At 45.2% G+C, this 288358-nt stretch overlaps 1 protein-coding gene across 2 annotated transcripts; it reads right to left on the reverse strand.

The window, feature by feature from the left end:
• Positions 1-6969: 6969 nt before the first annotated feature.
• ADAMTS18 (ADAM metallopeptidase with thrombospondin type 1 motif 18) lies at positions 6970-146884 on the reverse strand. Of its 2 annotated transcripts, XM_058706252.1 has the most exons (23): positions 146642-146884; positions 146456-146540; positions 143405-143721; positions 82841-83123; positions 80052-80245; positions 79706-79789; positions 77630-77789; positions 76153-76258; positions 73599-73736; positions 71423-71576; positions 63074-63169; positions 58464-58612; positions 51560-51732; positions 46893-47023; positions 45930-46053; positions 44977-45221; positions 26344-26485; positions 24002-24128; positions 20477-20681; positions 17674-17859; positions 15491-15703; positions 14280-14427; positions 6970-8976 (listed from the first exon to the last, which is right to left on the reverse strand). In XM_058706252.1, the coding sequence occupies exons 1-23, from the start codon at positions 146729-146731 to the stop codon at positions 8861-8863; spliced, it is 3666 nt and encodes a 1221-aa protein (XP_058562235.1). In that variant the 5' UTR covers positions 146732-146884; the 3' UTR covers positions 6970-8860. The 2 variants fall into 2 exon arrangements, with proteins under 2 accessions (XP_058562235.1, XP_058562234.1); XM_058706251.1 differs by lacking the exons at positions 143405-143721; positions 146456-146540; positions 146642-146884 and adding an exon at positions 140404-140602.
• Between the last annotated feature and the right edge of the window lie 141474 nt (positions 146885-288358).

Consider the following 288358-nt stretch of genomic DNA (forward strand, 5'->3'; position numbering starts at 1 on the left):
ATGAGTTTTCTGTCCCTTACTTTCTGCTCGTTCTGGAACCCCTCTAATATGAACATTAGCTTGCCTGATGTTGTCCCAGAGCTCCTTAAACTATACTCCTTAATTGTTTTTTCTCTCCTGATTGGGTGTTATCTACTATCTTATTCTCAAGATCGCTGATCCATTCTTCAGCATCATCCAATTTGCTGTTATTCCCTATATGTATTTTTCATGTCAGTTATAATATTCTTCAGCTCTTCATGGCTTTTTTCTTTTTACATTTTGTATCTCTTTTGAAGTTCTCACTGTTTTCACCCATTCTCCTCCCAAGTTCAGTGAGCATCTTGATGGCCTTTACTTGCAACTCTTTATTTGGTAGATTGCCTATCTCCCTTTCATGCAGTTCTTTTTCTGAGGTTCTCTCTTGTTCTTTCATTTGGAACATAGTCCTCTGTCTCTTCACTTTGCCTGCCTCTCTGTGTTTTTTTCTATGTACTTACTTAGTAGATGAGATACGTCTCCCGATCTTGAAGAAGGTATCCCATGGTTCCCAGTAGCACAATTCCCCCCTTGTCACTTGAGCCAGCTGTGCCCCCTGTGTGTGTTCATGTACCTCCCTGTTATGGTTGGCTCATGATTGGTGCAGACTCACTGCTATGTGGGATTGTCCCCCAGGGTGGATGTCTGTGAGGCTTGGACTTGACTGCTCTGAGCATGCTGGTAAGCAAGCCTGGTCAACTGGGGTGGGGGAACATCAGTGCGGGCTGAGGCTACCCACTTGGTGGGAGCCACCCAAGGTAGGCCAGTTGGGTAGGGCACAGGGTGCTAGCACAATAGATGGAAAGAGACAGAAATGGGCCCAGCTGGGTAGAAGGGGAATGAACAAAAATGGTACCCACCAGCACTTCTGTCCCTGGTGAACATTCCAACAGATCCTTCTGGTACGTGCCCTAAAATTAGTGATGTTTCTTCATGCATAACCCAGGTGCTTTTCAAACTGCTGCCTCTGCCCTAGGACTGGGTGAGATTGTAGAGATGCCCTTTAAGGGTGGTGTCCCTTCCGGCTCTCCCTGACATTAGCCCTGCGGGTTCTCAAAGTAGATGTGATGGGGGCTCATCTTCCCTGTGCGGGTTCGCGGGGTTTGGGAGACCGACGTGGGGCTCAGACCCCTCAGTTCCTCACAGAAGGCCTCTGCGGTTGTGATAGCCCTCCTATTTGTGGGTTGCTGTGCCAAGGGGTGTGTGTCCTGATTAGACCAGGTCTCTGCCCTCCCTGCCTATCTTTCTATGATCCTACTCCACAATCTTCACACCACCTTGCTTATTTTTTAATTTAAAGTGCTTTATGGAGATAGAATTCACATGCCATAAAATATACCCATTTGAAGTGTCCAGTCCGGGGGCACCTGGGTGGATCGGTTGGCCAAGCATCTTACTCTTGATTTCAGCTCAGGTCGTGATCTCACGACTCTTGGGATCAAGCCCCATGTTGGGCTCTGTGCTGAGGGTGTGGAGCCTGCTTGGGATTCTCTATCTCCTCTCTCTCTGCCCCTCTCCACACCCCGCCCCCTTTAAGAAATAAATAAACATAAAAAAATTTTAAAAAATAAAGTGTCCAATCCGGTGGTTTTTAGTATATTTACAGAGTTTGTGACCTTCCACATCATTCTTTTTTAAATTTTTTTTTCTTTGAGACAGAGACAGAGCATCAACAGGGGAGGGGCAGAGAGAGAGGGAGACACAGAATCCAAAGCAGGCTCCAGGCCCTGAGCTGTCAGCACAGAGCCTGACGTTGGGCTTGAACTCACAGACAGTGAGATCATGACCTGAGCTGAAGTCGGACACTTAACCAACTGAGCCACCCAGGCGCCCCCAACATCATTCTTAATTCATAGTTCAAGGCAAAGTAATGGCTCAGACTATTGGAGAGGGAAGGGGTCAGATATTTGTAACAACTCTTACTTTTAGGAGGTCACCTTTGTCCTACATAGAGGAAATAATGACAATATTTGTTACGCTTCTCTTGGTTCTGAAGTACGTATTTCTTTTGGGGGAGGGGAATGTAAGTTTATAGCACATGAAGTCAGCAATGTTTCTTATTAGGTTTCTATTTGAAACTTACTACTCATTGAAATTGTCCTTAAATTCAGTAAAAGCATTTTCCTGTCAAAAAAAAAATCAGTATTTTACAACACAGTGAAAAGTGTACTTGCATGAAAATTACTATAACTGACTTTACACCTAGACTTACCATTAACTCACTGTGTAATTTTAGGAAAGACCCTCAAATATTTAGTTCTCCATGTCTACATCTGTGAGAGAGACAGAGAGAGAGAGAGAGAGAGAGAGAGAGGGAAATACTGAAATCTTCTAGTTCTTAATTTCTTTTTTTTCAATGTTTATTTGGAGGGAGCAAGAATGAGAGTGAGCAAGCAGGGGAGGGGGCAGAGAGAAAGGGGGAGATAGAATCCCCAGCAGGCTCCACACTGTCCATGCAGAGCCCGATGCGACGCTCGATCTCATGAACTGTGAGATCATGACCTGAGCCAAAACCAAGAGTCGGACACTCAAGTGACTGAGCCTCCTAGGGGCCCTCCTTAATTCCTATACAATAATTTGCAAGTGGGCCACTCTCTAATGCTCTAATTTGGGGACTTTATTATTTTTGAAGGGGGAAAAAAAGTCTGCAGTCTGCATGATCCTGATTTACGCGTGTGATAGGATCATGTCCTTTGTGGCACGAACACAGCCTAAAAACACACATTATCAAATAGTGACTGGGGTTGAGGGTAAAAGTGAGGAGTTAAGAAACAAAAAAAAATCTTAGGACTGTATGACCTTGGGCCGTTGCCTAATTGTATGGATGAGCATCCCGTGTTTTCAAACACCAGTCCGTCCCCAGGGGTCAGGAACGAATCTATTTCGTGTGTTCGGATCTCATGGCAGAGTTGGTGCTCAATAAATGCTTCCTGAAAGAGGGAATGTATTTTGGATAGCAAAACCGTGCAAAAGAAAATGTTAGTGTAGGCAAACCAGACTCCACCAGGGTAAGGTTCACGGTGTCACAGAGGCCTTTGGCAGGAAAAGAGATACTCCCCTCTAAGAAAACGTGAAGCGTTTGCCCCCTCTGCAGACCTATCTGTGAGTAATAAAAACCCTAGACAATGTGGGCATCCTAACAAAGGAAGAAGCTTGCTGGGTACAGTGACAATTATGCCTTTATTGGTTTAGGACTCTGCAGACATATAAAGAGACATTTCATTTTAAGAACCTGGAGCCAGTATGAAAAAAAGAAAGCAACAAGCCTGCACCTTAACGAGTCACTAAGAAAAATCAGAGGCCCATGTGCAACAGCACAGTTTGAGGGACCGTGGAATTACCTTGTTTATGCTTCAGTGTGGCTGAAGGCATTGCTGTAGCATCCCTTCCTGACATTTCCAAAGGCTTTGTCTTTTTCTCCTGTTGGACCCAAGCCGAAGTCACCCTTTCCATTCGCTCGAGTCAGCCACAGCATCTCTGGCAAGTTGTAAGCAAGTGACGGCCGGCCTTGATTCATCAAAGTGATGAATCCACCTCTTGGCACACAGTGACCCGGCAGGAAATAGGACGGAAGTCTTCATTCTGCCTTGACTCTGGATCTCACGAGCACTGTTTTTCGCGCACTGAGGGTTTCTCCGTGCACGTGCACACGAGGCCCTGGGAGTCATTTGCCACAAGGCACTTTCGAATGGGGATTTCGTTGGCTTCTCTGTCGTCTGCCCTTTCTTGGTTAAAAAACACAGTAACTAGTTCTCGCATGTGAGTGCTTGCCCGAGAGAAATGGACGATTCCCCTCAACACCGCGGTTCCGGCCGCTCTGGGCTACCAAACCCTGCTCTGGGCTACCCTCATTGGTTGGGAATAAGAAACCTAGACAGGGGGTCCTGAGTGGCTCAGTCAGCTGAGCGTCCGACTTCGGCTCAGGTCACCATCTCAGGGCTCCTGAGTTGAGCCCCGCGTCGGCTCTGTGCTGACAGCTCAGGGCCTGGAGCCTGCTTTGGATTCTGCAGCTCTCTCTCTTTCTCAAATAAACATTAAAAAATAATAATACTAAAAAGAAACTGAGACAAAGATGACCAGGGAACTGGTCCTTGCCTGTGAGTCCCCTTCTTGACCCACAATTTCCAGGCCCAAGAGTTTCCCAGGTGAAATACACAGAAGGTGAGAGCAGGCAAAACCCCCTTTCTTATTGGCCGAGATCAGTTTAGGCCACCGCGGAGCTGCGCCAGAGGGCATTGTGGTGAGGGAACTCTTGTGCCCAAGGAAGACAGACCCAAGGAACTTTCTTCATTTGCCCTCGACCACTGGTTCCAAAACTAGCTTTTCCTTGGAGAAACCCGACTGCCTTGTAAAATATAAATTCCCAGGCCCTGATCCTCCAATTAATTACATTTCTGGAATGGGGTCTGGGAATGTATCAAATATCCTTAAGTGATTGTAATGTGGTTAATTATTTAGAAACTATTGTCCTCAGACTTGATCTATATCCAACCTGGCTTTTAAAAGGGATGGGACTGGGGAGAGAAAACGCTGTTTCCAAGAAAGGGGAGACACTCAGCCTCGTGGTATATGGAACAGAGGACTGTGCTAAAATACAGTGGGGCCGGCTTGGCCTTCTGACAAGACGGGGCTGCTCGGTCCTTCCTGTGCTCTAGCCACATAAAAGAAGAGAGAGGAGGGAGTCAGTCAGAGGGAGAGACATGTCTGGGCCTCGTCTCCGGCAGGAACAGCCTCTGGCCCTGGTTCACCTTCAAAGACCGTTTCTCAAGGGCTCGGTTAACTTTTATTTATCACCGTGAAAGTAGCACTCTGTGCTGCACACTCAGTTTAGAAAGTCTGTTCGCCACAGGATGGAGGGCCACGGAGTGCCAAGTGTTCATCCTGAGTGGTCCGGCATGTGCTATCGGCATCATGGCGCCACCCTAGGTCATGTTGGGTGATGTCCTAACCTGAATGGGATAGAGGCAGCCGCAACGGGGAGGCTAAGGCAACGCAGGGAAGGAGGAAAGAGGGGTGGAAAGCAACAGGAGGACTGGGGAGACGTGGCCTAGAGGGTTTCCTTTTCCTAGACACTAGTGCCTCTTTTTCAGCCCAGTTAGGATGCGAGGAACCATCTTTGAACCTCCAAGTCCGTTAAAACAACCAGCAGTTATGTAAACACTTCTTGTAATTAAATCACCTGATTATGAACTCAACTATGTCCTGCACTAAAGACAGTTTAGGAAAACAATTCAGCTTGCAGTTACGGCTTCGTAACGTTCGCACGGGATGGTGGTTATGTGCAGAGGGGAGGCAGTTTGCCATTCCTTGGCCTGAATAACTGAACACACTCAGAAAGATGCATTCTGGATATTGCATCTGGCAACGGCTTCTCTACACACACAAATCTGAACAAAAGTCACTTACATCATGATTCTCCATGTCTATCAGGAAAAGGGACGATTAAATAGGTACAGTTTTCCTTTGCTATGCACAAATGTCAATGAGGATTAAAGATAAAAATCCTCTTAGTGACAGAAAATTCCAGCTTTATCTTTAGCTTGGTGATGCTAACCTGAATGTTGCTGAGGAACTCTCAACAGTTCCCCTATTCTCGCTGAGGATTTTTTTTTTTCCAGATAGGAAATTTTTTTCCAGATATAAACCAATTACAGTGACTATCTTTAACTGAAATGAGCAATTTAAATGTTTATGGAGCTTACTCTTCTGGCTACCTTGGATGAAATATGTGATCTCTGAATCCCAGAGTCCTTGTCTGCAAAGGGAAAAAAATAGTTATCTTCCTAGAGTGTTGTGAGGATGAAAAGAGATAACATACCTATATAAAGTCCCTGGAGCCCTCTAAAAACTAAATATATGGTTGCTTTCATTAATCTTTTATTACCAAAAGGTACAAGAATACCTTATTTTTGAGAGAGAGCCAGAGAGCCAGAGATCGATCAGGGGAAGGGCAGAGAGAGAGAGGGAGACACAGAATCGGAAGCCGGCTCCCGGCTCTGAGCTGCCAGCACAGAGCCCGAAGGGGGGCTTGAACTCACAAACTATGAGATCATGATCTGAGCCGAGGTGGAATGCTTCATCAACCGAGCCGCCCACGTGCCCCTCTTTTTTGCTGTTTTCACATGCCATCTATTCTTTTTCATTCTTAACCATTGGCAGATAGCAATAATCCATGTTAAAATCCTCTTAAAGATCTGCATGCCTAAGTGATTCACATACAAATATATATGTGTATATGTATAGATACAGAAAATCACATATGTAGGGAAAATATTATATATTCAGGTCAACTGGATGGACTGTGCCCAGATTGTTTTTGTTCTCCGCTGGTCTGATGATTTCAAACATGGGAAATCTGAAATAATTGCGTTTTAATTTTTTTTTCCTTCCTTCCCCCCCCCCCTTTTTTTTTTCAAAAAGAAAGTCTTCACCAGAATGCTATTCAAATGCAAAAAACAAAGGAGAGAGAAAACCAACTATACTTATGGTAGGTTTACCTAGCTAACTTGGATGGTTTCCACAAACATTGAAACAGCATTAGAGCAGGAAAAAAATAACTGAGTATCTCCATAAAATGGTAAATCTTGGGGTGCCTGGGTGGCTCAGTCGGTTAAGCGACCTACTTCGGCTCAGGTCATGATCTCCTGCTCTGTGAGTTCCAGCCCTGCGTCGGGCTCTGTGCTGACAGCTCGGAGCCTGGAGCTTGCTTCAGATCCTGTGTCTCCCTCTCTCTCTGGCCCTCCCCCGTTCATGCTCTCTCTCTCTCTCAAAAATAAATAAACGTTAAAAAAATTTTTTTTTAAAATATGGTAAATCTTCCTCTCTTTCCCTCTGGCATTTGGTGGTTTCTAATTTTCTCATACACAAGCAAAAAGAACCAATTAATGAGTGTCTTACCTTTCATTGCAAAGCCACTCTCTGAAATTCCTAATCAACACTTACACAGTTAAATCATCTTGGAAGTAACTTGACTTCAAATTTATTCAAGAACTTAACAAATCTCAAAGATAAAGAAACAGAACACTTTATTATAAAACTTATAAAATAATTAAATATTACACATATATTTTGACTTTTCTCTATAACCCATTGTTTTATTCATTTTTCCTCAGAATTAATATCACTTAGAGAAGCAAGTGAGAACACATAAGAATAGGCTATTAATAAATTAATTTTTCCATAAAATAATAAAATGATCATTATATAAAGAAATGAATAATTTGCAATTTTTCAGAGGGCAAGGGGGTGGGGATGTGGAACTATATTTTTTTGATGATAAAATGGCTGCTACTCTAGGCCAAGCCAAGTGGTTTGAGAGACTATTCAATCGTTATTTCTCTGAGATTCAAGAAGGCATGATTTTAATTAGAATGGGAACGAAGGATGTTCTAAATTTAACAAACCACTGTCTAGTTGGTGGTGCTGAGCTGGCAAACCCTGTTTGAATTGAGACTTGAGAAAGCAGTAAAATTGGGTTCCATTCATCAAAGAAACTGAGGAATAGCGTGGAATTATATAAATATGCCCTTTTTAACCACATCTCAAAAAACGACAGAAGGACTCCATCTTGTAAGTGACTTTGGTTTTGGCAAAATAGTGTGGTATTTTCCAAGTGAGAACAATTTTAAGCTCATTAATGCCTATCACCAGCTGGCTTCCGATGACTGAAAATATCATCTGTAAGATTATAAAATATTCTTATTTATTGAAGGGTCTTGGCTTATGATTTATTAATATTAACATAGCAAGAAGACAGATGGGTTTTCTATTGCCACTCTTTTCTTGTTGTTAACTAAATCTTAGGGAAATTTTAAACATGACAGTTGGTAGGAGAAAAACCACAAGTGGTCTTTAATTTTCCAAGCAGCCCTGATGATATGTAGGGAACATTATAAATGATGGTCTAACACTGTGATTTTGCTACTTAGCTCCTCCTCGCTTTTTACCAGAAATGAACACCTCACCAATTCTGATTCCCAAAGAGCAGACTTGAGGCTCCGTGTCCTTGTTCAGCTAGCACCAAGAGTTACGAGGTTCATATAATGTGTAGGACGTCAACATTGGCCTGTGATGTAAGTTTTGTGAGTTTTTTTTTTTTCAGATTGTAATGTCAATTCAATGGAGATCTTAAATAGTCCAAGTTGCCCTGTTTTCAGAATATTCCTCAGAACACTTTTCAAGTTGTAAATTTTAGTCTTGGAGACTCTCTATAAGCAGGATATACTTTGAACAAAATAATAAAAACAACACACGCACACTGAATAAACATAACGTGAAGCTTGTTGGTCCAGCAGCAAGCACAGTTATGAGCACCATTTGGCTTCCTGTGTAACCGAGTTCGGGCTGGCCACAGCGTCTATCCAACTGTGAGCTCCGAATAACGGTTAAGCAAGGTGTTCCATCCGTATTTGATTGCTCCAAGGCTCAGTCTTGGATCTAAGTCTTCAAGAACCGTTTCGAAACAGATGTCCTTGCCATGGAACACTCTAAAGTTCAAGGGCGGGGGGGGGGTGTGTCTCTCCCAGAGTTGACCAGATTCTTCGTCAAAATTAAAAGGTGATGTATCTCAAAGTGACTCATCACCTCTTTCCTGTAACAGTGCAAATCACAAATGTTCTTTTGTCATTTCTCTTGGAAGTCAGATGGGTCCTCGCTTCCCATCTTCAAGTGCTTCGGAGTACCGTGTGCTTTGGGGACTTGGAGAAGGGGCCTGTCTGTTCTTGAGAGCCAGCTCCCCAGGGGCTGCTGTAGCCATGCAGGAGTGGTCTGCAGGGTTCAGCTTTCGAGCTCCGGAGGTGAGAGGTGAGACCCTGGCCCTGAGGTGTTAGGGAGGGCGTCAAGGTCAGCTCTTCCTCGTGCAGGATTTGCAGCACTGATGACCGTGAAATTTGTGGTTGCAGATGCCATGTTGAGGAACGAGGTGACACCAGCTGAAGAAATCTACACAGGATGGATCTTCTGCAATCAGGAAAAAAAAAAAATTTAACACCATCGAAGAGAGCTTAGCCTTTTTTCTAAGGTGAGGGCCCGAATGCCTTGTCTCTGAATGGTTCTGCTCGTTATATACTGGGATTTGGCTGGGAGGGTGGGAGAAGCAGGATTAAGACATCAAAAGGGGCTGTGACCATTAGCTAAATGTTAGGGGGGGGGGGATGGGTGTTTAAAAAAAAGCCATGCCCTTTCCAGCCAGAGATTCATGGGTGATCCTTCCCAGTAGCCTGGGAGCTACACGTTGCATCCCTAGAACAGTGTGTTAGGGGTTGGGCTGCGATTTGGTCTAATACACTGGGAGTCAGCACACCTGGATTTGAGGCCCAGCTGCAACACTCTGTTGATTTAAACAAATCCCACAGTCAAGTTGCAGTTAAGTGAACTGAAGTCAACACCAGTCCTTTCTGACGTCTTTCGTTAACCCGTGTGATTATGGGCTGGACGGAGCACATTGGGCATCGGGGATTCCCAACCAGAAGGGCCGTGTCCATTTTAGGGTCAGGGCCTCGCTGTTGTACTGGATTCTCAAGGAATTTTGACTTGAAAAAAGTATTTATGGTCTACCCTATACACAAAGAAGCCTTTTCCTTCATGGTTCCAAGTGTTTTCCCCTTCCTCCATGCCAGGCTTGAGAGACACCTGGCCCCAAGCCCCACACTGCCCATAGGTACCCACCCACGTCCCTTCCACATTCCTCCTGCAACGGCTCTGCTCTGGGCCCTGGGACATGGCACGCAATGCTCTCTGTTCTCCTGTTTCTTTTTCCCATTGCTCCCGATTTGTATCCTGTCTCCCTGTGATTCAGCACTGCCTACACCTCCTTCCCCATGCCTTCATTCCTCTGCCTAAAATGCACCCACTGGACCCCCATCCCTTAGTCCCCCCGCTGATCCTTTGAAAATGTATGTCGGTTCATGCCGTGTCTCAGCCCTAAACTCTTCCTTTGGCCCCTCTGTCCACCCGGAATGAAAGGTTTAGTCCTTATGATGGCCGACAACTGGTCTCTCCACTAACACTTGACCTCATCTTCCTCCTCTCTTCCCTCCCTGACATGGACCACCTGGCTCATGGCCCATCATGCCAGGAAAAATGTGGTTTCTCCCAGGATCCCAAGTCTCTGCTCAAAGGTCACTGACACTAGGGCCTTCCCAGAGTCCCTCTTACAAGCAGCAAGCTCTGTGGCCTCCCAGAGAGCCCTCCCTACTCCTTACCTTGCTTTATTTTTCTACAATGATCTATGAGCACTCATCATATCCTGTGCCTCTTTATTGTCTGGCTCCTCTCTAGAATGTAAAAGCCTTGAGAGCAGAGATTTTGCCTACTGTTTTCATTACTTTATTCCCAAGGCTTAGTGCCTGTCACAGAGTAGCTGCTCAAGAAGTATTGAACAAATTCGTTTTTACAGCTGAAACAACCAGTTCAAAGTCTCAACTTGGGTATAAAGGAGAAGTAGCAGTGATTTTTTTTTTTTCCTTTTCAATAACTCCTGGATATATTTTGAAGGTAGAGTCTAGAGAATTTTCTAGCAGGCTGGTAAAGGTACGAGAGAAGAAAGAAGAATCAAGAATGGTCATAAGCTTTTTGCCCTGAGTGTCTAGAAGAATGGTCATATGTACTGACATGGGGCCACCAGGGGAGGGGTGCTGCTGGTAGGAGAAGGGTGTGGCGTCTATTACCTGAGGGATCCAAGTCAGACATGAGATGAAGACCCATCCAAACTCTGTTTGCCTATATATACACATATAGATGTAGCTACATCCATTATTTTAAACATATACTTGTACAGTATCTTATACCCCAATCAATTAGCATGGAGCCCATTCAATCAAAATGCACATCTGAGTCAGCTTCTGTTTCAGTTGCAGAGACACGGCATCAGGACCAAAACAGGCCACTAAAACCACGGTCCTAACTGCACGGTTTATGGACCCCTCTTGGGAGAAGAATGGGATTTCAGCAGGCTTCTGCAGCTCGTGCTATAAGCTCAAGGTATGTCCGGAAGCAGAAGTGGGGCGTATCACTGTGCCGTCAATATGAGCCCTGTGTTTCATTACGGTTGGGATATTGATCACTAATCGCTGGTTATCGGAGCTGTTAATCAGGTATTTTATTTATGCTGAGGATGACCTTGGCGCCCTCTTTCTTTGCCTCACATCCTTCATGCCAACAACTGACAAATATAAGCTCAATCTTCAGAATCTCCTGGCACCCCACCACTCCCACGAGTGCCACTGCTCCAGTGGGAACTTGTCCCGAACAAGAGTAGACAAGTCCTCCTTCGGCCCTGGGCCCTGTGCTCTTTCTTCTCTGGGTAACTGTGGGCGATCCTCCCACAAGTCAGATCCCACTGCTCTTGGGCTTGAAGTTCAGTATCGGCTTCCACCTCAGTTGGAGTTAAATCTCAAGTCCTTCCATTGACTGACAAGACTTCCAGGACAAGCTTCAGCTAATCACCTGACTCCTGTCTGCTTTCTACATCCTACTCCAGGTGTCTTGCTGTCCCTGATCAGATTCACACACTGCTGCCTCAGGGCTTTTGCATGTGCTCTCCCCTCTGACAGGAACACGATCCTTCTAGATACACACCTAGCTCACCCGCCTTTAGGTCCCTGTTCAAACATCGCATCATCCAGGTGGCCTTGCGTGACAAGCCCATCTAAACGGGTTTTCCCTCCTCCTCACCCCCAGTCATTCTTGTGCTCCACACTCTGCTTAAGTTTTATTTTCTACTTTACCATCTGACATTGTATACTTACTGGTTTGTTGTCTGTTTCCAGATAGGAGAGTGGAAGCTTTGCCCATTTTGTTTGTCATTCTATCTACAATCAGACACCAAAACAGTTCCTGGTTCACAGTAAATGTGAAAAACTCTCCATAATATCTTAAGGTAGCAGCATTTCTCCATTTTATAAATAGCTCAGAAAGTTTAAAACCTTGCCCATGGGGGTGCATGGCCCATCATGGGAATCTCAGAGGAGGTTCAAAGTATTACCATTTCTTTCCTTGGTCACCATGGATTTACTTACTGCCCACTAATTTTTTTTTTCCTTTTTAAAAATTTTAATTTTAGTTAGTTAACATACAGTACAATATTGGTTTTAGGAGAAGTCAGTGATTCATCACTTAGCTACAAGGCCCAGTGCCCTCCTTAAAGCCCGTCCCCTCCCACCTCCCTCCATCAACCCATAGTCTGTTCCCTATCGTGAAACAACTCTCGTGGTTCGTTTCCCTCTCTTCTCTTCCCACCCTCTTCGCATATGTTCATCTGTTTTGTTTCTTAAATTCCACCCATGGTCACCCCGCCAGTGATTTAAGAAGGAAGATGAACCAGGCAGTAGTTTGGGCATGGCACTCTCCCTGGGGGAGGCGGGAGGTGGCCTCCAACTTTGTAAAACCATAGGCCACAACCATGGCCAAGAAGAAACACCTAGACTTGTGACTTTCATACCTGCCTTCTTACTTGACTCCTCTTGCCTAGAGAGACCTGATTTAGTCAAGAGGCAAGGAGAGAGGTCCTTCTAATAACCCTTTCTCATGCCGTCATCTATCACGGCTCCCATCCCTGCAACCCATGAAGAACCGACCTCCATCCTAACACTGGTTAACACTCCACTTAGATTTCTTGTTGCAGCTTCCTCCTCCTCTGAGACACTGACTCCTTGTAGCTTAAGAACAGGATGTTGCCTTGTTCTTTTGTCCCTAGAAGAATGCTAGGGATATAGAGCAGGTGCTTAGTGACCCAGTTTTGAGTGAAGTAGAGAACCTCACCGTACTTGATGCACAATCTTTCTTTTAACACACGTTGAACACCAATGGTGGGCCGGGCACGGTGCCGGATGAGTAAGATAATGACACCCGGGGCCTCCCCACTAATCTTGGACCTAACATATGTCTTGGCTCTCCTCCCCTTGAACTCCTGCCCAGGAGAGAACTGCTGAGCAATGTGCATGATCGACCATTGTCCTTTATTCTGTCTCTGAGTACGTAAGGGGCCTGCACTTCTGATTCTTTGCACGTGTGGGTTTGTCTGGGGCCATCTGACTAACGGGGGAGAAAGGAGCAATCCCCCATGGGGAAGAAAAGGAGGAGACAGTCTGCAACAACAGGACTACTTGCTCCAAAGGTGTGTTTCTTTCCCCCCTTAACCTGTCTGCTTGGGAAGCCCGCGGGTTTGTAGAATTCCAGCACTGCCCTGGAGGTGACAGGGCTCGGAGCAGCTACTATCTTGCTAGTTTTCTCTCTGGTTGCAAGCCTCAGATAAGGAGAGTGTGCAGAGGAGGGAAAATTGATGCCCAGAGCCTGGAGCGAAGGGTCTTAGAGATAAAATGCGAAGGGAGAGGGACAGGGGAGAATCTGAGTGACAGTTCTGAATCTGATTCACCACAAATTGGGAAGCACGGAGTAAGAAGTGAAGCAGTCTTGGGAAAGCTGCGATCGGATGAAAGCAAACTCAGCAGGCCCGTGGTGGAAAATAATTCTTTAGCACAAAGAAATCTGATTGGGGGGAGGAACTATTCCCTGGTGTTAGAGTTCTTCAAAATGAGTTGGGCTACTGAAAAAGAAGCACAGTTCACCCGGATCGTTCAATTTCCCGTTTTTCCACCAGCACACCTGCACTTCATTTAAACGGACAGCAACAAAGGAAACATCTAAGGTGGGTCCCGGGAGGAAGAATGTTCATGGAACGTCACCCATGTCCCCAGTTCCTGTTCACGCTTGCATTCCCATTGGTTGGTACAGTCTCTGGTGCGTGGTGGTTACTTTTTCGTTTGCTTGTTCAACTAAAACAGTTTTTAAAAACGGACTTGTGGGCGCCTGGGTGGCTCCGTGGGTTAAGCGTCCTACTTCAGCTCAGGTCATGACCACACGGTTTGTGAGTTTGAGCCGCGCATCTGGCTCTGCACTGACAGCTCGGAGCCTGCCTTGGATTCTCTCTTCCCTCCCTGACTTGTGCGCACACTCTCTCGAAAATAACTTTAAAAGAAAATGGACTTGCAAGATGACTGTTTCCCCCTTTCAAAGTAAGAATAGCTAAAATGCCTTAGCACAGAATTAGATTTTCCCTGCGCATGCATGCAAATAAGCATTTGGGGCAGGAACTGCCCCAGATTTGTGCCTCGTATGCCTCTGAGCAGCACTGTTCACAGATTGTGATGTGAATGGCGCCCCCCAGAGTTGTTCTAGGAATAAGCGGCACAAGCACGTACGATGGAGTTTTGGAAAACTCTCTGACGATTTGGTAAAACTGACTGGAGTACAGGGCTCGTTACCTCTCTTTGCAGGAGCTGGACAGAAGTTTGTGTTACAGGCTCGTAGCACGGGAGGTTTGTGACGGAGCAGACAACTGGAGGAAGGCCGGCCCTGCTGGACGCAGTGGACCGAGCGGGTCTGGACGCCCCCTCCACAGGTCACCGTGCACTGCACAAGAAGGAAAGAGGAAGGAGTCAGCAACACTTGGCTGGAGGGTGTCCTTTCTGAGGTCAGTGATGTCAAATAGAAGGGATCTCCATGCTTTATGCCATGTCCAGGGGGCCTGCTGGCAAAATGGGAGTTGGCCAGAGACCGGTATGTGTGCTCAAGTTCACGGTTGTTGTAACACACAGGAGCTAGGTGATCTGATTGGAATGCTGCCTATCTCGCCCCAGAGAATGTATCTTCAGTTAAATGACTCATAAAGAAGAGAGCTTCCAGAAATACGGAAGCTGCCGTAAGAATGCAGAAACTTTAAATAATTCCAGATAATCTCTGCAGATGCAATATTGGGGGAGAGATAGTTCAGAATTAGGACAGCAAGGAAATAATACTTCATCCAAGGAAGCTTTGGAACCACGCCCTCCGTGGCCAGCCAAATTCTGAGTTGGCACAGTGGGTGGGTGCTTCCCAGAAGTCAGTGATTTCGCTGTTCAATTAAAAAAAAAGAAAAGACCTAAAAACCAAAGAAGTCAAGATGTTGAGCACTGTTTCTAAAATACAGAAGATTTGGGACACCTGGGTGGCTCATTAGGTTATGCGTCCAACTCTTGATTTTGGCCCAGGTCACGATCTCGTGGTTCATGAGTTTGATCCCTGCATCAGGCTCTGCGCTGACAGCACAGAGCCTTCTTGGGATTCCCTCCCTCTCTCTCTTTCAAAATAAAATACAGAAGACTTTAGTGGGGCAGCAGCAATAGTGAACATTTAGCACCATGGGACAAGCCCAGTATAAATATTTTATATTGGGTACTCACGAAAAACATTAGCTCTGCAAGATATTGTCATCTTGATTTTCTAGATGTGAAAGCCAGAGCTCACAGATTATGGAAGCAGCCCAGGACCACACAGGTGGTGGAGCTGGCCAAAGATCACAAACCATTTTGCCTCAATAGAACTTGAGTTTCTGTTCTTTCCCTTTGGACAGGTCCCGAACAGCAACGGTCGGTGGGCTCTCTCCTTTCTGGGAATCTCACTTAAATATACATCTCCTTAACCTGGGTGCGCTTACCTGCTGCCACGGCGATGAATACCATCCAGCTCCCACACTGAACTCAGGACGGGCTGGACAAGCCCCCCGCTGGCAGGCTTCTTCCAGGTCGAGAATTGGTTTCTTAATATGGCGGCACCTTCGCTCCGGGAAAGTGATCAGCTTTCCCTGGAAGGCCTTCTCACTGCATTTCATCTCCCTCTTCCTCACGCCCAAACCACAGGTCATCGAACACTAGAAGCCAGGACAAAAAGGCATTAAGTATGTGGAGCTCCACGGTCAAGTCTGCCGAGCAGACAAGCCACCCATGTGACACTGTGGGATGGGATTATGGCAGGTCAACCACACGCACTCAAGGATCCTAAATATAAAGCCACCCCATCCCTCATACTAGAGAATGCGGGCTAACTGTCCCAAAGTCTCAGAGCTCATCAGCACCACGCGACCCATATGGGTGTCAGATTGACTCCTAGAGAAAGACCACATGGGCAGAGGACGGGCACAGGGGCTCTGTGTAGTGTTCATGTGGATGTCCACATGTGGGGTGTGTCATCTATGGGTCCAGGTCTACCTCAGGCCTCTCTGAAGACGTGGAGTCGGTGACAAGGAGGCGGGGCACAGAGATGAGGGTTCGAGAAGGCTGAGTGGGAAGAACCACCAGGTACCAAATCACTCGTCCTGTACTTGACCCTGCCTCTCACTTGACTGCGCTCCAGCCTGAAGCGGTGTTCCAGGAGAAAGAGAAGGATGAGGGCTGATGAAGGATGAGAAGCCTTGTTTCAAGTATGTGAAATGGCATTGTGGGATAACACAGGGAGCCTTGATGAAAGGAAGCGGTAAGGATCGGTGTCCTTACAACTTGGTGTAACTATCCTAAGGAACGAAGGACACTGAACTTCACACAACAGCTCCGTGAGGGAGGGGCGACTATTGGCCCCACTGTGTGGAAACTGAAGCCAGCCTCTGCCATGTTGAGTGGCTGGCCCAGGGTCACCCCCAGAGCAAATACTGAGGGCTGCATGCAAATGGGGGACATCTGATTTACCCCTGCATTTAGCCATTAGGCAATACTGTCTTGTAACAAAAATGGATGGGAAGACGAGTGGAGGAACTGCTAGGCATGTGACTATATACATGGAATAAAAGGGCACCAATGGGCTGGACCCCCTGCCTCTACTGTACCCTACCATCCCCACTATTGACCTTATCTCATCCTCGGCCTCTGTCTTCCTGACCATACTGCCATCTCCCCCACAGCAGAGACCTTGGCCCGTCAGGTACGGACGGAGACTTCAGGCTTGGCATCATACCTCATGTTGCCTACGTCTGCATGTGCACCCGAGTTTCCCCAGCCAGAAACCCAGGAGACTTCTATCTTCACCCGTCTACCTCCCCTCCACCCACAGATGCCTGAAGGTGGCAATGGCCTCCGTAGGAACTCTCGAAGATTCTGCTTCTCTCCACCCCTGGAATGCTCTCATCCTGCGTCCTGATTACAGCAACCTCCCCACGAGCGCCTTGCCTGCCCCTTGGGCCGCCTGCCTTGCATCATGTTATTCTACTTCATTCAAAGTTCTAAGTGGCCCCGACACTGGGGTCCTGATGAAGCTTTCAGCTTCCACCCCACCTTCATCCTGTCATACCGGCTGTGTTATCTTCTCTCCCCTCTCCCTCCTTTGGGGCGTGCCCTCCATTGGGAACAACCTTTCCCCAACCCCACCCTTGCCCAATTCTTGCTTATCCTTCAGACTCATGCTCCTTGGAAAGTCTCTTCTGACAAGGACGCCTCCTGGCGGAAGGGCTGGGGGACCCCCAAGCTCTCTCAGTGGAATTACAGACCTCCCCACTACAGCACTCTGCATACCCTATCTGCGGTGCCATAAACGCCCGGGCACAGGCCTGTTCCATGCGGTGGGTGCTTTGTCAGGATTTGCCGAAGAGTTGGAGGGAAGAATGGATAATGAGTAGGCACCTGTGCTATGTGTGTGGAACAGGAAGAAGGTTTGATCATCTGGGTGCTGGTGGGTGAGCTGAATATATATATAAAAAAAAAAAAAAACAAACAAACCCAGAAAATAAAGAGACACCTGGGTGGCTCAGTTGGTTGAGTGTGTGATTTTTGACTTTGGCTCAGGTCATGACCTCAGGGACATGGGACTGAGCCCCACATCGGGCTCCAAACTGAGTACTATCTCAACTCCTACCTCACTCCAGGAAGAGACAACCCACTGCAGCCGGTTGTTTTTGGGGCATCGTCCTAAGACACAGCCCTCCTGTGACTCTGGCCTCGGGGCGCTGGAGCACAGGTTCTCTGGGAGATCCTCTGCCGTTGGGGGGCTTTTGCACAGGATTTCGCGTTTCCTCACCCCTCGCCCGCAGGTCTTGGAACACTAGAGGTGGAAAAACAAACCTTATTTGCATGCTGGTTGCAAATGATTTTCTTCCAGGTGAATGCAGAGAACCTACTAGTGAAGTATTTGCAAACCTATTTTAAAGCGTTAGAACCAAATGCCCAGTGAAGGCCCTTGCAGCCAGCAGGAGGGATCTTTGCTCCGTGCAGAGGCCTTACATGCAGGTTGGCAATCGTTGTCAACATTCTCAATGCCCAGTGGCTGCTGGTTGCCCGGGTCCGGAGACGAGGTGTTCTCTTCACAGCACACGTGGCCACTTGGAGAATGATATGTGGCCTGTTCCTTGGTAGAACCGTGGTCCTGTCTGGCACAAGGCAGAATTGGTCTGGGCACCTGGCTACGGAAGATTATTGTGCTTCTGCTGAGAAGTATCATAGATATATATGTACACATCTAATAGCAACCGACTGTGACATTGACAAAAATGGGTTGGGGATGTCTAGTTCTTCGTGTTCCTACTCATCAGCTGCCTCTAGGCAGGGCTCAGTGCTAACTATTGGGGAATAAACAAATAGCCACTCGGCAAATGTCTGCGAATGAATCTGCCTTTCTTGACCTTCCTAAGAACCCTGTGACATGGACAAGGTGGGGAATAGTCTCCTCGCTTTCAGATGAGTACTTAAAAAACTTCCAAGGTCACTTAGAAGGTGTTGGCTCCAGGTCGGGTCTGCCCTCAAGGGACATGTCCCCTCCCCAGCCTTCTTTTCTGCTCAGAAGAGCCATATGAGATGCGCCTCTCTTGCCTTGGCTCTTTGTCAATATGTAAACATCTGGGCACAATTCCAAGCCTGCTCAGAGGATCAACATGACTTCTGGCTCTTCACATTCTTCAGGGAGACGGATGGTGATGGTACTCTCATCATCTGCAAAGTACAGCAGCAGGACACATCCATTCCATGCCTCCCACGTGATGGTGCATCTTTCTCTTTATCGCACCACCTTCTACCAACCCTCTGCAATCACCGCTGTGGTCCCGTTCTCCAACAGGGCGGTCTGAGACTCATAAAGCCTTCGAGAACAACAGCTGCCAGGGAGCAGAGAGGGGGCAGGCAGACGAATGTGTCTGGTGTCAGACAGGGCTGTGCACCACTAAGCAAGTCCTCCTTCATTCATGTTCAACATTTCTAAATGGTTGGTCCTTATCCAACAGAATTCTTACGTTTTTCAGTTGTTTTTTTGTTTTTGTTTTTGTTTTTTTAGAATGGGTTTCCAGAGACCTGGTCTCAAAGAGGAGGACAGGGTGCAGTAATAAATTCAGAAGGACTCCTTCCAAATTAGTCATGAAGATGTTCTCAACACATGTGCTCTTAGCAAACAACCAACCAAGCAAACAAACCTAAGGAAATAAAATACTCTCTCAAAATATTTCTATGTCAAATGTGGGGCAAATTCTGAACTAAAGCTCCTTTTGGGGATGTCCCATTTGGAACTGTTGTTTCCCCATTTCTTGTCCCCGTGCCCACCACACACATTAGGCTAACACAGCCCTTGAATTTTCCTCTTGTAAACTGTACCTCCTTATTTGCAAAGAATGAGACCAGACATAATACCGTATCCTATTTAGACTTGCCTTCTACTATCAGTCAATACATTCCTTCATTTTAAAGCATATCTACACATGCTCAAAGATATTCTTTCCCACTGCTAGCTCCTTACTCCCTTAACAGATAGAGTTGTAACATTTTTAAAAATCCCATGTTCTATAATTACAAAAATTCTCAGTCTGAACTCTGTGGGGGATTTGCGAGTACACTGCTATACTTTATCAGAAATCAATACTCCAGGATAATGCACCCTGAAGGAAAGCATGGTAGAAATGTGGTCCTAGACTTCTACCTGGCTTCATTATTCAGGCAACGAAAGCGCTGCATCTTCTTGACTATTCCATAAAATTGGCTTGACATCTGTGGTTTAGCAGAGACTGGGCTGCTGTCCCCTACAGTGTGGGATGTTTATCTCTATCAAGTAGATGCCGGTAGCATCATTCTCCCAAGTTGGGACAGTCAAAGATGCTTCCAGACACTGTGCCTGAGGGGACCTTTGGCAAACTGAGACCCCACTGAGCACTTCTGACTTGTGAATGGCAGGTGGCTCTAAGCCTCGGCTGATTTCATGATTTTCTACCTTTCACTGAGAGTTTGTGACGATAGGAAATTTTATGCCTGACTCCCCTCTGTATCCCTCTAACCCCGCGGCTCTTCCCCACCAGGCAAGAGGTGAATATCCTTCCTACGCCACCTTCTTTGTATCTGCATTTTCCATGTGCTTTGGAGAAATCAGTAGCCATTTCGTCTGCCAATCCACGGACACTCCAATCCTTTCGAGCTGTGCTCTACAGCCTAGCCTGAGCGTCCCCCGTACTCTACTCTCTAGCCTTCTAAGTAAGACCCTAAGATGTTGTGCATGGGTTCCTAATCTACAGGATGCAGAGAAATCACAAAAAACACAAATGAGAATGCCTCATCACGCTAACTCAGTGTTATGCCCAGGAAAGCATAAAAGCTGAGTGCCTCGTGGGGGAGCCAACACCCCTGTTTTTGCCACTTTCTTTGTCCACAGGAAACAAGACTCATGACTCCAACTCGTGCCCACTTACCTGAGACCAGGGTCCAAGGCTCCATTCTGGAGGGCAGGCATGACTGTTGCAGACTCGCACCTGAGTGGGCGTGCTCACTGGGCAGAGAGAATGTAACACTGCTTCCTCCTTCTGGAACGGCTTCTTCTGGACACACTGGATCTTCCTGCTCTGCTGGCCCCCCGCACATGACCTGCTGCACACGCTCCATTCGCCTGGCTTCCAGCTTGCAGTGAAAAATGACATGACTTCCAATGAAGCTAAGATTTTGGACCATCCCTTCCAAAGCAGTTACCGCCTAAGATTTAACCGCCTGATAAAAGTCTTCCATCAATTTTAGAACCCATAAGGGCAATTCAGAATAATTCTTCTTCCACAGGTTTTGAAGCCTATGCTAGTGTGGCCCAGGGATAGGGACTCACATGAGATCACAACACGCTTTTGGGCAAAAACACATTCCTGCCCTTGGCAAGGGAAGAGACATGTACCCTTTGGAGACCCGAGCAATTCATTCATTCAGCCAAGTCTACTGGGGTCTTCCCTTTATGCCAAGGACTCTCCTAAGCATCAGGCTTGGAAAAATGAACGAGGCAATGTTGTTTCCACTAAGGAGCCTACAACACAGTGATGAGGTGGACATGTGACACTCGCCACAAGAGAAATTAATACAAAGTACAGCAGTTAAACTAAGGGAAGAGCAATTAACGAGAGGGGGAAGGGGTGGGACGGGAGGGGGAAGGAGGGTTGCGGGAGGGGAGGGGGGAGGTGTGCACAAGCATCACACATGCGTGCAGGAGACAGGGGCACATTCAGAGGTGGCCATTTCTAAGTACGCACTTCCCCCAACTAACTTTTCTGGCTACTCTTAAACTTTACGAATGCTTGAGAGACATAACCTTGTGTTCTTTATTGAAAGATTGCCGTGGGGGCGCCTGGGTGGGTCAGTTGGTTAAGCATCTGACTCTTGATCTCGGCTCAGGTCATGATCTCACAGTTGGTCGGTTCGAGCCCCGCATCGGGCTCTGTGGTGACAGCTGGGAGCTCGCTTGGGATTCTCTCTCTTTTTCACTCTCTATGCCCCTCTCCCGTGTGCTCTCTCTCTCTCTCAAAATAAATAAAAATAGACTTAAAAAAAAAAAAAAAGAAAGATTGCCAGATCACTTTTATCACAGCTGAGACTTGGTGTGAATTTGAAGGGTGATGCACTGAAACTACTAACCTTTCTGATCACTGCTTTCGACTAACTGATATTCTAGGATTTGAAGGCCTGGCATAAAAAAGATCCACGAGATAAGATCTTACACATTTCAGGCACAGGAGCGCTGTCTAAAAGTGATGTGGGCTTACCAGTGTTCTAAATTGCATTTCCAGAAACAAACCATCACTGAGGTCAAATAACGTTTCTGTTTTACCTTTGCCTTTCTGCCACGTTTACTAGTCCTGTAATGTTCTCCTCTGTTTTCTCCCACCAGCCTGATGCGTGAAATTAAAAACCTTCCCTTCAGTCCAGAGAATTTAGCACATGAGTTCTAGATGACACGTGTTCTAAAACACTGCATAATCCCTATTAGCTTATTTAAAGAAAGAGAATCCGAAATAAGATGATTCCTTATTTGTAGAATTATCCGCATCTTGTAGGACGTAAAGAAAACACGCCTATTAGGAAATTATTAGTTTCAGCATTCTCCTATAAAAATGGTATTTTCGTCCACCCGATTCAAGTTTTTCCCTCGTGCAGCAAATATGGTGAGTCTGTGAAAGTATGCAAAGAGCACAACACAGGTGGACTTGCCTCATGACCTTCATGGTTGTGCACACGTGGGCCCTAGGCTCCCTCTCCATCTGTCCTCAGTCCCTCTGAACCCTACCTCAAAGCCCAGCTTCTAATGCTGTCCATTTCCCCCTGGCTGCGTTTTCTATTCATAAGACCTCACAGCCCGTATCTCACTGCATCTCAATTATTGCCTTACACTCCCAGTTCTGGCGTTACATTATGGGTTCCCTGACGGGAGGAGCTACAATTTCTCCAGATCCAGCCTGGCCTCCAGTCAGTGCCTATGACATGGTTGTTATGTGGGAAAACAACAGAGTTAGACTGGATGAACTCCTCTGTCCTTGTCACTCGAACAGTCTAAGACCTCATTGCCAGTGTATCTCTGGGGAAAAACAGTCACCGAGGGTCCCATTATTCCAACAGAAAACATAAAGCTATAAATGATAAGGTGGAGAAAAAAGGAACAGAGCAGAAGATCCTGCCCATTACATCACTCTAATCCTGCAGAGCCACTGGGAGGGCTGTTCTGCTTTTAAATAGCTAGTAAACTGGTCACTGCAGAGTGGAATTTCTACACGTGGCCATCACGGAAGTTCTAGAAGTCAGGCATGAGCAAGGCTCTCTCCCTTTTCACAGATGTACATATGAATGGGGTCCTTTTTTTGCTTGGCAGAAATAACCAACAATGGGAAGTAGGCTTAAAATCAGAAAACATCAGCACGCCATTCAAGCAAACTCACACGTCCTATGCACACAAATACACGCACACCATCTAAAGACGACACCTTACTCCACAAGGGTCAATGACACTGTCTGGTAACCATGTCTTATTAGCAAAATGGGAAAAAAAAAATCCATGGAAGCCCATCAAATTTCTTTCTACTCTTGGTGTTCAGGATACAGCTGGTTCCAGATTCTGTGAGGAAAACTAGGTTGACACATGGGCATACGGGATTGGTGAACAGCTGAAGCCCGAAACAATTATGACAAACGTGCTCTTACAAGGAAAAAATATATGTACGTGTATGAAAAGATTGTGCAATAAATTGCATCACCGCAGAGCAAACACTACTTATTAAGATGATCTGAAACATTAGTGAACACAACGCTGCTTTAGAAGAAACTCTGTCAATTCTCTATAAATACATTTGGCAGAAGATAAGTCACACAAAAGACTCCATTCGGCTGGGAAGATTACTTAAAATTAGCGTCCAAACAATAGTGTGGCTAAAATCCATCCAAAAAACAAACCCAACGAGATCCCCATAGAGTTCCATCATCAGAAGTGGATTACCACTTGGCCTCTACCCTTTCTTTTTATTTTGTGACTTGCTACTGTGTAATTTGCATTTGGGGTTTCATGGTCTGCATAGTATTATGATTGTTAAATTCTTGGATGACTATATGAAAGTTAAACACACAGCCACATGTAAATTCAACCAATATAGGATTTAGTGTTATTTAAGTATCTGTTTTAGTTCAGAGGGGTCTCTATGTAAAGATTTAAAAAGAAAAATGAAAGACACCTTTAAATCCCAGGGTTAGGTTCGTACAGCCAGAGTTAAAATGCATGTCTAAGGCAAACTTGGGTCTTTCGAGTTACATATTTTCACCTCAAATGTCTTGTTTTCCTCTGTTACTTTTTTGGGCATTCTGTCTCTCCCTGAGTCACTTTTGATCAGAAGGACCGGCAGTGGGTTTCAATTTCTCATATCAACAATAAGAAAATACAAGTACAAACATAGCCAGAAAGACCTTTCCAGATGACTTACTAAGCAGGGCAGGAGAAAGCATTGCATATTTTGGGTTCAGTTGCTGGCGTGGTTCTTGCATTGCAGAAGGAGGAACTGACTTGAGTGTTTTGATCTCGTAAGCAAATGGCCTTTACGCTTATATAACCTAATAAGACATCAGAAGTTACAACGTGAAAATCACAGATAACCAGTTCGATTTCATTTCCATGTTTAGCTTCTGACTTACCAGGATTCTGATGTTGAACTCAAGGTATGGAATCCAACTACTGCATGACAACACCTCCTTTTGATAAAATCTGCAACTCATTTGAATCTCATTCTCCCCCACCCCCACCCCCCCCTAAGATAATAGCTTTCATGTTTTAATGATTTTAATGTGTAGCTTCTTAGGTTTTAAGACTGGTGTGGATTCCCGAACCATGAAGTGATAAATACCACCTTTTGGGGTTTTTGTTTGTTTGTTTTGTTTTGTTTTGTTTTGCTTTAGTGGGACCCGTTGTCTGGCTTGCAGTATCCATCTCAGGACTTCTCATCAGAGGCACATATTTTTTGTGTGAATAATTTTATCTGTCAGCTCTCCAAATACGAAGGCTGCCTCCTCTGTGAATTCGGTTTGTTTCTATTTACATGGTACGTTTCCTTACGATGGCATCGGAGAAACGATGAAAAGTCACTCTTGGGATCATGATTAGGTTAAGGTCGGTCACCAAAACCATATTGGGATTCCCTAAACTTAATTGTTTACTTCCAAAGCATGCATTCATTTGGACTCTCCTTCTCATATGCCTCAGACACATCACGGTCTGTAAGTTTCGTGAGGGGACTGCTAAATCCAGCCAAGGGGAGAATCCCACAGTGCACTTCTCCAGCATCCTCCCTTTGGATGGACTTGTTCTCCATGAATGGAAAATGGATTGACTGTCTCTCCCTCCCAAGGAACTGTGCTCTCCCGGGAATAGCAGGAAGTTATTGCAAAAGATCTCAAAGAGCATTCGGTATGTGAAAAACTGCTCATAATTTAAGTGAAAAAAAGCATAGGGTCAACAGGTATCTACGGCATGGTTTCTGTGCAGTAAAAAAAGTACACAAAATGATCTTTGTGGCATGTGTCTGAGAACATTAAATGCACGTGTTTTTATGTTTGCATAAGAGAATAAGAGAATGACACAGAGCAACGTATTGACGTTGGCATTTGCAGATTAAAGGATTAGGGAAAATTATTTTTCTTCTGCACAGCATAGAGCCTTCAAAGTGTTTATTAATAAAAACTTATTACTTCTTTGGGTATTTCTCCATTTTTTTTTTTCCTCAAGTATAACTAACGTACAGCAGCGTATTAGCTTCAGGTGCACAACATGAGGATTCGACAATCCTATACATTACCTAGTGCTCATCAGGATATGTGTACTCTTAATCCCCTTTATTTCTCTAAAAATGTATTCCCTTTTACTTATTTAATCTTTTAAAAATAAGTATTTCCTCATGTTTTGTTAATTAGCAGGAGCACCTGAAGAGGCCTTACAGACATAAGAATTTCTTCATTTTCTGTATTTCGGCTCTGTGTCTGGTTCCAAGATGCCCCACTGTGCTTAGGGCAATAGGACACAGTAGGGAGACCCACTGTATCAGATGCTCTGATAATGACAAAAATGAATGACCAACACTGATGCTTTGGCTTCACGGATCTCTTTACGGACTTCCATTCTTCTTCTCGAAGGGGCACGTGTGACAAAGACTGACTGACACACAAATATGTGGTATCTTTGGATCTAGATAAAATGCTTGCCTTCGGCTCCCTGAGAGGATGGCTGTGGTTTTCCCTCCCTTAGGAGGCCGATTTCTCGGATTTAACAAACTTCCCTCCCGAGAGAGACTTTGCTGGCCTCCCCCTGGAGGGAATGGAATGACACAATGCCTGTGTTTCAGACGGATGCCTTGCAGTTGCCTTGTGTATGTTCTTGCTGGTTTTGAGCCTGCCTTCCGCAAGCCTCAGTGGGAGGTTCTTACCAACAGAGAAGTCAGGGTAGGGAGAAGCTAAATTAAATACAAATAAATAGATATAAAATACAAATACAAATACAAATAAATATATACTTTGTAAATCTCCCCCCCCCCCCACATAGATTTCAGATATATAACTGTTGAGTCCTGGTTATGAAGAACTTGAGTTGTGTGAGCCTTGGTTCCCTTCTACCTAGGAAAATCCTCAAACAGTACAATAACGTTTGCTTTTTTACAGGGATGGTTCCCATAGAAGGCGATTCTTCTGTTGCTTATTTACATCGTACATGTAAGATGTGTGAGATCAAAGAACCTGCTTTGAGAAAAGACTTGGAAGGTAGAATCAGGAAATCAGCTACCTCCACCGCAGGTCGCAGAGCACTGAGACTGGACCGTACTCCAGGCATGACTGTGCCTTTTTGAGGCCGGATGAGTTCCATTCATGACCTTGGGAAGTGCATACTTCCAAGCTATCCCCGGATTTTTGCCTTGCATCAGGACCTGGACAGTGTAAGATACAAACCAGAGATCAAGAGACAGGTCAGACCCCGAAATTCCAGAAATCTCACCGAACACTTTAAAGGTATTTGTATGACATTTTGACCTTAAAGTTGGCTCACATCACTGCTCCCAAGTATGTTTTATGTCGATTTTAAAGTCTTCCCTTGATATTTTAAAATGAGTGTTTCCATATCATCAAAGCTGGGATTTAGAGAGTTGCTAAATGGAGAAACGTGACTTGACCTTTGCTCTAAACCCACAACCCTCAACTCTAGGTATGTCCATTAACAAAGCAAAAGAAAAATATTCTAATATATCAAAGGAAATAAGGTTCTATTATGAGGTCTCAACTTTCCCATTAAACTTGAAACCTAGGTAGAAACACATGTTGGTGCCTCACAGGTAATGGTTAAAACTGAATCTATGTATATATGTTTTTATGATTCCTCCTGGGGCAAAACTTCTCCTTTGTGCCAGGAGAAGCTGGACACAAGGGAGACACTCTAAAAACCATAGAATACCCCGCTTAGAGTTGCCGATCATCAACTTAGAATCCAAGGAAGATTACAATAGGATTTCCAAAGAAAATTTATTCAAAGAGAATGTGGCTCTTGGCTACACTGACTGTGTACCAGAATAAATAGATAATACAAAAACAAAACAAAACAAAACAAAACCAGGAGAAGTAGGGGTTGCTAATATGTATACTGGAATGGATTTAATCTCAAAAGGACAAGGACCTAGGATACATGAAAAGATGTTCAACATCACCGATCATTAGGGAAATGCAAACCTAAATGACAATGAGTTATCACCTCACACCTGTGGATGACTAAAGTCAACAACCCAAGAAACAACAGGTGTTGGCGAGGATATGGAGAGAGGGGAACCTTCTTGTACTATTGGTGGGAATGCAAACTGGTGTGGCTACTGTGGAAAACAGTATGGCAGTTCCTCAAAAAATTAACAACGGAACCACCTGATGATCCAGCAATCGCACTATTAGATATTTAGTCAAAGAATACAAAAATACTACTCCAAAGGCATACGTGCACCCTAACATTTATAGTGCTTACAGTAGCCAAATTATGGAAGTAGTCCAAGTGTCTACCGATTGACGAATGAACACAGAAGTGGTATTTACACATAGAATGGACTATTACTCAGCCATAGAAAAGAATGAAATTTTGCCGTTTGCAATGACATGGATGGAGCCAGAGAGTCTTACGCTAAGTGACAGAAGTCAAAGAAAGACAAATACATTATGATTTCACTCATATGTGGAATTTAAGAAACAAAACAGATGAGCAAAGGGGGAAAAAAAGAGAGGGGCAAACCAAGAATCAGACTCTTAACTACAGAGAACAAATTGATGGTTACCAGAAGGGAAGGGGTGGGGGAATGGGGAAAATAGGTGGTGGGGATTAAGGAGGGCATTTGTTGTGATGGGCACCAGGTAACGTACCAAGTGTTGAGTCACTATATTGTACGCCTGAAACGAATAGTACACTGTATGTTATCTAACTGCAATTTGAATAAAAACTTAAAAAAAAAAAAAAAGGACAAGGACTTAGGATAAATCTGACCCTAAAAGGTCTGACTACTTTGAGAGCAATCATTTACTGGCACTTTCCACACGTAAGGCCTTCGGCTGGGCATTTTCTATGCATCATCTCAAAACATGCCTATGATAACTCTCTAACGTAGCTGCTTATTTTTTCATAGGAAAAAACAAGAAAGAGTGTGTGCTAGATCACACAGGTGACTAGGGAATGAGCTTAAAATAGATGTAGGACCACCAATGTGCCTAAATATTGCAATCTATCACCTCGTTGTTAGTGTAGGCAAACAATATTTGCTCCCCTTCCTGATGTTCTCTCTTCTTAATACTGCTTTCCCCCCCTTCTTTTAATCTCAAACATGAGTATAAACAGCTGCTTCTTCCCCCCCCCCCCACACCCCCATGAGTCTTGTGGAAAATTCTTTACCGCTAGGACCGGGCATTCATGCCCAAAAGGCAAAGCAGATTTTCAGTTAAAAATAGGAAGCCCTGGCTCTCTCTCTGTCTGGTGGGATCCCACTTGAATTAGAGTTGGGTGGATGGCAGCTGTTCAGGGAACTCCATTACACCAGACCACGGCTCGGGAGGCTACGCCATGGTTTCCACTTTGCTATTAGTTTAAATGTCTCCAGGAGTATTACGGCTTACTCTGAAGATTCCACGGTGCGAACATCATTTGTTGTACAGCAAAATGAATCGTGGTGCCTCCCAGAAACAACCAAAACGCTAACGAACGGGTCTTTGTTCCCCTAGCTCCATCCCAAACAAAACAAAACAAAACAAAACACAACAGGTAATACCATTAAAATGGACAGATATTCTCATTAGTTTCTCATGAGTCACCAAGGAAAACCTCAAAATCAAGGTCCTAGAAGCCTTACTTCTGAAGAACCCTCTAGTCTTTTTCCTCTTTTCAGAGCTGTGTCATACAGCCGTTCTTGGAATCATGTGTTTAATTATAACACTTAAGACATTTTGTATGAATAGTACATAGTATGCTTTCCTCATTTGAGATTTTCGCTGTTTCTGTTCTGTTCACGTGATATTACATAAACAGACAATTTAGAGTTTGGTTCCCGATCAAACTAGAATTTTGGGAGAAGTGTTACATTTAGAAAATTAGGTTGATTGATGCTCATTGATACTTAACTCAATTTCTCCTTCAATTAAAGTGGTATCTTACATGCAATACTTTGCGTTTCTATTTTCTTGGTGCCTTATCTCTTTATGTGAAATCTCTTTGTCCAGAGATTTCATAGGGAGAAAGTAATACAGTGCACCTGTACATGTGTGGCAGTAAAATATAGGCAAGCTATGTGAGAAGTGTAGTGAGCTATGGCGCTCACGAGGCAGGATGATTTTACAATACGTGGGGCTGTATCACACACAGGTGTAAGGGGGACATACTCAGGTCTTATGCATGACAGAGAAGGAAATCCACTCATTTCCACTTCCTAACACCACCCCATTCTCCCCATTCAAACTAGATCCTGACTTCTGCCACCATAGGGCGAAGACGACCGCAGTGGAAATGCATAGAAAATTCAAAATACATATGTATCAGTTTTGCCTTTTGAGTTTCAAAGACTTCTGGTGATTTAAGAATGGTTTAAAACACTTTCAATGGGCATTGAAAATATATTCTACTTTCCCTTTTTAGACAGACTCTAGATCCTAAGCCATACATGGCTTGTGGTTTCACGTAAAACATTTTTAAATGTCGCTGTGAACGGCAGGATGTGTTTAAGAAAATGAAAAAAAATTAAGCACATCCAAGTGTCATTACTATTAAACAAGGAAAACCAACCAAGATGTCAAGTTTCCCTCAGCCTCCAGTAACGCTACCCATAGAGACTTATCAACATTGCCAACAAGAAGAAAATCAATGCTACCAAGAAGAGAATTTACACAATCTCCCTGTCAAACCTGTTTCTGCATCTGTACTCACACCTTCCATCTCTCCTCCTCTTACTCTACTCTACCCTACCCTACCTCCTATCTTGGTCCCAATTCTCCACTATGCTCTGGGTTCCATCTGCCCTCATCTACTAAAAGTGCCCCCTTCTCTTGAGCCTTACTGAAATTTCCCTACTAGATCATTCCCATCAGCATCCAAGCATGCTATTTTCTCTCTCCTAAAAATGATCTCATCTCCACATCTCTCTCCAGCTCAGGTCCCATCTCACTGATTCCCTTTATAGCAAAAATCCCTCAGCGGGTCCTTTCTCATTCCCCCATGATCTTTCTGGACCAGGCGGCCCTCCTCAGCACATCACTGAAACCGCTCTTTCAAGGGCACCCTGCCATATCCAATAGTCGATGGGCCTCCTCTTACTCAATCACCAGCACTAGACACAGTGGATCACTTCCTTGTTGCGTCACCACCAGAAACCCATTCTCTCAGTTCTTTTCCTGCCTCGCAGACCTTCACTCCTAGTCTCCTTGGCTGTATCCTCCTCATCTCCTAACTCTTCGTTATCAAAGTGACCTCCGACCTCTTGACCTCTTGTTTATCAAGGCTCACTCCATGGGTGATTTCATCCTGTGCTCTGATTTTAAGGACAGTCAACATGCTGACCACTCTCAGATTCGTAACTCCTCACCATACTTTGCAACGCAACACTCTGCAAGGATGCTAGTGTAGTATGATCCTGTCATATGGTGGTCACAAGCCACCTGTGGCTATTGAGTACTAGCATACTCCTGTGACTAAATAAACCTTTACATGTAGCTTAAATCCAAACCTAGATAACCATGTGTGGATAGTGGCTGCCCTACTGGACAGCAGAGCTGGATATGAAAGCCATCCTCTGATGTCCATATTCACACATTCACCTGCCTCCGGAGCATCTCTACTCGAATGTTTACAAGGCATATCAACGTACAACACTGAACTCATGGTTTGCCTCCCTGTACTCCACTCTTCTCAACCCTATGAAATGGGGACCAGTCCTTCCAATTGTTCAGGCCAAAATAAGAAGTTAAAAGCACCCCAACCTCCTCTCTTTTTCCCACACCTGCATTGAATCAACCAGGAAGTGGCGTTATTCTTATGTTCAGTGGACCTCCTATCTGACCATGTCTCACTTTGTCTATCACTACTGTTGCTTCCCAGGTCCAAGCTACCATCATTGTCTCTTCTGATTTCCATGGCCGTGGCACTCTAGGGATACAGAGAAGCCATATTCTCCAGTAGAGGAGATAAGGCTGCACTGTTTTATTATGATAAAAAAAATTTTCTGACAGTGACTTAAGGGATTAAAAACAAAGTGTCTCAGGCCCTGCAAAGGAAAATTAAATGCTGCTGTGAAAATCGGGATGGGGAGCAGATCACATGACTACCTAAAGAAGCTTTGCAGCTGTCATTTAATTAACAGAGTATCTTGGGGATGATTTCACCAAAGAAGCCACAAAACAACAAAGAGAAGTTATGTTTTCTTTGAAGATTTCTATTCCCCCCAAAGAGGCCCACTTTTATATTGAGTTTCCCACATGCCTTCCCTCAACTTAAAATTATGTAAGGATCCTATGAAGAGTAAGATTCTTCTTAAAAACTTTTTGAAGTTTTCATTTAAGTTCCAGTTAGCTAACATACAGTATAATATTTGTCTCAAGTGTACAATATAGTGACTCAACGCTTCCATACATCACCCAGTGCTCATCACAGCAAGTGCACTCCTTAATCTCCATCACCTTGTTCAACCCATTCCCCTACCCACCTCCACTCTGGTAACCATCCGTTTGTTCTCTGTAGTTAGGAGTTTGTTTCTTGGTTTGTCTCTTTTTTCCCCCTTTGCTCATTTGTTTTGTTTCTTAAATTCCACATGAGTGCAATCATAACGTATTTGTTTCTCTGAGTTCTTTCACTAAGCTTAATACTTTCTAGCTCCATCCATGTCATTGAGAAAGGCAAGATTTCACTCTTTTGATGGCTGAGTAATATTCCATTGTATATATTTACCACCTCTTCTTGATCCATTCATCAGCCGATGGACACTCGGGCTGTTCCATAATTTGGCTATTGTAGATAATGCTGCTGTAAACGTCAGGGTGCATGGAACACTCTGAATTAGTGTTTTTGTATTCTCTGGGTAAATAGTAGCACAACTGCTGGATCATCAGGTAGTTCTATTATCAACTCTTTGAGGTACCTCCATACTGTTTTCCACAGTGGCTGCATCGATTTGCATTCGCACCAACTGTGCAAGAGGGTTAGCTTTTCTCTGCATCCTCACCAACCCCCGTTGTTTCTTGGGCGGTTGATTTTAGCCCTTTGGACAGGTGTGAGGTGATATCTCATTGCAGTTTTGATTTGTATTTTCCTGATGATGAGTGCGTTGAGCATCTTTCCACACGTCGGTTGACCATCTGGATGGTCATTTTCTTCGGAAAATGTCTATTCACGTCTTCTGTCCATTTTTAAAATTGGGTTATTTGGTTTTGAAGGGTTGAGTTTTATAAGGTCCTTGTATATTTTAGATACTAACCCTTTATTGGATATGTATACCTTTACTTTTGCTGATTATTTCCTTTGCTGTGCAGATGCTTTTCATCTTGAGGTAGTCCCACTAGTCTATTTTTGCTTTTGCTTTCCTTGCTTCAGGAGACATATCTAGAAAGAAATTGCTATGGCTGATGTCAAAGAAGTTACTGCCTGTGTTCTACTCTAGGATTTGTATGTTTTCAGGTCTCACATTTTGGTCTTTCATCAATTTTGAATTTATTTTTGTGTATGGTATAAGAAGTGGTCCAGTTTCATTCTTCTGCATGTCGCCGTCTGGTTTTCCCAGCACCATTTATTGAAGAGATTTTCCCCATGAGATATTCTTCCTGCTTTGTCCAAAATTAATTGACTATGTAACTGTGAGTTCATTTCTGGGCTTTCTATTCTGTTCCATTGAGCTATGTGTCTATTTTTTTTTTTAATGTTTATTTATTTTTGAGAGAGAACAAATGAGCAGGAGAGGGGCAGAGAGAGAGAGAGAGAGAGAGAGAGAGAGAGAGAGAGAGAGAGAGAGACACAACAGAGGGACAGAGAATCTGAAGCAGGGTCCAAGCTGTCAGCGCAGAACCCAACGTGGGGTTTGAACTCACAAACTGTGGTATCATGACCCGAGCCGAAGTTGGATGCTTAACTGACTGAGCCACCCAGGTGTCCGTCTATATGTCTATTTTTGTGCCAGTACCATACTGTTTGATTGCTACAGCTTTGTAATATAGCTTGAAGTCCAGAACTGTGATGCTTCCAGCTTTTCGTTTCTTTTTCAGGATTGCTGTGGTTATTCAGGGTCTTTTGTGGTTCCATACAAATTTTAGGATTGTCTGTTCTGGCTCTGTGAAAAAATGCTGTTGGTATTTTGATACGGATTACATTAAGTGTGTAGGTTGCTTTGGGTAGTATTGACATTTTAACAATATTTGTTCTTCTTATCCACGAGCACGGAATGTTTTTCCATTCCTTTGTGTCATCTTGGATTTCTTTCCTTGGTGTTTTATACTTCTCAGAGTACAGGCCTTTTACCTCTTTGGTTTATTCCTTATTATTTTTGGTCCAATTATAAATGGAACCGATTCTTTAATTTCTCTTTTCTGCCGCTTCCTTATTGGTGTATAGAAAAGGAACAGATTTTTGTACATTGATTCTGTATCAGTTCTAGCAGTTTTTGGCTGGAATCTTTAGGGTTTGCTGGCTATGGTATCATGTCATCTGCAGATAGTGAAAATGTCACTTCTTTCTTGCTGATCCGGATGCCTTTTTTTTAATGTTCATTTTTGGGCGCGGGAGAGAGAGCGTGTGCATGTGAACACACATTGGGGAGGGACAGAGCGAGTGAGAGAGAGAGAGAATCCAAGCAGGCTCCATGCTTACATCAATGTGGGGCTCGATCCCATGAACCATGAGATCATGACCTGAGCCAAAATCAAAAGTCGGACTTAACTGACTGAGCCCCACCAGGAGCCCCGATCTGGATGCCTTTTATTTCTTTTTGTTGTGTGACTGCTCCAGCTAGGACTCCCAGGACTCTGTTGAGAAAAAGTGATCAAAGTGGACATTCCTGTCTTGTTCCTGACACTAGCAGGAAAGTTCACAGTTCTTTTCCCTCTTGAGGATGATGTTAGCTAGGGGTTTTCCCCATCTGGCCTTTAGTATTTTGAGGTATGTTTCCTCTAAACCTACTTTGTTGAGGGTTGTTATATGAATGGATGTGGTACTTTGTCACATGCTTTTTCTGTGTCTATTGACATGATCATATGGTTCTTTTTTCTTACTGCTATGTGTCACATTGATTGATTTGCAAATATTGAACCACCCTGGCATCCCGGGAATAAATCCCACTTGATCGTGGTGAATGATATTCTAAACATACTAATGGATTCGGTCAGCCAGTATTTCACTGAGGATTTTTGCATATACCTATCAGAGATTTGGCCTGTAGTTGTCCTTTTTGTGTGTGGAGTCTTTATCTGGTTTTGGTACCAAGGTAATGCCGACTTCACGGAACCAATTTGGAAATTTTCCTTCCCTTTCTACTTTTTTGGAATAGATTGAGAAGAGTAAGTATTAACTTGAAGAGTAAAATTCTTGAGCTAAAAGTAAAAACAACAGCAGCAAACAGATTTGACCCCAAGAAGGCAACTAATCCATTTCCTGGTTGGATACGAAGTAATACGAAGTTTCCTTATCCAGCCAAAACAAGAAAAAAAATAACGTACACAACTTACTTTAAGTATTCACAAGATTATAGGACTATATCTGTATAATATATAGCATGTAGGAGGTATCACTTACATTTTGTTTGTTCAACGTACTAATGCATTCAGTGAATGCATAAATAAATAAAAGATTCTCAACTTGAAAAAATAAAATGACTTAAGGCTTGACTGTAATGTCGATGTAGCTGGAAATTCACACACAGAGTCATATGTGCAACGACGGAGGCTAAAAGACAATATTTGTAGAAACCAGCCGAAAGCTGACCTAAGAGTTCAACATCAGCTCATAAAGGCCTCTGAAAGACAGTGACTATTTAAACAGAGAGACACCAAGGCCAAGTATATGAAAGACGAGTATTTGCCAATTGGAACATATTATTTGCTTCTCAATAAAGTGTTCTCTGCCCTTTTCTTTACCCTGTATTGAGGAGAAAAGTAACCAAGAGCAGGATGTGCAAGAATCTTCTTCTCACTGTTTGATGTCAGCAAAGAGTCCCGTGGAAAGAGGCTGTCTGCCTACCTAACAGAATCTCTTTGGCCCTGCTCGTACCCCGTTCTCAAAAAGACAGGACTTGGTTCAAAAAAAAAAATCCATCCTCCCCTAAAGAAGGGCTACATAAATTGTGGGGCCCAGTGCAAAATGAAAATGCAAGGCCCCTTGATTAGAAAAATTATTAAGAATTTCAAGGTGGTGATAGGAGAGCACTGAACCGAACACAGAGCCCTTCCAAGCATGAGACAGCGGGGACTTGGCAGGTCCCACATCCACGAGGACAGCTTTGCCTGTGACCTTAAGGCTGTCACCTGCATCAGTTTTAAGACACAATTTTAGCTCTTCCAAATTCTAAACGACCTTGTGGTCTAACAGTGACGTCACCCGCCCCTCCTACATAGAGACTATGGCCTCTGTTCAGGTGCACCAGCACGGAAGCACTCAGTGTGACCCTGGCCGTCCCCTTGACCACAGGCCGCCCGCCTGTCCCCCCTGACCTCCCTGCGCAGAACCTGGAGAGCATGTGATGTGATAACCATACAGCTGAGACTCTAACTGCCCCTGTGAAGGCTCAGGAACGCATCTGGGACGAGGCGTGATTTGAAAATGGTCATACCCGCCACGCACGTCTATGTTAAGCCATCCTCAGTGACCTCGTCAAAAGCGGTCGCCGACTGTTCGCAGCACCGGTGAAGAACACAAAAGCCCTCCCGGTCACGGGGATGCCCCTGCCCCCTGCCCGCGGCACGAGATCACGATACTGCTGTTTCCGAGCTGCCCCGCACCGCCTGTCAGGCTGTACGGCAAGCTGTTAAATGCACAAATTTAGAAAGACCGCCAGTGATTCAGTCTACTTAACTGGACTTCGTCCAGAGAATTTTCCAGCCAACTGGCACTGGGTCTCTAATTTACAGCTGGCAAGCAACCTCCCTAACTGCTTCCAGGTCCTCAGAACTGTTTAATGTCTACCTTTAACACACGAACCACCTGACTTCAGACACAACATTCAGCAGCTTTGACCGCAGGGTGCGGAGTTATAAAATTTACAGCTTCTTAAGTTGGAAAACCACAGACAGGCTGGACTCTACCAACTGCCCTCTGCAGGAGGGGGGTTTGGTTTCTGCCTCAGGCACACAAAGTTAAAACAAAGGACACATTGAGTAATCTTGGGTAAGCAGTTTTCTTTTTTTTTTTTTTTCTGTCTTTGCTCCCACTTTTTTTAATGTTAAAATGATAAATGCCTTTAACCCGTTTTGCATTTTTTGTAATTGAAGGCTTTTTTTTTTTTTTTTTACACTAAAGCTAACAAAAAAGTTGTCTGATTTCTCCCATGTAAATCAGAGTTATGGACAGGCTTTAAAGACTGGCTTTTTAATTAATGCAAGCTAGAAAGCTGGTTTCTTATCCTCCAAACGTGTCTGATTGCTTTAAAAACAAGAACAGGGATGCTTATGATAGTTATTGTTGCCAGAGGATTGCACGTGTATCATCTACAGTCGATCACAATATCACCAGGAAGCTGAGGGCTAGTCTTACCCTGGCACTATGAATAAATAAACCCATTACAGGGTCTCTAGCTAGTTAAGTAGCAACCGTGGACTCAAGTCTCTGATACTGTCTGACTCCAAAACTTGACATCTTATCTCTTACAACACTGTCTCTCAAACTCTGGAACACAATGTCTAGGACCTTACTATGAATTCTAAAATCTGGGGCGTCTGGGTGGCTCAGTGAGGTAAGTGTTCGACTGCAGCTCAGGTCATCAACTCACAGTTCTTGAGTTCGAGCCCCACGTCGGGCTCTATGCTGACAGCTCGGAGCCTGAAGCCTGCTTCGGATTCTGCGTCTTCCTCTCTGTCCCTCCCTGGCTCATGCACTGTCTCTCTCTCTCTCTCAAAAATAAACAGACATTAAAAAATGATAATAAAATTCTAAAAACTGTAGGAGCTGTGGGTAATACTTATCACTGGGATTCGACAGGATGCCACAGCATTTACGTTGCGCTTGGGGTTCGAACCCGGAACTTGGATTTCTTGAGTGCGCCAATGTCTGGTTTAAGCATATGCGATTCTTAATCTCTTCAATCCACTTTCCCCTGTGTTTATTTAGATGTCTCACTGAACCTGCTGTTTTAGCAACTGAAATACAACATGCTGTGTAGACTGGCCCTTGCTGAGAAGCCACGACTCGCACCACACGTTATACGTGGAGTGACGGCTCAGAGAAGGGACAGCTTGTGTGGTGTGGACTGATGTGTTCGCAAGGTCCTGTGATTGCTGGAAGAACTTGGGACGTCCCAACTCAGCCCGTTCGCTGTCTTTGTCTTCCCGTTTGCTTCGAAGCTGGAAGAACACAACCAGGTATGGTCACTGCTATGATGTGACTTGCCTCCGACAAGAGGCAGTAAGGCACAGACCCTGATGGGGACTGAGAAAAGCATCTATGAGGCAGCTTCAAAGGTGTGGGCGGACCCTCGGAACCTCGACTACACTTCTAATTCAACCTGCCAGCATTCCTCGGAGTTTAATGAAGAGAAAGAAATAGTGTTCTCCAACCTGTCACACAAGTATTTGCCATGAATTAACGGGAGGTCCACACTTCAAATGGCAAACGGCAAACATCTAGACAAATGATGTGGCATCACAAAAGGACCTCTGAATCGTCCTCTGGAGTCTGAGGTCCGTATCATCTGTTCCGAATTAATTCTCCATTCCGCCTTTGCCTCTTTTGTGTTTTGTGTCTTCACTCAGTCCGTGCTACTTGGCTAATCTCCTCTCCCCGACCCTGGTTTTATCTGGAGGCACATCTTTACTCAGGCTGGCCCCGTTCCCGTGGGGAGAATTCAGATGGCAGGGTCACAAGAAAGGAGCTGGATGCAAAGGGAAGAGTCTGCCGGTGGGGCTCACAGGCCATCGTGTCACTGATCAATGTGCTCGCCCACCTGGTCCCCGCCACCCTGTCATCTCCTCTTGCCAAAGCGTGGAGGAAGTTGTTGATTATAGTAATTTTCTTTGGATGTCTTTTTCTGCCTTGAAACTGGCCTGGGGTTAACCTGTTTCTCACTTCCTGTCATTCCAAAGGCTGCTGCTGTGGTCAGCGGCCAGACTCTCCCCCGCTTACGCTATTAAATGCAACGGGCTTCCCAAGAGTTAAACGCCCCCTCGTGCCACTTCACATGGAAGAAGTCCTCAACATAAAAGAGAGCTTTTAAGGCCTTTTACAAAAGGAATGAATGCTGTAAAAACAAAGGTGATCATCTTTCAGTCTTCAAGTAGCAACCCGTGTGACCACGTCATCCCGAGTCGCTGTTTATCAGACCGAGAGGAAGTTACTTTATAATGAAACACTCCTGATGAATTTCCGCACCTTCCCTCTGACCGCATGGCAGCTTGATAGAGAATAGGACTTGGTGGTTGCTGGGGGGAGGGGGGAGGGGAGAGAGACAGAGACACAGGGAGCTGGAGAAAGAGACAAGGAGGGAGACAGGAAGTAGAAAAGCAAGAAGGAAGTAGAGGAGGAAGGGGGAGAGGGGAAGGACAGGAGGAGGGAGCAAAAAAAATCTCACCTTCAGTCATTTCTAAAGAATGTGTCGTCTGTAAGGGGACATCTCATGAAAAAATAACTTTCTGTGTTTAACTTTTTTTTAAGTAGACTTCACACCCAGTGCAAAGCCCACCGTGGGACTTGAACTCACGACCCTGAGATCATGACTTGCGCTGAGATCAAGAGTCGGAGGCTTAACCGACTGAGGCACCCAGGCACCCTTGTTTTTAATTCTCATTTGCCAAGGCCTCTTAAAACTGGATGCTGAACCGGCCTTTTGCACAGTTGCTTAAACAAAGAACAAAGTCAGTGTGGGGCACCTGGGTGGTTCAGTTGGCTAAGCGTCCGACTTGGGCACCGGTCATGATCCCACGGTCTGTGAGTTCGAGCCCCACGTGTGCTGACAGCTCGGAGCCTGGAGCCTGCTTCGGATTCTGTGTCTCCCTCTCTCCCTGCCCCTCCCCCACTCGTGCGCGCACGCGCTCTTTCTCTCTCTCTCAAAAGTAAATAAACATTAAAAATAAAAAAAAAAAAAAAAGAACAAAGTCAGTGACCTTAAATTACCTATATCTCAATCTCAACATGGAAAAACATGAAGTTTTCAGCTTTACTCAAGAAGCGTGACATGGGTCTGTGTACTTCAGATTAAATGACTATTTTTCAACAAAGGCTGTGTAAATTTCAACTCTGATGTTCAGCTTTCACATTTCTGCCAGTTCAAAATGTAATTCCTTACACCACACACACACACACACACACACACACACACACACACAAAATCTAGCTGTGCGGGGTACAGAAGTAACACATATTTAGCTTTCCTCGTGTTCTCAAAGCCAATCAAATCAACATAATGCAGTGAGGTCCATACATAGTATCCTCAAGACTTAAAAAATAAACTGACTTTTCAATCCTTCAAATGACTAACGAGCACACTAGTTCAATGAGAAATTCTTTGGACTTTATGCCAGACTTACGTTGTGGGGAAAAAGCTGACTAACAGAAATATGTGGAAATTATCTAGTTTATAATAACCATCTCTGTAGTGATCTCAGAAAGCGTCTGATTGCCAAATCAATATTGATTTCTTTCTGTGCTGGGGTGTGTGCATGTGTGTATGAGTCGTTTTTCCCTGGGCTGTGCAGAAACATAATACAGGCTCATGAAAGTTAGCTCCTTTTCTTCAAGTCATTTACATGGATATGTATGCATGCGCTTCAAAATAAAAACTTGATTGATGGGCTTAAATAATGCCTTAAAAATTTAAGACCGAAGACAATCCTATAAATCCTTGATTACCCTTAGGAATTTCCCCTGGCCACCGAGGAAATCAATGGGGCCGGCACTGGTTAAATTGACATCCACCTGTTGCCAATGTTGAAACATGTAGACTCCAGGTTCCAAGGAGAGCGAAGGCTAGTAACAGAGACCGCATTTTAAAATCGGGTGACTCAGTGATAGAAGGGAAGGTCTGTTTTCCATTTAGTTTAAAGTGAGCTTCCCTATGAAGACATTCTAGAAGGTTTTGACATGTAAAAATAACCAGACGCAGAAGACACTTTTATTTGGTGTCAGGCTGTGCGCTTAGTTCTTGAGGTTAACTGACAGCAGTCAATTATTTCCAGGACTGCCTTACCCTTGCCTTGCTCTAGGCAAGGCCCAGAAATGGGTGGAAAGATCTGGCAAATCCACCCCCCTGGAAGGGCAGGCAAGTCGCTCCCCTCCCAAGTGAAGCTCAATCTGCTGCGAACCGGGCAGCAACGTCTTAGGTGCGAATCATTCCTCCGGGAGAGGCAAGCATTTAAAAAAGCATATTGATCCCTCAAATGCAATTTAGGAGATCCAATTTCAATACTTTAAATGCTATTCACTGTACTTAACTTTCAGCCGTACGGTTTTAAGGCTGGTCCTAAGAGATGATGAGACCTAGTGGTTTTTAAAATGTCTACTGCAGAAGTTTAGACCTCTTCAGAGAACTCTGGATTACAGGCCGTGGTTTGGGGCAGGAGGGCTGAAATGGGGGAGGAGAAGTCTGGCCTCACAGCCTGCCACTCCGGACTTTGCTCAGAGAAGCTCTCCTTTCACTTGTATTGCTGTTATTACTACGATGACGACGATTTGCGTATATAGCTGACCCAGGCTGTGGGTCATTAATTTCAGGAGTACAACATAGTGACCCAACGCATTTCTCGTTTCATTTGTCACCTCCGTGCAGGACTTCTCAGCTTCGAAAGCAGGTTCTTTGTACACGAATGAATACATTTTATCACCGGATGTCATTTATTCAAGAGACAGTTTTTTGAGCAGCGACCATGTCCCAGGTATTGTGCCGGTGTGGGAGGCTACAAAAAGTAGGCAAGTCATTTTTCTGCTACCCTGAGGTCTGAGCTGCTATAAGAGCCCTTCGGGAAAGTGCCACAGGACACAGGGGAAAAGAGCCTGGGGAAATCATTAGGACCCACAACAGTTGAAGTGACTCACGCCAAGTGACACAGGCAAGGGGGAGCCAACTATTTAGATGTTCCCTGTTCTAAACCATGCTGCTTCGAACAAGAATGGCGACCACATACAAAACTCACTCTTGACAGACTGTGCGTTTTACACACACGCTGTACAGACTATATGTTTTAGCCACGTAATTTATGTCTTTGCCATTTTTGTATCTCCAGTGCCTCATACAGGACTAAGCACAGAATGGGCAACCAATGAATGTTTGCTTAATTTTCTCCTCATCAGACATGGAAAAGAACAGACATGGAAATGAACAGAGGAAAAGTGCTTTGAAAGTAGTTATCCAGAACAATACCAACACGGTGGTCAAAGACAGGAACGAGCTAAGATATTGGGAGGAGCGGATGAATACACATGAAGGAGAGAAACATTATCCCCCCAGTGCCATCGCCATCAATAAAAACTTAGTGAACGTTTAGGAATTTTAAAAGGCCGGGAGAGAAAGTGCTTTCTTTCACAGACTTAGACTTGCTAAGATGGATGGAACAGCATTTCTCATTTTGGAAGTTCCCACCCTTTGATTCCAGCATCCCATAGGATTGCTAAAACACATTCAACATTTTTATATTGGAATGAACACATTTTTGGCTCCCAAAGTATTCATTTTGGTTCAATCCATAGTTGTATGGAAAGGCACGTGAACTTTACTTAACTTCCTTTAAAGACTATAGCCGTGGATTACTTGGATACTGATACATGGTGTCATTTTGGAAAATGTATGTTATTGCTTATTGTGATTTAAATTTCAAAAATCACTGTGTTCTCCTGATCTTGGAAAGGTAGGAGCATGGGATAAAAACTGCGCAGAAATTTGATGATGTCCTCCCGAGGACATATTAAAATTATATATTTAAATATAATTAAATTTATAATTTAAAGTAAACTTTAAATATTGAAATCATTAACCCCAATTCTTTGAAAAGATAAAACAGACATAATACTAGGTGACTAGACTTTTTTTTTTTTTAGCTCCTAACATAGTTGCAACTCTTGAATGAAACCCTAACTCCTTTAAAATACAAGCAAGGCACATCCAATTAATCATACGAATTTCCCGCTCCATGGTCTCCAGACAGGTCGCATTCCTAAGATGTTAATTTAAGCTTTCATTCAACCTCTAAATAGAATGAGTCCATAAAGCAAGACTCTACAACAGCTAAGCAAATGTGATCTTAACGCATTGTGGCAAAATCGCAACCTTGTCTTAACAGAGATATTATCACAGCTCTTGTTCTATTTATATTGTAGTAGGAAATTATTTAAAAAGTACTCTACATGTCCAGTTGAACCTGGGGAAGACTTTATGTTTTTCTAATTTTGTTTAGATCTCGCCAATAGTTCTCCTTACATTTTGACCTATTTTCAAGGACGTGTCTGTGTGTGCAAAGAGAACGACGAGGGACCAAATTTGCAGAACACCATCACCAATTAAGGCCCTTCTTCCATTTCTCAAAGCTAACTCCTACCCATCAGGGGACATTTAGGACCTGCTGGATACCCCCCGAAGATTTAGTTTTAGGCAGGGCTACAAAATATGGATGGAGGAGAGAAGGAATCAGGTTTAACTGAAGACAAAGCGTAAACGCAAATAGCAGCTCCAGGCTGGTCTCATGTTCAGTGACAATGTGTCAATTATCTGGTTAATTCGATCAACGCAGACAGCGCCAGGGGGGTATTTCAGGTTCCAGAGATGAAAGAAAGAAGGATCTCTGTCATTCTGCTTTGCTCTTCCCATCATTTCTGGCCTTATTCTTTGTTGTGGTCTTTCTGCAAATAATCTCTGTGTAATGGCAAACCTTGAGTTGCAGGCGGGATCGTGCCAACCTACTAGAAAAGCTTTGCGTTCACAAACAAAACCGGAGAGAGAAACGATGACAACAAACGGGTACCTGTCACGAGGCAGTAAAAAACCTAGTTCTCACCCGGAATGATGTGTGCACTTTATTCCGATCGCCCTTGGCAGGGGCCGTGAGAAGCATCCCGCCCGCTTCCGGACTCGGGTTGTTTTGTGGCCACAGAACTTGGTTTGCGTACGTTTGCTCAGAGATGGATCAAAGGCCTCTTGGCAACACTAATGAAGCATCGTTGCTCTAAAACTCCTACCTTGCAAGCTAAACATACGTGTCTAAAGAAAAGAGAACTTTCCTGAAGAGACGGAAAAGAGGTTTCCCGCTCAGATGCTTGATGGAAAAGAAACAGAACACAGAACATCGAATCCAAATGAACAAACAAAAGGTTTGCAACAATACCCAAAAATCTTGAATCAGAATTCCATTCTTATGCGGTAGGGTTAATGAAAGGGTCATTTCGGGGACTGGATCCACTGCTGAGCTCCCAACCACCCCAACTTTGGTCCAATGTGATGTAGACTTCGTGCTCTCGTGTCTGAAATCCAAGAGCTGAGAGGGTTGGAAGACGCTTTCCTAACTACAGCTTTTCTCCGAGCAGGTGATGCGAGATCTCTGAGGGACCTCCCACCACACAGACAGAGGTGAAAGGACCTAGTATTTCAAGTGACAAGATAATAGGAATTTTAGTGAATTAACAATCATGGTCACCATCTAGAACCACGGTGCAAACTCAAGCATCTACTGGGGCGGTAAGTTCCCTGCTCTTGAGATATGTCCAAATCTCTATTTTTAATGTTTATTTCTTTCTTTTTGAGAGAGAGAGAGAGAGAGAGAGATGGAAAGAGGCAGAGAGAGAGAGAGATGGAAAGAGGCAGAGAGAGAGAGAGAGAGAGAGAGAGAGAGAGAGAATCCCAAGCAGGTTCTGTGCTGTTATTGCAGAGTGGGACACAGGCCTTGAACCCATAGAACCATGAGATCATGATGTGAGCTGAAATCAAGAGTCAGAAGCTTAAGTGACTGAGCCACCCAGGCGCCCCCAAATCTCTCGAAGAGATTTCTTATCATCTTTATAAGAAATCACAAGTAGATACACTGGCTGATTTTTATCCGTCCACTGTTTTTCTCTTACCTCTAAGGAAATAACAGCCTACCAAAGTAAGGTGGTTTGCTGGTATTAAAACCTTCTTGGCAGGGGCGCCGGGTTGGCTCAGTCGGTGAAGTGTCTGACTTCCGCTTAGGTCATGATCTTACGGTTTGTGAGTTCCAGCCCCGCGTCAGGCTCTGTGCTGACAGCTCGGAGCGTGAAGTCTGCTTTGGATTCAGCGTCTCCCTCTCTCTCTCTGCCCCTCCCCTGAACTCTCCCTCTCTCTCAAAAATAAACACACCGCAAAACTAGCTATAAAAAAACTTTCTTGGCATTCAGGCAAGTGTTCTTTCCACTAGATCATTCCACCTCCTAGGCCAGTGGACCTATGCGGTGAATAGGGGCAAGAGGCTTATCCGAACAGCAGATACAGACAACATGGGATTATCTCAAGGGCATTCCTCCTCTACTCCCTAACGTTCAGGCAGTCAAGTGCAGGGCTGAGAAGCTGGCACCTCAATGTGAAAACCGGCACCCTGTCTTGGAGACCCATCAGATTCCCACCCTCTTTGCCAAAATACGAGCTGCCGTCTGTTCCTCTTGGCACTTGGCGAGTTGGCTCACGAGGAAACAGATCTGCACGAGAAGGGGCGTTCCTCGAGCTAGCTCAGAGCGGGGCCATCACTACCAACACAGCAAGAGGCACCGAGAAGTGAACAAACAGAAGGTGCTTACTTCAAAGACCAGCGTCTCGTTGGTAGGTCCTGGCGCATACAGACGTTCCGGGTGGTTGAAGGCCCGCTGGTACTCAAACACGGTCCCAGCGAAGGTGAACTCCCCAGGCCAGTCGATGCTCCAGCCCCCCGTGAGGTAATACTTCTGACCGAGGCTTCTGACTGCCAGGTAACCAGCGGAGGGCTGTAGCTCCTGGACCTCGATGCTTCGGGCCCCCGCTGGCACGGTGACTACAGGATAATATTCTAAACGGGAAGAACAGAACATTGCTGTTTTCCATGTTGCACACTGCAGCAACGGGGCCAAGATGCTCAGAGATGTGGTGATGTCCACTCTTCTAGAGCGGGGCGGGGGCACCACGAGCGCACATTCGTTCCCGCTCTACGAAGTGCAAACCATCAGTGATGTCACTTTCTCAGGGGAAGGAACACCAGAGAGCAAGTGTATGTTCCTTCCCCAAGCACCTGTGTGTGGACAGCAGGGACGCTCTTCTCCTTTCCAGAACAACCAAGGCCACAAAATCCAAGAACGCTTTCTATTTTCCATCTACCTGGGAGAAGGTAGTGATGTTCGGGACAGAGCACTCTGCGTTTCATTTTACTCAAGATTCATTTGGAGAAGTGCTTTGGGTATTCATGTAACGTTGTGAGTGCGGCTCAGGGGTCACATCCTGAATCGGAAGCTTCAAAAGGAGTCCTTTGTGTAACAAAGGCGGGGAGAACGTGGGACGGACTGCCAGGTAGAAAGGCATCTGTGTGACACGCCTCTGAGTCGGACATGTTGGCCGAACCCCTCGCCCCGAGAAACCACCCATCCTCTGCTGTCCTTGCAACGTGTCTGAGACATCGTCCTCTGTATGTCAGGCGAGCTGGTGCATGGCTCGACCATACCCAGCTTGACTCAAACGTGCTCAGCGGCAAAGCCACGGCCACGAAACAGCAGGCGTCTCTTACCATTTGCCTTGTGCTGGTTGAGGTACAGGCCTTTATAAAACTTGCAAGTTGAATTATCCCCTTTGCAAACACCACACGCGTCCAAAACTGCGTTAGAGCCCAGTTGATGGTCGCATCCCACTGGCTGTGACAAAAATAAATAAATAGATAAAGTGTGAAAATCAAGGATCAGAAAAGCCCGTGGGTAAGAATAACCAAGACGTATGTACACGGGTCCCTGTTTTTTTCTCTTAAGAAAATCAGAAAGCGAGTACAGTTTTAGGGTTAAAAGCAGAGTCTCAAGTTTGACCGGGGGTTCCGATCCTTCCTCTGCCTTGACCAGAGGTAGGACTAGGGAAGTTCTAGAACTCATCTAAAGCTTGCTGAGTCTCTTCATTTGGAAAACTGGAAGAAAAAGTCACTGGCAAGTGAGCTCTGCTGCTGAAACATAACAATGCTGGGCCACCTGCATGACCCCCACCCCTCCCCACTCAATCCCCCCAAAGAACACACACACACACACACACACACACACACACACACACACACACACAGAGGCTCACGATGGAATTAAAAGGCAGACTAACTGGCCGTAAATACGAGTACTGTTTCATAACACATCTGTGGGGCTCTAACCACATAACAAAAAACATACTTAGCAAACATGCTGGGCAAGTTTACTATTATCTATATTCTTATTTAATTGTTGCGACTACTGGGTGTAGCAAGGTATGTCATCATCTCCATTGCATACACGTGGGGACGGAGTGAAGAGGAAGGAACTAAGAATGTCTGACGGGGTCTCGCAGAGAGTAAGTGGGGACATTGGAGACAGTCCTCAGTTCCGATTTGCCAACAGAGTGCTTGTCCCCACGCCGCCTTTTCTCCAGACACAGAATCTCTTGTATCACTTCTCACGGTACCCGTTTGGTATGAGGAAACACAAGCGTGACCACACGTCCCAAAGTAGAAATGTTCGCTTACTTCACAGATCCCATCAATACAAACGTCGTGTTTGTTTCGGGAACAAGGAGTTCCGTCTTTCACCTTGCCAGACATTGCGAAAAAAAATTCAAAGTTCTCAGCCTTGCAGTACAGTTTACATCGATCTGCCTCTAGAAGCAAAGACAGCAGGACAGGACGTGATCAGGAGGAAATCACTGGAAAATGACATGATGACCAAAAAGGGTACATCACATTTATTTAGAAAGCGACCGTGACTGAAATGGTCAATGTTACGATTTTGTATGTGGGTATGGGTGTGCACGCACGAATGCACGTCTACGTGGCTTTTAAAAACCTGAATCCCATTTACAATTCATGTAAAACTGTTTTCACACACAACCATTTTATTTTTCTAATCCTTGGTAAGAGCCACAATACACGTGACGGGTGGGTTGTACAGCTACCCTCGTCGGTTAGCAAATATCTCAGGCTTTCCAGGACTTAGGGTCCACTATGGACGATATAAAAATGGAGGAGTGTTTCTGTGTTCCAGTAAAACTTTATTTAAAAAAACGAAAACAGGTCAGATTTGTCCCTCAAGCCATTGTTTGCTGACCTTGACTTAAGACATGGATTACTTTAGATATTTATTGAGAAAAAAGCTTAGGCACTTTGGGGAACAACAACAACAAAAAAGACATATGGTTCATGTTTATAAAACATACAGAGAATAACCATGTCATAAAAATGAGGAGGAAACAAACTGAACCTAAAGGCCAAAAAATGTAATTTTTATTGACTCCAAAGTGCCTGGGAAGTTTCTGGTATCACAGGCAAGAAGAAAAAAAAATTTACTGTGTTTCTACAGAGCTCTTGCTATCGGAAAGGAATTATGCCAATTTCCCAAATGCAAATCGTTCTTCTTGGCCAGCACGGCCAGATGACATTTCTCACAGGAGACTGCGTGGGCGACAGCACACGAAAGCCCTGACGACAGCTGCACAACAAACGTGTAAACAGTTTTCAAATAGCTGTGCATCACAGAACCTCTCAGGAACAAAGTCCAAACTTCGATGCAAAAGAAGTTAGATTAATGTGATCCAAGTATGCAGATGTGTGGGTGGGCTAAAAGTCTCTCCTTTACCTAGAAGTTTCTTTTTTAATTTTAAGGTTTTTTTAAATGTATTTTGAGAGAGAGACAGACAGACAGACAGACAGACAGAGGGAGAGCATGCGAGCACACGCTAGCGGGGGAGGGGCAGAGCGACAGGGGGAGAGAGAATCCCAAGCAGGTTCCATTCTGTCAGCGCAGAGCCCAATGAGGGGCTCAATCTCAGGGAGCGTGAGATCATGACGAGAGGCAAAACCAGAGTTGGATGCTTAAATGAGCCACCCAGATGCCCCTAGAAATTTCTTTTAATAGCCTTATTAAATACCTCCTAATTTTTGTACATGAGATTGTGGAAGACATATCTATACCCTTTCTTTTCTCCATCATGCCTAGGAATTGACAAGCTCTAGAAAGTTCTGGTTTTCCCCGCACAAGCTCCTGGGCAAGTCTGTGAACTAGACTACTGGAAACAAAGCAGGAAAAAAGTCTCACTACTGGAAGACAAAGACTGCCTGCATTTATTTAGAATCTTCCCTTGTTCTTCCCAAACTGCTGAATTGTCACAAGACCTTTAAATCAGGGTCGGTCTTTCCTGATTCTTAGTACACATTAGAAGGAGAAGAAGCAGAGACCCCAGGCTGGGTCCCTGCTTAAGTCAACGTTGTGCCCCCGCATCTAGCAGAATGGCTCCTGTGCCATAAATGCTCAGTAAACATCTGTGAGTGAGTGAATAAAATGGCAGGCTCCTTACTTAGTAAGGCTGTGATTAAATGAGTGAAAAGCTTTGAAACCAAAAAATATTTTACAGGTGGGGTGTCTGGGTGGCTCAGTTGGTTAAGTGTCCAACTTCGGCTCAGGGCATGATCTCACGGTATGTGAGTTAGAGCCCCACATCAGGCTCTGTGCTGACAGCTCAGAGCCTGTATTTGGGAAACTGGCGTAATTCCTTTCTGATAGCAAGCTCTGTAGAAACACAGCAAATTTTTTTCTTCTTGCCTGTGATACCAGAAACTTCCCAGGCACTTTAGAGTCAATAAAAGTTACATTGTGTGTTAAAGCAGTTTTACATGAACTGTAAATGGGATTCAGGTTTTTAAAAGCCACGTACACGTGCATTCATGCATGTACACCCATGTGTTCGGATTCTGTGTTTCCCTCTCTCTCTGCCCCTCCCCTGTTCGCACTCTGTCTCTCTCTCAAAAATAAAATAAAAACATAAAAGAAATTTAAAAATTATTTTATAGGTTAGATTTACTTGCTTGGGGCACCTGGGTGGCTCAGTCAGTTAAGGTCCCGACTCTTGATTTCAACTCAGGTCATGATCTCACAGTTCGTGAGTTCAAGCCCCACATCAGGCTCCATGCTTTCAGTGTGGAGCCTGCTTGGGATTCTCTCTCTCTCAAAATAAATAAATGTAAAAAAATAATTAGCCGGTTAACTTTCTCCTCATGTACTCGACACAGACCCTATTTAAAGGGTGATAACAAAACACGTTCCATAAACACTGAATTTGAACGAAAGGCGCATTGTGGAAACGACCAAGGAATACCCAAGAAGACAAAGCAAAGAACAGAAGGGCAAGTGAAAGGAAGGACAAGTGAGTCTGGAGGAAAGAGCCACACGTGAGAAACAGGGAACCACGGGAGTATACAACCAAGAGAAAATCAATCTTCAAAGGCTGGATTGGAGAGCACCTTACTGTATTCTACCCAACTGTCCCCGGGAACCTGTGTGCAGAGCCCCTTCTAGATAATAACTCAGTCCCTGGTAGGAGGCCTCCAGTGAAGGAGAGCCTACGACTCATGAAGGGGAGATACATCCATTACGGACAGTTGGGATTTATGTCTTCACTCATTCATTCTGGAAGTGACAAGCATGTGGCAAGGGCTATTCTCAGATGCTGGAGATACAAGCATGCTCAAAATGGACCAAGGCTTCATCCCACGGAATGTAAATTCTCGTGGGGAGAAAGATAATGAAAAAGTGATTATATAATATAAGCTCATGCACAAGTAAGAGCTATGTAGAATCCAGCAGGTTAAGGATTCAGAGGATGACAAGAAGGAAGGATATTCTGGGTAGGCTGGCCACAGAGGCCTCCCGGGGGAGGTACTACGTCTAGGAAGTTCTTAGCCCTTGAATTAAGTCTGTCCTCTGAAGCGATTTCAAATAAATCTAAATCCCCTTCTAGTTATTATCTCTGAATTTTTGTAGGTAACTAGTTACTTTTTCCTTGCCCTTGGCAAGCTTCCAAATTATTCCACTGGAGAATTCTTTGTCAAACGAATGTATTCCCAGCCTTATCACTGAAGGCCAAGAGAAAATGAAACGGCCCTTAAACAAGCTAACTTTGCAGGCACACGTTTATTCCAGAAAACACGAAAGAGGTGTACCAGTGAGTGTAACTTTCAAAAACGGTTTAAAACTCATTAATAAAGGTTGTACATATCTCTTAGTGCAGTTTAAAACCCTGGACACCGCCATAAATGCTGAGTTTCTATTTTTAAAAAAAACGTGTACAGATTGCTCGTTGCTTCCTCCCAAGGCACAGATTTCAGAATTTTCACGTCCATCTCCCCCTGGGCTTTTGGACAGACAGTCATGACCCAGGACCATGTCAGCGCTCCTGCAATGGTTGAACTGATGCTGAGAAAAGTGCCACTACCCTCTCCTTTGATTTGCTACGTGTTGTGTGTTGTCTCTGACTCTGCTCCCTTCTCTACTGTAACCGGTAACACAGGTTCATCTCGAGCTTTTGCTCAGCTACATCCCTCGAGTTTAGTTCCCACGAACTGTCACTAAATTCAGTGTGTCCCCATTCTGCACGTGTGCACTGGGGGGTTCACAGTTATCCTTTCTCAAGGGAGGACGGCTGGGTTTTGATAAAGCAAGTGAATGGAAGTAAGAGAAAGCAAATAACCAGAAGGGTGACAGCTTAGTCTGCGGAGGCAAGACGTTAAATTTGTATGTAAGGCATTAGATTTGTGGGACTAAAATAAATGTTTTGATACTTAGGTAAAATAAAAACAATTTAATATAAAAAAGTAAAATACAAGCCATAACTTTAAGTAATAAGTACTGAGAACCCAGAAGAGAGACACTTTTAAATTCATGGCTGTGTGTGTGTGTGTGTGTGTGTGTGTATGTGTGTGTGTGCATGTGTGTTTATACCCTGCAAGTAGGCCTTCCCAAGCGTGCAATCGTCTGACATGTCAGTTGCTGAATATGGTGTCTCTATGGGGCATATATGATTTCACGAGTTTTTGGTCTGGACAATTCAGACCAATTTCAATTAACATCCCCGGGAGACTTCATTGCTGACATGCCAAAGGTAAGTTTAGAAACATAAGTACATTCCAAATACACGAACCCTTTGGCTGCAGATGTGGGGGACAAGGGGTGTCTTGTGAAGAAAAAAGTAGGGAAAAATAAACAAAACTCATGGACGTGAATGGAAAGCTGGGCCAGGACGGGTCTGGGGGATGATGTCAACACTGACACTCTTTTGTACAGGCAGCAATTTCTCCTGTGTGTTCATTCACATTACTGTCCACAGAGAGACATCGTGGTTGGAGGTCTGTAGAGACCGAATTACCTTCCACTTTTGTGTAGGGTTTCCACTGGTAGAACCATCCACGGAAAGGTTTGCTGTTATATTCTGCACATTGCTGGGCTCGGAAATCCAAGCTATTTTCACTGCAAGGGTTAATATTGCACAGCTGATATATACGGCTAGAACCTGGACAGAACTTGCCACCATACTGAGGCCTAAAAATAAAATTAAAGAACTTTAGTACTAGAGCTCAGTATGAGTCACAAGCAATAATAAAGGAGGGACAAGCAAGACGAACACTGTCACAAGCTATGCAGTGCATACACTCCATCAAAAGAACGGAAATAACGTTGTATACAACACACCGTGTCCCTTCTTGTACCCATGGTGGGCATGACCCATCAATCAAGGATTTCCCTTTCTTTTCTTTCTTTCCTAAGTATAGGCCTTGGGTAGGCACCCACTGCTCAGCAACGAGCTCCAGATTAGATAAAACTTATTTGCCATCTCTGATCCAAGTTTTACATTCTGGCAATTTCCTTAAAGAGTTGATGAAGGCATCTTCTCGACACTGATCATATCGCCGGCGTTAGGGACACTCGTAAATGCACCCAACACGTTCTTATGAATGTGCATATGTGTCCGTGTGCCACACTCACGGACACACGCACCCCACATGGGTATCAAGACTCTTCCGACGTGGACCTGACCTACTCTCCAGCTCGCCTCCCATTTCTGAACACACTCAGCTTTCTAGAGTGTGCTCTCCACCTGCTGCCACGTAGGAGGTTGGGACACGGAAGAGAAAGAACAGAAAGTCCCATTCGCCACGATCTCCAATCCAGCTTTGTCAGTCATTGAGCTCGTATTCTGATTATTTATTGTCCGACTTGTCTATGTTTTATTCCAGTTGATCCTAAACTGTGAACAAAAATTCCCTTGTTTTCATCTGCATAATCACTTTTTAACTTCGTAGGTGGCCTCCTCCTCTCCTGCCAAGCACAATGGGAAATGGATTTCCAGAGAAGGGAATCCCATTAGAACATAAATAATTATGATCTAATGGCAGGCTCTTTAAGATCTCGGTAGGCAGACTGCAAAAACCAGAAGGCAATCTAAAAAAAAAAGGAGCATAAACCAAACTGAAAATTCCCAATAACGTCTTAACCAGCTCCTTCCAGGCACAAAACAATCGCTCCTTCTCCTTCCTATCTTTTTGCAGTTTGCTCCAAAGGCTAAAACCCAGCTACGGATCATCTCACACAAAAGCTCAACACAAACATTTAATATGAAAGAAGGCTCCGGGTGAATAAACTTATGTGACTAAAATTCCTTGTCTCTTTAGGAAGCACAAGAATGCTGTAAAACACTCCTGGATTTGCTTCAGCATATTTTATCCAATCTTCATGTAAGTGCATGCTAAGATGGATTCAACAGGAACGGGAAGTGTCACACCGCCAGAGTGAGAATGCTTCGCTATTTCGGAACATTCTGGGGCGGCTACTTCAACATTCAGCAGTCACCGTGCTGGATCAAGTCCCCGAAGACTTCTTAAATCATTATCTAAAAAGCGCTTAAAAAAAAAGCCCTTAAAGTGCCATATGATAGCCTTTCTATTCACGGTCACCTTCATAAGGCATATTTAAAACTTTCTTAGTTTAAGACTTTCTAAGATTTCTGGGGCGCCTAGGGTGGCTCGGTCGGTTGAGCGTCCGACTTCGGCTCAGGGCATGATCTCGTAATCCGTGAGTTCGAGCCCCCCGTCGGGCTCTGTGCCCACAGCTTGGAGCCTGGAGCCCGCTTCGGATTCTCGGTCTCCCTCCCTCTCTGCCCCTCCCCACCCCCCCACAGGCACTCTGTCTCCCAAAAAAAGAAAAAACATTAAAAAAAACTTTTTTTTTCAATTAGAAATGAAAAGACATTCTGAGATGTTTACAAACAACCTTCATTTAGACTACTCAGTTTCAAGGCCGTGAAAGGACCACAGGTATTACTACTGCAACTGAGAAACCCTAACACAGAAAAGATCTTGAAACTTCTATAGCACCTCCTCTTTTTGTAGATGAAGCGAAAAATGGCTGAGGAGGTTCATAAAACTTGCCGAGTGAAGATCACACAGCCAGCAAGAGAGGGAACGCAGCTGAGCCCCCTACCTTCCACTCCACCTGCATTTAACTGAGCGAGGCAATAACAGAGGCCGGCATGGAAGAGGAAAACAGTCATGCACAATGCTTAGGAGGCTGGCCTTTTATAATGAGGCAGATCTGGATTTAAATATCCTCTGCCTCTTCCTCGCTCATCTTTAGGCAATTCTGTTTCACCTTGTAACCTGTCACTGGGGGGCAGTTGTGATGATTAACGGAGATACTGTTTGTAAAGAATTTAGGGCTGACAAATATGGAAGCAGCCCAAGTAGGCATCGGTAGATGAATGGATAAAAATGAGGTGGTATATATATATATATATATATATATATATATATATATATATATATATATATATATATATATATATATATATATACATACACACACACACACACACACACACAATAGAGTACCTCTCAGCCATAAAGAAGAATGAAATCTTGCCACATGCAATGCCATGGATGGAGCTCGAGAGTACTATGCTAAGCGAAATGAGTCAGAGAAAAACAAATACCCTATGATCTCACTTTATATGTGGAATTTAAGAAACAAAACAACCATGGGGGGCAAAGAGAGAGAAAGCAAACCAAGAATCCGACTCAACTCTAGAGAACAAACTGATAGTTACTGAGGGGGAGGGAGGTGGGAGGATGTGTGAAATGGGGGATAGGGATTAAAAAGTATATTTATCATGAATAAAATAAAATAAAGCGATAAAGAACACAAAGCTCACAAAATAAATGAGATAGCATCTTCAAACGACAACAAAAAAAGAATACAGGACTGAGTCTAGGGCAGAGTTAGCACAAAAGAATCCTAACTATTTTCAAATGCTTTCTGCTTTTAACGACTGGTAAGAATCTGCACTTTTCTAGCACATCCTCAAATAGAGGTACATTTTTCTGCAGCTGTAAACAGGAGCGTTGGGATAAATTAACAGAAAATTCCACCATGACATCCCTTGGTGTACTGAGATTAAAAACAAAAACATAAACGGTCAGAAAGCAAACGTCTGGGAACATGATTTTGTCCTTACGTTAGACCATTATAAAATATACTCATATTTACTTCTGCATAATATATCATGTCCTGGCTACAAATGTTTGTAATATTGGCTGGGTGATCAGTGGGATCAGGAGGGGAGCTCTGTTAATAAAGAGAGCCAGACAGACTGACTCACTCCTGGGTCCCTCCAGACTTACTCAGTAAGAATATAGGATGGGGCAGGGGGCACCTGGGTGGCTCAGTTGGTTGAGTTTCTGACTTCAGCTCAGGTTGTGATCTCACAGTTCCTGAGTCTGAGCTCCACATCAGGCTCACTATTGTCATCACAGAGCCTGTGTCAGATCTTCTGTCCTCCTCCCTCTCTGCCCCTCCCCCACTCCCACGTGTGCACTCTCTCTCAAAAATAAATAAAAACATCAAAAAAAAAAAAAAGAATATACGATAGGGAAAATCCAGAAATCAGTATTTTTTTAAAGCACAGTTGGTGATTCTAAGAATCACCTGAGCCTGGAAATCACCGGTTGGAAAATGGGCCAGAGGTTTGATTCAATTATTATTCTAGAACCATGACTCTCTGGTGGCGTATCATTTGTCATCAAATAGACTTGCAATTTAGGAAGGTTCTATAATACCTCGGCATGTTTAGTTTTCACTACTCTAATTTTTGCTATTTGCTTGAACAGACTTCATAGAAATTCCACTCGGCTCTTTCCGAGTATAATAATTGAAGAGTCAGAGAACCAGAAACAATGTCCGAGGGTTAAAACCGGGGGCTCTTGTTCTGACTCTATCACTACCAGCTTGGTGACCCGGGGAAAGATGGCAGCACTTGTGCCCCCCATCTGCCCTGGTTCCTCATTTGTCAAGTGACTGGATTAGACAGCAGGTCACAACTCAAGTCTCTGTTCTTGTTGGGTGGGGAGCAAAGGCCTGGAGAAATGTTTGGAGAAGGTTCCTGAGGCATTGTAGGACCTGGGAGGCAACAGAACTTCTACCAGCTAAAAATGTCCCCCCTACCACGCCTGGCATAGGAAAAAGAAGAAGAAGAAGGGCCATATGTGTGTGGTACCAGTCATTCCAGAACCAGATAACCTCTAAACACTTTGGAAGCAGACAAGTTGGATAAAGCTGTGAACTGGCCAGGAATAATTCATTTTTATGAAACAAAGTATGTTCTGGGAAAACGATCATTAAGTGAAATAAAAGCTCCCCGCGCTCCTCACAGGAGAAAATGAAATTGCTTAGGCTGAGTGATGGGAACAGACCAAACGTACAATAAACTAAAGCAAAGGAGAAATCAGTAATTCGAAATGGAGGGGAACCCCCACCCCACCCCAGCTTTACTACAACGAAGTGAAATAACAACAGAGAACAACTAATTCAATTGCCTTGGGACAGCTGCTCAGGTACTTGTTTTGTGACGCATAATTAAAGTAAACAGTATCCTGAGGAGCCTTCATCTGGTTTAAAATGATAAAACACCACCAAATGGAACTACATTAGGGATTCTTTTATTAGGCATTTCCAAAATTACACTATGATATTTCCATGAACAATGCGCTATTATAATGAGAGTTCTCAATCCCACAGATATGAGAGAGGTTTTAATTTAAACCTCAGGGGTGTTATTCGTGCACTTTACCAGCAGAGCTATTAAATTAGGTAATCTATTTCTTTCTTGGGAAAATACCGAGATTGTAAAGTGTTGTGATGTATGAAAACCAGATCCATGAAATAGGCTGAAAAAATGAAAAGCAATAGAATGATTTTAGGAATTCTATCCAAGATATGGGCTACGTTCAAAGCACGAGGAGGGTGGTTTTAATAATCTGGTGTAAGCTGTAAATGCATCACAAGCCTGTCTACCGTCACACCTAGTTACCAGGTCTCGGATAAGCCAGCGAGTTTCAAATGGGGATGGCTTTGCCCCCACAGGACATTGGCCCCCTCTAGTGCCTGGAGACACAGGGTTGTTGGGGAGCGGCAGTCATCCTACTGACATCTGGTGGGTAGAGGCCGGGCCGCTGCCCAACATCCTGCCGTGTGCTGGACAAACCCCGTAACAGAGATTTTCCAGCCTCAAGCGTCAAGAGTGCCGAAGTTGAAAAATCCTGCATCTGCCTGCTATCCCAAATTGCTACCCAGCAAACCATGGTCAAGGTGTCTTCCGACCCTTTCTTTTCTCTTGGAACAAAGTGGCCTCTTGATCCAGCGCAGACTGCTAACTCGGATGAGATACCAGGTCTCTTTAAGACTTCCCTTTTAGGGGCGCCTGGGTGGCGCAGTCGGTTAAGTGGCCGACTTCAGCCAGGTCACGATCTCGCGTCTGTGAGTTCGAGCCCCGCGTCGGGCTCTGTGCTGACAGCTCGGAGCCTGGAGCCTGTTTCCAATTCTGTGTCTCCCTCTCTCTCTGCCCCTCCCCTGTTCATGCTCTGTGTCTCTCTGTCCCAAAAATAAATAAAAAACATTGAAAAAAAATTAAAAAAAAAAAAGACTTCCCTTTTGCTCCCTTTCGCTTTCCCATTTTGACCAAGGAGGAATCTAGAGCAGGGACAGTACGCTGTCTACGGCCACACGGCTGGAAAGACGCAGGGTCAGGAGGCGAACCCAGGGTCCTGGGATTAGGAGCCTGGGTTCTTGACCTTCAAGCTACACCACCACTCAAACAGTGCTGGAAAACGAAATCCGTTTTCCAAGGACCCATCCCATTCTTCTCTCTCTACCACATTCTCCAAAATCCAATTTCACCGGTAACGCCTCTCTCCACCCCCTCCCCCTTGCTTTTGAGGACTCACCCTCTGCTACCCTGTGCTCCTGATGAGTTTAGGATGAAGGGGTAAAAGCCACACAGAGCCCGGATCCTTGTGCTGGATGCCCACTGCATGTTCCCCAGTATGTCAGGCATTCTACAGACCCAGTTCTAATCCCCACACCCCCAAAACTTCAGAGGTAGGCAGTGTTATCTCCAATTTATACGTAAGCCCAGGTTCAGAGTTCAAGTGAACTCCCCAAAGTCACGCAGTTAATAAACGGCAGACCCAGGATTTGCAGTCTGAGCTCTCGCTCTCAAACCCAGGCTCTCTCTACATCACTGTGCCAATCAGGAAATGTACATCCCACACGCATTTCACGTGGGAATTAGAGCAGATAAAACGAACATAAAACCGCCTTCGTTTTCAAAGAATACAGACGGCGGTTCAGAATCCCAGCGAGGGTGCCTGCAGGTGGCCAGGGACCAATCTCAGTCCGTAGCCCTTGTGATTAGTCCTCCTGGTGCTCTGTTTTAAGAAAACTGAATTTGTTGTCAATATCTTAACAATCGGGAAATTTCGCACACATTTTCTTTTTTTTTTTTTTTTTGGACTTCTGGTTTCTCTTGAAAAGTCAGGCAGATCTGTCAACACGTGTTGATGTACATTCCTGCAAGGCAAAAATCAGCATATTTTCCCCAGTTCATCAGTTTGAGACACACACACACACATTCCGCTGGCCTAGCTTCTCTGGTCTACATCACAGGCATTTGATCGTGTGACCGTGTGGCTCTCATTTAGATTCAGAAAGTAGCTCAGACTATTGAGCTGGGTCTCTGGTCGGCGTCGTATTCACACACAGAGTAACTCCTTGGTTGCTGTTAAGCTCCTGACTGCTTCACCCCTTTCGATGCAAACAGTAAAATCCTAGTTGATTGCTATTAACCAGAGGGAAGAAAACACTTTCAAACAGTATGTAAGCAGAACAAAACAAAAACAGTACATTCTTGCCTTACAAATACTGATTTTCTGTTGCAGCCTTACTTGGGGTTATTGCACTGTCTCTCTTGATACTTGACTCCGCCACCACAAGTTCGGGAACACTCGGACCACTTCGACCAGGCGGACCACTGGCCGTGGACGGGCCGGGGCCCGTGATCCCCAAACTTGACGCACTGGCCTTGCCGACACCACTGTGAAAAGAACGTGTGACACGTTTCTTGTCAGAGTCCGCCTGGGAAAGGGCAAGGAGGTGTAGACACCTGTTCGTGAACAGGAAAAACAAGTATGGGGGCCAAAGGGAGAACGCAGGACACCTCGAGAGCGTTTCTTTGCTGGCCGCACTTCACGAACACCCGGTCACTCTGCATTTACTGCATGCGTTTTGAAAGGCTGACATCTAGCGAAGAAGGGTCTGTCACCAGCCGGCCGAGTAGTACATGCTTTGTGAGCTGTCGAGGTGACGTGTTCAGCTTAGATTCCACCCAAGGGCCAAGGGAGAACGCGCAGGCGCAGTGACAAGGGTGCCTCCCCCCCACCCCCCACCTTTAGACACAAGGCTGCTTAAAGAACAATGTGGATCATTCACTCAAGGAGAACCAGTTTTTTAGGTCCTAACACAGAATTTATCATTCTGATTACTCACCATAAAAACAGACATTTTTGTTTATCCCCAGCCATCCCTACAGAGCACGTCTTATGAAACAGACTAGCTCTCCGTCCACACACATTGTGCTTTTAGGTAACACCCTTTGACCTTACGGCTGTATGAAAGGCTCCTACTCCAGACCCTGAACCGATGACGTTGAACTCTCTTGAGTGTCTTTTATGAATTAGCTCTGGGTCTTTCATTTGCCAACGCTCTGGTCAAGCCAGGGCGAGAGAGCTGTTTTCTGTGCTAACCTTTCCTTCTATTTTCCTTTGTGATACATTCCAGGCTTTGCCGGTCATCTCTGTCCTTGGGGACTGCTTGAGCCTCTCGTAGTGGTTTTATGCCTGTGGTGCTTTTATTATGAGCAAGTTCTGCATGACTTAGTGTAACTGCACACTTTCCTGAAAGCCTCTGGAATGAGATCCAGCGGGTTGAGGTTTGGACCGTGCCAGCTTCTGCCGAACAGTGAGGGTTGAGTCGCAGAATTATGGGAGAGCTGTTTGACTTTCCAAGTCCTTGCTTTTCCCCTGGGATACATGTGGCTTCTCGGCTGTTTATTGAGTTGCTAGTGCACTGTGCCTGGGTGAAGATACTGCTTCCTTCCTTCGATTCTTGCCGGGTGCGGATTAATTCTTGTGTTTTTAATTTGTCTTTCCCCCGGATTAATTTCACAGTCTGCATGAAATCACAGAACACTGTTGAGAACTTTCAGGGGGAAAGCAGTTGGTTAGTACAGGATTTTGTCTACTGTAAGCAGGAATCAGAATCTACCCTCCCAGGAATCCCCCGGGGCCGGGACTCTCCCAGGCTGAGCCCAGTGGCTGAGACAAAAAAACAAAAGCCAACAACAAGAGAAGCAGTTCCAGTTTATGAAGTTGCTTCTAGGTGCCGGAAATGGTACAGGAACGGGGAGAGAAGGACTTCCCATGCAGGGTCTAACATAATCCTCCCAAGGTGCTACGGAGTTAATAACTATTTCTGGATGAGAGAAACGTAGCAAGGAAATACTAACGCAGCACCACGGAGACAGAGACTCCACTTAAACTCAGTAACCAAAGCTCCTCAACAGGATACGGATCCTTTGCACCTCAGAGGCAAACGGTCCACCGATGTATCTTAACCCTGGTTTCTTTTTCTAAGAAATGTGTTTTAAGATCCATTCCAAACCTTCAATTAATTTAACTTTACTTCACTATTTTTCCGAGTATTGTCTTAGTATTGTCCGAGTATGTGTCTTAGTATTGTTAGCAAACAATTGCTAACGGATTGTTTCCTTCGGCTTGTTCATTCGGTATAGAAATCAGGAATAAACATATAAATGCAATGCACACCGACACACCCTCTTTGGATCTAACTGCAGAGGCTTTTAGGAAAGTGTGCAGTTTTGCTAAGTCATGCAGAGGTTGCTCATTATATACACACACACATATATATATATATATATGTATATATATACAGACACACACATGCATAATCCACATACGCTTATAAAATTCTACACACGTAATTTAGCTATCCATCTATATACATATACTGATATGCACTTCTCCTAATTTCAAATTGAATGGCCAGATATGGGCAGACACCTTTCCTGACAGATACCAAGCACGGGCCTTTCTTTCCTTCTCCACATGAGTAGATAAAAGTATGTGGCTTTTCATATCCTCACACGTTTACAGAAGATTCATGGTACAAAAGTCACCGAATGACCAGGGACGAGATAGGGAGGGAGAAGGATTGGGTCACGTTCCAGTTATAAAGGAACACGTGAACACAACATGGAATAGTTGCTACTCCGTAGGACACTCGAGATAAAGCGTAAGACATGCTTATGCTTATAAGAGCCCTGGCCTCATGGAGTTTACAGTCTCGCAAAGAGTCAGTTTCATCCTCCAGGGGAGGAAGAGTACCACGTACGTAGATGCAATGGTAACCATACCGGTGTGATGATGGATGGAGCTCATCTAAATGCTTTCTGCGCTGGGGACCCTCAGAGTCGAGGGCGTTCCCCCACTATTGAGAACTGCAGTCTGGTCTTCTAAAATAATGATGGGGGTGGGGAGTGGCACTAGGACATCTGTTTTGGAACTTCTGGCTTGAACTGTCTCAGGTTACAGTAACTAAAATCTAACCCGGGGCATTTTCAGCCCCATGGAACTAGATCCCTGGTGTATTTATGTAATAAAAACCTTAGGAGTGCTTGGGTGGCTCAGTCGGTTGAGCGTCCGACTTCAGCTCAGGTCACGATCTTACAGTATGTGAGTTCAAGCCCCGGGTCAGGCTCTGTGCTAACAGCTCAGAGCTTGCTGCCTGCTTCGGATCCTGGCTCCCTCTCTCTCTCTCTCTCTCTCTCTGCCCCTCCCCCGCTCATGCTCTGTCTCTCTCACTCTCAAAATAAACATTAAAAAAAATTTTTTTTAATGTGAAACCCATGCCATTTGACACTTACTTTCCTCATTTCTTACATCCATTTTTTTCTTGCACATCCCTCTTATGTTTAATGCTGTCGCCTTCATAATCAAAATATACCCACTAATCCTTGAGGTGCAAGTCCTAAATTTTGATGCTTTAAAAAATAAGAATGACTTCAGCACTACTTACACGTTCAATTAATGAATTCACTGCTTTCCCTTACCACACCTAAAACAACTCCATGCATATTTTCAGTGAGAACCCTTATTGGAATTTTCTAAGATGGGTACCTTGGGTGAAAAGTGGCATGTAATGCCTCCATGTTTTAAAGATTCATTTCCTTTAAACTCAAAGAGTTAAAAAAAATGCAAATCTTCTAAAAGATGCTGAGTGACTTAATATCAGAAAGCATTCTCTGAACATTCATTAATTTTCAGGTCCTGTATCTCTACCTTCATGGTCAATCTCTCACTGAATGTCTCTTCCATCCAACTGAGGAACTTCCATTCAAATCCCAGCATCCGTCATGGTGTACCCACTCACTGTACTTCTTTCTAAGTGCACACCTAATTCTGAGCATCGACAGTAAGTAGGTGCTTAAAGAAGGTATGTTTCAAAAGACGGTCAGAGTTATTGGCTTCTGCACAGGTAGGTCCCCCCACTAGACTGAGTTCTTGAAGAGATAAAACTGAATTGTGTTCATCTTTGTAACCCCAGAGCCTCCTGTCTCTGATATCTAGTAGTCAATAAATTATTGCACGAATGAGTTCACTTTAAATGACCGAGTCTTCTACACAGGCTCGTGCTGCCTTGACAGACCCAAAAGCAGAGACCAAAGAACCTGGAATATCTCCATGCTCTCCTCTTTCATAGCTTCTTGGTTGCAATCTTTCAAAGGAATGCCCCAAATCTGGACCATTTCCTGCTACGTCAAGTGCACCTCTCCTCCAGACATTAGCGGGGAAGGAGGAAAAAACCCAGGAACTAATATATGAATGTTCTTCATTCAAAACACAGAAATCTCCCATAATCTCCCATATTGGAGACGATTCTTTAGATTGACGGTATTTGCTGGCTCAAGGATTTCTGGTACACCCTAGACGGAGATGCAGCTTATCCTTTGCTAGGAATCCCACTAAGTGATGGGACTCCAGTGAGCATGTCAGAAGCCCAACGATAGGTCCTGGGAGGTGAGCAGTAGGGGCCTTGTATCAGGGTAGAGTCCCTCCTTTGCTACTAAACAGGACATCTGCTCCTTGAAGCTCTTCTATACTGAATCAAGTTTAACACAAACAGTATACAATAAAATCCACCAGCTCGCTGAAATAGAAATATTTCATCTAAAAATGGAAACCAAAGGCAAAAAGAAAAAAAAATCACCCTAAACACCTGAGCCAACTGGGTTATATTAGCACTGAGTTTTTATAATAACTGCTTAAATAATGCTGATTAATTTAAAGAGCAGTCAGAAAATGTATGCAGCAGTCAAGGTATTCTATTCTGAAGTTACAGTACAGATAATTTGTACAATGGTTTATTTCTACATGTTATCATGTTTCCAGAACTAGAAACTAACAAGTATGCAGTTTACCATACTCAAGCCACAAACGGTCCCTTCTGCCGCGGGCATGAACTTGGTCTCACACCTGTGACCCACTCGGTGGCACCAAAGGGACTTGCAAATGTCCTGAAAGAAAAGAAGAAGCTGGTAAGGGTGTTAATACAATAAAAATGCAAACATCCAAAGTCTTTTGTATACAACATCATATTTTGAGGCAGCTGGAATGGGACATTGTCCAGGAAGCGGAGGCAAGTGACGTCGGGAGCGGCCAGGTAACCGGTAAATACGCTGTAGCAAATGTACAAGCAGGAAGTTTCCGCACTGCCGACATGGGTGTTTGGTAATGACGGGGAGGTAACGACAGTTCATTTAGGGACCATTTGGATTGAAACCAAGAGACCTGGTTTGTAATAACAACTACCACCACCATGAGTGAAACAAAAGAAGCCCAAACTGGAATCAAGCACATCAGATTCAGATCCTCGCCCCCGAATTCGAGGTTCCCGGCCCTAGGGACATGTTACGGAAGGGTCTGAAGTGTGGTTTTCTAGACTGTGGAGATGGTGATCGAAGCACCTCTTTCCTCTGGAGGGTTGTTCTCAAGGGTAAATGACGTAAATGATCATCACCACCGTCCTTGTCTTTATAGTAATTTTCAAGCATTTCAGCAATTTTCACACGAGAGCATCAAATAGCTTAACTCTCATGCTAGACTGTGGCAGGCAGAACACCATCCCCCAAAAATGACCACATCCCTACCACTGGTGCTTGTGACTTTGTGCATTTACGTAGCAAAGGGGAATTAAAGGTGCAGATGCAATCAGGGTTGCAGTTGACCTTGAGGTGGGGAGACTATCTTCGATTTTCCAGATGGGCCCAAGACAACCACAGGGACCCTTGAAGAGGGCAGGGGAGGATAGAAGAGAGTCAGAGGGAGGACAGCGTGAGGAGGGCCAAGGTGGAGGTTGCTGCTTGGAAGGCGGAGGATGGGGCCGCTGAGCCAAGGAATGAAGGAGGCCTGTAGAAGCTGGAGAAGGCAAGAAAATGGCTTCTCTTCCAGAGCTTGCAGGAGGGCCACAAGCCTGCCGACACTTGATTTTAGCCCAGCGGCACTTACCCCGTGTGTCCACCTCCAGAAACGTAAGAAAATAAACGTGTGTTGCTTTAAGTCATTAAGTTCACGGAAAGTTATTAGAGCGGTCATAGGAAACTAATACTAACACCATTTAGTGGTGCTCACTAAACGAATTCCGCACATAAACTAATTTAGATGAGGGAACTGAACGAGCTATTGACATTTCAAAGCCGCCAAGTCACACAGCTGGTAAGTGGCAAAGGCCAGACTCCAACTGGCCTGATTCCAGCCAGTGTCCTTGACCACTACTCTGGGCTTGGCTTTGCCATTAGTGGAGGTTGGAAGGCTCTCAGCTTCTCTGGGCCTCAGTTACTTACCTATGAAATAAGGCAACGGAACCAGATTCCTTCCAGCTCCAACAGCTAAAGCTGCTCTTCAGAATTATGTCATTAATAGAATGTCAAAACCATGAAATGTCAGAATGATTCCATTTCGTTTGCCACATTCTATTTACTGGGATAGAAGTGTGAATGCATACAATTTGGGGGAAAACATGAACCACCAGGGAGGAAACAAAATGATTTTTGCGGTCACTCGGTGTAACCCTGAAGAGTCAATTAACCGGGCACCCAATTCGCCAAGCATTCTAGCTCGTATCGATTTCATGGTTGGAAAATATGGCAAGGACACGCTCAGGCGTTATTTCACACACACAAAGTTTTCCACAGAACAAGGAAAGAAAATGGAGGGAAACCAGAGATCTGTGCAGGGAGCCTGATCTTGTGGACCAAAAAAATCCTTCCCCCCGCAAAAGAGAAGGGAAGGGTGTTCGGGACTCCGCTCGGGAACACCACCAGCAGGAGCCCCACGCAGGTGCCACACATACCACTTTCAAATCTCAAAACAGCTCATAAGACATGATATGTCAATGTTTCCCACAGAAGGGGACCTGGCCACTGACATTAGTAGAAAGCATAAGGCAGTCTGCCAACGAGTGAATCAACTTCATCATCTCCGCGAGCCCTTACATGTGTCACCCCGGGCCTGAGGGAACAACTTAATGTGGAAAAAGAGTCCATATCAAAATGGAGAAATAGGAGGTCACCGTTGAAACAAAGCCACAGTCCGAGAGGCTTTCAGAATTAAACTATTTTCCCCCTTACAGCCAGCAGGAAGCCATAACCCACACCCCTAGCCTATGTGGCCACCGCCAAAACGACCGTGGGACAGACCGAAGCAAAGGCGACCCAGATTCCACAGCCCAATGCCAAGCCACAGAGCTAAGAAAAAGGGGCAGCTGGAGAAGACCAGGAAAATAAGGCAAAACACAAAAACACAGGATTCCAGAGTGAAATCAGACGGGCTGTATGAACATGTTATTTCTTTTGTGGTGAAGTACATAAGTCAAACGTAATTATAGCCAACTACATGCTTTGACGACCTTGAGAACCCTCTGAGAAAGCTCCCCTTCAAAGTAAACAGAAATGGGAGTTTGCACTTTTTTCTTGCTCTTCCTTCTTTATTTTCCCCAGCATATTCAACTAACTTTTCCTTATCTATAATTCCCTAGACTTAAGTCATAATTTAAGGGAGAAAGAATTAACCACAGAGACTCCAAGATCTCATGCTGCCTGGATGTGATTTTTAAGGAGACTCTCAATACTATACTCTGTCCTGTCATCGTTGACCGTGTTGTCCCGTTGTATTCTAAAGATTCCGAAAGATGCCCCTTCAAGCGAAACCTGATGTGCTAAAAATGTTAGTGGTCTTTGCGAATCAAATTTCATAACGCCCTTAACACATCTGAAACAGAATTCCCCATCTTTCCCCCCAAACCTGAGTCATGTTCAGCCTCTTTCAGCTCATGACATGACTCCTCCGTATTTCTGACTGCGCAAGCCAAAAGCCCTAGAGTCCTCCTTGACTCCTCTTTTTCTCCCAGGTAAGTCAGCCACTCCTGCTTTCTTGAGGAGGGATGAGAAGGGGAGAGAGGCATAATCCTCCACTTTATGGAAATGGGAGTACTAAAGAAATGTTAGCTTTGATTGCCATTCCAATTTCAGTAAATGACTCCTGGGTATCTGCCAACATGGCGGGCACATGCTGGGCCCTACAGATACTGTCCATCCACTGAGGCAAGAGATATACCTCATCAGCTATAACATAGTATCACAAGTTTATGATGGTGACATAAAGGGCACAGATGGAGACCGGGGGAAAGGAATGTTTCAGTCTCCTTGGGGAAAATAGGAGGTAATGCTTGTGCCGGAATCTTTGATAACAGTAGAAGATGATTAGGTATTTGCCACATGGGTGGCCGTGCAGCGTGCTAGGCGGGGAGGCATATACACAAAGACCTATAGACATGAAAGCAGAAACGGCTTGAAAAAAATACAAGGACATGAAGATAGCTGAACCTCAAGTCCGTGGGGGAAGTTAGTAAAATGTGAAACCTGATGTAGGAAATTTATTAGATTACAAAGCAGGTACAATTTACTGATTACACTTAGATTTAGACCCTTAGGGAGTTTCTCTTTCTTTTCCATTCTTTCATCCCAATGTCGAATTCTTTTTTTACACGATAATTTTTAAAATAAAATTGGAAAATTTTAAACATTTTCTACATTACATTAGAAGTCTAATGGATGTGTAACACTAAACATATTAGTTTTAGGTGTACAACATAATGATTCGATATTCGTACCTATTACAAAAGACCACTAATAAGTCCATCTGTCCCCATATATTTTTACAATTTTATTTTCTTGTGATGAGGAAAATTTTCTTTTCTTTTCGTGTGATGAGCAGACAAGATCTGCTCTCTGGTCAACTTTCATATATGCACTATAATATTCACTATACTCACCATGATGTACATGGAATCTCCAGGACTTACTCTCTACAACTTTGCACCTTTTGACGACCTTTGAGCATTATGAGGTCCAATTCTTGAAACCAGAAATGCATGCCCATCCTACTATATTTGACATGTCTCTTCTTTCAGAGGAAATGTTCTCTGAGGTGATGAGCCTAAAAATATTCACTAGAATTCATACCTTCCCTATCATTTCTATTCTGCTTCAAACCCACTCAGTACATCTGTAAATGAACATGAATGGACCTCCTGCTACGTGACAGTGACCGATGGCTGCTGAGATACAGGGTACAGGTTGCTCATTTCTAACTTAGTAAAATAAGCCACATTGGAAGCGCTGACCAGAGTCTCTTCCGGCTCCTGGAGCATTCTGGCAGACGGCACCTACTCCCTCGCTGTCAGTCAGCGCCTGATATGTGTTTAATAACCGGAGGGGAGTTCCCTCCAGTTGCTGTGGAGGTGACCCTCCCTTATGTCTGTCCAAATAACGTGGACCCACCAGCCCAATCTAACCGACTCATTTTCCTCAACACTTTGAAAGGGAACAGAGATCAAGCTTGACGTGAAGACACAGACGGCTGGCAGAAGATGAGACAGGTAAGAAAGACACCCAGCTCTAGGCTCAGACAAGGAAGCCGAGAAAACCCTGATTAGCTGTACCAACAGATGCACCCACACAACTACCAGGGAAGAACTATCCCTATCCTCACCTTACAGATGTGGACAGAAAGGCTGAGGGAGGTTAAGCCATTTGACCCGGGTTCTAGGACACGGTCGAATAAGGTTTTAAACTTTCAGATCCACCTCACTCCAAAAGCCAGATGGTTTGTGTGTGTGTGTGTGTGTGTGTGTGTGTGTGTGTGTGTGTGTGTGAAACTGACAACTGCCTAAGTCAGCAGTTCTCAACCCTGAGCAAGCATCAGAATCACAAAGAGCCCCTGTTCAGGCATAGGGTTGCCAGGTCCTACCCCCACACTTTCTTATGCTTCAGGACTAGAATGAGACCTGAGCATTTGCACTTCTAACAAGTTCCAGGGGATGCTGATAATTGCATGCAGTTCCAAAGACACTTGAGAAATTTTCTGAGCGTGTGTGCTTCTAACTCATGCAAAACTGCCTTTCCGGCGGGGCGGGGGGGGGGGGGGGTGCATAAAGATTTTTTAAAAAGGCAGTGAGAAGAATAGGTCTGAAAGGGAAAGCAATGACAGGACCTTGAAGACACCGAAAACAAAATGCCATTACTTCTGTGCTGCCAGATGTGGGTCTGAACTGTTCAGACCAGCAGGACAAATGGGAAATCTGCTTGTTTTGGAAGCCCCACCCACTTAGGGGAGGCAGGAAAGATCTGTGATTCTCAGAGGTAATGCCACGGTTCAAGTTACAAGCAGGTATTTGCCCCCTAGGCTGTGGGGGGAAAACATTCAGCATTCACGAACAGTCTTACCTCCTGGTCTTCCCAAATTGCTCCCGTAAGCAAATCTCTACCCCCTGGGCATTCCCATCTCTGTGACTTCCTCATTTAAAAAAAAAAAAAATATTTTTAAATGTTTATTTTAAGAAAGAGAGAAAGAGAGAGAGAGCAGGGGAGGGGCAGAGAAAGAGGGTGACAGAATTCCAAGCAGGTTCTGCACTGTCAGTGCAGAGCCTGACACAGGGCTCGAACCCACTAACCGTGAGATCATGACCTGAGTCAAAATCCAGAGTCAGACACTTAACTCACTGAGCCCCTCCGCCTTCCTCATTCAATTCAGACTTTTAGTTTGCAGTTTCCATTTCCCTTTGCCCCGGTTCCCAAGGAAGACCATCCCACCGAGGTGCTGTCTCTCTGAAAACTATGGTACAGTTCCAGAAAAATATCTGTAAATGAAGAATGGCTATTTAAGCACTGCACACTCTCTGACAGAGAACAGGCACCCCACAAATGTTTGCTGAATGTAGGATCTTGAAGGAATGGTAGTCATTTTTAAAACTGCCTTTATGTTTGCAAAGAAAATCAAACTCGTTACCAATTGCGCATTCGCTGCATAGTAAGCGTTTAATAAACATGTGATTAATGAATGGGGGTAAGCTCGCGAAACCTTTAAGAATGAAGTGAAAGGAGAGTCAGACAAACTTTGTCAACAGGATGAACATCTATCAACTCCTGCCAAACACATCAACTTAACAGGCAATTAGAGACCGTTATAAATTTATCTATTTATTCTTTAATGTTTATTTATATTTGAAAGAGAAAGAGAGAGCGGGAGAGAGAGAGACAGTGCATAAACAGGGGAGGGCCAGAGAGAGACGGAGACAGAATCCAAAGCAGGCTCCAGGCTCTGAGCTGTCAGCACAGAGCCCGATGTGAGGCTCCAACTCAGAAGAGTGAGATCATGACCTGAGCCAACGTCATGACCTCAGACGTTCAACTGACTGAGCCACCTAGGTGCCCCTGCAGTCGTAAATTTATTAATGCGCACAGGATACATCGGCATTTGGCAAAGTAAGCCCCATGGACCATGGAGGATACACCAAAAATATTGTGGACAGTGGGTGGATAAACTTTTCTAACAATTACGCATTTAAAGAGCATTAGAAAAATAAGTAATCTCCTATCAAACCTGTGATTCAGTGGTTACTTTTTTAGGACTGGACTTAGAGATTTGGGTGTGAGATGATTTATTAGAAAAGCAACACATGCGTAATAATACAGAGATACACCACCACGAATAAAGGCGATTATTAATCACTGAATGTCGCTGTCAATGACTGAAGCTGAGGAAACACTGATATTAACTCGGGAGAAGGAAGCGTGACATTAGTCTGAATGCTGTGCCTTGTTTAAAAGTTTTGAGGGTTGGGGCACATGGAATACACATTCCCTGAGCTCCATGTTAAAAAAAAAAAAAAAGATAAGTCTCATTTCAAAAGGTCTTTGTGAAGACCGAGGAAAAATAAAAGAAGTCTCAAAGTAGAATGCCATATGTGGAGCAGAGGCTCCGGAGGCAATTGCTGGAAGGGATGGTGGCCACAGAAGAGGGAGAAGAAAAGAGGAGGGATGGAAAGGGCGGGGGATAGGAAGACGGCACGGAAAAGGAGCTATAAATCTTTGTCATTTCCCTATTTCCAGATACCTAGGATTTCCATGCTTCTGTTTGTTCTTTCTTTTTTTTAAGAATTTTTAAAGTTTATTTATTCGTTTGGAGAGAGAGCAAGTATGGGGAAATAGACTCTACTTACATAAGTAAGTTAGAAAAAAGCTTAGGGCAGAAAGCCGCCACCACAGGGCAAAAATGCCCGAGATTACCTAGCGAGATATTGTAATGGGATCACGAGTAACTTGTCATATCACCTGCAGGAAATTACTTTCCATCTGGTGCCAATGTACCTTGATCACAAACTCACTGGTCTCCCAGACCCTTTGCTTCTTACACAAGCTACTGATTACTGTTTGATTGTTTTCTCGACATTTCACGTGTGTAAGATCTTGTTTTCTTCACATTCATGATGAAGGTAATATCTTGTGAGCTCAATAACTATGGAGATGAAACCCCTGCTTGGGGCTCTTGTCTCCTCCCAGACATTAGCCTCTCTCGTATTCAATTCTGCACCTGCTCTCTTGCTGGACAAGAGAGAACTCCAGACTCATAGTCTGTGACAAGTAAGTGTGAGCATGGGAGGGGCAGAGAGAGAGGGAGAGAGAGAATCAGAAGCAGGCTCCGTCAGCTGTCAGCATGGAGCCCTATGTGGGGCTCAATGGCATGAATCATGAGATCATGACCTGAGCTGAAATCAAGAGGCTGCAGCTTAACCGACTGAGCCACTCAGGTGCCCCTCCGTGCTTCTCTTTGGATACTAGGGGAAAAACCTTAAAACTGATTCTACTTTGTATTGATGTTGAGATTGTCAGTGCTAGAGTTCCTGAGCAAGTGTTCGAATGTGTCTCCCATTTCTACATCCTGGACTTTTGGTTTTCCCATCTATGTTTCTCGTCACGTGGAAGGGAAGACCTAACACGTGAAAAACTTGGCTGCTAACAGTTTTCACATTCCATAGAGGCATATGTATCTATTTTCAGGTGGTGATGATTTTAAATGTATCACATTTAAGGGAAATGAACACAGCAATAAGAAACAGAATGATAAGAGGTAGGTAAACGTTATTGTACCCAGATTTACAACTTGTGATAAAACCCTCATCTGCACAGGAGTAATTTTCTTCCCAGGATGCAGTCAGAAGGTATTTAAACCAGGCATGGTCTACAGGGGATAAGCCTGGACAATTCATCGACAGTAAAACTGCCACTTAATTATCATGCCAAGAAGCTGACATTTTAGAGATAACCCAGACTCTAACCCTTGGCCTTGCAAACCAAATGTTTATACTTCTGCTAGGGGCACAGACACATTGCAGAATCTTAACGTGAGGTTGAAATCACAAGCAAACATACCTTCACAAAACCAAGGCTACATAACTTGGCTTTTGCTCCAAATTGCCACTTGCACTGTGTGTCGGCATCATAAATCTGTCCTGGTAGTTTGTCTGGATATTTATACTGTCCTGTTTGCTTGGGCTCGTCCACCAGGCACCCAGCCTGAGGTGTGCTGCAGGAAAAAAAAAATCCTTGTTAACTCCTGTGTTTACCTGTGATCTTTCCACAAAAAACAGTACACCTCTCAATGCATTCATGCAAAGAAGCATAGAACATGGCTAAACATATAGTTCATACTTAAAGTTAAGATGTTTATTTTTTCCAGGGTGTGAGTCCTGTCCTGTCTAAGATGGAATTTACACAGCTATGGAAGCTTTCACCTGGTAAAGGAATTATAGCTGTCCAAGTGATTTGATTTGGCCTGCTAGATGGCAAAGATGCATATATTTGAAAACTCTCCCCAACAATCTCATTCAACAACATTCAACAAGTTTTTATTGGGTGCCTACTGTGTGGTGAACATTAGGTTAAACGCTAAAGGTACAGAATAAACTAGACAGAGACAGTGTCTATCTTCACGGAGTTGAACGTCGCGCTGTGTTTTTTTTTTATATATATATATCAATAATGGGGCAGTGGTCAAGATGTACTTTACCTCAAATAATCTTTACGAGGTTTTTGTAAGCATCGAGAGAAAGAATTGGGGCACTAAGCAGAACAATTCCCCCAAGTGTGCTCAACTGGGATGTGTTAAAAAAACAAAAAAAAAAAATCAACGTTGATGGCATGGATATTGTTAAAAAAAAAAAACACCTTCCCGCCACTCAACTTAAGTGGTTAAACTACGATATCAGTTAAACTATGATATCAAACAGCATGGTGGTTCAGTATGACCTTGGAGGCGGACAGATGGGAATCCAAGTCAACCATGAGACCAAAGCACAACTGTGACATACGCCATTACTGACAATGTGCTTAACCCGGCAGAGTAAGCATTTCGAGTCAGCTGTTATCATCATCACCAACATTGAACGATATCATATGAATGACAGAAATTCAATCCGTATTAAGTCGGCCTTGATTAATATTCATTGATTCCACTCTCCCATGAGAGAAAAGATAATGTGAAGCCCCAAATTATAAACTTTAATAAGAAAATCTTCCATTTGATAAAACTTATCATTGGCAAAAGGCCTGTCAAATTTTTCCTGTTCTTTAGGATGTCGTTTGGCTAGACATCTTTACATTTAATCAGCTTTGCCTGTTGTGTATCACAAATTCCATAAACACTTGCAAATAGTGTGTAATAGTATAGGTTTAAAAAAAGAGTATCAGTATTATCAATTCCCAAAGAAACCTTGTTCGTTTCCCTAACATTTGGTCAAAGGGAAATGGGATTAGAACCTGAGTGTTCTTGTGAGTCAACATAGCATGATGAGATATGTAACAACTAGAAGGCTATCCTAATGACAAAGGTCAAATATACATTATTGCTGAACAAAATTAAAGGAAACTTCGAAGAGTTCCACCTCTGGGTCATGTAATATGAATCACATAGTGCTACCTTCCTAACTCCCATTTTACTAATGCCATGTAGGAATTTTGAATTATCAAAGAGATTTTATATGACTATCACCTCCTTTGGATGGCTTTGGGACATACAGCTAGCTCATGGCCATTTCAAGCAAAAGAGCTAAGCAAGCCAATATTTCACTCATTGTAAAACATGCACACTGCTTTAACATGTGTAATACTATTATGATCAAGCTGATCACATTAAAATAATTAGTCACAGTAAAATGTGTATCTAGCAACCTCTGGAGGTCATAAAGGGGAGATAGTTATCAGCATAGATCTTGGAATCAGAGCAGACCTCGGTGTGGGTTTTACGTCCACACCCTACCAGCTATAGGATGTTAAACAACACAATTGGCCTCTCTAGGACTCCATTTCCTTAATTGGAGAATGGGGATCCTAACAGGATTGCTATGAGGACAGAATAAGACAACATGTGCAGAGCACTTAGCACAGTATTAGACCTTCAATGTATTTTTTCAACAGCAATAATGATGACCATATCACCACCACCACCACCATCATCATCATCTCGAGTATTTATTTTAAACACCTGTTGAGCGCTGTTTTCTGTCACCACTCCAACCCGGGGAAGACCCCTGGCTTTACTTTGTCGTACCTAAGGAATTTCTTGAGATACTGCCGGCTGCACGAAGACCAGGAAAACACCCCATTGTTTCCTGTCAGTGTGGGAGACATGATATTGCCTTCAGCCTTCCTACAGGGATTGCCTTCCCCATCGTGAATCATGCCGAAGCTGAAACAAATGGAGGAAACAAAAACAAAAAGCTTTCTGTGACCCATTTTCCAAATTATAATCAAAGGAAGAAGATGCACTGACATCCAATGAACCCAAGTGAGAGAATTATCTTTCTTCTGCAAGAAAAAACCAAAATGAGTTACTATGCATAATTGACCTTTGAGCAACAGAGGGGTTAAGGGCACTGACCCTCCCCACCCGCAACTGAAAATTCCAGTGTAACTTCCACCTGCCCCCAAACTTACCTACTAAGAGCGTACCGCTGACTGGAAGCCTTATCAATAACTTAAGGCCAATTAACGCATGTTTTGTATGGGAGACGTATTATATACTGTAGTCTTACAATCAAGTAAGAGAAAAGAAAATGCTACTAAAAAAAAGTCATAAGGAAAATATATTTACAGTATATTACAGTACTGTACTGTATTTATTGACAAGAGTCCACATCTAAGTAGACCTGTACACGGTTCAAACCAATGTTAACTGCAGTGCTGTAAAGTTCATGTAGCAAAGTCTAAAGAATGCTAAGGGCTTTGTTCTATTGTGCCTTGGACAAAACCAAAGAACGGTATGTCTGCTTTAGTGTAAGGACGAGAAACTTTTGGTCAAGATGTCGAAGCTACACTAAAATGATGGGAGAATCTAATTCTTTTATTTCCAACACCAAATTGTTTTCTTGCCACCAATTGTGAAACTGGGGCAAGGAAGTTCAGGGTCAGGAGGAGATAGGAGCAGAAACAAATTCAGACCTATGTTTGACATTCCTATTTATTTCCTGCTCTGTACAAAGGGGCCTTGCGCCTACCAGGCATTTTTACACCTCTGTTCACAGTAAAATGGGTTCATTCATATCTTGCGAAGAATGTGGTTGCACACATACATAAAATGTTGGGAAGCCATTGGGTAATGGGAACGGTCAGGATTCAAATTTTCAAGATAATTTGCTCAGAGGAGACACTAGCACCAAAATATTTGAATATAAAGTATAGCCGTGAAGTAGGTAATTTTTGCTTTAATTAAAAAAGATTTTGGGGGGGGGCACCTGGGTGGCTCAGTCGGTTGAGCATCAGCTTCGGCTCAGGTCCTGATCTCACAGTCCGTAAGTTCGAGCCCTGCATCGGGCTCTGTGCTGACAGTTTGGAGCCTGGAGCCTGCTTCAGATTCTGTGTCTCCCTCTCTCTGACCCTCCCTCGTTCATGCTCTCTCTCTCTCTCTCTCAAAAATAAATAAACATTTAAAAAAATTTTTTTAACATTTATTATTTTGAGAGAGAGACCGAGCACAAGTGGAGAAGGGGAAGAGAGAGAAGGAGAACCAGAATTCCAAGCAGGCTCCAGGCTATCAGTACAGAGCCTGACACGGGGCTGTAACTCACAGACCGAGAGATCATGATCTGAGCCAAAGTCAGACGCTTAACCAACTAAGCTACCTAGGTGCCCCTGCTTTTATTTTTAAGTCAGAAATTAATCAATGCTCTGAAAATGAGCATTCAATATAAATGGTGAATATGAGACACACACGCAAACACTCCTAAACTCAAACTCCAAAGAGCATGCCCTTTGAAATAGTCATCTTGTAAAGCAGTGTGCTTATTCCAATGTGGATGCTACTGTTCAAGCAACGTTTGAAAATTCTCTGTAGAACTGCACTGGCACCAGATGCCTTGTAAATTCAGCTCACGACTCTTAGGTTTCTCATTGCTCATTTCGAACTCTAGTCTCACGAAAGAAAGATTTACTAACACCAATGAAAAGAATATTAAGTACATGCAGTGACACCGACTACAAGAGTATCCGGTGTGTGCATCACCAGTCTTTGAACAATTAACATGCTGTTACAGTCTGGAAATTTATGTATCTCCATGATTATTTCCTTGGCGTAATGAACTAAAGGTATCTTCACTGCAGAAAAACATGGAAGAAATTCCTAAAAGACCAGAGGAGCCGTTAGAGGACTAGTCCATTTATGCCCACAATGTAATTCTGTGCAGCCACGAAATGTTGTTTGAAAAGAGCCACGTCAACAATGACTGGCCTTTATTGAGCTCTCCTTATGGCCCGGTACAGTTCTTTTTGTATTTTTGTATTTTTTTAATGTTTGTTTATTTTTGAGAGAGAGAGACAAAGAGCTCAAGCAGGGGAGGGACAAAGAGAAAGACACAAAATCTGAAGCAGGCTCCAGGCTGTGAGCTGTCAGCACAGAGCCTGATGTGGGGCTCAAAGCCACGAACTGCAAGATCATGACCTGAGCTGAAATCAGACCTTTAACTGACTGATCCACCCGGGGGGCCGTGGTCCAGTACTACCCTAAGCTGTACCCTGGATTTATCCTACCTATTCTACCATTCTAGAGGAATGCCAATGAATTGCCCAACCAGTCCTCATATAAAGTGGTGAATCAAGGGGTCACTTACTTGTGCCCTGACTCATGAGCAATGGTGAAGGCCAGGCCAAGCCCTGTGTCCTCATTGATGGTACAACTTCGGTACTTACTGCACATTCCACTGATGGGGGCAAACCCTAAAGAGAGAACATTTTCAAATGTTAGTCCAAAGGGACCACATACAGACACCCGATCATGTCGTATGGCTTCGAAGTGTTCTACACAGTTTTAGTTTAATTGATTAATGTAATTAATTTTAGTTTAAGTGATTAATGTACTTAAATTTTTTTGCAGGAAACTAACTAGAGGCATACGGCTCTCTGTCCTGCCCAGATAGATAAATTCAGTATTCAATATTTTCCTTCCTCTTAAAAGATATTGTCATCAACGGATCCTCCTCATAACCCTGTGAGGTATGAATATTATCATTGCTATTTCATATTTAGAATAGTAAGCTACTGAACATTTACAAGCCTTATCTAAGTTTGTTATTTGGGTCAGAGCAACCATTAAAATCATAGCTAACCCAATACTAAACATCCACTTAACAGTGGCATTAGCATCAAAGCTCAAGGTATATTTTCTAGGACAACATACGTCCTAGTCTTTTTCAGAAGCAGGTAGCACAAAAAGGCCTGAACAATGTCAACGGATTAAGTGCATTATTCTCCTGTTCTCTATAATGTGAAAAATGCTTCTGTTTTCAAAAACGACTTCCTGCCAACAACAGCTAAAAAATCATTCCAGCCAGGGCTTGATTCTATCTGGAACCACACTGTGGTGTTAAATGTCTTTCTTCCCAGTTCTGGGTCCTCACAAGCAGTAGAACAGGCTCATGGCTATATACCCAGTATAGGCTATGTACCCAGTTAGTGTTACGTGCACACTTGTGGGTCAACTGCACCCACCTTGCTGCTATGAGGTCCGTGAGATGATGCGAGAAACCCAGCCTATCATCACCATCACCACCATCACAATGATCTAGATGATCATCGATCCATTAAAAATAACTGGGGAGTTCCTACTGTATGCAATGGAATATACTAGAAAATACAGTAGAGATGTAGAAGATATAGTCCTTACTCAGTGTCTAGTGCAAATATAGAAAAGATGTGTCCCTTCCTAAAGGATGTGTAACTTTCGAAAGGATGGACTGCTAACTAGGGGCAGAGCTATGTACCATGAAGAACAGTCAAATTCTCTTCAGCTACCCAGTTCTGCAGTCACGATGCTTAGAGAATGAACCACAACTAGGCTAGTTAAATCATTTATCTCAATGGCCATCAACAGAGTTAATAAAGAAAAATACAAAACAAATAAAGGAAACGAGCTCACCATTCTACCCTGACTTCGGTTGAATAGAACAACATTCACCAGATGGCACAGTAAACATAGTCCACCATTTAAATATTAAGTCTCCTTATCAAGGGTCCTAAGGGCTACCCAGCCAGTAGAAAGTTTCCTTACTGTTTTCGCAGGTGTGAGTGAAGCATCCATTCATACCATACCTAGAGTGTCACATGGTTCATTCTTCCAGGAACAAATGTCAAATCCCGTGAGGAGGATGGCATGGTCATGCCTCTTGCCATTCTTTCCAGTGAGGGCGGACTGCCATTGACAGAAACTATTCAGAGACTGGTCTGCATGATGGTTGATCAATAATCCTCCCTATGGGAAACCCACACAAATCAGAGCATGAATGTGTCTCAGAGGCAAGAACGTTGAATCATTCCATTTGTACAGGCAAACACAGAAACATCATGCTTCTGGGGAGAAAGGTCAGTAGAGGAAAATACTTGGGCCAAGGTTGGAGACAGAAGTTAAAAAAAAAAAAAAACAACCCTAAAGCTATTCAGGTAAATGCTCACAACATTTCAAGCCACTACAGAGTTTTAGTAGTATACTTTATGACCAATTCTCTGTCTACAAAAAAATCAAATAACCTGACATCAGTTAGGAATGTCTATGTTCATTTCATGCTAATATCACCTTTACACAACTGTTACAGCTTTTTATAACAGTTAGATTATACGTATATTATATATATATAGTTAGATTATTATATATATTTTATATGAGTTAGATTATAACTTATAACCTAATTATAAGTTAATGATGATAAAGTTCAACGCTGTCTTCAGTAGAGCATGAGGAAGGTAGTGACCACAGCTTATTCACGCCTACGTCAGAATTTCCAGCAAAGGGCTTGGCACATCAGAGATTGAAATCAATCCATCCATCAGTCAATAAAATGAAAGCTCAGTGAACGGATGTAGAAACAAACAGTTGTAAGATTCTGAGGGGGTAAGACAGGACCTAGCCTTAACATAATTATTTACCAAAATCTGTCCTTACAACTACTGACTTGGGTCAAGTGGAGGGTTTTTAGACTAGGTCTTTAATTATCTGTGAATTAGGATGCCTCTGGCTTCAATGTCCTTGGGGGAAGTATAAGTGGTAGGTTAAAGACACGAGTGTCTCTCAACAACACACACCCTCCTTTCTACCTTTCTAAAATTCCAAGAGCAATGTGACAGGTTGTTAACCTCTGCAGCTCTACACACCTGGAGCATTAGATTAATTTTCGTCTTGTCTCTGACTCCTTGCTTTGTACATTAATTACTGGGGTTACACATGAAGAGGAGAAGCCACAGGGGACTTAAAAAATGGTTTGAGTGGTAATCCCCATCTCAGAAAAATACAGTTTCAGCATCAAAACACTACAAAGCAGTGGGAGCCATGCAATTAACACGTTATTATATGGTCTGGTTTTATAATTTACCCCATACCTGTGTCCTGCACCTCAAGGTAATCAATTCAAGGGCAGCTAAATATTCCTTATTTATTCTTTGTGGTACCTGAGATGGTGCTGGGGAGACAGTAGGTTTACTGTAAGAATTTTCTGGTGACTTATTCTCAGTGTATTTTCTTTTTTTTTTTTTTTTTTAATTTTTTTTTTAACGTTTTATTTATTTTTGAGACAGAGAGAGACAGAGCATGAACGGGGGAGGGGCAGAGAAAGAGGGAGACACAGAATCAGAAGCAGGCTCCAGGCTCTGAGCCACCAGCCCGGAGCCCGACCTGGGGCTTAAACTCACGGACTGCGAGATCGTGACCTGAGCTGAAGTCGGACGTTTAACCGACTGAGCCACCCAGGCGCCCCTCTCAGTATATTTTCAAAATATGCTTTGACCTCAACCTGCAATTACCTAGCATGTCCAAGATCCAAAATCCAACTAACCCTTAAAGCTATTATCAAATGCACCTTCCCTGTGAAGCCTACATAATATTTGTATTTTTATATATAATTTAATATTGATATTACACAAGCATATTCAATCATATGTATGTGTCATTGTATACATACATATATACCATATATATTTACAGATAAGTAATTATTTGGTGATGTTCTAGTTAAGTACACAACCCTGTTTGATTGTACTTTCTTTGAGGGCAGGGTCAGCATATTTTCCAACTTGAATTTCTAGTGACGAGTTCGTGGATCAGCACATAGTAGGTATTCAATAAGTATATCCTGAATGGCAGAATGAATTAAGAAATAAGTGAAGTTTGGCACGTACAGGTTCTTGTTCCAGAAGAATGAGGCTCACCACAACAATGTTTATATCACTTCCAATGGTCCCATCTTTAAATAGGCTAGAAACCTGTTGGAACAATTGAAATCAAACAAAAATAAGCAAAACCTGAAAATTTCCCAAACTCTGTATCAATCAGACATGTTCGTAAGTATAGAGGCTTCAGTTTTACCAAATATATATACACATGAAGCCAATTTCCTCAAAACTCATTTTTTTTTCAATATAATAATGTAGCTATATCTGCTATTCAATCACACAAGGACATTCTATGATTTTTAGTCCTGATTTGGAGAACCAGAATGGCTGGAGTCCTGACAAACTCCCTTACCATGTTCATGACTGTGAGAATGTACGTGGTGACATTTGCCTTGCCATGTTTTTCCACCATTTTCTTGTCTGCTACTACAAGGGTTTCCACATTTAGGCCCTTTTGTGACTTTCCAGCTGATCTTCTGGGTCGCCCTGTACTCCCGTATTCATCAAACCTGAGATAGGTGTCCTCTGTGGGAGGCTTAGGGGCATCTACAATGAACAGAAGAGCATTTGGAAGGGATTATCAGTAGAGAACATCTGCATGAGATAGACAGAAATCTCAACAAGGGGAGGAGAGAGTCTAGGTAACCAACACTTGACTGATCTGATAAATAATGTCTTTGGTGCTTGTCCCGGGGCTTTGCCCTTAGTTTGTGAAGAAAGGTTCATTCAGTAGAAGTTGGTGGATGGATGGACTCAATAAGTCAAAAATACTCAATGAGTTAAAAAAAAATACACAACCAATCTACAAATCTAGTTGGTACAGATCAAGAAAAATCAATTTTATCAAAAGAGTCTTTAAAAACAGATAATGCTCATTTTATTTTACTAATAAAACACTGCAGAAGTAGACATTATCCTTTGCATCTGAATTCCTAACACCTCATATACTTTCTAAATAAAATTTAGAAATATATGTCCCATAGGACATTATCCGTGTCTAATACCCCTGTCTCATCAATACAAACTTTAAGGAGTCAATAAGGACTCCTTGACCTAATATTGAGTTACTTATTGGGGAAATAGCATAGTCAGAGGTGAAATTTAAAATGATATCAACTAGTTTGTAACAGGTAAAGTGCAGGTACCACCTTTATGGTGGCCATGGCCTTTGAGAAGAGACCTGGAAGTCTCAGGATGTGGGGCAGACATGATCCCTTTAGTTAATGGAGAGTGACAAGTCCAAGGGTTGCTGGGAGGGAACAGGACATTTAAAAATGTAATACTAACATGGAGTTACTTTCATACTTTAACAAGTGGTACCGTCATTATAATGGTCATAATAGCACTCCACGGAATGAAAAGATCAAATTATTTAGAATTAGATATAAAACCTCAGGTCAGGCACTTTGATAAGTGACCCTGAGTCTCAGTTTCCTCATCAATGAAAAGAACATAATATCCATAATACCAGTCCTAAGCCTGCTCTAAAAATTAGCTTTGATATCTATCAAACACGTATCAGTGTCACTACGAATATCACCACTATTAGGAATACCACTATTATTTCAAATCCATGCCAAATAGGTGTTCCCTAAAGAGGATATTTCTGTTAATACCCCAAACCCCAAAGACCAACTAAAATGGTAGAGACACGATATTTCACTGTTGCTCCCCATCAAGAGCTCAGGGTTAGTAGTTCCTCTTCTCCTTGGGTGGAACCATCCAACTTCTATCCAACTTCTCTATCCAACTCAGTACTCCTCTGCGACTCGTGGCTACTGAGCCTTGGAAATGTGTCTGACGCCACTGGAGAAACTGAACTTTTAATCTGAATTTGAATTAATTTCAATTTAAATTAAGAAAGCAACACTCGATTCAGTTCTGGAGAAACAAGTATGTTTGGAACTACTTGAATATGTAACTCTACTTTTCCAACCTTAAATGTTATGAAATCCAAATACAGATTGAGTATGTCTGAGGAAAACTTATTGTCTAAATTGAAATTGTGCTCTAAGGGTTAAATACTAGATTTCCAAAACATCATGTAAATTACCAGATAATAACTTGATATTGATTACATGTTGAGATATTTTGTAATATATCGGGTTAAATAAGGTACATTATTAAAATTCATCCACCAATCTTCAATTTTTTTTTAAAACATGGCATTAGGACATTTAAAACTACTTTTGGGGCTGATGTTGTATTTCTTTTTTTTTTTTTTTTTTTTTTCTTTTTGGGATAGAGAGAGACAGAGCATGAACGGGGGAGGGGCAGAGAGAGAGGGAGATGCAGAATGGGGAACAGGCTCCAGGCTCCGAGCCATCAGCCCAGAGCCTGACGCAGGGCTCGAACTCACGGACCGCGAGATCGTGACCTGGCTGAAGTCGGACGCTTAACCGACTGCGCCACCCAGGTGCCCCTGATGTTGTATTTCTATTAGACACCGCTTGTCTACAAAATGCAAAAGGTTGTGCCCAGGTCACAAACCATGCCCAAGGGTCGCTGTATCTCACTGTCACATCTACTGAAGTGCCAATGTTCTCATATCTCGTGAAGCTATGTTTCAAGAGCTCAAAAAGAACAAATACCCAACCACATCATCACTGGAAGACTGGCTACTTTTCTCATGAGCATAGAAACTAAGATGATATGGGAACCCATAACTAAAAAGTAGGAGATGCTAAACAAAACCAAACAAAAACTTATCAAAATCTTTCCTAGTGGGGCACCTGGGTGGCTCAGTCAATTGAACGTCCAACTCTTGATTTCGGCTCAGGTCATGATCTCACGGCTCATGGGTTCAAGCCCTGCATCAGGCTCCTCACTGGCAGTGCAGAACCTGCTTGGGATTCTCTCTCTCTCTGTTCTCCGTCTGTCCCTCCCTCACTTATACTGTCTCTCTCTCAAACTCAACTTAAAAAAACAAAAATCTTTCCTAGTTTAATCTAGAAGAATTAAGAACTGATCACCCAGCTTTTGCCTGACACAGATGAATATTGGTCCATCTCTAAGACTAATTTCAGGGGATGCTTAGGGTAGCCCCATTTTAACCTGCAAAATCAACATACCCAATGGCACTCAAGAAAGACTAAGGAGGGCCCACATAAGAACAGAGTAAGAAAAAGTTTCCTTACATACATTTCTTGCGTCGTCCACAAAAATGCTGCTTTTGCAACCTTGGGTGGTGATGCTCTCTTTCTTGACTCCGAGATGTGTGGGGCATGTGAGTTGGGGGGTGACCAGGATGATGCCCGCTGGAGCCTAGGTAGCCATGGCAACGCTGGATCTTCTCCTCAGCCGTCCTTTTGTACAGTACGTGAGGATGATGCCCTGCAGGTGCACTGTAGTTATGTTCCTGGGCCAGCAGCTGAGGTAATGGGGAGATGAGGAATTCATTTTTTCGGGTCCTTATTAGACCTGACTAAAAACCAAACACACAGAAAACATTAATGATTCCATGCATCTCTTTTTTTACATGGTGATTTTCAGTAACTTTATTGGCTACTTCCTGTGTGTGGGCACTGTACTAAGCAACTGACATGACTTACCTATTTTATATGTACCATTAGCAATTACAATGTTATTACCCCCATTTTAGAGAGGACAAAGCCGAGGCTAAGGCACTTAAGTAGGAAAGCCAGCACTGGCCTTATAGGGACAGAAAAATAATTTTCCTGTTACTTTTCTAGGTTAGTGGGTCAGACCCCATTGATGAGAGAGCATAAGGCAATCTGAGGGCAAAGCAAACGCTAACAATCCCCTCTCCCCCGACCCTAGGGGGGATATGTGTGATATTCCTCGGACACTCCCAGCTGTGCAAGAATAAAGGAAAGGAAAGAAAACAAATGGTTAAATGATACAGATCACAGTCATGAAGGACATGAGTCTCCATGTGTTTACAAATATCTTAGTAAATTATGAGAAAAAGGCAACCTTCTCAGTAGCCTAATCTCCAGAAACCTACAGACTCAGTTTACTGGAGCCCTAACATCACCCTCCCCTCCATAGTGATGTGGGGAACAAAGGCAAGAAGGAAATGGCAGGTAAATACTCAATATGTCTCCGGAGGCAAGGGAAACAAAAGCAAAAATGAACTATTGGGACCTTACCAAATAAAAAGCTTCTGCACAGTGAAGGAAACAATCAGCAAAACTAAAAGGCAACCCGACAGAATGGGAGAAGATATTTGCAAACGACATATCAGATAAAAGGTTAGTATCCAAAATCTATAAAGAACTTATCAAACTCAACACACGAAAAACAAATAATCCAGTGAAGAAATGGGCCAAAGACATGAATAGCCACTTCTCCAAGGAAGACATCCCGATGGCCAACCGACACATGAAAAAATGCTCAACATCACTCGTCATCAGGGAAATACAAATCAAAACCACCACGATATACCACCTCACACCTGTCAGAATGGCTCACATTAACAACTCGGGCAACAACAGATGTTGGCGAGGATGCGGAGAGAGAGGATCTCTTTTGCATTGTTGGTGGCAATGCAAGCTGGTGCAGCCACTCTGGAAAACAGTATGGAGGTGCCTCAAAAAACTAAAAACAGAACTACCCTATGACCCAGCAATTGCACTAGTAGGCATTTATCCAAGGGATACAGGTGTGCTGTTTCGAAGGGACACTTGCACCCCCATGTTTAGAGCAGCACTATCAACAATAGCCAAAGTATGGAAAGAGCCCAAACGGCAATCGACAGATGAATGGATAAAGAAGATGTGGTATATATGTATAATGGAGTATTACTCGGCAATCAAAAAGAATGAGATCTTGCCATTTGCAACTATGTGGATGGAACTGGAGGGTATTATGCTAAGTGAAGTTAGTCAGAGAAAGACAACTATCATAGGACTTCACTCATATGAGGACTTTAAGACACAAAACAGATGAACATAAGAGAAGGGAAGCAAAAATAATATAAAAACAGGGAGGGGGACAAAACAGAAGAGACTCATAAATATGGAGAACAAACTGAGGGTTACAGGAGGGGTGGTGGGAGGGGGGATGGGCTAAATGGGGAAGGGGCACTAAGGAATCTACTCCTGAGATCATTGTTGCACTATAGGCTAACTAATTTGGATGTAAATTTAAAACAACAAAAAATTAAAATAAAAAAAAAAGAATGGCAGGTAAAAAATAATTTCTTTATAACCTGCAGCCCATTGACAAATACTTGAGGCAAATAGAGAGTAAAAGGTTTCTCCAGAAACCCCCTACTGTCATAATATTGATGCCTTACTAAAGGAAAAACAACCTTAGCTTGACAATAGCTAGGCCTCCAGTATCTTATTAATCTTCTAAATTTAACATATGAAAATCCCTTTAGGAACTTCCTCTGGACTTGATCTCCTCCAACTGCATAGTATATAATCAGTCACTCCTCACAAGCCCAGGGCAGCTCTTTCTGCCCACGGGTCCTGTCCCTGCACTTTAATAAAACGACCTTTTTGCACCAAACTCTCAAGAATTCTTTCTTGGCCACAGGCTCCGGACCCGAGCACCTTTCCAAAACCCCATCACCACTGTAATAAAAGATTAACAGGAGAAAAACAGACATTTAGTAACATGTATACCTTCCGTATATATGGGAGTTACCCAGGAAAAGTGACTAACTCCCCAAAAGGGCCCAAGACACCACTTTGTAAATAGTGTCTCTAGCTAAAGGTACAAGATGTTGAGGGGCTGATGGGGGCGGGAGAAGGGCAGTCATGCGAGGTTACGAGAAGCTCAGAAATAAAAAAAGATACGGTCGTGATGCAGATTGAAGTCTTGGCCCTCTCCATGACAAGTTGCTAGAGGTCTGGTCACCCAGACCAATGTTCCTGGTGCGGAGAGGGAGACACCCCCACAAATGGAGATTTCCCTTGCGGATGTAAATGTCGCTTACAAAATGGCAACTTCTGCTCAGTTTACAGAGTGTTTCTTATGTCTGTAGTTTCTTCAAACGATCAGCCTAAAATAATCCTTATGCCCAAGAGGCATAGTTTGGGGCACCGGGAGGTCTCTACTCTCAGAGGCAATGCCCTCAGCCACTATTCCAGACTCTTCACTACTAATCTTGACATTTGTGACTCAGGGCACCGCCCCGTGACATCCTAGAACCTCTGCCTCTACGAGGTGGGGGACGCGGCCGGCAAACGCTGGGCAGAGGGGGGCAGTTTGACAGCAGCCCCGCCCTCAAGGGGCCCACATCAAGCGCCGGAAAAACCGAGACCTTCCATCATGGCTCCACAAGCGCTAAGTAACAGGCTGGCGTGGGTGACGGAGGAGCGAGGGTGCTTATGGTCATCCCCATGGAGGGGCCTGGGGCTGCGTGATCCAGAGACAAACCTGCTAAAATGGAGCGGAAAGACTCAACGAGGATTTCAGCCACCTCCGCTTTGACCTCAGTCTGTCCTTTCTAATCGATGAAACCCTTTCCAGCTTATCTCTTTGCTCAGGCAACAGACCCAGCGGGCAAAGGATCCTGTGGGGACTGAAACGCCCTCCTCAAGCAACAGGGACTGCCCTGACCCCGCGTGACTGACTCCAAGACCAGGATCGATTTGACCTTCACTGCCCACCTGCAGGTACCCACTGACCTTTGGCCCACATTTTCCTTATATAGGCGGGAAGTATTTTCAGCACTTTGGAGACAGTCTTTGACACATGAGTCTCCCGTCTTCCTGGTGTTAGGCTCAATGAAATAAATCCCTTTCTTATTTCCCCACAATTCATCTCTCTGCCTCGGGATTTTGCCAGTGGTGAGTGACCAGACCCGGTCGGTTTGGGAGCCCTGGAGCCAGCCACCGTTTTGCTTCCCAAGTTCACGGCACAAAGTGGGTCTTTTGGCACCAGGTATTTTAGCCGGAACGCACCCGGGCCTTCCCTTCCGCACCGCCACCCTCTCTCTTCCTGCATTTGGTTCACTAGTTCCTGGACACCCAGAGCCAGGTAGAGCAAGAGTGGTCTGCAGTTTCAGCCTGCCCAGGAGCTTGTTGGAGATGCCAGCTCAGGAGGCACCCCCAGTGGCTCAGCTGGTTAAGCATCTGAGTCTTGATCTGGGCTCAGGTCATGATCTCACAGTTTGTGAGATCAAGCCCCGCAGCAGGCTCTGTGCTGACAGTGCTGTACCTGCTTGGGATTCTCTCCGTGTCCCTCTCTCTCTCTCTCTCTCTCTTTCTCTCTCTCTGCCCCTACCCTGCATGCTCGCTCTCTCCAAATAAGCTTAAAAAACAAAAAAGGAGAGACGTGACTCAGGTCTTGCCCCAGATCTGCTGCATCAGAGTCCGCATTTTATTTAGATCCCCTGGTGACCTGTCGGTCTGTGAACCGGCCAGCAATTCTTGAACTCTGCTCCACATCGGAAACACCTAGGGATCCGAAAGGTACGTGCAGACTCCCTCACTCCCAGGCAGGATCTCGTATCATCAAAAACCAACTCTCTGCCCTTGTGACCCATGCATCAGAACTTTTGTCTTTAACCTTTCTGATGACTATCCCAATGCACAAAAGACTTTGTGAACCAGTCCTCCCAGACCTTAGCTTCTTCATGAGCAGAATGGGGAGACCCCTTCCCAGCCCGATACCTTACAAGGCGACCTAGAATCGCCATTGCAGAAATCCATCATACGTGCTCGACTGCAGCAATCTTGATGACTGAGGATGATGGATGATGCATGACTGAATCAACACACACTAAGTGCCAGGCAAGTGCCAGGCACACGACTGTGCAAGAGATACACAAACACAGCATGTGGTTTGCTGGGGAAACAGACGCCTAAGAATTCAAGGATGGTACCAAATGCGAAGGGGGTGTCGGGGTGAGAGCAGATTACTATGGGAGCACAGGGGCGTGTGTGGAGGGGTGGCACCAGATGGGCTGTGCCCGGGGCCTAATGTTAGCCCAATGTTAGGGTTCAGCTTCCCTTTCCTAAAAGAAGTCCCAGAACCTGTGGCTTGGTCCTGATTTTCCTCCCCCTGCAGAAGGGTGTTGCCTTCTGAAAGACTGTCTTATGAACTGTAGCCGCACTGACTTATTATCTAGAACTGGGACACGGACAGATGCCTTCCTTGGCTCAGTCAACTCACACTGAGCACCGAATGAGCAGCCATGTTCTAGGCACTGGCATAAAGAACAGAGGCACACAGAAAGGCAACAGAATAGTTCACATTCATATTCTCGTGGAGATCCAGGGAGAAGAGAAATCGACTGGCAAGATAAAAATTCAGGTAAGTAAAATGCCACAATCCAGGAATCCTGTCCATCATTGGCTTCAGGCTGGATCTCAGAGTGACCTGTCCTTCCCCACCCAGTCCAGGGTCATGCTGGTAGGTTCTTCCGTCGCTCATTTGGATACTTTCTGTTTAGTCTCCCCAAGCCACCTGCCTCCTCTCCAATATGGTCCCCTGGCATCAGCAAGAGCCCTTGCCCAATGTAATCAACTCATTCCATACACTCAGGTATTGATCTCAAATCCAAATCTCATTTCTGGGTCCACAGGCCTTGCATACCCTGCCCCGTATGGAGCAGGGCAGCTCTCCCTCCCTTCTCACCTTTCTCAACAGGGCATTTATTTCACTTTTTGAGGCTACAGTGTTCTTTTACTTGAAGGGGAACAGAATTAGCCCCAAACATGCCTCTTGGGCACAAGGATTATCTTGAGCTGGTTATTTTTACCCATCAGTCCACCTAGGAGAAGCTCTGAAAGCCAAGAAGAAGTTACCCTTCTGTCAGAGACGTTTACATTTATAAAGGAAATCAGGACTGGAAACTCTTCTCAACGGAGAAGGTGGGGACTTCAATCTGCATAACAACTGAGCCTTTGCTGACTGCCGAGGCCTGCAGAGGCCCCGTAACTGCCCCCCTCAACATCTTCTTTTGTCTTTAGCTGGCCACGATATTTAAGGTGGTGTCTTGGGCCCTCCCCACACACACCTGCACATACTTTTTCTTTGACCTCTCATCTCCTGCTCCCAAAGACCTGCTTGGCTGGTGCTTATGTCCCCTTCCCCTCAAAGAAATCACACTCATGGCCCTGTTCCTCTCCCACTTCCAAATTCTCAGAGGCCACAGTTCCTTTGCTCCTGCCTACCTACAAGGATGGAAACAAACATAATGCCCCCCTCTTCCCGCCGCCACCGTGCACTAAAAGTTGCAGGTACGCTCTGGGACAGCAGGAGCCACACCCACCAGCATCCCTGCTGTGAGTCACACGCTATCAGCCAATCAACACTTGTTTATTAGGCGAGGAATGTCTGTGGCCTAAGTGAAGGCAAGGAACTCAGACCCGGGGCCACGCTGAGGACTCGCCGGCACCCCCTCCCCCTGTAGCCGAGGACACCAGACGTGGGAAGTGACCCGGGAGCAAGTCAGTCACTGCAAGGCTTTATTGAAACCCTGTGAGGAAATCTCAGCTGGAAGCAAAGGCAGAATTGGGTCCCTCCGAGGTAGACCTTGGCCTCCCAGGGCCCCCACGCCTTCCGTGCACAGGAAGACAAAAGCCACCATTTACAGTGCCCCGTAGACAGAGTGAACAGTTAAAGGTGGGGGGAGGGGTGATTTATCCACAAAAGCCCGCCTGCCTTACTAACTTCCTAACCTGGTTAAACTAATATCAAAGCGACTTAAGCCACTTAAGTGCCGTAACTGGGCTAACCGGTTTGGAGGCCTTTTCTCTCTTCTCCCCATTTCCTGAGCACCTTAGGCAAACCCAAGGCACAGTGAAAACTCCTGCACTGGGAAAGCATTTTAAAAAAAAAAAAGGAAAACAGAAGCATTGTCACCCTTTATCTGGACCAACACACTGGGCCCACACAGTCCTCTTATTTCTCAGTTCAGAGTGACAAGGACAAAAATCTAGAATAATTCTTCAACACACAAGAATTTCACAGCGCTGGATATTAAGGAAGAAACGTATTCTTTTTGGCGTTTAATCTGATGGAAAACATTGGAGTCTGACCAAGTAAGTACATTTTATGGTTTAAAAATACAGACCCAGCACCTCCAAAAGGAGCCCTCCGTTGAGGTGTGGAATGTGGGAAGCAATCTTGACTTACTGCAACGTTCTGGTTCCAACAGTGATGAGGGAGATGCCCTCAGGTGGCTTCCGGTTAAATGGAGGAGGGAGGGATCAAACAAGAACACAAACAGGTATGAAATATTCCTTTGTGCCAAGCACGAGGGGGAAAAAAGGGGGTTCTCTGAGAGAAAATAAGGGCAAGGGCAAAGGGTGAGGAGTTGGGGTGGGGGGAGGTCATAGGAGGCCTTGCTAAGGACAGGCATTTTCATGAGACTAGATCCCTTTCTTGGCAGGGGAAGTCTGGATGGATCTGAGGAGGAAGAAGCCGGGAAGGGACAGGAGGGAACAGAGACCCAGTGAGCTACCAGAAGGATGGAGCCCGAGGACGTACTTAGGCGTCCCCTAAGCTCAGCTCCGGAAGGACAGGAAAGGCCTCACATCCGTGGGGAGACGGATGTGCTAACACTGACAGCTGCCCGCAGCTACCCACCCAAGGGGACTCCTCTCCCTCAGAGGACAGAGGAAGCCAGAGATAAAGAACCAGCTGCGCCCCCTTCTGGACTGGATACTGTTCCCACATTAAGCGTCAACCTTTTCCAGTTTCAAAGACCTAGAAACCCTGTCACATAGCTTAGCTGCTCAATTTAACAATTCAGTGGCTGAGGACCAAGAGCCAATATCCTACGCAGATCACAGTTTCCCACTTCACACTTTGAAAAAGGAGACACTGTAAGATAATATGCTTTGTTAGCAGTTGTTTCCTGTCTCATTTTTTATGTTAATTTTTTTATTTAGAGGGGAAGAGGAGAGAGGGAGGGGCAGAGAGAGGGAGGAGCAGAGAGAGAGGGAGAGAGAGACTCCCAAGCAGGCTCCATGCTGTCAGCACAGAGCCTGATGCAGGGCTTGAACTCACGAGCCGTGAGATCATGACCTGAGCTGAGATCAAGAAACAGACGCTTAACCACTAACCAACCGAGCCACCCAGGTATCCCTAGTTCCTATTTTGGATTTCGATGGCCAAATAATACATAAAGGACACATGCAGGGTATAAATCATACGTCAAGAAATTGCCTTTTACAACACCCTCCCTCTAGGTCCTGTTTTTAAATTCTATCAAAGGCTTTAAACTTAACAGAAAAAGGGAGACTGCAGATTCCAGAAAGGACAAGGTCCTTGTCCTAAGTGACTCGTACCCCGTCACTTATACCTAAGAGTCAAAAACTGATACAATGGATTAGTGATGTGACACAATATAGCTTAAAGAAACGCCTTGAAGTAGTAATAAAAAGACAACCCCCATGGGCAGTACCAAAATTCTCGGTCTCTTTTTCGGAAAGACCAATAGAATAACAAAGGACCCCCCAGGAGGCTGGCTGGACAAACTACCGGCAAAGATAAATATATTTGTGGTTATCAAAAATCAATTTAATTTTCACTTTTTAATTTTTAACCCATCGCTCACCTTGGCAACACAAAAGAATATTGTAACCTCAGTCAAGACATCACATTCTTGTTTTTAAAAAATTATTTTGTCCAAACGAGAGCACCAAAGAATAAATAACCGATTGGTTGCCCAACGTGTATGAGGATCCCCCAAAGAGGAAACCTCGCAGCTCAGAGTAAGCGAAAAGCTTGAGGAAGCATAGCAAATATGAAACAGGAGTCCATCGTCCAGGGGTTGGAGGAGGAGAGAAAGCAAGCATCAGAGAAGCGAGGGACTAGCAATAAGGAAACGCTGAGAAAGTTTAATGGGGGAAAACCACCAGCATGAGAATATCTTGGAATTCTGTGAAGAAGTGACAAAAATTAAGATAAAATGGAATGGCACAAAGACCATGTAGGAGGGAAATGCTCAACGTAAAAATGAAATAGACCAGAGGTAAACTTGAAGTTCTATTGCTTGCTAACTGGGCATAAGCATTCTGAACTTCTGGTTGCTTTCCCCCCACAGCCTCCACCCCCCCCCCCCCAATCTGTAAAATAGGAATAAACGTACCTCTAACTTGGGATTTTTCTCACTGAGCAAATAAGTGAATATTTACCAGGCACTGTGCTAAATTGTCAACCGCTCCATAAACAGTCACATAAAACATAGAGCCGTCGTGACTTTCAAAAAAGAAATCAGAGGCTTGAGATGACAGAAAAATTGTTTACCCGGGTTCTCGATGAGAATAAGTGGGACTATCTGGACCAACGATCAGGCTGAGGAGACAAAATCTGACATTCTTACGGCAAAAGGATACTGACACTGATAACATCCTCTGTGCTCTACAAAGCACACAAGAAAACCAAGAAATTGTTCCAAGAAATTCCAAGAAAACAAAGCAGAACTTTTTGCCATCTGCATCTACACAGGCAGAGGTGGTTTAACAGACAACTCAGACAGGCCCCCACATGTGGACGCACCTTTTGAAAAAAGAATGTATATTCAGGATTCCCTATTATGGTCGGAGGGAGCGGGAAATCTCTTACATTTGGGGAGGAAAAAACCCAAAAATATACATGTCAACAAGAATCTGCGGGGCGCCTGGGTGGCGCAGTCGGTTAAGCGTCCAACTTCAGCCAGGTCACGATCTCACGGTCCGTGAGTTCGAGCCCCGCATCAGGCTCTGGGCCGATGGCTCGGAGCCTGGAGCCTGTTTCCAATTCTGTGTCTCCCTCTCTCTCTGCCCCTCCCCCGTTCATGCTCTGTCTCTCTCTGTCCCAAAAATAAATAAAAAAACGTTGAAAGAATCCGGAATTTCCCATCTTTTTTTTTTTTTTGACAGCAATATCACCATCAACTAGATTCACAACACAAATATGATTTAGAAGGGGATTTAGGTTTTCCCGATTCACGCACACAGTTATCGCCCTCCAAAAAACTGTAAAGCCAGCTCACAATGCACATTTAATCAGATACTATCCATATCCCCCAACTGCTCACAGCCTGGGGAGAGAGGAGACCATGAAGCTAGGAGTCACAGTTTTTTCGATTCTGTGGCAGTTAAGTGAAGAGACTGGTTTATCCTTTCTTACTCCTGAAGAAGTTGACAGATCTCTCAGATACGGACACAAATCAGATCTAGTCCCTGATTTGTAAAATGGGAATAATAATATCACTTCCCTTAGAGGATTTTTAGAGGATTAGAGGAACTAATACTTTTGAAGTGCTAAGAACAGCTTTGGCACAGAGAGACACATAGTACATGTTTATTATTATCATTATTCCATGTGGTTATTTGAGGGAACAAAGCAGAGAAGTCATGTCGTTTTCGAACAGAGTATAGTTATCACAATTTTGCCCTTCAATTGGGCCTGAAATTCTGAGGTGGCATAAGTATTCTGTTTATTGAGACAATAATGGGAGGACTACACAAGGCTTTAAGACTGGGAAAGAGACATATTAATGGCGTTTTTGCAAATGTGACTGAAGATATTTAAAGAAGGAGAAACCATGGATTTTTTTCACCTTGGAGAGTTGCTTAACTCAAAGGTTCTACGTTTTAGTTTTGACTTGTTTGTTGGTTTCTTTCGATGGGGACGGGAAAGACAGAGGGCAGGTGGAGAGAAAATCACCGGGCTGCTCCTCGTCAATGACCCCTTTGGCCACACTAGAACTTTTTGCCACCTGCATCTACACAGGCAGAGGTGGTTTAACAGACAACTCGAACTTCTGGTTGCTTCTCATCTACACGTCTACAGGTTAAAATGTTGAAACCCAGCGTCGGACCACTGTGAACACCCCATCTCTTATCCAGCGGCCCTCCATTAAAAAAAGGCAGCAACATGGGGAAAAGGATGCTTTGATTAGCCCCAAGAATAAATGGAATGTCCCTACTGGGAGGAAAAAAAAAAAAAAAAAGCGAAGTTGCCTTTCTGGAGAATACGGCAGGATGCACCATGACCACAGATTACTGTTCCCAAGTTACATGCTGGCCACATCCAGCGAACACCTGAGCGGATCACTCCAGATGTGCCCTGAGCCCCCTGCCTCTGGTACACACGGGTGCATCACTGAGCAAAGACCAGTTCTCCCGGTGACGCCTGACCTCCACCAGGCAGGGGAAGTCTCCATGTCCTGTCTGTCTCTATGGCTTTCTGAGTCGTAATGCTGAGGATGAATTAGCAAGAAGAGCTTAAAAAAAAAAAAAAAAAAAAAATCTTTCTGCAGAAGTTCTTCAGATTGCCTGGCTTTCCCCCCGCCCCTCTTTCCTGGCTTGGGGTGTCTTGACTACTTCTTCAAACACTCCAGGAAGTAGAGCCCAGGAGACTTTTCTTTCTGGAGGAGACCTCCTCACTGCTAGCAATTCAGGGAAGGATTCCTCCAATACAGAATGGGCACCCATGCCTCAGAAAGGGCCCTTGCTCATCCGCCAGCGGGCCTTACGTACAAAAACTACGGTCCCGGGGGGTGTCAGTTTCCTCAACCTGGGTTCAGATCACTAAATATCACTTAAAACTTCACTGGCCCCATCGGGGGGACCTTTGACATCCCTAAACTGACGTATTTAAGAGCACAACTGGAAAGGCGAAGCTATCACAGCTCACAAAGTCGATACAAGCCTATTTCAATTGCTACTTTGGGAAGCAGCCTCCAAGAGAACCAACTCAGTCATAGCCAGTGGGGGGAAAAAAAAACTCAAAAATCAAAGATTACAACAATTAGAACGACTCAACATCAGGTCCACACTTTACCCAGTCCACATCTTCCACTTCCAATTCCAACCCTCCCCACCCCCCCACCGCATGCCTTCTCTTTCCTTCCCTATGTGTAGATCTTTTTGAACTTCCTTTTCCTCCTCTGAGATTTCTCCCTCCCTCCCCCCACCCCCGCCAGCATCCACACTCCCAAAACTAACATCATAGCAAAAAAAAAAAAAAAAAAAAAAAAAAAGAACTAGCCTTTGCTTTCCCTTACACTAGACAAAGTTGGCTCCAAAACAATATTAACTAACATGGCTTTGACCATGTGCAATGGTTTAAGCTACTGACACAAAGACGAATCGACTCTTTCCTCCAAGTACTTCAACTATAACCGTCTGTACTGGTATAGAGGATGCCATTCTCGCGGCTCTTCAGAGAGGTTAATAACATATTGATGAAATCTATTCATGTGGCTAATTAAAAATATGCCTGTTGAAATAAACACTGAATGACTTCAACAGCCCAAATCTCACGAGACCAGAGTACAGTGATTCACAGTGCAACACTGGGTTGGGATGTATAAGCCCATTCGGTTCCCATTTATGCCTGTGTCCATCCATTCTCATAAGGGTAGAGACCTCCAAAAAGCTTGTCTTTTTTTTTTTTAAATGTATTAATGCCAAAATGGTTGACACGTTTACCCTATTGTATGTATGTTAGTATTAATTTCAAAAAAATACACAAGTGCTCATAAACGCACACAATTTTTAGAAGTAGCCTTAGAAACAATCTGTTTCAACATTTAGTAATTAATCCAAGTGGTTAATAATGATCAGCAGAGGTTGGGGAATGTCTCCTTCTCCTCCTCTCCCCTTTCCTTTATTGTCCCACCTAGAGGAATAATTCGTTGCTTCCTATGTACCAGACACTCTACAAGGCATCCTATCTGCAAAATCCCACCTGTCGCACAGCTCAATTTAATGGGTACTTCCATTAACTTCTCTGTATCTCGGGGCTGGCTAACCACACAGCCTCTGCTCGCTCTTAACCACACATCCAGTTAGGATTCAGGAAAAGTTCCAGAAATGCTGTATTGTTCAACTGAAATGTACTAAGAGTACAACTCAAATGTTTTCACAAAAATAAACAAATGCATAAATGAATGAACATACATATGTGAGGTGACGCGTTAACTAACCCGAAGAGGGGGACGGGTGGTGTACGTGTAGCAAATCACATCATATGCTTTAAATATTTTACAACTGAATTTGTCTAGTATATCTCCATAAAGCTGAAAAAAAACCCACAAAAAACAAGGGTTCCAGAGAGGTTATGACTTTTGTGGGGAGTACGATAGCAGCCCATGCCACTTACTCTGAAGGTGGGACTCTTGACGACTAAATACTTCTGAGCTGGCTTAAGGTAGGTCCTAACCTCCCATCAAGATGGATCCAAAGGACATGGAGAAATACCCATAAATTCAGCTCTCCAGAAATGAAGGCTGGGGTCAAATGGCACTAAAATCAGAGTCATCCCTTTGACTTCCCCTCCCCATTTTCACACCGAAGCGGGGGGTGTTCGACAGTGTCACTGAGAAAGCTTCTCCGTGGATCTAGAGGGAACTGGTTCAATTGTCCTCTGGAATGTAGCCTTACTGGACATCACTGATCTCGTTCAAGATTTCCTTCTGCAAAACTCTGGTTTCTTCCCTTCAAGTTTACTGCAAGTGCTGTGACGGCAGGGCTGGGACACTCTGCTTTGCAACCACTACAGCAGGTCCTGCCTGTCATCTTTGGGAGGGACATACACAGAATAATGAGAAAGGGAAACCACATCTTCCCAGCTCCTCGGAAAGCTAAAACATGCCCTGACAATAAGAACAGATATCAAAGCTGCATGACCCTTACAAGCAGTTTGGTCATGAAGACCTTCTCATCTAGGGAAGACTAAGGAGGGAGCCATTCGACAGTTTTGTGTCACATAATCCTCTGTGCTCCAGCCTTTTCTTGAGAATCAGATAGTTTCAAAGGAAGCTTAAGAAAGGATGTCATTTGGAAAACACATGACTACCATAATGGCTGTTGGTTAATTGTGAGGGACCAAGTGGAGATAGCTAGCAGGTCTGGATTTAATAGAAACCAGACTCTCCACCAACTTCGCATGGGACCGTGCCCCCAGCCTCTCCCCCTAGATCATTCCAGGCTTTGGTGCTATGTCGGCTAATAAACAGTCTTCCTTCTTCACATGTCATGTCAGCATCCTGTGGAGGGAGGGGCACGCTACATGTCAGAGAAGAAATAGTCATAACTCATATCCATCTAAGTCATGTTTTTTAATGTCAGTTTCAGAGGTTAAACTTGGGCTTCCAACCTCCAATTCTCATTTTCTCTAACGATGTCTTACCGAATGAGGCATTATGTGGTTAACAATGTTGACAAATGTCAACACATGCTTGATCTCTTGAGCTCCCAACGCTGTCCTGCCCTGTCTTCTCATTCCAGTTTGGTCATGTAGTGCCACAGGTCCAGAATAAAGTGGGGGCCTCCTGTCTTGTCTCTCTGTTGGCAAGCCCTACCCTCTCTCACTCCAAAGTCATTTTTCTAAAGCATCACTTAAAACAGGTCACATTTGGGGTGCCTGGGTGGCTCAGTCGGTTAAGTGGCCGACTTCGGCTCAGGTCACGATCTCGCGGTCCGTGAGTTCGAGCCCCGCGTCGGGCTCTGTGCTAACAGCTCAGAGCCCGGAGCCTGTTTCAGATTCTGTGTCTCCCTATCTCTGACCCTCTCCTGTTCATGCTCTGTCTCTCCCTGTCTCAAAAATAAATAAAACGTTAAAAAAATAAAAATTAAAAAAAAAAAACAGGTCACGTTTGTGCTCTAAGATGAGAGCCAAACAAAGAAATATGGATTTCAAACTGCTTTGCAGTCCAGTCCAGTCCAAATCCAGCCCCAGCCGCCTCTCAAACCATCTTCAATCCTTTGTCATTAAACTGTAGGTACACTGGCTCCATCGATGTTCCATCAACAGGACAGCCCAGCTCCCACCCGGACCATTGTGATAACTGTGTCCTGCATCTAGAATGCTCTATTCCCAGACACCTCCCTTAGTTTTGCCGAAAAGCTGCCTCTTCAAACCACCCTATAAAACAAAGCAAATATCGCCATTCTCTATCTCAGTCAGCTTTATTTTTCCATAGAGCCCTTATCCTTACTTGATGGTCTATCTCCTAGCTATTTGCTTTTGTGTTTCTTGGTTGTTGCTCCCATTAGTTCCATAAAGCCTGGGGCTTGTGTTTCTCTTGCTCATCTCCAGCACGTGGTAGGTGCTCTGTAAACACTGGCAGAGTTAATGAACTAGAAATAAAGCAACATGGGGCGCCTGGGTGGCTCAGTCGGTTTAGCGTCCGACTTTAGCCAAGGTCATGATCTCACTGTTCATGAGTTCAAGCCCCGCATCGGGCTCTGTGCTGACAGCTCAGAGCCTGGAGCCTGCTTCGGATTCTGTGTCTCCCTCTCTCTCTGCCCCTCCCCTGCTCATGCTCTCTTTCTCTCAAAAGTAAATAAACGTGAAAAAAATTAAAAATTAAAAAAAAAAAGAAGGCAACATGCTTAGTACTAAAAGAGACATAAAAATAGGTAAGAGATTGATGCTTACGTTTAAGGATGCTTCTCCTTTGGGAGACAAACATATAACCAATTAATCAGATAGATTATGTCCCTCTCCTGATTCATCATTATGATTTATTTACATGCTTCTCTCGTAAGCTTCTTTACCGTCTTGCACGTTACTACAGCACTTACCAAAGAGAGGTATATGCTCTTGGAACTTAGCTGGCATTGGCATGACACTCAACTCATGCTGAAGGAACGAGGAATATACAAAATTCCACGGGAATGCAAAGTCAGACCACCTCTGAGAATGATATCAAACTCTTGTACATTGAGAAGTGGCTGAGGGTTTTGAAGGGAAAGCCAGAAGAACCCATCTATGTTATAGAAAACTGGCAAGGGGCACCTGGGTGGCTCAGTCAGTTAAGCGTCCAACTTCGGCTCAGGTCGTGATCTCACAGTCTGAGTTCAAACCCCAGGTTGAGCTCTGTGCTGACAGCTCAGAGCCTGCTTCAGATTCTGTGTCTCTCTTCCTCTCTGCTCCTCCCCCACTTGTAACCTGTCTCTCTCTCTCTCAAAAATAAACATTAAAAAATACTTTAAAAAAGAAAAAGAAAAATGGCTAGACCCAAGTTGTAGGGATTCTGCCTTCCCTAACAGTGGAGGATATGCTCGTTTGACACTCTGATATAGGCTGCCTGCCATTTTTGTGAAACAGGCCAAAAATTTAGACAATAGAAAATTATAAAATTACACGTTAAGTAACATCCAGTTTATCAACTCATGATACCATCATTGCTTCAGATTGCTTTCTCAAAGAGCCTAAGCATTCCAGATACAGGTACTGCGGTACTGAAATCTAAACTGTCAATACCAAATCAGTTCGGACTGGTATTTTCACCAGAGTATTGCTATCAAAACTCTAACTCCTTGCTAGCTGAAAAGCAATCAGCAGGAGATTATCGGCACTCCCTGCTATTTATATTCTCACCATGCACACTTCCTGGGCTTCTGAGTTTGGAGAGTAGGGAATCTAGGTAGCGGATGTCTAATACACATTTGCCAAAAGGAGTGATGGTCCTAGAAGAAACAACTGGCACGTGTCCTGTGACTCAGCCGGAGCGGCACAAACAGAGTCTGTCGCGATTTGCGAGATGGCGCAACTCGTTTGGGGGGGAATACGTGACGCTCCTCCATTCCCAAGGCTGCCACGGGCGCATGGCATCAGGAAGACAGATGTTTTTCCTTGTTTCTGTAGTGGTGATGGGTTATGTCAAAGTCTCCACCCCACTTTGCCCCGCCTTCTTTGGAAATGACAGTACTCATTTGTTTCAAAGGTAGCTGGAGCTGGAAGCCAAGCCAGTAACCAGCTGTCAGAGATGTGATGAGGTACGCCACGTGGTGCCCACTCATTGGGTAGCTGCAGAGAGGGGCTGGGCGGCTGACTGGGCTTCCCAAGCTCTCGCAGGGGTGGTGGGGAAGAGCCAGAGATGAACAGTGTGTTGGAAACGGCTGGTCCCAATTTTCTTCAGTTATTTACCTTCTCCCGCCCCTCCTTCACCCCCTGCCTTAAGGTAAAACCAAGGAAAATAATCATAGGATTCTGGGATGTTAGCATTTGTGTACTTCATCCCCTCTGATTTTACAGAGAAAGAAAACGGGTTCCACGGAGAACAAAGGAATTGCCCAAAGCCAACCTTCTAGAATACAGAATACAAACTGGTGTCCACAGACCCAGGCTGGCCCTCTGTAGGTTTCTCCCCCTGCCCCCGGCTTTATTGAGATGTAATTGACAAATAAAAACTATATATACTTAAGCTGTACAGTATGATGTTTTGATAGACGTACACAGTGTGAAATGGTTACCAGAATCAAGCTAATTAACATATCCATCGCCTCACAAGGTTACCATATATTATGTACCTGTGTTGAACACTGTAAGATCTTCTCTTAGCAAATTTCAAGTATTCAATACAGTATTGTGAACTACAGTCACCATGCTATACACTAGATCTTCAGAATTTATTCATCTTGCCTAACTGATATTTTGAACCCTTTGACCAACATCTCTCCATTGCCCCCACCCTAGGTCCATGGCAATCCCCATTCTACTCTCTGATTCTAGGGGTCGACTTTTTTTAGGTTCCACGTACAGGTAGTATTTGTCTTTCTCTGCTTGGCTTATCCCACTTAGCACAAGGTTCACCCCGTTCATCCATGTTGTTACAAATGACAGGATTCCTTCCTTCTTTATGGCTGAATACTACTCCATTGTATATGTGTACCACATTTTCTTTACCTGCTCATCCCGATAGGCACTTAGGTTGGTCTCCTCCCTTGGCTATTGTGAATAATGCTGTAGTGAACGTGAGGAGGCAGAACCCTCGCTGACACCCTAATTTCACTTCCTTTAGATATATATCCAGAACTGGAATTGCTGGATCATATGGTAGTTCGATTTTTGTTTGAGAAACCCCCATACCGTTTTCCATAACGACCACATATTCCCACCAACAGCATACGAGGGTTCCCTTTTCTCCATGTCTTTGCAACACCTGTTATCTTGTCTTTTTTGATCATGGCCATTCTAACAGGTGCGAGGTGATATCTCATTGCAGTTTTGATTTACATTTTCTTGCTAATTAGCAATGTTTAATATGTTTTCACATGCCTGTTGGCCATCTGCATGTCCACTCAGGTCCTTTGCCCATTTTTAAGATCAGGATATTTGTTTTCTGGCTGAGTTGCCTGAATCCCTGATATATTTAGGATATTAACCACTTATCAGATAATACAGTTTGCAAGCTGTTTTCCATTCCGTAAGTTGTCTCTTCACTTTGTTTATTGTCTCCTTTGTTGTGCAGAAGCTTTCCAGTTAGATGCAATCCTATTGGTCTATTTTTGCTTTTGTTGTGTATACTTTTTGGGTCACATCTGAAGACTCATTGCCCAGAGCAATGTCAAGATGCATTTTCCTTATATTCTCTTCTAGTAGTTGTTAAAAAAGAGACAAGAGTCCCCAAATAGAGTCACTTAGGCTACATGCCCCTGTCACCATACTTAACTTAATTACGGTTTTGGCCTCTTTCAGGAATGCAATCTTAAACCAGTCAATCAGAAACTACCCGGTCAGCACTAGGACATAATTTGCCTGAAAGACCCCTGTTTTTTCCCCTAAAGGACGGTGGCCTCACCACAACCAATCTACTTTTGTTTTTTTGCCAATATAATTTTCTTGTCCCACTCCCTTCTGCCTATAAAAACCTTCCCTGTTGTACAGCTATTCCTGGAGTTCTTTTCTATCCGTTACATGGGTTGCTGCTTACTTCCCAAATCGTGGAACAAAGCCAACCCGATCTTTAAAATTTACTCAGTTGAATTTTTGTTTTCTGACATAGTTTTACATTTTCCAGTCTTCGGCTTAAGCCTTTAATTCATTTAGCTGCACCGTTGTAAAGGTATTTTCACGCATGGATAGTTGTTCAAACTGATGTGTCTATGAGGGGTCGAGCGCTGGCAACTTCTCCACCTTCCTGCGGACGGAACTCTCTGCTCAGTAGGTTTGTTTTTCAACCCTGTGTTAATTTCATTTCATCCCATGTTTTGAGAGAAGTCAGAAATGCTATTTTGTACAGAACAGCTTTTGGACGGCAGCTAAGAAGTGGCCGCCCCCACCCTTCCCCATTGTCCCAAGTTGCTCATTCCCTGACTAGTCTGGTGCCTGTGGACATTTGGCTTTGAGGCCTCTGCCTTAATTCAGCCCTATATTTGATGTACTGCTTATGTAAGACTCCTGTCTCATTATCCAAGGCATTTCTTCTTCCTTTTTTTCTATCTGCCAGATTACCCAGCACAATGCCAACTCCACATATGTGCCACACACAAATGTAGCTATTAAGGAAAAGGAATCTAGTTATGAATGGAGAGACTACAGTGAGTAAAGGGAAAAAGAAGTGGGATTTTGCGTCCGGACTCAGATTCAAGTTCTGAGTCCACACCTTAAAATCTCCGCAACTTTTCATTTATCTGCATTCCCCCCCTTAGCCTCAATTTCCTGCACTGTAAAATGAGAGTAAGAGAATTCTTTTTTTTTTTTTTTAATAGCATCGCTTGGGATTTATCAGGAAATGCCTGAAAAGCACACTGCTTGGTGACAGAGCTTCACTAAGAGATCAATGAATGGTCACTGCATGAGGCAGGGAGATGAACACAGCTTTCTTGGAAGGCTGGAGAAGAAGCCTAGTTTATTTACCTCGTCAAGTCTGTGAGTTTGCAAACACTTGGTGTCTTCATGCAGAAACAAGCTACGGAAGCCTGCCATGGGTAAACATTTCTGTTCTGTGAACCAAACTGCCCTTCTGTAGCATCCAGATTACTACTCCAAACAGATGTCACAGATGGAGAAGGGGAGCCTGGGGGCAAAAATAGCAAATGACCTTTTGCGTTAAATTAAACTAATACTCTCCATCCAGATTCGGCTTCAGAAAGACACAAATAAGACAGGATGTTAGACAAACACATATGCTGTTAACTCGTTAACATATAACTGAGGGATTAATTGAGCGTGTGCAGCGATTTCCAAGTTTTGCTTGATGCTCTCATAGATTTCCTTGGCTCATCCGACAGTCATGCAAATTCTCTTCCTGTTACAAGCTAGTGTGGCAGGAAGATGAGAAGGAGCTTTCTTGCCAAGTGTTGGGTCACTTCCATCTGATATCAACAGTTACGTATTAGTCTGTCATGGGTCGTGGATCAGTTTACAGACTTGTTCAAATGTCAGATGGCTCGGGCCACCCTTGTCCTGGGATAAGTTGTATTTTCAATAAGCCACATACGTGTAGGCTTCCAGATCACTGTTAAAAACGGACAGGTAGTTCTTGGGAGAAATTTCCAAGGCAATATTCGAGAGCAGGCACAGGAAGGCAGCTCTGTCACAAGCCAGCCACGCATGCCACATACCCATTCTTTCGTTTTATCGTAAAGCGTTGTACGTGCAGTGAATTGTGTCTGCCCTCATGTCTCTCCTTTGATCAGAGATTACAGACTGCATATCTGGTTTCCCAGGATCATATCGAGAAAATCAGGGGCAAGATGTTGAGTTCTTTAACTTCTGCCCAAAACAAAGGGTTCCATTTGATTCTCCAAGCATAGCTAAGATAACATGTGAACTGAGATGACAGTCACTATCTTACTTTTATCCAGCAATGACCAAGACTATACGTAAAATGGTACGTCTTCTATCTAGTTGTTGACGTATTTGACGACCTCGACCCTCATCTGGGTGCTGTGGCTTCAGCTACCCAGCTTGAGAGAGAAAGATGGTAGGTGCTCTTGAGTCCCTCTGGCTTTATCTCTCACTATTACTCCCTCTCCCCACCCCCACTCTTTAATACTTCATAAGCAGGCTGGCTTTCCTGTTGTTATTTAAACTTGTCAAACCTGTTTCGGACTTTCTCCAGGAGGAATACTGTAAACCCCACGCTCTCTATAAGGCTGGATTTACTTTCTCAGAAAACTCTTCCCTGACCATTTAATCAAAAACACCTCTCCATAGGTCATGATGGTGGGCAACACTGTGGTCATGCCATCGACTGGAACCAAATGTTTGCATTCAAATTCTGGTTCCACTACTTGTAAGAATTGTGACCTTGGCTGAGTTATTTGACCCTTTGGGCCTCAGTTTTCCTGAGAATAAATGAAGGTTTCGGATTGCTTGGAGCATCAGCGACATTAATATACGTAAACCACCTAGAAGAGTGTCTGACACATAGTGAGTGCCTGGCTGGCCTATTTCATTTGCGGTTTCATTGCCTCCAAGTATCAGATGTCTCAACTGACTGGTTATCTTTTTCACTAGTATGTGGGGTAGTAGAGAGAAGGGACCCTGTATGTTCTTGTCCCAATTTTTATCCCTAGCTTCCTGGCACTGAGAGTGGTGTCTGAGGCATGACAGATTCTGACCAAGTATCTGTTGACTGAATGAACTATGTCCAAGCGACGCTCTGGTGACAAGACTGCAGCCATTAATGATGCTGGCAGCAGTCAACTAAGAAGTCATTAGTTAGAGAACCAGGGATGCCATTCAATAATGAGTAAAAGCAAGAGGGCCCCAAACCTTGCATTATCTAATTCCATAAAATGCATATAAGATTACAGCCTATGTGAGGAGTTTGGGTTTATTTTGGTTGTTTCTGTTTTGGAGGAGGGGGAAGGGTGAGGGCAGGTTCGGAAAACTCCCCACATCACAGCACATGACTGTCAGATTAATTCATCCAACAAATATTTAATACTTATAAGGGGCTAGGCATGGACCTAGGAACGAAACCGCCCTGGCCCCTGCCTCAGGGTGTTCAGCTTCTGACCAAGGAGACCAAGTGTTAAACAGACGTCACAAGACACCCCTCTTTCCGCCCCTCTCTATATGCCTACCGGCCCCCCCGCCCCCCAGGAGCTGGGGAGATCACTGAAGGGGCACCTAAGATTTCTTCAAAGAAGGGGTATGGAAGCTGGGTCTTTAATGAGGCTAGTGCCAGCCAGGTGAACCTGGCAGGGGAGGGAGAATAACTAGCTGAAGGAGCTAGCAAGGCAGGTGGGGTGGGGTGGGGAGGGATATCCAGGTGAGGGAGCAAAGTTGAAGGGCGCAGCAGCCTGCAGCTATTTGATTGGTCAAGCATAGAATGGTTATATGCACTAGCATGTATATGCTTTGGGGGGTGGAAAGAGGCAGATTTTTTTTAAAGCCCTAAGTGGAAAAAAGATAATGTGAAACCCGTATGCAATGATGAACAAAAACGACATTATTAGTAAAAACTTAACAACCAGCTGACATTGAAACAGCCAGAATTTCACAACGTGAGATAAAACCCCAAAAGCCATTCTGTTCATTAAAGCTGGCGACTTTGGACTTTATCCTGAGAAAATTGGAGAGTCATTCAGGGATCTTAATCCCGAGGAGAGCTAGTGTAGGTGAAATGCATAAGATGGATCGAAAGGAAGACAAGACCCCATCAGAGGCTTTGCCTGGGTTTCTGGAAGAGAAAACGGCAACAGAAACCAAGCAATGAAGGCAAAGAGGGAGTAAACACATGTTTAAAAATTAAGGTTGTAGACTTATAAGGGTTTAATTACTGAGAGTGGGTAGGTGAAGAAGGTACTCAGATCCCTTTTGGGGGCAACTGGGTAGACCAGAGGCAAAGAATCACTCAACCCTGCTGACTTCCTGTAGACAGCCCCTTGAGCCCGTCAAATGTATACTGTCCAATACAATAGCCACCAGCTATGTGTGGCTACTTATATTTACATTTAACTCATTTAAATGAAAAAAAAACTAAAAGCACAGCTTCTGAGTCACACTAGCCACATTTCAAGCGCTCGTCAACCACCTGTGGCTAGCAGCTACCATAGCAGACAGTGTAGAAAGTTCTTTGGACACACCGTGTCACTATCCTACCATCCGTTTCATCCAATAGATTGTGGCTGATCTTATACATTTAGATTTAGTTTTCCTTTTAAGTCTAAAAGGTGTCAGGCTACTTGTACATACAGAAACCTCCATCTACCTACAGGTATAAATTAAATGCCACTGTACACGTGCATTTGGAAGAGAAATGTGGTAAGATTAGAAACCAACCTTACACAATTTCTCAGTCCTAGAGAAGTGTAAGAGAGGCTTGCAGCAAACAAGTTGGAACCTGGAAAGGTCAAGCAACATTTATTTGGGTGTTCCTGATAAAGCATTAACAGCCATGGGGAGAGGAGGGGTCAACAATAAGGATCTATCGATCTCCCTTTTAATCCCTGTAAAGGGCTTTATGAACAATTATAATCTGCTAGAGTTAGAAATAACGGGAATTATAATACCCAAAAACAATAGCAAAAACTACAACGACAATTTGGTTCCAAAATCGAACAGAAGGATGGGGCGCCTCGGTGGCTCAGTCGGTTAAGCATCCAACTCTTGGTTTCAGCTGAAGTCATGATCTTGCAGTTTACTGAGTCTGAAGCCCGCCATGGGGACTGCTATGGCAGTGTGGAGCCTGCTGGGGATTCTCTCTCCCCCTCTCTCTGCCCGACCCCCGACTTGTGCTGTCTCTGTCTCTCTCAAAATGAATGAATAAACTTAAATTCAAACTGAACAGAAGGGAAAGCTACTGTTTTCTTCATGCACAGTGAAGGCAAGGGGGACTCAGGGGTTCCTTTCCAATCAACAAATCCTCCACTTTCGGACTTTTGAAAGGGCCTCACAAAGGGGTAAGGTGGCCTGGTGGATTTGACAGAGGCACCCCAACCTTGAGAAATGTAATTCACACTGCTATTAATAAAATATGTTCCACTGACCGCCTATGTTCATAGACACTTTAATACCAGAAAGCCCCTCTCGCTTACGTGACAGTCACACAGAAATTGAACAAAGGTGATGCGAAGCATTTAATCGAATTGTTGACCGCATACAATGCACCAGTCACAACCAGTAATGTTGGTATCCGCCTATGGCTGGTGAGGATATGGATAACCTTCCCTCATCGGTAGGGCTTCATGAGAATCCTCTGGTCTAAGTAGATCCGAGGAAGGACACAGGGAGTCATAGCACCAGAGGAGACAGAAGGAAGGCTCGTGAAATTTACCTTTGGGCAAACCAGAAACCATACCATGTCTTCTTCCCGACTCAATCCACAGTTAGTAAATGGGGTTTGAGATGGGATTAGAAGGTGAGTAGGAAGGGGGGGAGCCGAAGTCCTCTGAAATCCCTCTAAAGCCCACAGGGCCTGGCCCTTGCCCACCTCCAAGCCCTCACCAAGGAGCCACTCCTCCAGCCGCCCACCCAGTGTGGCTCCACCGCGTGGCCTCTCTGGTTTCTCAGGCCAGACATGCTTCCTCCTCCTACAGAACATGTGCACAAACCATTCCCTTCTCCTAGTTAAGAGGAGAAGCCCCTTAACTCTCTTGCCCCTACCTCTCTGTTTGATCACTGTTTTCTTTAGGGCTATCTCCTCTCAATCCCCCTCCACCAAGCATGCCTTCACTGTACCACACGTCTTTCATGTGAAGCATTTACTGATGTATGTGTGTGTGTGCGCGCATGCGCTCTCTCGCTCGCTCGCTCTCTCAGAGAGTGAGTGAGGGGCAGACAGAGAGAAAGAGAATCTTAACCAGGCTCTATGCTCCGTGCAGAACCAGACCGGGGGCTCAATCCCATGACCCTGGGATCATGACCTGAGCTGAAGTCAACAGTCAGACACTCAAATGACTGAGCCACCCAGGAGCCCCAGGAATATCCCTTTTAAAAAGCCCATCATTCCATCTCTAGCACCTACCAAGGGCTCTGACATTGAGTAGGAGTTAAATAAATAATAATAAAAGGATGGGATGGACAAGGACAAACAAGAGTATGGAGAAATCTGGACTAGGGAAAGCTTTTTGGGGGTGTCTGGGTGGCTCAGTCGTCTGACTTTAGCTCAGGTCATGATTTCACGGCTCGTGAGTTCAAGCACCACGTTGGGCTCCGCACTGACAGCTCAGAGTCCAGAGCCTGCTTCTGAATTCTGTGTCTTCCCCACTCTCTCAAAAATAAACACTAAAAAAAAAAAATTTTTTTTGTTTTAAGAAAGGAGAAGCCTTTGGGCATATTTGGACTTATTCTAGAAAAACGTGATAGACAGGATTACTGCTCGTGTCCCTACCACTGCTACTACAAGGAGTGTTACTACAAGCTCCAGGGTCAGTAATGGTTCTCTTTGACATTCAGGAAACACTTACTGCTATGAACCAGGCAAGGCGCCAGGCTGTCTCACTGACCTGATAGCACTGCGGGGTAAGACAAATTCCATTAATATTTTGTAGATGAGGAAACCAAGCCTCAGAAAAAGTTAAGCCACTTGCCCACGGCCACCCAGCTGGTCTGGGAGAGCCAGAATTTCTAGCGGTCACCTGAGAACCAAACTCAAGCCCTAGACCACGCCGGTCTATAACTCTCTACCATATTTCACCCAAGTCTCCTAGAGCATCAAAGAATTGTTAATCTCTAGACATTCCCATTGAGTAAATAAAGCTATTGCCGCTTCACAGTGATGGAAGCCAAGAGGTTAATCGACTTACTGGGTTTGCTACAAAGGGAAATCTGAAATATCAGCAGAAAAAAAAAAAATCAATATGGCTTCAAACTGCTGCAAATTAAAAACAGATCGCAGCCTTTTTACCAAAATATGACTACATTTCAGCATAAAGTCATTTAAAAATAACTGTTTCCAGACACCATATGGGGTATGTACCAGTTTCACATGATTAGTATAATTTTTGAAGGAAGTTGTTATCAGAACCACAAAGTTGAAAAACTATTTTCAACCAAACCGCAGGAAATAGTCGAAGGTAAAAACCTTAATGAGAAAACAAACGTTGAGGGGAAGACAACAGATCAGGAGCAAACCTGCAAAGAGCAAGCTCTAACTTCCGGCACACGGGAGGGATCTCGATTCCCAGAGAGCGCGTGAGAAAAGAGGATAGGTTTATTTCGTGAGCCAAAGTCACAGGGCAGGTGAACTCCCAAAACAGTATGGCTTTCACAGAGTTGCCCACTGAAGGCTATCCCAGCTTTGTCCACTAAACACATGACAATCTGCATGGCATTTTAAGACACTCTTATTACCCTAGATCTAATACTATTGATTCCACAGGAAGAGAAAATAGTCTCAGAACCTGTTTCGCAGAGTGGAAAGAAGACAAATCAACCATGGGGAAGGGAGGAAACTTGGGGCATTTAGTTATCTCTGTGTACTGAAAGAGAAATGGGCAGGATCCTCATTTTCCCAATCATCTTAAAAGTAAAAAAGTCCCCAGCAAATTCTGGTACTTAAGGCAGAGGTGGCCACACACTGGTAACACAGGGATGTACTTTGTTTTGTCTACAGAGGGCTTTTTATTTTTTTAAAGTTTATTTATTTTGAGAGACAGTGTGTGTGTGAAAGCGCGCAAGCAGGGGAGGGGCAGTGAGAGAGGGAGAGACAGAATCCCAAACAGGCTCCAGGCTGTCAGTACAGAGCCCGATGAGGGGCTCGATCCCATGAACGGTGAGATTATGACCTGAGCCGGGCAGGAGTCGGATGCTTAACCGACTGAGCCACCCAGGCCCCCCCAACAGAGAGCTTCTTACAAAAGCAATGAATAAGTCGCCTACGTTAAACATGGGAAGATTTCACATCCGAGATGCGTGGCTTGTCTAACGGAGAGAAGCCCCTATTCCTGTTTGCCACAAGTTCTTCTGTGCCCTCGTATGCACACGATCCATCAGATGGCTTATTTGCACATCCTGCCCGTTGCCAGGATTTGCATTTGCGACACCAGGTTTAACGAACAATGACGGTGAGAACCTGGACGAAGCAGTCAAAATAGCAGGAAACCCGTAGGTGGTGTAGCACGTATTCCAAGGAAAGGGACGGTCCGTCATCAAAACTGTCAAATATTTTGCAAAGGTCAGATAACCTAAGGGCTGAGAGCAATGTACCAGTTTCGGCAACGCAGAGCATGTGAGAACTAACTCTGGTCACAACAATTTGAAGGCATTTCTCTCAGCTTGGTTTCTCAGCCTCTGCTCTTTGGGGCAAGTCTGTTGGTGGGGTCCTTCCCGGGCACTGTGGCGTGGTTAGCAGCAACCCTGGTCTCAGCCCCCTACGTGCCTGCGGCACCCCCTCCTCCCTGAGACGGGACGGCCAAAAATGTCCCCAAACGTTGCCAAACGTCCCCTGGGGGGACGTAGCTCTTAGACCTGCTGTTCTAGGTCGAAAACTGATGGGGATGGGTCCACAAGTAGACATTCAAAAACTGAAGAGAGGGAGCATTGAAAACCTGTATCTAGAAGTTTGGGTTTGGTTAGGGGTAAAGTCCTGGAGTGCCTGCTGCAGGAAGATGCTATAAACAAGCCCATCTGTTTATGTACATATGGAAACAGAGGCGACATAAACCTGGAGAGGGGCCACCCGCACTCTGACCTGCCAGCAGCTCTTCAGGGCCAGAAACCACCGCTCTAGGTGGGAAAGTGCCTTCTATTCTACACCCACCTTCATTCCATGTGGGTCTGCTGTCACCTGCCGCGAGCTCAGGGGGCTGCCCCTCTGCTTGGGTTTAGTGATAAGCCCATCTCTGTCCCGCCCATGAAAATCAGCCCCACACACTCGGCTGGATCTCATGCTAAAGGTCTGTCTTTAGTCTGAGATTATTAAACTGGGGGAAGAGTGGCACCTGCTCGTGGCCATCCTTGCCGCCACTTAGGGAGGCTGGGGGAAGAATCCAACACCCAAGAGATGGAGAGAGGCCAGGTCCTGAGGACCTCCTCGTTTAGCACCTGAACCCAGCAGAGGCCAGGCCAGATTTTCCTGTTCCACTGAAATCAGGTGAGTCAGCTTTTTACTCTTGAAACACAAGCTTCGGGAAGCCAGAGGGGGTCTTAAGTCTTTATAGGTTTCCTTTCCCAAAAGAAGATGAAACTAAGGGATGTCTGTTGTTTTCTCTAATTCTCGGGAGGAGCCTCCTCGCTGGTGTTGGGACGCTGGGAAGTTGCTTAATCTCTCTGAGCTTCAGTTGTTTCAATTATGAAATGGGGGAGATGTTGCCACATACATCACGGAGTTGTCTTGGGCTGTGTTAATGTTGTCCACCCAAAGTATAGTGCCTGGGTTATACCAAGTGCTACGTACATGATACGTAACCATAATTACTATTCAGTAAGTCACCGTGACTTAATCACCTCCGCCACCACCACGACCCGCCCCCCCCACCAATTACAACTGGAATCAGCCTGAATAATACTGTCACTTACACAAACTAATTAAAGATAACCATGCTATCTACGATCTAGAATCCTAAGTACATCGATCTCTAAGAATAGAGTGGCTTATGTGAACACGTGGCCAGCCTATCTGTCTTTAAAATGAGCAAAAAGACTTTCTATTACCAAGAAGTATCTGGTGGACCTGGTCAGAGAGAGGGAATCAATGCCCACGGAGCTCTCAAATAAGCTGATAAAATCTAAAATGGGGACCTCTGATCCTGCACAGTGGAAAACCCACCGTCTGATTCAGGTCCTCATGGAAAATCTCTATGATGCTTCACATCACCCCCTACAGCCCCAACTGCAGTGAGCCGTTCAAGACGGGCTCAGACTTACATCCATCTGGCCACATCCCACCTCAAGCCAGCACCGTGTCTCTACCCACCTGCCCTTTGGCCGCTTTCTACGTCAGAGCCCATTTGGCCTCCAGCATTGAGAATGGAGTGAATCAAGACCCCCAGGGCAACCCTCAACTAACAGAGGATGGGACTCCATGAAAGTCACCCTTCCAGGAGGCATTCCTTTACTTCTCAAAAGATCTCCGTAGAACTATGCTCCCAGAAGAATCTTCTAGAAAGTACCCAATAACCATGGCTTTTTCTTCCTTATCACATTCTCCCTGTATCTCACTTCTGCTTCCTGCGATTACCTCCTACCTGCACCTAAATCCTTGTGTCAGTTTCTGCTTTGAGAAAAACCAAATTAAGACAGAGCCAAGGCCCAATAATCCACCATAACAGCAAACATGTTTACTGTGTGCCAGATGCCATTTCCAGAGCCTTACTTAAATCAATTCCTTCATCTTTGGAAGCGGGTGATATTACTGACCCCACTTCCACCTGCACTTTAGACGTATGGAAATCGAGACACAGAACATTTGAGAAAATTGCCACCAAATGGTGGTTCCGGTCTGGCTCCAGAGCCTTAATCACTGTCTTCAGCAGACACTAGAACTCAAAATCCCTGCCTTCTTCTAGAACAGTTGAAAACACACAGGTGTAGAAGAGCTTCACTTATATGGTGTGGTATTCAATTTCCTAAATCTCCTGTTACGCCACAAAATACGACCCACCATTTGATTCCCACCCAAAGAAAGGCCTATTCCCCTGGGAGATACCCGGTCCCCCACCCCTGATCACTCTTGTCCTCTTCCTGGAGACAGCGCCAGGCACCGGAAGTATTCATTAGCCTAAGAGATTGGGGGCACCTTCCTAAACACAGACTCTGACACTGAGGAGGCTCTTCCAGGTTCCTGCAGATCCCTGTGTGGGTCCTGGAGCATTCGAGCATGGGGAGCGAGAACCAAACCCACGTTTGAGTGCTGGCTGAATTACTACTGGACCTTTAAACTCTGAGAGCACATTTGAAGTCCCAGATTGAAGCAGGATATAAACAACTTAAAAAAAATCACCTTGAGGGGCGCCTGGGTGGCTCAGTCGGTTGCACGTCCGACTTTGGCTCAGGTCATGATCTCACGGTTCGTGAGTTTGAGCCCCGCATCGTCGGGCTCTGTGCTGACAGCTCAGAGCCTGGAGCCTGCTTCCGATTCTGTGTCTCCCTCTCTCTCTGCCCCTCCCCCACTCACATTCTGTCTCTGTCTCTCTCAAAAATAAATAAACGTTAAAAAAAATCAACTGTAAGAGAAGAGTTTATGTACTTTCTTATCTTCTTTGATAAACGAACCTGCATTTGATCAACATGGATCATCAATCTAAAGACTACCAATAGAAAATATGTTTTTAGAAAACAAAGAAAGTCGGGCTGGATTAACATGGCTATCCCCCCTCAAAATGAAGGTTTGACCTTCTGGCTCTTATTCTTAAAAAATTATCCGAACTCTCTGCAGTGTTAAGAGATGCCTGGCTCAACACCAACAACTCCAGCCATGGTTGAATGCCGTGAATTCTTTTACTTCTTCATATGGCTTGTTCACGGAAAACATGCCTATGATACCACAAAAACACAATGTTCGTCAAGTACACAAGAAGCAACTGCTGGGCTAGAATCACATGGCAGTACATTATTAATAATTATTGTTTTTAGCATCACCACCACTATACATTATAAAAGACGTTATAATTTTTATGTTAACTGCTTCCAATGTGCCAAGCATGGTTTAAACCTCTATGGGCATCACCCCAATTTCATTTTCAATTGAACTATGAGATGGGTAATAACGTCAACTTTATAGTTAAGATAAGTGATCCACAAGGAGGCTCAGTAACTTGCCCAATATCACGTAGATGGTAAGAGGAAAGCACGGTAATTTGTCATTAAGAAGGTGCTGGTGCCATTAAGAGGTACAGTAACACATATAAGTCCCTGGGTAAGATGTGACATTATGGTCAATAATGATGGTGGGGATTCATTGAGCATGCTTTCTCTGAGTCTCTTCATTTTATCCATGTGATGATACTTGCATGTAGGGAGTATGTTATCCCTATTTAGAAACTAAGGTTTTCTTTTTTTGATGTTTACTTATGTATTTTGAGAGAGGGAGAAGGAGGGAGAGAAAGGGGGAGAAGGAGGGAGGGAGAGGGGGAGGGAGAGTGGGTGGGGGAGAGGGTAAGGGAGGGAGACAGCGAGGGAGAGAAGGAGGAAGAGAGGGAGGGAGGAGGAAGAGGAGGAGGGGAGAGAGAGAGAGGAAGAAGGAGAGGGGGAGGGGGAGGGAGGGAGAGAAAGAGAGAGGGAGAGGGAGAGAGAGAGAGAGAGAGAAAGCGAGAGAGAGCATGCACACATGCAAGCCAGGGAGGGTAAGAGAGAGGGAGAGATAGAATCCAAAGCAGTCTCCACACTGTAGTGCAGAGCCTGACTCGGGGCTTGATGTCGTGAACCATGATCACGACCCGAGCCAAAATCAAAAGTTGGATGCTTAACCAACTGAGCCACCCAGGTGCCCCTAGATATTAAGGTTTAAGCCAATTTCCCAGTGTCATGATGCTATTACATGGCAGACGCAGGAGTTGAACTTAAGATTGTCTATGCTCAGAGCCTGTGCTTTCAACCCACTACCTCCAATGACGGTAGGACTTACGAGGCTGGGAAACGGAGGGTGGGAGGTCCCAGGGACCTATATGGTTGGAAGTCAGTAACAGCTCCCTTGTTTCTGGATATACAGGTTCCCCTGATGCAATACAGCCTGTTGCTATCTGAGTCGGTCTCTGAACAATGCCTAAATGCTCTTCATGCCTGCAACCACTATATAGACCGTGTTTTCTCCTGTATGTTCATACCTATGATAAAGTTTAATTGATAAATGAGGCATACTGAGAGATGAGCAATAATAATGAAAGAACAATTATGAAAATATACTGTAAGGACAGTGGTGTGAATGCGGTCTCTCTCAAAAAATCTTCTTGCACTGGACCAGCCCTTCTCATGATGATGGGGGATGATAAAAAGCCTACATGACGAGACGATACACTGTAGCCAGTGACGTGGTGCTAGGCTACTGCTGACCTTCTGACATTATGTCAGAAAGAGAACCACCCGCCTCTGGACCAAGGTTGACTGGGTAACTGAAACTCCCAACAAGTGGGGAAAAGTGTATTGTGCCTCCTTGCAGGGGGAGGAGGAGGAGGAGGAGGAAGAGGGGAAGTAAAGGAGGAAAGAGCTGTGAATGACTGACTGGATTTTGCATCATTGCCATGATGATTATAAAACTCCATGAGACAACGCATGTATGTCTGTGGCCAAAGAGAAGGAGGCACTTCTCAGACAAGAAAATAGATTTGGGGGATAACTTCTTAGGGCCACCAAAAAACCAGGTTTCAGAGGAAATGGATTTTGAGTGTCAGCCTCACCTCCTTCCCAACTATATTCATCCTATGAACTCGGGGCTTCTCTGTAAGTTAATAACCTAACCAACGGCAGTAAACTATCTTAAGAAAAAATAAAATCATAGAGAAGTCACTGTCAACCCCATGGCTAAATCTTGTTTAAAAAATCCACGTGGAAAATGAGAGTAAACCTGTTTTGACTCTCAAATATTTGGTAGGTGGGTTAATAATGCTAGAGTTTTTTGTTTGTTGTATTTGTGTCACGAAGGGCTAGACATTCTCAAAGCCCAGTCGAGGTCATCCTGCTGATGTGCTTTTCTAAAGTATTTCTTAGATGGTCCACTCTGTGATCCTTTGCATCTAGTGTGACTGATTCCGTGCCAGCTTCTGAAACTGCAAACATTATGATCTGGTCTCTTTCTTCAAGGAGTCACCCATCTCGTGGGGGTGATGGTCAAGAACACAGATAAGTGCAACACTGCACGATGACAAAGATAAGCCCAGGGAGCACAGAGCAGGAGCCCTTCCACTCTGTGTGGGACCGTCAGAGGAGATTTCTCAATGAAAAGGATATTTGAACAAAGTCTTAATGAAAGAACAAGGCCTGAGCCTCAGAAAAATGTTTGTAGCACTGCTGTTAATTACCTCAGCCATTGCTCAGAAAAAAATCCCAAGTGATTTTGGGCAGGGTCAGCTCGACCAAAAGTGACACCGAAATCCAGACAAGAGGAATGCAAGAGACTTCATTTGAGGCTTCATCGTGAAGCAACATTTGGCCACCCCTGTGCTGGGACTGGGGGAGAAAAATCTAGACACGTCAGTGTGTAAGAGCTATGTTCAGATAAGCAGTCTTTGGTCAAATGCATCCAAAATTTTTGAACCGTGAATGAAAAATCCAACTAAAAAAAAAATAAATAGAACTCTTTTAAATATCTCCAGCACCTGTCCCACCCACCGGGGAGAACATCTTGTGTTCAATTGAGAGTCCGGTGCAGCCTGGATTTCACTCATCAATAGAGCAGATTTAATGGTTGGCGAGCAGATTGACTATAGTCAGGCTTCAACTCCATCTAATGTTGAAGAATTCTGCTTAGGGACTGAGCTCTTTCAGCGTGATTTTAAGTAGTACTTTCCATCAGCACGAAACCAGTATTCTACAAAGATTCCTCCTCTGCCCCCATAGATGAGAGACCTTGAGTGGTGTACCCCCTGTATTTGTCCACCATGGTTGCGACACAGACTGGGGGGGTGGCGGAGCTTAAACAACAGAAATTTACTTTCTCACAGTTCTGGAGGCTGGAGGGAGGTCTGAGATCATGGGCTCAATGAATTCCGTTCCCATTGGGAGTGCTCTTCCTGGCTTGCACGGTGCCCGCCACAAAACAGGTGTGCAATAGAAGTTCATGTTAGCTGTTCCCATCATCCCCAAATTTTACTTTTTCCTCTTTTTTTAGGGTCCTCGATAACTCAATTGTATAATAATAAAGACGTCAATCAAGACTATCTTGCAGTAGACCATTCTTTCCACGGAGCACAACTAGATAAACTTTGCAAGATTTCTACGTACCAGCCCCCGCCCACCCCCGAAAAATCTGACATCCAGGACCAAAAGGGTTGAGATCCAAGAGTGAAGGGAAACACAATTAGGTGACCTGAGCATTTGACATCATTGTCCCCTCCAGGCGTTCAGTGAAGAGGCTAAACAGCCTAATTTAAAGCAATTGCAAAAAGACAGAAACCTCAGGGTGATGATGATGATGATGATGATGATGATTATTATTATTATTATTATTATTCAAGAAACTAGGAAAGAAGGAAACTTGTGTTTGGGGCTACCAAATTATCTAAAACTAAGAGGGCCAACATCTCATAGTAATAGAAGCACAGGGAAGTGAAGCCAACAGTCTGAAATGCTGATCTCTTTGAGGAATCTGTGACTTCATCAATGGTGCTGATCCAGAAAAGCCACGCAGAAAGAGACACCCCCAAATCTGCAGGAGCCAAACCAAGGTCTTGGCAGTTTCAAGGAGGCATAAAAAGAAAACTGACCAAGGAAGAAGAAAAACTGGTGAATGCCTCCGATCTGCTCTTGACACACCTGGAGCAGAAGATCCTAGAAGTAAAGGAAAAGCAGAAGTAGACCAGACTTTCCAAAGACTGACGTTTAGCCTTAAAACAGCTGATGGGATTCAACTGGTTTCCCTGGTAGATTCTACTCTCACCTAACTGCCTCAAGAAGCTGAAGGCTCATGTAGAATCTAATTTTTCATACATAATGTTCATCATGGGGGATAATGCACATGTCGGTGGTGTTGGCCACAGAGTTTAACTGTGGGTAACAAGTTCAGGAAAATAAGTAACAAGTGCGAAAATTCATTAGAAATTGAGGAAGTGAGAAGGTGTACTAGAAAACCCAAATTTATTTTAAAATTCAAATTTTTGAATGGAAGTTATAATAACTGAAGAATTCAGAGGGACTTAACAAAATTTCAGATACAGCTAAAGGGAGAATTGATAACTTGGATAAACAAGGAAGTAGAAAAATGTATATAATATACATGTTATTGGTGATTTGAAAATGTGTGTGTAATACCTATGCAATTGGGAGTCTCACAAGACGAGGTGAGACAGTGTAAGACGTGAAATCTGAAAAGATAATGGCCAAGAGCTATTGGCTTGAATATCCGCATATCCAAGAAGCATTACAAGCTCCAAGAAGTTTAAATAAAAAAGAAAAACATATCTAGACACATCATAGTATTAGTGTTAAAAACCAAAAAGGCGTTAAAAATTTCTTTAAAGATACAGAAGGAATTTTTTAAAAAAATGTTTATTTACTAATTTTTTTAAGGAGGGGGCGGGGAGAGAGAGAGAGACAGAGAGACAGAGAGACAGAGAGACAGAGAGAGAGAGAGAGAGAGAGAATACGAATGAATATATCCTAAGCAGGCTCCATACTCTCAGGGCTGAGCCCCACGCAGAGCTCAGTCCCAGGAACCATGAGATCAGGACCTGAGCTGAAATCAGGAGTCAATCACCCAACCAATGGAGCCACCCCGGCGCCCCGCAGAGGAAGTTTTTTTAAAAGATAATTACCTTAAAAGGAACAACAACAAGAATGACAATGGACCGCTTAACAAAAACAATGGAAGCCAGGAGGCAAGAATTATCATCTTTAAGGAGAAAAGGCCAACCTGGAATTCCAGACCCAGGGAAGAAGAAGAAAAATTAAAGATAATGTCCAGACAAATGAACACTGAGACAAGTATTTGTCACTATCAGATATATATGGAAATAAACATTAATGAGATTTCTGCAGGCAGAATGTGGATGAAAGGATGCACACTCCCCCTCCCACATACATATTCACTCCCAGATGAAAGAATGTAAAGAGAAGGAAAAACAAAAAAAGGGAAAACGGGTAAATCTAAATAATTATTAATTCTACAAACAACAGTGACATCTTGGATTTAAAAATTAAAATACATGGCAATAATCAAACAAGGTGAGAGTAGATGAATGTCAAATGTTTCACATTTGCTGCATTGTATTGTAACAGAAGTGGTAACGGTACTCATTTATGTTACACTCCCACAAATCGAAGATGCTCATTGAAATCTTTAGGATAACCACTAAGAGAATTTTTAAAATAATTCACAGCTAACCTGCCAAAAGAGGGAAAATAGAACAGTCGTGATAATCATGATTCACTCAAAAGAATGCAAGAAAGGAGAAAAAAACGCAACAGAGAACATAGGACCATTTGGAAACAAATAGGTAGTAAATTTAATACCAAAACATACAAGTAATCATATTAAGACTATATGAATAAAATATAGTAAAACCTTGCATTGTGAACAACTTGTTCTGCGATTATCCTCCAAGACAAGCAAATGTTTCTGATGCATTTTAACTTGATAAACGAGTGATGTCTTGCAATATGAGTGACACGTGATGCCGAACGTCACGAGATCACAACTGAGCAAATGCTCCCCCACCACCCCGACCCCCCCGGCAGGATTGTGGGTGATCATCTCCCATGCTCAGATGCTCAGTCTCAGGCCGTAGTGTCTGGCAGAAATCAGTGATGTTTCAGACGTGGGAAGGTGCCCACCACTGGCAGTAGTGGGTTTTTCGTCACTTCAAAGCATTTATGGACAGTTCTTTGCTTTTCCATACAAGAGTAAGCTCAGGAATGCTTTGCTTCATTCTAGGTCAGGCTGCCTGCAGATATAGACCCTTTCCTCTGCTGTCTTATTGCCAGTTACATTAAATATGGTGTGACAACAGTATTGGAGTCAACGTCCATGTGAGAGTATACCACGGCCCCCACGCAGAAAAAGGTTCCATTGAGCCAATAGATAGCAGCTATTCCATTAGTGAGAGTGAAAGTCGTCCTACACAATAACCACCCTCTCTCTCGTCTCCCTCACACCAGCCACAAAGATTTTCAAAGGTAAGTGCAGGTTAATTTGTTTATTTTTATGTGTTGTATTTTCTTTATTATTTTATATTATATTACAGTATTGTGATCATTTTTATATGAATATTTTTGGGTTGTGGAATGAAGCATCTGAGGTTCCATTATTTCTTATGGGGAAATGCGCTTTGATATACAAATGCTTTGGATTACAAGCATGTTTCCAGAACAAATTATGCTCGCAAACCAAGGTTTTACTGTACTCTGTTTAAAATGAAAAGAATCGGGGCGCCTGGGTGGCGCAGTCGGTTAAGCGTCCGACTTCAGCCAGGTCACGATCTCGCGGTCCGTGAGTTCGAGCCCCGCGTCAGGCTCTGGGCTGATGGCTCGGAGCCTGGAGCCTGTTTCCGACTCTGTGTCTCCCTCTCTCTCTGCCCCTCCCCCGTTCATGCTCTGTCTCTCTCTGTCCCAGAAATAAATAAAAAACGTTGAAAAAAAAAAATTTAAAATGAAAAGAATCTTAGAATGAATTTTCAAAACTCCTCTATGTGTTATTTATAAATGACTCCTCTTTTTTTTTAACATATATATATATATTTATATATATTTATATAGATATATTACTTCTTTTTTTAGAGAGAGAGCGCGCGTGCACGCACACATGTGCGCACGCAGGGGAGAGGGGCAGCAGAAAGACAATCTTAAGCAGGGTCCACACTCAGCGTGGAGCCCAACATAGGGCTCGAACCCACAACCCTGAGATGGAGCATGACCTAAGCCAAAATCAAGAGTCAGGACAATCAACTAACTGAGCTACCCAGACACCCCATAAATGACTCCTCTTAAAAGGACAAAAAAGTTCAAAGTGCAAAGACAGAACAAAGTTACACCAGGAAAACATCAACCAAGATGAAATGGTTACTGTCAAAGCAGACTTAAAGGCAAAAAGCATTACAGGAGATAAAGCAAGATACTGCATATTTTAAGTGGGGGTAAATGACCAGGAAGAGATCCTGAAACTGACAAAAAACATAGACAACTTTACAATGATCATGAGAGACTTTAACATATATCCCTCAAAAGCTGATGGACCAAGCAGACAGAAAAATCATTAAGGACAAAAATGGTCTGAACGCTCAATGAATATACTTGACAAAACTGACGTGTAAAACACCATACACACAAGGACTCGATGCTCATTTGTCTCGAGGACATATGGAGTATTTATCTTTACCCTAAAAATGACTACATCCTACGCCATGAACCAAGATTGAACGAATTTCAAAGGATTGAAAAGCGGATGGATGTTCTCCCACTACCATGAAATTAAGCAGAAAATCCAAAATCAACAAGATAACCCCAAATGACTGCAAGTTAATCAAATCACTCTAAATAATCCTTGAGTTAAAAAAGATATCCAAAGGGAAATTATGAAATTTTCTTCATCGATGGCAATAAAAATTTCACACAGTAAAACTTGTGATATGCGGCTAAAGTAATGCTTCTAGGGAAATGTTTAGACTTAAAAGCATATATATTAAAAAAGACAAAAGATTGAAAAGCAATGAGCTAAGACTCTATAAAAAATAAAGGAACAGTAAGTTAAACCCCAGGGAAGTGGTAAGAAAAAAAACATTTTTCAATTTGTTTTATGAAGCCAGCCTAAGTTCAATACCGCGACTTGATAAGGCTGTAACAAGAGAATAAAGTTACAGACCAATTTTTCCTCACAAACACACGTTGAGTAAACCTAAACAATTATTTGCAAATCAACCTCCGCAATGACCAACACTGACAGCACATCATGGTCGAATAAGGTTTATCCTAGAAAGGCAAGGTTGGCTTAACACTAGAAAAAAATCAACCAACACATTTCACGAGAAAAAAAGTACAAAAATCGTATGCCCTCCATAGATGCTGAATATTTTTAAAATTTTTCTTAATGTTTATTTACTTTAGAGAGAGAAAGAGAGAGATAGAGACAGAGACAGAGTGTGAGTGGGGAAGGGTCAGCGAGAGGGAGACACAGAATCCGAAGCAGGCTCCAGGCTCTGAGCTGTCAGCACAGAGCCTGACGCAGGGCCTAACCCACAAACCCGAGATCATGACCTGAGCCGAAGTTGGATGCCCAACCAACTGAGCCACCCAGGCACTCCAGATGCTGAATATTTTTAAATAAAATGTATTAGAAAACTACAAATAAAAGGGAATGTTATCAATCTGATGAAGGGTATCTACAAAGAAACCTACAGTTAACATAGTTCTTAATGGTAAGAGAATAAAATACTGCCAGCCCCCCCCCCCCCCCCCCACCAAGGGCTGTTTCAGGACGGAAACAAAGAGGTTTAATAATATCATCTCTATTCATTACCATACTTAAGGTCCTTGATTTGGCAAGAGTCCCCCCACCCCCAAATTTATGAAGATTTGGTCGGGGGCGGGGCAGGGCGGGGAATTGTCACTTCACAGAAGACATGATTGTATGTAGAGGCATGCAAAGAATTTATAAGTAAAATTGTAAAATTGATAAGTGAAGAATTTCTAGATAAAAGTCTATATATAAAAAATAAGTTTCATTTCTCCATATTGGTAGCAAAAATTTAGGAAATAAGGACATTACATTTTAAGCAGCATCAAAAACATCAGTCAAGAAAAATCATCTAACAAAGGATGAACCAGATCTCTATAATGAAAACTACAAATCACTGAAAGAATTTAAAGGCTTACACATAAGATATTCCAAATTCATGCATCAAAAAATACTATCGTAGGGGCGCCTGGGTGGCTCAGCGGGTTGAGCATCTGACTCTTGATTTCAGCTAAGGTCATGATCCCCTGGTTCATGGGATCAAGCCCCACGTGAGGCTCTGTGCTCACGGCGTGAAGCCTGCTTGGGATTCTCTCTCTCTTTCTGCCCCTCACCCACTCACTCTCCCTTCGCTCTCTCCAAATAAATTTTAAAAAATACTACTGTAAAAATTAGCCTGTAAATTCAATGAATTCCAAATAAACATCCCAGCAGCGTTTTTGTAGGAATTGGCAAACAGACCCCAAAATGCATCTGGAAACATAAACCCAATACAGCCAAGATTATCTTGAAATACAAAGACAAAAGGTTTTTACCACTTGCTGTCAAGACCTATGGCAAAGCTACAGTAATTAATAAAGCGTGGCATTAGAAAAAAAGACAAGGTCGAAAAGGGAATAAAATAGAGAAATCGGGAACAGACCAACACATATACTGTCACTTGATTCATGATAAACATAACACTGCAATGCAGTGTGCTTAAAAGAATCCTCTTTGCAATAAATGGGGCTGTATCTGCTGGATACATTCCATTCTCCTCACACCATCCACAAAACGACATTCCAGGTAGACTGCAGGCCACACATGAGTCAATCAAGTTCCTAGAATTTTATACTGGAAAACACCTTTACGGTCTTGGGTATGGGAAAGGGTGGTGATACGGGATGCCAAAGACTGATGAGTTGGGAGTGCCCATTAAACATGTGGCAAATCGCTCAACCTCTTTAGCCATGAGAGGCACGCAAAAATCTCAATAAGGTACTCCGGACACTTCGTTCAAATGAAGGTAAAAAGACCACGTACTGGCAAAAATGAGGAACAAGTAAAATCGGGGGTGAGAAAGGGAATTGGGAGAGCCACTTGGACAGCAAGTTGGTAGAAGTGCACGTGCCTCACGACCCAGAAATTCCACTTCTAGAAACCCCACTGAAGTGAGTACATCTTTGAGCCATAAGACCTGCAAAAGAATCTTCACTGCAGCATTATTTGGAACTGCCCAAAGCAGGGAACAGGCCAATTAGCCCAAGGCCCATCAACGGGAGAAATGGATAAATCAAGTGTAGCCCTTTACGCAGGGGGAGCGTTAGAGCCATAAAAACGAATAAACTACAGCGATGTTCAAACATGCTTGTTGAACAGAAGAAGCTGGTCAACAAAGAGGCTTCTGTGGATTGCACTGATGCAAAGTTCAGAAACAGGCAGAAGTGATCTGGAGTGATGGAAACCATGATAATGGTTATGCTCGGGGAGTGAGGCATCGAGAGCAGGCCTTTCGGGGCGCAGGTGATATTCTGTAGGCAGTTACATGAATGTGGCCACGTTGTACAAATTAACTGAGCTCTCTACTCATTGTTTCTGCATCTTTCTACACTTACGCTATTTTTGATTTTAAAAAAAGCAGAACTTGCAACATTCTTTAAGGGAGAGAGGTGGTAGGCAAGATTTCAGAAGCACCCGTGTGAACGGAGTGGCCACACTGTCGTGGAAAACTCTAGACCAAAGCTACATTGTCTGCAGCCCCGTCCTGCTGAAGCGGACACGGAGGAAAGCAGAGCTAAGAAACTACGTTAGAGTCAAAAGTAGCATTTGACGGGGGACTGGCTTATTCCGCAGAGGGTAACAAAAAACTGTGCACCTAAGCTGATACGACACAGGATAAATAGTCCCACAGACATTCCGCTCCCAGTAGCTGACTCAACAGCCCAGGCTGACAGATTTACAATGGAGAACTGAATCCTCAGATCAAAACCCGTGTGCTCTGTGTGGAGCTTGATGACCTACAGTATACACTGAAACCCTTAAATCAACAGGTTTATGGCATTTATGGCGAAGCACTCTGACAGGTCTGCTTCGTCAAACAAGCCTCGTCTTGAATCCGGGCTCGGCTAAAAGCTGGGCTATCAAAGCCAAGCATTTGCTAACATGAGAGGGAAAATGCTCCATTTCTGTTCAAATATTTAATGGAAATCTTTCTTGGGCTTTTGGGGGAAAGAAAAAAAAATGGCACACACGCATAGAGATGTACATAATCTTTAAGACCTATCAAGGCTAGAAAAGATTTATTTATTCAAGGACTCCACAGCTCCTGGCGACGTCACCACATTACAATTCGCCACGTCTGTCTGGGTCGTACGGTCACACAATACAATTTTCTGGAGGGACAAGAAAGTCTGTCTATCACATATTAAATCTGGCTGCCCTACGATAGGGTCTCCTCTAAACCTTCTGACTAAAAGCCATGTCCCAAAACTTCGCACACACGCTTTATGACCCGGTTTGGTAAACACACACAGACACACCCACACTGCAAAGTTTCCCAAGATGCTCTTTCTAGAAAACAACCTGGTATTGTCTAGATGAATGTATTTTATGCTCCTCTGTATTTTCCTTCCTACTGACGTTCATCATAACAGACGAAATGGATTCATGACCCATGAATCAGTTGAACCCAAAGTTTGAAAAAGACATAGAAGGAAGCAGAATTTTTTTTCAAGTGTGGGAGTCAGGCTTTTATTTTATTTTATTTTTTTATTCCACAGATTCTCAAAACCTGATGAACGTGAGAATTATTCAAAGTCCAGATTCCCAGGGTCTCAGTCCCAGAGATCCTGAGAGTCTTAGTGAGGCTCACGAACCTGACCTTCTCTATCAGGCATTCCGAACAATGCCTCTGCAGGTAGACTGACAACAGCAGTTTGACAAATGCTTCTCTAAACCCATCCCTTTGTTTTCAGACGAGGAAACTGAGGCCCAGATATGTACAAGGTCACAGAGTAGCTAATAAGAACCTTGGGACTAGAACCAAGGCTCCAGGGTCCCAGAGCATCTCGGCAGGTAGCCAAGGACCATTCCCCTTATTTTAACCTCTGTGGAGAAAAGTAAGTAATAAAACTGAGCATGAGCAGGGAAAAAGACTAAAAACGTCAGAGGTCCTGTTGCAGAAATGAGCTAGAACCCAACCCAGGACTGAGCGCAGGTAGCTGACAATACCTTCCTTCCGATCAATAGGGCGACACAACGTGTTTGGCGGAGCGAATCTTTCCAAAACCTGCCTTTTTATCCTCAAAACTCAGAGGGTGGCCAGAAACAGAATGCTCTGGCCCTTGGGACGCTCCCTGTTTAGCAGGTGGTTTTAGAAGACCCTTGCATCATTTCGAACTGGTTCACTTATTCCAGCTGAAACCCTGATTTTCCTGCAAAGTGCCGACGAAGCACAAATACATACTGCCTCCGTGTATCAGGGGAGGAGCTGAAGAGAGTGTACGGGCAGCAATGATTGTGACAGTAGGTGCCCCTTGAGTATTTGGGGCTCCTAGAGCATGCTGGCCATTCCCACCCACCCCAGGGCGTTCCCATTCACTGTCTTTCCTCCCGGTGTACTCTTCCCCAGCAAAGCCACACCGCTGCTCCTTTCCATCCTCGGGCCTTTGCCCGACTGTCAGTTCATCAGGGAGACCTTTCCTGACCACTCAACAGGGAACAGCAAACGCCCCCGCCCCAGTCTTCCCTCCCCGGCCAGCACTCCTTAGCCCCCCTCACCCCCAGTAGAAGTGTAGAGCACTGTGGCCTTCTGACATACGTGTTCATTCATGTGTGTGTGCGCGTTGATTGCCTGTCCAAGGCATTGTGACACGGGTTTTGCACGAAGGGTGTAAGACTCACCACCACCGTAAGAGGCAGGTGACTTTATCCATAGGTTACGGATGAGGAAAATGAGAAACGCACAGAGTTTAAGGTCGCTCACGGTTTCTCCGCTCCCTAGCACGAGTGCCGTGGTTCGTGGCAGAATCTGTGTGATGTAAGCGCCCTTCTCCAGAACTGCATTCCAAACAGTGCCTCTGCAGGTACCGCTAGAGGCTTCCTGGATCCTTCCTGGTTGGCACTCCGTACATAAGTGAGGGGATTAACTTGAAGAAGTAATATTACTTCATTATGTGAATGTATACTGGGGAGATGCCTCTTTGTATGTATACAGATTTCTCTCTATCGATTTCAAGAGAGCGTCAATGAGTGAGCGCCAGGAGCCGTGACAGATATGCTCAAAATACAGCGATGAGGAAAAAAAAAAAACTTAAGACAGGGTTCATGCCCTCATGACACTTGTCACCCAGCACAGGAGATAGGCATTATGGAAATAAACACATTACTAAGTGTGAAAGTACAACCAGAGCACGTTATGAAGAAGAAGAGGGACAAAACTGTGCCAGCGGAGGGCAAAAAAAAAAGACTCTGTGACGCCTAATTTTGGGTGCCAGCTCGACCGGGCTCAAATATTTGCTTAAACATTATTCTGGGTATGTCTTTATGAGTGTTTCTGGTTGAGATCAACATTGAATCGGTAGACTGGATGAGGCAGGTTTCCCTCCCCAGTGTGGGTGGGCATCACCCAATCACCGCAGGCCTTGAACAGAACAAAAAGCCGGAGGGTGGGGCGCCTGGGTGGCTCAGTCGGTTAAGCTTCCAACTTCGGCTCAGGTCACGATCTCACGGTTTGTGAGCTCAAGCCCCGTGTCAGGCTCTGTGCTGACAGCTCAGAGCCTGGAGCCTGCTCCGGATTCTGTGTCTCCCTCTCTGCCCCTCCTCTGCTCACACGCTGTCCCTCTCAAAAATAAACATTAAAAAAAATTTTTCTTTGAAAAGGCAGAGGGAATGAGAACCGCTCCCTGCCTTATGGTCTTTGAACGGGGACAATGGTCTTTTCCTGCCCTCAGATTCACACTGGCACTACACCTTTAGCTCTCTTGGCTCTCCAGCTTGCCAACTCCACATCTTGGCACTTCTCAGCTTCTCATAATATGTGAGTCAATCCCATATATATATATATATATATATATACACACACACACATACATATATATATATATAAATTTATGTGTGGGAATAAATACACACATATGTATATATGTTATCGTATACATAATATATACTATATTAGAACATTACATAATTATAAACTATATATCAATACCTAACATGATATAGGCAGATCTTAATGTTACATGCGTAGAGTATCTATAATACACACACACTTGTTTCCGTTTCTCCAGAGAACCCTAACACAGCCCCACGCATGTTCAGTCTACCATCAAGACACGAAAGCGGAAGTGGACGTACCTGTAAAGCACCTGCAACCATTTCCCTGGACTGAGAAGGTCTCCTTCCTTTCCGTTAGAATACAAGCCCATCTGCTCCTCATTTCAAGGGTTCCTGAGACAACTGTCCTCTACTTTTCTGGCTTGAGGAAGGCAGGGCTCAGCAAGAGACTCGATCATGGGAACCATGGTCAGGCAGCTCTACATGGCCTGCAGGGAAGAAGCCCCCAGGGCAGGGTACGGAGACGCACATCCATTGGTTGATTTCTCCTGCCTCTGTGCACAGCCACCAGCAAGGAAAATTTGCTCAGATATCACCATTTGAGTAAAAATAGAGATAACTAAATTTTCTGATACATTAAATGTGATCCTAAGTCAGATACAATGTATTTTTTTAAGTTTTTGTATTGTGAGAGAGAGAGAGAGAGACACACACATGTGGGAGGGCAGAGAGAGAGGAAGAAAGGGAAAGAGAGAGAGAGAGACAGAAAGAGAGAGAGAGACAGAGAGAGACCCAAGCAGGCTCCACACTGTCAACGCAGAGTCCGACGGGGGGCTTGAACTCACAACCGTGAGATCATGACCTGAGCCGACACCAAGAGTTGCACAACTGAGCCACCCAGGCACCCCAGATACAATGTATTTATGACTGTTCACTGATCTGGGTTATTTTCTGCCACCGAACCCCTTCATCAGAGAGGGAAATTTGTAATTGCGTGACATTACCTCTTAACATCCCAACCGTGGAATTTTTTAAAACTGTATTTCGCTCTGGTTTCTCCATATATTAATTAGCATAACTACAAAGGTTATTATGAAAACCAGAAAAAGGAGACCTAATAAAGAGGCTTCCACTTAAAAAAAAACAAAAAACAAAAAACAGAAGTTACTAAACTAGCAAGTGTTGATCAAATACAATTAGAGGAAAATCCAGGTGTAAATTTTGCAATCTTTCAAACCATAATATCCTTCAGTTATCTTCAAAAGAAACATCCCACCCAATTTTAAGTGTCATTTCCACCATCACAACTGCACAACTGCGTGTGGAACCGTATGACGGCAAAGGTGCTCCAAACCCACAAGTCAACCTGTCCACACCAGAGAATATTCGAAACAAACCTGAAGATCCTCCGGAAGTACTGCTTGGAAGTTAAGTAATTTTAGCAAGTGAAATAAAGAGGGAGTCTTTCTTTTCTACCCACTTAATTTCCCCATGAAAGTCCTGGAACTGGAACTCCCAGATAGGAGAGGGTTAGACCTAGCCCTCCAAGACGGGCTCTGCTCCCCAACGCTCGCAACGCGGCCAGTCTGAACCAAACATGCGCAAATTGGAAAAGGCACACGGGATGCTGAAGACGTGTGTGTGAAATGAGATAGAACTGTCTCCATTTTTTTCATTGGTGATCTTTTGAAGAAACATTTGCAAGAGGTTAGATTAAACAAAATATACCGATGCAAGTTTCGCCGGGTTGTTTTTACTTTCTTTAAATAGGACTACCAGAACGTTTTCAATGCCGTCTGCCAGTTTGTGTTATGTTCTACTGGATGGCACTGTGCTGCAGCAAAGAGGAGATGGAATTCTGTGCATCATAAAAAAGAAACAGAGGATTTCATGGGGGAAAAAATAACACTTCTGTTGTCATAATTTAAAAATAAAAACCACTGCACACTAAAATTAGACTCATTGAAATAAAGCTCTTCAAAGACGCAAATGAACTGCACATGAATGTTGAGCAATGTCATCCATCCGTAAGCATTCCTGCTTTACAACTTTGCCCCATGTGTCATCATCCAAAGAAATCAATTCAAAGTGGTTATGGCATGTGAGGTCATCCCCGAAGCCAACCATGGAGAGTAGACTCTCCCCAACTGCTCACTGACAGGCGTATAACGTGCTCATTCGTAGTTGCTGCTTTAAAGCCATCTGTGGTTATTGTTGGCAGACATGGAGAGGTGTGTAATAACAAGACAACTGACAGACAGAGGAGTGAATCAGCAAGACAGTTAATGCATCCAAGATGCGCCAGCGGGAAAAAATACCAACAAGGGTAGATGTAGTCATACGCCGCTCTACACCCATTAAAAGTCGATTCACACAGTGTGGGCGAAGAGTCACTCCATCGGTCCCCCGGCCAGTGCGTGCTGGAGGCCCTTGTTACATTCTGCCTGCCTGCTTCCTCTGGGAGGCTGGGGGTTCTTTGTAGAAAGGGTCCTATCACAGTTAGGACTTTATTTCGAAGTGACAGAAACTAACGTTAAGCTAGAGCAACAAGAAAGGGGGATATGTTTCACGCCAATGAAAAGCCCCAAGTACTTCAATGTCAGGCATCAAGACCGCGATGACCCTATTCTCAGGTGACACAAAGGTTGCCAGCAACTCCAGACTTACAGCCCATCCTCTCTGCTACCCCTAGGTGTCCCAGACTTTTATTTCAATGGTTCTGATCCTGTTACATATGAATCCCTACCCATCGCTGTAGTCAAGGGTATGTGATATGCTGACTGGTCACCCTGAAAACATGTCACCTCCGGCCAAATTCCAAGGACTTGAGGCAGAGGTGGCAAAGCTAGGTCCCCAAAGAAAACTGCAATGTCTTTGCCAAAAGACTGGGGAAGCAGATGCTGGGCAGACAAAAAATGATCGGTGGCCACTGCTATCTCGGAATCCCCATATCTGACCTGCACATAAAAGATACCCACTGATGAGTTTTTCCGGTGAATGAAGGCATGCATGAACGCTTCAGAAAAGTCCAATTCAGGATGCATCCCAAACACAGAAATGATGTCTGTATTTCGAAATTACCAGGATGTTAATGACATACATTCATGTAACAAATGTTGATTGAGCGCCTACTATTTACCAGGGTCTGCTCTTGCCAGTGGAGACACAGATGTCAACAGCAGAGACGAAGTCTGGCCCTCATGAAGCAGTTATTCAAGCAGGGAAGGCAGCATGTGCAAGACAATAAAGCAATTATTAGATGAATGATAACTAGTATGAAGAATGATAAAGCAAGATAAGGGGATGAGGGAGTGACAGGTGCAAGGAAGAACTTTCTGCAATGATGATATTTACACAAAGAAATGAAATACACAGGAGGTGAAGGAAGGGGGTAGGTGAATATTTGAGGGAAGAGCATTCAAACAGCAAAGTCAATGGAACAGGGGCATCCGGGATATGCTGAAAGGCAATGGAGGCCAGAAGAGCTGGGGTGGCAGGTACGACGGTAGAAAAGATAGGACATCGGGCGAAAGGAGCCCAATCACATAGCACCTTGCAGGCCATGGCAAGAAATTTGGGTGACACACTATGAGTAATGGAAAGCCTTTAGCTGCTAGAAAAAAAGAAGGTGAATTAATCTGGCAACTGTGAGAAGCATAGATCACAGGGACACAAGAGACGTAAGAGAACCACCAGACTGGAAGCTGCTACAAGAATCCAGATGACAGAGCACAGCGGCTCGGATCACAATGGTGGCAGGAGAGGGGATAACAAGTGGTCAGCATCGGTTATACTTTCGCAATACCCAATTCAATTGACCTGGGAGCAGTGAAATTTACACGGACAAGTGTATAAAAGTACGTGCTATTTACATACCCTCATTTACACTGCTCACACTGAAAATTAGTCGCTCAACACTTATTTGTGTTCTCGTGGTGCTTTAAATGATACCTTAACTATAATATTAATTCTGTTGCACCGTCCTTAAGTGTTTATCTTCCTGTCTCCATTATTCCCCACCTTCACAGTGGAGTATCTAAGAATTTAGGGACCATATTATCATTCTTGTACTTTCACAGTCTGTCATAGCACTGAAGCACAGAGGAAGCTGGAAATTAATGCTCTGAGTTAGAAGGATGGGTGGGTGGAGGGGTGGATGGGTGGGTGGAGGGGTGGATGGGTGTCGAGAGGGGGTGGATGGTAGGTACGAGGGAGGAACAGAGGGAAAAGAAAGGAGAAGTGTCAAGCAATTAGCCAGGAATACAAGCCCCCAAATGACCTTGAATTTGTCTACCTGGTACATTTAGAAAGAAGTTGGGGGTTTCGAGGATGTTGCTGTTATGGAGGTACGAGCTACCGGGGTACCGTGCACTTTCATATGACAGAAGGAAGCAATGGCAGAGATGGGTTACATAACCAGGTCAGCTGATGAGTCCATGCATATGGAAAAATTAGCTGCCTTATCTTGCATTCCAGTGAAAACAGAGCTCCTTGCCTCATCAGGTATGGTGAAGAATTTACACATTTTCTTGTAAACGCATAAATTGCCCAACTACATTCAGTAGATAGAAAAACCCAATACACCTTGACAAGATTCTCAGGCTTGAGCACACATTAATAAAACACAGAGAACATTCCCCATCTCATTCCCAGAGCTGCCCATTGCCCCCACTGCTGCAGATCAACAGGATACAGGGGACATTCAACTTTTATGGAAGGTTGGCAGCACACCCAGAAATGGAATCCACATTTCTAATCTATAGGCTCCCTCCCTTGTAAGATAGGCTCCCTCCCTCCTAAGAATGCAAGGGTAAATTTTATTAGAAATATATGTTTCTGCAAAGATCCATTTAATTTCAGCAGTCTGGATTGGCATGCTGTGAAATTCAAAAGCAAATACACATCTTTAAAAAGATTTCCAGATGATTTTTTGCTGCCTTCCAATCTACCCCCAGTCCCCACGCACCATTCATACACAGTCTCCCCAAATATGTTCCTCAAAAGGAAAAATCATTATTGAATCATCACTGTTACTGAAATCATTATTCCTAAAGACTCTGAAATCAACAGCGAGTATCCTCTGGGAAAAAAAAAAACAAAAACACCTTACATAAATGCGTTCTGTTAAAGCCGCCAGCATGTGATTGTGTGCTATCAGGGATTCTCGACTGGGGACAATTATACCCCTGGGGACACTTGGCCATATCTGGAAACATTTTGATACAGCTGTGGGGTGCCAATGGCATCTGCCAGCTAATGGCCTGAGATGCTAAGCATCCTAGAACACACAAGCCAGTGCCCACAAGCATCCGTCCATATCCGTAGTGCCCATTGAGAAACAGTATAAAATTCCCTAAGCAATTTTACAATTTTTTAATGTTTATTTTTGAGAGAGAGAGAGAGAGAGAGAGAGAGACAGACAGACAGACAGACAGGGGAGGGACAGAGACAGAGGGAGACACTGAATCTGAAACAGGCTCCAGGCTCTGAGCTGTCCTCACAGAGCCCAACGCGGGGCTCGAACTCACGAACCGTGAGATCCTGACCTGAGCGGAAGTTGGATGCTTAACCGACCGAGCCACCCAGGCGCCCCACATTTCCTCAGCAATTTTAAATAGGGACTATCTATAGAAACTCACTGCTTCTCCTTGAACCCATGGTCTGACGTGCCCCATGAGGTAGCATGAGCAGTTGATGGATGATATGAGAGGGCCATGATTCTGGAAACAGAGGGGACTTACTCCGGACCCACCTGCCGCAGAGTGAGCACTGTAGAAATTTTCTGTTAGGTTTTTATGGCTGCATAACCAAATTGCCACATACTTAGCAGCTTAAAAGTAACACCTATTAGCTCACAGCTCTACAAGTCAGAAGTCTGGGCACAGAGCGACTAGGTTCTGTGCTCTAGGTTTCCCAAGGCCAAAATCAGGGTGTCAGCCAGGGCTGCATTCCTCGCTGGAGGCTCTGGGAAAGAATCCACTTCTAAGCTCATTGAGATTGTCGGCAGAATTCGGTTCCCTCCTGTTGTAGGACGGAGGCCCCCGATCCTTGCTGGCAGCTGGCTAGAGGCCATTCTCAGCTCCTTGGGGCCACCTGCACTCTTCACCACATGGACCTCTCCATCTCCAAAGCCAGCAATGGAGACTCTGTCCCGTGTCAAATCCCTGGAGCCATGAACTTCTTTAACTTTCCCTGATTCCGTGTGATCATACGATTATCAGGTCAAACCTACCTGCAAAATCTCCCTATCTTAATTAAGGTCAACTGATTTGAAAGGACCTCTGCAAAATCTCTTCCCAGCAATACTGAAATTAGCAGCTGAATGAATAATTGGGAGACGTGTGTGTGTGTGTGTGTGTGTGTGTGTGCGTGCGTGTGCAGCAGGGGTTGCGGAGCTCGGGGCCACAGTTTGTACATGGCATCATCTTGTCACTTCCTTCTCAAAGCAGCCCTTTCACAGGGTTTTTTCCATCTCTACTTTACAGATAAGGAAACCAGATTCTCGGGAAGTTGAGCATTTCCCAAAGCTGAGGGAAGGATACATGGGAAATCTCTGTACTATTTTTGCAACTTCTTGTGAGTCTAAAAGTATTTCAAAATAAAAGGTCTTCAAAAAGAATAATTTTGCCAAGATCACATAACTAGTAAGTAAAAACGATGGGCTTCTGAGATCTCATGCACTGGAACATGCCAGCCTTCTTAAACTATTGCACGAGGCATTTCTAAGATCGTAGAGCCTCTGAAGCCCCTGGTATTTATCTGGCCCGGGGGTTCTCAGTAGTGATGGAGCATTAGAACCAAAGGGGGAGCCATTAAAAAATGCTCATGCCTGGGCCCCACCCCTAGATATTCAGCTTCAACTGGTCTGGGGTAGGATCTGGGCATCTGTGTTTTTTTAAGGCTCTCTAGGCTAAGAATCACTGACCTAGATGTGATTTAATCATAAATGACATTGTTACATATGCCGGATTAAACAGAAACTAGTATTTGCTTTACACACAAAAAGAATCCTTTTGAAAGCATGAAATTCATCTGGCTTCAATGCAGCCTACTGGAAAACAATGATTGCAAAATACTGAGATAAGACTAAGACACAGGAAAATACAAGATATGCATGCATGTGTGTGTGTGTGTGTGTGTGTGTATTATGTAAAGTACATATAGAGAGCAAGAGTGCATTTAAGTAGTATTTTCTACTTATTTTCTGTCACTTTGAAATAAAGTCCTAACTTTATCTGGACTCTCTGTGCTGCACAAAACAGACCTATACTCAACAACCGAGGTTGGAGAATAACTGTGTTTACTGTTCATCCACAGAGAAATTAATCTGGGGTAACTCTTCCTCTGCCCCCCGGAGGTGGCAAAGAACAATATGAAAGGGACGCGAAGGATGATGGTCAAGTCACAGAAGGAGCCGACACTGAAAAAGCAGGCTGCTGTAGGAGAGCTCAGGAAATCACTGGAGAGATAATCTCTTCTTACTAGCTTATGGCAGTCCCTTTCAAGTGCCGTCTCTCAACTAAGGGTAGCCGACTTCCAGTAAATTAGCGGTGTGCGTTATATAATTTATATTAGAAAGCACGCCCCCTTGACTTGTAGCGGTAATAAGGGCAGATAAAATATTCCAGAGCTCAGCGGCATGAATAAGCAATCAAAAGAATTCAGCCACGAATGAAATCCTTAGATCCATCAAAGGCATCCCTTCAGGAGAGGTGAGCATGCCGTCCAGATAGCACAGTCTCACCAGACTTGTATTAGGGTATTTGAGGGTACTCTGCCCTGTAATTGGATAGAGAGACCGTGGGAACAGGCTTCCACAGAAACGACTTGATGTAACTGAAAGGGCACTCCTGGGTTTGTGGACAGAGATGGGTAGGAAGCCCAGGCAAATAGTATGGGTCATGAAAGCTTTAAAGGGCAGTGCTCACTGGACCGGTTTATATTTGGACTTCACGAATTCATCGGGACCACCTTCTCTTCAACGGTCTATCGTTGATGGTGGGAAACCGTGCAATTTTACTAGCACATATGCTCCACTGGAGAGAATCATTCACCTGACTTTCTTGGGCTCAACGAAGACAAAGGTGAAACGAGTTCTCAGTAACTATGCGTGATTTACAACCAATCAGAGCCAGTAATAGCCAGTGACATTGGGTGGCTAGGATCAATCTCAGCAAGGAAATTTCTGGCCATAGCTAATGTCTAGTACGTGTGTGTGATGCCTCAGCTTTTCACAAAGGCGGTCTCTCGGTGTCTCTCTCTCTCGGGAAATATAGAATCGCATGCAACTAAGAAGACTCATCCATATGCATGCCCTTTTCAGCAACAGCAAAAGACCGGAAAAAAACCTATTGACCAGAAGGGCATAATATGCAGCAGTTGAAAGAATAAGATAGATGTACGCGTACCAATACAGAAGGAACTCCCAGATATATGTTATTCCCAAGCACTCCCCCTTCCCATCACAAAAATGCTTCAGGAAAAGTGTTGGCTAATGCAACCCATGGACATTTTAAATGTGCACATGAGCGCACACATGCGCGCACACACACACGCACACATACCCCACCAGACGTAATAAACTCTAGTTTCAAAAGGAGATTCAAACCCATACCTGCAATCCTTGGCTTGCTGTGCATCACCCCTCACTTCCTTTTAGGCATTAACTCACATATCATGACGTAAGTGAAGACTTCAAAAGTGAAGTGAGTAAGGCACCTGAGACACCAGGCACCCAAAGAAACGTTGGACTCCTCTCCAGAACTCAGGAGGCACAAAAAGAGCAGAGTCAGAAGAAAGACAACAGTGATGACATCATTGGGTACCTCGGGTCCCGCCTTGCTCAAGGCTAGCCATCCTAGGACAAGGACGAGGGTAGGAAGGATGAATGTGAGTGATCGCTGAGCCAAAAAAAATGTATTTTTTAGGCTTAACCTAGCTCGAGGTGGAGCTATTCTACCCGCCAGTGAAGCTTCCCAGGACACACCAGAATGTTCTACGTTTGGAGCCACACTAGCCACCCTGCCTGCCCTCTTAGCATACACATCGGCTGGTGCTAGTTAGAGCGTGGACAGTCACACTTACGTGCCGCAATGCATCCATAAAGCAAAAACAATTGTCCCAAAGATGTTCCAGCCGTCCCGTCTCCCCTGAGAAGATTCTTCGCAGACACACTCAGGACGCTAATTCAGTCAACAGTGCCCGTTGGGTGGGACCATCTGTGAAGGTTTTTCTTGCCTTTACTCAAATGGATGCCTTGGCTCTACCCGAGGATCCACAGAAATCTCAGAAGTGGGGCCTAAAAATATGATGCTGGGGTTTTTTGTTTGTTTGTTTGTTTGTTTGTTTGTTTGTTTGTTTGTTTTTAGGTGCCTCGGTCCTTTTGTAGTGCGTGGGGGCCAGGGGAGGGGCATATGCCACCTTAGACCTTGAACACCCCTATGCTCTCTGGTGGTTAAATCTTATGAAGGCCTCAGTCTGTGTCTTAGCTGAATCCTCCTCTCTCCACGGCCCCAGTTTTAATAACGAAAGGAAGTGCTCAATAAATACAAACTATTATTACCGTGGCTACAAGTTTCCTGCCTGCGGGTGGTAAAGAGGACTGGCATTAGCCAACGTTGGCAACACCTTTACGGAAGGAGGTCCGCAATCATGGCAATTATTACTCTCTCATTACCACTACCAACATCATTACTAGGCGCTAGGCGCTGTTTTAAGCATTGCACCATTCCGTATTTTCCTTCCAAGTCAGCATCCATAAGCCCCATTCTCCTCATCTCACCGATGAGGAAATGAAGCGTGGAGAGGTCCATGATTTGACCCGAGTTACGTGGTTACTGAAGGCCAGAGCCGGGACTTCCGAGTCTGAGCTCAAAGCCAGTACACCACGCTCTCTACCATGCATGCCTCCATCCAGACCTTCACGTGTTGGCTGATCTTTCCCCGTCATTCTTCACCTTTCTCTTGCTTCCCTCCTTCATGGTGGATCACGTAGTGGTTACTTCCTCCGATAAAATCTCCAAATATCCTCTGCAGGGTGTTGCCACCACCCAGGTGCCCTCTTCCCCTTTTGACAGGCTTGAGGAGGCTCCAGGACCAGCGTGCCATTGCCATCTCCTTCCCAGACCCCTTCCTAGTCCAAAGCCAAGGGTAATGAAGGACGGGGCGCCTAGCATGTGCCAGGCTAAGTGCTCCTCATGTGTCGCCACAGTCCCCCGAAAGCAACAGAGTTACATCCATGTTACAGGTGAAAAACAGGTGCAGAGGCACGCAGAAAGCCCAGCACTCACAATCCTGGAGGCTGGGGGTTACGCTCCTCTGGCGGCCACCCTCTCACAGCCAGAGAGCCCGGGGGGAAGAGTCAGCCCTCCACCCTCCCATGTGAGCACCCCTCAAGTCAGCCTCGGGACCCTGCTCTTTGGCAAGAACCTTGGCCCCGTTTTCAGAAAAAAAGAAATTAGCTGGCATTTTGCTACAAGTATTGCTTGGAGCAAATCACGGCTGAAGAGTGGCAGAAAAGAAAGAAAGAAAAGAAAGAAAAGACAAGAAAAGACAAGAAAAGACAAGAAAAGACAAGAAAAGACAAGACAAGACAAGACAAGACAAGACAAGACAAGACAAGACAAGAAAAGAAAAGAAAAGAAAAGAAAGAAAGATAAACATCTTTTTACCCTTGATAAATCAATACCCTAAGGAAACATCTCTGATTTGGATCAGCCTGTATCCAAACACTTGTGAATACAGCCCAGTCTAATCCTTAATTTCACATGATCCTCTCAAGTGATTGAGAAGTTCCAAGGAGGTGTATGTAATTCAGCAAACCCCTGCTTAGCTAACAAGTCGCCACAAAGCAAGACAGCGGAGTCTCTTTCTGCACGTCTGGACTAAAGTCATTTAACTTCAGCCCTTTTATGAACGGAAACCAGCTTTCTAAAGACTGTAGGGAAGGCAGTGGCCAGCAAGAGACAACTCAGTGGCTGAGCCTTCTGAGTCATAAAATGACTCTGAAAAGGGGAGATCAAAGCTGTCCTACCGCCTAAGGAAACACAACCGCTTCCAAAGCTCCTTGCAGGGACCGGGGCTCTCTGGAGAGCAGTCTAGAGGCCACCGCTAACAAAGGCATGAGGACACGGGGGCAGCCAGCCACGGAGGAGAAACACCACTTACGGTTTAATTGTTGGAGACAACAAGAGAAGAAACGAAAGAAAGCTGAGGGACAAGAACTAGGCGGTGTGTCAGGACTTGAGGCCGGAGGGATCTCCTGCGCACTTTCCGCTGAGCCCCTGATGCAGTGCTGAGCCTGGGTCCTGACTGGAGACGAGGAGAGACGGCGGCCGAGCAGTCCTCCGCTCTTCGCCAGCTGGGTGCTTGCTCACTGTTACTCATCAAAGGTAGAGTACCAAGTACACTTAATACCGATCTGGGGAGGGGAGCAATACGGCGGAAGTTCCCACAAGCCTTGTCACTTGATCCTCACATGGTGAACGGAGCTTGGTGTTTGAGTTTGTCAAGCAAGGGGTGTATTTCCCCAACGGGAACACATGGAAATTAGGTTTATCAGGCACCCGCAAAGGGCAAGTAATCTTAGAGCTAGAAATTGCTCTCTTAGGGTGAACCACAGAAATCTGGACAAGTTACTGATGAAAGTACGCCTTCAAGAGAGGGGAGCAGCCCAATTAGTATTAGAATTCCACCTCTGGGAGCTTCGCAAGCCGCAATCCACATTAGCATATTAAAAGGTGTGGACCCTATTACAGAAAAGACTTCTAATTGCATTTAAACCTAAGGTTTCCCTAACTCTATGGGAATATATGGCCACTTATATGGTCATGAAATCCTTTTATTCCGGGAACATCTCCCCCCACCCCCCCCACCCCCAGTTAGAAATCAATACGTAATAGATCTTTTTTGGGAATCATCGCTTCAATTTTCTTGTTAGTACCAGACTGTCAGGAAAATTCTAGGCTTAAACAAATGTCCTTAAAGTAGGGCATTTCTAAGTTGCTAATATGCTAATGTGCACAGTAGATCTCCCAGAGGTGGCTTTTAGGACTATTTGGCTATGTTTCCCCCATTTTTAAAACCCTACGCCGTGAACTTCTTCTATAAATTAGAACATGGCATCCAACGTGCTTGTGAGTTTATCTGCTGTACCCTGACAGGTGCCTGACAGAAGCTAATCAAAACTTGTTGAATAAAAGGATAATCTTTCAATGTGTCTTTTCAGTCTGTTCTTAAAACACAACATTTCCACTAAGTTTTAGAAATGGGATCAGTCTGTCAAACCAAAAGCAATTATTTTTTTTTTCCCAACAGCAGTTATTAAAACAATTTGCTTATTTGTTCAACGTCTTGATCCAATGGTTCTCTACTGTTAATATGCATTAGGAGTCACTTGGAGAATTAGAAAAACACACATTCCTGAGCTTAGCCTCTCTGACCTTCTGTTGTGGGTAAAGAAATTCAAATTTTCAACACCTCAGGCAAAGTTAATGCAGCTGATCACACTCTGAAAACCACTGTCCTGATTTAAAAAAAAAAAAAAAAAAGGAGCTCTAAGGCAAAACATTTTTGAGCAGAAAGGCCTTTTTGGATCTCCCAGCATGGAGGCAGAAAGGTACAAGTTTGTTCTACCAACCCAGAAGACAAAATTAAGAAATACAGGTGAAAGTCATAAAAAGGTAGGTGGTAGTTCAACATCAAGAAGCGAATGCTAACAACAACATGGGCTTCCTGGATGTAATGACCTTCCCATGGCTGTGTTACTGGAAGAGAGGCTAGATATGGTAGGAGGAATGTACATGGCAAATGGTGATTGGGTTAATCTGCACCCCCAAGATTCTGGGACAAAGGCTGCAAACCCAAGGCACCCTCACAGAGTGCGAGGCAGTCAGATGTAGGGGGCAGTGAGGGGTTGGAGTAGGCAAGTTCCCGTCTAAATGCACTCAAAACCCCAAAAAATAATAATCATGCCGGGACACCGCGGGAGGCAGGATTCACCCAGGGAAGTTTGCAACTTCTGTTCTGTCCCTTGTTCTAAGTAAATAATGGCCTGCTCAACTCCCGAGAAAAGCGAGCCCTGTCAGTCGTGGGGAGGGGAGTGCATTTTAAGCAAATACTCGAAGGACAGTTTAATTCTGAATTATTGAGGGAAATTCCCTGCCAGAGACATCCTCGCTGGAATACGCACATACACATGTATATACATAGGCATCTATTTCATGATTATAACCTTCCTACCCTTTCTCATTCTCTCCCGGGGCTTCCCTGGCGACCGAGATAACAGGTTAGTTCTTCCATGGGTACTTTGTTATGGAAAGGTGACCTATTGTCCTGAGACACACTGCATTGCACTCCAGGAAGTTGCTGTAACCTCTAAAGGCATTCTGAGGCCAGTCATCCAGCTCCATGAGGGTAGAAACCCTGATGCAGAGCCTTCCAGTGGAAGAGACTCTACCTATCAGTCTCATTCGGCTCCTGTCAGCTTCTACATCAAGGCAAGAAGAGTTGCTCGTCTCCTTTAGCGTGTTAACCCTGCTGAGTCTCTCCAAAAAAGCATGGAGAGGTTTGCCCCTTTCGTGAACTCTTCCATTATTCACTGCTCGGAAGCCATCAGAGTAGCTGCTAATGAACTTTAGCGAAGGTATAACCCTTTGTTTGGCCAAAGAAGGAGGGCCAGGTCTATGACTCTTAAGGGGCTGGAAGGATGAAGAAAGTCTTCCTCCTGCCACGATTATTCCTCCCCATCACCCTCTCTCCCTGTTTCTAGTGAAGTGTCCCCTCACCGTGGTACCTCAGATGATCTCACCGTCTTCACTACTGCCGTTTGATAGTGCTTCATAAGCAGGTCAATGCCTTGTTACAGAATCGTAGCCATCGTAACAGAGAGGTCACACCAGCAGAGTGGTGTTTTTGCTCAGAATTCTGGTTTCTATTGACAGAGAAAAGGGAAAAACACCACAGCGTAGGCTGGAAGCATTAATGCCATCTGTCTGCAGGATAGAGACGGATCACAAAAGAGGACATACAGATGGCCGTTGGGCAGAAGAAACGGTACCCGACAGGGTACCACAGGACACCACAAACTAAACCCGTCATGGGGAACCACGTCATGCCCATCACTCCGGTAGCTAAAATGGAAACCAGAGACAACAGTAAGTGTCGGCGAGGATGTGGAGTGACTGGAGCTCCCAGACCCGCTGATGGCAGGTGCCAAGTGGCACAGCCACACCCAACAACGCGTTGTTAGGTCCCGACAGGAACGCGTTGTTAGCTTCCGACAGGGACAGGAAGGCTCCCCTTCCGACAGGGGTCCACAGGCTCACCACGAGGCACAGACAAGAATGCTCAGCGGTATTCCAGAATAGCCCAAACGGGAACGCTTAGACGCCCACCGACCTCTAAATGGAAACCTGGTGAAATATTCACGCGGACGAATACTGTATAATTTTGCCTTATGCAAAATATTAAAATAGGCAAAAGTAAACTAAGTTAGCAGTTAGGACAGTGGTTACCTCTGGGGGTGGGGGTGGGGGTGGGGTAGGGACCGGGGAGCGGACACAGGGGGACCGTCTGGGACACTGGGAATGTCTTGTTTCATCTTGCTGGCGGGTAGATGGGTGCGAACTGTGTAAAAGTTCATTAGGCTGTGCTCTATGATTTTTGCCTTTTTCCGCATGTTCGTTTTGCACGTTTCCGTATACACATTATACTTCAACACAGGGCTTCAAAAATTAACTCAGAGTGGCGTCCAGTTTCTCAGTTGTGGTTTTTTTTCCCCTTTCATGTTTCTTTCTTGTTGTTTTTTTCTCATCAAGTTTGGGGGGTATGTGTTTGTGTTTCGTAGTCGTTTGGCAGGGTCACGGAGAGGTGGGGATCGGCTTGATTCTCACCCTACCCCATACCAAGTGGGCCCTGCCAGGGTCAACAAATCGGCTAATCAGAGTCAGATGCCTAGAGATGGCAGTGGTCTGAGAAGTTATTTTACATGATGCAGGAGAGGAAACTGAGACCTAGAAAAGTTATTCAACTGATTACATGCAGCTGGCTTCTGGAGTAGGGGAGACAGAATCCAAATGTCATGATTCCAACCCACATTGGCCTCATCCACAGGCGCATGTGGCCGTCAATTCTCTCACATCCATCACAACGATGGAAATTTTTCTCTTGCCTCATTCCCGTTTGTTAAGCGATCATTTGCTCCCGGTGACTCTCCTCCCCAGGAGAAATCAACTGACATCTATTGATACGAGGCAACCGAGCAGATTTCCTGTCATTCACAGAGGGGGGAATCCCAAGAGAGGTAGGTGAGGTGGCTAAGCGTTGCCGGAACTAGAACCGCCAGGGAGCGATTATTCCCTGCCAGGAACCGCTTCGCATCGTCCGTGTAAGAAGTCGCCTAATCCCCACAGCTCTGTGCTGTAAACCCTCTTGTTATTTCCACTCTAGAGATGAAGACACGAAGGCATATGGAGGTTCTTAACTTGCACCTAAACGGTGTTATGTGGAATGGGATAGTTTAAGCCACTACAGTGAGGTGCCTCCACTCCCGAAGGCATTAGGATACAGGAGCAGACAGGAGACGGGGGAAATACGGGACAATGCCCGGAAAAGAGCAGAAGACCCATCACCATCAAGCCCAACAACACCACCAACAACAACAACAAAACGCCAAATCTATTTGTGGGTGTGCGTAGCCACGTCATTAATGAGTCATGGCGGTCATTTACATGGATCAAGCTTAGCTGGGAACTGTCAAATCTTTGCCTCGCTCGATACTGCAAAATTATACCAAAGAACACCAAAACTCTAGTTGTGATGAAAGGTGATAGCTGCATTTCAGGCCACGCTATGAAAACAAAGTTGAATAAGAAAGTTTCGACTGGCGCAGAACGTGGGAGTTTTCATTCACCGGCACCTACACCTCCCGCCCAGCTCCTTGCTCGGTGTCCTGATTTACCGTGCACGTTACGAACGACATCGCCACTTGGGCTTTCCCACACTTCTTCCGGCCATGCCAGGGCATGGCCAATGATGTGTTTGAACACACACACACACACACACACGCTTATTATGTCCGTGCAAGACACTTCTCAACGGCAGTGCGAACCCAGAGCCGCATTTACTGCCTCGTAGATTTGACCGAATCCTGAGGCAAGTATCATTTTACACCAACAGCCTTGGCCTGGAGCTCAGCTGTCGAGGATCGCACAGAGAGGAAATGACGCTCGTCCCCAATACTTTTTAAGTGCTCTGCCTCCCTGGATGCCACACTCAGTCCTGCCAGTCCTCGAACACACCACACCACACCACAGTGTAAAAGGATGTCTTGTGCGAGCAGGACACGAACAGCTTAGTTCAAAGAAAACAAAGGGCCTCCCTTCTACAGTGAAGGTTGGGCTCAACGGGGCTGCTGAACACAATTTTGCATTGAAATACAGTTTTCCCGTCTCAAAGCAGTGTAGAAGCATGCAGCTTGTTAGATTTATATAATGCCTGGGTCTCTTAAGACTTTACAAAGCGAATGGCATCCATCAAATTAATTTCCTCAGGGATCGTCTCAAACACAGAGAATAAAGAGGCCCAGACCATTAAACATCAAAAGAATGTTCTAAATGGTAATTAAAGTTCTATTCTATTTTCTTTTTCTGGGAGCAGATTAGATTAATTGAGAATATTAGAAGTATCAAAGCTGACAGTGTGAATGTGTCGAGCTGGCTGGAAGAACACTTAATATTGCAGACATCTGTTCATTCCAGTTCCACAAAACACAAGAAAGGGGGAGTCGACCCAGCGTGCGGGGTGCTTACCAAGCCGGCACACGTAGACACAGCGACGGAGGAGAAGCTGTCATTTCTGATAAATCCCTGATAGAAGCATCGTTGCACTGCGGGTTCCGGAGTCTCCAAAGCACCATCATTTCCAAGTACCTGGACAATAAAGTGACTGCTCAAAATCGCCGAGGGCTTCAGTTCTAAATGTAGTTCCTGTCCAAATGCTGAAAATCGGTAATGCGGGGAGCTGCCGGCACTCCCCGCCGATCGCTTTTTCCTGCCGTTGTGCAAAATGTCGTGTGAAATATACGACCCGCCTGAGTCCACTTCCACCGGCGTGACAAAGACGTAATCTGCAACGGGAAAGTTTTAGCTGTCAGCACCCGGTACCCATAGCGCCAAAGGCTCGCTTTCCAACAGGCTGGTGGGGAGCAAAGGACAGCTCAAAGGTATCTTTGTTTCCACTGCCCTGCACCTCGCTTAACGGGAACCCAGAGCCGCTCCCGAAGAGGAGAACTCTGTGGCTTTTGCAAGGAGCTCTGTGACGGGGATGCCTACCAAAACGAGAAGTCAAGCACGATCTTCACGAATGCCAAGAATGTTTGCGAGAAAATGCCACAACTCTCTCTCATGGTCTGGAGACAGAGAGAGATGAACTGGAGTCTGGGAGCTGAAGAACCATCCGTACATAAAAAGTGATCTTTTGGACACAAAATAAATACAGAACCGCAGAAGTAAAGAAATGCATCAATTTTTTTTTTTTCGAGGAGATTAATATCTTCGTGCTTAAACTGAACTGGGAGCATAGGGGGAGGCAGAGTTTAAATTTCAAATGATAACTCCCAGTGCTGAGTAACTTGAGATGCTATCTCAGATAACGAGCAAATACTGGCAGTTTCAGATTTCCGAGAGCAACTACGTGTGATAATAAAACCCCAGCGCTTGTGTTGCTCTGAACGTTTTACTCTGAGCTTTTCCAGGGACAATCCCATTTCACTGTAAGCATAAAATACAGTGGATGCATTAAAAAATGTCTCAAAATTGTCAGAACTTTGCTATTGAGTCTGATGTTTAAAATTGCTCAGACATGTTGGTGAGGGACGGAGTATCAGTCAGGGGAACACCTGGAAGGCACGTTTAAAAATACTTTCCCCATTGCTCTCTAGAGCAGCACTAATTGCTGCTTGCAAAAAACCCCAAAAACAAAAACAAAAAACAAAAAAACCCACCAACTATTTGCTGCTGGAAAACCGAAGCCAGCACACGGTTTTCTATCACAAAATGCTGAGACCGAGAACTACCATCACAAAAGGATTTGGAACAGACCTTCTGCGTGTTCGAACACACTCCGCTTTTCTAGGCACAGAATGGGAAACTAATTGGGAAAGTGTTTAGAACGATTCCGAATAACTAAGAGGCATGTTGGAGTCACTTGGGTCCCTGGTTACTGGAGGAGGAAAAGAGAGAGGAATTTCCCTTTTCCCAAGAGAGTCAACAACCAAATAAGAAAAGCTCAGGAATGAACTGGTAGGTGAGAGGGATCCACGAGCGATAGGCTAATTGAGCCTCCGTTTGGAAAACTAAAATCCCAACATGACGATAATTTTCAACTGTGTTCTTCTGTGTATGAACCACCTGTGGCTCTGGTTGCTTGAGCCACTACCCTTCTCTCAGTCTTCTTTACATCCTGCCTCTCCCCTTTTCTCGACTCCTCTGACTAGAAATACTATCTCTGACATGCTTATTAAAAAATAACTGGGAAATAAGTTTTCCTCCTCTTACCCTTAAAAAACTGAGCAGTTTTTTTTTTTTTACACTACTTCTGTCTTAAAACTCTGTTACATTGCTTTCCAGGAAGGTGACTCTTGATTAAATGCAACTTTTTCTTATTAAAAAACCACCTCCTTTCTCCACCGTGCTAAAACCCAAGTGTGGAAACTGGGCCAGCGCATGTGCCAGTCTCTGCAGGAAGATGTTTCTGACCTCCTTCCCCAAACCCACCTGAAACTCTGCCTGCTCTTGGCTAGGAGGCCATGGGTAGCCTCAGCCAGCCAGCCCTCTAGGCCATCAGCCCACAAATCCCCCTGCCCCAGAGGGAGCCTCCAGCTTTTTGACCTCTAATCGAACAATGAGGGGTTGTTTTAGAAACTCCAGTCAGCCTCTCTGGTTGGACAAACGGTGAATTTCTCAGGAGTTAATTCCTGGCTCTGTCCCCTCCCCTCATCTCACCCACATTTTCCCCAGCCTTGACGCGAGGACTCTGCCATTTCCCCTCTCCCCCATACGCCTGGCTCTCCCACAGCAGGAGGGGACCCTGCAAGGCTAACACTCCTAGAATCCGGGTTGGTCATCAGGTTGTGCTAGACACGTGGATGAGCTGTGCTCCTGTAGCTGGTGGAAACAATGGCAACCATCAGGAAGTTAATAAATGACAGAAGGGAAGGGTGTTCTCTGGAGGTTTTTGGCTGGGAACCTCAGAAAAGATAAAGCCCCCACAGACCTCCAGCTTACCTGCTCTCCTCCTTCTAAAAGCAGTCCTTGGGCATCCATGACCCAAGGGCAGGAAAAAGGAGAGAAGGAAAGGAAGAGAAGGAACACAAGTGGAGAGGAAAAGGAGGAGGAGAGACGGGGAAGGGGAGGTCTCGCATTTTTTCACTCTCCCCCCCCCCCCCAAGCATTAGTTCCCACAGGCTTTCCCAGAAAAGGAAGGAAATAAGGAAGGTGCCTTCTGCTACCAACCAGAATGTCCCCTTCCTAATTTCTCACCGCACTATGTTTTTTAAACAAGCCGTCTGTGACCCAGGGAAAGTATTGTTTTCTCAATTATGCGACTTTCAGCTCAAGACACTGATTCTTTTGATAAGTTCAGAGTCCTTGCCACATCACCCCCCCTACCCCCCCACCCCCTCCCCCCGCCCCCCCAAACAGGAACCCTTTCCAGGACGGGCACACACCTGCCAGGTCGGGGCGGGGAGGGGGGACGTGGAACGCGCCTTCCCACTTTCCCCTCTTTCGGGGAGGGGGGGGGGGAAAGAAGGGACAAGTGCCCGGGAAGGCCCTTTCTCGGGGTGGGGAGCAAATACGAACCGACGTTTAATCCGCCGCCGCCGCCGCCGTCACTGGCTAGGGCTGCGGCGACCGACGCACAGCAGAGGCAGCACAGCTGGAGCGCCTGCAAGAGAAAAGGTGACACCGCGCGTGAGGGGCGCGGCGGGGATGGCGCCGGGCGCCCCCCGCCCCCCGCTCTCGGCGCGCCCCTCGGCGGGCACCTGCCTTGGCCACGCGCCCCAGCCCCGCCGGAGCCCGCGGCGGGCCCGAGCGGGCGGCGGGCAGGGCGCACGCGAGCAGGAGGGCGCACTCCATGGTCAGGTGCGGGCGCGGCGGCTGCGGGCGGCCGGACGCGGCGGGCGGAGCGCACTGGCGGCGCGCATTCTCCCCGCCGGCCCGGAGCGCGGCGCTCCAGGTGCGGCGCCAGGTGGGAGCCGCCGCCGCTCACCTCGCGGGCCGCGCGCGCCGGGGCCTCCCCTCCTCCGGCCGCCCGCGCGCCCTCCCTTCTGCCGGCGCCGGCCCGCGGAGCTGCCGCCTGCCGCTCCCGGGAGGGGTGGGGTGGGGGTGGGGGCTCCCCGGGGCGGGCGCGCGCCTCGGAGCGCAGACGGCCGGGGGACGCTGTCCGTGCCTGCCCGCCCGCTCGCCCGCCAGTCTGCGCGTCCGTCTGTCTGTGCGAGCGTCTGAGGCTCCCGGGGAAAGCAGCGCCAGCTGGCTCCCCCGGCGCGCCGAGCCGAGCGCCCGCCTCTCCACCGCACGGTGATTGGCGACCAGCGGCTCCCGGGCCCGTCCGAGCCCCCGGGCTGGTGCAAGGGCGTGGGATCCCCGGCTCCCGCTCGGAGGGAGGAGGCGGAGGGGGAGGGCCCTGGGGGAGTGGCGGGGGGAGGGAGGGGGGAGCGCCCCGGGTCCGGCTCGGAAAACGTAATTTCAGCGCACGGAGGGCCGAGCTGGGAGGGGGCAGGCCCAGGTAAGCGGCGGCGCGACTCCCCTCGCTGCCTGTGCAGACTTCTCTTGGACAAGTCTTCCGGCGACACAGCCGAGGTATTTCGCGCTCCGAACGCCTCCCGAGCGCCAGGTGCTTTGTCTCCATTTACCTCAAGGCCCTGCTTGGCAAGGGGGGAATTATTAACCCCTTGATAAAGAAGAGGAAACTGGGCTCGGCTGGGCTCCCGAGAGCCCACCCGAGGGACCGGGGAGCTGGCAAACGTGGAGGAGCCCGGGGGCCGGGACCCTGAGCCTCGTCGCTGCCTACGCGGCGCACGGCAGGCTGGCGGTGGGCCACCGCTTCTCATCCTTCTCATCTTTCTCCCTTCTCCCAGGGACCATGCCTCCAGCTCCTCAAGACGGAATCCCGGCCCCCAGCACCACGACCCGCAGAACTCGGCCGGAACAAGCGGTACCTGCCGTCGCGGTGAACGTGCGTCTCGTTTGCCGCGCGCCCGTTCTTGACTCAATACATTCGTTTGCTCTTGGGATCCCTCCTGCTGGCGGTGATGAACGAAATATGTTCTCACAGGCCACTGGGAAAGACGGCGATTGGGTTCCTCGACGGCGCTAGAACCCAAATGGTCGCAAATACTATGATGGAGGGGAATAGGTGCCTACATGAGAAAGAATGCCAGCAGAATCTAATTTAGCTGGAGTGGGGTTAAGAGTGTCTGCGCGTCACGTGTCTCTTTGGAGTTGGCATTCCAAGGAAGACCAAAGGGAGTGGGTTGATTTTCCCAGGGAAGAGAGGAATAAGGTCTTGTGTGCCAGGAGAGGGAGCACAAGGTAAGTGGAGGTCTTCCAGGGTGAAAAGGGCCAAAGAGTTACAGGCCAGAGGGAGAGGCGGAAAGCTAATGGCCACATCAATAGGACCTGGCGGGGTAGGGAGAGGAAGCATGAAGGAACCTGTTAGATTCCAGATGTGAGAGACAGAGAGTGGAGAGGATAACATTATCTCCTAAAAAGTCTCAGGGGCTCCTGGGTGTCCCAGTTGGGTAAGCTTCGAACTTCTGCTAGGGTCAGGATGGCACAGTTCCGGAGTTCGAGCCCCGCGTTGGGCTCCTCACTGATGCCGCAGAGCCTGCTTGGGATCCTCTCCCTCTTCCTCTGTCCCCCTCTCTCTGCCCCTCCTCTGCTCATTCGTGCTCTCTCTCTGTCTCAAAATAAATAAACTTAAAAAAAAAAGTCTCAGATTTTGTGTGGATATGGATTGGAGGGGCTGAGGCAGGGCCGGGGGGGCCGGCAAACTTGCTAGAATTAAGGTAAATAACTCGGGCCTCTTGGACCAGGATGGTAGCAGGAGAGGCAGATGTGGACCTGCCCCGACCCTAAGAGTGCCGAGGTGGCTAAGATGAGGTCCACATCACAGCTTACAATGAGTGAGAGCTCAACACGCCTGGTCGGTTTCACCGGTCGCAGCAGAGAGGAGGTGGGTGGGGGCTGCAGATCCAGAGCACTTCTGCTAGGGAAGGCCCTGAAGAAAGGCCACACGGGGAGGAAATCCAGATGGAACAAACCAGGTGGGTTTCCCCATGTGATCTGTTTAAGCTCTTGTGGCCTCGATCTTGTAATCAGCCGAATAGGAATACACACAGGCATCAGAAGGGTATCTCCAAGATTGACTCTTTTTCTAAGCACTTTATATATACATGGGCTCTAAAAGGGAGAACAGAGGATACACTGTACTTCTGTTCCTTCATACATCCCATGTCAAATTTGAATGTGCATGACAGTCACCTGTGATGCTGTCTTCCTATGCAGATTCCCAGGCCATGTGCCATGGAAATTCTGAGCCAGGAGATTTGATGTAGGGCTCACATATGCATCTGTGGCAAGCACCTGTGGGCGATTCTAACACATGTGACTTAAGCACTTTAGTAAGAAAAGAACTGGGCACCAAGGGTGTGGAGGTCTCCTCTTGAACCTGATATAAATGGCTCATCCCTCTTCTCCCATACCCTAGTAAACCTTTGCCCTGGGTAAATCCCAGCCCTCCACGGTTTGATACAGAAACCAAGACCCATTTCTCACATACTCATAGCTCAGGAGATCATAATGTCCAGTCCCATCCATTTGCAGATGACTGGATCCAATTTCTTCTGCAGGGCCAATATATAAACACTGCAAAGCCAGCCATATATACCTTCTGAGAGGATTGTATGCGCGCAATATTCCAAGAACTAGCCCTGCAATATGTACAAATCGCCTCTAGATGGTGACAGAGAGTCAGGACCACAAGGTCCAGCCCTTGGGCTGTGAATTGCAAAGTAGCACCCATCTCTGTTATTTGGAAACACCAATCTTGGCTGATTTTAAAAGTACGAATCTAAGACACAATAGTGAATATCTGAAGTTCAAGGGCGCCTGGGCGGCTCAGTCAGGTGAGCGCCGGACTCTGGATGTCTGCTCAGGTGAGGATCTCACAGTCTTTGGAGTTCAAGCCCTGCGTCGGTCTCAGCGCCGACAGTGCAGAGCCTGCTTGGGCTTCTCTCTCTCTCCCTGTCTCTCTGTTGCTCCCCAACTTGTGCTCTCTTCCTGTTTCTCAATAAATACATACACTTAAAAAATAACAAACTTCATTGGACTCTGTCTCAGTCTGTTCGGGCTGCTCTAAGAGAATGCCACAGCAGCGGTGACATATCAACAACAAGCATTTCTCTCTTGCAGTTCTGGAGGCCGGGAAGCCCGAGACCCAGGTGCCCGCAGATCTGGTGTCTGGCAAGAGCCTGCTTCCTGGTTCATAGAGTGCCTTCTTTTGGCTGTGTCCTCATATGTTGGAAACCACCGCGGAGCCCTCTTCCATCCCTTTTTATAAGGGCACTGACCCAGTCATCATGGTCTAATCGTCTCTCAAAGACCCCATCTTGGATGTTAGATTTCATCCCATGAATGAGCAGGGACACAAACATTCAGTTCATCACATAAACCAAAGGTGGAAAAGGGAAAAAAACCTGTTGTGTTGTATCTTGTCAGACTTAGCCCAGAGCCTGGCACACCGCGAGCATTCAATAAATATTTGTAAGAAGAAAGAGAGGGAGGGAGGGAGGGAGGACATGGTGGGAAAGCTTGAGATGGGAAGATTACATGGTTTCACTCTTTTTTTTTAATGTTTACTTATTTATTTTGAGAGACAGAGAACGTGAGCAGGGGAGAGAGAGAGAGAGAGAGAGAGAGAGAGAATCCCAAGCAGGCTCCTTGTGCTATCAGCACAGAGCCCAACACAGGGCCCAAACTCAAGAAATGTGAGATCACGACCCAAGCCAAAACCAAGAGTTGGTGCTTGACCGACTGAGCCGCTGAGGAGCCCCCACATGGTTTCACTCCTCCCTATTTAAATACTTCCCCTCTTTTTTCCTTCTTTAATATCAATGATACAATTCTAGGCACTGGTTTTTCTTCTTTCTACATTGCTGTAAGTGTAACATTTCTTCAGAAGGATATGCCATCAGTCATGTGCCTCCTCCTGGCCAGCGTGAGAAAAAAAGGCAATCCCTGCTATTTTACCCACTTTTCCCTTGGTCTCTGCTTTATGAAGCTGCAAGTGTCTCTTTCATGGAAAGTGAGAACATTCAGCTCTTTTCCCACCACTGTGACTGTTTGTGCCATAACTGACCCCTTATTTTCTCCCCCTCTTTCCGTGCGGAGAGCGTAAGGACACTGGCCCTCCTCTGGCATTTGAAAGCTGCATTATTTCATCAGGTTTTACTGAACAGATTCCTGACAGCTTCCCGGAGAGAGTATTTTCATGTCCGAAGAGAAAGACATCTAAAGCCATGCCTCCAAAGCCAGAACAGGGTAAAACAGAAACAGAAAACAAGGTTTAACTTATTCCAACACGGTAGCCAAAAGGAAAAGCAAAGAGATGCAAATCTATTTACCTCCTCAAAACCCCAAGGGAAGGGCTTCCTTCCGGCCAAAGTTCTTGACACAGTACTCAGGAATCGTGGGGGAGGAGGGAGGAGGTGGAAGATGACAGAATGGCAGGTCCAAACTTTGTCCACGTTCTTTAGAGATAACCACCCAGAAAGGCAAGGTGAGCACCACACACAGAGTGAAATTCCAACCGGTGCCATGTAGCCAGATTCGTTTTCTATTTGTCAGTGACCATGCAGGAAGCAGAGCCTCTTAGCTTAGCAGCTAGCTTTGGAAATAGATTGTCATCCAACACCATTTAGGAATTGTCAACGTTCTCCCCTCTTGCATTTTATTTCAGTCTCTCATTGCACTTCTTAGGACCCAGACCTCGATTTCTTTGCTTCACAACCTGCATGTGTGTCGTAACTTATCTGTGTGGTGAGACTCCTCCCTCCTCCTCTCCACTTGCCTCTGTTGATTCTGCTCTGGAGGATGCTGCTTCCCTGTTCTATTTTTAGTACTTTCCCAAGACCTACTATTAAAAGTGGTTTGTTTGCCCGAAGCCCAGGAGGCTGTATTGGAGCTAGACCTACTTATTTCCACAACCGGACTCAAGGCCAAGTTCTGAGCTCCGTGCCCAGGGGAAGGGTGGAATAGGGAGACTTTGCAAAAGCTCTGGAAAGTATCAGGCTGCCTAAGAAAGGGAAATAACTCTTGTCTAGGTGACATATTCTCTCCTCATTCCCCCGCCACCAGGATCTCAGCACACGCAGGCTCAGACATCTGCCCCTGGTGATTCCCTAGCTCACGTCTATAAGGCCAGCCAGGCCTCACTGAGCCTGGGCGGGCCAGGATTGGCAAGCATTACTACTAACCAAAATCACCTGGGGGAATTGTAGAACCACACTCGTGGGCATCCCCATGAATATTCCAGTAAAGTGGGTCTGGGATGAGGCCCAGACATTTGTCTCTTAACCAACGCCTGGTTGTTTCTGACGTAACTAAAGATATCACAAACTGGTAGCTATGTTCCACAATCCCTACACCTTCACTTAAATGTCGGCACTGCTTCTGAGTCCCCAAGATTTAAAGCTTCGGGGATGCCTTCAAGTCATTCCTTACTCACGGAGGAATCGAAGCATAATAGAAATAATAAAGGGCCCGCGTGAGATTGAATCCTTGCTGTCGTGATGAGTGGTAAGTATTTGTTGCTTGTTTGATCAGATTTGTGGGTGGGAGAGGATAATTTGCCTTCGACACATTTCCATCTCCCTCTTTCTGGTTTAATCCGTGATTTAGACCTGCCCAAACTTGTAAGAGCACTTTTTGGGGGGCCAAACATTACGGGTGGGATCTGGACTGACGTGTGACCTATTAGAATCACCCACTGGTGTTTATCTACACGATTTGGGAGAATGAACCCATCTTTCAGCTGAGGTTGTCACAATGTATGACTAAAACCTGGATTTGTCGGCAGTCATCCCCCTGAGCTCGAAAATGAAACTCACCAAGTAGGAGAGAGGGAAATAAACAGGCTCCAGCTGGCGTCCATGATTCTCACAGGCTCTCTGTGAATCTTTGGAATAAACACCATTTAAGCTGAGAGACCTCCTTCCGACTTTATTTCCCCCTTTAACTTGGTCTTCTAACACTTGCAACAAGAGCAATCCTCGTACTTTTGCTACGTGACCTTGAACACAAAGTCCTAATGTGCTCATTGTTGTTCACACAGAGAAAATAATCGCTCACCTATTTTTATTTTCATAAGGGTCAAAAGGAGCAACACGTATAAAATGTCTGGAGGCGCCTGGGTGGCTCAGTCACTTGAGCATCCGACTCTTGGTTTCAGGTCACATCATGATCTCCCGGTTTGTGAGTTCCAGCCTTGCGTTGGGCTCTGTGCTGACAGTGTGGAGCCTGCTTGGGATTCTCTCTCTCTCCCTCTGTCTCTGCCCCTCCCCTGCTTATTCTCTCTCTATCTCTCTCAAATTAAATAAACTTTAAAAGATAATAAAATAAAATAGTCTGATGCAGAATCCAGAACCACCAGGGCTCAATAAATAGCTCTTCTCCCCTTTTTTGAACTTCCTTTGGACCCTCATCCTGTGGCCATGCGACTGGGCCTGTGAACTCTTGCTTAGAGATGGTGTCGTTTAAACGTTCCCCCATCCAAATTCCAGACTGAACCCCCAATATTTCTCATCTGATTCCACGGCCGTAGCTCCTAGAGGCAGTGCCTGGGTGTGCATTACAAGATGATGCTCCCTTGTACAGCCATGGTGGAAAAGAGTATGAAGTTTCCCTCACAAAAATAAAAACTAGAGCTACCATATCAGCCAGCAATTCCACTGCCGGGTTACACAACTGAAGAAGGCAAAAACAGTAAGTCAAAAAGATATATACACCCCCATTTCCATTGCAGCATTATTTACAATGGCCACGAGATGGGAACAGCCTAAGTATCCATCGACAGATGAATAGATAAAGAAGTGTATATATACACAATGGAACACCGCTCAGCCTTAGAAAAGAATGAGATCTTGCCATTTGTGACCAGGATGGACCTACAGGGTATTATACAGGATATAACGTCTGGTTATGAAATAAAGCGGACAGAAAGCCAAATACCACAAAATTTCGCTTATGCATGGAATCTAAAAATTCAACAAAACAAGGCCCAGAGCCATAGAAACGGAGAACAGATTGGTGGTTGCCACACGGCCGGGGAGCAACATGGGTGATAAGGACGAAGAGATGCGAACGTCCAGTGATGAGGATATAATGTACAGCATGGGGCCTGTACCAAACATGTTGTATTCACCTTGTGAGGTGGCAGAGGGTAACTAGACTTACTGTGTTGATCCTTTTGCAGTGTATACAAATGCTGGATCACCAGGTCATACACCTGAAGCTAATGTAATATTGTATGTCAGCTCTACCTCAATAAGTAAAAAAAGGAAAAGAAAAGAAGAGAAAAGAAAATAGTGCTCTCTTCCCCACAGGCAGGCGCGGAGAAGGGGCCAAAAGTTGGACGATGAGCAAATTAGGACAAGAACAGCCCCTCTGGGCTACAGACACCTTTTGGGGACAGGATTTAGAAGCCTAGGACCTACTGGATCTCACTTCGAGTCAGCCTCAGGCAGGACGCAACCATTCACAGAGCCCAGCTGGGGGTGCGTTCTCAGGTTTTTTTCTTATGGGGATTCGAGAATTGACTGGAAGCAAAGATTCATCCCAGCTATCACTGTGTACTGCTTCTACTTCTAAATCACCAGTTTCATCATTTCTTCCATTTACCCAGCATCCTTCCCACGTGTCACGCTTTCTCAGGGAGCTCTTCAAAAGGCTGAGCTCTGCGGGGGCGCTTGGGTGGCTCAGTCAGTTGAGCGTCCCACTTCCGCGCAGGTCATGATCTCGCGGTCCATGAGTTCGAGCCCCGCGTCGGGCTCTGTGCTGACAGCTCGGAGCCTGGAGCCCGCTTCGCATTCTGTGTCTCCCTCTCATTCCGCCCCTCCCCCACTCAAGCTCTGTCTGTCTGTCTCTCTCTCCTTTGAAAATAAACAAACATTAAAAAAACTTTTAAAAGGCCACACTCTGCAGTTTCATACCATTAGTCACTTACCACTCACTTCTGCCCCAAGTCCCCTGAAAGGGTCCCCACCACGGCCAGACTCCAAAGGATAATTTCAAAATTGTCAAATGAGACTAAAGCGATTTAAAAATAAGTGGAAGGGGCTCCTGGGTGGCTCAGTCGGTTAAGCATCTGACTTCGGCTCAGGCCCTGATCTCACAGGTTCTGAGTTCGCGCCCCGAATCAGGCTCTGTGCTTTCAATGCTAAGCCTGCTTCAGATCCTCTGTCCCAACCCCTCTCTCTGCCTCTCCCCTGCTTACACTCTGTCTCTCAAAAATAAATAAACATTAAAAAAATAAATAAAAATAAGTAGAAATATAAAGACCCCCCCCCACACCTTGTTCCTTTAACTCAGAACTATTAAAAAATATTCCAGAGAGGCTTTGGCTTTAACTTCTTTAAATAGTTATAGCGTTTGAAACGAATGATCAGCCCTTCTTTCTCAGAAAGCACTCACCTCCTAAGTTCCAGATCATTCCTGTGGCCTGTTGTGGGTTTTTCCCCCTTAATTTTTACTAATCAATGATTTCCCTTCCCTTTTTGTTCCTTAAATATTGGTGCTCCCCAGAATATGCATCCTTGTCTCTTATCTTTTCCAATAAGATCATCTCCTCCCCTCATGAGCTCAGATCCTATCTGAATCGTGGGTGACTCCCTGAGCTGTAATTCCAACCTGGGTCGCAATCCAAAACTCCAGAGTCACATTTCTAACCACTTACAGGGCATTTTTAATCGGATGCGCCAGAGTCACCTTAAACTCAACAAGGCACTGAGCAAAAGCCATCAGCTATCCTCCAGCTGCGGCCATCTGCCCTGAAGCCCAAACTGGGAGGTTTGGGAGCGTCCAGGATGTGGGAAGGAAGGGGGCTCAGCTGTTACCAAAACTGCTTTAGAAATGCCACAGGCTCAGTCCTCATTGCAAATGCCTTAATTTAGGCCCTTGGCATTCGGCACTCTTTCAGACTAGAAAATGGGGCGTCTCATCCAGGGCAGACTTCCCCTGGCTGGGGGCAGAGGGGCTCCTTAGCTCCATGAGACACGTACAATAGAGGTCGTGACCCCCACCCCAGCCACTGCTGCCTCCCCAGGGGCCTGGAGCGGAGTGCACCCGGCCATCTCTGTTTCTAGTACGGAGAACTGGCTGGGACAGACACTCTTGGAAAGACGTTGAATGGAGTCCTCGGTTGCCCAGAAGGAAACTGATCCAGACGGCTGAGGCAGGCACTTTCTATCACGTCCTCAGCCAGCCCTGCCCCGGGGAAACTCACTTCCACGGTCTCCTGTGAGGCCCAGGCTCCATAACCCAAGGGGTCGCACACCCGCCTGTGAACGAGCTCCAGCTGTTTTCTCCCCCTCCCTCATTACCAGCATGGCCCATTTTTATTTCCTCCCTCCCCTAGAATGCACAGTGGTCTCTTCCTCCTTCCCTTTCTGTGTTCTTCTGCTCACATAAGTCTAAGTGTCTGGATGCTCACCCTGATGGTTAAAGCCATGCAGTTCCCCACCTCGGCTGTTGTGCTCAGCCTGGGGGCCAAGCCCCTGCCACCCAATCCCGAGATTCTGAGTCAATGGGTCTGAAAGGTACTGGGAGCCCAGTCAGGGCTTCTGACTCCAGATGAATCTGACTCCAGGGCCAGTCTCCTAGGGATGGAGGGAGGGGTGAGAGGGATCATCCTAATCATCAGGTTAAGTGCTAGATAGATCAAGCCCTTGATAAGCAGTAGCCTCATTAACATTCTCTCACACTCTCTCTCTCTCTCTCTCTCTCTCACTCTCTCTCTCTCTCTCTCTCTCTCTCTCTCTCTTTATCCCACTACCCTGGGGAGGGGCCGAGCCAGAATAATCTTTATTCCCAGAATGCTGGCTGCGTTATCCTGGGAAGCACAGCCAGGAAGAAGCCTGCAGATGCCATAGTCACATCCAAATTAAACATTTCCAATTTTAAGCGTGCAAAGAGGTCACAGCTCCCTTGACTTACCCGCATCATCCAAAACACCACCATGATCTGGCCTTCTAGACACCCTGCCTACCCCAGTTACACAATCCCCATCCCGCTGGGAGTGTTGTATGGAGCCTGCACCCCATTACACAGGCAATTTGTTTCCAGAAGCTGCATAGCGACTTGGCCCCACCATGCTTGAGGCTGGCGTTTCCACTAGACTGCAAGGCACAATTTCAAGAGGCAGATCATTTAAAACCAATTATTGGAACTCAACCGGCTTTTGCAATGAATTAATTTAAGGAATCCAAGGTGCCAGGGGGATTATAGGAGAAGGGATGAGAGGGGGGTATTTCTTATTTTTCAAGCAGTCTGGGATCTATTTAGAGAGGTTCCAAACATCAGGGGTTGTGTTCAGACTGCAACCTAATACTTTATGTTGCTCTCTTTCTGTAGAGTTCTTGTATCCCCCATGATTGGACCGAGTCTCCCTGAAAAGCTAACATTAAACTGGGGCATAATAACAGCCTCGGGACATCAGAGCCCGCTCGCTCCTGCCCTGCAATACTGGACGTTTTTATGTGCATTACATTAAGAGCTTCCAACTCTCCGGACAAAGGGGGGAAGCGCCTCCGTGGTGGGTGGCCCCAATTAAACCCTGTGCCCAGTGAATTTCCGCTGAGGCTCACTGGAAGGCGTCCAGGGCTGATTAGAAAGCAAGTGCCTCAAATGGCCCAGCGCTGCCATAATGAAAAGCCCTGGAAAACTGCTAAATGACACGGAGGAAAATCATTACAATTGAAACTCCCCCCCACGCCGTGCTCCCCCCGCGCCGTGCTCCCCCCGCCCCGTGCTCCCTCATGCCTAAAAAAAAAAAAAAAAGAAAGAAAGAAAAAAAACATTTCTTCAGAATTGCCTAAATATTGCTTTGTTCAATGAGCTCACTGTACAGTAAATGAAAGATCTCTCACAAACACACACAGCTTTGAACACACTGCTTTAATTATAAAACACTTTCTTGGTTTGAAAGCACATAAAGAGAGTACAGACAAAAACAAAACAAAAACAGCCCCCCCCCACCCCCCGCCTGAAAAAAAAAAGCAGATAAATTGCCACAGACACTATGGAACTGGCGAAGTAGGTCTACTTTGGAGGGATTGAAGAAATTACTTAATTTAAAAATAGTAATAAGGACCAGCACAAGCTCTTTTTGCAAGTCTTGAAAAACAAAGAAAAATGTAACTAAAGGATTGGAATAATTCATTATACACCCCTCAAAGATGACCACAGATAACATAGGATCTTCCTGCCGTGAGCACCATTTTACATAGTTGGGATCGTGTCGGACATCCTTGCGTGCACTGCTTTGTTAGACTAGTATTATATACGGAATATGTTGCAGATATGAAGATTCCCTGCATTGTGAATGCCTGGGACATAGTCCATCAAAGGAGTATAACATAAGGCCCTTGGCAAAAATTTAGAATCCCTTTTGTTGTGAGACAGCTGAGCCATAACAAATCATGGCAGCAATAAGGACATCTGTACCATTGCCCCTATAATGGGCAAGGGAGGTAGAGACTAATAACTCTTGAAGTTACTCTGGACCAAATGCTATGCCAGGGAATGTGCTGTAGGGCAGCTCATTCCATCCTCCAGTAGCATGTGAGGGGATTATTACTAATTTCCTCTAACAAATGAGAAAACTGATTTCATTGATAGGTGAGGGCACCATCCAAGGTCACAGGGCCAGAGGAACAGAGCCAGGATGAAGACCCAGGCCTGTCGGACTCTCCTTTTTACTCTTCATCCACATGCAGACACAAAGAAGTGTGGTTGAAAGAACAGGAGTTTGGAGCCCAAGTGTTATTTGTCTCAAACCGTGCAAAAGACAAGTGCCCAATGAATACATGTTACATCAATACCTTTTATTTACGGATACCATCACTCAGAAACCTAGGGATCACAGCCACAAACATGAGATCCACAAGGTGGTACCTTTCCCTAAGAGCTGCAATTTATAATTCAATTTCGCATATGAAAGATATCATAGGATTAGTTAATAATGTAAAATTAGGAAAATAGAGGCACCAGGCATCCATGTATCTCAGAAAGTTCCACTGTAGCAGAGAGAGACCCCAGTTTGGTTGAGAAATGAATAAGTGTGACAACAACGATGGAAGTTACCCTGCTAATTGATTGCTTACTTGGTAGGCGGCCAAGCACCATGAACACCGAAAGAAAATAAGCACCAAAGTACTCTGCAAAATAGTTTCCTAAACTGGAAAATGAAAGTAAGACAGTCCGATGCACAAAGAAGTTAGGTAATTACCAGCCGACGTGATTTGGGTAAGTGGCAATGGTAGAAACACATGTGAGGCCCATGTCACCGTCCTTTACTAGGGAGCATGATGCGCTGGGCAGGGGTGGGGTACAACCCACCCCCAACCATGCCAGCAGTAGCTTCAGGTTTCTAGGGAGTCTTGTGTGGGAAAAGAAAGCCGTACTCCTGGAGTCCATCAGAAGATGTCTGTGTAGCCATCCCTGAAGGCTTGCCCAGATCAGCCCTCAGCTGGGAATGGGCAGTGTTTGGAATTCAGACTTAACACCAAAAAGCACCCTCGCGATTCACATGGGCTACCCTGTGTGTCAGAATAGTCACCCAGGAAAGTCACAGGCCCGACCCAACATGGCCCTCATATCTTTAAATTATAGGGGAAAGGAGTTGAGGGAACCAAAAACCGGACGTCCAAAAACTGGACGGAGGAGGAAATTGAGAAGAATAAAAACTTCGAGAACAACAACCGAAGACAATGACTATCGTACAGATGTAATATGAAAACCAACAATCCATTTAACAGATGCAAAGGGAGGGAATAGTGTGTGGAAAGGTAGCATGGGACATCAAAAATTGGTAAGTATTAAATTTGTATAGCTATTTAACTCCTTTGACCCTTACAGAGATTGGTGATATAAATAGCAATTGATAAGCTCCAAGCTAGAGCACAGACTACAGTCTTTTTGAACTTTTTAAAAAAAAAATGTCCATTTATTTATTTTGGGGGGGGCGGGGAGAGAAAGAGAGAGAGAGAGAGATTGGGGGATGGGCAGAGACAGAATCCCAAGCAGGCTCTGTGCTGTCAGCACAGAGCCCATTGCGGGGCTCGATCTCATGAACTGCGAGATCATGACCTGAGCCGAGACCAGGAGTTGGATGCTTAACCAACTGAGCCACCCAGAGGCTCCTCTTTTTGAGCCTGTCAAACTCTCATCTTTATATAAGCCAAATGATGACTGAATTCACCCTGTCCCTTAAAATGTGAACACAGTGGGCATGGTCCCCAGATCCCTTGTACTATTGGACCACTAGCAGTCTTGCCAGAATTTGAGGGATTTCCTAGACAGGTGCTTTCTCAACATGTCTCCCGGCTCTCACCTAATTCTCAGTGTCACCAACTCTCACCTCGTCCACTCTCCTCTTTGTCCTGCATCACACAAAGAGCACCGTGCCTTGTTTCACCCAAACCACTCAAGAGAGGCAAACTAAAAGTTTGGGGACTCAAATACTTTCATTTTTTGTTGTGGGGCAATACTGTCTTAGTCCAGAGAAACAGAGCCAATAGGATCTTTGCAGAATAGAAACATAGCTCTTAGGAGGGATTGGTTCATTCAATTATGGAGGCTGAGAAGTCCATGATGTGCCATCTGCAAGCTGGAGGCCAGTGCCGTGGTTGCAGTCCAAGCCTGAAGACACGAGAACCGGGGGAGCCCATTGGTATCGTTCTGGTCCGAATCCAAAGGCCCAAGAAGCAGAGCGCTGAAGTCCAAGTGCAAGAGAAGGTGGACGTCCCAGCCCAAGCACAGAGAACGAATTCACCTTTCCTCTGACTTTTGGGGCTTTTGATTCTATTCAGGCCCTCAAAGGATTAGATGATGCCCACAGGCATTGATGGTGACCTTAGGTACTCAGACTGCCCATTCAAATGCTAATCTCTTCCAGAAACACCTTCACAGACACACCCAGCAATATTTTACGCGTCACCTGGGTATCCCTTAGCCTGGTCAAGCTGACACATAAAATTAACCGTCACCAATATACATAACATAAAATCTACCATTTTAACTATTTCAAAGTGTACAATTTGGTGGCATTCAGTGCATTCCCAACATCGTGCAACCATCACCACCATCAAATGGGTTTACGTCAGAGACTACACTGATTTAAGGCGGTATCAGATACCCCCTTCTTACAAGTCATTTGGCCACCCACCGTGTGGCTGGAGATCCGCATAAGCCCAAAGGCTCTCCCTTCCTCTCTTTTCCCCTTGCTTTTTATGCGGAAGAATCTAGCCTCCACGCCCTGTCCAGATCCAGGCCCGTCTTAGCATATCAGATAAGTCACCGACGTGCCCTGCAGAAATAACAGGTTGTGCTTCCCTTTCCTCCCTTGTCAGTAGAGCACAGCAACTAATTAAAGCGCTGGTGTTCGAGACCCCTTTGCGCCCACCCCATCTCCCTCCACAAGAGAAAAGAAGCTAAAAGAGTGATTTCCTCAGGCTATGGAGAGCATCATGTCCCTCAGAAGGCAGAAATATTAATCTTCAGTTTAGGTGTATTACAAAAAAGTGTTGTTGCTGTTATTAGAAATAAAACTGCCGGTTATTTTACCAGCAAAAATGGGTTTACTTGGGAATTGCACAGAAAGGCATCCCTAGGCGACAAGGCCAAGCTATAGGAAAGTCCACAGCACAAAGGAGAGCACCGCTCTTTTATAGAGGAAAGAGGGGGCGGGGGAACGGCTGTTGTAAACGAAAAGGCCATTGGAGTAAACTGGGAGTTTGAACTATGGTGGCTTTTCATTGGCTGCCTTGTACCTGTCTCTCATTGGCTGGGCTGTTGCCAGGGGAGGAGCAAAGCCTTTCTTCCTCCGGCTGGATGGTAGCCACCTGCAAGGACCCCTCCCCTCCTCCTGTTGGGTCTGCAATTGGGTGCTGGGCCGGGGAGCTCCTCCTGCCGGCCTCCTAGCCCCATTCTAAATGAGGTTTCCTTCTATTAATTTTCACATTGTCAATGTCTGAAATATAAAAGCTGGAATATATACTCTCAACCATGGGGATAAAAACCAAGCCAGAAATCCTCATGAGTTCAGACTGACCTAATGGGTCCATTTATAAAGGTCAATCCAATAGACCATAATTGGTAGGAACCTGTGCTCGGATTTCTCTACGGGAAGCGAACTATCCCCAAATCCTCCAAAATGGGTCAATGACGGCTCTGTGCTCTTCAAACAGTGTGTTATTCTGTCAGAGGACGTATAAAATTAAACCCCAAACTAAAATAAAGTGGAACAGCCTCCCTACTGGACTTTAAGCCTCTGAGATTTAGGGGCTGTGCTAATTCTGTCTTATGTGGTGGTTCTCGACTGGGGGCAATCCCTATACCAAAGGGACAGTTGGCAGCGCCTGGGGACATTTTGGGGGACAAAAGCGGGATAGGGGTTGCTACTAGCATTTAGTGTGCAGAAGCCAAGGGCGTGGCCAGACACCATACGCTGCACAGAACAGAACCCCCCACAACAAAGAGTTATCCTGTCCCAATTGGCAACAGTGCTGAGGTTGAGAAGCCTTATCTTAAAGGATATTCATTTAGCAAATATCCACTAAGCGCTGTCTATGTATCACACCTTGTGTTAAGGGTTGGCACAGCCACGTGCTTTGTGTGAAGGGCTGGAACTACTTATGTAATAATAATGATCAATACCCGATGAGCATTAAAGGGTGCGGGGTCCTATGCTAACTCTTCACGCATACAATATTATCTTCTATAAGCTGCACAATATCTCTGTAACATCACCATCTCAAATGACAGAGTGGAAGCCCGGAGAGGCTGAGTAAGATTCTTTTTTTTTTTTTTTTTTTTTTTTTGATGTTTATTTTTGAGAGAGAGACATTGCGTGAGCAGGAGAGGGGCAGAGAGAGAGGGAGACACAGAATCCAAAGCAGGCTCCAGGCTCTGAGCTGTGAGCGCAGAGCCTGACATGGGGCCCGAACCCACAAACCGTGAGACTGTGACCCGGGCCGAAGTCAAGACGTTTAACCAACGGAGCCACCCAGGTGCCCCATGGCTGAGTAAGATTCTTAAGGCAACACAGCATCTGCGTTATGTTTCCTGATTCATAACAATTGCTCACAAATGCCTACCAGATAAAAATCAATTGGGAATCATAGTATATACATCACAGGGCTGTTAGGCTATTTACATTATTTCATTTTTTTTTTTTTTATTTAATGACTCCACAAATAGAGTAGACTTTTAGTTCTAAGGCTAGAACCTTAAGAATGAACTTTGCTGTGGTAGGTGGTTTTTAAAGATCCTAGATTGTCACGTGAGGTGGGAGAGGAGAAGTCTTAAAGGGGTCACGAATGTAGGGGATCTCGAATGCCAAATTATTCTCCAGGGATGATGAACCTTTGTTGAAGATCCTCTACAGGAGAATGAGTGTGTGTGTGTGTGTGTGTGTGTGTGTGTGTGTGTGTGTGTGTGTGAGTGTGTGTGTATGTGCGTGTTGGGAGAGGGGAACCTAACAGATGGCAGAAAACAGAATTCTGGTAGATGTGGATAATGAGGGCGTGGACCAAGGGACAAAGGAAACCTCTCCATTGCTCAGAACCTTAATCTACCCCTTTCAGTAAAAGTTCCTGTTTCCTCACCCAGGTGAAGAATACCCTTGCCTTCGCATGTTACCACGATCCTCTAAAAGGAGAAAATGTGAAAGAATCTCAGGGGTAATGTTTGGGTGGGGGGGGAGGGCGGGTAATGGCAGGAGCCAGAAAGTCGGAGAAACCCATCAGTCCGTGACGCGGACTTCACGTCACTGCAAGTGAAGGAGAGAGGGAATGATGCGCTGGATGGAAGCATCTTAGACTTCCGTGCCATATTAGGAAGGTTCTAGAAGCCCACTGCAGTGGTCTCAAGCCAGAGCACACCAGCAGAGGAGTTCCCGTGTTTCCCAGCAGGAGGGCTGCCTTCGTATGGCTGCTGCACCCATTCATTGGCTGGACGCAGTCCACCGGAAGTGTGGCCGTGGGGCACGTGCAGCCGTGGCAGCCGGGGCACGGCAGCTGGGCCCTGGGTCACTAACCTGGTGTAGCTGAATGCTGGTGAGGCGTGCTCATGACCGTCCCACTCGGTACTTGCAAAGGTTTAACAGAACAAGCACAAATCCTCTGCCTTCAACTCAACCTGACACGCATGTACTCAAATGAGTTGCCCTTGGGCCAACAGGGTGTCACTAGCCGGCCCTCCAATTGCACTTGAGCATCACTGTGTGGAGCCAGTGAGCTCACCTGCTTGCAGGACAGGTGATAAATGCCCTTCCCTATGTACAGTTGATCTTCTGCCACTCCACCCCACCTCCTCCCCAGAAAGTCCTATTATTTAGTTCTGTTTCTTATTAAAACCTGTATCTTAGCTTTGACGGGCCGGCCCTCCCATATCTTTCTGCAGCCACTAGGCCCAGAATAATAAGCTATAATAAAGACGGTAATCATGTGCAAACAATACCTCTCTGAGGTGAGCTCCGAGAGACGAAGGTGGCCCAGTTGTCATCCCCCTCCTGACGGTCCGGCCCATCCTCCCCACGGTGGCACCGAGGATGTGATGGGCGAGCCTGAGCGGCTGGACCCGGGCCAGCCAGCTGGGAGTCCTTTGGTGGAACCTGAAATACTAATCAAGCAGGGCAGATAGAGGTGAGGGGCTTTCAGGATCTTACCTGAGTGCTCCGTAGGTGGCCGCAGGGCACTTGACTCAGATCCAAGAGAGGCACCTGGCTTCAAGCTGGCGTGGAGCCAGTTTCAGAGGGTAAGTTTGCTGTGAACGACGGTGTCTGGGCTCAATTCATGCTTTATTGTTGTGTGTCTCTTTATAGCTAATTCCTCAGTGAAAGATGTTTGAAACCTAAGCCTCCCTGCCCTCCCTCCACGCTTTCGTTTCAGTTGCAGGCACTTGTCCCTGTTGAGAATCACGAGAGTCCTGCTAGTGAGTAAAATCCCTACTGGAAACTGAGTCCCCGAGCCATGCCAGGCACAGTTGTAGAAATATGGGAGCTTCTCCCAGGGCTGGAAACAACCAGGGAGGAGCAAAGCTGACCCTTTCCTGTAGCATCCAAGGCTATGCCTCGTGCAGTAAATGAAGAAGGAATGATTTCTCAAAAATGGAAGAAGTGTCTTCAAAACCGTATATGGTCTCGTACTGTGGTTCTGGAAGTCTGGTCTCACCAGGAAGCTCATTAGAAATGCAGAGTTTTGACACACCCACGCCTACTGAATCAGAAATGCTGGGGGCGGGAGCCAGCACGCTTTATAAGTTCTCCAGGTGATCGTGATCCTCACCAATGTTTGAGAATCCCTGCTTTAGAGAGGGAGATTGTTTCTTCCCCAATAACTAGAACACAAGATAGTTTGTTTAATCATGTCGTAATCCCGTCGTGCCTCCTCACGATGTACTTATTCAAATATGTACCGAACCACTACGATGTTCTAGCTCTACGCTAGGCATAGGCGGGCATAAGGGTAAATACAGAGACGTGGTCCTTGTTCTCCTGAGCTTATCTTCTAGTAAAAAGAATGGATATTCATCAAACACACACACACATGCACACAGGTAACTGTACGGGCACCAATTATTTAAAGTGCTTTGAATAAAATTTACAGACCTAATCCAGTACGGGAAATTGAGAAATGCTTTGGTGAGGAAGAGAAGTAAAGCTGAGAAATAAAGGCAGTATAGACAGTATGGTGGTAAACTTTGGAAAAGAGATGACTTTTCAGGCCATCAGCCATATGTCAAGGTCTTGCATGAGGCTGAAGGTGGCTGGTTTAAGGACCTGATGGAGAATCAGGGTGGCCCAAGCGCAGAGATCAAAGGGCAAACAGTCACCAGACAGGTTGCGCAAAATAGCATTGGATCCGTGTTAGACTGTTGGTCTGTTACCAGATCCATGCCATCCACTGAAATATGTGAAGACAGGGATGGAGCGAAATCTGCTCTTTTTGGGGGGAATAGCATTTGGAGCAATCCCACTCTGGCTGATGTGCAGAGAACGGATGGGAGAATGGATTAGGAAGTACAAGTGGGAGGGCAATGCAGCTGTCCAGGCCAGAGATGAGGTAGGGGGACCAGGGTGGTGGAAGTGGAGATCTAGAAACATGGGTGGAACGGAGAGGTGTCGGCAAGATCCATCACAAGTCCTGAGGTGAGGGAGACAAAGGTGTCCAGAATGAGCGCAGTTTCTGACTTGCATGGCGAGAGGAAATGAGGATCCCTTTCAAGGAAGCAGCATCTCTGAAAAGCATCAGATTTGGGACAGGGTTGGGGTGGGGGTGGGGGGGTGAGACAAAAGAATTAAGTTTTTAAAATGTTGAGTCTTAACTGTCCTTGAGACTTACAGTTGTCAGCCTGGAGTCGGATCTGAGGGAAAAGATTTGGGTTGGAAATCTCAAAATGCGAGGTGACGTCCACATTGAGGTCTCAGGTTTGAAGCACACCAGTGTAAAAGTCTAGAGTGAGAAATGGGTCTCAGGATCCCTCCTAGAGTGACTCCACTATGTGGGACTCAACACCTGGGGCTCAGTAAAAGCTTGTATAATAACATGAAGGAGGAGGAAAAAGGTAAAAAAAAAATAAGAACAGCAGAGCCTGCACTGGAATAAAGCTCTGGCTCTTCCATCGAAACAAGTTACTCGTTCCTTCCAAGCTGGTTAAATGTGAAGAGAAGTGTGTTCCTCCATCTGTGAAATGGGGGGAAAGCGGTCCGTGCCTCACACATATATTTTGAGGATTCTAACGACGTAACATTTTGCCCATCAAATGCTCAACAAACCTTAGTGATTGTTGCCCTGTGCAAGGCACAGGAAAGACTCTTAATATTCTTTATGGAATTATTGCATGAATAAATCCTTGACTAGATAATGTTCTCAATCTTTCTCATAGGATTATTGTTTTTGGGCTCCAATTTGAGAAAAGCTGGAAGGGGGGGTCCAAGGAAGGGAGCGTGTTTGAGTTTTGCCTTCCATCCAGTAAACTTGGGCATTCACTTTAAGCCTCTATCTATATTGGAAAAACTGGAAAAGACTGAGGCATGATTTCATCCTAGCAAAAAAAAAAAAAAAAATGTTTTTTAAAGACAGATTAGACTATCTTTGTTATGTTGCTTTCTCTAAGGACATGTTACCTTATATTTCACGTATCAGGATGGATTAGGCCAATTACTTCATCCGACCTTTCTCACCATACATACTTATCATATTTTTTTATGTTTATTTTTGAAAGAGACAGACAGACAGAGCATGAGTGGGGTAGGGGCAGAGAGAAAGGAAACAGAATTGGAAACAGGCTCCAGGCCCTGAGCTGTCAGCACCAAGCCCAATGCAGGGCTCGAACCCACAAACCGTGAGATCACGACCTGAGCTGCAGTTGGACGCCTAACCGACTTAGCCACCCAGGAACCCCTACACTTACCACTTTTAAAAATGTATATTACTAAGACACGTGTATTACTTTGGAAGATCTCATTTCTTTCAGAGCTATAATCTGTAATGCACTTTTACGATGAAATTAAAAGGCAATCTTCAGGAGTTGTAAGAGACTCCAAAACGGCAGGACAAACGGGTGTGTTTCTAGAGGTGATCTGAGACAGGTTTTTTAAAAACCAAACAAAACAAAAATCCAGGGTTGAGACAGGAAGGCAAATGTATTAAATGATTAATGACATTATGACCTCTTTGGATAGAAATGAGTATATTCCTGGGGTCAACTGAAGGAATTTCACTTTCTCTTGGCTTAGCCTTCTGAGAACAGGGGAATAGTATGCCATGATGCCATGTCCTGAGATGTGACGTGAGGATTATTAACTCCAAACATGTCCCCAGCCAACAACCGCAAGTTGGCTCTACCTTGGAGGAAGTCTTGGAACCAGGAATATCTCCAGAAATCTCATCAATTTCAAGGGGGCAATCCTGATGAACGATATAACCTGGCAAGGACTCCAAAAGCTTCACTCCTGTGATTTCAGGCACCATCCCTCTGAAACACAGTCCTCTTCACCTTTGAACTAAGCGGTCGTGGAATTCACAGCATCTTAGAAACTCGATGATAATGAGAAGAATCCCCAATAACTAGAATTTAGGGGGTACTTCCTGTGTGCTGAGAACCATCCTAAGCATTTACGTGCGTCGGCCATTGACTCCTCTCAATCCCACAGGGAAGGTACTGTTGTTCTCCCCACATTACAGAACAAGAAACGGAGGCACAAAGAGATCAAATAATTTACCCAAGGCCCCTTGACTAGTGAATGAAGGAGCTGGGATTAAGATAAAGGCTTATCGGGCTCTAGACTAAACTCCCAAGTTAAGAGGAACCAGGAAGCAGTATTGTATATGTCTCCCTCTCCCTCCCTCCAGCCAATAAATAATAACTTCCTGGGGCGCCTGGGTGGCTCAGTCGGTTGAGCGGCCGACTTCAGCTCAGGTCATGATCTTGCAGTCCGTGAGTTCGAGCCCCGCGTCGGGCTCTGTGCTGACAGCTCAGAGCCTGGAGCCTGTTTCAGATTCTGTGTCTCCCTCTCTCTGACCCTCCCCTGTTCATGCTCTGTCTCTCCCTGTCTCAAAAATAAATAAAAACGTTAAAAAAAAAATAATAATAATAACTTCCTCCTTGCTGAACAAATTCAAGGAAGATTACATAGTCATATAGATAGATACAAAAATTGGGTAAATTTGAAGGAAAATAAAGCAGGAGGTATCATGATCACCATTGTTAAGGAATATGGAAATGACATCAGCAGAAAAACTAAAAATGGTAGGAATTGTGGAAACTGAGTCCAGTAGCTTCTCTGCTGCCTCCTATTTGTTTTACCTTTTTTATTTTTTTTTCTTTTTGGCCAAATCTGTGTACCACCCGAACTATTCACTACCGTTTATGTAACTTGATTCCCTTCACAAACTTTACAATGGTTTTATCAAATGTGACTATATTAATTGTTTAAAACATCAAGCTGTATAAAAAAAAATTAAATTCTCTACGCGCCCCCGCCCCTGAAGCTTCTGGAGTGCCCGCAAAGGAATGCACTCCCCAAGTAGGAGACTCCTGTTAGAATCCAGGGGAAGGCAGGAGAGCAGACAAAAGAAAGCAAAACAATGGCCTGGAGACGTGGTGGCTCCAGACCTCTCATCTCCAACCTCTTTTTTCAACTTCCCGGAGGAATCCCCATAGGGCTAGTCTCGGTTGCCTGGGAAACTCTGGTCTGCAGAACCTGACCACATGTTATCCTGTGACATATGGAAGGGCCTGCTAGCCACACCAAGGACCTGTCATAGACACATTACCTGAAGCCTGGACATTTTGTGTACAATGAGCTCCGAATTTAAACTGCAAAAAGTTACCCGGCAGGAAGAGAAGGTATCACGGAACAAAATGCCAAATGTTGTAAATGCGACCGTGGATTTAAGAATCTATAACACTGCAGTCTCATGTATACAGGCAAAAAAAAAAAAAAAAAAAAAAAAAAAGCAGCAAAGCCCAAATATTTAGTTACAACAAAAGGAAACATCTCGTCAGTTCTGCTCCAGGGTCTTCTCTGTGGTCCAATTAATCAAATAAGAATGGATCCAAAACTGGTAGCCACTTGCCAAGCCTACAAAAAGAAAAAAAAAGAAAGTCTGATTCTGATTATTATATAAACAGCTCCCAAAAAAGGAAGCGTTATGAGGAAAGACAAACATTTTCTTCCCCTGAATTGCAGCGTCTTGAATTCCTCCCATGAGTTGGTGGCAGGAAAAGACTGAACTAGCTAGAAATTGAGGTTGTATCAAATCATATTTTATTCCAAATAAGAGATATCAAAATGTCTAAGTGGCCTCTGAAACATGTAAGGGTTATTGCTCTGTCTTACGCTTTAAAGAAGAGAATTACGACACATTCTTGCGTGATACGGGTTGGGTTATATATTTCTTTACAGGATCCTATAAATTAGTTTTCTCCTCAATGTGAAAGCTTCAAAGCAAACACTAATGAATTCAATTTTTATCTCACCATCTTTTTCAGGATTCTTTGTGCCATAAGCCAGAAGTCTGGGTTAAGCAACCACAAGGCCACCTTCGTGGTGATAAGAATCAACAGACGTAGAGCAGAGTTCTAACCCTAATGGCCGCTTACTATCAGGAGGAGAATTTTCCATTTTTCCTCTCTGATCCCTACAGTCATCACAGGTAGAGGGGTGACACTCCCATGACTGCTGAGCATATAAAGGAAATCGTGAGGTGGGGCCTCTTTGTGGTTGGAGAGAAAAAGAAAATCCAGAAGGGTAACCCATCAAGTTCCCAAACAAGCTCTCCTCTGGGGAATGCATAGGTGTGGGGATGTGTGTTGGGATGAGGCTTGATACATGGCATGATGGAGGATTCCCAGTTTGAATTGTACATACTTCCAAGCCACGTGAATATGTTAAAAATGGACACGCCTCATGTATAAATGTCAATGATTAAACAAACATTTCAGAATTAAACTAGTAAGAAGACCAACGGTGCCCATGGAAGGGGTTCTTGGTTCTTGATTTGTATCCTGAATCAAGTGATACCAACTAGAATCCAACATGTACGTCCTTCCCCACGACGGCTGACTGGATCCTGAGGTAAGAGGGCAGGTGGGTGGGGGAGGGGGCCTGGGAAAGACAGCACCTCAGATACTGTGGCCTGTCCCTGCCTCAAGTTGCCACACGGAGCAGCTTGATATCCTTGCTTGAAGAATTTAAGAACAGAAAAGAGAAAGAAAATGTTGTCTCTCTGTTTATCGTAACTATAATCAGTTGTATTACTATCAATCATTAACATTTATTAAGAGTTTGCTGTGACCTAGGAATGGTGCTTAGGATTTTTTTATTTTATTTATTTATTTTGAGAGAGAGAATGAGCATGAGTTGGGGGGAGGAGCAGAGAGAAAGAGGAAGACGGACAGAATCCCAAGCAGGCTCCAAACCATCAGTGCGGAGCCTGACGCGGGGCTCGAACTCACAGACCTCAGGATCATGACCTGAGCCAAAATCAAGAGTTGGACGCTTAACTGACTGAGCCACCCAGATGCCCCAAGGATTTCTTTTAAATGAATGTCTCATTCGTTGTTCACACGAGTGTTTGAAGAAGGCATTGTTATTACCTCTGTTTGCAGGTGGGAAAAGTGATAGTGGAAAGGTGAGGCCTATGGTCACTGGGCCAGTAAACTGCAGAGCTGGAAACTAAATTCCAGCCATCTGGAAACATGCATGGGATTCAGGAACTCAAAAGTACCAAAGCAGAGAGGTTGGCAAATTGGTCCTTTCTCAGGACCAAGGGTTGACGTTCTTGTGGGCTTGACTTATAGACTCATAGAATTTTTAGCGTTGGAAGGGATGGTCCAGGTCTTTGAGCTCAACCACTTTATCAGAAAGAGATTAAGGAATCCTTTCCACATGTCCGTGGTAGATGACCTTCTATTCTTTGCTTGAATAGCTCCAGTAAAAGGAAATTTAAGATTCATATGGACAGATCTTTGCACTGTTGGATACAACTACTCACTCAACTCATTGAAACTCCTCATCAACTTAAGCAGAAGCTGGTTGCTCTAAGAAATTACACCAAATGCTTTAGTTCTTGTATCTGGAAACCCATATAATTAAGTCTCGTTCCTATTCTATATGCAAATGTTTGAAATATATGAGGACAATGCACGTGTTCTCAATAAAATTGGGTGGCTTCCTTGGAGAAGAACGTAGTATAGGTTTAGGCAACTTAAAGTTCTGGACTCAAATCTCACTTTGGCCCTTTGCTAGTTATTAATCTTTGGGCAACGTCATCAAATTCTGAGTCTTCATCTCCTCATCAGTTGATGAACACAGTGTCCAGGCCATAGGGCTCTTGAGGAGTAAAACAGAAAGTTCCCAGCCTAGCACAGTACCAGGCACAGAATAAGAATCTAGCACCCGCTGGCTTTCTTTCCCCTTTCATTCTTTTGTTGACCTTCCTCTGATTTCTCTAAATCTTTTTTTTAAATTTTTTAAATGTTTTTTTTTGTTTGTTTTGAAGGAGAGAGAGAGCATAAACAGGGGAGGAGAAGTGAGAGAGGGAGACACAGGATCCAAAGCGGGCTCCAGGCTCTGAGCTGTCAGCACAGAGCCCGATGTGGGGCTCAAACCCACGAGCTGTGAGATCATGACCTGAGCCAAAGTCGGACGCTCAACTGACTGAGCCACCCAGGTGCCCCTAAATCTGTTTTTAACAAACCTCCTGAAATGTGAGGCACAATACTGTAGATGTGCCATACAAAGGAAGGTGGGCCTGTCAGACCCCATGCCATAAACACTGACTTTTTATTTTAATGTCCTTATCATTCCAAAGATCCTTATTTGCCTTAGAAATGGATGAAACAACAACAAAAAAATCACACCTCTTTTCCCTGATCTCTAACCAAGTCTCACGTCTCTCATGATAAGCGTACTAATTTTACCATTAGTCGGAAAAGTAAGACTTCCTTTTCTCCCTGTTGGTTTCATTGTGTACTTGGGTCTGTCGTCTACACAATTAGCAATCCCTTCCCACGTTGTGGGAGCTGAAGATATGGTAAGCATACTTTCAACCCAAGTGGCTGATAAACAGTGACAAACAGGACAGACCTGGAGAGTGATCCCCATGTCACTCTGCGGCAGACCTCCCACCAAGTTGACAAGAAGTCATTAATCAAGTTCCTCAGTCATGTATGATTGTGTTCAGAAGCCCTATAATCTAGTTCCCATGTCATAATCCTGCATACACGACTATCAGGGAAACTTTATCAAATGCTTCTCTAAAAGCAGGATGCAATTGTCCCCCTGCTCCTCCAGCCTCAAGGTAAAGCCATCAACATCATATGTGGAGTTATTCTGGCACAGAAATACAAACTGCATTCGTTTCAACACGCATTTGTAAACGCTCATCAATTTAATAATCGGCACCAGCCTCTTTAGACAAGATTGCTTCTCTTTAAAAAGGTTAAGTCACTTCTTTGGTTTTCAGAAGTGATTTAACTTGTCTCCATTTTAGAACATTTGGGTATTTCTAACCTAACGGCACCCTCCCGATTCTCTAATAAAATTCAATATTTAGAGGAAATGATGCTAATGAATCTTCAGACCGCAGAATTGTGTTCGCAAGCCCCAAAGGAAGATATCTGCTTTTATGTGTGTGAGCACTATCTCCTTTCCTAGCTAGGAAAGTTTCCGCTTTTCGAAAATTTATTTGATCTTTTCTTTGTTGTTAGAAGACCGAGTGATGGAGTTTCATTTCGGACCAGCAAGAGAGGAATGGACGTCACATGAACAATACCTTATTTATTTGTTTATTTTATCAAACAAATCTGAGCGCGCCTTCCTTCTGTTGATTCTAGTTTATTTACCTTCTGAAATGAGAAAATTGGTTTACAAAGCTTTAGGAAAAATCTTTACATAGCCACAAGTTTCTTGCACTTCAGCTCAATAACTAAAAGAAACCAGTTTTTGTCATGTTTTACCTATTTGCAATCACTGATATGCTTTTACGTTCCCACTTTAAAACTAGTATCAAAATACACCCTCGTTTGTGCTGTACCAGTGGTAACGTTTAAGCAAAGACTGATGTATCAGCTGCACAGACGATCCTGTAGATCTCAAAACATTGAGAGTCCAACAACTACGTAACTTTCACATTTAATTTTTGTAAATGTGAAAAAAAAAAAATCTTGTCTAGACAGATGGTCCCTGACTTTACAACGAGTCAGCTTATGATTTTTTTTTTTTTTTTGACTTTACGGTGGTGTGAAAGTGATAGGCATTCAGGAGAAACCGTACTTTGAATTTTGAATTTGGATCACGTTCCCAGGCCAGGAACCTGTGGTCTGATGCTGCTCACGACGCTGGACGGCAGCCTCAGCCCCCCATCGGCCAGGCAACCATGAGTGTGAACAACCGAAACACTGACAACCATCTGTACCCATAAAGCCATTCTGGTTTTCGCTGCACTGCAGTATTCGGTAAATTACATGAGATATTCAACACTTTAGTATAAAACAGGTTTTGGGCGAGATGATTTTGCCAACTGTAGGCTAACACAAGTGTTCTGAGCCCATTCAAGATAGGCTAGGCTAAGCCATGAGGTTCAGTGGGTTAAATGTATTAAATGCACCTTCAACTTATGATATTTCCAGGGCGGGCTTTATCAGGATATAACCTCATTGTAAGTGGAGAAAGATTTGTACTAGTAAAGAATTGCCTTTTAGCTATTGGAATTATTTCTTTGATATTAACTCCCATGAGACAGAAAATTGAGTCATAATGAATATTTTTGTTCCTCTTCATGGATATTACCATTTGGGCTTCTAATAGTTTACAGGGCTACCACTCGTGCACAAATGTGTTGTTTAAAACTGCAACTTCATTATATGTCCTGTTGATTTTGCAAGAATTCTGTTCTAGTAGAGAGTCTTCTCTTTGGTATTGTCCCATCAAGCCTTCCATTTGGGGCTGTGGGTATTTGGACAGTCTACAAATCGTGATATTTGTTCTATCGATTTCCCCAGTGGTAAACTAAAAAGAAATGTGCTTGACTTGGTTTTATCCCTCTCCTTTGGAAAGAGTGCAATTAGATTTTTCTTACGTGACAGCATTGCATCATCTTTTTTTCTAGAATATCCACCAGTGCTGGCCCCTCTAATGTTAACGTTATTACAGCTATGCAGAAACCAACAATGGCAGCTCTCAACCTGGCAAAAGGACGTGCAAACCATTTTCAAAATTCACTGAATTGGTCTTCCCTAACAAAATTATTGAGAATACATTTCTTGCAGGCACGCTAGGTGCCGTGATACAGGCAAAGGGGAGTCAAACATGACGCTTATATTCAGAAACATGCAATTGAGGAAGGATAAGAAAGAAAGAAAAGAAAGCACAGATATTGGGGGAATATGCAAAATGCCCTGCGTGTATGAGATGCTATGAGCAAAGGTTGGAGAAATGAATTTGGGATTTAAAATCTCCTGCTTGGGGCAGGAAGGGGAGCTGGAGCTCCTGGTGATGAACACTTATCAGAACTCAAAGGAAACGTTTTCTCTGCTGCTTAAGTTAGAAAACAGGGCCAAACAAGGCTGATTCCTAGGGAATCAGACCGAAACTCTTCTCCCTAGAGAAGGGTCTTCTCCGATAGTGTGTTTTCTATTTTTTTTTTTTTTCAACGTTTATTTTATTTTTTGGGACAGAGAGAGACAGAGCATGAACGGGGGAGGGGCAGAGAGAGAGGGAGACACAGAATCGGAAACTGGCTCCAGGCTCTGAGCCATCAGCCCAGAGCCTGACGCGGGGCTCGAACTAACGGACCGCGAGATCGTGACCTGGCTGAAGTCGGACGCTTAACCGACTGCACCACCCAGGCGCCCCAGATAGTGTGTTTTCTAAAGCAGAGATTGTGCTGAGCAACACAACTCTTTGGGGTCTGTGCTGTGGGAGAATGCAGTGTTTGGGGCGTGTTTGCTTTTGGGTGGTGCTTTCCCAAGGAGGAGAGTTTGGTCTGGGGTCCAAAAGGACTCTGAGAACGGGGCTGGTTCGCAAGCCTGTACAAGTGGGACGTGACTTTTACACTGAGCCACCACTGTGTTTTGTGAGCCGACACTAGGGTCCATGAAAGACAACTTGTTTTTTCGATGTTTCTCAGGCGAGTCTGCCCAAGACCAAGCATCTGAATCTTCTTGTTGGCCCTGGAAGCCCAGAAATCCCACCGTGGCGAGCCCCAGGTCTGGAGAATGGAATGTAAGCACCGCATCCCTCCCCAGGACAGCTGATCTGGGTGTCTGCCATCGTACCCAGCAAGAAAGGTTGTTTATTGATCTCGCATAATTCTGGGAATCTGCATTCTAGGGAGCTTGTCAATATACTGATCAAATTAATATGTCCTTTGATTACGCCCTCATGGCTGCCAAAGAATCCACAAATTTGATAGATAGATAGATAGATAGATAGATAGATAAATCACATCCCCCCCAACCCTTTACCTTTTCTCCCACTAGAGATAAGATACTGAGTCATTCAATTTGGCTAGTTAACCTTGACGTGCATAATCCAGTTTGTGTCCAAAGGACGTTGAGAGACCTGGGTGCCAATCTTGTCTCTGCCAAGTGCACTGGCTTTAAGTGGGTGGTTTCCCACTTGAATTTTCTCCCAGATCTTTAAATAATGGGTCCTTTCTAATCAGTCAGGTGCCAGCTGAAATATCAAGTCCTCAGGGAGGGCTTCCCTGATCACTGGATTGATCTCTCCCCTACTCACTATTCCATCTATTCTATTCTGGCGTTTCATTTTCTGCATTTTAGGTTTATTCCATTTTTCACCATAGAACTTGTTCCTATCAAATATTACCTCATTTATTTGTTTATTTCCTGTCTCCTTTAACAAGAAATTAAGCTTCATGTGGGCAGGAGCATTTTTTGTCCTACTTATCTAGTGCCTGGCACATTGTTGGCCATAGGGTAAGCAGTCAGTGAATATTTATGGAAGACAAAATTAAATGAATGGGATCTGGCAATGGTTATTGGATATGACACTGTTATGGGATGAATGAACTGTGTCTCCCTGAAATCATATGTTAATGCCCTAACCCTAGGAGCTCAAAATGTGACTATATTTGGAGATAACACCTTTAAAAAGATAATTAGGGGCATCAGAGTGGCTCAGTCAGTTGGGCATCTGGCTTCAGCTTAGGTCATGCTACCACGGCTTGTGGGTTCGAGCCCCGTGTTGGGCTCTGTGTCGACAGCTCAGAGCCTAGAGCTTGCTTCAGATTCTGTCTGTCTGTCTCTCTCTGCTCCTCCCCTACTCATGCTCTGTCTCTCTCTTTCTCTCAAAAATAAATAAGCATTAAAAAAAATTAAAAAAGATAATTAAAGCTCAATGAGGTCATACAGGTGAGCCCCAATTCAGTATGGCCGGTGTCCTTATAAGAAGAAGAAATTTGGACACATGAAGGTACACCAGGAATGAGAAGACACCATGGGAAGGGGCAGCAAGATTGAGGTCATCTGTAAGCCAAAGACAGAGGTCTCAGAGGAAACCAAAGTAATTCTGATATGGTGAAAGGAAAAAAAAAACAACAGTATTTTGTGATGGCAGCCCTCAGACACTGGATTCGGCAAAACCGAAAACTTGGTGCAACCAAGGACATCATCAGGACAGTAAAAAAGATAACCCTACAAACTGGGGAGAAACATTTGCATATCATGCAATAAAGGTTTAATATCTAGAACATATTTTTAAAAACTCCTACAACTTGACACCAAAAAAGACTAACAACTCGATTTTTTAAATGGGCAAAATCCTCGGACAGACGTGTCTCTAACCAAGACATACGGACGGCCAACGAGCGCATAGGTAGACAAACCACGTAGTCGTCAGGAAAATACAATTCAAAACCACAGTGAGATATCGCTTCATATCCATTACGAGGGCTAGAGTCAAAAACCTGGAAAAATAACAAGTGTTGGGGAGGGTGTAGAGAAATGGGAACGCGCATACCTTGCAGACAGGAAGGGAAATGGTGTAGCCACCACGGGAAGCAGTACGTACGTTCCTCAAAAAGCTAAAGAGAACCAAGGTCCAGCAATTCCACTACTCGGGATATGCTGAAAAGACTTGGAAACAGATTCAGATGCTTATATGCACAATGTTCCCTGCAGCATTACTTACAATAGCCAAAGGTGAGAACAATACAAGATCCATGAACAGACTCGTGGGTCAATGGAAGTTGTCTATCCACACAAGGGAATATCGGGCGGCCACAGGAAGGAGGGGAGTATTGACACATGCTACAATGTGGATAAATCTGGAAACATCACACCAAGTGAAATAAGGCAGACGCAAAAGGACACATATTGTATGATCCGCTTCTATGGAATATCTAGGATAGGCAACTTCAAAGAGACGGAAAGCAGACCTGGAGATCATCGGGGTTAGGGAAGGGAGAATGGGGAGTTACTGCTTAAGGGTCTCAGGGTTCCTGTTTGGGCTGACAAAAAAAGTTTTAGAAATAGATTGTGGCCATGGTAGCTCAGCACTGTGAATTGTAATTAATGCCACTGAATTGTACCCTTGAAAATGGTTAAAATGGCAAATGTTACATTTACCACAGAGAGGAATATACTGAATAAATGATTTATGACACCACTGTTGATCTTCTTCTAGATTAGATTTCTACTGTCAATAGTTGATATAACTGATGCTGTATCTAAGAAGCTTTTTCATGGGGTCAGGCGTGCACCTGGCTGGCTCAGTCAGTTAAACATCCAAATTCAGCTCATCATCTCACGGTTCATGAATTCGAGCCCCTCATCAGGCTCTGTGCTGACAGCTCAGAGCCTGGAGCCGGCTTCAGATTCTGTGTCTCCCTCTCTCTCTCTCTCTCTGCCTTCCCCCACTTGTACTCTGTCTCTCTCTGTCTCAAAAATAAACATTAAAAAAAAATTTTTTTAGGAAGCGAAAAAAAAAAGCTTTTCTTTCCACTTGGATTTTATTTCTAATATGAGTTTGGAGGTATATCATTATGATTTTGTAAGTTGGGGGCTTCTGACCCTGCATATATTTTCCCTTGAAAGCAAGCTTCAAAACTGTCTTTGGGGAGCCTTCTCTAAAGCCACAGACGACCTTCAGCTCCCAGTGCAAGGCTCCATTACAACCTGCTTTTTCTCCATAATGCCCATTATCACCGGTATCCCTGTTACAGGGTGTGGCACAGAGTAGGCGTTCAATAAAATCCTATTAACAGGTGAAAGCAGTAAATGTAGGCAGAGCACCCTAACTCTTCCAGGGCAATTTAACTTCATACATAACCTCAAACTCCCTCGTCAAAGCGGCAACTTAAGAGTATGCTTTTTTTTCGATCTTTGGTAGGCATTTTCCAACAAACATATATTTTAACCTCCAAATCTTCAAAGTAGCATGCATTTCTTTGAGTTGCTATGGGTAAGAAAAAGCCCAGGGTAACGTATTCACAGTTCCTTTAAGGAATCTTAGGGAACTCTTTTGCTGCAATTATATCTAGTCTTAGTATTGTGTGTGGGTGTGTGTGTGTGTGTGTGTGTGTGTGTATTTAAGTCTCTACCTTTACATTTTACAGCTGTGCTACTATTTTGACTCACGTGGAACTTTGTGTAGACAGGAACAGCCTGACTTCAGGAGCCACGTCCAAATACAAACTTCACCAGTTCTCAAGAAGCTTGACTTTTCAACGGGGTTGGAGGGGTGGGGGCTGGACAACGCCTGGTGCTTTCTGCTGAGGCTTCTGTTCTGTCACTCCCCAGTCAGTACTGGACAGGGCCAGCGTGGTTTAAAAATAGTTTATTTTTATGGAAGGCCCGTATAAAGCTTGCACCAAAGCAAGCAGTGATTAAAGCACAGGGTCCTGCCCTATTTCAAGGAAAACTCTTTTAAGAGCCAGGACTGATTTCAGCCTACCAAGGATTCGACTGTTTCCCCGGGCTTCTGGTTAGGCATGAGAGAATCCACCTTCCCAATCGCCGGGAGCAGAAAATGTGAAGCAGGCATTTTCAGAAGTGTGTGAACAAAAACGATGAAATCTCCGGGGCTGAACATTATTGAAAAGGGACGCACTTTCTCACTTGCTGATTACATCAGGAGGAAGTGTTCTGGCTCAGAAGGAGGAGGTCTTTACTGCTCCTCTATTAAAAAGAGAGATTAGCAAGCATTAAGGAGAGAACGAGCCTGGGGGCTAGGATCTTTGGCTGGGCAACAGTATCTAATTAGAAGGTAATGGGGGGGGGGGGAATACAATGAAAAGAATGCAATGTTTTAAAATTCTTATAATGGCAAGTGATGGAAGGATTCCTTTTTAAGGATTTCTATTTGAAAAAAAAAAAAACACAAAAAACGTGAGTTGGCTTAAAGACAAATATTAAGGAAGTGTGAGGGCACAGCGTGCCCTGAATAGGTGCCGAGGGATTCTGATGTTTCTCCAGAATCTACTTTTCCCCCTTCGCTTGCAACCTGACGGTAGAGAATAAGCATGAGGAATTTTTAACCTCCTGAAAATTCCACATGCTATACAACAATGGTCTCTTGGATATTCCCTTCATTTTTAGAGTCATAGCTCGTTTTAATTAGATCACCTCTAAGGTTTCTTCAGGCTCTAACTGCTTACTCTTTAGATCAGACTCTTGGGGTGCAGAGAGGTAATGGAATTTGCCCAGATTCACAGGGCTGGGAAGCGACAGGGCCAACACGAGGACTCATGGCTCCCCGTTTGCCATCTGCCGAGCGAAGCTGCTCAAGTGGGCTTGGGGACAATAGTACCGTCTTCTCGGTTCCAAATGTACTTGCTTCCTGCAAACTCTAGCCTGTAGGTACTGGCCAAATGGGACAAGAGGAGCCTCAGCTTGCCAACTCCAAGGCAGAGACCATCTGGTGTGTGAGAAAGAAAGACGTGTGATGATGACCTCAGGGATGGGAAGACACCAGCCCCAAAGCCACTGGAGACCCTGTAGTTCCGTTCTTCCAAAGAGCTTAATGATGGTCTCTTCCTTCCTATGACATGGGAGTCGAGCCTGTGTTTATTGTTCCCACAGCCCAGACCCAGGGTGGGCCTTTGTGTGATTTGCTTCCCAGCCCCACCCTGTCTAAATATGCCGCCCCTACCGAGTTCTCTTCTGTCAGCCCAGGGAAACGTCTCCCAACCCTACTGCTGATAAAAGCCAAAAGCCATTGTAGAAAATGCCAGAGGTCTCCGTGTCATCTTGAGTATTCGATTTGGTCCCACCGATAGTTGAAAGCCCACTTACTTTTTAACAACAACAAAAAGAGTTTCAAAGGAAAATCGCTTCCCCGCCTCACTTGTACGCACTGAGTGACATACATCCCCTTGACTTCTCAGATGGTGTATTCATTCAAAGACCGAAAAATCGCGAAGTTTGTGCCGGCCCCGGTGGTTTTCCCTGAGACTTTTCTTTTTCTCACTTGTTTTGCCATCAGGGCAACTGGGAATTCTATGACATCACGTGCTTTGGCGCCGTTGAAGGACAAACACGCCGATTTCTTGGTTGAGCAGGAACCGCGTCTGAATTACGCTCGGACAACACCTAAGACGGGATAGCGCATCTTTCCGGGAACTTACGTTAAGGATATTCCCTCCCGCGCCAGAGTTCACTGTCAGCTCCCTTGACCAGCACTCGCGGAAATGGAGCAGATGAGGAGTCACTCGGGTCAAGAAGTGTGAGAACACAGCTTTGCAAGATGGGAGCGATCCTGTCCCTCTGAAACATGGCTTCCACCAGCTCCTTCATCCTGCAGGGAGGAACCCGGACGAAAATGCCTGATACAGAAGGAAAATTCGTCGTGTGCTGTCAGAGGCCGGTCAAAGGTCATCTCCCGGCATCACTGGGTAGTCAGGCAGAGGCTGCTGATGCACAGACACAAGGGCAAGACAGCACAGCCATCAAGATCACGGCTGGTAGGTCAGGCTGCCTCCCTTTGAGAATCCCGCCTCCAACACGAACCAGGTCCAAACTCGAAGGACTTACACTCTTCAAGCCTCTGTTCCCTCATCTTCCAAAGGGAGACGATAGCAAGATCTTCCGCATCGGTTGTGCAAGAATGACACGAAACCCAGAATGTGCCCAGCACTAACTTTTTATTGCTTCAACATGCATACGCCAATGATAATAAAAAATTGTTAGTAGCGGTTGTGAGGGGGGCAACCTTTGCTCACCCCAAGGTAAAGAAACAGGTCCCAGTCTCACTCTCCTGCCTGGTATATTTGAAATAGAAAGAGTAGAAGTTTCATCTCTGCCTCCCTACAATTCAGGATCGTGTATTGGGTACATTTCTTCCCACCCCCCTGTATTTACGAGGACTCATTTAGGGGTAACTAACAGAAACCCAACCCAAACAAATGTAAGTATAAAATAAGATATTATCAGAGCAAGCAACGGGGAGATCCACACGCTGGCTTCGAACCCAATGGGATGTGAAGACTATGGATGACTAAACCCCGATGACCTCCTTTTTTCTGACATATTACCCTCTCCCCACCCCTCCACCTAGCCCCACTGTGTTCCATTCTTGCCTGTTTCTCTTATGTGTTGTCTTATTCTCCCCTACTGCACACAAGTTCTTTGCATGGTTTGGTAGATGGCTCCCAGATAGCTCTGACTCATGCCTTCCGATTCTGTAGGCCACAAGACAAAACTCCTTTTCTTTCAGTCCTGGATGGACAAAGTCCTGGGGGAGAACTTGGAGTGACCCAGCCCGGGGCATGGAACTAAAGGCTGGGCCAGTTGCCACAGCTGGAGACACTGGGGTTCTGACGATTGGCTGAGTCTGCGTTACATGCCCAACCATGTCTCTGCCGACCCACACTGAATGCAGAGCAGCAGATCCACAGAAGAAAGGGGGTGTTGAAAGAAAATAGTAACTGCACACTTTCACTCAGAGTATGAAATTCTCTGTGTTGAAGAATTTATTCTCCCTAATTCTCATTAGGGGCACATGTCAGAATCTCAGGAAAAGAAACAAAGCATATTAATTTTTCATCTTTATTTTCTCAATTTTATTGTTGTTAATAACCCAAGATGTGTATCCTCCCCAACCAAGGGTTCATTTGTTTGCTTGTTTTCAGCGTGGAAACCTGCTGAGCTAGAAGATCCTTTGCTATGAGAAAGAGAAAGGTGGCTGATAACCCATGTGGTCCCTGTATCTGTACCACATGTTCCCGTTTTCACCTCGAATGAATTCACACCCAAAAGAAACAGGAAACTGGTCTGCAGTTCTCCGAGTATTCTGTGGTCCTATTTTCAAGCCCTCTCTTCCCATTCTCCCTCTCACCCAAGAGCATTTCAAGTGAAGGGAATACACAGCACAGGAAAGAATATAAGCCACTATTTTTAAGAGACAAACTTGGGGGCCCCTGGGTGGCTCAGCCACCAAGCATCTGACTTCAGCTCAGGTCGCGATCTCACGGTTGGTGAGTTTGAGTCCCGCATCAGGTGAGCTCGAGCCCTGCTTTGGGTGAGCCCTGCTTCTCTCTCTTTCTCTCTCTCTCTGCCCCTTGCTCGTTTACTCCCTCTCCCTCTCTCTCTCAAAAAAGAGAGAGAGAGGGGCGCCTGGGTGGCTCAGTCGGTTAAGCGGCCAACTTCAGCTCAGGTCGTGATCTCGTGGTCAGTGAGTTCGAGCCCCGCGTCGGGCTCTGTGCTGATAGCTCAGAGCCTGGAGCATGTTTCAGATTCTGTGTCTCCCTCTCTCTGTGACCCTCCCCCGTTCATGCTCTGTCTCTCCCTGTCTCAAAAATAAATAAAGCGTTAAAAAAAAAAAGAGAGAGAGAGAGAGAGAGACTTGGGATGAAATCTGGGCTTTTCCACTTACACACTTACAAGTGTGAGCTTGGACAAGTTATGGTACCTGCCTGAACCCCACGTTCCTCCCCTGCAAAATGAGGATAGGTTAGCTATTTCGAAGCCTCGTTGATGAGATTCAGTAGGATATCGGGAAGACTATCTTCCGCTTCCAGACAAGATAAATTAACAAACCAACCCCCTAAAACAAACCAACAGACAAAAAGAGACAAAACACAGGGGAAACAATGGTTTCCAATGCAGCATGCAGCAAAAGACAGCGATCCCCGAGAGACAGAGGACAACGAAGCTGGTGCTAGGACAGCCCCAGTGGCTCCCATGAAAAGGCTTGCAGCCTGTGGCATGCCCAGTGGACTCTGTGAGTTGAATCGTTGAGCTAAGTCTCCAGGGAGGCCGAGGCAGGCCAAGGCATCTATGACCCGTGTATGCAGGGCAGACTTTTGGAGAGGGAAGAGCTGCACATGGAGAGAACCCCAAAGATCAGCAAGATGGTCCTCCCGGGATACGCAGCAGAGTAGTGATGGGCACATGCGTTTGAGGAAACTACCCAAAATGAGGGAAAGAATCATCCGAAAGGATTAAAAGGAACATTGTCTGGTACTCTTACAGGACCAGGGATAATGCCGTGTACCCCAGCGGGGGCTCTTGTTTCGTGGGCACTGGGGAGGGTATTCAGGAAGGTCTTGCTTCAGTCATAGGGAATAACTACCTCTCAGATGAGCGCTGCCCCCAGACCTGTCTCGCAAATCATACACGCGAAGACCCAAAACTTTGATCAAGCTGTTTGTCGAGAAACTTCACGGCAGATCAGAAAAATCTCAAAACACATTTCTGGACTTGCAAAAATATCCATCACCCAGCAAAGTGAAATTCACAACGGCTAGCGTCCAAACATCACCAGGCATGCAGTGAAACCAGAAAATACGACCCAAATTGAGAAAAGTGAGTAAGCTGAAATCCACCCCAGAACTGACACAGATGTTAAAATTAACAGACAGGACATTAGAACAATTATAACTGTATTCCAGATGTCCAAAAGTCGAGCTTTAACTGAAGATGGCTTTGACTTAAAAAGACATAAAATATATTAAAAAAAAAAAAAAAGAGAGAGAGAGAGAGATCCACATTGAATTTCTAGAGATGACATATATAGTGTGTAAGATGGAAAATACCCTCGAAGAGACTGATTGCAGGTGAGACAATGCAGAAGAAAAGATTAGTGAACTTGCAGCTATAGCAATAGAAACTATTCAAAATAAAACTCAGAGAGAGAAACAAAGAAAAAAAAAGAAAAGACTATCAGTGAACCAAAGGACAATTTCAAGCAGGCTAATATATGTGTAAGTGAATTCTGTGAAGAAGAGAATGGGTGTGGAATAGGTGTGGGCAGAGAGAACATTTGAAGAAATAGCGGCCAATCCCCCCTCAAATTTAATAAAAGCTATGGGGCGCCTGGGTGGCGCAGTCGGTTGAGCGTCCGACTTCAGCCAGGTCACGATCTCGCAGTCCGTGAGTTCGAGCCCCGCGTCAGGCTCTGGGCTGATGGCTCGGAGCCTGGAGCCTGTTTCCGATTCTGTGTCTCCCTCTCTCTCTGCCCCTCCCCCGTTCATGCTATGTCTCTCTCTGTCCCAAAAATAAATTAAAAAAACGTTGAAAAAAAAAATTAAAAAAAAAAAAAAAAAAAAAAGCTATACACCTATGGATCCAAGAGACTCAATGTCTTTCTAACACGAGAGACACGAAGAAGTATATCGCAACCAAAACGTGCTCAAAATCGTCAAAAATCATAATTGAAACAGGTTTAAAACCAGCGATGAATAGCCAATCTTAAAGGAGTCAGAGAAAGAGACAAGTTAGGTACAAAAAAGCTAACATAAAGATGAGAGCAGCTTTCTTACTGGAAACAATGGAGACGCAGTCTAGAGCAACACGTAGTCTGTGCTTGCTGCCTTCCTGTGCACCATCTGCAAAGGACTGACCCCGTTCACAAGGGGGCTGCTGGTTCCCCAGTCCGTGGGGATAGTATAAAAGGAAACAGAGGGGCGTCTGGGTGGCTCAGTCGGTTGAGCAGCCGACTTCGGCTCAGGTCACGATCTTGTGGTCCGTGAGTTCGAGACCCGCGTCGGGCTCTGTGCTGACAGCCTGGAGCCTGTTTTGGATTCTGTGTCTCCCTCTCTCTGACCCTCCCCCGTTCATGCTCTGTCTCTCTCTGTCTCAAAAATAAATAAAGGTTAAAAAAAATTAAAAAAAAAATAAAAGGAAACAGAGTTTGTCCTAAAGGAAAAAACTACTGACTTGGAAAATGCACACACTACCTCTGTTCACACCCCCCTAGCCAAGGACTTAATCCCAGAGCCAAACCTGGCAGCAGGGATGTCTGTAGGCACAGCCTCCGCCCTCAGGCAGGAGAAGAACAGAACATGTATCCATAGTGCGAGGTGATCGCCAGGATTGGCCGTGCTGCCCGATTCCCATTTATTCTTTATCCAGCGGCCTCTTCATTTGGCCAATTAGCAAATGTGTGGCTATCTCACAAGACTTCAGGCTCTGTGAGACTAGAAACCAAGTCAGTTTGGTATATTCCTGCCCGAGACCTGGTATCGTTCATGTTGTTGTTTTTTTTTTTTTATTCCTCTTTTTTTCTTTTTTTAATACTCTTTCTCTACCTTTTTTTAAAAAATTTTTTTAACGTTTATTTATTTTTGAGACAGAGAGAGACAGAGCATGAACAGGGGAGGGACAGAGAGAGAGGGAGACACAGAATCTGAAACAGGCTCCAGGCTCTGAGCTGTCAGCACAGAGCCCGACGCGGGGCTCGAACTCATGGACTGTGAGATCATGACCTGAGCCGAAGTCGGACGCTTAACCGACCGAGCCACCCAGGCGCCCCCCTCTCTACCTTTTTTTAATAGGTTTATTGAGATATAATTCACACACCATACAATTTGCCCATTTAACATGTACAAGTCAATGCATTTAAGTATCTTTGCAGGACTTTGCCATGATCACCATTGCCTAATTTTAGAATTTCTGGCCACCCAGGTGAAACCTCACACCCATCAGTACTCATTTTTCTTTGCACTGTCTTAACCCTAAACAACAAGTAATCTACTTTCTGTGGATTCAGTGCATGAAATAGCAAGAAATCTCCATTCCTAGCGCCTTCCATGTGGTGGGCTCTCTGTAAATACACACTGGACAGAGTTAACATCTTTTTGCTGTCAGCATACATACTCAAGTGAAAGACCCCCTCCAAGGATATTTCAAAATACATATTGCTACTTGGTGACCTTTATCACACTCTCCTGGTGCCCAGAATAAAGGAATCATATCACACCATCTGGCATCTGGTAATGATCTCATTTTGCCTCCATCACAGACATCTGGGAAGGGAACCCAGGTCCCATTTTACAGATGAGAACACCCAAGTCTGGCTCCCCTTGCGCCAGCTGGCTGATTTTGAGACTTGTTAACCCATTTGCTCAACATGGACCTGAGTCCTCAGCTTTAGCCAAACAAACAAACAAACAAACAAACAAAAAAGCAAAGTCCCCAAGCCTGAGAAAACGTTGTTTTAGCAGGACTCGCTGGGGTGTGCGACCTATTATATAAACAATATTTGTTTTCAAACTGAACCATTCAAACTGAACCTGCTGTCTGATCTGCCCGCCAGCCACCTTCCTATCAGGCAGGCGGACGCCTGTGCCATCATTTTCCCCAAAGTGACATAAATATCCACACCAACACTCAGGAAAACTGGACATCTCCGCAGACAAGAATTTTTCTGCTCCTTAAACTGTTTCCCAGCTTGCTCTCGAGCTGGCAAGATGCCTCTGTTCAATCACTTGATATTCTGACTCTTCTTAGAGTCAACTCCTCAAACAACCAGCAGCCCAGGCGCCCTCTCTCACTGTGTGGGTTCTGGGCACACGGAAACGTGAGGACCTACAGGGCCCTGGTTTCTCACAAAAGGTCCTCACACTTTGGATCCCTTTGCCTTATTTTCATATAGCCACTTAAGGTACTGAAACGGAAACAAAAATTGTTTGAAGTATCTATTTCAGAGCTCTTGGTCCTGGCCCCCAGCCACCAAGTTGCCAAACGTTGCCATCTACATCGTCTCTCCTCTCCTCTCCTCTCCTTTCCAACTGGTCCTTCTGAAAGGAAACAGTGGTCTTTCTTTCCAGGCACCTTGTGGAAAGGATGGATGACACAAAGTGAGGCTGGTGAGGGCGGGAGCGGCCTCCAGATTGGGCTCCGGCTGAGTGGCAGCATGGTGACAGTGTCTGGGAGGAGGACCCTGCCCACCCGCTCCTGTAGACTTTGATGTTTCGAAGGCCTGTGGAAGGCAGCCAGGGAAATTGAGATACACTCACCCAGTAATTGATTATTCAGCTGTATCTCGGGAAGACACAGCCTGGCGGGGGCTGACGGCTATTGTTTCCTTTTTGCTGCTTTGGGGGGGGTCGGGAGCCAAGGAAATGTGGGGCAAAGATGTAGCCTTCGGGGATGGAGGTAGGAAGTCATCCAGCCTTGGAGGCCCATCGTTCAGGTATGTGCAAGCCTCCCTTCCTCTAATCCGGTCTGAGATGGGCAGTGGTGTGAGGGCCAACCTGATAAGAAGGGAAAGACTGAGCCGTTGGTGCATGGGTGGAGAAGAAGGAAAAAATGAGTGCAGACATTATGGACAAATGGAATTTTTGTGGGCTTAATGATATTTCAATTCTATGTGGGGTGGATCCGATGAATGTACCGGAGTTCAGGGTGTGCACAAGTTTTGTAAGATATTAATCCTGATCTACCATGTTTTTATTCTGTGACAGGTCGACTTTCACTTATTTTAAAATATACTACTGAAAGAGCTTATGAAATATTATACCACCGTTCCCCTCGATGCAATTTTCTTGCTATCTTTTGACAGATGTACAAACGTCCATGATAATTTTTGAGTGATAACTCCATTGGTTGTGTTTCACGACCAGAATGGGCGAACATTTCTAGGCTGGAAGAGAAAAGCTAGAGGCTGTCTAGGATGGTGATTTTAACGTGGTGTGTAATGAGTCTTGTGGGGAGGGGAAAAACGGAGAAGGGAGACATCAGACTTTTCCCGGGTGAAAATTCATGTGCACCCTTAAAAATATTTTAAAATCACCTCGGTGCTTAGATTTAATGTTGTTCAGACAATTTCATCGGTTTTGGAATTCCAAGGGATTGAGCTGCTGACGCTCGTTAAAAGGGGAGCAATGTTGACCTAGTAATAATCTCTTGCTTACGGACAGGTAAACTGATCCCAGATTGACTTCCAGAAGGCAACATGGGTAGTTGATGTGGCAAGATCAAGACTTGGAACCCACCACTATGCTGCCAAACTCAACCCCCTTCTGGCGATACTTCTGGATTTGGTGGCTAGAAATACCCACCTTGGTGTCTGTCCCCATGATCTCTCTGCTAAAAAGAGGAAAACGAGGATCCTCTGAGTGGCAGTTGGGCTACAAGATAGTGTTCAATACGTGTTAACAGTCGGAGCTAATCATAATGCTAAGCATTTTATATTTATCATCTCCCTTATTTTTAAAAAATGCTAATGTTTACTATTTATTTTGAGAGAGAGAGAGAGAGAGAGAGACAGAGCATGAGCGGGGAAGGGACAGAGAAAGAGAGGGAGACACAGAATCTGAAGCAGGCTCCAGGCTCTGAGCTGTCAGCACAGAGCCTGCCGAGGGGCTCGAACTCATGAACCGAGAGATCGTGACCTGAGCTGAAGTCTGATGCTCAGCCAGCGGAGCCACCCAGGTGCCCCTTTATCATCTCCTTTAAACCTCATAACAATACTACAAGTTGGGTACTGCAATTACCCCCATTTTGCAGGTGAGAAAACTGGGGGAGAGAGAAGCAGTATTTTGCACAAGGTCACACAGCACGTGGCTGACTGTGTATTAGTACTCATGAGAACTGAATGCAGAACCTATACTCCTAATGGCTGGAATACGTGAATGTCTAATATCACGGTAGTTTGGGCTCTCAAATAATGCAGGCTCCAGCTTTAGTAGAGTTTGAGTCGAATTTGACCATCATTCCGTCTCGGTGTCTGAGGATAGCATGGATTGCCTCCGTATATAAAGAGCTGCACATCACAGAGGGGAACCAAACAGGTAGAGAATGTCCACAGAGAGAAGATGCTTCTGATCTAGGGTGAAGCCATTGACCTTAGGTCTTTTCCAATACTGAGCGTCTAGATGTTCGTGACTTGCCTCGGAGCTTTTCACCCACCAGTCTTGGCTTTCCCTCTTGTATCTCTCAGATTGTAGTGTGTGTCCGGCATCATCGCCACAAGCATTTTTGTTGCGTTAACTAATTGGCCAGAAGACAGTTTTGTCGTAAAAGACGGAGTCGTGAAAAGAAAAAGAGGGACATTCATTGAAAAGGACATAATGCAACATGAGAAATGAAGACCACCATGAAGGACTATTGCAAAATGCAAAATATTTGAACACATTCAAAATGTGTAGTGCATATTCACGGCAGTCCTGTGCAAATGACTGCTTTTATTTTGTGGACTCTACCTAAGCATTTATCTTCCAAGTCTTTCATTCACGCTATGCTTTTTTTTTTTTCTTGTGGATTCATCTTCTCATTGGCATTCCACTTTTTCTGTCTCGCTAAAATTTCTTCCTTCACCAAGAGAGGTATCAGTTTACAAATACAAAGCTGCACATTCGTAACTGAGCTTTGCGCTGTGGGGTGGAAACCTCTATGCTATTGTTGGTTCTTGGCACAGTGTCGCCGGTCTGTTGATAGATGTTCCAAAGTTCCGCAAGAAATGTGGATTCAACACTGCACCACTGTGTGGACCATTATGAGGGCTGAGATGCATATAACATAAAAATGAAAGTACTGTGTTAATGCAGAAATTAAACCAAACTGGGGTGCCTGGCGGCTCAGCCGGTGAAGCGTCTGACTCTTGCTTTCAGCTCAGGTCGTGATCTCATGGCTTGTGAGTTCGAGCCCCGCCTTGGGCTCTGTGCTGTTAGCACGGAGCCTGCTTGGGATTCTCTCTCTTCCTCTCTCTCTCTCTCTGCCCCTCCCCTGAATGCTCTCTTTCCCTTTCAAAATAAAAATAAATACACTTAAATATTTTTTTTAAATCTTAAAAAAAGAGAAATTAAACCAAACTGTCAACTGGTTATCTTTTTAAAAATCTTTTACAGCAAAATTCCCTTCAGCCAGTTGGTGATGTGGCAGAGATACTTACGGCAAAACTGCCTAGAACCATTGTGGCATCTATTGGTGTCACCAAGGTGTATATGGTCCTGACTGTACTGCTAAGTTGCCTTCACAGGACATGTGAATTCTGGAGGGAAGGACTTCTGAGAGTGCAAGGATGCCTTTTCTCAGCCCAGTGAATCAGGCAAAAAACAGCATTGGAAGAGCAAGACTTTCGTTTGAGTCCTAGCTGATATACCAACATGACCCAGGATTGCTGGAGGAGGATGAAACCATATAAAAGCAATGAATCGTTGCTTGGAAGCTGCTCACCACACAGAAAACTAGCAGCATGGGGGAGGCCCAGATTATTGGAACAGGAAAGGACTTGGTTATCAAATAAAAGTCACCTTCATTTTGACATATGAGAAAAACAGAGAGAGCAAGCAAATTGCTCTATGTCGCACAGCAAGTCGGGGGTACTAGAACTTTGGGACACCTCTGAGATCTTCTTGAAGTTTCCTTCCATCCATCCATCCATCCATCCAACCAACAAACTTCTATTCAAGGTCTTCTTTGCTGTTGTCTATACAAGATGATGGAGGTTGAAAGAGGAAGATGCCCCATTCCCCAATTTGGGAGCTTATGATGCAGCAGGGAGAGAGACATGTACCCAATAGGTACAGTAATTTGGTAAGAACTGTAACAGAGATAAATAGATCTTACAGAAACAGAAGAAGGTGGTTGACTTCCCAGGAAAGACATCCTGGAAGGAGTTATATTTGAACGTAACTTTGTGGCATGCGTAACAGTGTATCAGGCGAGAGAGTGGATAATCTAAAAAAAATGGCACAGATATGTGAGCAGCTATGGGGAGATGAGGCAGAGAGCCCTCACCTCATATGGATGCTAAAAACAGAGGTGGAAAAAGCTTTAAAAAGTAGAAACAATGGCCACCTCAGAAAAATATTTGGGATGTAAGGATGGATTCCTACCAGAGGAATCCATGGCAATGTGGCCAGTCTGGAACAACGGTCTTAAAACAACCTAAACTATCTGAGGACCTGTCTATCTAACTTGCCCTATCTTGTTTCACATCAGTGTGATCTTCTAAGATGGTTGTTGGCATCAGGAAGATGGAGGAAGACCAGGGAAGCATAGCATTTTCTCAACCATATTCTTCTGTGAAGGCAGCTTATGGTTATGGTCAAAGCCATCTATAATTTAGTGACACTGTAATCTGAGAGAGACAAGTGGGGAAGCCAAGACTAATGTCTCAAAAGCCAAGAGGCAAGCTATAGAAAGCAAGTCTCATGAGCCATAGTTGCTGGTTCCAAAGGTGTGCAATATCAGTTACTCCACCTGACTATCCAAGAGTCCTTTTGGCTAGGCCCACCCTTCTATGTATAAAAAGCTCATTTCAAGGGGGTCCAAGGATCGCCATGAGTGAAAGCTATGTTCCATGTGGTTTGGGTGGTAAAAGAATGGATGTCTCACCGCCCACTCTGAGAAGGCCCATAATCCTCAAGGAACTGACAAAGCCAAACGGTCTCTCCATCAAAGCTGTGGAATGGTGTCAATAAAGCCAAAATGAGGAGTTTACAGTGCCAGAAGGGGGTCACATGTCGTTCTGAGGAGAGAGTGACTGGCTTTTCTTTCTCTTCAGCATGTCTCCGCCTAGACATGCTTCATTTTTTTTTTTTCCCAAAGATTTGCTTCAGGTCAGCCAGAGAGAGGAGTTTTGCTTAACTCAAGATTTGGCACAGACAGCTGGAGTGGAATAAAATTGGAAAGATCCAAAATGTGGGGTCTGGAATGACCAGTCAAAGTTATTCAACTTTTTTTCCACATAAAGTCAGTGACTACTCAAAATGTATTAGGAAGTCTGCACCGCCTAAATTATTTGACACATATAAGGAGCTACACTGCTCCCATTTTAAATACGTATACACTGTGTTGGTTAACTTGATGTGTCGACTTGGCTGGGCCATGGTGCCTAGATATTTGGTCCAGCATTATTCTGGATGTTTCTGTGAAGGTGTTTATGGGATGAGATTGACCATTTATACTGGTGGACTTTGAATAAAGCAGATTACTCCCACAATGTGGGTGGGCTTCATCCAATCAGTTGAAAGCCTTAATAGAACAAAGACTAACCTCTCCCAGGAAGAAGAAATTTTGCCTGTTGGCTGCTTTTGAACTAGAGATATGACTCTTCCTGGGTCTTCAGCCTGCTGGTCTACCCTAGATTTGGGATGTACCAAGCCTTCACAACTGCAATGAGCCAAATCCTTAAAATAAATCTGTCTTCAATCAGTTGAGCAATAGATAGATAGGTAGACACGCAGACAGACAGACAGACACACACACACACACACACACACACACACACACACATCTGGGTGGTTCTGTTTCTCTGGAGAACCCTAATACACACACACACACACACACACACACACACACACACACACACACACATAGTTATACTAAGGACCTAGTATCTTTCAGGCAATATGCCAGGTTATTTATATCCATTTAATCCTCATAAGTAATTTACACTGTAGCTACTATTATCTCCATTTTGCAGATGAGAGAACTGAGGCTCAGAAAGATTAGGTAACTTGATTAAAGTCCCACAGCTCATAAGAGACAGGGCTGGAACTTGAACTCAAGTCCATATGACCACGAGATTGAACTCTGTTCCTGAAGTGATGACAAGTAACGAGGCAAAATGAAACAAATTAAGTGGCAGAACATGTGAAGGGGAGAAGACCCACAAGTGTGGAATCACCTCCCAATAACCATCACCAGCGAGATCATCTGCAATTGGAAGAGACAGGACTGCCCTTGGCAAAGGTGAGCTCAATCCGGATCGCTCTCGCTCTGTGTCTCTGCCCATTCCCCATACTGCTGTGATGGGTTTGTGCTGTTTCTGGACGTGCCCTGGAAATTCGTGGCAGCCCAAAAGGACGACAATTAGGTTTCTCATTAGCCTCCCTCGCGACGTCATCACTGACTATTTTTCTCTGCTGAAATATTTTAGAAAATTATCCCAGACAGATTTCTGGAAGGCACAGGACTTGGACATTTTTTAAATGAAGGACATTCCACTGAGAGCAAGCCTAAATATTGACTCATCTGAGGAAGTATGTTCTTGGGGTAAGACTGATGGGGACTGGAAGCTGAATCCCAGCTCTGTGATTTTAATCTGGGTGGACATGATATGGGGCAGTTGCCCAAGTTTCTCCTCAAGTCCCCAATGTCTGGCTTAGTTAACGATGGAAGAGGACTATTAGCCTCCACTTCCTCTCCCTGGCCATACTCTTAACTTTCCCTCAGGGCACTGTGCTACCAACATGACTGGGAAGACTTCACCCAGCTTTGACTGGGAGCTAATCTTGACTGTTCCTCTGCTTTGAAATAATCAACTCAGAGGCCCCAGGAGGAAGCCATGAGGGCACCATTGTACCTAGAGACAAAATTCAATTCTTTCAGCATTTGCATAACCCTCCCTCCATTCTCCACTAGCATAGGTAATCAATCCAGTGTTGACCAAACGATGGTCCCTCTTGCTCTCCATAGTGTGAACATTTATTTCCAGCATCCCCCAGATTTCCCACTGATGCGTTTGATCCCATACGTGTCTCAGTGTTCTCCAGCTTTGATTCTGTTTTGTTTTTATTTCTCCCTTCCTATAGTCTTTAACTAGTCCCTGATGGTGCGCGTATGTGATTTCATATCACGAGAATGGTGTGGCCATAGCAATGAGGCATTAGGGTGTTTCATAAATCAACCACAGTTTGGAGAAACGATGACAAGTGTGATTTATAGGCTATTTCAGCTCTGATTTCCATATAGCTTTTCTCTGATTCACAATTATTCCTTGGAGGAGCAGAAAGTAAAAGAAAGTACAGTGTGGGTGGTAGGTTCCCTCCCCAGAAACTCACGATAGTCATCATATCCATATAGGAAAGCAGATATTTATGCTTTCCAATGGATGAATATTCTCCATGGCAACTGGGAAACTGTCGGAACTGGAAGAAGTGAGTCAACTAAAGTTCGTTTTCTCTTGACCTGGATAAAGCGAGACTAATTTTACATATTGGTCAAGAGAATGAGAAAATTGCCAATAATTCATGGCATAGTAAACCCCTAGCACGTAACTTAACTACATCAACATATAAATTGCATATGTAAATACTGATGATCAAATTCGTATACATTAAGTGGAAGCAGAAAATCTCATTGATTTTACCAAAAGGCACTTTTTTATTTTTTTTACACACATATGGCTTTTGGCCTATTGGCCTAAGCTAGAGTGGGCTATGTAGCTTATCTACCAAATGAGGACCTTTTTAAAAGTGAAGAGGGGTGTTTCTAATTATTCCAGTCAACAGAGGCAGTCTCTGGCAAACTGGAGCCCACTCTGAGCCTCATCACAGGTCATGTGATCACTGTGTCCACTTCCACATCACTAGATCCTTAAAGAGCAGGGATCAAGATGCCATGGTTGTCTCTATTAAGAGCATGTTTTATTACCTGCTACGGACAAAGACTATGTTTGCATTAAATGAATGATGCACTGATGTCGGAAATAAATTCACCCAGATACCTGGCCTAGGTAAGAACTCAACAGATTATACTAATAAGCATATTTTAAATATAAATATGAATATAATCTACCATGGTTTAGATGACCAGCATTTTTTGCAGATGCTCAAAATCCACGGGTTTGGGGGAAACTTTAAGATTTTTAAATTATTTTTGGGGTACCTGGGTGGCTCAGTCGGTTAAGCATCTGACTCTTGGTTTTGGCTCAGGTCACAATCTCACAGTTCTTGAGTTGGAGCCCCGTGTCAGGCAGTATGGAGCCGGCTTAGGATTCTCTCTCCCTCTCTCTCTGGACCTCCTCTGCTCGTGCTCTCTCTCTCCCAAAATAAATAAATAAGCTTAAAAATTTTTTTAAGATTGTTTTTATTTTTTTTCTCACTGTATCCCTTTTCGTGTTTTTTCAAATGCAATCTTTAAAAAAAAATTCTTTTAATGTTTATTTACTTTTGAGAGACAGAGACAGAATGTGAGCAGGAGAGGGCAGAGAGGGAGGGAGACACAGAATCCGCAGCAGGCTCCAGGCTCTGAGCTGTCACCACAGAGCCCGATGCAGGGTTTGAACTCATGGACCGCAAGATCATGACCTGAGCCGAAGTCAGACACTTAACTGACTGACTACCCAGGTGCCCCTCAAATGCAATCTTATGGAGAACCCCAGTATATAAAACAGATAGAAGCAGGTATGTATGGTTTGGAGAATTGCCTCTCAGCATTTACAGTACTCCTAAAGCTTAGCTTCAGACCCAAATACTTCACTTGAGCAAAACTCAAGCTCTACAAGTCCAGATAAACCCTGATTAAAATGTGAACATATCAATTAAACACGACTTGGAGGAAGAATCCCAATATTTTAGGCAAGTTCAGAAGGGCATTAAAGGAGGATCAAGAAGAAATATTTGGTATTCACTGGGTTTTTCAGTTTTCTTTAAAGTTCAATGCATACGACACCGCAAGTTGAGTCCTGAGCGATTCCTTCAGCTGAACTTTAGGAAAAGAACAGAACAGAAAACAAAACAAAAAAAAGACCACAGCCATGTGCATTTATCTTCCGATTCTTTTAGACCCAAGAAAACATTTAGTGGGCAACAGCTTTTCTGAATGAGCGCTATGATTTTTCATAGACTTGTCCTTCTGTCTGGCCAAGTCCGTGCTTTGTGAAAGTTGGAGCTAAGATGCAGACTCACAGACTCATTCTAGGAGAGGCCTCTTGCCCAAGTCTCACAAAGCCAGACTAGTCTGCAGTGGGGCAATGCTAACATCACAGCAGGGCTGCACCCAGGAACTTGCCAGGCCCACTGCTCCAGGAAGCAGTTGGCCAATGGCGGCTTCTTCTTCTTTTTTTAAGTTGTATTTATTTATTTTGAGAGAGACAGAGACAGCATGAGTGGGGGAGGGATAGAGAGAGAGGGAGAGAAAGAATCCCAAGCAGGCTCCACACCATCAGCACAGAGCCTGACGTGACTCAAACTCACGAAACCATGAGATCGTGACCTGAGCTGAGACTGAAAGTCAGATGCTTAACCAACTGATCCACCCCGGTGTCCCAGCCAATGGCTTCTTATCCATCCCACATACTCCTTTCTGTTTCAGGGGATCTTGGAACATCACTATTGCTACATAACAAATTACCAAAAGTTTAGAGACTTAAAGCAACATGCGTTTACTATCTCACAGTTTCTATGAATCAGGAATCCAGGCACAGCTTAGCTGGACCCTCTACTTCAAGGTCTCTCACAAGACTGCAATCAAGGTGCCAACCAGGACTGAGTGCTCATCTAAAAAGTTCAGCTGGAGAAGGACTGGCTTTCAAGCTCATATGGTTGTTGGCAGAATTTAGTTTTGAAAAATTGTTGGACTGATGACTTTAGTTTCCACCTGGCTGTTGGCAAGAGATCATCCTCAGGATCTTGCCCTATGGCCTCACGATTAGGGCAACTTGCAACATGGCAGCTTGTTTCATCAGAGCAGGAAAGCAAGTCCCAGAAAGAAAATGCAAGACGGAAATCACAGTCTTTTATAACAGAACCTGAACTTGGGAGTGAATATTACCACCTTTGCCGTATCATATCAGTTCGAAGCAAGTCACAGATCCCGCCCACGTTCAATAGGCGAGTATTACACAGGAATAAAAATGTGAGCACCAGGAGGTAGGGATGGCTGGGGACCACCTATAAGTCCACCTGCCACAATCAGAGTTTGCTGTTAGGGAGATACTGGAAGCAGAGGAAAAACCAGACATCAACGTCAATGCATTCCCCAACAAGGCATTCAACCTTGTATCTCTAAACTACTCTCTGGCCTCCTCACATGCTGTTCCTCTTACAAAAGCCTTTTCTGTCTTCTGCAAAGACACCAAGTCTACCAAGCCTTAGGCCCTTGGTGCCTACCCTTCTCACTACCTAGAAAGCTCTTCTCAGCTGTACTCAGGCCCCTTGTTGAAATGTCACCTCTTCTCAAAGGCCTAATCTCAATACCTTTGAATACTTAGTTATTAAGCTCCTACCATGTGTTAGGCATATTATGGGATTCCTCCCACCAGAGAAAGAAAGAAGGAAAGAAAGAAAGAAAGAAAGAAAGAAAGAAAGAAAGAAAGAAAGAAAGAAAGAAAGAAAGAGAAAACCAGAATCTTTGACCTCAAGGAATTCTCTATGTAGTGAAAGGGACAAATAAAAATAACTAGCACTCAGCACAAAGAAAAATAACTGTTGCAATTTGCTGTGGAGAAGTAAGGACAGAAATAGTAAACTAGGAGCTATGACTTTGTTGGGAGAAACCCACCAATTGGCTCATAATTGGAGGCCAAACTCAGCATGGCACAAGAACTTTTCACAACTGGTACCTTTCCATCCCTCTTTCTTCTTGCCATATAACGCAGTCACAAAGAGAAAAAAAAGACAGATGTGGTGTCCACTCTGTGCTTGTCCACACTCCCTTCATGTGTTACTCCCTCTGCTGAAAACGGTCCTTTTTGCCATTGAACTTGTATGCATCGTTACAAGAGTCAAATCAAATGCCACCCACGTCCTAATCTGCTTGGACTATGAAAGCAAAATACCAGAGACTGGGTGGCCTACCCAACAAACATTTACTTCTCACAGTTCTAGACATTGGAAGTCCAAGGTCAACGTGGCAGCAGATTTGGTTCTTGGTGAAGGTCCTCCTCCTGGCTCGTAGATGGCCACCTTCGCATTGTGTCCTCATATGGTGGTGAGAGAAAGCCCTGGTGTCTCTTCCTCTTCTTAGAAGGGCACTAATATTATCCTGAGGGCCTCAGCCTCATGACTTCATGTACACCTAATTACCTCCAAAGGCCCATCTCCTCATACCATCACATTGGGGTTGGGCTTCAACATTCAAATTTTGGGGAGACACAGAGAGTCTATAACAATGTCTTTTAAGAAGCCTTCCCCAAATGCCTATAAACTTAAGCAGATACATGCACCATGTTTCTGTAACTTTTTTACTTAACTTGGAGAGTGTGCACGGAATGTATTATCAGCGTGAATGGACCTCTCTTTTTAAGTCATGAGCACCTTGGTGGTGGACCGTGGGTCATCAATGCTGTCTCCTCAGTGGGTATGGGGCAAGGTGGTCACCCAGCTGTGGTCAGTAAACACTTGGGAAGAGCATAGAAGGGAGCAGGGAGGTTCTTGTCTAACACTCAGGCTACTTCTCACTTGCCTCACTCTTTCCTTTTAGCTCATGTGAACGCCAACTCAACTTTGGGCTGCCTGAATCTCAGCAGGAATGTTTGCAGTACCCGGACATCCCATCGTTGGCGAGAAGTTCCAACGTGTCCACCCAGAAATTAGAAACCCAAACACCCCTGACTCTTCACAGTGTTTAGTATGTTATGGTTTTTGAACCACAGTCTGAATTGAACACATCTGTCTTCAAAAGAACTTAAATTCCAACATGAAAGTCAGGAAGGAAAATAGTGTCCTCACATTTAGAAGGCGGGTTCCCGAAGTGTGAATTTTTCTGTCTAGTTAGGATTGCTTCCTTAAGGTTGGGACACCCAGGCTGATGCTTTTGTACTCTATCATCATGTTCTTAAAGGAACTGCCTCACTGCCAAGGTTTTCTGTGATCTTTAAAGTGCAAGTTACATTACGATCATTTTTATATGTAATGTCCAATATATTTCCGTGTAAGGAAGATATGCCTTCCCTAAAGCTTTAAAGTAAAATTTAGTAGGTTTTAAAAAAGACTCTCTATATGATTATTTCTGTGCTTTTAATCTAGCCTCTAGTATTGACAGTGATAACAAAAATAGGGGTAACGATAATTACCATGTTGAGCATTGACCATGTGCCAGGAACTCTGGTACGTGCTTTGTGTACAGAGGTTTGTGGGATCTTTTTGCAATTTTACTTGCTAAAACCATCCAAGGTGGATATAACATACTTTACAAATGAGAAAATTTAGGCTCAAAGAAGTGCCTGGGGGCATATAGAGAAGATGTAAATTTTAGGGAGATCCAGGAAGAGGTCCCCATAGCTAACTGGTGGTTGGAAACCACCCTCTGTTTTTCTACCCCATTCGGTCTCCTGACATCTAATCCTTGGGGATAAAGTCTTTTGCTTCCAACGAGAAATGAAATAAGCACACCTGAGGTTGTAGAACCAGTGCCTTAAAATCACTCTAAGATACAGATGACCAATAATGAAGTCTTTTTTGAGGACAGACTGCAGTAGAAAGAGGTGGAAGGAAGGACAGACTATGGGAGGGACACTGAATGAGGACCCTGGATGATTGAAGAGAAAGAGGAAGGAAATCATCTCTTCCCCCATGAGCAAATGACCCGGATAATTAAGGTTTGTGGCACTGAAGGTAAGGGCGGATTGGCAACTGTGACATTGTCCTAGACTCTCGTCCCATTATTTGTTCCTTCACTCCTTCAACAAGTATTGTTGCATCTGTCCACCGTATAGGATTAGATAAGATGCCTTTGACAAATACCCCTCAGCACCTCATAGGGAAGTTTTTAAGAAATGCTTCAATAAGTCACCAACAACCCATTCTACTGCTACACACGGGTTTAAATATCTGTTCAACAGGGGTGCCTGGGTGGCTCAGTTGGTTGAGCATCCGACTTCAGCACAGGTCATGATCTCACAGCTCATGAGTTCAAGCCCCTTGTCCCGCTTTGTGCTGACAGCTCGGAGCCTTGAGCCTGCTTCAGATTCTGTGTCTCCCTCTCTCTCTCTGCCCCTCCCCTGCTCACACTCTGTCTCCATCTCTCAAAAATAAGTAAACAATAGGGGCGCCTGGGTGGCGCAGTCGGTTAAGCGTCCGACTTCAGCCAGGTCACGATCTCGCGGTCCGTGAGTTCGAGCCCCGCGTCAGGCTCTGGGCTGATGGCTCGGAGCCTGGAGCCTGTTTCCGATTCTGTGTCTCCCTCTCTCTCTGCCCCTCCCCCGTTCATGCTCTGTCTCTCTCTCTGTCCCAAAAATAAATAAAAAACGTTGAAAAAAAAAATTAAAAAAAAAAAATAAGTAAACAATAAAAAAAATCTGTTGGGGCACCTGGGTGGCTCAGCCGGTTGGGTGTCCAGCTTCAGCTCAGGTCATGATCTCATAGTTCATGAGTTCAAGCCCCAAGTCGGGCTCAAAGCCTGGGGCCTGCTTCAGAGTCTGTGTCTCCCTCTCTCTCTGCCCCTCCCCCACTCACATTCTGTCTCTGTCGCTCAAAAAATAAATAAATGTTAAAATAATTTTTTTAGGGGCGCCTGGGTGGCGCAGTCGGTTAAGCGTCCGACTTCACCCAGGTCACGATCTCGCGGTCCGTGAGTTCGAGCCCCGCGTCAGGCTCCGGGCTGATGGCTCAGAGCCTGGAGCCTGTTTCCGATTCTGTGTCTCCCTCTCTCTCTGACCCTCCCCCGTTCATGCTCTGTCTCTCTCTGTCCCAAAAATAAAAAAAAATAAAAAAATAAAAAAATAAAACGTTGAAAAAAAAATTTTTTTTAAAACTCTGTTCAATAAAGAAGGAACTTACAAATAGTTGTTTCACAATTTTTCAGGGCCTTGGGGTAAAACCCCTGCAGGCATCTCCAACCCTCACACCCCCTCTTTTTATGTAGCTGAGGCCACACGAGCCCACCCCTGGCTCTGGGACCACCCTAAAGCCATTGATAAAAGAATTTAAGGAGGCTTCCGTTCAATACATGGTGATCTGACTCTACTGGAAGACCCAGCTCAGAAAGCGAGGTTTCCATGGCTGCCCTATCCCAGCACCCACCGCCCCACACTGTTCTGATAAGGGCACGAGCCCCCACCGGCAGGGCTGTTGCCAGGCACTTAGTTTCCTTTCCCCATTTTTGCACTGGTTCCACCTGCTTGTCATGCTTGCCAGAAGGCCCAGTGCCTGCTGGCATTTCTGGGTATTGCCTCTTCTTATGAGAACACATGGTGATGTGGGGTCTATCATCACATCCCCTGCTTTCTTTTAAAAACAAATTATATGTATATTATATATACCTAAGTTATATACTTATATATAACATATATCTAACTTTATATGTATTATATGTATAACTTATATATATAACTTTGTATATATATTGTTATAAATATATATATATTTTATATATATATAAATATATATAAAATATATATATTTAGGCCTCTAACTCTTGATCTCAACTCAGATCTTGACCTTCAGGTCATGAGTTGAAGCCCCACATTGGGCTTTGCACTGGGCATGAAGCCTACTTTAAAAAAAGAAGAAAGCTTAATTTTTGTTCAAAGGGAAAAATGCAAAGCAGTTCTGAGCCCAGAGAACTTAACTATATATATATATAGTTATTATATGTATATATATTAAGTTAGTATAGTGTAAGTCAAGTTAGTATACTATATATATATGTACACATATACATATACATATGTACATGTGTACATATATATATAGTACACTAACTTAATATACATACATATAATATATATACATATATATTAGTATATGTATATTAGTATACATATTAGTATATGTATATTAGTATATTAGTATATATATTAGTACATATATTAGTATATGTATAGTATACTATATATATATATATATACATATATATATAGTATACTAACTTGACTTACACTATACTAACTTAAATATATATACATATAATATATATGTTATATAAAGTTATATATATAACATGTATATAAAGCTTCAAGCTAAATAAAAGTCTCTGAATGAGACTTCTAACACTAAAATCTTAATGGCCAATGAATATTTGTTAGTACTGACCTGAAACCCACAGAACAAATATTCCACATGTGGCAGGAAAGTGAATGCCACGAGTGCTGGGTTTTTTCTAGAAGATGGAAACTAATTAAGGCACACAAAACTCTGGACCTTAGAGATTCTCTCATCAGGAAACAAACAAACAAACAAACAAACAAACAAACCCAGAATATACAGATATTCATTCTCAATGCCACAGTTTCAATCAGTAACATTTAGGTCATCTGAAAGGGAATGTCCAATATAGACATAGAAAGATACATAAATAGATAGATGGGTAGATAGAGAGAGGGATGATGGACGGATGGATGGATGGATGGATGGATGAATTATGAATGGGTGGGTGGATGGATGGGTTAATGGACGGATGAATGGATGGTAGATGGATGGGTTGATGGATGGATGGATAGTTAAGTAATGATTAGTTTTGTTTGAACCGTTGGTTTCCTTCTCCATCACCACCAGTACTCTGAAGTCATCTTAAAAGGGGATCTGACACGACATACCAGCTAAATCTCGGAAGAGAGATTTCAGTGGGAGGAGCTATGTCATTCTCTCCAGGTGGTCACCAACCTGTAGGGTAATATGGAAGAAAGATGCTGTTCCCATGGGACAGATGCACTCCTCACTCGGATGCGGGTGGAATCAGGACCCTGGCCATGGTAGTCCTCTCACTCCTCTTGATTCTGGACCCTTCAAGGAGTCTAGGGTCTAGTTTGCTTTCTCTGCCTAAGAAATCAAAAGCAAGCGAAACTCCTAGAGCAGAAGTAGGGCTCCTAGGAGGAGTTCAGCGACCTATGCCCTGAGGGCTGAGCATGAGGAGTATGTGTGACTGCCTCCCCCCTACCCCACCTACCCCTCCAGAGGCCAGCCAAGGCCCATTTGGAGTGAAGAGGGACAGAGTCACTGGGAAGGGAGGAGGAGGGCCACGACGGTGAGTTACAGCTTGCCTACACACTCAGAGAGGCAGCTAAGGGAAAAAATCGGAGAGGCAGGCCTTGGGGAGGTGAAAATGATACAGAAAGTAGGCCAGGGAGGGCAGGGTGGGAATGTGGAGGGTGTCTTACATTAGATTAATAGCGGTGAAATGGAAAACATACAGGGATACACACAAGTCACGGGATAGGAGCTCCAGATAAAAGTAAAAAAAAAAACCAAAAAACTGCCTTACTTCAGGTTGAGAAGTTGGCCTGCTCACGAGCCTCCCACCAAGATGATACATGAGCTTTCTTTGGAAGGAACCCAGAGGAAAGCTTGGGGCAGGAAAGCTCCTGTTTGTGCAACTTTGCTCAAAATACGTCACTGATGCTCAGGCCAGCCTCCACCCTGGTACCCTTTTTGCAGGCACATTAGCACAATCACATGCCGATTCTAATTATATATAAAGGCAGGATTCTTGTGCCAAACTTTTTCACCGTGTAAGGTAGGCCCTCTTATCCCCATTTCACAGATGGGAAGATTAAGGCTCCAGGATAAGTCACTTACTCGCTCAAGGTTTCCTAATGAATCAGAAGCACATCAAGATTTTAATACCAGCAAGCCCAGCCGTACCAAGTTCCGGAGACTCTGTTCTTTCCATCATAGGGTCTCCCTAAACTAAAAGCAGGAGGGGGCTAAGAACAAGGGAGGAGAGCAGAGTGGCAAGGGGTAGTCTCCAAACAACTACTAGTGCTTCATAATTTTAACACAAAATGGCAACAGGTAAAACTATTAGAAGACAATTTTGCACGAGTCAGTCCTACACATTCGGGAGCAGAGACATTGACTGCTTTTGTTATGTACCATTGTTTTTAAGCGTTTATTTGCTTTGTGGGGGGGGGGGAGAGAGAGCGCATGAGCAGGGGAGGGGCAGAGAGAGAGGGGAACAAAGGATCTGAAGCAGGCTCGGTGCTGACAGCATGGAGCCCAATGCAGGGCTCGAACTCATGAACCATGAGATCATGACCTGAGCTGAAGTCGAACTCTCAACAGACAGGGCCACCCAGGTGCCCCTAGGTACCACGTTTCCAAGGCTGTGTAGCAAACAGCCTTGGAAAACAGAGGTAGTGTCTTCCTCTGGAGCAGTGGGCAGACCTGCTTACCGTCCCGCATAAAGATTCAGGTTCCCTAAGTTCACAGCTCCTCTTCTGTGATACACCCTACAACTTGCAATGTGGTGCCTGGCCCTCTTTGCATCACCCTGTGGGAGCCAGGGGAAGGAAGCTGGCACAAACATGCTTTCTGCTGCTTTCTGGGCCAGGAGTAATAAAGTTCTTTAGTGCTGACCCATGAGTCTCAAGTCTCCAGCCAACACCCACGAATTCTTTTGGCAGGCTAACTTGTCACCCTGCGGGTAGGGTAGCATCTCAGGTGCCACAACGCTGGACGCTTCCCGGGGAAGCGGGGAATGGACAGAGAAATCCAAAGGCATAGCCACCCGTCTACTATCACCAAAACAAGGTGGGGAGGCCCTCGTGTGGCACATCAGAAAGAGTTCAGGTACCTTGTGCATCCTCAGGCCTTGCAACCTGGAAGCATCTGGGCTATCCACAAGCCACCGTCCCGGGTTCCAGTCCCTGAACGAACACCAACTGCCTCCAATACAATGGGGGCGCCCGAGGAAGTGCTTAAGACTGACCCACACTCCTAAGAGCTTGAGGCACATGATTTCATTGAATCTTGGCCGTAACTGTACGAACTAGGAATTACAGCTCTCGGGATTGTAACCACCTCCCCCAGGTCACCAGCTGGCGCCCAAATCCACCGGCGACCATGCCGGTCATTAGCATCCTAGAAGCCTCTTTCTCCCACCAGCGAATGCATCCCTATCTCTGAAATATATACTGTGTTTCAATTCCTTAAAACATGCTTGAGACCAAGAACTATGTGCTAGTAATAAGAGGCAATTGCCATTCAGGGTGGAGAAAAAAAAAAACCCCACCTCTGTTTAGTTAATGAGGAACACTTGTTCAAGCAAAGAAGCTCTCTGGGGCAGATGAAAGTATTTTTTTCCCCTTAATTATGTGAAGTCCGTGTTAGGGTAATCGAAACCCCTCCCCCCCCACAGAGAGGATGCCGTCTGGATAACCCCATTCGGTGTTTCCCCCTTTTCCCAACTGCAAGACATACGAGGACCTGGGAGTGACCCTTTAGGAGCAGAAGACTGACACCACTACGCGTGGACAGTGAGAGTGTCTTTTGCTGGGCCAGGAGATAGAACCGACCCCCCAGCTCATGCTACAGTCATCAGTGAGGCCAAGGTGCAAATATGGGCCTGCCCACTGCTTCCGCGACTTCCAGGACAGGGCACCAACCATCCTCAAGGGTCCTGCCTTCTGACAAAGCCCACGGTGGAGAAGCAGCGCCGTGTAGCCCTTCTGGAAGAAGTGGAAAGCATGCAGTCCCTGTGGCCGAAAAGGTGGGCCCCCTGGTGTGCCTGTCACCAGTGGAGGGAGGCAGGAGAAGCCCCTCACCACCGCAGAGACGCTCATTTCATGAGCAGGGGCTCACAGCTTCGATGGACTGTCATCGTGGGGAGAATCGTGGCAAATAACAGGTTACGGTATTGGTTTCCTACGGCTGCCCTGACAAATTATAGCGAAGTGTGAGGCTTAAAACAGCAGACGTTTGTTGTTTCATAGTTCTAGAGGCTGGAAGTCCAAAATTAAGTCACTGGCTGAACTATATGCTCTCTCCCAGCTTTAGGTGATGGTTGGCAATCTTGGGCATTCCATGACCTGTGGCAGCTCATGACCCCTACATCACACGGTTGTCCTCTGTGTCGGTGTGTATCTTCCCTTGGCCTTCTCCTCCCCATGTGTCTGTCCCTGTGTCCTTCCTCCTCTTCTTATGTTTATTTATTTATTTTTTGAGAGAGAGAGAGAGAGAGTATAAGCAGGGGAGGAGCAGAGAGAGAGGGAGACACAGAATCCGAAGCAGGCTCCAGGCCCTGAGCTGTCAGCACAGAACCCAACGCAGGGCTCGAACCCACAATGGTGAGATCATGAACTGAGCCGAAGTCAGACGTTCAACTGACTGAGCCACCCAGGAGCCCCTCTCCTCTTCTTAATTTACGTCTTAATTGTACCTGCAAAGACCCTGTCTCCAAATAAGGTTACGTTGGCAGCTACCAAGGGTTAGGGCTTGCATGGGTATCTTGTGGGGATACAGTTCAAAGCACAACAGTTATTAATGGTAAAGAGGCCACTTGTGAGCCCTCCAGTTATCCTGTATCTTATATACAGTAGAACAAAATTCGACTCCTGTCGTCTTCGTGCATTTGTACCTTCTCCTTGTCTACCACACGGTAGGCACGCCCGCCTACTCATCTCCTCAGGGACGCTCAGCATGTGTACATTATGTATATATTTTTTGTCGAGGACCACCACTTCCCACTCACTGGCATGTAATGCATGGGCAGGAGTGTTAGTCTGTTTTCCTTGCCTCCCACACACCAGCGCAGTACCTGGAACGTTGCAGAAATTGAATAAATACTTGTTGAATAAGTGAGTGTAAGGAGGAGAGGGGTCAGAGAATGGGGAATACCCTCACAGCCAGCACTGGGGATGCCCCTCCTGCCAGCGGCCCTGGTTGGTGCGTGCCGTCTCTTGCACATTGTGCATCAGTAGTTGGTCTTGGTTAAGAAAGTGGGCTTGAGAATCAGACCACTGGGGTCCTAGTGCTGGTCCTTCCCCGCAGCCCCTGGGTGACCCCTCAACACGTTACAGAACCCCCTTGAGACTCTGTATAATACGTTGAAGTCTGGCTTCAACGGACTGTTGTATAAATTATCCCTCTAACAAACATTTACTGAGGATCTTGTCAGGAGCCGAGGTAAAATCGGAGGAGGCTCACAAAGTGCTTAGCAAAGCGCTTGGCACGTTGGAGGTATTGGGAGAGGGGTATTTTGCTCAACTGAACACCTTACGTGCAAAGACAGAGCAAATGAGCTCCGCCAGGTACAGTATAAAGGTGAGCAGAGAGACCAAACGTCCTCAGCGTCCTGCGTTGCAAGACTGGAGGTGTCCCACTCAGCTGCTGTGTCATCAGAGAAGTCTCCACTCAGCAGCTGGAGGAGGTTGACAGTGGTAAGGGGGGAAAGAACGGGAGGGAATATTACCCCAGGAAAGCTTTATGCATCATCATTCTATTGGAAGGCAGTGGGGGTAAGAGTGTTGGCACCATTAATTCCAGAGGTACCAATCACACCAGGCAAAGGTCAGTGTCGGGAAGGCGACAAGGACACGTGGAACAACAGAGACTTCAGAAACAACACTGGGTACATACCTAGTTGCTCTCACTTAAACTGCAGAGGATGGGGGCGCCTGGGTGGCTCAGTCGGTGAAGTGTGCGACTTCGGCTGAGCTCATGATCTCACGGTCATTGAGTTCGAGCCCCGGGTCGGGCTCTGTGCTCGGAGCCTGGAGCCCACTTCGGATTCTGTGTCTCCCTCTCTCTCTGCCCCTCCCCTGCTCACACTCTGTCTCTCTCTCTCTCAAAAATAAATAAATGTTAATTTTATTTAAGTGCAGGCTCACGTGGGGGCGGGGGGTGCTGACACGGAACACCCACTATGTGCCGTATCTACTTCACTGAACACTCTATCACACTATGTTACAGAATCCTCACGTCAGCTCTTTGTGAGTCAGCCATCAACATCCCCATTTTGCAGATGTAGAAGATGAACCCCGGGAGAGGAGTTCAATTTCCCAAGGACAACCAGCTGCTAAGTAGAGCATTCCTCGGCCCGCATTCCTTCCGCTCCTGACATCCCATACCCCTCCCGTATCCAAGATTCCTGGGTGTGGAATTTTTGAACCTTAAACAGGCCAAAGTTCTAATCAGGCTTTCAGTGTGTGAATATCTACTTGGCCATTTCTGTTTCATCCCTTTTGCAGGGCAGAGTCATTTGAGTTTATTGGCACAGAGGGCTTTCTGAAATGACACTGCCCTCTAATAGGACTCCATTCCATCAAAACTGCATTAACGAAATGTCGTTTTATTAAGGAAAGGGGGGAAACCTTGACACAGTGAAACTAGACCAGGGTTTCTCAAGCTCAGCACTATTGACAGTCGGGGCTGGATAATTCTTTCTGGTGGAAGCTGTCCTGTGAATCGCAGTATATTTAGCCGCATCCCCCGGCCTCTGCCCACATACCAGCAGCAACTCCTCCCCCAGTGTGTGACAATGAAAAATGCTTGCAGATATTTGCCACAGGTCCCCTGGGAGGGGGCTGGTAAAAATCACCCGATTGTGAAACAGCCAACGAGACAAACACGGGTTCAAATGCTTAGTCTACAACTTTTGTGGATTTGGGAAAGTTACACATTCTCCTCAAGACTCTGCCTTCTCACGTACAGAACAGAGACATCGATTCCTCTCTTGCAGGGTCATTGTCAGGGTTGACGAGGTAACGCACGAAAAGTACTCTGCACGTGGGCCCTCAGGAGGTGCTCAGGAAGGACTTATAAAAAAAAGTACTTATTTTTGCAAGACTTGTGATTAGCTTTCATAATGCCCCCATTTGAGAATCTTGTTTCCTTTATCCCGGGCAAGATATACTCTTTCAATGTGTTGCTGCCCATCCCATGCAACTCGCCTTAATATTTATAAATAATATCCATCGAGTACGTTGGGCTCATGGCCTTGTCACTGTTCTTAAAACCATGATATCGAGGTATGATTGACCTACGAAAGCTGTACATATTTATTGCAGACAACTTGATGAGTTTGGAGATCAGTACATACTTGTGAAACCATCATCCCAATCTATGCCATAAAAACATCCATCACCTCCTAAAGTTTCCTTTTGATCTTTATGGCGGTCCTACAAGGAAGGTCAAGCCACCACCATTTTAAAAGCAAGGAATCAGACTTAGAGACATTAAGGAGCTCACCCAGGATCACACACACAGCCCAGCTAGAAAGTAGGGTTCAGACTCTCACTCTACAACCCAAGACACTTCCTAGTGTCTTATCTTCCTTCTGCATACATCCAACAGACACTTCCTGAGTTCTGTGCTGAGGACAGAGTCTCCTTCGCGAAGAGTCCGCAAGGAAAAGTAAGCAAGTGCCTTAGGAGAGCTGAATAAATTCTACACAGGGGGAAGAACAAAGGGTTACGAGAGCACAGAGAAGGCATATTTATGTCATCTGGAAAGTTCTAGAAAGCTTGCTAACAGAAAAGATACAAAGAGAATTATGAAGAACAAGTTGGAGTTAGCCAAATTGGAAGAGGGAAACCATCCAGAGAAAGCGAACATGGGTGCAATCTCCTAGTGTTGATAAGAACAAGATGGATGTAGTTCCAAATGGATGAAGTTGGGAGGGCAAGGGAGGAGAAGGAAAGGTAGAGGAGAGGAGAGGAGATGGGGGCCGGACGACTGAGGCGTGTGCCCGGCTGTGCGTTCAGAACTCTTCCTTTGGGTCAGGAGGCTTCTTGGGTGTTTCAAGTCTCTCCTACCTCCGAGTTCTCACATTGATCCCCTAAAATCTCTCTTCAGTGGTTCAGCAGGATATGAAAGATTCCATTTGCTTGTGAAGGCTTCATCTGTGAGGTGGACATCCCACACCCGGGGAATGGAAACGCTGTCGTGGTTAAGTCTATCCTTGTGTTACCCTGTCTTTCAGCCAAAACACCTAAAGAAGAAAAATGAACAAGACTGCTGCATTTTATTTTTATTGTATTTATTTTATTTTCTTTTATCTTAATTAATTGGTTAATTTAGAGAGTGAAGGTAGGGAGGGACAGAGAGAGAAAGGGAGAGAGAGAGAATCTTAAGCAGGTCCCGACGCGGGGCTCGAGCCCACCATCTTGAGGGCATGACCTGAGCCGAAATCAAGAGTCAGACACTCAACCCACTGGGCCACCCGGGTGCCCCTAGACTGCTATACTTTATGTGGGACTTGTGACAAGCCAGACACCAGGCTTTTCCCAGAAGCCCACCTGGAAACAGACATCAGCTCGTCCAACAACGCACAGGCAGGGCTCCCGACAGGCTCATGAGGAGGAATATGGACATGCCCGTTTGAGAGCCTGGGCCACCCCACTAGAGTGACTTTCTGAACCTTCATCTCTGCTGATCTTGGGGGCCATCGCTTCCTGAGGAGGAAGTTTCCTCAAGGGCACCTCCAACCCTTAAGAGTTTTTCATCATGACCAGCAGCTCTTTTTAAACTTTCAAATAGATACATCAACAACATTTCAGACTTGAGAAACCTAAACTTTCCAACCTGGCTGGCATACAACGGGCATCTATATAAAACGGTCACTGTGCTGAAGGCATGCCTTGTGGAGTTTACCTCCTGCTCCAGACCTTGAACGTAGTGGGCGCCTGGTGAGTGGTGGGGGACAGAAAAAGGAAGTGTGATTCCTATGGTGGCATGAAAATGTCTAGTCCGCCCTTACTTTTCGCAGCACCCATCACCAATGATAAAACATATGGTACCTAAAATATCCAGGGATTAGGTATCCCCACAGTGTATTATGTTGTGTTTGTTCTCACTAGGAAAAGAGCAGGGCAGGTTGGGAAGAGATTGCACTAGGGAAGGAGACAGTGACAGATCTGGAAGCTGGAGAGAGCTCCACAAGATAAACCCAAGTGCACGCACATGCACGCACGTGCGCACACGCACACTGAAGTCACACATTATTCAAGTGTAAGATCTTAAAGTCATGACCTAAATAACAAGCCATGCGTAATATAAAACTACCCTTGAAAAACTCCCTAAAAAGGGAAGGAAGGGGTAAGTTGTGAGAGAAGTAGTGTTTTGATATCAGGGAAGCCGAGGGCTTGGGGCTGATATGTCGCTGACTATTAGGAACAAGGGTGTTGGGATGAAAGTGATGGGGAGGCAGGGGAAGAGCAGAAGCTGTTCTAGATTCTTCTAGGCTGCCCAACCAAGCTTTGGGAGAGGAGATGGGTTATTGGAGTGTCCATGGCATGTCTCCCAGTCTCCACTGATGAACACTTATGATAAAGTGGGCATAAGCCTATGTAATAATAACAATTTTTTTAAAAAGCCTAGAGCTTTCTCCAATTAAAAACCAAAGATAGTCAAGAAATTATTCTTTTGTTATTATGTAGAATAGGTTTTGAAAGGAGGCTGTGTTTGGCTGACTCTGGGGGCTCTAAAATATACCTGATCCCCTCCCTGATCCTCAGGAAACACACAGGAAGTTTTATATTTAATTTTAGGGGTTCATGGTTCCCTCTAAGACCACCCACGGACCTTCCTCTAGAGAGAAAAGGTTTGCTAAGCAAATTAATTATGCATGGAAAATGCTCTTTGAAATAAGCAAAACTCCTGCCTCTAAACTCCTTCTGAATGGTTTTGTTTCTTACGGATAAGTTCCCATGTTGATAAAGTCACCAAGAAGGTTTATTGACTGATGCCAAGGGGTCACCTCTGGGATTGTCACTTCATCAGTGTGTCATAATGTGAGTAGGTCTATGGGAGAAGTTTCAGGGGAGCTGAGAGGGTCCGCTGATTTCTCTCGGGGTGAATCTTCCCATCTCGAGTTGCAGTGTCTTCATCTGTCAAGGGAAGGGTTGTGCCATATCATCTCTAAAGCTCCTTCCAGCACATGAGAGTGAACACTTCCATCCCAGCCCCTCCAGAAGTTCTGATAGGCCTTCCTTGGAGAGAAATCAATAGTTCAATGTTGATGTGTTTGTGAACGGAACAGCAAGATCTTTCTGCAGACAAATGAACAGAGGCTATGTTTCAATCAAGCATGGAAAACAAACTGTTTGTCTCATTATCTCTTCAGCCTCTGCTTTGGGAATTAAAAGCTATTCTCGAAGTTTAAAAAATTCCTCGAGGGGCGCCTGGGTGGCGCAGTCGGTTAGGCGTCCGACTTCAGCCAGGTCACGATCTCGCGGTCCGTGAGTTCGAGCCCCGCGTCAGGCTCTGGGCCGATGGCTCGGAGCCTGGAGCCTGTTTCCGATTCTGTGTCTCCCTCTCTCTCTGCCCCTCCCCCGCTCATGCTCTGTCTCTCTCTGTCCCAAAAATAAATAAAAAATGTTGAAAAAAAAAAAAAAATTAAAAAATTCCTCGAAAGTATCGACGGTGGCAGAAAATGAACCGTACTAAACTGCAAAGATCTCTCACAAAGTGCCCAAAGAGAAGGTAGGAACACATCTCTGTTCTCGTCGTGGTTCCTCCATTGACTTCACCACCTACTCTATTGACTATTACGTTCCTTGTAATAGTCTTGAAAACTGGCCAAAACTGTGTAGGAAGGGAAGAGGAAAGGGCGAATCATCATTTGTTGGTAATTATTACGGGCTGGAAACTGTGCTTATGTCATTCCATTTCTCATAGGAATTTACTTGAATGATGAGGACACAGAGACTCAGTGGTGGTAAGAAATGAGGATAAAATGATCCAAATAGAGAACATCCGAACAGAGATGTCAGCCCGGTTCTCTCTCTTCCCAAACCCCGTGTGCCTTTCAATAAACCATGCTGCCTCCAGGAGAGTCTGGAGCGTGACTTCCACAAAGGTCCTTCTGAATCAGAAGCAAAGATGACCTAACGTCTAACCCATGACTCAGTTCCATAAATGTCCAACACCACCCAAAGGGCCACCGGTGATGACTACAAGCACCGCAACAAAGGATGACACTACAGGCTGCATTTCAGGAGGCACATCCCTTAATAACAAAGCACCATAGTGAAGACGAGGACTCTGGACCAGCCTTTTCCACTAACCAGCTATGAATCTTGAACAGCCACTGAACAGATCCAGACTCCTGTTCCTTTGTTTTGAAAACACAGGTTGGGGGTGGAGGGATGGACCTGGGTGGCTCAATCGGTTAAGCATCCAACTTCGACTCAGGTCACGATCTCAGGGCTGGTGAATTCGAGCCCCACATTGGGCTCTGTGCTCACAGCTTGGAACCTGGAACCTGGAACCTGCTTCATATTCTGAGTCTCCCTCTCTTTCTCTGCCCCTCTCCTGCTTACTCTCTCTCTCTCTCTCTCAAAAATAAATAAACATTAAAATACGTAAACAAAACTAAACACAGATGGATGGTATCTTGAGACCCCTTCCCCACTGGGCCTTTGTGATCACCAAACAGAACAATATACACAAAGACACCTTTGCAAGAACAAAGTAGTAGCTTTATGAATGCAAAGTTTGGGAATTGTTCACATATATTCTGTATCTTTAGTTTCAGCCCCCAGTTCAGGTAACTGGAGCCCAAAGCAACTAACCAGGTAGCTACCTATCTGTAATTTGCTCTTGGTTGTCTGCAGGACCGTACCCACTAAGGGACAGAAGAATAAATGTGGATACAGGTACTGGTGCATCAGAATAGCCATATGGCCCCTGTGTAGCTAAAGCCCTAGGCACGAGTTTACAGTTTCACCCAGGAGTCCGAACCTTCTCTGTCTGTTTCGGTGTGAACCTCTATGAGCCGGGCCCACTTCTCTCCTTAATGCCTGGTTTCCAAACATCAAATTGTAGTAAGAATTCAAAGTTGGCAGTTCCCCGCCACAGCGCTAACAAGGGGTGCCATTATTCAAACTGGGGTCTGCGTGACTTAAAAGGTGATGCTCTCTCCATAAAAGCTACTCTGCCTCCTATAGCAACAAAGACTACACATGAGAAATAAAACTTGAAATTCCACTTGTCTGATTAATACAGAGTGCCTATCTGGAGATTTATGTTTGTTTTTCTACTAAATAAATGGTTACATGTCCCCAGCCAAGACTACATTGAGCTAATTAATAACAGCTTTCTTTCAAAGTCTGCTACATTGAAAAAATTCTATCCCCAGGGACCAATCGCTCAAAACGCCACGGACAGACTATCTCAAGAGTTCCTCATTAAGAGACCCCTGAGAGCAACCACGCATGGACATGCTATTGGCCATTCACACCTTAGCAAAGATTAGCACCGGTGAATTGTCAAGCAGAAAATAATGTGGAATGAATGGGGGGAAGAAAGGAAGGGAGGAGGAGAGGGAGGAAGGCTGGCGGGAATAAAGAAAGAAAGAAATTTTGAGAGCCTGCTATTTTCCAGGGTCTTATTACAGGGCTTCATTTAACAAGGTACAGTATTTAAGTTCTTGTGTCCATTATTTGCTACGTATTCAAATATTTTAGGTCAACCTTATGAGCTATAATTTACATACAATAAAACACATCGTTTGATGAGCTTATCCACCAAACGCTGCGTTTTATTCACGTAGGTAGGCATCGCTATAATCACGTTGGGACATTTCCACCGCCTTAACACCCTCCCTCTTTTCTCTTTGCGGTCAACTCGTGACCCCGGATTCTGGCAACTGCTTATTTGATTCCTCTCTATAAATGTGCCTTTTCTGGACACGTCCCTAAATGAAACTATGCAATATGTAGCCATTTGCATTAAGCTTCTTCTTTTTTTTTTTAATTTTTTGAATGTTTATTTTTTTGAGGGAGTGAGAGACAGAGTGTGACTGGGGGAGGGGAAGAGAGAGAGAGGCCAACTCTGTATCTGAAGCAGGCTCCAGGCTCCAAGCTGTCAGCACAGAGCCCAACGCGGGGCTTGAACTCACAAACCATAAGATCGTGACCTGAGCCGAAGTCGGACGCTCAACCGAATGAGCCATCCAGGCGCCCCAACATTAAGCTTCTTTCACTCAGCTTGCTGGTTTTCAGCTTCCCTCGTGTTGTAGCATATGTCTCAGTATTTCCCTCCTTCCCTTTTCCTCGGAGCAGGATTCCATTATGGTGGGCGTAGTCCTCCTGTTACCCATTTGTCTCCTGATGAACTGTTTCCAGTTTTCAACTATTATTCACAAAGTTGCTACAAACAGTTGTGTACGAGTCTTTGTGTGACTCTAGGCTTCTATCTCTCTTGGGTAAATGAGAACAGAATGCTGGACTGTATGGTAAGTGCATGTTTAACTTTTCAAAAAACTGTCAAAGGTGTTCACAGAAGTGACCATACTCTCTCACCCTCCCAGGAGCAGTGTAAGGAGATTCCACTAACTTCACATTTTTGTCAACACTTGTTGCTGTCAGTCTTTTTGATCCCAGACATTCAGTGGGAATGATGATGTCTTTTCATCATTTCTTTAATCAGTGGGTAGGTAGCTGTGTCTCATTTTGGTTTTTAATCTGCATATTTGTGAAGACTAGTGATGTTGAGTCTCGACCCATTATTATTTACTGTTACTAACTGTTCACATGTCTTCTTTTATGAAGTGTCAGTTCAAATACTTGGCCCATTTTTTTTTTTTCAACGTTTTTTTATTTATTTTTGGGACAGAGAGAGACAGGGCATGAACGGGGGAGGGGCAGAGAGAGAGGGAGACACAGAATCGGAAACAGGCTCCAGGCTCCGAGCCATCAGCCCAGAGCCTGACGCGGGGCTCGAACTCACGGACTGCGAGATCGTGACCTGGCTGAAGTCGGACGCTTAACCGACTGCGCCACCCAGGCACCCCCTGGCCCATTTTTTTTTATCGGTTTAGTCATCTTCTTATTATTGAGTTAAGAGTTCGTAAGTATTCTAAATATTTAGGGCACTGGATTTTCGTCAGATATTTGTATTACATTTTATTCAAGCCTGCATGCAGCTTACTGTTTTCTTCTTATTTGAATGATGCCTTTCAAAGAGCAACTATTTTTAATTTTATTAAAGGTCGGTTGAGCTTTTAAAAGATTTATGGTTTATGATTTTCATTCATTATTTAATAAAACTTTGCTTTGCCACAGGTCACAAAGATTTTCTTCTAGGGATTATCTCCTAGTTTTAGGTTTCGCAGTTAAGTGTACGATTCTAATCAATTTTTGTAGATGGTGGGAGGTAAGTGTCAGGGTCTTTTTCTCCCCATTTGGATATGCAACAAATGAAGTCCCCTCATCATTTCTTTACAAAGTTATCTTCTAGGGGCGTCTGGGTGGCTCAGTTGGTTAAGTGTCCGACTTTGGCTCAGGTCACGATCTCACGGTCTGTGAGTTCAAGCCCCACATCAGGATCTGCGCTGACAGCTCAGAGCCTGGAGCCTGCTTCGGGTTCTGTGTCTCCCTCTCTCTCTCTGTCCCTCCCCTGCTCATACTCTGTCTCTCTCTCTCAAAAACAAATAAGCATTAAAATTTTTTTTTAGATAAATAAAAAGTTATCTTTTTTCCCATTAAATTACCCTAGTACCTTTGATTGCGTGGACCTATTTCCGGAGTTAGTACTATGTTTGATTGATCTATGTTTATCCTTATGCTAATATCACATGATCTTGATCACTGTAGCTTTTTAGTAGTTCCCAAAACAGTGTAGGCCATTCAACTTTGTTCTTTTTTTCCCCCCCCCCCAAAATTGCTTTGGCTGTTCTGGATACTCTATAATTATTTCCATGCCACAAAGTGATAAAGTTGGCTTGTCCATTTCTCAAAAACAAAAACAAAAAAAGCCTGATGGGATTTTAATTTGCATTGCACCGAACCTATAGATCGGTTTGGGAGATACAAATTGGAGACAACCTAAAACATGGAAATTTCCAATTCTGAACCTATTTTATCTTTCCTTTTGCAAATGTAGATTATATTCAACTTAGATTTAGGTCTTAAAGGTATCTAAGTGATCAGTGAACCCAAAGTCATTTTGTATGTAAATAAACCACAGATTTCATTTTTTGAGTAGGCCTCACACCCAGCGCAGAGCCCAACACGGGGCTTGAACTCAAGGCCCTGAGATCAAGACCTGAGCTGAGATCAAAAGTCAAACACTTAACTGACTGAGCCACCCAGGTGCCCCATGAATTTTTTTTTTTTTCATATGATGCCCAGTCTTCCTTGATCACCCAAAGAAAGTATTCTGATTATCAGCCCAGTTGCCCCTTCTCTTCTTTCTTGCTCATCAGAGGCTAATTTGAGTCAAATGATAAAAGGAAATAGAAAAAGAATGCTGAGAATACTCGGGGTAGGAGAGAACTCTTTCCATACAGTGCATGCATTCAAGCGTGTACACACCTGTGCACAACACATACACAGACCCCAAGCAGGGGAGTTAAGAGAAAGATGCCAACGCGTACAAGGAAAATGACTGCAGAGGATCAGTAAGCATACCTCCAAGGCTTTTCCCCACCCTGTAGAGCCACCAGCTGCCCCAGTGGTCCCAAACATGTCCACATGATCCAGCAACCAAAGGGTTAAAGCGTGGCACAGATGGCCCCCCGGGTCCCAACCTCAGGGATGTGACCTTCCTCCATTCTGATTGGTGCCCACAATCACAACATTCAATAGTTTAAATATCACCACTTTCTACAGAAATGTTTTAGAAGACATTTAATGTCACCGTGCCCGTTCCCTCAATATTTCTGGCCTACGTATTCCTGTCTATTCTCACAGACACTAAAATACAAGTGAGTTCCTCAATGGCTATAAAAACCATAAAAACCACTACCATTTATTAAGTACCTACTATATTCTGACTCTTTATGGAGATGATCTCATTTTCTCCCCAAATTAACGCCCCAGAGTAGGCATTTTTGTCCTCATTTTATAAGCGCCTGAGGCTCAGGGTAGTTAAATAACTTCCTCAAAGCCAACATCTGGGCCTCGTCCAACCTGAGTCTTTCCTGACTGGAGTCATGAAAGCTACTGAAAAATAAGTTCTCAATTAAAAATAGGAGGTCCATTCTCAACTGTCCCAATGCACCTAAAAACGCTAACCCCATCTCGTCTTGAGATGTCATCTTGAACGTGTTTACCAACTTGGGATGAACACACGGAAGGATCCCGTGGCCTGACCACTTGTCACCGTGGTGGCGAATGGCGCACACGTGCCACGAATGCCAAGTGACCTCCTTCGGGCACTGTACTCAGAACGCTATCCGTGTCTGCACTCTAGCTCCTACCTTTGTGCTTTTTGTCTGTATCCTCGGCCGTCATTTTTCCACGCTTTTACACTCTCTTGCTATAAAATAATACGTAGGGTTAATAGAGACGGGCTTTGTCACAGTGAGAGGGCTGGATTTAGCGGTTTCTAGGGGGGGAATTATTTGGGATGACCGACTGAAACCAAAGTGTATTGCCACTCCTTGCCTGCAACAATACACTCTCGGTCTTCAAAGGCTGACCAAGTTTCCAGTGGTCCCCAACAATAGCAGTTGTCATTTTCAAATGATGGTCCTTTGGAAACGCCAAGTGGAGTGAAGAAAAAGTGTGTGCTATTGCTGATTAGACAGGAATATGACTTGCAGAGCCTGTGTCACTCTCTTGTCTGCAAATTTTCTGCCCTGATTAATTACAAAGAGTGCCAGAGTGTGTTGACGTTAGTTAAAAGCATTTGCTCTTTCCAGCCTGTCCTTACACCCGAATTAAGGATTTCTGTGTCGAGGTGAGGTCAGGAGGGTTCAGATCTGTTTTCCACTGATAAATCTTTCTGTCCCATAAGGATTAAAGGAACGAATACATGATCGCCTGTGTGTATATGTCCCCATGATCAAAGAGCTCTTGGCCAAATGGGAATGGCTCAAACAGATAATAGGTAATTTGTTCACTACAAACATTACAATTATCTACCCCTCTACAAAGTACTGAGAATAAATTCTCTAATCAGAGTTAATTAGCATCCTTGTTGCTTTGGGTTTAGCTGGCTCGTTCTCTTAAAGGCACAGGAACGTGAACAAGAACATGGCTTTCCTGAGCCAACTTCTTAAACTCTTTCAGAGTTAGTCGGACTATCTGCCCACCAATTAGCTTCAACCCATTTACTTCAACCGCTGCAATCGACTGAACAAAATTAACCGAGCTCCTCCTCTATATTCATTTACTGTTCCCAACTTCTATTTGTAGACTCCCTACTCAGGGCCAACTGCCTCTTTAAAGGCTTAACGCCCTCAAATTCACAAAGCAGCACGGGATGCCATAAAAGAAGAACTAGTGTAGATGCTCTAGGAGCTAAAAACAGAAGAGAGGGGAGGGAAACAAATGGCCTTTCTCAGGAGGTCACATCCAAGGTTGGTTTGGAAGAATGAGCAGGACTTTGGTAAGCTGATATGAAAAAGAAGGGCATTTCGAGAAACATGAACAACAAAGCCATGTGAAATGAGAATCATAATCCTAATAACAGCAACACATAGTTACGAAGAGTGCCAGACGTTGCATTTTCGAATTCACTCAGTCTTCACTCAGAACACAATGAAGCAGATCCTGTCACCTTTCCTTTGCACAGATGTGGAAATAGAAGGGGGAGAACATGAAGTCGCTAAACAAGACACAGAGCTGGTACGAGGTTCTGCAAAGAAAATACAACAAACCACTGAGAAGATGAAGAGATCTGTTCCAGAGGAAAGGTGGGGGGGCTCTTTATGGCAACAGCTCAGCTCTGAAGAACGTCATCTCACCACGCGATGCCTCACCGTGTTCCACAAACAGGAAACAACGTAAGGATGAAACGCTTCACGCAGCGCCCGGCACACGGAAGGTGTGTGACTTATGCGTCTCTCCTCACCCATCCATTCCAGCCTCCTCCATCAGATCTTCCAAAGCCCTCCCATTGGAGATGATCCTTCTTTGGTGCTACATGCGACGTGAGGGAAAGATGGGGGAGGTCATAATTCCTCTCATAAAATTGCGCTAATAACAATGAACTAACAGAGTTAGACTGTGTGGTCTCTCGGCTCCATTCTCTCACTCATAGGAAGAAACTCGAGGATTAAAAAAAAGTTTACTCAGATCTGTCTTTACAGTAGTGTCTAGTTTGGAATATGGTTCTCCCAGCACTGGTCCAGTATCTGACGAGTAGCTGTTATCGTATTGGTCATCTGTTTTTATGGTATTTTCTCCCTTCATCCTCCCAACAACCCTCCAAAATAGGCTTCCTCACCTCCACTTAGTGGATGAGGCAATCAATGCCTATAGAGTTTATGTGACTTGTTCGTACTCATATCCTCCTAGCACTGAAAGAAAGAGCTCAGATTTGAACCCAGACTTTTTTTTTCCATCTGTAGATTCAATGTTACCATTCCCTGTCAGTAAGTTCTCTGTCAATTTTAAATGAATTGAGGAATGGCAAAACCCAGGCCATTTCCCCTTTATTTTAGGAGAATAGGAGCAGAGGCTACGTCTGGACTAAGAAGTCTTGCTATCAAGCCCCACCTGTGCACATCGAATTCAAGTTGCATGACATGTGGCTTCTCCAAGCATCGGTTTCCCTGCCTAGAAAATGGAAATAATATCGTGCTCACAAATGGAGATGAAAATTAAGGGGGGTGGTGCACATAAATGTGCTTTTAAAATCACCCAAGTGGTTTCATTGTCCTTGTAGAGGAAAGAAAAAAGGGACAGACAACAAGAATTCTGGAGCCCGCTTGGGAGGCAGGAGCCATATTGGTTCCTTGGGTTCCTCACATGCAAGGTTAGTAGTTTGGGCTAAGTGGTTTTGAAACTTCTCACCCTGTAGGGGAAGTCCTTCTGAAAGTAAAAGTCCCGACATGTGGCATAGATCAATCCAGGTATCTATGCTTGACCATGATGCCGCTCTGATACCCATGAGTCTAAGGACCAGGCTGGGAAAACCTTTGAGCACAACGATCCGTGACATTCTAGGCTCCGGGGATCCCGTGTTTTAGCCCATCCATGTCATTGTGTATATACTACAGTTGATCCAGAAGGGATACCACACTCTGACATCTGAACTCTCGCGTGGCTTTACGAAAGCTTGTCATTGCGATGAACAACAACCCAGGCCAAGACATCCATCGATGACAGTGTGTTCTATAAGTAATTCACAGGTCCCACTCGTTCTGACCTTAGAAGCCCAGTGACATTTTCAAATTGTGGATCTGCCAGCCTTCCTGCACGGACATCCTTGACTCTTGCATTTCTCTTGCCCTCTAGTTTAATTATCATAAATCTTACGGCTTTAAATCTCCGGCATATGTCTAGAATGCTTCTACATCTTTCCATCTCCACTGCCATTTTCCAAAGCCAAGGCAGCTTTGTCCAGGCAATAGAGGAGGATAACTGGCTTTCTTCCATCTACTCTCCATATAGCATTAAACAAAGAAGCTCTTGATATGCAAACAGCTCTTAGATAAAAACTGAAATTCCTAACTATAGCCTCCAAGGTCCACATGAGAGGACATCATGCTGTCTTCACCTCTGGGTCCAGACTTTGCATTGATCCTTCCCTCTATTTGGAGTATTTTCCCCTCACTACTTTTTTGCTGGTCCATTCATCTCCTTCAGCCCCAGGTCAAATAAGTGTTCTTCCTCAATAGGAATCTTGCCTACACATCAGCTCGGGTTCTTCCTATCTACTGAGTGGCCTGCATATTCCCCCATAAGCCCGATCACACTCTGTATTGACTGATTTGCTTGTCTGGTCTTAACCCACTGGAATATAAGCCCCAGGAAAGGAGAAGGACCTTATGTTTTTCATTCCCCATTATAGTCTCAGTGCTTAGGGCAGTACCCAGGACACAGGAGATGCTTACTAATTAATTCCATGCTAAATGAATAAACAAATGAGTGCTCATTAGCATTTGAACTGATGAGATTCCAAATATACCCCTAAAGAATCTCTGTCTTCAGATATCTCCCTCAGCCTATCCTTCTCTCGTGGCTTTCGGCAGTAGTCTCAGCACGTCTCTTGATCCGACAGGGGTGCACAAGGCGCTTACCCAGGACTCCTGCGTCACGTTTCTGGTGAACTTTCCAATCCCGAGAGCTCATTCTGGTGTAGACCCTCCCAGTGTTGCTAGGAATGGTGAAATTCAGGCTTTACCAATTTTTCCCCCCATTTTCTAAACAGTCATCCAAGTTATATGTCCATCAGGTTATATACACTCACATGCACATGTTTGTTTCTGAGCTACGGCAAATACTATATAATTAGGGCATGTGAATAGTGTCTACACAGCTTGGCCAGAATAGATGAGACAGTGTTCAGCCTAAAGAATGTATTGTGGCTATCTCTTTTGCTTTAGCAACTTAACACTATATTGCTGAACCCATTCACTGCTGCAACGCTTTAGAGTTTGCAAAGGTGTTTTATATGTGTTTCTTTTATTTCATATTCACAGTGGATGATGCGCCAGGCATATCAATGCAGTAATTATTATCCCCAGGTTACAGAAAAGGAAACTCAGTCTCTGAAAGGTCAGGAAAACCACTAGAGACTTTGCAGTTAAATGATGGTGGTGCCCACTCTAAAGACAGTATTGTTTTCACTGTATCACCTTGCCTTCTCCAATCAACCATCCCCCAAAAGAAATCATTGCAAACAAATTCTAACCATGCCATTCCAGCTCATCAGCAATCCCAGGAGCTCTTAATGCTGCCCCTATTAATTCAAAATGGTAGAGGATACAAGAGCTTAGGCCATTGGTTCTCAACCAAAGATGGTTTTGCACCCCGGGGAACATTTGGCAATGTCTGGGGACATTTTTTGTTGTCACAACTAGTGGGTAGAGGCCAGGGATGCTGCTAAATATCCTACAATACACAGGACAGCCCCCACCACAAAGAATTACCTGGTCCAAAATGTTTTGGTTTTTTTTTTTAATTTTTTTTTAACGTTTTATTTATTTTTGAGACAGAGAGAGACAGAGCATGAACGGGGGAGGGGCAGAGAGAGAGGGAGACACAGAATCGGAAGCAGGCTCCAGGCTCTGAGACATCAGCCCAGAGCCTGACGCGGGGCTCGAACTCACGGACCGTGAGATCGTGACCTGAGCCGAAGTCCGCCGCTTAACCGACTGAGCCACCCAGGCGCCCCTACCTGGTCCAAAATGTTAACAGTGTAGAGGCTGAAAAACTCTGGCTTAGAATAAGTGCTATTACAATGACAAAAAGGAAGGAATATGACTTACTCTTCCTACCGGCACAAGATATTTTAGCATTATGTGGGGTGAGCTTTTTCCAACTTCATGAGATGCTCTGCCTATAAGGATGGGGAAGTGGGTAGCAGAGAAGCGTCTCCTCATGTTTTGCTAGGAGATATTCCCTGTTTCATGCATAGAATAAAACAGAAAAATAAACTTCAACATAACAGAAATTCACCTTGCAGCGAACTTTATTTTTTCAGATTGCACTTCCTCTCAGTATTTTTTTCAATGTCAAATGATAAAAGTTTCCACTAAGTGTAGGCACCATGGTATACTTGTGAACATATGAACTGTTCTCCTGATGTCGTGGAGAATACTGCAAAATAAACATAAATCAACTAATGACAGGAAACATCAAAGAGGAAAAATCATCTAAGATGTTGTCCACACTAGATTTTTAAGCTTTAAGATCAAAGTACATTCTCAGGATTTTTTTTTAATTACCATGTCCTATGAAAAGGGAATTTCCAGTAGACTCTCCATGTGTGAATTGTCTCTTTTTAACATAGTAAAAGAGTTATCAAAATATTGAAAATATACGGGGTGCCTGGGTGGCTCAGTCGGTTGAGCGTCTGACTTTGGCTCGGGTCATGATCTCATGGGTCATGAGTTCGAGCCCTGCGTCAGGCTCTGTGCTGACAGCTCCGAGCCTGGAGCCTGCTGCAGATTCTGTGTCTCCCTGTCTCCCTGCCCCTCCCCCGCTCACATTCTGTCTCTGTCTCTCTCAAAAAAAAAAAAATAAATAAACGTTAAAAAAAAATAGTGAAAATATTAACAGGTCATTAATACCATAGTATAATTACAATATAAACAATTTGTGATTCCTGAAACTCAAAGTTGGCCTAAATATCAGCTTCAAATAATTTTAAATACATGTCTTTTTCCCCAAGAGGGGCCGCCAAACAAATGGTAGCTCAGATGAGGGCTCCATTTCACCACAAAACTGTAAATCCATCATCTGTGAGAAGACTGTAAATTATTCATTCAGGGGAAATTCCTCTTGCTTAGCCTACTGGGGGAATCCAAGAAAAGCAGTACGAAAATGACTTACTGCCTCTGAACGCTGACCTGAAACCCATACAGATACTTCACGGCTAGAGAGAGAAGTAGGCAGGATGGAAGGGATTCAGCGGCAGAGTCCAGAATGAAGTTCTGGGGTGATGACGAAGAGTCAGAGGTAAACAGATTCCACTGCTTCATTTCGTCCCCCCACCAAGAACACTTCTAGAACCCTAATTTGCCCTCTTCCCAATACAACCATTTGGCACATCAGAATCTCAACAAACCACAGAATTGAAAGGAAGCAATCAACCATTGCCTAGGCCTTCCACATACAGTTCTTGGCAAAGGCTTATGCATGTACACCAAGTGCAAAGAGAATAATTTATAAAGTGCACGAAAAAAATTAATCAACCCTGAGACGATTGGCCAATGGCTACGTCGTCCAGACAATAAATAAAACTCTTAACAAATGAGGATCTGAGAATGGATGTTTTGTAACGTGCCAAGGCTATTCCTTCCCTTAGACGAACTAAAGCTTGGGTCCAAAGGGCTGTTGGTCGTCTCTGAACAGAGCTGAGATCACACAACATATTGGAAGTTATTTTCCTACCACATAAAAGTATTAACACCCATCTCATAGGATCAGCGTATCATTAAACTAGACACTGCATGCAAAGGGGCTGTTCTAGACGTGTTCTAGATACGTTTTCAGAATGAATACAAGTAGGAAAGGAGGTAGATGTGCTTACTCCGGGGAGCCCGAGAGCAGAGACACAGACGTGATGCAACAGTATGATAAGGGGGGGAGGGTTGGCTTTGCTTGGAAGAATGAGTAGGAATCTGTGAAGCCTGTGCCATAGTTTAGAGACAAGGCTCAGAAACCTAACCTTGTATGACCATGGGTAAATAAGTTGACATCTGAGAGCTTCAGCGTCCCTGTCCGTAACCTGCAAATAACATTATTTCCTCGCTCAGGGTATAAATACCTTAATAAAAGCACAATGCTTGGGAGAGGCACAACGCATAAAAAGGGACACAAATACATGTTATTATGGTATTATCGCTATAATTAATACTAGCAAGGAGTAGCCAACATTATATTCATTCAGGGTGTTTGGGGGAGACAGCGAGCTCTCATCAGTGTGCATACTTAACCAGAGCCCGGAAAATCACCATTTAAGAAAGCCATGCTTTGGCTAAAAGATTGCTAAGACCCCAAGCATCTCTTGATTCCAGTTATAACCGGAAGCCAAATTCTCACCTGCTGAAATACATGGGACTTTCAGAAAGGCCTCCCACTTTAAATTCTCAGCTGAGCTGAGGCGTAAAATCACACTTATTTCTCTGGGCCAGCTCTTGAGAGCTGACCTTTTAGCATCCTGCCACCTATCCCCAAGCCTCAGCGACACCAGAGCGTTTCCCATCGTGGTACCCCTAATCAAGCACAGGACAAATTGGTAGCCAGGGGAGAGAAGTGCCTTGTGTTACATTTTGTGTTCCTTTAACTGATCCGTCTGTGATTTACAGCTCAACAGAGGGGTAGGGTTATAATTAGGGTGAGGAAGCCGGGAAGAGTAATGCTTCGAGAATGAAACCGGAAGTATCCCAGAGCGGCTAGATACACCGGAGACACTGTGCTCTTTTGTCGGCCAGAAGCAGAAGCTAAGGAGACAAAGGGGGAGCCCTAGAGAAGAGAACCTGAATATGTGACGGGACATGTAGAATAATGAGCTGAGAAAAAAATGGCAGAAGTGTGCAATCAGTTTCGCGTGTCAGCCCCAAAATCATGCTGGAGACTGTCTGGACCCCCAGCAAAACCGAGTTTGTTGTCTGTAGAACCCATTTCGATGAAAAAAGAGGCAAACCCTCGACAGGTGTTTCTGCAGGTCGTACCCACTTATGTATCTTATACGCCCTCAGATATCAAGTCTATATATACTTCTTTTCAAGGCTGGAATCTCCTAGATCTCAAAATGTGGGAATAAGGTAGCAATTGTAATGCTTTCAAGAAACATTTTATTTAAGGGTTTCATTCATTCATTATTATTCTAAGGGTGCTCATGTGTCTTCTTAGCTCTCTAGAAAAAAAAAATGTAACTCTTTTGACCAGAAGACCTAAGGACATACTTGTATGTTAGCTGAGAGGTGATATATTTTGAGATTAAGCCATAAATGGTTTATCCAAATAGATGGAAGTAAAAACATGCTTTTCTTAATATTATCTGATTTTTCCTAATTATACTGAGACATGTTACATCTCTGGTTAAAACAGTTAGCGGTCCAACAATATAATGTATCGTTTTAGTTTTATTGTTTTATATCTGCTTTGTTGAACACACATGCAACAAAACTTAATGGTGAAAAATCTGAGCCTGTGTTCCTACAACAAAGGAGAAGCATATGAGAGGGATCCGGAGCTAGGTATAATAGACATTTTGGTCCACCATGTCATTGTCAATTGTCAGTTGTCATTGTCATTGTTAATCAGGTCATTGTCAGTTGACTCTGGGATGTACAGGTCCAGCCTCTGAACTCTATAAAATGCACTTTGATGGTGGCCGAACTCCACCCAGTGATGAGTTACTTACTTTGGATAAAATCAGGAAACTGACTTGAAACCTCTAAATACGCTCCATGAACGTGCACCATCCACACATGTCTAGCAGCAATTAGACCTGTCCTGGAAAGAATGATGTGTTCGATCCTGCTAAGAAAGTTTAAATCACCTCTTCATTTTGTTCAGTCATGACTTGAATTCAACAAAACAGGAAACCACTCAAATATTACTGAAATAACAGGCTGATGAAGAAAGACCTTCCCAGGGGATGGATACACAGGACAGAAAGCGTCCTTCTCTTTATGGAAATGGCTGAAGGTCCTGAGGCTGCACTATTCAGATTTTATTTAACTGTTGTTTCTTTATCAAGCAAATAACTTTCTAATGCTTACTATGTACTCATCACTAAACTTCTTCAAGCTTCAATATGCATCTTTCATTAGACGAAATCTAGGTTCCAGGAGTAGTGGAGGAGAAGGGAATGCGGATAAATGATTCTTTTAGCCCAAAAGAAGAGGCATGTCCAATGGAGGTCAGTCTGAGCAATTTGACTGGATCCTGTGTTTGATGAGGAAGATCCATAGGCCTCACTTTTTGCCCCAACCAAGCTCTACCCAAACTGGGACAGAATGATGGGCAATCCACCTAGAAGCGGGACTCTGGGAAGAGGTAAAAAATAAAGGGGGGGGGGCGGCGCTAAAGGATCTAAGTGGCCATGGAGGGAAAGGGGGAAGGGAAATTGGAACTTTCCAGAAAAAAAAAAGGGCTCCTCTATTGACCATGGGAAAAGAGTGCCCAGGTGAGGAGCCCTGAGAATCCATGTCATATAACTCATGCCCATTAAAGTGTGCAGTTGGGCTGGGACAAGTTGAAGCCATTCTTTCCTGTATAGATTGGAAGTTGGGATCTGAACTTGAAATAAATGATTATATTATATATTCTTCAGATGTCACATATGTATTTAATCAGCTAATGTAGGATGTTTAATAAGGGGAGAGTAATTAAATCCTTTCTTAAAGGACAAACCCAAGAGTCATTCATTCATTCATTCATTCACTCATTCAACAAATAAGGATTAGTTTGTGAAAAGTGCCAGAAACACTAGGAGCTCTGACTCTTAACCCTCCCTCATCTTTCTTAAGCTCTAAAATTCTTCAACACTGGAGGTCTGGGATGGGAAAGAGTCAGAAGCCCTACCCTAAGCCTTCTTCCCCACCACAGGGCAGGAAGAAGCCAGCGGGCAGTGTTGGATGAAATCAGGCAACCTCATCCCTCAGGCATTGCTGTGGGTGAGATGAGGAATGGGAGAAGCCAAGAATTAGAAAGGGAGGTGGGGCACTTTTTCTACCCCAGTTAGCCATCCCACGCTGCACATGACCACCAGCAACATCAAATGACAGTTTCCCTCCATATTTTTCATGTGACGATTGCCCTTTGTACAATAAGCAAAGTAGAAAAATAAAGCAATTTGTTTTAAACTACTGCTTAATTGCCTTTATTTACGAGCTTTGCCGAACATTTTTTGTCTAATCATCACGCAGCCTCAAAATTTATTAGAGTAATTGCTTATGGTCGAATATGTTTATAATTTACAAAAGGCTTTCATGAAGAGATCATCCTTTTGGTCCTCAGAGCTACTGCCAGAGTGAGGTGTTGTTGTTCATTCAGCACGAAAGATCTGGCAATCTGAGGTTCAGAGAGGCTAAGAGATTTGTTCAAGAGAATGCCGAGTATCGTACGTCCACCATACTTTTAAGATGTATGATTTTCCCATCCCTGTGTTCATTTTTTGAGAGGGAGGGAGGGGGAGGGGGTTAGAGGGAGAGACTCTTAAGCAGGCTCCGTGCTCAGTGCGGAGCCCAATGTGGGGCTCGATCCCACAACCTTCGGATCATGACCTAAGCCAAAATTAAGAGTCCGACACTCAACCGACTGAGCCACCCACACGCCCCTCCCATGTTCCTTTATTAAATGGCTGTCAAATTGCATAGAATTACACCACCAGCATCTATCGTGGCAAACCCAGTAGTCCTGTCTTGCACTCATGCAGCCGGATCTTTTGCAAAGAGTGGGAAACCCAAGACCAATGACTGGAGGGCGTGTTCAAAGACCGGGAGCAAAGCGCGGGTGTTGGGCAGATCTAAAATCACCTTCTGATGATGCTGGCACTGATCCCCTCATGCTGGCGAGCAAGTGAGTTACCTTCTGTCTGTCTTCAAACCTTCATCTGTAAAATGGAACCAAAACAGTGCCTGCTTCACGATGTCATTATGAAGGCCGACATTTCGAGCGTGGAAACGACCTGCGACTATTATGTAGTGTCTATCTCTCTGCCAGGCACCGTGCTGACCACGTGGAAGGAAAGCAGCAACACGAAGTGGTTCAGAGGCAGCAGCACCAGGAGTACTCATGACAGCAGCGGTGGTAGCAAGAGTAGTAATGATCACTCTGACGACAATCACAGTCACACTGGTGCTGGTGCTGGCAGTGGTCACAGAAAGTGTCCGTGGTGGGAGCGCCTGGGTGGCTCTGTCAGTTGAGTGTCTACCTCTTGATTTTGGCTCAAATCATAATCCCAGGGTCGTGGGATCAAGCCCCGAGTTGGGCTCCACATGGAGCCTGGGCATGGAGCCTACTTAAGATATTCATTCATTCATTCATTCTCTCTCTCTCTCTCTCTCTCTCTCTCTCTCTCTCCCAGTCGGTTCCTTTTCCCCACTCACATGCTCTCCCTCTCTCTCCCTCTCTCTCAAAAAATTAGGAAATAAAAAAAGAGAAAGTGTCTGGGGCTAAGACATGATGATCACTCAACCAAGTCCCAGGGGAATAAAAAGGGGGTGACTGTCCATCAATAGCCATGTGCAAAAACCAAGAGAGGTCAGAGTTTCTCTAGGTTTGATGTGTCTGAAATGACTGAAGCCACCTGATCAGAACAGATTTCAGTGGCTGAACAAATATCTCTTATTTCAATAATCAGAAACCGTGAATGAGCGTGGAAAGTCCTACGCAATTATTGTATTCTACCCGTGGCAGCTGGGAGCAGTGACCTCAAAAAACAACAGTCAGAGCACATCACCTCCCATGATTCAGATGTCTTCTCTGTATCATCTGAGAGAGCAATGTTACCAAACGATCACAACCAATGAAGGTGAAAACCATGGTTTCAAACTCCTTTTCCTCTTTGAGTTTCATCTTGACCCATTTCTGAAAGCAGGTGAGGCCAAATTAACTTCCCCTACTGAGAAGAAAAGGAAACATAAAATCCAGTTCCCTGAATGCCTACCAAGGACCTTCCTCCGTGCTGGGTGTGGGAGGTACCCGCACTGGACACTGGCTATCACCTAAGAAGGTACAAAGGAACCAGACCCCAAAGAAGGCAAGCAGTGTAGCCTCCAAGAGAAAGCTGCAGACAAGCCTGTGTGAGTTCGGATCCTAGGTCTTGCCTACTAGTCCCGTGAAGCTCGCTCGCTTTGAAAATGTGCCTGAAAAAGCTATGTGCCTGTAAAAATAAGACATCTCTGCAAAGCCACATCTAACTCCAATTTCAATTGTGTTCTGCACTGTAGCAATGAGTACCCCACCCTACGCCCACCCTCTTACCACTTAACTACTCGCTGGCTTCTGCCTGCGTGCCTTCCCTGACTGCACCTGCCCACCTGTAAATGCTGGGAAGTGAGTTTGCTCAAGAACATCCCTCAACCAATGACTGGAGGGCAAATGAATGCCCCAGCCGCCCGGGTCTCAAGGGAGCCACACGGAGGTCTATGTTCTCCGCTGGCTCCCGGTAAGATTAAGAGTCAGTGGTCAGAGGAGTTATTGGCTTCATCACATGTGCTTTATTAGCAGTCTCCAGTTTCCCACAGCTGTCCCTTCCCCTACTGGTGTTTCTTTCCTCTTCCACACAGACTGCCTTACACTCAAATTCTTGCCCAGGGTCTGCTTCCAGGGTAGCCGAAAAGCATCAGAGCAAATTCAGTGTATGTGTGAACTCTGTTCATAAATTCCATCACACAATTGTAGGATCACACCCACTTTGCGAAACTCTTCTGAATTTCTTCACTTGCCTAAAATTATGCCCAAGAAGTTCATGCTTAAATTTAAATATCACACATTATGGTCACGAGTACGTTATTTTGAGAGAACACTTCGGATCGTGTTTGGGGTTTAGAAGTGTCGACCAATTTTTCCATTGTTGCAAGTACAGCAGGATTAATTATTACCAGCTTTCTAAAGAAAAGTGGGGGGGGGGGCAGAAAGATCCAAAACATTTCATATGTAATACAAATCTGAGTTAGGAGAAAAAAACAAGATCCTAGCTTTCCAACTATGTGTCAGAGTGAAAACTAGCCACATGAGCAAGGCTGAGAGGAAGATGAGGAAAAGTGGTGGAGGGGGTGGGCAGGAGGGCATATTTGAGTTTTTGTTTTGTTTTGTTTTGTTTTGCTTTTGAGAGGGATGTGGTCAGAGCCATTCAGGCGCAGGGAGATCCTTTAAGGAGCTCAAAAGAATGTTCTTACCAAAACTGGAAAAACAAAGGAAGGGAAGAGAACTTCATTGTGTCTGAGTCTATTCCAGATCACCTGGTCTTCCAGGAACTTATTCTATTAGATCAATGACTACTTTGCACAAAATTCCTCGGAGAATCATCATCACCGTGCACACGAGATAGAACAGACTAAGAGAGCACAAGATACTTAAGCAAACCTATTAGCAAGCGGCAAAACTGGTTTGTACCCTGTTAATATCAATAGCACCCAGGGGCCCCAGCAAACCTGCATGGAAATTACAGAACATCATAGTTTACAAGGAAGTTTCATGAAGTCTGAGAAATGGAAAGGCACCGCCTGACAGCTGGTGACGAGGCTGGCACTATCAGGCACGCCTTGGTGTTGAGAAGGACCTCCTGGTACTTGAAGGCAGATTGTCGTGTATCCCTGTTGAGCACATAGAGTTTCCCAGAACACCCATATTAGGGAAAATACCACGATGGAGCAAGACAAAGCCAAGTCCACTCCACTCCATAATCGGGGCTAAGCAAATACAAAAAAAAAAAAAAAAAAAGTACATCATTCTAACAAAAAAATCACAGTATTCATTCATTAGTTAAAAAGACCAAGATCATCCTTCCCTGGCAATTGTAAGCAACTGCTCCTTCTTTACCAATTACAGTGTGAGCTTTGCTTTATTCCGCCTGCCTTCTAGGTAGAAATTATTATGATATCTCACCATAGAATTACATTTACATCCTGAGAGCATCCAATCTAGAGCAAAGCCCCACTTCCTAGAGCCCTCCCCACAATCTACTCAACACAAGCCTATGAGTCCTTCCAAGCACACTCTTTTTGAGAAAACCCACAATGTCCGGTGATATGCATTCTCCCTCCTTATAGCAAGTTATTAAATCCTTTTCTTCAACAGCAGGTGAATCTCCGGTACTCTTTGACTAAAGGGAATTGTGAGTGTGTTCATTTATTCAACAGATTTTTTGAGTCAGGCACAGTAGTGATATAACTTTGTTTTCTCTGTAGAAACTGGCATAAATTCTACCCTCAAAAGCTGTATAGCAACGCATACTCTAAACCCAAGAGTAACTATAAAATGCAGAAAGAAAGGCCAATAGATTTAATGAAATATTCAAAACTCCTTACTGAGTTCACATCAGAATGATAGTGAACATCGCCTCTAAATGTAATCCCACAATTCTAAAAAGAAAGGGAGGGGGTTCTCAGAAAAAGAAACATAGAAAAACAAAAAAAAAGACATAAGGGTAATTATTGAGGAGTCTTGGGTTCTCCTGAAAGTCAAGCTGAAACAAGGACTTGATGTAGATTGAAGTGCAGGGAGCAGTAGTGAGGGACCAAAGAGAGGGAGAGAAAGAGAACAAGTCAATAGAAGTGTTGTGTTATTGAGGTTACCCAGGCCACCACTATGGGCAAGTGAAACTCATCCTCACCCAGATCTCCAAGGATGGTACAGAATGGGCTGTCCACCCAAGGACTCATGAGAGAAGCACCGATCCATCCGCTCCCATGACTCCACTGGCCGACACTGTCTATGGAGACATTAACTCCTGTAAACTCATAGGCTTCTCACACTTGCTTCGTGAAGGGCACCTTTTGACGTCTGCCAGGAACGGAAAACTCTGAGGCAAATGTGAAGGCAAAATGTGAAATTCGCATTGCATAGGCTTGAGGCAAGTCACTGTCAGTGGGAAATGGGTCCAAAGCCACGTGAACTATCCGCTGCAGGCATAGTGGACACCAGTGGTGAGGTTGAAAGACTGGGAGTCCAGGCTCCAGGGACATTTGCGATGCAGAGTGAGAAAGGCTGCAGCCCAGATGTGTGAATGAGGCTTCTGCAGGGGAGGGAGCTTGTTAGCCAAACAGAGCCCTATAGACTCTGAGGACTTGTAAATGTGGGTACCGCTGAGAATTGGGAGGCGGTAGGAAGAGAAGTTTATTTAATTCCGTGTGCAGATGTCACCTGCCCCACCTTATCTTTGGTCACTTCACAGCGTGTTGTACTCCCCAATGTGATGGCCACTCGCTGTCTTCTGGTTCCCCAAATGCAAAGACCGCCTTTCCACAAACCCCATCCTGACACACAGAACTTTAGCTCGATACTAAATATCAATCACTACACAGCTGAGTAAAATGTCCGACATAAAAACTAGAGAAGACATGATCAAGAGAAAAAGAAATGACCCTGAAGGAAATAAAGATAATGCAGGGTACAGGAGATCATTTTTTAAGTGTTTTTTTTTTTAATGTTTATTTATTTTTGAGAGACAGAGAGAGACAGCGCATGAGCAGAGGAGGGGCAGAGAGAGGGGGACGGGGGGAGACACAGAATCCAAAGCGGGCTCCAGGCTCTGAGCTGTCAGCACACGCGGGGCTCGAATCCATGAGCCGCGAGATCGTGACCTTAGCCAAAGTCGAACACTTAACTAAGTCATCCAAACACCCCACCATTTTAAAGGCAAAATTTTATGAATGACATTTGAAATTTAAAAACTTATAATATCTATAAAACGGGGCAGGGGGGAAGAAGCACCTTAGAAAAGTCTACAGAAAGGGTAAGGAAATCTTCAGGAAAACCAACTACAAAGACAAAGAGACACTATGAGATATATTAATTTCCTGAGACATGTGAGAGTATCATCACAGAAGTTATAAAATCCAACTTAAATAATAGTATTTTCAAAAAGGCAACAAGGAAATGATCTCTTCCTAAATTTCACCACGATGTGCCTAGGCATAAGTATTTTTGAATTCGCTATTAGGACCCTTGGCAGACCTTCCTATCAGGAAACGTGTGTTAAAAATAAATAAATAAAATTTAAAAATAAGTAAATGACATATATTCATACACATTTATAAGAAAAACCTCAGAAATCCCAACTGGAAAAAAAAATCCTGATGGAAAAATTTGATAAAAAATGTGGACCTTTCACATGAGACATACAAGTGTCCAGTAACAACAACAACAAAACTTTAAATAACACCTAAAAATAAAAATAAAAAGTGACTAATGATATGAAAAAAATGTCTAGGCTCACCAGGAATATTTAGAAAATGAAAATTGAAATGAGATTTTTCTGTTTTCCTTATCAAATAAACTAAGCTTTTAAAAGTCAAACATTTTTGGCAAAGGAGCACTGGAACAGATACTCTCATTCTCTTCTCATGGGAGTGCAAATTGGTACAAATTATCTGGAAAATAATTTTATAATATGCATAAAACCCTTCAAAAAAATACCAAAGACACATTCCCTTGCTTTCCCCAGTGATTTTTCCCAAATCTAGACTAAGAAAATGAAACTTACATCTCCCTCTGTACTTTGTAACAAAAATATTCACACGGACAAAGAAAGGGGAAAAAACTCAGACAGAGACATATATAGAAAAATGTTTATTATTTTGGCATAAACATTGGAAATAAGCTAGACATTGAACACGTACAGCAAGAGTTGAAAACTATGGCTCATCCATTCAGGTAGCCATCTAAAAGGGTGCTTTAAGAGACTATTTAATGAAATAGGAAAGTGTTATTGATTAAAAGTTGGATGCAAAATAAGGATTCAAACCAAGTTATACAATGGGATACCAATTAAACTGTATAAATACAAGATACACATGTATGGGGACAAGGAGAGGGAGGAAGGGAATCGGGGAGTAAAGAAGAGGGAGAGAGAGAGATCAATCCTGGGGAGAAAAAGACTCCCAAATGTTAACAGAGAATATTTCTGATTGGTTGGATTATAGTTGATTTTTATTTTCTTCTTTGGACTCATTTATTTTTCTTCCAAGCACTTAAAATGAACATATACCTCTTAAAGTTAAAAAAAAAAATGATAATTTCATTTTAAATATATAACTGCTTAATTATTATGGAATTTATCTGGGAGTTACTTTGAGATTTTGTTAAATGACCCACCGATGAAATCAACAGACAAAACTCGTGGATCAGTTTTACCAGGAGAGTGCGGGTAGACTGAGGAGAAAGAATACAGGAATCAAGGAGCTGAGTGGGGACTGTGTCTTAATGTGTGTGTTTTAGGGAGGTGTGGGGATTGGACCAGGAGTCCTTGGCTTCCATTCCAAGCCCGGTAAAAAGGGAAACAACTAAGTGAGTCCATCAGTAGGGACTGCCTTAGTTTCCTGCCCCAAACACATGGAGCTAAAGGGACCTCCAATGGTGGTTTTGCAAATTCTCCTTGCTCCTCTTGAAGAAGTTCTCAAAGCTGGCTCAGACTTTTAAGAAATCTAGTAATATAGTCAGGTCTCAATTTCATGCAGTTTTATCCTTTTCAATAAGCAGTGAAATCACATTTCACATCTGGTGAGGAATGAATGGATCTTATACTAATACAAGAGCTATCATACTATCTTCATAAGGACCGAATACGCAGCATGGTGAAGATCATGAACTTAGGTGTCATTTCCTAGCTGTGTGACTTCAGACAAGTTATTTGACTTCTCATGTCTGTTTCCTCATCTACATAATGGAGATGACAAAAGAACCCACCTCCTTGCCTTTCTTATGAGAACTGTATGAATTAAAATGTGTCAGGCGCTGAGGACAGTGCCCGGAGAAACAATATGCCCTATGCAAGAGTTTTCTATATTAAATAAAAGTAAGTTGGAAGCATTTCTTGGTCATAACATGCCTACAATATATTTGCATCAGGAGACATAATTTCTTCTCTGTTCTCTGCAGTTACCATCATAAAACACACAAAAAGGAAGATTTTTTCATTCAAATACATATACAAGTAAAAGAAAAAAAAAAACAAGCAATGGTCAGCATTTTTTTTTTTTTTTTTTGCCTACCTCAAGTCCCAAGAAGGAAAAAAAAAAAAAAACCAACATGATGGCTGTTGGAACCCACCAAACAGAGCAGATGAGGCTGTTCCAGGCAAGAAGCAAAGGGGAGAAGAAAGCGTGGAGAAGCAGTGGCTGAGTGGCTGACCTGAGGTGAGCGGGGGTCCCCCACACTTGGAAAGGGACAAAGCTTGGGAGATCCAGTGAGTTGTGGGAAAAGAGCCCTGCTTCCTGGAAGCATCCCCACAAATTGACAGGACCTCAGATAGTGCTAATGCAGGGAGGAAGGGAGGCAGCATCTCTGCCCTTCAGGGCCGAGGTCCAAACACAGGTGTGAACAAGGAGGTATACTGAGGCTTGATAACAAGAACAAGGTAGAGAAGAAGGAGACAGGAACCATTTATGGACCATTTCATGTGCCCTAGATACTCTCCCAGCCTGTGAATTGGGATCATCATTCCCATTTCAAAGATTAGAAGACCCAGAGGTAACTTGTCCGGGGTCATACAGACTTGGATGTGAATCCCAAGGATCATCCAATCACCCTTGACTTGCTATTCGCCCTTGCACTTTCCCTGGCTGTGCATTTATCAGCACTAATACCAATTTATTACCAGTGAACCTGGGAGCTGAAGTATATACAATCAGTCAAGATGAGACAAGTCTTGACCTGCTTGTTTGGTCACTGGCAGGCCTCCTGTGATTTAGCCGAACTCCCTGCCTGGCCTTCCTGGCCAGCGTCTAGTGAGGAGTCTATTCATGGATTTAAGGGTGTCTATGGTATTGATATTCAAGGAAAGGAATGATATGAGCAGGCTGGATAAATTCCCAACACACCATCCCCATCCCTGTGGCGGTCTTGTAGCTTGCTGCAGAGGATACGGGCTGTGTCAGCAGAGAGCCTGGGCTTGAATCCCAGCTGGGATTACAGACTGTGAGATACAAGATCAGGAAGTCTCTATCTGAGCCTCATTCACTTCCTTCTACAGTGCAATTACTATCATTCCCATTTCAAGTAATGCCTTTGTGAGGGTTGAGTAAGACAACGGAGTGAGACACTTAGATGCTTGAATCCTCCCCAAATGTATATCCACCAAGAGGAACATCCGGGAAGCTGAACCCTGAAGGGCACACCCTGCTCCCCCAGGGGCTAGACCGTACTCAGTACCCACACAGACATGGCTTAAACCAGGTGACCTCTCTGAGACCCCCCCCAACCCCTCACTGATTATTGTAAATGACAGAAAGAGAAGAGCGGCGGGATGTGAGGACAAAGAATGTTGGTTTTTCTAACAGCTGGAAAAGAAAACAAAACGAAGAAAAATATTCCCCATGAAATTCTTACAGTAAAAAATATAAACCATGCTGTCTTTAACTGGGGTCACAGAGTAAGTTCAAACCGTACCCGGGACATGTGTACCTTGCGATTGTTCGACGGCTTCAGCACAGACAGACACTGTTAATCATTTTCTGATGGTTGCTCTGAGCTGTGGCTTTGGCGAGTGAGAAAAGACAAATTGCCAGAGCTGAGAGCTGAAAAAGAAACACGGCACAATCATGGGAATTCAGGGGGAAAAGACAGTCTCGGGCCGAGTTATTATGTATTCCTGGGGAAGTCGTGTGAGGACTTCTCAGCTGTAAGTTGCCACCACGGTCTGTGCCAAGAGCCCCACAGGGGAGGCCTCCTGCTGCGGTGGCAGAAACACAGGCAGAGGTTGGACCAAGGTGGGGTCTGTCCCCACCCCCACCCAAGGACATTCAAGCAATGTCTGGAGATGTTTTTGATTGTCGCGAATTGGGAGGGAGGCTCCGCTGGCGTCTAATAGGGTAAAGGCCAGTGACGCTGCTAAATGTCCTACAAGGCATGGGACAGTCCCCACCCCTACATCCGCTTCCCGTAAAGGAATTCATCCAGCCCCAAATAGCAACAGTGCTGAGGTCGAGAGACCCTGAGGAAAACCTACGGAAAAGTGCAAGTTCATCGCTGCGGGCAACAGCCAAGACTTGATGCCCAGACCCAGCACGTGACCCTGACTCCTCTATTTCTTACAATGACGCTTCCCTCCTCAGGGCCACATGTGCCCTCGGCCCCCTCCTGTGTGTCTTTCCTCTCTCTGCCTTGACATCGAAGACACATCACTTATCGAGTCCTAAACACACCGGACACTTTCACAGCACAGTCTGGTGACTCTAGTTTAAACGTCATGCTAACTCTGTGTGGGATGTCTGGTTATGATCCCTACTTTACACACCAGGAAATTGAGGCTCTGTGTGGTTGTGTAAATCACCCAGCTATAACGTGGCAGAGCCAGGATTCAAACTGAGGCCTGTCTAATTTTGGAACATCGGCTCCCGGCTGCTCACATCTACTTGCAAAACTTAACCATAATGCCTGGGCACACCCAGCAGGTCACTGACCATCCCTGAGCTCTGTCTTCCTAGGAGATGGAGAGAATCACAGCTTTATAAGGTTGCCTGAGTTGAGGATAATAAAAGGCAAGAAAGACTTCCTTGGGAGCTCAAGCACATAATCCCTGGGGCAATGATGCCCAAGAATTTCCCAGAGGTGAGTAGAAGAAACTAGAGTTCCCACACTTTCTTCTGGTTCTAAGATTCTAGATTCTGGACAAACCTTAGCAATTCTTCAGGGCTCGACTCCAACCCCCTCTCCTCCCTTGGTTCCCTTGTATCTTCGTCGCCGTCTAAACCACAGGGGAGCTCTCTCTATGAAACCCTACAGGGTTCTTTTGTGGACCAAGCCACGTAAACTTTCTTTCTCGTCTGACTATAGAATTCTACCCGCGTGCACTTCACCCTCAGTTTCCTGAAATAGGAGTCCCAGTGTCAGATGTCAGGGTCACTCAGAACACAGTATACAACAGTTGTAAATGTTTAATGAACACACATTGCATGAGCTTACTCAATATAAGCGACAGAGGTAGTAAAGTTGGATTATGTGCTAAGGGATTCCATACGCTGATCTCATTTGATCCTCATGGAAACCCATGAGGTGTCAGGACGTTACCTGACCCTCCTGTGTCTCTCCTCCCACCCCTTTGCATTATTTTGAGGCTGCTTCAGTGGCTTTGTCTTCCCTTCTTCCACTGTGTGAATGGGGATTAATCTTTCTGGGATTCATTTTCTGCCTCTGACAAATGTGGAGGTTAAACTCAATGATTGAACTCCCTCATCGTGGAAGGGTAGCAGGGTCCCAAGAGGCCAAATCTGGGGCCTGATTTTGATCCATCATGGAGGTTTCCATTATTGCCATTGCTGCTTTGACGAGGTCATCCATGCCACCATTGGGTACCGCACAGCAGTCCCTGACAGCAGAGACATTCTTCTCAGCAGACCCCTCCATCGACTGCATGTAGGACTATTGGAAACTCTCACTTCTATCAAGGTTCCAAACTTACTGTTCAACATCCATCAGTATCACTTAGTCACCGTGTACCATCCAAGGTTTATCCTCCTCTAGAAAGCAGTCTTGAAGGGAGACACGAGTCAACCTCACTTATTTTCCTGATCTTCCCTCTGCTTCATTCTTCCATTCTCTTTCTTCATTGCCATCCCTGTCACCTTCTTGAGGAGCCCTCACATTCTTTCTTGTATGTAGCCATTCCCCTGTTCCTCAACCCTTGGATAACCTCACTCTCTTGGAAAACCCAACGCTGCAACATTTAGAAGCAAAGACTTTGAAAAGAAAAGTCCTGTTAAGACTCCCCATCAACTTTTCCAGATATGGTGGAAAGGTTCATGAGTATGAGCGGAAACATTCTTCCTTTCTCACCTTCTCTGAGTGTAGGAAGAAAAAAACCCCCACTCATCTCTTCATTCCATCATTGTTTCAGTGATTAACCAGAAAAGGTCCGATTTTTCTTGAAACACCCATTTATCTTACTTTTTTCCATCAGTCTCCCCCACGCCGCATTTCCAAGCTATCCAGCAGAAAACAAGGAAAAAAACACATAGCATACACAAAGACAACTGCACCCCATCCGTTCTCCCCAAAGTGCATGATCAGGTCACGTGTAGGGAGATTAATGTGATTCTGTGCTTGGAAATGTGCTCCTTTATGATTATTAACGAGGGTGGCTCGGAAGGAAAGGACTTTGCAAACACAGCAGTTTAAAAAATGTATTTTCTTCCTTGTTTATGAGACACAAACATATATAATTCAGTTTAAGGGTTGAGATTTTCTGTTATGATGTGCCAGGAATTATTTATCACAATTGCAAATAATTTCCCAGTACAAATTATCCCCACCTTATCATCCAGATGGACTTCCCTTCCACATCGTTCATGTCATGTTGCAATCTAAGGCCATAAAGCAGAGACCGTGAACTAAGTCTGCCTTCGGATGGCAGCATATGGTGCGTGTTGCTTGGGGTTTTTTTAAAGCACAGTCAAATTCACCACTGTCAAAGGCTGCCCTCCCAACTTTTTTCTCAGCTGGTGACTCTGGTGTCTGAAGCTGATAGGAAATTATGCACTCGATAAAATATGATCGCAAACGAGACAAAGCCAAAATAAGCAGCAGTCTACCAGAGGAGAGCCCACTTTCAACAGCCAGTGCTTTGTGTCTATCACACTGATTGAAGCCATCCAGAGGTAAAAAAATAACCTTTAAGATATGTGGGACTTAAGGATGACAGCTAAGGCGTCCTACTCAAAATACAAGATGAATGTCCATAAACGTGTGCTGGACCGCTCTAACTCTGTTGAAAGCCTGGCAGGTTGGAATATTTGTGTGAAAGGGATATGAACTCTGATTAGCGAACTTCTGCGAGAGGCCTAAGCACATTTTTCTTAATTACATAGGGAACTTTTTATGAATATCCATGAAGAGGCAAAAGATATATAAGAAGAGAAAATCAAAATACGGAGTTTTGTGCTTTTCCTGGGAAAATAAAACCAGATTTCAGGAAACCTCAGTTTTCAAAATAAATATTGCTCTTCAACAAAGCCAACGCGAAAATGGGTCCAAGTTGAGTCCCATGACACGATGCAACTTTAGAAAATGGTAAGAAAATCAAGCAATACAAAAGCAAATAAAAATCATCTCAAGTCCTTAAAAAAGAGAGTCAGAAGAATGCCCTGCATTTATCTTTAATAAAGATTCTGTTTAGATGTGACCTGTCAAATATTTCGAGGTATGTGTCCGTTGTTTTTGCAAAAGAAAGTGTGGAATGTTCATTTTTCCTTCAATGGAACATATTTTTATGATCCCTCAAGCTTGTTTTTTGTTCCTCATCCACAAACAGGCTTTGGTTGCTAGGACGCATTGTCAAACTCCACCGGGGGCATAACCACAAGCTCTAATATCAAGTACCACGTTCCTGCTCAGAGAGGTGGAATGGCTTGCTTAAGGTCACACAGCAGACAATTAAAACAGAAGGCACTGGTCTAGAAGTTAAGAGCCTTGGGTTCTGGCCCTGAAGCTGACAGGCTCAGGCTCCACACCGTAAAACAAAATCTCAAGAGATTCACACATTTTCTGTCTTTAGAAACAAACTTCTCAAATCTCTCCCTGTCCCTTCATACATCCTCTACACCCATGGAATCCTGTAGTGGACTTTCCCATAACTTGGACCAATCCTGTGGTGTCCTTACATCTGGAACCCTTTTCCTCCCATCAACCACCAAGCCTTTGGTGTCTCCAAAGACCCCCGCAAAATCTCTTCTCCTCCATTAAGCCCTCCATGATGAGGTGTGAGCCAGAATTCTGTCTTCCCATTGCGAGGATTAACACATGGGGTGCTGAACAGAGGAACACAGAGACTCAGTTCATCTGGGACCTGATTGGATGTGCTAGAGAGAGTTCCAGCTGCTTTCCATCTGCTCAGCCATGTCATATTCTGCACTGGTCCTCAATGCCATTGCCTCAGTCTTTGGAACTCATTTGGATCTCCCTATATAGCCATCAGTGGCTGACATGGGAAAGGATGCAACAAGGGGAGCCCTCCATTACAACCATCTCTATACTGTTGTTCAACTGGAAGTGGGGAACGGCCAAGCAGGTGGCCGCCAACATGGAGGGCTTGGGGGTGTATCAGAAAGCTTCCATAATCCAAGATAAGAGCCACAGCAATTAGCTAACACTTCTACCACCCATGCCACTCCTTACGGGCCACTGGGAGGTGTGCACATTTAAACAGTATTTTGTTAACCTGCTGAGGATAAGGGAGTGGAATGAGGGGGTTCTAGAATAAGAACATTCTAGAATAAGAACATTCAATCTCCACCATAACACACGGAGCAGGCGCTAGTTTCATGAAGGCACCTACTCTCCCGGCGCCATTTTCCTCTTCTCCAAAATGGAATTAAAAACACTTGCCCCGTCAAGATCACTGAGTGAAGGCAGAAATGGGATTAAATCATGCAAGGCATGGCAATTCAAACACCTTTGATCAAGGTAAAACACACACATAGAAGAGTGTGCCTTACAGAAGCGTGCACTTGTACATTTCTGCACACTGAGTACAGCTCTGTGGCCAGCACCCGGCTCAAGAGACAGAGCACGGCCCAGAAGCTCCCCTTGCCCCCTTCCAATATCCCGATTCTAATACCAAAATTAATTGTCCCTTTATCTGAATGGGATCATACAATATGTACCCTTTTGTGTCCTCTCTTTCACTCAACATTATGTTTCTTACATTCAACCACGTGTGTGAGTAGCTTTAATGACTTGTTCTCTTTATCATATGATATTTTGTTTGGTGAACACACTGTGTTTTCAAATCCACTACTATTAAAGTTTTTTAATGTTTATTTTTGGTGGGGGGGGGGGCGGAGGGAAGGGCAGAGAGAGAAGGAGACATCAGCACAGAGCCCGACACGGGGCTCAAACTCACGGACCATGAGATTATGACCTGAGCCGAAGTCGGACACTTAACCGACTGAGCCACCCAGGCACCCCCAAATCCATTACTATTGAAAGGAAAGTATGAACGGTGCCATTAAGCAATTGTTAAACTTACAAGAAATATGCAAATATAAGACATTATCATCGTTCCTGTTAAGGCTGTTCCTAGCAGACATGGAGGCCTTGGGAGAAAATATCAAGTGGCGAAATTAAAGTGGGAAAAGGGAAGGGACGATCCAGGATGAGCTATTTCCTGGGTGAAAAGAAAATATAAAAGGGAAGGTACATCACAAATGTGAGATGCTGTCAGATGTTTTCAAACGCAGCCATTTATTTCAGCAAATGTTTGAGTTCCTATGCCATGCCCAAGGCTTTGCAGAATTTCATATGATTCTAACAAAAACTCTATAAGGTAGGAAGTAGAAGTATTCTTATTCAGAAGATTATGGAACAAAACTGAAGCCCAGAGAGGTGTGCATCAACCCACTGAGGACAGCGGGTAAAGGAAATTCATTCATTCATACATTGGTTCCTTCAACAGAGGTTTACTGAGCTTTCTGAATCTGCTAAACATTATATTCCACTTAGAGATAAAATGTCCAAAAAAAAAAAAAAGCTCTCACGTCAATTACACATCAATTACAGATGTGATGGTCACTGATCAGTGATCACCCAGGTGAATGGAAAACTGGAACTACGGGCTTTAAAAGGAGAGACGCACGGTGTTCCTAGAGCATTGTGTGGGGATGCAACTGGGAGGGAGAGGCCCCCGTTGACCAGATGAGGAGGAAAGAAGGGCATCCTAGGTGGGAGAAGCCACATGGGCAGAAAGGAGAAGGGCAGGTGTGAGAGGTTCAAAGATGCTCTAAAGGGACCCAGAAGCTGTAGTAAGGAGTTGTGTCTCCATCCTGGGAGTAGCAGAAAGTTGTTCTCCAGGAACGCCTGGGTGGCTCAGTCGGTTAAGCATCTGACTTTGGCTCAGGTCATGATCTCGAGGTTTGTGAGCTCGAGCCCCGCGTCGGGCTCTGTGCTGACAGCTCAGAGCCAGGAGCTTGCTTTGGATTCTGTGTCTCCCTCACTTTCTGCCCCTCCCCTGTTCATGCTCACTCACTCTCTCTCAAAAATAAATAAACATTAAAAAATTAAAAAAAAAAAAAAAAGAAAGTCGTTCTCCAGATAGCCCAGGACTTGATGTTATGAAATTCAACAAGGAAACACGACACAACACACACCTGCTGTGTACCAGCTATAGGAAGGATGTGTACCAGCTATAGGAAGGATTGAAGTCTGCATGACTGGATTTTTAAAAGAAAATATACTTTATATGTGCTTAATGGACCCCACTTAGGATAAACAAGAGGAACCATGCTCACTTGGCAAAACCACTCGTCACTCTGCAAAGGGAATGGGCAGGTGGGTTCTCTGTAGGGTTTCCCCAAAGGTCTTCCCATAAGGGGGTACTGGTTTGGCTGTGTGTTGGCTGGGGCCGCAGATGAGGAGGCAGGGGGCACCAGACAGGGAAGGGGAAGAAGAGGTTCCTTACCCAAGGCCTCCCCTGGTCGTTGTGACCGCTCTTCCGAGGCCATCTGCAGGACCACAGCATCTCCTTGGGGACTGCAATGTGAGGTTTGGGGTTTTTCAGCAAGATTTGAGGTTTCTCTGGCCGCCAAAAGCTACTAAACTTGAGAGGCACAGCCTTGCGTGGAGCTCCCCAGAGAAAAGGGCAATGCCTGTCTTACCCCTAGCTCATTGCCACGGAGTGAAGCGTCTTCTCATTTGATAACAATGATATTTTTTAAGTTATTGCTAAGTATTGCGACGGCCTTTCTCCAAGAGTGCGAAACAACCCTTATGTTTCCTATCAAAAGAGGAACGAAAATAAGGCTCTACAATTTCTCACATTAGAGCTGGTGTCATATACGTCTCTTTTGCAGTGTTTGGCAACCTTGGTGTGTTTGCCTTTTTATTAGTTCCATTCTTAACCCCAGCAAAGGTTTGGCTTTTCAATGTGTTTTGAATTAGATTCATGAAAGCTATAAAAAAAAATAAATAACTGGCCGGAATTAAGCTAATAAAGTCCTAAAAGACCAAGTTGAGAGAGTCAGGTTCTTTCTTTTTTTTTTTTTTCCTGTGAATTCTGGTACCTGAATTAAATATGTGTTTTTATAGGATCATAGACCCTTAGGAATGGAGGGAAGATTAGAAGACCACCTGGTTCGATATACCATTTGATGTTTAGGTCTCTTCTACAATACTCCCAACTGGGTGCTTTTCCTCTCTGCTGACCACATACCTCCAGTTACCTGTGGTCCATCAACCTCATTTTGGATATCAACACTGGCGCTCAATGTCTAATAACTGAGCCATATTTTTCTGATTTTCTCAATGATTATCGCACGCCTTGCTGAAAACCAGACACCTTATACAGCCTTAGCGCTTCTCTCCAATAACCGTATTCTGAAACAAGGCAGAGTTAATTTAACACAACTGATTCTGTTGACTCTTGGTTATCATCGCTTTGTTTTCCCAATATCTTTGAAACAAGTTATTTACAAATCTCTACACATTAAGACGATCAGTTGGATTTAAACTGCTCTATAAATGAAGGTCAAAAATCTTCAGGTTCAAGCTTTTTAACCTCCATCATTCAGTCTACAAATATTTGCTGAGCCCTGCCGCGGGTGGGGAACCATGGTGGATCCTAGGAATGCAGAAATACAGGAACCTTGTAGCCCCTCGAGAACTCACAGCCCAATAGGTCACAAACAAATACCAATAAAGACAGAGGGGCATGGGTTAGCGGCAGGGTGGAGATCAGTTCGGAGGGTACTGAGAACTTTGGGGACAAAAGTGAGTGCACAGAACTCAGCCTGGGGGGTTGGTATGTACGGGGAAAGTGAGGGAAGTCTTCAGAAGAATCTCAGGTAAGAAGAAGGAGTTGGTCAGGGAAGGTGAGAGAATGAGAGAGGGGAATGCCCTCTTAGGGAACAAATGTTACAAGGCATAGCCTCACAAAAAACACCGTCCGTTCAGGAAATCGCAGGTTGACCCATGGTCTTTAGAGGTCTTTTTTTTTTTTTTTTAAGCTTTTAAAAAATAGACTTATTTTTAAGAGCAGTTTTAGGGTCACAGAAGTATTGAGCAGGCAGTAGAGAGTTCCCACATTACCATCAGCACACGCCCAGCCTCCCCCAATCCCACACCCCCCACCGGACTGGCCCAGAGTGGTGATCGATGACCCTATACCGACACATCATGACCACCCGAAGTGTGTCGTTTCCCCTGGGGTCCACCCTTGGTGTTGCATATTCTTTGGGGGGGGGCAAATATACCGTGACATGTATCCACGACTATGGTATCACACAGAGTAATTTCACTGTTCTAAAAGTCCTCTGGGACTTTGCAGGCCTGTGCAACCCTCCCTCCCCCCAATCCCGGGAAACCACTGACCTTTCACTGTCTCCACAATTTTGCCCTTTTCCAGAATGTCATATAGCTGGAATCATACAGTATGTGGCCTTTTCAGATTGGCTTCTCTCACTGTGTAATATTCATTTAAGTCTTATCACGACCTGATAGTTTCTTTCTTTTTAGCACTGAAAAATATTCCGTTGTCTGGATGGGCCGTATTTTCCTTATCGTCTCACCTTCTGAAGGACAACTTGGTTGATTCTAAATTTTTGCAATTACGAATACAGCTGCTATAAACATCCCTGTTCAAGTTTTATGTGAACGGAAGATTCCAATATATTGGGGTCAATACCAGGAAGCATGATTGCAGGATCCAATGGTAAGGTTAAGTTTTACCTTGGTAACCAACTGCCAAACCATCCTGCAAAACAGCTGTACCATTTAACATTCCCACCAGGGCCAATATTTTATTCACTTATTTATTCACTTATGCCAACATTGTCACTGAGCATCTACAACAGGACCGGCACGGGGAAGACTGGGGCGAACAAAACAGAAGCGGCCCTGCCCTCCGGGGGTCTGCACTCACGCAGAGAACTTGCGAGAGGTTATCTAGGAGGTCATCCTGAGAGTGGAGCTGCTTCCTGGCACCATCGCAGGGAATGGCTGCAGGGAAGAGGAAACAGCTCCGTCCCCGAACCTCTCAGGGAGGGCATCCTGGAAGAGAGAAAGGTTCTCCCCATACCCCAAAGGGTTGGCTGACTGGAGAAGAGAGGATCCCAAGGCGCGGCTGACTTGACAATGGAGAAGACTGCAACAAAGGGGTTGACCGTTGAAGAACTCTGCATTAGTCCCCATGTAGACCTCAAGAGTTCAAGTTCTTTGTCCCTAGAGTTGTCTTCTGATACCAAGGAGTGAGTCACAATGGTCTCAAGCTGAAAAGACCCTCAGGGTCCAGCTGTCCCACGACTTACACACATTTCGACCAATGAGATCCCTCCTCAGATAAAACCCTAGGTGACATCCCCATGTGTAAATCAAGTACAAGTAGGTGTATTTGGTTCCTATTGCTTCTGCAACAAAGTGTGCAAACGTAGAGGCTGGAAACAACACAGATTTGCCATCTAGCGATCAGAAGTCTTAAAGCCAAGGAGTCAACGGGGTACATTCCTCTCGGAAGGCTCTAGGACAGAATCTATTCCTTTGCTCTTTTCTAGCTTCTGGTGGCCACCTGACTCCTTCTCATGGCCCCTTCCGGCATCGTCCAAGCCAACAGCATACCATCTTCCCCCCTGCCGGCCTCTCTCACCTGACTCCCCAGCCTCCTCACAGGGGGCCTTGTGATTACACTGAATACACCGGCATAATCCGGGATAATCCTCCCATCTTGAGACCCTTCGCTTTATCACACCTGCAAAGTCCCTTTTGCCACATAAGGAAACACATTCGCAGGCCCCAGGGGTTGGACGTGGACAACAGGTGGAAGGTGTAATGCCTAGAAAATTCCCAAGGGGGCACAGACCACGATTTTAAAGCTACCCACCTGAAGCCTTCTTTAGATCCTGACAAGGGTCCCAAGGCAGGAAGGGACTTCTTTTGGAACCCATAAAAGTTTTACGGAAGATCAAGGCCTAGGATCAACTCCTGGGCCCAGGCCCTTTCCCTTAACCTCATTACTTCAAAAGGTCTTCCTGTGAACACCACCAACAACAATAAAAAGGAGCAGAGTTTTGGTAGATCGTATAAGCCATGGTCAAGACTGCCATGTAGCTTTGCAAAATGCAGACACAGATGAGGTCTCCTTGGGCCATGGAAAGCTGACATCGTGTTATGAACTGGAAGGCCTTTCACTCTGGAAACATCTTAGTCAAGCAAATCCCTGTTGCTCAGCGGCTAACTGCTCATCACAAAGCAGAAGTCCAGCCCATCCTAATTGGAACTTAAGACTTCTGGCAAGGTCCACAGAGACCAGAAGGCCTGTACATGGCCTAGCTGCATGGTGAGATTGGCCCTAAACCACTTGTCCTCACATTCCTGGCCTGGTGAGTAAGCCATCGGCTCCCACAACCCCCCTCCCTCATGTCATTTACCACTTTTTTCCTGAATCTCAAATATGAGCCACAAGTTTCAGACTTCGCAAAAGACTAGACTCTGACATTTAGGGGATCTGGTGTTTATTAAATTGGGAGATTTAAACTGACTGTGATTTGTTCTCAATTTAGGTCAGTGACAGACAAATGCCTGAAGTGTGGCGTGTGTGTGTGTGTGTGTGTGTGTGTGTGTGTGTGTGTGTGTGTTGCGTTTGTATAGTATCCAGGATCCAGGCACATTTGGGGGATAAACAGTTTAAAAACCCAGGCAGCCACAAGGCGGAGAGAAAAGAAAAGAAATGCACATTTGAAATCAATTATGCCATAAATTAAGGGGGACGGTGAGCCAGAGCACAGGGGCCCCCCTGTGCGATGCTACCACAACTAGCACCACCAGCTGTATTAAAATGGCTTTTAAAGATCAGGGAGCAGGTCCTCTCCGTCTGCTAACCTCTGAAAACGGGACAGGCCACACCCTCAGCCCTGGAGGCTGGCTCTCTCCTGACCATGCTGGTAATAATCACCCGGCCTTCTCCAAGCAGCTTCAAATCATATTTACCAAACACCTACTGGGTGTGAGGCACTGCTAAGATCTTTAGAAAAAAATCTCTTTTGATCTTCACAATGTGGGAGCTAAGGGCTATCCTAGAGTCAAACTTTTCTCACCAACCGAAGCACCAGGAGCCAACTAGAGCTCAGAAATGTTAATTGCGGAAGACCCTCGCAGGGAGGAAAGGTGGGATTTCTACCATAGATAGGTTTGTCTCTCTCCTAAATCAGTGATCTTCCAGCCACACTGTATTTTAGCCCCCAGGCTACCGCTAGGGGTGATATAGGATTATAGACATAAACTCTGTCCCCCAGGAGATCTCCTTTAATTTGCTCATTCATCTTTCGCTTCAGCTCATATCCAAGGAGAACATGAGAGGATCCAAACAGTCACTAGATCAGAAAGTTCCCGAACCTCATAGAGCCGACGTCGATTGGGGGCAGAGACCCAGACGGTCAACGAATGAACAGATAAACGTATTACTAGCTGTAGATGTTGACAAGTGTAGGAAGGACATGACCAGACTGCTGTTGTGGAGAACAGTAGCTGACTATGTCCCCCCACAAGGGAACACATCATTTGATCAGGGAATGAGCTTCATGTCTCTAGAAGTATTCAGTCAAAGGATGGGTGATCCACAGATGTTCCTGCCCCTATGGGAAGCCAGTAGAGTTGAGGGAAGTAGATATCCATCCACTGGATTCCCTGCGACGTTCATTCCACGTGTAACAGGATGTGACTTTCCCTGAAGCTACAGGAGGGGGCCCAGAAGAAAGGCCTTGGGTTATTGGTTACTATTCATGAAAACTGGGCCCAGGCCAGACACTTGTCAAGCTATATATTGTGGTTATTGTGAAGGGAGAAAAAACAGAAGAGAAGATATTCAAATGACTGGAGGTGGGCTAGGAGGGGCCACACCAAAGTCATGGGCAGCGATGATGGGAAAGGCGGAAATCTCCGGGTTCAGGCTGAGTTCAGGCTCTGCTAAGATTATTTGGGGGAGCCTAATCACTCAGCTCTGCAGAGCCGGGCCCACAGGAGAACCAAGTCTGATTCGCTGCTCACACACCGGGTTCCAGCACCCCTTCAGAGCAGACAGGGGAGGAGAAGTGTCCGGTCTGGGCTGGAAACTGTATAGGCACTTAAGGAGCACTTCATCTTAAAAGGGGAACTGTTTTGCTTTTGTCAAACCGGTTAATTTGTCCCAAATGTTAAAAACCTCTTGTCCTCTTGAAAGATCAGCCGTCTACAGATTCAGTGTGCAAACAGCCAGACCAGGGGAGAGTTAAACCAAACACCTCCTGAGGCTCAACTCTGCCTGTGCGTCCAACCAGCAGGTTCACACTGAGAAGAGAGAAATGATTTTCCCTTGCAGCCTGAGGACAAGTTTTCGGGGGGAGCTAGCTCCAAAACGACAATATTCTGTAGAACATGGGTTGTCAGTCGCGACGGTGATCTGATTCTGGGGGTCAAATAATGTCTCTGATGCAGCTTGGACAATTTCAGCGTTCCTGTGCCAATAACGTCCTTGGTCCATGATTCTGAAACGGATTCAGAATTCTCGCATTTTCGAAAACCCCTTTCTGCACAAAGGTGGAAAAGGAGAAGTGTGTATTTCAAATTTTTAAGGTCTGGCAAAAGTCCAAGATTTATTAACACACACACACACACACACACACACACACAGCCAAGGGTTTTACTACAGTCTTTATTTTTAAGATTTTATTTTGATTCCCGTTAGTTAACATACAGTGCTACCATGTTGATAATACGTTTTCTGATGCAATTCTTACACAATCCAGGGGAGCGGAGACTTAAGAGTATTATTCCCTCCCTCTGCATTTTATCGCTAAGAAAACTGGGGCTCCAGGAGATTCGACGCGCTGCCTGAAATCACACAGATGGTAAGAGATAGCGCCAGGATTTGAACCGGTTCCATTTCCCTCCAGAGAAGCCGTGCTCAGGCAGAGCCCGTTCTGCCCCCCAGGGGACACTTGGCAATGTCTGCAGACATTTTTGGTTGTCATAACCAGGGGCTGGATGCTGCTGGCATCTAGTGGGTAGAAGCCAGGGATGCTTCTAAAGCTTCTAACATGCTCACACAGCTCCGACAAAGAATATCCAGCCCCAAATATCAATAGTTCGGAGGCTGAGAAATCCCGGTCAGGAGGCTGTACTGTAAATTATCACCCTTCTACCTGGCTTTTCGGGTTATGCAGCAATGCTCTCCTGCAGCAGAGTCCCCCTAGGGTTTATTTCAATCCCACTGTATGACCCATTACATGGGTATATAAAGCGCCTCAGAGTGTTCCTGCCATCAGATCAGAAACATGAGATCACACCATCGCGTTCTCTCCTGGACTCCTCTCTCCCACACGTGTAACTGAGTGCTTGCTTTCTCAGGGACAGGCTCACATCCACATTTTCTTCTTTTCTTTTTTTTTTTTTTCTTTATTATTTTTGACAGAGAGCACGAGAGAGAGGCAGAGAGAGAGAATCCCTAGCTCTGTACTGTCAGCACAGGGCCCAACATGGGGCTCGAACTCACAAACCGTGAGATCGTGACCTGAGCCGAAACCAAGAATCGGACACTTAACCGACTGTTAACCGACACTTAACCGGACATTTCATTACAAAATGAAAAACCGCCCATTTTACAGCGGAGGCTGTCATTTGCTCAAGGTTAACCGGGTAAAAAGTCATACAAAGGAGTGGGGGGGGCACCTGGGTGGCTCAGGCGGTTAAGTGTCCAACTGTTGGTTTAGGCTCAGATCATGATCTGATGGTTTGTGAGTTTGAGCCCCGTGTCAGTCTCCGTGCTGACAGTGCAGAGCTTGCTTGGGATTCCCTCTCTCTCCCTCTCTCTCTGCCCCTCCCCTGCTCGTGTTCTCTCTCTCACACACACACAAAATTAAAAAAAAAAACAAAAACTTTAAAAACAAACAAACAAAAAAGTCACAGAACTAAAGCTACATATGTAAGCCCCGGTTCCCAGCCCTGCACACCTCTCTCTGGTGGAACTTTGCAAACTTCAGTTAAGAATTTGCATCAACTGTGGGGCTTGTTTTGAGCAGGCCAGCCCCTCCCCAGCGCTCTGATTCCTGAGATCTGGATCGGGGTCCAGGAACGGGTCTTTCTGAGATGCCCCCATGCGGTTTTGATGCAGCTGTCTCACGGAACCAAATTTTGAGGGACGCTGTACTGTATATAACGCTGGATGTGAAGTGTATTTCACTGCAAAAATAATAGCAAAGATATTGATTTTGTTTACTTCATAGTAAAAGTAACAAGATGCAAGGCAGGGGTGCATATATGCCTGGAAAAGAAGGCAGGTGGCTTTGGCGCTCTCCCAATCAAAAAGCAGGGACAGAGGGCTGGCTTGCGTGCCACAGCAATTTGAGTTCCACTGTCGGCTTCACCACACGTAGGGCTTCCTGGTCTTGAGCATTTTCCTTGGCTTCTCAAGGCTCTATTCTGTCACCATTTGCTACTCCGAGCAAAAATTACCTGCTTTGTAGAATGCTATCAGCTTTAGGCGTTCCTGTCCGGGACATACTTAACAGAGTACGAAGATCCACTCAGCTATACTTGATCGGTGGTTCTGTTGTTGTTTTCAGGGTTTGCACTGAGTCCGGTCAGCTCAACGCTGTGACACAGCAGCCCAAGCGTGGTGGCGGCCCGTAATCCAACAGCAGCTGGGCGAGATGAAGCACCGGCCCCATCGCGCATTCCCCCTGCCCACTGAACCAGAATAAGCAGGGGCACAAAAGCATCTGAAGCATTTTGAAATTTATAAACATGCCCAGAGCAAAGGCCTGTCCTCCTGGCTCTGATGAGAGAGCACCAGAGTCCCTTTTTCTTCCTCACTGTTTATCCGTTTGGGCTGCAAGCGACGCCCTGGTGAATAAACTCAGAGATGTCAAAGCAGGGTCGGGTGATCGCCACTAGAGGTTTCCTTGGCAATTACGTGTTTCTTTCTGTCTGAAAACCCGACCCGAGTCGAAGGCCTTCAGCTCTGTTGGGCGGGGGGAGCTTCTCCGAGGCCTGTCACAAGACGGACACCGCTCAGATCGCAGGGACAGACAGGTATGTGATGCGGGAGGCGCAGGGCAGCGACACAGGCTGCCGTGTTCGTGACATCAGCCGGGATCATGGAGCTCTTGCCCTGCGCCAGGCACACAGGCTGGACGCGCAACGCCTAACGGGGACGGTGCCGACACACGCCCTACGTGCACGACGCTCAGAGTCCGCTGCGGTGTCCAAATCACTGGGAGAGACAGGGGACACTGGATAAGATATCCAGCCAGGGCAACTCAACACTGCCAAGGTCGTGAACAACAAAGGAGGACAGCGGAACTGCCACAGGCCAAAGGAGACTAGGGAGACGTGGCAACTAAATGCAATATGGTACCCTGGACTGGATCCCAGGATAGAAAGAAGGCATAAGTGGAAAAACCACTGAAGTCCAAGTCTGGAATCGAGTTAACAGTAATGTACCAACATTGGTTTCTTAGTTTTGATAAATGAACCACAGCGGATGTCGTAACTTGCAGGAACCAATAGAGAAATAAAATGTTAACAATGAGGGAGACGGCGTGGGGTATAAGGGAAGCTTCCCTGTCTTTACAACTTTCCTGTACATCAAAACTAGTCCCCAGCGATAATTAAAAAAAAAAAAAACAAACAAACACCTGGAAGCCCTGACAAAAAATGCATTTCTTTTGGCTTTCATGCGGAATATGCTGGTTAGGAGTTCTACCTTTCGCTGCTTCAGTTGGAATCCATAAAACCAGACCCTGGTTGCTGTCCTTTCTGAGGTCCAGAGATATTCAGCTTTTCTTCTGTCTGTCAGATGAGATACCAGAGGTCCCCATGACATCAGGTATCCCAGGTTCCTCCAATACTTTCCTTTTTAAGTTGAACTTCACTGCCAGGAAAGCAGTGAGTGTTCTAGACTGGGGAAACTGATGAACAAATCTTCAGAGGATGGTTTTCTGTTCTCCTGCTGCCCCAAATTCAGAATTCCAGGGAAAAGGGAAACATGTCACTTGCCTGTCCCTTACTCAGGGCAAAGCACCTTCCATAATTAGCCCATCAAGGCTGAATATGAACTGTGGGGTGCAGGGAAAAATTCCCCACAGGGGAGTTAGGATGCTGTTTCTGGAAAGAACAGGAATAAATGCTGGGTAGCACAAGGGACACATGTCCACCCCTGGAATGGGCCTGAGGAATATGCATTTATCAGGAGCCCTCCCTCACAGGTTTTCTTTGTCACGGGATGGAAGGATCCCACGCGAGAATCGCCAGTCTAGTGTGGCAGGCAGACAACAGTCACCATACAACGTAGACGCTCTTTGCCTTCTAAGGAAAGCGGAACATGTCATTGGAGCCCAAGAAGAGAGAGACTGGCTTTGACCACAGAGATGAGGGCAGCCACGGCGGGAAAAACGGCAGTGAGCTGGGTCCTGAAAAATGGGTCAGATTTCAGAGGGTGAGGGATGGCAGTGTGAGGAACCCCTTACTCACATTTTCCCTTTGAAATTAAAAGAAAAAATCAGGCCAAAGGACAAGAGGAACCACGGTGGTCTAGTGTGGCGAGACTGTGGGGTGCAGGGAGATAGGAGTGAGGGGAAGTTCTAGCAGAAGGGCCTCCGAATGTCCTATCAGGTGCTGCCCTGCACCCAGGGACTTTTTGCACCGAGAGCAATTCACATGAGGGAACTTCTGCACCCAAAGCAATTCACATGAGGCTCCCGCCTCAAGAAAACTCCAGTCCCCTTGTGCCTGGGCAGACGACAAACTCCCTGAGAACCTGAAAGGGTGAGCCTGGGTACAGGAAGGTGAGGAAGGAGGCAGGTGGAATGGATGTGATGACAGGTGATGGAGACCTGAAGCACAGTTGCCCTGGAAATGGAAAGATGGTGAGACTGGATAGAATAAAGACGGCAGAACTCGGGACTTGAGCGGCCATGAGGGGGACATTTCTGACTTCTACTTGGGAGACCAGGTGAATGGGGGGTACTTGTGACACGGACCTAGGCATGGCTTCCGGGGTCCTAAAAGCCTGTTTTGCGAGGAGGGCCACTTGTCTTCACGTTCTGGGTGATATCACCAGTGTGGGAGGCCAGAATGGCTGTTTGGATGAACCAAGTGAGCCAAGGTCCCTGCTGGGACAGCGGTGCTGAGTTTTCAGCCTGAAGAGTTACAGAATTCAAAGACTCATCAGTGAGGGCTAGTGCCAGGACCATCGCACTGGGCCATAAGGAAAAGGTTAAGCAAAGAAGACAAGAAATGGGACTGCGGGTAGTGTGTCCTGTGAGCTCCATTTTATGCAATTGATGATCCCCTTGGGTTGCCACAGGCCTGGGCATTTGGCTTAAAGACCAGACAGAAACTCAGAGAAATACCTAGGAGATTTAAGTTTGACTGACTGGGAGTATGGAGGAGAAATGACCTGAAGCAGGGAAGTAGGAGGGAGAGCTGGACTGGGGATACAGGGAGGAGTTAAATTTGTTCCCTGGCCTCCTTATGCCAGCTTCATTCCCTACTTCAAGAAATATTTATCAAGTGCCTATTAGAAACTGTGGACCCAAAACCTCTGCTCTTGTAGGACACAGATTCAAGGAGGGAATCAGACACTATTGAAATAAATGAATACATACTATGATGCCAGCGGCTTCTAGAAAGAAAGGGATTAAATGCCGAGCCCAGCAAAGGAAGGAAACTAGCAGGCAGGTGGAGAGATTTGCTGACACACCGAGTTTCTTCCTTCTGATTCAGGACATCACACTTGGCAAAATGTAAGAGAAGGATAAATCAGATTATTTAGAATACAAATTGTGGATGAACCAAAGACAGATTGAACCTGAAGGGGTCATTTCCTGATGAGTGAGGACCATGGAGAGCAGCCTAGGATTGTCAACTGGCATCAGAAAGAGGTGGGTTTCAGTCTCAGCAACTGTACCGTGTGGCCCTGTGCAAGTTACTTAACCTCTCTGAACCTCGGAGACTTTGGAGAAAATACACACGGCTATGTCTCTGACAGTCTGTGCTAAAGATTAGGAAGGATTTGCATAAAGTGTTAGTACAGATCCTCTTGTACTTGGTCACACAAGTTGTCAAAAGAGGTAGAGCTTTTGTCTCCTCTCCTAGGCAATCACTCTGAAATCCCAGCCAGCACCGTCTACTTTCCGTCTTGACAACTTGAATCGAATGCATGGAGATTGTTCCCGTTAACAATGTTACCCCAAAGAAGCTGTTGATTACTTCCTACTACCTCATCCCATAAAAAGCCCCAGCTCCTGTGCTGGCAGAATGCCGATTGCCCGATTCTCCCTTCAATTCTACAAGCTAGCCCACAGTTTTTTGCTGATTACCCAGAGAAGTTTCAGTGACTTGCTTCTAAAATGCCTTACTGGGAAGAAACGGGCAAAAGACATGAACAGACACTTCTCCAAAGAAGACATCCGGATGGCCAACCGACACATGAAAAAATGCTCAACATCACTCATCATCAGGGAAATAGAAATCGAAACCACAATGAGATATCACCTCACACCTGTCAGAATGGCTGACATTAACAACTCAGGCAACAACAGATGTTGGCGAGGAGGTGGAGAAAGGGGAACCCTCTTGCCCTGTTGGTGGGAATGTAAACTGGTACACCCACTCTGGAAAACAGTATGGAGGTTCCTCAAAAAAATTAAAAATAGAACTACCTTACAACCCAGAAATTGCACTACTAGGTATTTATCCAAGGGATACAGGTGTGCTGTTTTGAAGGGACACATGCACCCCCATGTTTATAGCAGCACTATCGACAATAGCCAAAGTATGGAAAGTGCCCAAATGTCCCTCGATAGATGAATGGATAAAGAAAATGTGGTATATATATCTACAATGGAGTATTACTCAGCAATCAAAAAGAATGAAATCTTACCATTTGCAACGACATGGATGGAAATGGAGGGGATTATGCTAAGCGAAATTAGTCAGAGAAAGACAAATACCATACGACTTCACTCATAGGAGGACTTTAAGACACAGAACAGATGAACACAACGGAAGGGAAGCAAAAATAATATAAAAAACAGGGAGGGGGACAAAACCTAGGAGACTCTTAAATATGGAGAACAAACAGAGGGTTCCTGGAGGGGCTGTGGGAGGGGGGATGGGCTAAATGGGTAAGGGGCATTAGGGAATCTACTCCTGAAATCACTGTTGCACTATATGCTAACTAACCTGGATGTAAATTAAAAAAATAAATTAAATAAAAATAAATAAATTAATTAAATGCCTTACTGAGTCAGTTAATATTAGTAGTGGTATTTGCATTCCTAATATAGAATACTATAATTATTACATATTAGCATTAGTGTTAACATCTTTCTTTTTTTTATATTTATGTATTTTTTTTGAATGAGAGAGCGAGCGAGCATGAGTGGGGGAGGGGCAGAGAGAGAGGGAGACACAGAATCCAAAGCAGGCTCCAGGCTCTAGCCCAGAGCCCATTGCAGGGCTGGAACTCTTGGGCCGTGAAATCATGACCTGAGCTTAATCGACTGAGCCACCCAGGCGCCCCAACATCTTTCTTACAAGTAAAAATCCTACCTGGGCCCTAGGTTTGAGGATGATGGGAAGAGGGTTGGGACTGCACATGGTAATAGATACTAGATTTCCCAACCCTGTACCACTAGGTCCTTGATAGTTGGGGAAACACCAAACGCTTTGTCTAAAATGCACAGGATGTTTTACCAACACCCTGGCCTAGAGAAACAGTTTTCCTGCTTGCCAGAAACGCTGCTAAAAAATCTTGGCTTTGGGGCGCCTGGGTGGCTCAGTCGGTTAAGCGTCCGACTTCGGCTCAGGTCACGATCTCACAGTATGTGAGTTCGAGCCCCGCGTCAGGCTCTGTGCTGACTGCTCAGAGCCTGGAGCCTGTTTCAGATTCTGTGTCTCACTCTCTCTCTGACCCTCCCCCTTTCATGCTCTGTTTCTCTCTGTCTCAAAAATAAATAAAAACGTTAAAAAAAAATTTTTTAAAAAAATCTTGGCTTTGGATGCCCGTCTCAGCAGTGCAGGGCTCAGAGGGGTGTAAGTAGGAATTCAAACCCCAGGGGAGTAAGGGTGCTAACACTGGGAGGGCCCTTGTAGATCAATGTAATATCCTGCATTTCTCAAACGCGAGTAGACACGTGTCTTTCCCATGCCAGAATTTGATTTTATTGCATCCTACGTTGTGCAAAATTTCACTTGGAGGTTGTTACGTTAGATTAGAATAAACACAAACACACATGGATTTTTGTGGTCTCGCGTTCATCCTTTAGAAATTTCGCTAAGTTCAGCTGGCTCGAGCTCCATATCTGGCTGTTCAGAGTTGACTCCAACACATTTTACAGACGGGCAAACTGAGGAGACCCTGGACCGGGGTCACACAGTGAGTAAATGGCGGGGCCAATCCTGGACCTGGGTCTCATGATTTTCCAACCCAATTAAGAAGGGAAGAGATTAACTAGAAGAAACTGTGGTGGTGGCTTTTGTTTCTTTTTGTTTTAAGTAAGTGCAGGGGCGACTGGGTGGCTCAGCCGGTTAAGCGACCAACTTTGGCTCAGGTCATGATCTCACGGTCCATGAGTTCAAGTCCCGCATCCAGGTCTGTGTTGACAGCTCGGAGCCTGGATCCTGCTTCAGATTCTGCATCTCCCTGCCTCTCTCTGCCCCTCTCCTGCTTGTGCTCTGTCTCTCTCTCAAAAATAAATAAACGTTAAAAATTTTTTAATAATAATAATAATTCTAAATAACATCTGTATCTACTGGGAGACCCAAGAGCTTGAATTTCCTTTCACACAGCTTCCTCCCTGCCCCTGAATCACCATCCAGTTAAAATCCCCATCACCCCCCCCCGTGTCATTATTAAATATTGAGGCTAACCTTTGGATGCATGTTGGTGTATTTCTTTTATGCTTTATTATGTGCATCTTTGCATAATAATTTTGATTATATGGATATATAAGCATTTTTTCCTAAATTGCCCACAGACTATTTCCTAGAACTTTGCTATGTTATTAGAAAGTCTTTATAGGTGTCATGTAAGAAGCCTACACAGTCACTTACTTATCCCCCGGTTGTGGGTAATTTAGATTATGTTCCATTTTGCTGCTATTTAATAATCTAATTAATATGGGCATTTTTTTTTTCTTTTTGCCCTAACCCTTCAGATGGATTACTGAAGTGGAATAGTTGACAGAGCAAAATGGTCCGAGTGACACCAGTTTATCTTCTCCTTGCCAGTCTCCGGGGAATTTCATGGAAGAAAAAAAAGACTCTTTGCCAATTGATACACAAAGTACAACCAGTTACATATATTACCTTCTGTTTGCTCCTGTAGTTGAATTTCCATCCATGTTCTCCAACTAGTTACAGTCTCTTCCTTGGTGAACTACCTTTGCACTTCTGGTATCTTTCTGTCGTGCAAGGCCCTTCCTAAATCCTCCTGCTCTCATTAGGGGACTTCAGGTCCCTTCAGCATAACATAATCCTGCTCCCTTTCTGCAGAACTGGATTCCAGGAAGCCCACAACCAAATCGCAATAATTATGTGTGGCCATAAGAGAAGCCCTTGAGTATATGTGTCATCTCTCCACCTAGAGATCGGGCACCAAGCTTTGCTCCCCAGACACAGTACATATTCAATCAATGTCGAAGGGAGGGAAGGAATAGGAGGGAAGGAGGGCAAGATCAGCTCCTTAGGTCATGTCACGATCAGGTGGGTGGGGACCACAGCAGCAGACAGTGATCAGGAGACCCTGGTCTATAATCTGAGTAAGTACCTCCACTTAACCCAACCGTACAGGCCATCATGGCATCGACCGACACTGCCTGTCTATAAACCTAAATAGGACATAGCTAGCCTCCGTGTAATACACTGAAAGATTTGCAGAGGCAGGGCTGAGTCGTTGATAAAAATCTAGAAGGTACTCTTTAAGTTAGCCAATGTTTAAATAAGGCCAGATTTCCAACACAAAGGCTAAAACCATGGGAATCCACAATTAAGAAAATGCCCCACTTGGAAGCTTATAAACAGACTCATCTAACTGATCATTATTTCCAAAGACCCTTGTCCTTGGGGATATAAGAAATCCATGACCCTCAAGTTCTCCTCCACCTTCTTTATGGTGCCTCATCTATAAGGAGAAGGTGATCGTGCTTCCAAATTATGTGAATGAGCACAAACCAAAGATTGATGTGCTAGCCTGCTCCCAGAACTAGATGTGGGAAGAGAAATTACTCCAGCCTGTTGTTTTTAATTAATCTCTTGTGTTCTGGGCTTATCTAGTCTCAGAAAATGAAAACCATATATTCCACAACACATGTGCCAAATTGTATGTGTAATTTAGTGGAAAACCCCTAGCAATAAAGGAAGAAGTGCTAAAATTATCAGCAGTTCCCTGGGTCCCAGGAAAGCTTGGACAGCATTTTGCGAACGTCAGAACGCCTTACACCTCTTGAATCTCAAACCTCAGAGTGTATTTTATTGCTGTCTGAAATCATCCAGTGTTGTTGATTATCAACGGATCGGGGACAGAGGGCATGATGATTCTCCATGTGCTCTCAGAACAGTTATGTATATTAAGGAATCTGAACCATTACTCCAAACACCAATGGATCAAGAAGTCCGATCAAGTATGTGTAGGTGTAGGCAAGGCACATGTGTCTTCGTGCAGTGCAGGTGGGGAAACTGAGATCAGGGCTTTGACTCAGTTGGTCAAACACGGCAGTGGAGACCATCATTACTCCACCTATCGTAATATTAAAGACATAATTTACCCCTATTCGTCGAGTCCTACGCTATTTTTTGTTTTGTTTTTTAAGATGCAAATAGGTGTTTTGATCTTATGTGCGGAAAGTAATTTGTAGCATGTATTTGTGCGTGCGTGTGTGCGTGTGCAGAGAGGTTACCATTAACACCACCCGGCCTCCTAAAAATCACATGCTATAAACATTTCGTCATTAGAACCTTCTGCATTAGGTGCGACCCTCATCTGTGAAATGGAAAGAATGCTACCGGCATCTGAGAGTTAAGCCACTTTCCCAAGTAGCGGGAATGCGAGGATGTGAACTCAGCTTTTTCCAGCACAGCAAAATGCATGAGGCCGCACCTTCTATCCCAAAGCCCTAATTATCCCCTCATGGGTAGGCGGCTGTAAGGGGCTGTCAGACGCTCTCCCACACATTATTTCCTATAGTCTTCTCAGCAAAATTGTGAACTTATGACCCTATTTTAGAGAGGTAGAGACGAAGATTCAGAGATGTGGTGTTTTATTTAGGGAGATTCCTATGGGTAACGCAGAAGCGAATGTCGCAAAACGGCACGGGAATCTAAGCAAGTGATTCTGCTCAACACCAAAGGTCTGTAGGATAACAGCTAAGCCTCACCCTATCCCCCTTCATGTCCTCAGCCTCAAGACTCTCTATTTCAGCACAACGAACCCTTTTTGGCACCTCTATACTGCCATGATACCTCTAAGCACCGGGCCTCCCTCCGTGGCCTGTTCCTCTCTCTAGCACAATCCGGTTCCTGCCACACCTCTTCCATTTCCATCTGGATGATGTCCTCAGTTTGTATGGTGCTTCCTCAGAATGCCTTCCCTGAAATCCACAGGTGTGTGGACAAGATGCCCGAACCTTGGTGCTTCCCCAGACCTTGTCTTCCCCATTAGAGCACTTTTTGTGCTGTATTGTGGTGGGCTCTTGGCTTAGCCATATTCCAGCCATGAACCCATAATCTTCAGGGAGGCAGGAAATCCAGTGTCCCTGTGCCCCATATGGCTGGCCCACAGTGAACACGCCCAGACAACATGACCACCCTTAGAGCTTCTGTTCCTTTCTCACATAGGGAGAGGTCAGAAGGTTGGAGAAAGTTAGGGGAGCCTTTCTGGGGGGTCAAGACTAGACTCTGACTTTAAACGTGGGGTGAATTTGCAGAGGGGAGGGGAAGAAGAGGACATCCTCAATTTGGAAAATGAGGTCCTATTGAGGGTGACATGTCCATGGACTCCGGAAGAACCTGGGCAGGTTCAAGAGAGGGCTGCACATCGGTGAGGCAGGATAACACTTACAAACCTGACATTTACTGAGTGCTTACTGAGTACCAGTGCTCTGTACCGTGTACCTTAGACCTGTACGTTCATTAACACTATGATCCCACAGCGACCCGATGGGAAGTAAATTTCCCAAGGTCACCTAGCCGGAAGGTGGTAGAACTTGGATTCAAACAGTCCTTCCTTGCGTCAGAGCCCACGCTCTCTCCATATGGGGTCCTGCATCATACGGGCACTGGGTCCATCCAGTGGAAAGAGGGGAGCATGAGATGTAAAACCCTACTTCTGAGAAGCCAAGGGCACACCATCGTCAGAGCACAGACGCTACAGGCCTCCTGTGAGCAGGAACCTCTCAGCCAATGAAATCAGCGCTTTTGAAATGCTTCTGACACCACGGTGAAGGCAAGCAACAGAAAGGAAGGCAGTGGCAATCTGGAAAAAAATAAGCCATTGCAGTTGCTGGGGAGAGAGAATGAAAGGGAAGAGATAGTTAAAGAAGCATTTAGAAAGTGTTGGGGGTGGGGCACCTGGGTGGTTTAGTCGGTTGAGCGTTCGACTTCGGCTCAGGTCATGGTTCGTGAGTTTGAGCCCCACATCGGGCTCTGTGGTGACAGCTCGGAGCCTGGACCCTACTTCGGCTTCTGTCTCTCCCTCTCTCTCTCTCTCTCTGCCCCTCCCCACTCACGTTCTGTCTCTTTTTGCTCAAAAATTAACATTAAAAAAAAAAAAAAAGAAAGGATTGGGGTTGGGGTAGCAAAGCAGACGAGTAACTCGGGTTATTATATGAACACACAGCCCTGGGAAGAGATGCGCTGGTAAATTTTTTTTAATTTTTTAATTAATTTTTTTGAGAGAGAGAGAGAGTGTGTGTGTCTGAGAGAGAGAGAGAGAGAGAGAGTGCAAGCAGGGGAGGGGCAGAGAGAGAGGGAGACACAGAATCTGAAGCAACGTCCACAGCGGACAGTGCAGAGCCGGAGGCGGGGCTCGAACTCATGAACCAAGTGGGACGCTCAATTGACTGAGCCACCCAGGCGCCTCTGTGCTGGTAAATCTCTAGTAAGCTGGCTGTATAGGGTGGAGCTCTGCCTTGCAGGGCCCTGGTGTACATCCTGGCAACATGGCTGATTTCAAACTATCAGCACAACAACTCTGACCCAGACTTGGGATGCGTCGAGTACAATCAGCTCTTGAAAGCCAGTGGGAGCCAGGGCCAGTGCAGCACTGGCCCGGGGCACAGAGGGCCCCATTGAGAGCAAAGTAAAAATGCCCCCAAGGGCCCGAGAGAGCCCTGCTCTACCCTGATGCACAGCAGCTGTTATCAGGGCCACAGGAAGTGGCCGAGGAAGCTGGTGCCGGGGGATGGAGACTAAATCCAGGAACTCGCACTCACCCAGCGCTGTCCATAACGGGCCCCTGCTGAGCAGGGCTCACATGGGCAGAATCCCATTCAATCCTCCAAAGCATGCTGAGAAGTAGGCCTTAGTTTTTCACAGATGAGAGAGTAGAAGCTTAGAGAGGTTCATCTATTTGCTCAAGATCACACAGCAAGTATGTAAAAGGATTTAAGCATAACTGCGCCTAACACCAAAAGCCTTGCGTTCTACTTTGCAGCGACACTCCCTGTCGGATCAGAAAGAGGGGGCTGGAAGAGGCAGACCTTGAGGGGAGGCAGGGGAGGAGATTAAGGATGGATGTCCACAGGATCACCCAGACCCCCACACACTGCATGTGCTGAAAATTCGTAATTCACACAATCTGCGATGCTAGAGACGCCGTCTCCGCCGCTATAGATTTCTTATAGGATTTTCTTACAACCTTTTCCCTACATTCCTGAAAGGGAAGAAAATGATAAGGCAAGAGGACAATGAGTTATATCTATTTCACAATAAATTAACAGCATTCCTCTGTATCTGTGCGTTGGATGCGTATCTAAAACAGAAATATAGCTCCTGGCCCAAGCTTTCCACTCCTAAGTCCTGCGTGACCTATCTCCCAGCCACTTAATATCGCCTAAACTGAATGTTCCTGAACGTAGCAGCCTGAGGGGGGGAATAAGGTTTCACAGTCGATGCGGGCGGCACTGTCATTTGCAATCGGCAGGTAAGCCGACCATCAAATGTCGTTTAGGGTAACGATGTCCTTGCAGAGCCATGAAACACAATGTCTTGTTCATGCTGTTGTTTCTTTTACTAAGATGGAGACACCGGTTCAGCTTGCTGGTTAAGACCAACCGTTTCAAGAGTCCCCCAGACTAGGATTTCAGATGACCATTTTGTAGGGAGGTGGCGGGGGGGGGGGGTGGGGGGCGGAGGGCAGGAGTAAAAAGCTTACTGTTGGAAAATACATAGGAAGCCAGAAGGAGGGACACACAGTTCAAGACGATGGGATTCATTATCACAATTCAGAGCCAGCCTCCAAGATGGCTTCCCAAGAGCCTCTCTGGGTGGTTGGTGTTCACACCTTTATGTCACTGCCTCTGATCACGAATAGGGCAGACTTGGATAATAAACAGGGTAGTACGGAAACGGCTGTGTATGCCTTCCGAGGTGAGGTCATAACAAACGTGGAAGCTTCTCCCTTAGATCTCTCAGATCACTCCTTCTGGAGGAAGCCAACCACCATCTTGTGGGGACCCACAGGCAGCCCATGGAAAAGTCTATGCAGGGCAAGGAGCTGAAACCTAGAGTCAACAGCCAGCACGGACGAGCCAGTCCTGAGCGAACAATCTTGGAAACGGCCTTCCAGCCCCCCAACCACGTTCGGATCCCTCTGGCCCAGGCCAAGGTCTCAAATGCAACCTCAGGAGAGATTCTAAGTTGCTCCCAAATTCCTGACTCACGAAAACCGCGTGTAAGATCGGAAATGTCTAGTGTTGTTTTCTCCTGCTAAGTTTTGTGGTAATTTGTTACACAGCCATGCAGCTAATACAGATGACGACTTAGGTTGGGTCCCTGAGAAGCAGATCCGGAGACTGAGACAGATGCAGGGGCATGTCGTTCGCTGAGGGGCTTCTCTTCAGGAAAAACCTAGAAGGATAGAGCGAGGCAGGAAAGGAAGGAAAGAACTGAAGAAGCACATGGTCTCAGGTGAGTTTCAGCCACAGCCTGGCCCAGGGAGGCTCTGGGGCATTAATTACACCACTGGGCTATCATCCTTGAAGCAAGGGGGTCAAGGCTGTGGTCCTCCTGTATCTACCAGACGTCAGCTGTGGGCTGTTCCCCTTTGAGCATAGCTTCCTGGATGAGAAAGCTCTTACCAGTGGAAGGAAATTCTCCAGACAAGGGGGCAGATGAGAGCCATGAGCAGGGGGGGAAGGGTCTACTCATCTATTAAGGGACTTTGGGTGGAGCTCACAGCACTGCTATGAATGGGATCTCTCAGTGACCGCTCTGTTCCCCAGAGCTCCGGCTTCTCCTTCCACACAGGCTGGTGCCGCACAATGTGGCCTCCCTGGCGACGGCCCCTCTTCAATGCTTATTTTTCTCTAGCACGTCCTTTTACCCCCTCGGATCTGGAGACAAGTTAGGATGACTGTGGGCCCAGGAGGGGAGAGTGTCTGTTTACGTCCCAGAAAGAAAACACAGGAGTAGAAAAAAAAATGACCATGTTAATCTGGACAGAGGCTGTAACACTTGTAAATCCAGGCAGCCCTGATGTCCTGTAAGTCGAGAAGCTTCCTAAACGAACTGAGACACACAGGCACTGTCGCTCTTTCACATTCACGCCTCTGGTTATTTAGCTTTTACTGTCTGTACTTACTGGTACTTTGTAAGTCCCTTATTGTCCATGCCCTTAACACTGTTAGCAGGAGGAGAGGGTACAGTTCATTAAGAAGACGAAGGAAAACAAAGTCACAGTGTTGGTTGATCCAGCCCAAACAGTAAGCCCAGAAGCAGCTGTAGAAAGTTCGGCCGCTAGGGGTGGGTCAGAATCCGCAAGGAGCCCCTCGCATCCGTGGAAAGCTGCGTTTGGGGTCTTGATCCCACGGAACTCAGCCAACAAACCAACACAGCCTGAGATTCCTGCTTAGGAGTTTGGTGCTGGATGTAGCCCCAACTGGCCTCAAATGTCTATAAAAACATCAGATGTTTCTTGTAGAGTGGATCTCTTAGCATCCCGCGAAGCCCAATGAAGCTTGAGACATCTACTTCTGAGTCCTGCTTTGGGTGGCACTACAAAAGTTCCTCTTCTGTTCCCTACTTGTGTCCTTGCCAGCTTCTGGAGACCAAGAAGATGACGGGGGCAGGGGAGGGGGAGACGGAACACCCTGCCATCTTTTACTTACGGGTTCCTGGCTCATGCCGCCGGGTTAGAACTGTGTGTGTCCCAGTGGCCCTGATGTTGCCATAGTTTCTTTAAGAACAGGGAAGCTGGGAAGGGACATAAGTCAGTCAGAGAAAGAGAGATATCCTCTATTTTCACTCCTGTGTGGAATTGAGAAACTTAACAGAGGACCATGGGGGAAGGGAAGGGGAAAAAGTAGTTTCAAACAGAGAGGGAGGCAAACCATGAGAGACTCTTAAATGCAGAGAACAAACTGAGGGTTGATGGAGGGGCAGGGGTGGGGGGCAGAGCAGAGGAAGGGGAGAAATGGGTGATGGGCACTGAGGAGGGCACTTGTCGGGACGAGCGCTGGGTGCCCTATGTAAGTGATGAATCGTGGGAATCTACCCCCGAAACCAAGAGCACACTGTATACACTGTATGTTAGTAAACTTGATGATAAATTTACCAAAAGGGGGAAGCTGGGGTCTTGTTTCTGGGTTTCAGGTGTCTGAAGGTTCATCACTGACTTGTATCTGCGTTTCCAGATACAGCCTCTACTGGGGAGGTTCCCAGTATCCACTGGTCAAATAATTCATAGTCCCTCCAGTCTGATATGTTTCCCCAGTTGTACTGTGACACAGAAGATTCTCAACATTCTCCTTCCACAACATCCAGCACGGAACACATGTGTGAACCCTTCTGCTGAGTGAACGGGCCACAGGCCAACAGTTTTGAGACGTGGCATTTTAGGAAGGAGACGTGACAGGGGCCCCCTGGCCTCCTCACCCCAGGCGTGTTCGCACCTCAGGCCTTGTGCACCCCGGCTCTCTCGACCAGATGTGCCCTTCCCCCGGACGGCCACCGTCTGCTCAGCTACCCCAAGGCTTTATGTCCCCTCTCAGAGAAGCCCCGTGTCTAAAATTCCAACTCCCTCTCCTGCTATGGTGTTTTTTACTTACGACTTAAGGACATCAAACGTCTGAAATGCTTTTAAGTATTCAGCTTGTGTCTTCTTTGTCTCCCCACTAAGCACCATGAAGGTGGGATTCTTTTCTTCGTTGTTCACTGTTCTATCCCAAGCCCCTAAAACAGGTCAGCACCCAATACGCACTTGCTAAATATCCATTGAATTAACAAATGAGTAAATGATGGATTCACCTTCGCATCCCAACACGGGTTCTGCTACCTACTGGCGGTCTGAGTCCCAAACACGAGACGCGTTCTATCCTGGGATTTGGATGCCCCTTGACCCTCATGAGCCTTCAAGAACTCCGACGTTCACAGGCTACCTTCCTCTTTATTTGCTTTACTTGACGCTCTTCAGAAACAACATCTTGCCCTTTCCTGAGAAAGGAAAGACATCTCTGTTCAAAAGAGGACTTTCAATCAAGGAGCCTGAACAAACAACCTTGCTGAGTCTTTCTGTGGGAACGAAGCACAACTTGAAGTGCCCCTGGTGTCCTCGGCCGTCCCGAGCAAGCCTGTGCAAGCGCTAATGAATCATTTCCATCTTTGCCATAAACCGGGGTCACGAGCGAGAGTATTGTTCTTGGACGAGAACACGCGTCCTCGAGAAACTCACACTTGGGGTGACCTCAGCAGTAGGCCAGACTGTCTGTGTCTCTCCGGGGCAGACAGCATGAGCGTTTGAATTACAGCAGCAGGAAGTTCCCTCCTCTGCGAGCTTGGGTGTAGACTTCCTAAGCCCCAGAAGGAAAAGTGGGCAGCTGTGAGGTGTCGGCAGAGTAACTCAGGTACAGAACACATTACAGGACTCAACGTCTACCAGGGCTTGCATTTAAAAGTGTGTGTGTGTGTGTGTGTGTGTGTGCGTGTATGACTGCGTGTGTGTGTTTATTTGAAGAGGAGAAGTGGCAGAAAACATGAGGAAAGAGACAGTAAAATTCCTTGAGTAAGACCTGTATCTCTACTTTAAAAGGTCTACTGAGGGGCCCCTGGGTGGCTCAGTCCGTGAATGCATCTGATTCTTGATTTCGGCTCAGGTCATGATCTCATGGTTTGTAAGATCGAGCCCCGCACTGGGCTCCGTGCTGACAGCACAGAGCCTGCATGGGATTCTCTCTCTCCCTCTCTCTCTCTATCCCTCCTCTTTTGTGCTCTTTCTCTCTCTCAAAAATAAATAAATAAACTTTTTAAAAAAATTAACAAATAAGGAGGGCCTGGGTAGCTCTGTCCGTTAAGCATCCGACTTCGGCTCCGGTCACGATCTCCCGGTTTGTGGGTTTGGGCCCCTCTGTGCTGACAGCTCAGAGACTGGATCCTGCTTTAGATTCTGTGTCTCCCTCTCTCTCTCTTCCCCTCTCCCACTCATGCTCTTTTTTTGTCTCGAAAATAAATATTTAAAAATTTTTAACTAATTTTTTTAAAAAAAGGGTCTTTTGAGCTTGTCTGTAGAAGAAGAGAGAACAGTCCGCTCTCCTCTGTGATGTGACATACTACAACACATCTAGGCTCCCTGCAGCCCCTGTGGTTGAATCCCAGTTTTACCAGATTTTTAAAAAATGCAATGAAAATAGTTCCTAGTTGCTAAGAGCCCATTTTGTGTTACAAACGGAGCCTTTCACTTCACATCTTTCTCATCCTCACAGCAATGCCGTGACGCAGGACACGTTCTTCCCCCTTTATTCGAGATGAAGCCATCAAGTCTCAGAGGGCTCAGATGCCATCCCCAGAAATGGCAAGGCTAGGATTCGGATCCAAGTCCGCCGACTCCAGACTACAGCATCTGGGTGGGTCCGTCTGCTGAGGGATGACGGGAAAGCCCAGCTCTCCTTGTGTACTTGGTTATTTGCCTCTGAAGGGTGGGAGAGCTGTTGCCGATCTCATTTCTTAGCCCCTCCGTTAGACAAGCCATGGAACCAGTTCCCTATTCTCTATCACCTCTGTTGGAAAGACCTGGACCGTCTCTGTCTTCCTGGCCACATTCTGGCCAATACACACATCTTCTTTCAGGAAACAATCAAGCAAACAGTATTCAGAGCAGGTACACAACTGATCTCGCAACTGCAGTCACAACCACAGCACAGAGTAAAGGGGCAACTGAGTGGTCATTGGCACGATTTAAATAATCTGAATTCGGGGTGGCTCAGGCAGCTAAGCGTCTGACTCTTGGTTTCGGCTCAGGTCATGATCTCACGGTTCATGAGTTGGAGCCCTGTGTTGGGCTCTATGCTGACAGTGCAGACCTTGCTTGAGATTCATATTCTCTCTCTCTCTCTCTCTCTCTCTCTCTCTCAAAATAAATAAACTTTAAAAAATGCAAGCTGGAATAAATTGCACTACTAGGTATTTGCCCAAAGGATACAAAAAATATTAATTCGAAGGAATACATGCACCCCAATGTTTATAACAGCGTTATCAACAATAGCCAAATTATGGAAAGAGCCCAAATGTCCACTGACTGATGAATGGGTAAAGAAGATACACACACACACACACACACACATACACACACACTCACACACACACAATGGAATATTACTATAAAAAAAATAATGAAATCTTGCCATTTACAATCACATGGATGGAGGTAGAGAGTATTATGCTAAGTGAAATACGTCAGAGGAAGACAAACACCATACAATTTCACTCATGTGGAATTTCAGAAACAAATGAACACGGGGAAGAGAGAGACAAAGCATAAAACAGACTCAACTATATAGAGAGGAAACTGACGGTTGCTGGAGGGTTGGTGGGTGGGGGGATGGGTTAAATAGGTGACAGCGATTAAGGGGGGCATGTGTGATGAGCACCAGATGTTGTATCTAAGTGTCAAATCACTAAATTCTACACCTGAAACTAACATGACACTTTATGTGCACTAACTAGAATTTAAATGAAAACTTGAGGAAAAAAAGAACGCAAGCTGGAATGAACATTGGCTTTTAACCTTAATAGTAACTCCTGATGAGTTGAGACTGCAAGATTCAAATAGAGCTTTATTATGTCACTTTAAGGTTGAAGGAGGATATTAGCACTTGCTTATTGGGGCGCCTGGGTGGCTCAGTCAGTTAAGCATCCGACTTCGGTTCAGGTCATGATCTCATGGTTTGTGAGTTTGAGCCCGGTGCATCTGGCTCCACACTGACAGCACGGAGCCTGCTTGGGATTCTTTCTTGCACGTAACTCGGGCGAGCTATTTCAGCCTGAGTCTCTTGTTCTCATCAGGACAAAAGATTTGTGCTGCGGTGTCGTCGCTCAGATCAGAAATGGTGCGTGCAGAGTATCAAAGCACAATTCCTGACATGCGAAGGCAGCCGATAAATGTTACTTATTTTTCTCGCATTTTTCAATCAGCCTCAGGAAGCCGCAAGGTTCCAAAAAGGCTGCAACTAAACATTTTTCGGCAGAGGCGAGAGAAACGCATTGCTTTTGGTTCAGGAGAACGTGGGAAAACGACGTTTAAGATGATGAGCTATGTCCTTAATAACATTACCTGAAAGAATGCTAACACTTAGAAGATTCAGGGTGGGGGTGGGCCAGAAGAAAAGTAGGACAAAAAAGGTTGTTTTGGTGTTGTTGTTTTATCACTCAGCCAGGAAATGCTCATTTAGCTTCTCTTTAATTTGTGGGTAGGGGAGAGACCGGAATCAAGAGGCCTCGTGCTGACTATTGAGATCCGGGCTAGCCATCAGGAAACCTGGGTGCTGGTCTCAGCTCATTTCCCCTCTCCGGGCCTCAGTTTCCCTTTCTGCTAACAAATTATTAGGTTAGTGGCAGCTGTGCTCTTTAAAACGTGCACATAGCACCACTTACTAGGGTCTGACTCTGTGCATTCCTGGGAGAGGCCCCAAGATCATTTATGCCCCAGAGCTCCGGATTCTGACAGGAGCTCCTGCAAAAGCTCCTGGCCTAGGACTTGAAGTGTCCCCTCTGGGTTTCAGACTCCCTCAGACCATGCATAGACACCTACTGAAGAGGAACAGGAAAGAGCGGCCAGTGAAGGTCACGGGAGACAGAGAAGGCTCTGGGAAAACTGGCTTCAACTCGGAAGGGTGGTCAAGAGTAGCGCAGAAATGAAAGAAGAAGTCTTTCCAGGTTGGAGATTTCAATCTGTTGGTAGAACCCAGCAAAGGCACGGGAGGGGTGTTGCAGAGCGAGGCCAAACCATAAAGGCAAGTGACTCAACACGGGTCCAAACCCAGCTCCACAACGCTATGACCGTGAAGAAGAATTTATTTTCTCGGAGTTCTATTTTCCTCATCTATAAAAAGGAGACCATAATAGTACCTCCATCAAGAGATTTTGAGGGTTAACTAGAACACTATATTGTGCACTCATCAATGTTCCCAGTAAAAGAGAAGGAACACCATGACTGTTGTCATTATTTCTATTAAGTTCTACAGATCCCCTTGGATGGTTCACTGTCCCTGTAAACTCAACATGCCTATGCTTTGAGCCACCGTGCAAAACGCCATCCCATGGTGGGAACACGGGATCTGGGGTCTGGAAGAGAAGCTGGGTATTTGATATTTGGAGCCGGAAATTCTTTGGGGGGGGGGCCGGGGGCTGTCCTGTGAGTTGTAGGAAGTCTAGCAGCATCCGTGGCCCCCACCCACTAGATGCCGATAGCCTCTCCCAGTTGTGACAACCCAGAAAGAACCCAGACTTTGTCAGATGTCCCCTGGAGGGGCACACTTGCCCCAGTAGTTAACAACTACTGATTTAGAGTAATGAAAACCGATTTCTCAGGAGAAGGGAAGAATTAGCTAACTAGAGGATTTCACTGGTGGGAGGGGGGTTGGGGAGGGGTGCTGATTTTAAAGAGATAGCAGATATTTGTTTTGGGGTTACGTTTTTGCCTATTTCAAAATCTCAGACCCGTCTACCACAAGGTAGTCCGTAAAGGAGTTGAAGAACCAGTGGTTTCCTTACAGTAATCCGTTCCCCTCCTCCCCCCACCACCACTGGATGGAAAGAGTGTCTACGTCCCAATTACTAACCGCAAGCACAGTTCTCGGCTGAGCCCCAGAGGGCTTTTCTGTTCTTCCTTCAGTTACACAGTTGCCACGGAGATCCCAGAGACTCCCGCCCAGCGCTTGCCTGACCTCTCATCTCCCCAAGATGCTCAGATGGCCCAGGGAAATCCTGGAGAGGACCTGCCAAGAGCTGTGACCAAGGTAACAGATCTGCCTCCTTATCTATAAGCCGGTCAACTTCCCCCAATTATTTCCAAGAGGAAAAGTTAACCAGGCAGCCGGGCTCATCAGAACTGCCCGACGAAGGCCAGCTGGCCGGGCTGGCCACCCCCTGGCCTACTCAGCTGCACGGCCTCCAGGCCAGGCCCAGACAGAGGCAGGAAAAGCCAACGTACCCGTTTTCCTCGAAGGCAGCCTGCCTTTCCAGCACCACATCAGCTAAGTCACCTCTCCTTCCTCCCTGCTCAGACTCTGAAGTGTCCTCTGTCTTCTCCCGCCCTGTCCTGGCCTTCAGAGTCAGGTGGGCCAAACCGAGAGGGTTTCCTGGAGCTGAACATTATTCAAATACTCCAGGTGAGCACTTCAAACAACTGATACAGTCAAGTGCTGTTCTTAACTTCTAGAATGTTCTTTGTCGTCCCTACTTCACCCTCAACCACTTTGTTCTTCAGCTGAGGCTTTTGCCCCTGGCGTTTCCTGTGTGGAAGGGTCACCTGTTTACATTTCAAACAACCACTTAAGGACATTAAACAGATTGCATGCTTAACTTTTCTTTTTTTAAAGATATTTTTTTTAATGTTTGTTTATTTTTGAGAGAGAAGGGAGTGTGTGAGCAGGGGAGGGGCAGAGAGAGAAGGAGCGAGAAAGGATCCCAAGCAGGCTCTGTGCTGTGAGCACGGAGCCTGACACAGGGCTCGATCTCACAAACCCTGAGATCGTGACCTGAGCCAAACTCGACGCTCAACTGCCTGGGCCACCCAAGTGCCACTAACTCTCTCTTTTTTTTTAATCCCCCGTACCTAACTCTGTGCCCGACACCTAGCAGGTGCTTGGCATGGATCGTTAAAGTCGTCAACAGGATCTGACAACTTGCACTGCTTCTCAGCTCGGACTTGATTCTTTTTTTAAAAAAAATTTTTTTTTCAACGTTTTTTATTTATTTTTGGACAGAGAGAGACAGAGCATGAACGGGGGAGGGGCAGAGAGAGAGGGAGACACAGAATCGGAAACAGGCTCCAGGCTCCGAGCCATCAGCCCAGAGCCTGACGCGGGGCTCGAACTCACGGACCGCGAGATAGTGACCTGGCTGAAGTCGGACGCTTAACCAACTGCGCCACCCAGGCGCCCCTCGGACTTGATTCTGAAGTTCACTCACTCGCGCAGTTAGCTCCTTCCCTCACTCGGTCGTGAATTTAACCACACTGCGGTGGTTTCTGGAAGGCCTAATGTGTGTCGGGCACTGCACCAGGCACTAGAGCTGTATGTTGGAAGAAACAGACACGGCCTCCAAACTCACGTCGTGCTTAGGTATTCCAAAAACCAGACTTCTCACTAACTCAGACTGACCACCCCTCCAAGTTGAGTTTCACAGTGTGTAAAAAGTCAAGGAACTCAGAGCTTCTGCCCCCCGAGAGAGGAACTTTAAAGGTCTATGTTCAATCATACCGTTCACTTGAGCCCACTCTCCTCTTTGGTCCATCCAAAGCCTCTGTCCTTTTTGTTTTCTTCCCTTCCTCCCCATTTCCACTCCCATTCTCTCTCCCATACTGTATTTCATATGCACCCTTTAATATGCTCCTGACCTTGTCAGTTACGTTTTATGTATACATATGTGCACGTGCACTTAATTCCCACTGAAGGTTGTGCTTAATTCCCACTGAAGTTTCCCACTGAAGGTTCAAAACCATATCCTGTTAGGGGCCCCCAGGTGACTCCATCAGTTGAGCGTCCGACTTCGGCTCAGGTCATGATCTCACAGTTCGTGAGTTCGAGCCCTGCATCGGGCCCTGTGCTGACAGTTCAGGGACTGGAGGCTGCTTTGGATTCCGTGTCTCCCTCTCTCTCTGCTCCTCCCCTGCTCACACTCTGTCTCTCTCTCAAAAATAAAGATTAAAAAAAAATTTTTGTTAATACAAAAATCATATCCTGTTTCTTTTCTCGATTAGAATTTTTTACAAAACCTGTGCATCATACATCCAATGAGTTCATTTAGAACGCTGCACAGTATTTGGATTAGCTTCCTATGGTGGCTGCAACAAATCATCACGAACTTAGGGGCTTAAGCAATACAAGTTTATTACCTTACAGTTCTGGAGGCCAGAAGTCGGGAATGGGTCTCGCCAGGCAGAAGTTGAGATATCAGCAGAGCTACGTTCCTTCCCAGGAACGACTCTGTTCTCTAGACGCCACGGCTCTAGGGGAGAATCGGTTTCCTTGCCTTTTCCAGCTCCAGAGGCCACCCGTTCCTTACTCTGTGGGCCATCTTCAAGGCAATGGCACGTCGTCTTTCTGAAATCACATCGCTCTGATACTGGTTTCGCCATCTCCTCCTTTCACCCATGAGGCCTTTTGTGATTACACTGGGCCCTCCTGGGTGATCCATGATAATCTATTTTAAAATCAGCGGATTAGCAACCTTACTGTATACAACCTCCATCCCCCTTTGCTATATTATGTATTCACAGCTTCCAGGAATTAGGACGTGGACCCTTTTGGGGGTGGGGGGAGTGGTGGGGGGAGCATTTTTCTGCCTGCTGCAGGATTCCATAATGTATGCCCACCATATTTTAATGGATCCAGGTTTCTATCTCCAGGGAAATGAAAGGACCCCCAGTACCCCCCCCCCCCCCCGATAATTCCTCAATCAAAGAGTGCCTTGTTTTTCATCCTAGCAGATCTAGGAGAGAATTTCTTGGGGCTATATAGACCTAGGAATGGTATCACTGAGTCTTAAGTAATATTTATAGCTGTGATACTACATGACTTCAGAAAAACACAGAAAAATTCACTTTCAGACTCCCAAGCAGGCTAGCAGTATTTCTACAGAAAATATCTAAAGAAGACATTAGAGCCCTTCCCAAATTTCTGGTCACTCACCACCTTCCAGGCACATGGTGGGATCGCCCTCCCCCTGACCCCTTAGAAGTTAGGCATGGTCACGTGACTTGCTTTGGCCAACAAAGGAAGTATGAGAAGTGAGAATGTGTTCTACAGACCAAAGTTTTTTGGTTTTTTTAACGTTTATTTATTTGAGAGAGACAGAGCACGGGCAGGAGAGGAACAGAGAGAGAGGGGAACACAGAATCGGAAGCAGGCTCCAGGCTCTGAGTCATTAGCACAGAGCCTGATGTGGGGCTCGAACCCACAAACTGACCTGAGCTGCAGTCGACGCTCAACTGGGTCACCCAGGAGCCCCTCTACAGACCAAAGTTTTTTTTTTTTTTTTTAATTTTTTTTTCAATGTTTTTTATTTATTTTTGGGACAGAGAGAGACAGAGCATGAATGGGGGAGGGGCAGAGAGAGAGGGAGACACAGAATCGGAAACAGGCTCCAGGCTCCGAGCCATCAGCCCAGGGCCTGACGCGGGGCTCGAACTCACGGACCGCGAGATCGTGACCTGGCTGAAGTCGGACGCTTAACCGACTGCGCCACCCAGGCGCCCCTACAGACCAAAGTTTTGAGAGCCAGTGCACAGCTGTGCCTGGAGAGCACAAACTTAAATGCTGGCACAAAGCCTCCATCAGGCTGGGTCTCTAAGTGACCCCAACGGACCTCTGACATCTATCACCCCCACCCTTGCCAACTCACTGGGTAGTACTGTTCAGAAAAAAAGAAACTTTTATTATGTAAAACCAGTGAATTGTACGGTGTTTCTTTATTCTACCATAAAGTAGCCTATCCTGCCCAACAGGTCTCTAAGACCAGGAAGTTGCTTACTTTCAACTCTATTTAGATACTGAGAATCTTTATAAAGTAATTTTTATCATGTTTTTCCTCCTTTAGCCCTCAAATGAGTCGCCTTCCCCTTTCCCACCAGGAACACCCCTGAGATCTACGAAATCATCTCTTTGTTCCAGGTTCCTGCTCACTGACTGTCAAGTCAAAGGACTTCTGTGCATCACCCACGTGTACCTTGAGTTCGAGGACGCTTTTCATCATGCCGAGGTAGAAAAGGCAGTTATCTGGCACAGTGGGAGTGGTCAAATAATACCAACTCAAGAGACTGTTTTCCTAATCTTACACGTACCAACCAAGGCTCAGAGAGGATGGGAGGCTAGCCAGGGTCACACAGCCAGAAACAAGAGGCGTCAGGATGAGAATCCAGCTTCCGTGCAGTGCAGTGTACTTCCCCGTTGGGCAGCTCAGAGAACAGCATCCCATGATACCATCCAGGACGTAACCTCTCTCTGCCATGCCCCCTCCCCCCTCCTCCCCCCCCAGACACAGACACAGAGCTTAAACACAAGAGACAGTGCATGGATTCCCTTCCCTGTTTTGGAAGAATGCAGAAAGGATGGTCTCCTGTCTATTTCCAATGAAATTAGCATTTGGGCTAAATGCTGCCCAGCATCTCTGTCACACATTTGCTAAAAACTTCCTCTCTGGTCAATTGCAAACGGAGCCCCACAAGCCCTCTCCATCAGGTGGGATATCGCGCACCATGATGTAAGTCCAGCGTCTCAGGAGACATAAACAACTGAATCACCAAGTGTTCCTGGAAGTAAATATAAACTGGACGGTACGGGGACATACGAGGAGACTCCAGGCAAAAAAAAAAAAAAAAAAAAAAAAAAAAAGCAGTGGGGGGGCATGTTCAGTTTCAAATACAAATGAGAGCTTGAACGGGGAAGAAACCGAAATGACCCATTTCCTCTCATATTATCATAACTGTGTTTAACAGTGACCCTAGAAGTACTCGGAGGCTTGTCTGTCGGCAGATGGTGTGGCTTTCCTTATCAGTCCATCAGCTGGGCTAACATGACCCTGTGGAAATGTTTTTCTCCTCTGCATCTGTGCAAATAAACACTGGTAATTTCTAATATCAAGCTGCTTGCCTGTAAAGTGATCTAAGTGATGTAAACTTAATGCACAAATTATGGCTCACTTCCACTTGGACCTAAGACATCAACTGGCTAATTCCTCTGATTTCCCCTTTTGTCCTTGCTCTTGACCCTGACAGATTATCACCCCGAAAGTGAGTAAACGGTCCTACGCCAGAGGGTCCCATTTGTTTCTAGGTCTCAAACTTCTACTTCTTTCAAAGGGAATGTGGGTTGTGACCCCAGACGGCTTGACGTGATTGTTAACACGCTCCCCTCATGGTGCTCAGAACCCAGAGATCCCGAACAAGGAGGCTAAAGGATTTGAGTGGCATGGAGCTAGTAATGGTCCTGGGGGATACTATATGTTTGCGCTCGGTGTAAGAGGGCTTGAGCCATGGCACGGACCTCTAGAGGAGAGGATACAACGGAGCGCTCAAGAGCTTAGGATCCAAACCTGGGTTCAAATGCTGCTCTCCCATGAACTGGCCCCTTGCCCTGGAGGGATTGACTCAAACTTTCCCAGCCTGTTTCAGAGCTCACTTGGGAAATGAGGATAATAGAGGGAGTCAGTGTGAGAGAATTAAGTAAAATCATTTAGGTAAATGCTTAACTGTCCTTGTATGAACTACTACAAGGCTAAGAATAGGAGTCACAGATTTCCCACGGGACAGTGGTTCTAGGTTTTTGCTGGAAGGATACCCAACCCGGGATAAGACTTCAAGGACTAAAAGGTAGCCGCACACACAGATTTCTGGACTCTGGGGGCTCGGGCAACCCTAGAGGAGACGAAAGGGTCATCCAGATGGACCAGAGGCACCATCTTGGGATGCGGTGACAATGGTGAGTCTCCAAATTATCAAAGGCAATGGAGTTGCCTTTGAGGAGGAGACGCTAAGAAGAAAGTTCCCTCCTTTGGAGCAGGTGAGAGTCACAAGCCAGTCAGCCGTGGCCACTGAGAAGGCACTGGACTCCAAGATGCGGTCAGAGAGGGCCTCCTACCAGCTGAGGACATCACCCAAGATGCAGGAAGGGGTGTTATCCTCTTGCTCGCAACTCTTCCCTGGCTTCCCGCGACCATGGGGGGAAAATAAAACTCCTTTCGATGGGCAACAGGGCCGCCCCTTCCTGACCCCTCAGCACCACCTCCCCGCTTGCCCCTCCAAGCATCTCCCTCCAGCCACACTTGGCCTCCTCTCTGCTCACCAGACAGGCTGTTTCCAGGAGACTCGCCCACCTTCTCTGCAACCAGCTGGCACCTAGTTCTCAGCGCATCCCGGCTCCAGCATCACTTCTTCAGAGGAGCCTTTCCGGGGTGCTCAATGAGGGCATCCTCACTGTTTGGGCCCCATCCCCCACAGCCCTGCAGGTCTAGAAGCTTTCCCATGTCACCGGTCCCCGAGAGTCTCAAATGCCTTACTAACGTCCTTTACCTGTGTTAGTGCTGCCTGCTTCAAAGACTTCAAAATCCCCAAGTGTGCTAGCACCTTGACTGATAGCCCCTTCCCAAGTCAGGAAACAGCCAGGTCAGGGACCCCAAGTTTACATACCACACTCGATTCTCTTACCACTCTACGAAGGCTACGGGCACCTCCTGTGACTGCAGCCTCGGCCGATAAATCGGAGGCCATCAGCACTTGTCTTCAAGACCACAGAACGGAAACTGTCAGCCAGTCAAGGGAAACAGGCTGGGAAAACGCAGTCCTCCAGTCCACGGTGCTCCCCAGACTGTCCGCACCTGGACGGGGCGGTCATCACACAGCGGGAGGAGGCCGCGGCTAGAAGCCCATCAGGCGGAACATAGGCCTTGGGCTGATGGAAACGCCGAAAGGCCAACAGGGAGGTGTAATTGCCTTCCAGGCGGTGATTATCCCGAGGACATCAGCCCCTTTGCGGCATCCTAGGGCCGGTGCGCATTTCCCCCAGGGGTGACCTTGAGAATGTAGGACGGAGCAGCAAATTTGGAAGACCAGCTCCTGCTCGGTGTGTGAAAATTCCCGAGTCTGCTCTTCCTGGACGCTTTGGAACCCCAACGGGATTGGCAGCCGCTGCCTCGGGAAGTTCCATTTGGAAAGTTCCTCAAGAAGTCATCTGCAGCGTCCCCCAACCCAGCCCAAAATGGCATTACCTAGGATTTTTTTGAACAGCGCAGGTTCACGGTTTTCAACAGGATTCTGGTCTGGCCCCCCAGATGCATGCTGCCCAATCGCCACCGTGGTGAAATCTGAAAGCACCCAAGCAGTGACTGCGAGGTGGAGATCTGAAGCTTAAAATCTTAGAGGCCATTGGCCACCTGGAAAGCTGATCTCCAACTTGAGCATCTCAGACCCAAATCCCCCCGCACGCCCTACCCGGAAATGGAGTCTGCCTTGGCTCAAAGCAGGGCAGAGATTCTCATCGACCTCGTACCTATGAACTTCAGCGGGTGTTCGTCATTATGGCAGTTCACCGAGCATCCCCGCCACTCCTGTCGGGCGTGATGGCTCTCTCACCGTGGCAGGCACGGTCTGGTGGCAAATCAGATGTCGCCAGTCATAGGAGGGCAGCTGAGGAATGCCGCCTCTTGCCCTCCAGAGACAGCCAGAGAGGGGGAAAGTGCGCTAATGTCTGCAAATTGAACAGCGTGTCCCAGGGGTTTGAAGCTTTAGGAAACTGACAACTGGTCAGAAGCGAAATGGGTTAGAATTCATTAATTTCAGGTGAGTGCTAGTGCCTCCGTAAATGATCACACTAGCGGCTAGAGTCTGGTTGTAAAACACCACAACAGAATCACAGGCCTCCGTGGCATAAAAACCACAGGGCGAAAAGCCCATTAGGTACAGCATATAATGCTGATATCCCACCGGGAACCCTTCGAGCTCCGTGTGTGCACCCTAGCGTCTGTGTACTCACAACAGCCAGCCACCGGAGATCTTGAGGCTGACCGTGGCTTCCAGCCGAGCCGGCTTTGCTCAGAGGCACAGAAAGCCACGGGTTGCCTGGGTTTTATGTCCACCCCCCATCCTCCTCCTGGGCTTGGGCGGGGGGGGCGCCTAACAAATAGCTGACAGGTGCAACCATTCTAAGGCATGGCTTGCCTTCCAGTTTCCCTGATGAGATCGGGCCAAAGCTCCCCTCTGTGGGACTCTGCTGGACCTTGGGGTCTTCTTTGGCACCTTCCTCTGTCCTGTCCTGCCCGGGTATGACCTCCCTGAGAGCCTGGCCTTGACCTGGAGTCCTCATCCCAGGGTCTGCTCAGGGGTCAGGTTAGCTTCACCTGCTCTGATACTCTACTCCTCCAGCAGTCTTGTTAGACTTTGAAGGCAAGACTTATTCTGGAGATTACCCCGATCAGATACATGCTTTGCAAATATTGTTTCCTATTCTGTAGGCTGCCTTTTCACTCTGTTGACTATTTCCTAATGTTTAGTTATTTATTTTGAGAAAAAGAGAGTGGGGGAAGGACAGAGAGAATCCCAAGGAGGCTCTCCCCTTTAGCACAGAACCTGACTTGGGGCTCAATCTTACCAACCATGAGATAGTGACCTGAGCCAAAATCAAGAGTCGGGCGTTCAACTGACTGAGCCACCCAGGTAGGTGCCCCTCTGTTGACTATTCCTTTGCCGAAAAAGCAGAGGCTTTTTCGTTTAACATGGTTCCACTTGTCTATTCTCCTTCTTTATTGCCTGTGCTTTTGGTATCCTATCGGTCAAATCATCGCCAAGACCAATGCCATGGATCTTTTCCTTGTACAAGCTTTACCTAGCATCAAGAGTGTGACATACACTTAAAATTTGTTAAGAGGACCTATCTCGGGGCACCTGGGTGGCTCAGTCGGTGAAGCGTCCGACTTCGGCTCAGGTCATGATCTCACGGTTTGTGAGTTCGAGCCCCGTGTCGGGCTCTGTGCGGACACCTCGGAGCCTGGAGCCTGCTTCGGATTCTGTGTCTCCTTCTCTCTCTGCCCCTCCCCCACTTGTGCTCTGTCTCTGTCTATCAAAAATAAATAAAAGTAAAAAATATTTTTTTAAAAGAGGATCTATCTCATGCTAAGTGTTCTTACTGCAACAAAATTTTTAAGAAGGAAAAAGGGAAGATATATTTACATAAGGAACAGTTCAAAGAATTACCATTGGCATATAAATACCCAAATAGTTTACAGTCCAGCGGGGATGATACCCAGATCTATGTTCACACACATCACATTGTCTTTAGACTACGTTACTTGCACACGCACGCATGAAAAAGTGGTGCAAAGATAAAGGTAACCGGGACGAATGAACCACCTAAACGCTGAACTTGAAGTCCACCTATTGCTGAGGCATAAAAGGATATTTTAGGATTCCTTCTCTCAAAGTAAGCCTATGGGAAAGCAGTCTGGCTCCCTTGGCATCACCCTTAAAGGGTCGGGGCGTGCCTCCAGAAAGTCAGTCTTGCTTCATCAACACCTCCCCCAGGATGTGACATTCATGAAAATATCCAAAGGCTTCTGTGGCCTTCTCGGGAGTAACGTGTTCCACGAGTTTCCCGCAGTGACACAGGGCGAGGAGCAGAAAGACCGTAGCAACAGATAAATATAGGTTTGGATGCTGCCTCTACTACTCCTAGTTCTGTGGCATTGGAGTTCCAAATACCCAAATGTCTGTCCAGCCTTCCCTCCTGTCAAGTGGGGCAGCCACCACTGTCCTCACAGGCTCGTGGTGAGGAGTCTGTGGGTTAAGCGCCCAGCTAGGTACCTGGCACCTAGTAGGACTCAGTGAAGTTTGTTTTCCGTCTGTCCTACATCATGGAGGAAATCCTTGCTTTCTTGCAAGGACTCAGAGCCAAGAGACATCAAGACCGACCTGACCCGAGACGCTGAGGAATGGTCTAATTCAAGGGACTTTTGAAGACAGAGATCTGGTAAGCTCCTTGAAGGCAGAGGCTAAATCTTTTAAGTGTTCCGGAGAGTGCCAAGCCTGGGGGAGCTGCCCAATAAACGTTTAAATAATAATAGCTGCTTACGAACTGGATTGTGGTCTCAGTTCCCTTGGAGAGGTCGCCACCTGGTGGACAACAATCAACACAGCACACCTCTGGGAACGCGTGCACTCCCAGGGCCCTTTAAACCCTGACAACCTGCTGCCATTTACAGCTCCCGCGAGCCTGTGCGAGTAACAAGGAGTTTCTGAAGAAGCAGAAAAGGCAATTTAGAAGGAAAATAGCAACTTCTTGGCGTTCTAAAAAGACCAATGCATTTTCTTGCCTCTAGTCCTTGGCTTAGAGACTCCATCTTGTCCCATTTCCTGGCCTTAAGGTTTACAAGAATTACAAATTCGCATCTGAAATCCTCAAACTTCAAAGCATGTTAACCATCAACAAAAGTAACCTTAAACTAAGCCAAGTGACAGGGAAAACGTCAAAGCCTCTCAGTCTATATGTAGGGGGCATGGGTAGCAGGAAACCAAGATAGAAATACCTGGTCTCCACTGCTCTGAAATGTTAACACTACTTGATTTTTGTATCTAAGATACACAATCAGCTCATGGAAACATACTGGCCACAGACAGCTGATTTGTGAATGGTGGATATACTGGTAAAACAGAGCAGAAAGGAAATTCTAAATGGGGAGGGGGGGTGGAAGGAGAAATCCTGGGCTCCCATTCAGTAAGTCTGATAAAATGGAAAGAACACGGGGGCACCTGCATGGCTCAGTCGGTCGAATGTCCGACTTGGGTTCAGGTCATGATCTCATGGTTCGTGCGTTTTAGCCCCGCATCAGGCTCTCTGCTGTCAGCACAGAGCCCGCTTGGGATTCTCTGTCCACCCCCTCTCTCTGCCCCTCCCCAGTTGATTCCCTCTCTCTCTCTCTCTCAAAAATAAAACATTTTTTAAAAACGGAAAGAACGTGGCTTTAAAGACTACCAGATGACTGGCTACAAATCCCAATTGTGCCATCTTGGACAAAGTATTCAGCCTCTCTAAAACCGTAAAATGAGTTGATCAGCTTTCCCCTGTGTAACCGCCACATGGCCACTTCTAGTTATGGTCCCCAAGTCCACACCACCATGACGATCTGGGATAGATTCTTCAGCAGTCCCGAAGTTCAGAGGTAAGCCACCCCACGCAGTTGCCCAAGTGTTTGGGTTTTATTTACGATCACGTGCCATGTTGCCCTGCATTACTCAGATAATCACCTCATTTCACCAGGCGAGTGTTTTCACAACGAGTGCATGGAAGTCTGGGGTCAAAGAAACACTTATTAAATAATGCCCACACGTTTCCTGAGCGGACTTTTCAAGCAAAGCCAGGAACATAAGGAAAGCGCTGCCTACTTCCATCAATTCATTTCTGCCTCTGCTTCCTGAAACTTCCCAGTTAGCAACTGGGATCAGCCCCACTTGGGGAAACCTGCGGACCCTTTCGGCTTATCGGCCCCGGGAAGAAAGAGGTACTTGAGTGGAGTTCACGCGACATGCGCTGGCCTTTCCCTTCACCCTCCCAGCAGTTATTTCCTGCATCGAAGGGACACGTGGAAAGGATATTTACATGGGTGGCAAAAGCCCCCATCTTGGTCTCAGCCCAAATTAGCCCATCAAGATAGTAAGATGGAGGTAAGGGATATCAAGATAGTTCTTACACAGCGGCGCTGTACCCCCACCCCCAGAACCCAGCCCAAGACCCCTTCACTTACGGCTGATCCTGTGTCTTTCCTTGTTTCTAGAGGTGCTGAAAGAGTCCAGCAGACTCGTTTCCTGCCCGCCGTGTTGGAAAGTTGGCACCGATTTCACAGTTGAGGTCCTCTTGTTGAAATCCGATTAGGTTCTTCTCTGTGTTATCCTTGAACGGAATCGTGGACATTAATACCGAATAAGGAAGGGGCTGGCAGGGGGGTCAGGCACAGCAGTCTACTGGGGAAGGTCAGTGGTGAAAGTCCTCCGTGCACAGCCAAGCACCTGACAGGAGCCCGAGAGCTAGCAGCTAGGGGTCTGCATAACCCTTGAAGAAAGGACTTCCTAAGCCTCAGTTTCTTAATCTACAAAATGGGCATGATATTCCTCACAGCAGAACCCTGTGATGAAAAGTGAAATGATGGTCTCCTTTGGAAGTCTGTACAAATGTCCATTTGAAATCACCAATGAGAAGTGCTTTTACCAAAGTGCCTGGCACTTAGCGGGTACTCCAAAGAAAATTGTACTTCTGTCCTTACAGTTACCCAGGGAGGCCAGTATTATTGAACCTATTTTATGGAGGCAGCTCAGGATAATTTTGACTACATCACACATCCAGCAAGGGTTGGGGCTGAGGTTGGATCGGGCAAAAACTCAGTTGTATGCCCTCTTCAATGGGACAGGGATCCTAAAGCTTTGGGGGGCACGGTCAGTAGAATCTCTGCAGAGTCTGGTTAAAGGTGAACCTTCTGGGGCCTCATCCCAGATTCTGACCCAGGAGTTCCACAGGGGGGCCCAGATTCTAATGAAAGTGGTCTTTAGCCACTACCCCAGAATTCTCAGTATAAAGCACTATGCACGTATTAAGTATCGTTATTACTACCAGTAATAATATCCCTATGAATATTAGTTTTTACTTTTATAACTACACTGAAAGGTAACAGCTTGAGCAGAGACTAAGTGAAAAAACAATCACATGCATACAAGCACACACACACATACATATAAATGTAAAAAAAACAAACAAACAACCCAGATCTGATTCTACTCACTCCAAATAGTAACAGAGAGTAACCTTACTAGACCTCCCCAGACCAAGTATATTTTGTTTTAATAAATTTGGTAAGCTGAAACATGTTTCGTGAGCCTATAATTTTGACCATAAAAATGGCTAAATCTCTCAAAGTCTCTGGATTTGGGAGGCTTTTTTTTTAAGGGTTTTGTTTTGTTTTTTTTTTAGGTTGATTTATTTATTTTGAGAGGGAGAATGCTCGTGTGCATGCATAAGCAGGGGAGGGGCAGTGAGAGGGGGAGAGAGAGACTCCCAAGCACGCTCTACACTGTCAGCACGGAGCCTGACACGGGGCTCGGACCCATGAACTGAACCGTGACGTCACGACCTGAGCTGAAATCAAGAGTCGGACGCTTCAGCAGGACTCATCATCGGGGAAACACCAATCAAAACCACAATGAGATACCACCTCACGCCTGTCAGAATGGCTAAAATTAACAACTCAGGCAACAGATATTGGTGAGGATGTGGCCACTGCTGGTGGGAATGCCAACTGGTGCAGCCACTCTGGAAAACAGGATGGAGGTTCCTCAAAACGTTAAAAATAGAGCTACCCTACGACCCAGCAATTGCAAAACTAGGTATTTATCCAAGGGATAGAGGTGTGCTGTTTTGAAGGGACATATGCACCCCCATGTTTATGGCAGCACTATCCACAACAGCCAAAGTATGGAAAGAGCCCAAATGTCCATCGATGGATAAATGGATAAAGAAGATGTGGTATATACACAAAGGAGTATTACTCGGCAACCAAAAAGAATGAAATCTTGCCATTTGCAACGACGTGGATGGAACTGGAGGGGATTATGCTAAGTGAAATTAGTCTGACAAATATCATAGGACTTCACTCATATGAGGACTTTAAGACACAGAACGGATGAACATAAGGGAAGGGAAGCAAAAATAATATGAAACCAGGGAGGGAGACAAAACGTAAGAGACTCTTAAATATGGGGAACAAACAGAGGGTTACTGGAGGGGGTGTGGGAGGGGAGATGGGCTAAATGGGTAAGGGGCATTAGGGAATGTACTCCTGAAATCATTGTTGCACTCTATGCTAACTAATTTGGATGTAAATTTAAAAAAATAAAATTAAAAAAAAAAAAAGAGTTGGATGCTTAACCAATAGAGCCATCCGGGTGCCCCTTTTGGGAGGTCAGGGAAATGAAACTCATTCATTCACCCAACAAACTCGTCATTGAGCTATTTTGTGTTAAGCACTGGGATAAAGGTGAGGGGTTCAGAAATCAATGAGACTGAAGTCTCATGAAGCCCCCAAACTTGTCTGTCCTGTTGAGGAAACAAACTATATCAAATTATTCCAGTGTGTGTAAGTGCTACAAAAGAAAACCTCAGGGTGCGATGCCTATTGGGGATCAGCAAGTTTGGGGTAGAATGTTCTTCCAGAAGAATAGTCATTTAAGCTGAGCACTAAAGGTAGAAAGGGCTCACATGGGTAAAAAGCCAGAGTGGATGGCAAGTGCAAAGGCCCTGAGGCAGGAAGGAGCTTGGTGGATCCTGGGAGAGAAAGAAGCCCGAGGAGCCGGCTGTGGAAACCCAGAGCAGAGCACGAGGCAAGGTTGGAGAGAGAGCAGAGATCACACAAGGCCTCAGGGGCCCGGGTCGGGATTTTGAATTTTATTCCAAGTACAGTGGGTTAGCCATGGGAAGCCTTCAAATGAGAGAGAAATGTGATCACACCTGCCTCCTAAAATAATCGCTCTGGCCACTGTGTGGAGAATGGAGTGGTGGGGACAAAAGCACAAGGAGGGCACTGGTGGGGTGTACCCCAAGGAGGGAGGCCCGGGGGCGGGGGGGGCAGTAATGGTTACATGGGGGCAACCACCCTCATAAAGGACCTGGAAACGAAGTGCCTGTTGGCTGCTGCCTTCCAGCCTGAAGCTCTGTTGCTCTCCGTCCTCTGTCCCCTCCAGCACCTGGACCCTACAGGGGACACTTCCCCTCAGAAGGAGCCAGGAGGTCCCTTCCAGGGGCCACTCCCATTACAGCCTCCTCTGCCCCTCACACCAGGCTAGGGACATGTGGCTCATGAGTTTGTTAGTTCTCAAGGGGACAACTATGCCCCCAGGGACCCCCTGGCAATGTCTGCTCACATTGTTTGTCGTCCCAAGTCAGGGGTGGATCGTACGGCCACCTACTGAGTCAGGCCAGGGCTGCTAAATATCCTTCAATATACAGGGCAGCCCCCACAACAAGCAATTACCTGGCCCCAATGTCAACAGTGTCAAGGTCGAGAAGCCTGGACTTCTATTTCTTCTCTAAAGCCAGTGTCTCCCCAAGCAGTTCCCCGAGGGGCAGGAGAAGGAAGAATTCAAACACTAGTACAAAAGGCACAGAAAAGGAAACTGGAATGCATTCATTGACCTCCTAGTGCATACAGGCCATTGCCTTTTACAAGTTAACTCATTTCCTATTTGTGTGGCATTTTGGTTAGTTTTGGTTTTTGTTTTTTGTTTTTTGTTTTTTTTACAACAAACCTGTATAAGACAGGTAATTTTGTTACTCCCATGCCACAGAAGGGGAAAGTGAGAGCCCGGTCATTGATAACCTTTCAAAATCACAGCGCTGGGATTCAAGGCCGAGGCTCACTGATACCTAGTGCAGCGGCCTTCTCTGAATTCCATAAAACCTCTTAGGTCAGCCGGAGGGGAAACAGAGCGGCCAAGTCTGATTGTAGGAGTCTGGTGTCCTGCCTGGGAAATGTAAATAATTTAGAGTACAGAGGCGGGAGGGATAATCATCCTGTCTGGCTTCGTGGGCCACCCAGACGGAACGCTGGACCCCTTGCCACCATCCACACCCTCAGGGCACCCCACCCCCCCACCCCCACCCCCACCCCCACCCCCAGCGTCTCAACCAGAAGTCCAGCCATTCCAGCAGGATCAAGGTGAAAGGTAAAAATAGCATTTGGCAACCAGATTCCTCAAGCCAAGAACCACTACTCCAGGCTGAGTAAACGATATGGAGGCAGAACTCCACCAACGTGTATTAATTTGATGCCTACTGTATGCAAACCTCCAAGGCAAAAACAGCGATGACTGGAAAGTCGAGTAAATAAATAGTTCTCAGACACCTTCCACTCTCATTATAAAATGCTTTATCAAGCCTACGTTTTATGCCAAGCCAAATGCGAGGCTCTGGGGTGCCAGGACAGGCCCTGACCTCAAAGGGCGGGAAACAAACTACAAGAGACTCTTAAAGATAGAGAACGAACTGCAGTTGACCAAGGGAGGTGGGTGGGGGGACGGGCTAGACGAGTGATGGCTACTATGGAGGGCATTTGTCTGGACGAGCGCTGGGTGTGGTATGGAAATGATGCATCACTGAATTCTTCTCCTGAAACCAATATTGTACTGGAGG

The sequence above is a fragment of the Neofelis nebulosa genome, chromosome 17, assembly GCF_028018385.1.
Source record: "Neofelis nebulosa isolate mNeoNeb1 chromosome 17, mNeoNeb1.pri, whole genome shotgun sequence".
Taxonomy (NCBI): domain Eukaryota; kingdom Metazoa; phylum Chordata; class Mammalia; order Carnivora; family Felidae; genus Neofelis; species Neofelis nebulosa.

Coding starts and splice junctions, on each gene's coding strand:
- ADAMTS18 (XM_058706252.1), bottom strand. CDS start 146,731: ATGGAGTGCGCCCTCCTGCTCGCGTGCGCCCTGCCCGCCGCCCGCTCG. Junction 47,024..51,559: donor ACCCTACACAAAAGTGGAAG/GTAATTCGGTCT, acceptor CTTTGCTTCTAG/AGGCAGATCGATGTAAACTG. Junction 26,486..44,976: donor ACGAGACGCTGGTCTTTGAA/GTAAGCACCTTC, acceptor TACACTGTCCAG/GTCCTGATGCAAGGCAAAAA.